This window comes from Aquarana catesbeiana, linkage group LG04, assembly GCF_042186555.1.
Source record: "Aquarana catesbeiana isolate 2022-GZ linkage group LG04, ASM4218655v1, whole genome shotgun sequence".
Taxonomy (NCBI): Eukaryota; Metazoa; Chordata; class Amphibia; order Anura; family Ranidae; genus Aquarana; species Aquarana catesbeiana.
In genome coordinates, this window is record NC_133327.1 from 65,057,374 (window position 1) to 65,345,731 (window position 288,358).

Genomic DNA, 288,358 nt, shown 5'->3' on the forward strand with positions numbered 1-288,358 from the left:
AGGCAGCGTCAGGTTAGTGCCAGTAGCGCTAACACCCACGCACCGTACACCTCCCTTAGTGGTATAGTATCTGAACGCATCAATATCTGATCCGATCAGATCTATACTAGCGTCCCCAGCAGTTTAGGATTCCCAAAAACGCAGTGTTAGCGGGATCAGCTCAGATACCTGCTAGCACCTGCGTTTTGCCCCTCCGCCCGGCCCAGCCCAGCCCACCCAAGTGCAGTATCGATCGATCACTGTCACTTACAAAACACTAAACGCATAACTGCAGCGTTCGCAGAGTCAGGCCTGATCCCTGCGATCGCTAACAGTTTTTTTGGTAGCGTTTTGGTGAACTGGCAAGCACCAGCCCCAGGCAGCGTCAGGTTAGTGCCAGTAGCGCTAACACCCACGCACGCACCGTACACCTCCCTTAGTGGTATAGTATCTGAACTGATCAATATCTGATCTGATCCGATCAGATCTATACTGGCGTCCCCAGCAGTTTAGGGTTCCCAAAAACGCAGTGTTAGTGGGATCAGCCCAGATACCTGCTAGCACCTGCGTTTTGTCCCTCCGCCCGGCCCAGCCCAGCCCAGCCCACCCAAGTGCAGTATCGATCGATCACTGTCACTTACAAAACACTAAACGCATAACTGCAGCGTTCGCAGAGTCAGGCCTGATCCCTGCGATCGTTAACAGTTTTTTTGGTAGCGTTTTGGTGAACTGGCAAGCGCCAGCGGCCTAGTACACCCCGGTTGTAGTCAAACCAGCACTGCAGTAACACTTGGTGACGTGGCGAGTCCCATAAGTGCAGTTCAAGCTGGTGAGGTGGCAAGCACAAATAGTGTCCCGCTGCCACCAAAAAGACAAACACAGGCCCGTCGTGCCCATAATGCCCTTCCTGCTGCATTCGCCAATCCTAATTGGGAACCCACCACTTCTGCAGCGCCCATACTTCCCCCATTCACATCCCCAACCAAATGCAGTCGGCTGCATGAGAGGCATTTTCTTTATGTCCTCCCGAGTACCCCTACCCAACGAACCCCCCCAAAAAAGATGTCGTGTCTGCAGCAAGCGCGGATATAGGCGTGACACCCGCTATTATTGTCCCTCCTGTCCTGACAATCCTGGTCTTTGCATTGGTGAATGTTTTGAACGCTACCATTCACTAGCTGAGTATTAGCGTAGGGTACAGCATTGCACAGACTAGGACACACTTTCACAGGGTCTCCCAAGATGCCATCGCATTTTGAGAGACCCGAACCTGGAACCGGTTACAGTTATAAAAGTTACAGTTACAAAAAAAGTGTAAAAAAAAAAAAAAAAAAACACAAACAAAAATATAAAATAAAAAATAATAGTTGTCGTTTTATTGTTCTCTCTCTATTCTCTCTCTCTCTATTCTCTCTATTGTTCTGCTCTTTTTTACTGTATTCTATTCTGCAATGTTTTATTGTTATTATGTTTTATCATGTTTGCTTTTCAGGTATGCAATTTTTTATACTTTACCGTTTACTGTGCTTTATTGTTAACCATTTTTTTGTCTTCAGGTACAGCATTCATGACTTTGAGTGGTTATACCAGAATGATGCTTGCAGGTTTAGGTATCATCTTGGTATCATTCTTTTCAGCCAGCGGTCGGCTTTCATGTAAAAGCAATCCTAGCGGCTAATTAGCCTCTAGACTGCTTTTACAAGCAGTGGGAGAGAATGCCCCCCCCCATCGTCTTCCGTGTTTTTCTCTGGCTCTCCTGTCTCAACAGGGAACCTGAGAATGCAGCCGGTGATTCAGCCAGCTGACCATAGAGCTGATCAGAGACCAGAGTGGCTCCAAACATCTCTATGGCCTAAGAAACCGGAAGCTACGAGCATTTTATGACTTAGATTTCGCCAGATGTAAATAGCGCCATTGGGAAATTGGGGAAGCATTTTATCACACCGATCTTGGTGTGGTCAGATGCTTTGAGGGCAGAGGAGAAATCTAGGGTCTAATAGACCCCAATTTTTTCAAAAAAGAGTACCTGTCACTACCTATTGCTATCATAGGGGATATTTACATTCCCTGAGATAACAGTAAAAATGATTAAAAAAAAAAAAATGAAAGGAACAGTTTTAAAATAAGATAAAAAAGCAAAAAAATAATAAAGAAAAAAAAAAAAAAAAGCACCCCTGTCCCCCCTGCTCTCGCGCTAAGGCGAACGCAAGCGTCGGTCTGGCGTCAAATGTAAACAGCAATTGCACCATGCATGTGAGGTATCACCGTGACGGTCAGATCGAGGGCAGTAATTTTAGCAGTAGACCTCCTCTATAAATCTAAAGTGGTAACCTGTAAAGGCTTTTAAAGGCTTTTAAAAATGTATTTATTTTGTTGCCACTGCACGTTTGTGCGCAATTGTAAAGCATGTCATGTTTGGTATCCATGTACTCGGCCTAAGATCATCTTTTTTATTTCATCAAACATTTGGGCAATATAGTGTGTTTTAGTGCATTAAAATGTAAAAAAGTGTGTTTTTTCCCCAAAAAATGCGTTTGAAAAATCGCTGCGCAAATACTGTGTGAAAAAAAAAAATTAAACACCCACCATTTTAATCTGTAGGGCATTTGCTTTAAAAAAATATATAATGTGTGGGGGTTCAAAGTAATTTTCTTGCAAAAAAAAATAATTTTTTCATGTAATCAAAAAGTGTCAGAAAGGGCTTTGTCTTCAAGTGGTTAGAAGAGTGGGTGATGTGTGACATAAGCTTCTAAATGTTGTGCATAAAATGCCAGGACAGTTCAAACCCCCCCCAAATGACCCCATTTTGGAAAGTAGACACCCCAAGCTATTTGCTGAGAGGCATGTCGAGTCCATGGAATATTTTATATTGTGACACAAGTTGCGGGAAAGAGACAAATTTTTTTTTTTTTTGTTTTGCACAAAGTTGTCACTAAATTATATATTGCTCAAACATGCCATGGGAATATGTGAAATTACACCCCAAAATACATTCTGTTGCTTCTCCTGAGTACGGGGATACCACATGTGTGAGACTTTTTGGGAGCCTAGCCGCGTATGGGACCCCGAAAACCAAGCACCGCCTTCAGGCTTTCTAAGGGCGTAAATTTTTGATTTCACTCTTCACTGCCTATCACAGTCTCGGAGGCCATGGAATGCCCAGGTGGCACAAACCCCCCCCAAATGACCCCATTTTGGAAAGTAGACACCCAAAGCTATTTGCTGAGCGGTATAGTGAGTATTTTGCAGACCTCACTTTTTGTCACAAAGTTTTGAAAATTAAAAAAAGAAAAAAAAAATTTTTTTTTTTGTCTTTCTTCATTTTCAAAAACAAATGAGAGCTACAAAATACTCACCATGCCTCTCAGCAAATAGCTTGGGGTGTCTACTTTCCAAAATGGGGTCATTTGGGGGGGGGTTTTTGCCACCTGGGCATTCCATGACCTCCGAAACTGTGATAGGCAGTGAAGAGTGAAATCAAAAATGTACACCCTTAGAAATCCTGAAGGCGGTGATTGGTTTTCGGGGTCCCGTACGCGGCTAGGCTCCTAAAAAGTCCCACACATGTGGTATCCCCGTACTCAAGAGAAGCAGCAGAATGTATTTTGGGGTGCAATTCCACATATGCCCATGACCTGTGTGAACAATATATCATTTAGTGACAACTTTGTGCAAAAAAAAAATAAATAAATAAATAAATTGTCACTTTCCCGCAACTTGTGTCAAAATATAAAATATTCCATGGACTCAACATGCCTCTCAGCAAATAGCTTGGGGTGTCTACTTTCCAAAATGGGGTCATTTGGGGGGAGTTTGTGCCATCTGGGCATTTTATGGCCTTCAAAACTGTGATAGGTAGTGAGGAGTAAAATCAAAAATGTACGCCCTTAGAAATCCTGAAGGCAGTGATTGGTTTTCGGGGCCCCGTATGCGGCTAGGCTCCCAAAAAGTCCCACACATGTGGTATCCCCATACTCAGGAGAAGCAGCTAAATGTATTTTGGGGTGCAATTCCACATATGCCCATGGCCTGTGTGAGCAATATATCATTTAGTGACAACTTTTTGTAATTTTTTTTTTTTTTTTGTCATTATTCAATCACTTGGGACAAAAAAAATGAATATTCAATGGGCTCAACATGCCTCTCAGCAATTTCCTTGGGGTGTCTACTTTCCAAAATGGGGTCATTTGGGGGGGTTTTGTACTGCCCTGCCATTTTAGCACCTCAAGAAACGACATAGGCAGTCATAAATTAAAGGCTGTGTAAATTCCAGAAAATGTACCCTAGATTGTAGGCGCTATAACTTTTGCGCAAACCAATAAATATACACTTATTGACATTTTTTTTACCAAAGACATGTGGCCAAATACATTTTGGCCTAAATGTATGACTAAAATTGAGTTTATTGGATTTTTTTTAGAACAAAAAGTAGAAAATATCATTTTTTTTCAAAATTTTCAGTCTTTTTCCGTGTATAGCGCAAAAAATAAAAACGGCAGAGGTGATCAAATACCATCAAAAGAAAGCTCTATTTGTGGGAAGAAAAGGACGCAAATTTCATTTGGTTACAGCATTGCATGACCGCGCAATTAGCAGTTAAAGCGATGCAGTGCCAAATTGTAAAAAGTGCTCTGGTCAGGAAGGGGGTAAATCCTTCCGGGGCTGAAGTGGTTAAGTAACGAATTAGTATTAGGAAAAACATATAATCATGATTATAATCTTATAAGATTGTAGCCTACACTTAAGATAAACAAAAGTTCAGTGGAGATACCAGAAGTTATACAGGTATCCATATAGATAGTCATTTTTATGTAGTATTGATGAAATATATATCAATGTGTGTATTTCCTAGATAGACCAGTTTTACAGATATACATTTATAGAGATACAGTTATATAACCAAGTTATGTAATGATGATTAATCAAACTTATACTGAGTGTACTTTACATTAGACCGAGTACCAGAATATTTAAAGGTATATACTTATCCTTACCATTATACACCTTATGAAAATAGAACGCATTAATTTAAAAGGATGGACTCAAAACACGTGTGAGACACCTGGTGGTTGAAGGTGGTATTATTTGAACTCACTAAATTTCCAGAGGAAGTTAATCATTACGTCTCCTAACCCAATGGGAAGTGAGCCACCTCCTTTTGGGCAGAGCCATTATAATTTTTATGGTCTTATTATCTGAAATGGTATTTAGAGGCAAGGAAGAGGGGAGACAAGGACCAACGAACGGAAGGAGGAGAGAGCTCAGGGGGAGAGCTCAGGGATCCACCCTGAGGGGGGACACTGGGAGACACACACACACACCTAGACTGACACTCATGCACCATGCATGAATACATATCTTTACATTCATGAAGATTCCTCAACACCTAATACTTAGAACTCGGAGGTCACAAGAAGTAAATCCTCTTTAGGAGTATCCATTTTGAAACTACGGCAGCCATTTTAACTCTGGTAACCAGCCCATAGGAACTGCAGCCATCCTGGAATGGGTAATTATGTCATGTTGATTTTATCTTGTATGTTCTCTCAAATATTGATATGTTCTCACAGATATTGATGTATTGAATATTATACAGTTGATAATCATTCTTCCGAATCAATAACCGCCTTGTAGATTTTTCTCTAAAGATTCAGATTTTTTCATTATATTTTTCTTTTTGCATAGTTGCCACATTTATTGACAAAGCAAACGTCTAATTTATTTAACAATTTTAACCACTTACTTACCTGCAGTATAGTAACGGTTGTACGTGTGAAATACAGATGTTCTGTTCAATTGTCAAGTTCACAAGGTTATTGATTCTACCGAGAAGTTATCATGGTGGTATTATGTCAAAGGGACGGTGTGCCCATTTTTGCAAGTGTTTTTATTGATGTTCAAGACGTTCATGTAACGCAATCGGTATCTTAATTTCATGTGATTATTTGTATTTGTTTACCAATAAATAACTTTTTCGTATGACCACACGTCTCCGTGAATAAGTTTCACAAGCATAGACTGTGTCATATTGATTGATTTTGTATCTTAAAAATATCTTCGTTAAAAATTACTCAAGGATAATTATTGTGCGGGAAACCTGTCCTTAAAAAGGCACAACTTATTCTGACTGAATATTCACGACAGCACACTCTCTGATCAACTCCTGTATCATGTAAGCAGAGTCTCTGATCAACTTCTGTATCATGTGGATGGATGGATATGGGATATGACAGGATGGATATGACAGGATGGAGATATTTGGGTCATGATTAGACGGCTATGATTCGAGCAAAAGGTGGGGATGGGAAGAGAAATTGTGGTGCAGGCTGGGGAGGAGGACTTCTTTAATCCTTAATGATGTTTGTACAAGAAAATATAGACTTGGTGTGAGCAGTCAGGTGACACGGGTAAGGACTTGATGGGAGCAGTCAGGTGACACTGTTAGAGACTTGGTGGGAGCAGTCAGGTGACTTGTGTAGGGACTTGGTGGGAGCAGTCAGGTGACGCGTGAAGGGACTTGGTGGGAGCAGTTAGGTGACACTGTTAGGGACTTGGTGGGTCAGTCAGGTGACTCATGTAGGGACTTGGTGGGAGCAGTCAGGTGACTCGTGTAAGGACTTGGTGGGAGCAGTCGGGTGACATGGGTAGGGACTGGGTGGGAGCAGTCAGGGACAGGTGTAGGGACTTGGTGGGAACAGTCAGCTGACATGGGTAGGGACTTGGTGGGAGCAGTCAGGTGACACGGGTAGGCTGTAAGCTTTGAGCCTATTCAGCCTTACTTGGTATAATCTATGAAAAGTGAGACATCCACCCCTCCCCCACATAACACATCCTTGTGATCATAATTAATGCCGCAACTGTGATCAGGTGACCTCAGACACACACACTGGACCATAACAATAATCCAATCACTGGAGCATCTCCTCTGCCCATCTCTGAGTAGATACAGCTCCCCTAAATCAAATAATTCGTCTGTGTCTTCTGCTACCCATCCTGTGAGTTCACTGCACTATACATACATTTCCTCCTTTCACACTGATCTGTGGATCACACCCCATGATGAGAAATATCCAGTCAAAACTCAGAAAAGGCACCACATGACTTCAGCATGCCCAATCATGCTGAGGTGTGGAGCAGCCAATCCTGGGAGAGCTGTAGAAGTAAGGAGGGGGGATATAAAGTATACAGAATGCCTCTCTCTGGCTCTTGCATGAGATAAGGAAATCACCTGTCTGTCACAGCAAAGGGGAAGATCTGACTCCTATTTCTCCATGTGTCAGTTTTTATCTTACTGAAAAAAGATGAGGATTGCTCAGAGTTGGATTAACCCTTCATGACAAGACTGGGCACAGATGAAATTAAATCCTATACTCTACAAGGTACAAATCTTAATTACATTTTTTGGGGGGGTTTACATCCACTTTAAGCTCAGTGTATCATCTGAGGCAGTTCACTTCACTGGGTATATGTGAGGGTTTACATCCACTTTAAGTGGGCTTGAGTTTAAAACATTTTTTTATAAACATACATATATTCAAAAAATAAGCATATCCATGTTCATGGTTCTATCAAAAGAAAAAGTATATATCATTTGTTTTAATTTAACAAGCTGTGACCCAAACAATGTCTACGAATTATTTTGACATATATGTTTTTTATATTCTATTTAACGTCATTCATTGGGCAGATAATTTTATGCTACAGAACAGCATGGCCAAAGTAAAATTAAAGGAATAGCTTAAAACTAATAACGTCATTGTACAGGAGGTTTAGCTCTACCGGACATTAAACGATACTATTTGGCAGCAATTCTATCTAGGATCTCAGATTGGAGATACCACAAGGGCTCGAAGCTTTGGGTGTCTCTGGAGATAGCAATTAGTGGTACTGACCTCTACCCATTAATCTGGATTCCGAGGAAATTTAGATCCCTATCTCCTACTACGTCTCCACTCACTCGCTCTACCTTAATATGTTGGGACTTGCTATGCAAAACTCATAAGTGGCAATACAACTCCCCTCTTATGCCTCTGACTGGTCACAATTATTTCCCACCGGGGAATATTGATCCCAGACTCCACTCTTGGAACCTCGGGAACGCTATTTTATTACACCAGGTCATTAAGGACTCGAATATTGTGCCACTATCTACGCTCACCTCAACACCGACTACGTCGCTAATGGATCAGTGGAGATATCTTCAATTATCAGACGTTATTCAGGCCCTCCCAAAACCCTTGCGCAATACATCCAGCTTAACACCGATTGAATCAGCGTTTGTGGACGACCTCCCGGTGGAGAGACCTCTCTCTTATTTTTACCAAGCATTAGGATCACTTACGTCCGCTAGTTGTCCCAATTTCCTTCATAACTGGGAGAAAGATTTACACAGGAACCTGACGGACTATCAGAAGTCATCTATCCTCTTACTTTCTCATTCATCCTCTATATCCTCTAAAACTGCAGAGGTCAATTACAAACTATTGACTAGGTGTCATTACACGCCTGCGATTCTCCACAAACTCTTCCCTCAAAAGTCACCGCTATGCTGGCGGGGCTGCGGAGAAGTAGCATCGCATGCTCATGTTTGGTGGTTTTGTCCATTTATCAGGCCTTTTTGGCTTAGTATCCTATATTGGATTAAGGAGATTCAGGGTTCTGAGGTTCCCAATGACCCCTGGTATGTACTATTACATTGTACGGATGAGTCAACAGGATCATATAAAAAATCTATCACACCACATTTATTAAACGCTGCTAAAGCTCTCATACCTCGGTTTTGCAAAACTCCCAGGATACCTTCCTTATGCCAATGGCTGAGTGAGGTGGATCATTTATACTTTATGGAAGATTTAACTTACTCCATCAAAAATAAATGTGAATTGGGGAAGAAGATATGGTCCTGTTGGTTCGCCTTTAAATACACTGCAGCTTATGCTGAAATTATGGCTTCAAACCCGTAACCTGTTTATGATAAGACTTAGCTTTGTTTAATTCCACCAGAGGCAGACAACCTTCCCTTCCCACCCCCTCCTACCTCTACCCACTGCTTTTTCTACTTTTCTTTCTTTTATTCTTTGTACACGTTTCTTTGTTAGTGTCCTTCTTTTTTTTTTTCTTTTCTCTCTTGTTCATACCAAAAATGCGACAGGATTTGGTGTTCTCAATCAGGGTTATTACTTTATTATGGACATATGTTTTGTGATGAGTCATTCGTTATACTTAGATGACCCTTCCTCTGGACTTTAATTTCATTAGTGTTTACAGTTTATGTATACATTATGGCTGGATGATGTACTGTACCGAACAACCTGTTTTCAATAAAAATACATTAAACAAAAAAAAAAACTAATACTGTCATTTAGGCCTGGTGGTACAGTAGCTTTTAGACTATGGATCCATTTGGTTTTACGTTGCAGGACTCGTTTATTGAAGTCCCCACCTCTTTCCTCTTTGTAAACTCGATCAAAAGCCATAAACTGCATAACTGACACATCAAAGTTGTGAACAAGTCCCACATGTCTACCAATGGGAGACACCATTTTCCCAATTTGAGATATTGCAATGCATTCTCAAAAAATTACAGTGGCTGCAGATTGAAAAGGAAAGGAAATTTATAATAACATTCAATTACAATATGATTAGTGTCTCAATTATATGTGCTATATTATTTTTGCTTTATTTGCTATTTTTTTTCCCAATGAAAGTGGAGTTACCCTTTTAATCTGAAGGGTTTTTGCCTCAGAGTATTGACCCGGAAAGTATTATGTATAGTGCTGACTATATTCATTTTTCTTTTAGCAGGTAGGCTTTTATATTCAAGTGACACTGATGACAGGGTCACTTTAACCACCTACCCACTGGGCACTTAAACCCCCTTCCTAACCAGACCAATTTTCAGCTTTCGTTGTTCTTACATTTTGAATGACAATTACTCAGTCATGCAACTCTGTACCCATATGAAAAGTTTGTCCTTTTTTCACACAAATAGAGCTTTATTTTGGTGGTATTTGATCACCTCTGGGTGGTTGTTTTTTTTTGCACTATAAATGAAAAAATACCAAAAATTTCTGTAAAAAATTATATATTTTTAGTTTCTGCTTATAAAATTTAGCAAATTTGTAATTTTTCTTCATAAATTTTGGCCAAAATTTATACTGCTACATATCTTTGGTAAAAATAACCCAAATAAGTGTATATTATTTGGTCTGTGTGAAAGTTATAGAGTCTACAATCTAGGGTGCCAATCCTTGAAAATTGATCACACCTGATGCACCGATGGCCTATCTCATTTCTTGAGACCCTAACAAGCCAGGAAAGTACAAATACCCCCCAAATTATCCCTTTTTGGAAAGTAGACATTCCAAGGTATTTAGTAAGAGGCATGGTGAGTTTTTTGAAGTTGTAATTTTTTCCCCACAATTCTTTGCAAAATGAAGATTTTTTTTTCCCAAAATTGTCATATTAACAGGTTTTCTCACACACAGCATATGCATACCACAAATTATACCCCAAAGCACATTCTACTATTCCTCACTGTATGGCGATACCACATGTGTGAGACTTTTACACAGCCTGGCTACATACAGAGGCCCAACATGCAGGGAGCACTGTCAGGCATTCTAGAGACATAAATTACACATATAATTTCTTGACTACCTCTTACGCTTTTGAAGGCCCTGGAGTACCAGGACAATGGAAACGCCCAAAAAATGACCCCATTTTGGAAAGCAAACACCATAACGTGAAGTTTATGAGGCATAATGAGTCCTTTGAACATTTGGAAAATGTGGAAAAACAATGAAAACATTTTTTTTTTTTTTTTTTTTTTACTCACAAAGTTGTCCATTTATACAATATTTCTAACACATAGCGTGTACATAGCCAAAATTACACCCCAAAATATATTCTGCTACTCCTCCTGAGTATACCGATATGACATGTGTGAGAGTTTTACACAGCCTGGCCAAATACAGAGGCCCAACCTGCAGGGAGCACCATCAGGTATTCTAGGGGCATAAATTTCAAATCTAATTTGACTATCTATTACACTTTTGTGGGGCACTGTAGTGGCATGGCTGTGGCACAGATGAGAACTGATGTGGCATGGATGAGTCATGGATGGGGATGGATGAGCTGTGGATGGGGATGGCTGAGTATGGATGGGGATGGCTGAGTATGGATGGGATGGCTGACACTATGTCTCTTAGAGAGCTTTCAACTAGGCCGCTTAGGTCATCAGCGTTATCTAGATGCAGTGGCATGTCAGCGGTTGTGAGAGCCGGGGACACTATAGGAGAGGGTACTCTGTGTGGCAAGGGGGGAAAGTCCTCCTCCGCTGCAGAGGTAGATGCAGGAGCGCCCTTCTTACTTGAGGGTGTAGCGCCCGCCGTGCTGACTCGAGGTGGCGCCATCTTGCTGGAATCTGCTGTTGCCGCAGAAAGTAGTGGGAGATTTCGGGTCCCCTCCGTTCCTCAGTGACCGGTGGGCGCCTGTGGCCTCCTGGCATGAATGGATGGCTTAGCTGATCGGTGCTACGGGTGATTCACGGCCCGTTTCAGTGCAGAGCTCCCGACGACGCGTTCTTACGTTTCCATAGCTAGGTCACGTCTCCCTCCTGTAATAAATTTTGTGCTGAAGTTTCTGTGCCTCATGCAGGCGTTGGGGGGCCTACGCCAAGCAGTAGTGAGCAAGCGAGTGTTGGAGCCTGTCTGCAGGGTCAGGGGTAATCAAGCAGTAAGTGTGGTACAGTGTGTGACCCTTTTTGATGAGTTATAGTATTGGAGAGGACACAGGAAGGGTACAGGCTTTGCAAACTGCGGTTATGTCACCCCCAGCAACAGTACCTTGTTGTAGAATCTGCAGACTGTTCTTTAGGATATAGGCTGGGAGGGAGAGGGGGGAACGGCTCAGCGATTTCACAATGACCTTTTGCTATTTGTTCCCTCTTGTGCAGATCCCAGGACGAGTGGCAGCTCTCTCCCCCAAGCCTCTGCACCCCAGGACAGTGTTAGTAGGACCCTGACCTCCAAGATGGCTGCCGCTGCATGGAGCCCACCGAGGGCCTTTATGGAGTTTTATGTATCCCCCTCTCGTGTACTCCGGGTCCCGCTGCCGCTTTCAGGTAGGTGGCTCTAATGTTAAGCCTGCGGTGACCCCCTCTCCGCTGATTGCGGTACCCGAGGCCGGGGATGGCGGGGGCTCCACAGGCCGCAGGATGGCAGATCGCGGCCGGGTTGTGGTGCCGACCGGGGGTCTTTACAGTGCGGTCGCTGGATGCCTGTCTCCTCCGGTGCTCGCCTCCTTTCACCTCCAGCCGCGACCGATGCGCGAAGCGCTGGGGTCCCCCCGCCGCCGAACGCGGCACTCCAGGCCGGGGATCGTGAGGCCGCAGTAGGCCGCAAGATGGCGGAATGCCTTCCAGGGGTGATGCTGGCCTGTTACCTCACTCTCGGGCGGCTGTCCTTTACAATAGCCTCCTCCCCTGTTGAGGATGGTTCCCTACCACACTTGGGAAGCCTTGTGATTTTACAAAAAGTGGTTTTAAGGGCAGGATGGCTGTGGATAGAGCCAGGACCGGCGGAGCTTCTCTGAAACACGTCCTGCTCCTTGCTGCATCCGGACACGCCCCCCTGTTTATCAATTTTCAGTAAAAATACACTACTACGAAGTTAAAAGTAAGTTCTCGCTAAAGGTGCTAAAGATACTAAATGAACATTCTGCACACAGCTATATACCCTTCTAGCAAACTTTACATAAAAATAGGGATTTTTAGTTCACATGCATTGCAATGCATGTTTAAGCTGGCCAACTGCGTCAAAGTAATCCCTCTCTGGCCAGGCCCTACACTACACTATACTAATCTACACTACACTACATTACACTAATTTACTCTACACTAATCTGTTCCACCCTGCCCTAATCCTCTCCACCCTGCCATAATTCACTCCACCCTGCCCTATAATCCAGCCTTAATCCACTCCACCCTGCCCTATAACCCAGCCCTAATCCACCCACCATGCCCTAAAACACAGCCGTAGTCCGCTCCACCTTGCCGTAGTCCACTCCACCCTGCCCTGTAACCCAGCCCAAATCCACCCAGCCTTAATCCACTCCACCCTACCCTATAAGCCAGCCCTAATCCACCATGCCCTATAACCCAGCCGTAGTCTGCTCCGCCCTGCTGTAGTCTGCTCCACCCTGCCCTGTAACCCAGCCCAAATCCACCCTGCCTTAATCCCCTCCACCCTGCCCTATAACCCTGCCCTAATCCACCCTGCCCTAATCCCCTCCACCCAGCCCAAATCCACTGTGCCTTAATCCCCTCCACCCTGCCCTGTAACCCAGCCCTAATCCTCTCCACCCTGCCGTAACTCACTCCACCCTGCCCTATAACCCAGCCCTAATTCACTCCACCCTGCCCTATAACCATGCCATAGTCTGCTCCACCCTGCCGTAGTCTGCTCCACCCTGCTGTAGTCTGCTCCACCCTGCCGTAGTCCACGCCACCCTGCCTTAATCCCCTCCACCCTGCCCTATAACCCTGCCCTAATCCACCCTGCCCTAATCCCCTCCACCCAGCCCAAATCCATCCAGCCTTAATCCACTCCACCCTACCCTATAGCCCAGCCCTAATCCACTCCACCATGCCCTATAACCCATCCGTAGTCTGCTCCACCGTGCCATAGTCCGCTCTACCCTGCCCTGTAACCCAGCCCTAATCCACTACACCCTGCCCTATAATCCTGCCGTAGTCTGCTTCACCCTGCCGTAGTCTGCTCCACCCTGCCGTAGTCTGCTACACCCTGCCTTAATCCCTCCACCCTGCCCTATAACCCTGCCCTAATCCACCCTGCCCTAATCCCCTCCACCCAGCCCAAAGATGAAGGGCGGTTCTAGCAACCAATCACCTGCTAGATCACTTGAAAAGTTAACTCCGTCAGTGCCTGCCCCTGCCCTCCATCCAAAGATGCTGTGTCTTCCGCTGTTTAGAGCTGAGTGGGGCTGCGCTGTAAATGGGGGTATAGAGCTGAGGGGGGCTGCACTGTGAATGGGGGGACAGAGCTGTGGGGTCATCTGTAATGTGAATTGGGAGGAGGGCAGACTTGTGGGGGGCAAAGCTGAGGAGGGCTTCCCAGTGAATGGGAGGAGCAGAGCTGAGGGGGCCAGTAATGTGGAATAGGGGAGGGGAGCAGAGCTTAGAAGGGCTGCATTGTGAAGGGGTAGGGGGGAGTGATGTGATGGGGACAGAGGACACCCCTGTCAAGGGAAAACTGTGGTGCAAAAACAAGATTGTGATTTCTAAAGAGGGGGCTGTGATGCGAATAATCTTAGTTATCGCACAAACAGGCGATTCACTCGGACCTTAGGTGGAATTTTTTTTATGGATTGGACCTCTGTGAATTTTAATTCAATACCCCTGGTGTACACTATACTATAATCCGCTCTACCCTGCCCTAATCTGCTCCACCCTACCCTAATCCGCACGTTGTAACAAATATACACTTTTATAACGCTAAATCAATATACATTTTTATAGAGAGAAGTAAATATAAATTTTTATAGAGATAAGCAAATATAAATTTTTATTTTTTGCTATATAATATATACACTATACTATAATCGTCTCTACTCCTCTGTGCCCCTCCGGGTCATGCGCCATCTGCCTAGTGCCCCTCCGGGCCAGGCTCCATCCGCCTAGTGCCCCTCGGGACTGCGCTCCATCCGCCTAGTGCCCCTCTGGGCCGCGCTACATCTGCCTAGTGCCCCTCTGGGCCACACTTCATCCACCTAGTGCCCCTCTGGGCCATGTTCCATCCACCTATTTCCCCCCTGGGCCGCACTTCATCCGCATTGTGCCTCTACGGGCCTGGCTCCATCCGCCTAGTGCTTCTATGAGTCTGACTCAATTCGCCTAGTGCCCTACCAGTCCTGGCTCCATCTGCCTAGTGCCTCTACGGGCCTGGCTCTATCTGCCTAGTGCCTCTACGGGCCTGGCTCCATCCTCCTAGTGCTTCCACAGGCCTGGCTTGATCCACCTAGTGCCTCTACGGGCCTGGCTCCATCCACCTAGTGCCTTTACGGGCCTGGCTCCATCCTCCTAGTGCCTCTACAGGCCTGGCTCCATCCGCCTAGTGCTTCTAAGGGCCTGGCTCCATCCACCTAGTGCCACTACGGGCCTGGCTCCATCCGCCTAGTGCCCCGCCGGGCCTGGATCCATTTGCCTCGTGCCTCTATGGGCTTGGCTCTGTAGACCTAATGCCCAGCTGGGCCTGCCTCCATCCGTTTAGTGCCTCTATGTGCTTCGTGCCTATAAGGGCCTGGCTCCATACGCATACTGCCCTGCCGGGCCTGGCTCCATTTGCCTAGTGCCGAGTCTGGCTACATCCGTCTAGTGCCTCTATGGGCCTGGCTCCATCAGCCTAGTGCCTTTGCATGCCTGGCTCTATCAGCCTAATGCCTCTATGGGCCTGGCTCCATCCGCCTAGTGCCTCTATGGGCCTGGCTCCATCCACCTAGTGCCTCTACAGGCCTTGCTCCATCCGCCTAGTGCCTCTATGGGCCTTGCTCCATCCGGCTAGTGCCTCTACGGGCCTGGCTCCATCCACCTAGTGCCTCTTTGGGCCTTGCTCCATCTGCCTACTGCCTCTATGGGCCATGCTTAATCCGCATACTGCCCTGCCGGGCGTGGCTCCATTTGCCTAGTGCCGAGTCTGGCTACATCCGTCTAGTGTCTCTACGGGCCTGGCTCCATCTGCCTAGTGCCTTTGCATGCCTGGCTCCATCCGCCTCTATGGGCTTGGCTCTGTAGACCTAATGCACAGCTGGGCCTGCCTCCATCCGTTTAGTGCCTCTACGTGCTTCGTGCCTATAAGGGCCTGGCTCCATCCGCATACTGCCCTGCCGGGCCTGGCTCCATTTACCTAGTGCCGAGTCTGGCTACATCAGTCTAGTGCCTCTACGGGCCTGGCTCCATCCGCCTAGTGCATTTGCATGCCTGGCTCTATCAGCCTAATGCCTCTACGGGCCTGGCTCCACCTGCCTAGTGCATCTACGGGCCTGGCTCCATCTGCCTAGTGCCTCTACGGGCCTGGCTCCATCTGCCTAGTGCCTCTATGGGCCTGGCTCCATCCGCCTAGTGCCTCTACGGGCCTGGCTCCATCCACCTAGTGCCTCTACGGGCCTTGCTCCATCCGCCTAGTGCCTCTACGGGCCTGGCTCCATCCGCCTAGTGCCTCTTGGGGCCTTGCTCCATCTGCCTAGTGCCTCTACGGGCCTTGCTTCATCCATATATTGCCCTGCCGAGCCTGGCTCCATTTGCCTAGTGCCGAGTCTGGCTCCATCCGTCGAGTGCCTCTACGGGCCTGGCTCCATCTGCCTAGTGCCTTTGCATGCCTGGCTCCATCCGCCTAGTGCCTCTACGGGCCTGGCTCCATCTGCCTAGTGCCTCTATGGGCCTGGCTCCATCTGCCTAGTGCCCCGCCGGGCCTGCCTCCATCCACCTAGTGCCTCTACGGGCCTGGCTCCATCCGCCTAGTGTCTCTACGGGCCTGGCTCCATCTGCCTAGTGCCTCTACAGGCCTGGCTCCATCCACCTAGTGCCTCTACAGGCCTGGCTCCATCCTCCTAGTGCCTCCACGGGCCTGGCTCCATCCGCCTAGTGCCTTTGCATGCCTGGCTCCATCCACCTAGTGCCTCTACGGGCCTGGCTCCATCCACCTAGTGCCTCTACGGGCCTGGCTCCATCCGCCTAGTGCCTCTACGGGCCTGGCTCCATCCGCCTAGTGCCTCTACAGGTCTGGCTCCATCTGCCTAGTGCCTCTACGGGCCTGGCTTCATCCGCCTAGTGCCTCTACGGGCCTGGTTCCATCCGCCTAGTGCCCCGCCGGGCCTGCCTCCATCCACCTAGTGCCTCTACGGGCCTGGCTCCATCTGCCTAGTGCCTCTGCGGGCCTGGCTCCATCTGCCTAGTGCCTCTATGGGCCTTGCTCCATCCGCCTAGTGCCTCTACGGGCCTTGCTCTATCCGCCTAGTGCCTCTACGGGCCTGGCTCCATCTGCCTAATGCCTCTTTGGGCCTTGCTCCATCTGCCTAGTGCCTCTACGGGCCTTGCTTCATCCACATATTGCCCTACCGGGCCTGGCTCCATTTGCCTAGTGCCGACTCTGGCTACATCCATCTAGTGCCTCTACGGGCCTGGCTCCATCTGCCTAGTGCCTTTGCATGTCTGGCTCCATCCGCCTAGTGCCTTTACGGGCCTGGCTCCATCCGATTAGTGCCTCTACGGGTCTGGCTCCATCCGTCTAGTGCCTCTACGGGCCTGGCTCCATCTGCCTAGTGCCTCTACGGGCCTGGCTCCATCTGCCTAGCGCCTCTACGGGCCTGGCTCCATCTGCCTAGTGCCTCTACAGGCCTGGCTTCATCTGCCTAGTGCCTCTACGGGCCTGGATCCATCTGCCTAGGGCCTCTACGGGCCTGGCTCCATCCTCCTAGTGCCTCCACAGACCTGGCTCCATCCTCCTAGTGCCTCCACAGGCCTGGCTCCATCCACCTAGTACCTCTATGGACCTGGCTCCGTCCACCTAGTGCCTCTACGGGCCTGGCTCCATCCTTCTAGTGTCTTTACAGGCCTGGCTCCATCCGCCTAGTGCCTCTACGGGCCTGGCTCCATCTGTCTATTGCCCCTATGGGCCTGGCTCCATCTGCCTAGTGCCTTTGCGTGCCTGGCTCCATCCGCCTAGTGCCTCTACGGGTCTGGCTCCATCCACTTAGTGCCTCTACGGGCCTGGCTCCATCTGCCCAGCGCCTCTACGGGCCTGGCTCCATCTGCCTAGCTCCTCCACGGGCCTGGCTCCATCTGCCTAGTGCCTCTACGGGCCTGGCTTCATCCGCCTAGTGCCTCTACGGGCCTGGATCCATCTGCCTAGGGCCTCTACGGGCCTGGCTCCATCCTCCTAGTGCCTCCACAGGCCTGGCTCCATCCACCTAGTGCCTCTATGGACCTGGCTCCATCCACCTAGTGCCTCTACGGGCCTGGTTCCATCCTCATAGTGCCTTTACAGGCCTGGCTCCATCCGCCTTGTGCCTCTACGGGCCTGGCTCCATCCACCTAGTGCCTCTACGGGCATGGCTCCATCCACCTAGTGCCTCTACGGGCCTGGCTCCATCCACCTAGTGCCTCTACGGGCCTGGCTCTATCTGCCTAGTGCCTCTATGGGCCTGGCTCCATCCTCCTAGTGCCTCCACAGGCCTGGCTCCATCCACCTAGTGCCTCTATGGGCCTGGCTCCATTCACCTAGTGCCTCTACGGACCTGGCTCCATCCACCCAGTGCCCCCCTGGGCCTGCCTCCATCCACCTAGTGCCTTTACGGGCCTGGCTCCATCCTCCTAGTGCCTCCACGGGCCTGGCTCCATCCGCCTAGTGCCTTTGCACGCCTGGCTCCATCCGCCTAGTGCCTCTACGGGCCTGGCTCCATCCGCCTAGTGCCTCAACTGGCCTGGCTCCATCCGCCTAGTGCCTCTACGGGCCTTGCTCCATCCGCCTAGTGCCTCTACGGGCCTTGCTCCATCCGTCTAGTGCCTCTACGGGCCTGGCTCCATCCGCCTAGTGCCTCTACGGGCCTTTCTCCATCCGCCTAGTGCCTCTACGGGCCTGGCTCCATCCTCCTAGTGCCTGCACAGACCTGGCTCCATCCACCTAGTGCCTCTACGGGCCTGGCTCCATCCACATAGTGCCTCTACGAGTCTGGCTCCATCTGCCTAGTGCCTCAGTGGGCCTGGCTCTATCTGCCTAGTGCCTTTACGGGCCTGGCTCCATCCTGCTAGTACCTCCACGGGCCTGGCTCCATCCACCTAGTGCCTCTACGGGCCTGGCTCCATCCACCTAGTGCCTCTAAGGGCCTGGCTCCATCCTCCTAGTGCCTCTACGGGCCTGGCTCCATCCACCTAGTGCCTCTACGGGCCTGGCTCCATCCATGTAGTGCCTCTACAGGCCTGGTTCCATCCTCCCAGTGCCTCTACGGGCCTGGCTCCATCCACCTAGTGCCTCTACGGGCCTGGTTCCATCCGCCTAGTGCCTCTACGGGCCTGGCTCCATCCGCCTAGTGCCTCTACGGGCCTGGCTCCATCCTCCTAGTGCCTGCACAGACCTGGCTCCACCCACCTAGTGCCTCTACGGGCCTGGCTCCATCCACATAGTGCCTCTACGAGTCTGGCTCCATCTGCCTAGTGCCTCAGTGGGCCTGGCTCTATCTGCCTAGTGCCTTTACGGGCCTGGCTCCATCCTGCTAGTGCCTCCACGGGCCTGGCTCCATCCACCTAGTGCCTCTACGGGCCTGGCTCCATCCACCTAGTGCCTCTATGGGCCTGGCTCCATCCTCCTAGTGCCTCTACGGGCCTGGCTCCATCCACCTAGTGCCTCTACGGGCCTGGCTCCATCCATGTAGTGCCTCTACAGGCCTGGTTCCATCCTCCCAGTGCCTCTACGGGCCTGGCTCCATCCACCTAGTGCGTCTACGGGCCTGGTTCCATCCGCCTAGTGCCCCGCCAGGCCTGCCTCCATCCACCTAGTGCCTCTACGGGCTTGGCTCCATCTGCCTAGTGCCTCTACGGGCCTGGCTCTATCTGCATAGTGCCTCTACGGGCCTGGCTTCATCCTCCTAGTGCCTCCACAGACCTGGCTCCATCCACCTAGTGCCTCTACAGGCCTGGATCCATCCACCTAGTGCCTCTACGGGCCTGACTCCATCCTCCTAGTGCCTCTACGGGCCTGGCTCCATCAACCTAGTGCCTCTATGGGCCTGGCTCCATCCGCCTAGTGCCCCACCGGGCCTGCCTCCATCCACCTGGTGCCTCTATGGGCCTGGCTCCATCTGCCTAGTGCCTCTACGGGCCTGGCTCTATCTGTGTAGTGCCTCTACGGGCCTGGCTCCATCCGCCTTGTGCCTCTACAGGCCTGGCTTCATCCGCCTAGTGCCTCTACCAACCTGGCTCCATCCACCTAGTGCCTTTACGGGCCTGGCTCCATCCGCTTAGTGCCTCTACGGGCCTGGCTCCATCCGCCTAGTGCCCCGTCGGGCCTGCCTCCATCCACCTAGTGCCTCTACGGGCCTTGCTCCATCTGCCTAGTGCCTCTACGGGCCTGGCTCTATCTGCGTAGTGCCTCTACGGGCCTGGCTCCATCCTCCTAGTGCCTCCACAGACCTGGCTCCATTCACCTAGTGCCTCTACGGGCCTAGCTCCATCCACATAGTGCCTCAACGGGCCTGGCTTCATCCGCCTAGTGCCTCTACGGGCCTGGCTCCATCTGCCTAGTGCCTCTATGGGCCTGGCTCCATCTGCCTAGTGCCTCTACGGGCCTGGCTTCATCCGCCTAGTGCCTCTACGGGCCTGGCTTCATCCTCCTAGTGCCTCTACAGGCCTGGCTCCATCCACCTAGTGCCTCTACAAGCCTGGCTCCATTCATGTAGTGCCTCTACGGGCCTAGCTCCATCCTCCTAGTGCCTCTACGGGCCTGGCTCCATCCACCTAGTGCCACCACGGGCCTGGCTCCATCCACCTAGTGCCTCTACGGGCCTGGCTCCATCCTCCTAGTGCCTCTACGGGCCTGGCTCCATCCACCTAGTGCCTCTACGGGCCTGGCTCCATCCATGTAGTGCCTCTACGGGCCTGGCTCCATCCTCCTAGTGCCTCTACGGGCCTGGCTCCATCCACCTAGTGCCTCTACGAGCCTGGTTCCATCCGCCTAGTGCCCCGCCGGGCCTGCCTCCATCCACCTAGTGCCTCTACGGCCTGGCTCCATCTGCCTAGTGCCTCTACGGGCCTGGCACTATCTGCGTAGTGCCTCTACGGGCCTGGCTTCATCCTCCTAGTGCCTCCACAGACCTTGCTCCATCCACCTAGTGCCTCTATGGGCCTGGCTCCATCCACCTAGTGCCTCTACGGGCCTGACTCCATCCTCCTAGTGCCTCTACGGGCCTGGCTCCATCCACCTAGTGCCTCTACGGGCATGGCTCCATCCGCCTAGTGCCCCACCGGGCCTGCCTCCATCCACCTGGTGCCTCTATGGGCCTGGCTCCATCTGCCTAGTGCCTCTACGGGCCTGGCTCTATCTGCGTAGTGCCTCTACGGGCCTGGCTCCATCCTCCTAGTGCCTCCACAGACCTGGCTCCATCCACCTAGTGCCTCTACGAGCCTGGCTCCATCCACATAGTGCCTCTACGGGCCTGGCTCCATCCGCCTTGTGCCTCTACAGGCCTGGCTTCATCCGCCTAGTGTCTCTACCATCCTGGCTCCATCCGCCTAGTGCCTTTATTGGCCTGGCTCCATCCGCTTAGTGCCTCTACGGGCCTGGCTCCATCCGCCTAGTGCCCCGTCGGGCCTGCCTCCATCCACCTAGTGCCTCTACGGGCCTGGCTCCATCTGCCTAGTGCCTCTACGGGCCTGGCTCTATCTGCGTAGTGCCTCTACGGGCCTGGCTCCATCCTCCTAGTGCCTCCACAGACCTGGCTCCATCCACCTAGTGCCTCTACGGGCCTGGCTCCATCCACATAGTGCCTCTACGGGCCTGGCTCCATCCGCCTACTGCCTCTACAGGCCTAGCTCCATCTGCCTAGTGCCTCTACGGGCCTGGCTCCATCCGCCTAGTGCCTCTACGGGCCTGGCTCCATCTGCCTAGTGCCTCTACGGGCCTGGCTCCATCCTCCTAGTGCCTCTACAGGCCTGTCTCCATCCACCTCGTGCCTCTACAAGCCTGGCTCCATCCATGTAGTGCCTCTACGGGCCTGGCTCCATCCTCCTAGTGCCTCTACGGGCCTGGCTCTATCCTCCTAGTGCCTCTACGGGCCTGGTTCCATCTGCCTAGTGCCCCGCCGGGCCTGCCTCCATCCACCTAGTGCCTCTACGGGCCTGGCTCCATCTGCCTGGTGCCTCTATGGGCCTGGCTCCATCCGCCTAGTGCCTCTTTGGGCCTTGCTCCATCTGCCTAGTGCCTCTACGGGCCTTGCTTCATCCGCATACTGCCCTGCCGGGCCTGGCTCCATTTGCATAGTGCCGAGTCTGGCTACATCCGTCTAGTGCCTCTACGGGCCTGGCTCCATCTGCCTAGTGCCTTTGCATGCCTGGCTCCATCCACCTCTATGGGCTTGGCTCTGTAGACCTAATGCCCAGCTGGGCCTGCCTCCATCCGTTTAGTGCCTCTACGTGCTTCGTGCCTATAAGGGCCTGGCTCCATCCGCATACTGCCTTGCCGGGCCTGGCTCCATTTGCCTAGTGCCTCTTTGGGCCTTGCTCCATCTGCCTAGTGCCTCTACGGGCCTTGCTTCATCCACATATTGCCCTGCCGGGCCTGGCTCCATTTGCCTAGTGCCGAGTCTGGCTACATTCGTCTAGTGCCTCTACGGGCCTGGCTCCATCCACATAGTGCCTCTACGGGCCTGGCTCCATCCACCTAGTGCCTCTACAGGCCTGGCTCCATCCACCTAGTGCCTCTACGGGCCTGGCTCCATCCGCCTAGTGCCTCTACGGGCCTGGCTCCATCCGCCTAGTGCCTTTGTATGCCTGGCTCTATCAGCCTAATGCCTCTACGGCCCTGGCTTCACCTGCCTAGTGCCTCTACAGGCCTGGCTCCATCTGCCTAGTGCCTCTACGGGCCTGGCTCCATCTGCCTAGTGCCTCTACGGGCCTGGCTCCATCCGCCTAGTGCCTCTATGGGCCTGGCTCCATCTGCCTAGTGCCTCTACGGGCCTGGCTCCATCTGCCTAGTGCCTCTACGGGCCTGGCTCTATCTGCGTAGTGCCTCTATGGGCCTGGCTTCATCCTCCTAGTGCCTCCACAGACCTGGCTCCATCCACCTAGTGCCTCTACGGGCCTGGCTCCATCCACCTAGTGCCTCTACGGGACTGGCTCCATCCACCTAGTGCCTCTACGGGCCTGGCTCCATCCTCCTAGTGCCTCTACAGGCCTGGCTCCATCCGCCTAGTGCCTCTACGGGCCTGGCTCCATCCGCCTAGTGCCTTTATGGGCCTGGCTCCATCTGCCTAGTGCCTCTACGGGCCTGGGTCCATCCATGTAGTGCCTCTACGGGCCTGGCTCCATCCTCCTAGTGCCTCTATGGGCCTGACTCCATCCACCTAGTGCCTCTATGGGCCTGGCTCCATCCACCTAGTGCCCCGCCGGGCCTGCCTCCATCCACCTAGTGCCTCTACGGGCCTGGCTTCATCTGCGTAGTGCCTCTACGGGCCTGGCTCTATCTGCGTAGTGCCTCTACGGGCCATGGCTCTATCCTCCTAGTGCCTCCACAGACCTGGCTCCATCCACCTAGTGCCTCTACGGGCCTGGCTCCATCCACATAGTGCCTCTACGGGCCTGGCTCCATCTGCCTAGTGCCTCTACAGGCCTGGCTCCATCCGCCTAGTGCCTTTATGGGCCTGGCTCCATCCACCTAGTGCCTCTACGGGCCTGGCTCCATCCGCCTAGTGCCCCGCCGGGCCTGCCTCCATCCACCTAGTGCCTCTACGGGCCTGGCTCCATCTGCCTTGTGCCTCTACGGGCCTGGCTCTATCTGCGTAGTGCCTCTACGTGCCTGGCTCCATCCTCCTAGTGCCTCCACAGACCTGGCTCCATCCACCTAGTGCCTCTACGGGCCTGGCTCCATCCACATAGTGCCTCTACGGGCCTGGCTCCATCTGCCTAGTGCCTCTACAGGCCTGGCTCCATCCACTTAGTGCCTCTACGGGCCTGGCTCCATCCGCCTAGTGCCTCTACAGGTCTGGCTCCATCCGCCTAGTGCCTCTACGGGCCTGGCTCTATCCGCCTAGTGCCTCTACAGGCCTGGCTCCATCTGCCTAGTGCCTCTACGGGCCTGGCTCCATCTGCCTAGTGCCTCTACGGGCCTGGCTTCTTCCACCTAGTGCCTCTACGGGCCTGGATCCATCTGCCTAGTGCCTCTACGGGCCTGGCTCCATCCGCCCAGTGCCCCCCGGGCCTGCCTCCATCCACCTAGTGCCTCTACGGGTCTGGCTCCATCTGTCTAGTGCCTCTATGGGCCTGGCTCTATCTGCCTAGTGCCTTTACGGGCCTGGCTCCATCCTCCTAGTGCCTCCATGGGCCTTGCTCCATCCACCTAGTGCCTCTACAGGCCTGGCTCCATCCTCCTTGTGCCTCTACAGGCCTGGCTCCATCCACCTAGTGCCTCTACGGGCCTGGCTCCATCCATGTAGTGCCTCTACGGGCCTGGCTCCATCCTCCTAGTGCCTCTACGGGCCTGGCTCCATCCGCCTAGTGCCCCGCCGGGCCTGCCTCCATCCGCCTAGTGCCTTTATGGGCCTGGCTCCATCCACCTAGTGCCTCTACGGGCCTGGGTCCATCTGCTTCATGCCTATACTGCCCTGGTTCCATTCGCCTAGTGCCCCGCCGGGCCTGGCTCCATATGCCTAGTGCCCCGCCGGGTCTTGCTTTGTGCCCCACCGGCTCTCTGTGCCCCACCCGGACGTGCTCCATCCGTCCTAATCGAGTGCTCCCAGCCCTTCCCACAAATAAACATTTTTATCTATAACAGCAAATATACTTTTTTTATATAGTACACAGTACTACACCATGGGAGCAAGGTAGTTGGTGGTCCTGTTTTCCTCTTTATAGCGGTCTTAGCAGGTGTTATCTTATTTCCTGTATCTAAACAAACAGAAGAGATGTTACACATAGAAAACTAAGTTGGAATTGCCAAATTCATCAATTTCATAGAAGAAACCAAAGTTGATGGCGTCTTCCCCACGGAGGAAGGGTATATCCCAGAAGTTGATCCTCCGGATTTCTCTCCTGATGACAGCCTGCGGAGGAAAAAAATCTATTACTGCTCTGCAAAGAGGGCAGGTATTGCTTTGTTCCCTCCATGTATCGATGCAGTTTGAATGAAATTGGTGGGAGCAGTGTAAGGTAGTGTCCTCTCCCACTTCAATTTCACTTAAACAGATAGTACATGTGGGCAGCGCCTGATACTCCCTGGCCAGTGGTCTGGCTGGTGCTGGCTGGTCCTCAGCAACGATGCGGTCCCTTGGAGATCTACTTCTATTGGACCTGGCGTTCTCCTGTTGCTGTCGGCGAGCTGTCCTGGACCGTGTGCGGTGTGCAATCGGTGAATCCATGCCTGAAATAACAATGTCAGAGATTTCAGCATTTCTGTCATGTAACCCATTCTATCACAGTTTTAATCATTAAATGACTAAGGAAATTTTTAACAAATTTCAATTGCGCATGTGGCTGTCTCATAGGTAAACCAGAAAATTTGATATTATTTAAGACTTAAAGTGGTTCTGAAAGCAGTTTTTTTTTTACCTTAATATGTCCTCTGCACTAAGGTAAAAAAAACCTTCTGCATGCAGCTCTTCCCCTTATACTTACAAGAGCTTGATCGCAATGCAGCTCTGTGCACTAGATCAGAGGCTCCTGTAAGTTAATTTTAGTACACAGTATAATACCCAATATATATTTTTTAAAATAATATAAAAGATGTTTGTTCAATTAAATCGATATCAAATGTCAAGATTTAGATGTGCGTACTCCTGTGAGATGGCAACAAACTACACTACCTGAAATGTTCCATAGGCAACACTTGAAAAGCCTTTACAGGTTATCCATTTAGAGTTACATGTGAGCTCTGGCTCTAGAATTATTGCTCTCACTATGAAGTTCACAGTGATACCTATATACATGTACAGTGGGGCAAAAAAGCATTTAGTCGACCAGCAATTATGCAAGTTCTCCCACTTAAAAAGATGAGAAAGGCCTGTAATTGTCATCATAGGTATACCTCAACTATGAGAGACAAAATGTGGAAACAAATCCAGACATCACATTGTCTGATTTTTAAAAGAATTCATTTGCAAATTATGGTGGAAAAAAGTATTTGGTCAATATCAAAAGTTGATCTCAATACTTTGTTATATATCCTTTGTTGGCAATGACAGAGGTCAAACGTTTTCTGTAAGTCTTCACAAGGTTGTCACACACTGTTGCTGATATGTTGGCCCATTCCTCCATGCAGATCTCCTCTAGAGCAGAGATGTTTTGGGGCTGTCGCTGGGCAACACGGACTTTCAACTCCCTCCAAAGGTTTTCTATGGGGTTGAGATCTGGAGACTGGCTAGGCCACTCCAGAGCCTTGAAATGCTTCTTACGAAGCCACTCCTTTGTTGCCCGGGCGGTTTGTTTGGGATCATTGTCATGCTGAAAGACCCAGCCACGTTTCATCTTCAATGCCCTTGCTGATGGGAGGAGGTTTGCACTGGAGTGTGACTGTTTGAGGTTGTGGACAGGTGTCTTTTATACTGATAACAAGTTCAAACAGGTGCCATTAATACAGGTAATGAGTGGAGGACAGAGGAGCCTCTTAGGCTGGGTTCACACTGGTGCGACACGACAGCCGTCCTACTTTGGATCCGACTTTGCCCTGCGACATGAAGCCGGCATGTGTCCGACTTTCAATGAACGGGGATCCGACTTGGATCCCCGCCAATGCCCGGCACTGTGTTTGGTATGAATCTTTAGGGGGAACTCCGCGCCAAATTTTAAATAAAAAACCGGCATGGGTTCCCCCTCCAAGAGCATACCAGGCCCTTGGGTCTGGTATGGACCTTGAGGGGAACCCCCTACGCCGATAAAAACGGCGTGGGGGTCCCCCCCAATCCATACCAGACCCTTATCCGAGCACGCAGCCCGGCCGGACAGGAATGGGGGTGGGGACGAGCGAGCGCCCCCCCCCCTCCTGAACCGTACCAGGCCGCATGCCCTCAACATGGGGGGTTGGTGCTTTGGGGGAGGGGGCGCGCTGCGGCCCCCCACCCCAAAGCACCTTGTCCCCATGTTGATGAGGACAAGGGCCTCTTCCCGACAACCCTGGCCGTTGGTTGTCGGGGTCTGCGGGCGGAGGGCTTATCGGAATCCAGGAGCCCCCTTTAATAAGGGGGCCCCCAGATCCCGGCCCCCCACCCTATGTGAATGAGTATGGGGTACATGGTACCCCTACCCATTCACCTAGGGAAGTGTCAATAAAAAAAAACCACAGTACACAGGTTTCAAAATTAATTTATTGGGCAGCTCCGGTATCTTCTTCCGACTTCTCCCGGTGTTCCGCCTCTTCTCCCGGGCCCCGCCGCTATCTTCTTCCAGCTCTATTGCCAGCGAGGGGCCCGGTCTGCTGCCGCTGTCTTGTCGCCGCTGTCTCGCCGCTTCTTCTCTTCATCTCTTCTTCCGATGTTGACACGACGCTCTCCCCGGCTGGAATGCTCTCTGTGCGCTCTGCTCTGACTTATATAGGCGGTGACCCCGCCCCCTTATGCCGTCACAGTCCCTGGGCATGCTGGGACTGTGACGTTTTAGGGGGCGTGGTCATCACCCGATGACCACGCCCCCTTATGCCGTCACAGTCCCAGCATGCCCAGAGACTGTGACGGCATAAGGGGGCGGGGTCACCGCCTATATAAGTCAGAGCAGAGCGCACAGAGAGCATTCCAGCCGGGGAGAGCGTCGTGTCAACATCGGAAGAAGAGATGAAGAGAAGAAGCGGCGAGACAGCGGCGACAAGACAGCGGCAGCAGACCGGGCCCCTCGCTGGCAATAGAGCTGGAAGAAGATAGCGGCGGGGCCCGGGAGAAGAGGCGGAACACCGGGAGAAGTCGAAAGAAGATACCGGAGCTGCCCAATAAATTAATTTTGAAACCTGTGTACTGTGGTTTTTTTTTATTGACACTTCCCTAGGTGAATGGGTAGGGGTACCATGTACCCCATACTCATTCACATAGGGTGGGGGGCCGGGATCTGGGGGCCCCCTTATTAAAGGGGGCTCCTGGATTCCGATAAGCCCTCCGCCCGCAGACCCCGACAACCAACGGCCAGGGTTGTCAGGAAGAGGCCCTTGTCCTCATCAACATGGGGACAAGGTGCTTTGGGGTGGGGGGCCGCAGTGCGCCCCCTCCCCCAAAGCACCAACCCCCCATGTTGAGGGCATGCGGCCTGGTACGGTTCAGGAGGGGGGGGGCGCTCGCTCGTCCCCACCCCCATTCCTGTCCGGCCGGGCTGCGTGCTCGGATAAGGGTCTGGTATGGATTGGGGGGGACCCCCACGCCGTTTTTATCGGCGTAGGGGGTTCCCCTCAAGGTCCATACCAGACCCAAGGGCCTGGTATGCTCTTGGAGGGGGAACCCATGCCGGTTTTTTATTTAAAATTTGGCGCGGAGTTCCCCCTCAAGAACATCTGAGCACAAGTCGCGTGCCGAAGTCGGATCATGCAAGACGGCAATCCGACTTTGATCCGACTTCAATGATAGTCAATAGGCTGAAGTAGGATCAAAGTCGGACCAAAGTAGTACAGGGAGCATTTCTAAAGTCGGAACGACTTGTGTCGGACCAGTTAGGACGGCTCCCATAGGGAAACATTAAATTTCACACGTCATGCGACATGAGCTCCCAATGTCGGAGCGTTTGTCGGACCAGTGTGAACCCAGCCTTAAAGAAGAAGATACAGGTCTGTGAGAGCCAGAAATCTTGCTTGTTTGTAGGTGACTTATTTTCCACCATAATTTGCAAATAAATTCTTTCAAAAATCAGACAATGTGATTGTCTGGATTTGTTTCCACATTTTGTCTCTCATAGTTGAAGTATACCTTTGATGACAATTACAGGCCTCTGTCACCTTCTTAGGTGGGAGAACTTGCACAATTGGTGGCTGACTAAATACTTTTTTGCCCCACTGTATGATGCAATCACGGTTTACATATGCTTGTCAATCTATATGTTCTAAAGGCAGAAGGTATACACCCTCACATGGTCAGTTTGGAATCAATTCAGACATTCTCCAAAGATTGGCTATTCTGTATAATTTGTTGCTCTACTGTCTGCCAGTCTCGAATTGGATACCCCGGCTTAATTCGTCCGTAGCGCTCGAGTGCCAGCCCCAATCCCCCCTCCCATTTTTTCCCCCTTCCCCCTCTCTACCTTACCTCACACTGTACACCCTTTCTCTGTCCTATATAGGTTACTTGCATAATGATTGATTTGCGGATGTCTATATACTGATTACTTCGATTACATCTACCACTTTATTACTTACCACATATTTATGACTACATAGATGGCAGAATTGATACTCGTGTCATTTAAGATATTGGCAGAGGCTCCTTATATACTTGGTTTCATAATGTTTCTATATTGTATTTTTTACAGCTATTAAAGTATTGTGTTTACGCCCATAAGCTCGCCCTTTACAGGTGATTACAATAACTTGGTACACACCCTCTATTTGGTCCAGAGTGCACTTAAGTTCTTTTTCCTACTAAATGCACCAGCATTCTCTTTGTATCGCCTAGAATGTACCGGTGGTGGAAAGTGCATTTTTTTGTGATCTACAATTTCTCTATTAGTTATGTAAGGTTGCTCTCAGCCTCTCATAATCTAGGGACTGCTGTACAGAAAATCCTTGGAGTACTAGGATCCAAAATAATTGTGATACATAAATAGTGCGTTGTCTAACAGTGACATTCAAAAAACAGTATGTCATATGTGCATCAAAGTATAAATAAATATCCAAAGAAATCAACCTTGTAAATATATAAATCAGTATAGAATTTAACACATGCAACACTTAAACCTTAATGAGTTAATAGCTGAATGTACTTAAAGGGGTTGTAAACCCTCATGGTTTTTCACCTTAATGCATTCTATGCATTAAGGTGAAAAACCTTCTGTAGTGCTGCAGCCCCCCAGCCCCTCCGTTTTACTTACCTGAACGCTGTCATCCTCCTGCCGGGAACAAGCACACCAGATCTATCTGGTGTCTTGTGCCCTGATTGGATAGAAGCCATTGGCTTCTGCTGCTGTTAATCAAATTCAATGACGCAGTGCCAGGGGGCAGGCCGAGTCCTGCATTCTGTGTGAATGGACACAGATGCAGGACTCGGGAGTGCGCCCACACGGGTGTCCACCAAGAAGAGCCTTCTCCAACATGACACTCGATACGGGGAGGAGCCACCAGCGCCGCTGAGGGACACCAGAAGAGGAGGACCGGGCCACTCTGTGCAAAACTAACTGCACAGTGGAGGTAAGTATGACATGTTTGTTATTTAAGAAAAAAACAAATGTTCATAAACAGGTGAGTAAAAGTCCACTAAAGTTGTCCATTCATATCCATGGTATTGCAGTGTCCTCGTGCACAACAAATGCAAAGTGTCAGTGCTCCACCACTGTGTTCTAAGCAAACTAACTGGCCGCTTACCAGAAGTTTAGATCCACAGGTGATCCTATGCGCATTTCAAGTGTACTGATAGAATGGATACCAGTTTATATTTTTGATTTCACTATAATCTTTGTTTGATTTGTTTTTACATTTTTTGTCACATAATCCCTTTTAATTTGGGTTCTGAGTGTAATAGTCACTTCACACTGTTAAATTCAATACTGATTTATATATTTACAAGGTTGATTACTTTGGATTTTTATCTTTACTTTGATGCATATATGACATACTGTTTTTTGAATGTCACTGTTAGACAGCGCACTATTTATGTTTCATAGCAGTTTTTCTATTTGGTTTTCTTGTGTAAAATTTGAGAATGCAATAAAAACAGACTAAACATAAAGGCAGAAGGTTTTTTACCTTAATGCATTTTCTGCATTAGTGTTAAAAACATTCTGCATGCAGCTCTCCCCCTTACACTTACTTGAGCCTGATCTTGATCCAGTGCTATGCACGAGAGCAGAGGCTCTCTCTGCTCTCTCCCTCTTCATTGGCTCAGAGACAGCAGCGGAAGCCATTGTTTCTTAGCTGCTGTCAATCACAGCCAGTGAGAAGGGAGCAGGGGGGCAGGGTCATATGGCACACAGAGCCAGCTTAGGAGCGGGCCCACACGAGTGCCCTCATAGGAAGTGTATTGATGCGGGGGGTACTCTGTGGGGGTACTCTGCAGAGACGAGTAACCAGGAGAGCTGGAAGGGGGACCTAAAAAGAGGAGGATCTGGGTTGCCCTGTGCAAAACCATTGCACAGAGCCGGTAAGTATGACTTGTTTGTTATTTCAAAGATAAAAAAATTTGGTTTAGAATCACTTTAATGTTCAGATTCATGGATAAGTCCAATGATGACTAGTTAAATTGAAATTAAACCTTCCTAATCTTCTATTCACAGAGAACAGAGCCATCTATAATACATCATACTGCACATTTTCATGAAAAATATACGTAAATGAATTTTAGTGCACAAAATAATACCCAATTTTGCTGGTAAAATATAACAGATAATGTGTCAGGTAATTCATTACCAAACGCCAAGATTTAAAATTGCACACTCCTGTGAAAAGGCAACAAACTAAGGTACCTGAAATTGTCATAGGCCACACACAGAAGCCTTTATAGGTTATCTGTTTAGTGTTAAATGTGAGCTCTGGCTCTAGAATTATTGTTCTCACTGTGAGGTTCACAGCGATACGTCACATGTATTTTTTTTATTACTTTTTTTTTTACACTTTTTTAAAATGTATTTTTTTCATACAACTTTATTGCTATTACAAGGGGTGGAAAAAACCCCTGTGATAGCTTTGGGCAGTGACAGCCAGGTACTTTTCATGGAGAAATCAGGGGTCTGTTGGATCCTTGATCCCTCCTCTGCCCTGCAAGACAGCTGATTAGATAGAGGTCTGCTTTTTACTGCACACAAACACAATATAATACACAATTTTTTTGCTAAACTATAAAAGATAATGTGTCAGGTAAATATATACCACCGGAAGACTCGATCTGCGATCCGCCACTTCCGGTGGCTATAGACAGACTGACATGAAGCCAGAAACGGCTTTGTTCCAGTCTCCTGAATGTAAACACGGAAGCAACGTCATGACGTCACTTTCTGTTTACTCGGCTGTATATTTAAAAAATATACAGTATTTAGATACGCCGTTTTTGGTGATCTGAATACCTTGAAGTGCAAAGGAGGGATTGGAGGTCTTTTAGACCCCCGATCCCTCCATAAAGAGTACCTTTCACCACCTATTACTGTCACAAGGGATGTTTACATTCCTTGTGACAGCAATAAAAGTGATCAAATCTTTTTTGTAAAAAACACAATTTAATAATATAAAAATAAATAAGAAAAAAAAACATTTTTAAAGCGTCCCCGTCACCGCGAGCTCGCGCAGCAAAGAAAATGCATACGGAAGTCATGCCCGCATATGTAAACGGTGTTCAAATCACACATGTGAAGTATCACCGCAATCATCAGAGCAAGTGCAATAATTCTAGCTTTAGACCTCCTCTGTAACGCTAACCTGGTAACCGTAAAAAAAAAATTTATAGCGTCGCCTATGGAGATTTTTAGGTACCAAAGTTTGTCGCCATTCCACGAGTGCGTGCAATTATAAAGCGTGACATGTTTGGTATCTATTTACTCAGTGTGACATCATCTTTCAAATTATACAAAAAAATTGGGATAACTATACTGTTTTGTTTTTTTTAAATTCATGAAAATGTCCCTTTTCCCAAAAAAGTTGCGTTGAAAACACCGCTGCACAAATACCGTGTGACATAAAATATTGCAACAATCGTCATTTTATTCTCTAGATTCTCTGCTAAAAATATATACATAATGTTTGGGGGTTCTAAGTAATTTTCTAGCAAACATTAGGGATTTTAACCTGTAAACACCAAATGTCAGAAATAGGCTTAGTCATGAAAAGGTTAAAATTATTGTTCTCACTCTGGTGTTCACAGCGGTACCTCATTGAGTGATGCAATCACTGTTTACATATGTGTGCAAGACCTACATGCGCATTTGGGTGTGTGAACAGGGGACGGGGTAGTTTAAATTTTTTTTCATATTTTAAAAATAAACAAAAGTGAATGGGCGGCTGTAAAAATTGATAACAGGATTATGGCTGCTGCACCCAAAATCCTATTATAACCGCTTGTCATTCAGAATGTACAGTATATATACACGTATGCTGAATGGCAATTGGTTAACATATAAACTCTAAATAAACAATTAGAAACTGGTAGCAAAATGTAATTATTTAACAAGGGTAGAAAAGGAATTCTTCTCCCCTTTAGCCTAGGTTTACACTGACAGCGGGAATGAAATTGATTTCTTTTTACCTCATGTCAGTCACTACATTGGGGGCGATTTCAGAGACATCTGTGTGGGCTTCTGCACAGATGTCTATTGATATCGCACCCCGAAGTCTCCAAAAGTAGTACAGAAACTACTTTTGGGAATCGGTGCGGCGTCGCACCGATTCAGACGGTGCCATTGCTGGCAATAGATGCCGATTTTGCATGCGATTTGACATGTCAAATCGCATGCCAGATCACTGCAATGTGAACCAGGGCTTATGACCAGAGTCAACGCCCAATCCTAATTTTGCAACTGTGACATGTGTTCGTAAAACTGTGCATATCATCACAACTACTTGTATCCAGGTGAATTATACCGTACTTTTTTATGCTAGAAAATTACTTAGAACCCCCAAACATTATATATATTTTTTAGCAGAGGCCCTATAGAATAAAATGATGGGTGTTGTAATATTTTATGTCACACAGTATTTGTGCAGCAGTTTTTCAAACTCATTTTTTGGGGGGAAATAATAAAATAATAATAATACATTTTTAAAAAAACACAATATTTACTCCAATTTGTTTGTATCATGTGAAAGATGAAGTTACGCTGAGTAAATAGATACCCAATATGCCACACTTTAAAATTGCATCTGCCCGTGGAATGGTGGCAAACTATGGTGCTTAAAATTCTCCATAGGCAACGCTTTCAACGCCTTTACAGGTTACCAGTTTAGATTTACACAGGAGGTCTGGTTGCGACAATACCTCACATGTGTGGAACGATCACCCTTTACACATGCGTGTAAGCACAGTGGGATGGGAGTGCTTTAATTTTTTTTTTTAATTATTATTATTTATTTTATATAAACATTTTTTTTTATTTATTTATTTTACATTTAGAGCTCGGGAAAGGTGGCAGAGGAAGGGGGGGCCCCCTTCTGCCACCCACAGAAGTGATTGAGTGGCTGTTTAGACCTTCTAATCACTTCTGCCACAAACAGAATCGCTAACTGAAAAAACCCATACTGGAATGAGGCCTGTAGATGCCAACATCATCCCAGTATAACTACTTTAACCCGAGGACTTCCATGGATGTCCTATAGGCAGGAAGTAGTTAGATTTAGCTGTATATTTTAGGACATTACAGTGTATCACCACCAAAAAAACTGCACAAATAATTCTCCTGTTCTTGACGATCACAGCAATACCACATGTGTGTGTGATTTGTTTTTTGTGCCCATAATAGAGCCAATAAACAATAGTATGTATTGTAAGAACACATATATGGAGCATCCAGGTTTAAAGCCCACTTCCTGGATGCCTCATATATGTGTTATGCGGTCATGAAGTGGTTAATATGGTACAATTGTCATACCTGTTGGGTCACGTCGTGGTATTTCACGATTGTTGCGCCGTTGACGCCGCGGCATCTTGATGGTACTAGATGGTATCGCAGGTGAATGAAGGTTTATCTAATAATAAATAACATAAATAATAAATAATTAGAGAAATGTAGAATAATACTACAAATAATAATACTAATACTTTCTGCTATAAAACATATCCAATAAAAAAATTTAAAAAATTGAATTTCTTCATAAATGTAGGCCAATGTGTATTCTGCTACATATTTTTGTTAAAAAAAATCCCAATAAGCGTATGTTGATTGGTTTGCACAAAAGTTATATCATCTACAAACAATAGGACATTTCTATTCATGTTTTACTAGTAATGGTGGTGATCAGCAACGTATAGTGGACTGTGATGTTGCGCCGGACATTCTGATACTGACACTTTTTGGGGACCAGTGACACTAATACTGTGATCAGTGCTAAAAATATGCACCGTCACTGTACTAATGACACTGGCTGGGAAGGGGTTAACATCAGGGGTGATCAAAGGGTTAACTGTGTGCCTCACCAGTGTTTATGTGAACTGTGTGAGGTGCTTTTACTAGGGGATAAGATGGAATGTAGCAGGGACACAAATGCCATCCCTTCCCTCTGTCAGAATGGCAATCTGCCTTGTTTACATAGGCAGATCAGAGTTCTGTCTCTCTGCCCAACGATCGGCTGGCAGACATCTAGTACCTTGCACCCGTCGATTGGCTTCCGCTGTGTATAATGAAGCGAGCTGTTGTATTTATACATGATCCAGCACACAACTGCCACCCTGTAGCAATAAAGCTAGTATAGGGCAGTCCGGAAGCGGTTAAAGGAGAAGTCCAGCCTGGACTCATTCGGTCAGATGCTGCATCCACCTAGGTAAGTATGAATATGGAATAAAAAAATTCCATACTTCTCTTTTAATATCCAAAGTAAATTCACTCATCCATACATGTCTCCATGCTTTATTTTATTGAGAAATCACTTTGAAAAACATCCTCAGCATTTTTAGCAATGACCTTCTTCAGTAAGGGCAAATGATTCATGTAGCATTTACTTCCTGGAATCCATCAGCCCTTAGTTCCGGCATGCAGGGAGGAGTGTGTGCTTAGCTGAGAAAGCCTCTCCTTCCCTCCTCCAGATGAAAGAAGAAAATACCCATGAAGACTCCTGGGAAGTATGACATAATTTTAGCCTAGGCCACAAACCAGGAAGCAACTGAAGAAATGTAAAAAAAAAAAAAAAAAAGATTAAGGGCCGGTTACTGCGATGTCCGAGATCGGATGTGATAAGCACCACACTGCAGTGAAAATCACATCCGATCTCTGTGCGATGTGCATCGCATTCGGACCAAACTTGCACAGGACCCTTTTTTTGGTCCGCAGCAGAATCGGATCGCATGGGTGTTCACACCATGTGATCCGATTCCTGTGCGTGTTTGCAGATCGCACTGCGATATGCGAACTGATTTGGGGGTGTCATTAACTTTTAACTGACACTCCCAGCAGTTCGCATAGGGCAGCCGGGAGACATGCGATGCGGGTACCTGCAGTAGATTTGCAGCGTTCCCGCATTGCAGCAGTGGGAACCGGCCCCAAAACAAGTAAATATGATATATCTTCTTATCTATTTACTCATGCGAGCAGCATAAACATTTAACCACTTCAATACAGGGCACTTATACACCTTCCTGCCCAAACCAATTTTCAGCTTTCAGTGCTGTCGCAGTTTGAATGACAATTGCGCAGTCATACAACACTGTACCCAAACTAAATTGTTAACATTTTGTTCCCACAAATAGAGCTTTCTTTTGGTGGTATTTGATCACTTCTGCGGTTTTTATTTTTTGCTAAAAAATTAAAAAAGACTGAAAATTTTGAAAAAAATAAAAGTTTTGCTTTTGTTTCGGTTAAAAATTTTTGTAAATAAGTAAGTTTTCTCTTTCACTGATGGGCACTGATAAGGCGGCACTGACAGGCACTGATAAGGCGGCACCGACGGGCACTGACGATGGGCATGTGACACTGATGGGCACTGGTAGGCGGCACTGATGGGTGGCACTGATATGCAGCACTGATGGGCATTGATAGGTGGCACTGATGGGCACTCATGGGTGGCACTGATGGGCACTGAAAGGCTGCAAAGATGGGTTCTTATGGGTGGCACTGATAGGCGGCACTGATGGGCACTGATAGGCACTGATACGTGGCACTGATGTGCACTGATACGCGGCACTAATATGAGGCACTGATAGGCATCCCTGGTGGCACTGGCAGTGGTAGGCATTGTGAGTGGGCACTGATTGTCAGCTGCCTGGGCACAGATTAGTATTTCCCTGGGGGTATACCTGGTGATCCAGTGTGGATGGCCATCCTGGTGGTCCTGGTCGGCTTTCCTGGTGGTCCTGGGCGGCTCCCCTGGTGATCCTGGGTGGGATCCGAGGGGGCGCTGTGCTGATAAACAATCAGCACAGACCCCCCCTGTCAGGAGAGCAGCCAATCGGCTCTCCTCTACTCGCGTCTGTCAGAGACGCCGATCACCGTCTTTTCCTATTTACATCATTATCAGTCGTGATTGGACACAGCTGATCCTGTGGTAAAGAGTATCCGTCAGAGACTCTTTACCTAGATCGGAGTTGCGGTGTGTCAGATTGACACACTGCATCAACGATCGCTGCGATGCGCGCCCCCGGGGGCGCGCATCGGCTTAATATCCTGAGAACGTCATATGACGCCCAGTCAGGTTATTGAAACCACTTTGCAGCCGTCATTTTGCTATATGGCGGGAGGCAAGTGGTGAAAATAGTTAATGTGATTGAGAGAGTTTAGTTGCACATTAAGACCCCTTTCACGCTGAGGCGGTTTTCAGGCATTTTAGCGATAGAAATAGCTTCTAAATAGCACCTGAAAACCACCTCCTATTAATTTCAGTGTGTCTTTTCACACTGGGGCGGTGCATTTGGGGGACGTTAGGAAAAGTCCTGCAAGCAGCATCTTTGGGGCGGTGTGGGAGCACTGTATACAGCGATCCTAAAACGACCTGCTCATTGAAATGAATGGGCAGCGCTTCCAAAGCACCTGAAAAACGTTTCGGAAGCGCCGCAACACAGCGTTTTTAACCCCTTCTTTGGTGTTAAATGCGCCCCGCTTGCGGCCTAAAAGTGCCACTACAACTAGCAGCGCTTTAGCACTAATGCGGTCGGGGCCCCAGTGTGAAAGGGGTCTAATGTATTTATCTTTGATTGATTGACAACACCCGCTCACCACCATCACGTATAAGAGAGTGGAGAGATTGGCAATCTTATATGAGAACACAGCGCACCTGGCACTATGATATGGTAATAACAGAACACAGCGCGGTGTACTGCACCTTTTATTGTATGTATGCTTTGGACTGTAAATCTAGACTTTTTTTCCTTTTTATTTTTAGTTTGAAGATTAGTACAAAACGTTGTTGTGTTTTTTTTATTGCTCACTTTGTCACATTTATGACTTATTCTGTTCCAGTTCCAGCTACCACAGCACCAGTATGCTGTCATCGACACGCTAATTCATGTTTTTTTTCATTCTTTATTTATTCCAGATATGCCAGAAAGTAAAGACATAAAACTGGTCACAAGTTACACTGATTACAGATTGTTTCACAATTGAAAACAAGATCAACAATCATGAGAGGTCAAGGGGGTAGAGAAGAGACTTTCCAGGTAATTTCAGCAAATAGAGAGGAAGCACCAGCACAGACAGACATGCTTATGAATTGTGTCATAACACTTGACCACCATTAAGAGACGCTAATGAAATGACATTCCATTCCTTATTTTAGATGTCATTATATTACATTTTTGTGTTTCTGTGCTTCTTTATGCAATGCAGGCAGATCATGGTTGGTGCGAGGTGCTGGCAGGGAGCTGTACATAGCTTCCTGAAAACATCACCATACCCTCCCTCGGTACTGGTCCTAACAACCTTCAGCCCTGATGCAAGCAGTGTGTTGGCTCTTGAAATGAGTTATGCAAAAATACCTTGATGCACGGATGGCAATCTGGAGGAGTGGGTCTTCCTAGGCAGCCTTTAAAGAGGAAGGAAAATCCACTTTTTAACTTGTACCTATAATAAGGCTTACCTGTAGGTACAGTGAATATCTTCTAAACTTGCATTGTTTAGGAGAAATTCACATGGGATGCAGCCAGTGATGTCACCGGCGCATGCGATCTGAAGGGATGGCAAACCCTACCCAGAGCATCCATACAGCCCGCAAACCCAGAAGGGTGAAGATGGAAGCACAGGGGAGCCGTGACAGCACTGCGCTAGAGGACTCCATGCAAAGGTAAGTCTGTCATAATGTGCTAGTATCATAGGCGTGCGCACAGGGTGTGCCTGGTGTGCCTGGGCACACCCTAATCGCCTTGTGTGGTGCATATTCCCCCCTGTTTAGGCCACTGATATTTCATCCCCCAAAAAAATGTTACAAAAATAATTAAAAAAAAAAAAAAAATAAACAAAATTACACTGTCCACTGCCCTACTGACACCATCAGTACATATACACATGCATATGTATTTGAGCTTTGGGGTGCACACCCTAATGCAAGAGGCTGCGCACACCTATGGCTAGTATGCAGTGTATACTAGTACATAATGACTTAAACCTGTCATTTTTATATGTTTGTGGTGGTTTACTACCACTTTAATTAGCTGAAGTTTGCCTTTAATTTGTTGGTCAGGTCCAACTAAATCTGCTAGTACATCTAACACTACCCTTTTCCCAGATTGACAATGCTGTTGTCCAAAGGTGGAGATGCTCTTAAGCTGTACAAAAATTCTTTGTACATTCAATCGAAAATCGCAAAAAATAGTGCAGGAACCTTATTTTTCAAATCAGTGTGGCACCGCAAAGTAGGAGCCACACCAATTTGAACCATTGTCGACAAGAGGCAGAGACTTTTCATGCGATTTAGAACCGCATGACAAGCAGTACCAGTGTGAATGGGGGCTTAATGATTTGTATTTCTGCCAGTCCTGAGAATTATGCCCTGTACACACGGTCGGACATTGATTGGACATTCCAACAACAAAATCCATGGATTTTTTCAGACGGATGTTGGCTCAAACTTGTCTTGCATGCACATGATCACACAAAGTTGTCGGAAAATCCGATCGTTCTGAACGTGGTGATGTAAAACATGTACATCGGGACTATAAACGGGGCAGTAGCCAATAGCTTTCGTCTCCTAATTTATTCTGAGCATGCGTGGCACTTTGTGCGTCGGATTTGTATACACATGATCGGAATTTCCGACAACGGATTTTGTTGTCGGAAAATTTTATAGCAAGCTCTCAAACTTTGTGTGTCGGAAATTCCGATGGAAAATGTGTGATGGAGCCCACACACGGTCGGAATTTCCGACAACAAGGTCCTATCACACATTTTCCGTCGGAAAGTCCGACCTTGTGTACAGGGCATTACACAGCTCTGCCACACAGCACAGCCAGGCTTGAAGTATAGTAGATCTGATTTTTCTTTGCTAACTGGATACTGAAAAGATATGCTGTAGTCTGATGAGCTTGTTTCTCTGTTACTTTGCTCTCTCCTCCCAAAACTGACTGGCTCCCTATGCTGCTTCTCCCTCCCCAATCTGAGCTCTGCTGTACAGGGACTATGAGTGGCTGATACCAGATTGAATATAGGTGTTTACACTGCTTGCATTGTAAAAAAAAAAAAACATTTAAAGATGTAGTAATGAATATCCAGCAAATTCATTTATGTATTTTAAAGTAGAGCTATAAACAAAACCTTTCATTTAGGACAGAGTAAGGGAGGGTTATAATCCCTGTGGTATTTTATTATTATTTTTTTGCCATCTGTGCCCCATTGGGGAGATTTTCCTTCACTTCATGCCCCATAGCCAAGACAGGAATTGAAAAGAAATCCCTCCAAAATGAGGGACCCCCTGGTTGTCATCAGGGTCACCAGAACTAGTGTCCTCATTGGAACATTTCCCCTCTATTACCGCTTTAAGTGTCAAGCCAAAAATGGGATTTTCTTTCACTTTCATGGGGACAAAAACAGCAAAATTACCCCAATGGAGTTCTAATACTTCTCCACTCTATCCAAAATACAAAAAAAAAAAAAAGTTTTGTCTTTATACATTAAATCTGCCCAGAGTGCACCATTAAATTTAATATTTAGGAAGGAGTTAAAGTATAACTAAAGCAAAAACATTTTGGTTTTGGATAGAGTGAAGAGGGATGAGAACACCTGTCTGGTATTTATTGCTGTCTGTGCCCCTGTTAGGCTCTATTTACACCTGTGCATTCTGGAGATGAACACAGAAGTGTGCATTTTTGTGTATCTTGCTGTGACATGTGCAAAACATGTATTGTGCTTGCAGTGGCATTACCTTTCAATGGCACCCCAAAGGCAGACAGCATACAAGCAATTTGTGCATAGCAAAACGGGCCATAAATGTGCCAAGACACGCTGTAAAAATAAATAAAATGTGAAGCTTCTTTGACATGTTTGCCACGCATAGGGCAGCCCATTTAAGTGAATGGGCTACCCTATGTGTGTTGAGTAAAAAGACGTGAGGTGTGAATGGGGCCTTAGGGAGATTCACCCTCTCTATTTGTCCCTTTTAGGTTACCAAGCGTGAAAGTAAAAGAAAATCCCACATTTTGAGCTGTCACCAAGATAGAAATAGCGTTGAAATCTTTTCATGGGGACACTAGTTCTAGAATCCCCCCAATATGGAGTGTTTTTCTTTCACTTCCTGTTTCAGCTATTGAACAGGAAGTGAAGGGAAATCTCCCCAATTGGTAATGGCAAAATAAATCCTGACAGCCACTGCAACAATGCAAGTAACCTACTTTACTGTGCAATGTGATAATATTCATTCGCTATTGTCACACAACTGGGTGGACTAGGGGAGCAGTGCTCTGATCCACTGCTCTACTGACACCGTCCACTGCTCTACTGACACCCTCCACTGCCCTACTGACACCATCCTCTGCCCTACTGACACCGTCCACTGCCCTACTGACACCGTCCACTGCCCTACTGACACCGTCCACTGCTCTACTGACACCGTCCTCTGCCCTGCTGACACCGTCCACTGCCCTGCTGACACCGTCCACTGCCCTGCTGACACCGTCCACTGCCCTACTAACACCGTCCACTGCCCTACTAACACCGTCCATTGCCCTACTGACACCGTCCATTGTCCTACTGACACCGTCCACTGCCCTACTGACATCGTCCTCTGCCTTACTGACACCATCCACCGCTCTACTGACACTGCCCACCGCCCTACTGACATTGTCCTCTGTTCTACTGACACTGTCCACTGCTCTACTGACACCATCCACTGCCCTACTGACCCATTCAATGTTCTACTGACACTGTCCACTGCTCTACTGACACCGCCCACCACCCTACTGACATCCTACTCTGCTCTACTGACGCCGTCCACTGCTCTACTGACACCGTCCACTGCCCTACTGACACCGTCCACTGCCCTACTGACACCGTCCACTGCCCTACTTACACCATCCACTGCTCTACTGACACCGCCCTCTGCCCTACTGACACCGCCCTCTGCCCTACTGACACCGCCCTCTGCCCTACTGACACCGTCCTCTGCCCTACTGACAACGTCCACTGTTCTACTGACACCACCCAATGCCATCCTGACACCGTCCACTGTTCTACTGACACCGTCCACTGTTCTACTGACACCGTCCACTGTTCTACTGACACCATCCACTGTTCTACTGACACTGTCCACTTCTCTACTGACACCATCCACTGTTCTACTGACACTTTCCACTTCTCTACTGACACCGTCCTCTGCTCTACTGGCTGACAGTGTCCACTTTTAAGGTAGGCTAGTTTCATATTTTAACTGACATTTCTTTTATTAATCGAATCACATTTTATGGGTACACGAATGGTTTAGTTTCATTTAACCATGCCCCTTTAAGTACCCCCCCACTGTTATTGCATTTTGGCCACAGCCACTGTTCACCGTAGCACACCTCATTACTACTCTCTTTGGGTAACCCAAAAGGTGTCCCAGGTATTTTACACTCCTATAGTGTATACTTCAAAAAAATTGCCGTGTGCCGTGAAAATGTTCGGGTTTGGCTTGAAGAAAAGGTGGCAACCCTAGACTGAGAGAGAGTGGAGACAAGGACTGAGAGAGGGAAGACCGGGGACTGAGAGAGAGTGGAGACAAGGACTGAGAGAGGGAAGACCGGGGACTGAGAGAGAGTGGAGACAAGGACTGAGAGAGGGAATACCAGGGACTGACAGAGTGGAGACAAGGACTGAGGCTGGATTCACACCTATGCATTTTTAGTGCTTTTTGCATTTTTCAGATTTGCACTGCATTACAAGTTCCATAGGAAACCATGTTAAATAGACTGTAGTGCAAATCTGCAAAATGCAAAAAGCACTAAAAATGCATAGGTGTGAATCCAGCCTGAGAGAAGGAAGACCAGGGACTGAGAGAGAGTGGAGACAAGGACAGAGAGAGGGAAGACCGGGGACTGACATTGAGTGGAGGCAAGGACTGAGAGAAGGAAGACCGGGGACTGACAGAGACTGGAGACAAGGACAGAGAGAGGGAAGACCGGGGACTGACATTGAGTGGAGGCAAGGACTGAGAGAGGGAAGACGGGGGACTGACAGAAAGTGGAGATAAGGACTGAGTGAGGGAATATCAGGGACTGACAGAGAGTGGAGACAAGGACTGAGAGAGGGAAGACCAGCACTTTCTATTTATAATTACTTTACCTTTCGGACACTGCACCATAAGTTTATTTGCAATTTTTGCTATACACTGGGGATATCTGGTGGTAATTTTATGTATAATAGCACTTCAGCGTTTATATTATTGCATATTTTTCACGTTCACTTTATGTTAATTAATCCTCTAGGGACATCTAGCGGTCATTCATGATATCGCACTTATTTTGCACTTTATGATGTATATGTTTTGTTAAAGAGTAGGGTGTGTTGTTCATCACATTTTTCTTACTGCACTGATTAGAGCTCAGACACAGGCTCCATTGGCTCCTGCTGCTGTCAATCACAGCCAGTGAGTAGGGCGCAGGCCTGAGACGGCTAAGGAGTGAGCATGCACAAGTGCCCCCATAGCAAGCAGCTTCCTACGGGGACATTGGCAGGGAGGAGGGGCCAGGAGTTCCGACAGGGACCTAAGAAGAGGAGGATCAGGGCTGCTCTGTGCAAAACCATTACACAAAGCAGGTAAGTGTGTATATATATATATATATATATATATATTTTTTTTTTGTATAATTTTCTTAAAGGAACATTTAAGATCACTTTAAGTCTAGGTGTAATGCAGTGCAGGAAACACTGCAATCAGTTGGGATTTCCCGTATCGCATGCAAAACACACTGCCCTTGTGACCTGCTCCAGGTGAACTGTGAGTGAAGGTTTGTGTCTATGGGATTGTATTTGTATTTATTTTTTTGGTTGAACTAGATGGACTTGTGTCTATTTTGAACCTGACTAACTATGTAACAATATGTCAATGTTAACGACACTGCAAACATAGTGCATTTGCCTGCACCATAATGCCATTCTGTACCATGCGATCTAGTTGTGGCACAGCTTAAAAATGGTGCATGCAGTTCTTGGTTGCAATTTGAGCCCATTTAAAATGAATGGGCTCAAATCGCACTGCACTGAATCGAATGTGAATTGCAGGAATGCATTCCATTTCACATGCGATTCACATGAGCCTAAAGACTGCAAGCATAATACAAGATATGGTTAGTAACTGCAGTCATGAGACAAGAGATGGTCAGAGATTGTGGGCATGATACAAGAGGAAGTGGAAATGTTACAAGAGACTACTGTCAGAGACTGTGATCAGAATATAGGAGTTGTTGGAGTCTGGGAACATGATCCAAGAGACAGTAGTAGACTGGAGACACATCACATGAGACTGCTAGAAATTCCGGCTATTACAGGGAGATGGGGGACCCAAGAGTAGAGTCTGCAGGGCACTGGTTGGGCACCTAAGTTGTAAACGATTGTTTACAGCCCATGAAGCTGCCATCTTTGCCTCAGTTTGATTTGCAGTGGGTGCTGCACATGTGATCAGTTATAACAGCAGCCATTTGGTGGCTTGACAGTTTGGTTGAGAGCACAAGCAACTTTTACCTTTCTCTCTCACGGCATTCCCCAAATGTAACTGTTTTGAGAAGCTGATCGATGGGTTAAGTTCCACTTTAAAAGCTTCAGGTTAGGTTCACATATATGCATCCAATTTGCATGACAGGAGAGTGTGATCAGCTGTCAATGGAGCCGAATCACACAGGTCTGGGGTGACCGCAGTCCGGATTGCAGAAGGGTGCTGTGCATCTTTGGGTCCGGTTCAAGTGCGAAATAAGGCAAAAATTCAGAGTTGAATCGCACATGAACCGGTGAATAGACACGCACCGCGCCCCATGCTGTGAACCGCGGCCAGACGTATGTGAACCCGGCATCAAAAAGAAAAATGTTTCTGCAGCAGTTTAGCGCCCCGCCAGCATTGTACCTACAGAATGTCACACAGGGTCACTAGAGGGCGGAGGAACTGCTCACCTGTTTCTGCAGCGTCACTCCCTCATTGGCTGGATTATGGCGGTAATGCTCTCCCTCACTGGTGAAGGACAATTGTACAGTGTTTCCGCCATCGAGGGACTGACAACTCACTAATCCGACCAGAGAGGGAGCATCACCATGGAAACGGGTGAGTTATTTCTCTACGGGTTAGTCGCCTGTAGCATGCCAAGATCACAAGTATTAGGGAGACCATACATGTCACAATCTGATTGTACAATCTTCTTTTAAACTTACCAATTTTTACATCAAAGAGCACAAATGTACACAATGTATTCAGTTTGTATCCAATGCACAGGGCCTTCTATGACAGAATTGGTGGTGGATGTAAAGCAGATTGTACAGAGCTTTAGCTGGAGTTGGGCTTTAGGATTTAAAATGTGAACATTGAATATGATATCCTGATGAGGGTCCATTACCAGCTGCATCTCTGCTGGTGTGTACACAAGGCCTATGCAGGCTCCTTCTGGACTGGTGTCTTAGAGATCAGTTATACCCGATTATCATTCTTCCCAGGACTGGTATAGATAGTACATTGCAGGTACCCCTCATCTCCTCTATTACAGGGGATAATGAACAGTTGGTGCAGATGGCGGAGATCTGGGGAAATGAAGGTGTGGTACGGCCGCCTCTGAAGGGTTTGTCACTATCAAGATTGACAGTAAGATGTTTGTGAACCTTTATTACTTTATCTTTATGTAATAAGTTGTATTTAATAAAGTCTGATACAAGATCCATCTGTATGTTCTGTGGCGGTGTAATAATAAATACATTCTTCCATGATTACTGCCTGTGAAGGTTCCTATGTATCCAGGTCATAGCATAGCTAGTAGTAGTCACATTCAACTGGACTGGTTCTGTAATGTTGAAGGCCCATCATACCTTCTCCAGAACTGAAGAAGTGGGATGTAGAAGCTATAAAATGACTTCAATATTACAGAAAGTCTGGCTGAATGTGACAATCTACTACCAGCTATGCTAATAAAATATTGTTAGACAGGGTTGGTAAAGGTTGGCACACTCAGCCTGAGGACTGACAGCTGTTGGACTGTTGCCAGGGCATGTTAAGAGGCAGTGTTGCCAACCTACCAGATTGAAAATTTACTGACACAACACCCAAAATTTACTGGCATTTCCAAAAGTTACAAAATCACACTTTTAAGCGCATATTTTAGTATTTAGGCTACAAACAAGTACATAATGCAATTAGCGATGTCATTTAAGGTAGATTTTTTTATTTTATTTACAATAGTAAATACAATTGATTTACACACACCTGAAATTGACTCTCACAGTGACACTGACAGCAGCACAGATGATAGACACATCACTGATATGACACCTGAGTGATAGTCTCTCTCTATGCCAGATGGTCCCTTCTGTCCAAAAAGCACTGACAGTCCCGCTCCCAGCTAGAGAAATATTACACCAATTCACATCAGTCCCCCCTGCCCTTACAATAAGTCAGAACTTCCCGGTGAGATAACCCAGGCGAGTTCAGATTCATATCCCAACATGGCTGAGCCCATCCTTAGTCTGGACATGAGCAGAGATAGGAGGACCGGGCTATGTGACCAAGACAGGAACTTCAGTTGGGTTTTCTGTAAAGAAAAAACAAAACAAAAAAAAAACCAGCAGATACAAATACTATATATACATATTTTAAAAATCAGTAACTTACCATGTCCAGGATCCAGAGCTTCCCGCAGCCAGTTCTTATTACTGAAATAGAACGGGAGAACAAAGGAAGCGCCACCTAAGTGCAGTATTAGAATCTGATTTTTAATGGCAAGGTATAAGGAAGATACAGGCTCATCTGTATAAATAGTCCCGAGGGCTCCTCGAGTCCGGAAAGGGTTCCTGGTGCGTGGTATGTTAGTGGCAAGTCCATAGCACGTCCTGTGGCCACAGGAGAAGATCCGGAATCAGCGTGGAACGCACGGAAGTGACATCACAGAATCACACACGGAGGAGTTAGTCACAGGAAAGGAAAAGAGACTGGCAGGCTACCCACTCGGAGCTTCAGCTCCTTCTATTGGCCTGGAATGTATAGGCTGAATGGTGCTATTTATATGTCTGTGCTGTGGGACAACAAATCACAGCGTGGACTGGTCTCTGAACAGCCACAAATCTTCTCTAAGTGAATACAATGTGGTTAATGCGTCCTGATAGATTTGACATGGATTGTGGCATAAGCTTATACATATAACGTGATTAGAAAATTAAATGATGGAAACATAATATTTGATTGGGTATAAAAAATATATGACAAGTAAATATATGTATAATATAATATAAATATACACACACACACACACGAAAACAACCAGTAAAAACTCACTTTTAAAATGTTATGAATATATAGATAAAAATAATAATAAAAATGACACCCTATCGTTCAACCACAAGGACAGAGTGATAGATAAGGGGCTAAAATTGTAAGGTTGATGTGTCATGAGAATTAATCGCAAAAGGGCGGAGCCCATGCATATATTAAGAGAGACACACTTAGGTGTGTGTGTGTGTGTGTGTGTATATATATATATATATATATATATATATATATATATATATATATATATATATACATACACACTACAGTAAAAATCATATGGACATATTCAAATAGCTTTTTAGCCATTTAGGTACACCTAAGTGTGTCTCTCTTAATATATGCATGGGCTCTGCCCTTTTGCGAGTAATTCTCATGACACATCAACCTTACAATTTTAGCCCCTTATCTATCACTCTGTCCTTGTGGTTGAACAATAGGGTGTCATTTTTATTATTGTTTTAATTTTTTATTATTATTTTTATCTATATATTCATAACATTTTAAAAGTGAGCTTTTATTGGTTGTTTGTGTGTGTGTATGTATATATATATATATATATATATATATATTATTATATGCATATTTACTTGTCATATATATTTTCTTACCCAATCAAATATTATGTTTCCATCATTTAATTTTCTAATCACGTTATATGTATAAGCTTATGCCACAATCCATGTCAAATCTATCAGGACGCATTAACCACATTGTATTCACTTAGAGAAGATTTGTGGCTGTTCAGAGACCAGTCCACGCTGTGATTTGTTGTCCCACAGCACAGACATATAAATAGCACCATTCAGCCTATACATTCCAGGCCAATAGAAGGAGCTGAAGCTCCGAGCGCGTAGCCTGCCAGTCTCTTTTCCTTTCCTGTGACTAACTCCTCCGTGTGTGATTCTGTGACATTACTTCCGTGCGTTCCACGCGGATTCCGGTTCTTCTCCTGTGGCCACAGGACGTGCTGTGGACCTGCCATTAACATACCACGCACCAGGAACCCTTTCCGGACTCGAGGACCCTCGGGACTACTTATACAGATGAGCCTGTATCTTCCTTACATCTTGTGAGTGTTTTATGTATACCTTGCCATTAAAAACCAGCTTCTAATACTGCACTTAGGTGGCGCTTCCTTTGTTCTCCCCTTCTATTTCTGTGTACAGAGCCAGCTCTCTGATGACAGCAGCCGTCCTTATCATCCCACCATTATTTCTATTATTGGACTACTATTGTTGTGCTTATGGACTAATGACCCCCCTTTCAATACAGACTCAGTAATAGTGATTTTTTTTATTACTATTATTCTGTTTTATATTGAATGGTACCTTGCGCTCAGTTATTATCAAATTAACTATCTATGAATTTTTAACCCCGGAATTATTACTCTCACGCCGACGGTCACAGTGATACTTCACATAAATGCATCCTATGCTGAGTGTTTGCAATGGGGTGATATTACATTTTTTTTCACTTAATATAAAAAAAAAAATTAACACTTTTTTTATTTCCTTTCTTTAAAGTGGAACTTCACTTCTAAAAAAAATTAATAAATAAACGGTCCCCTGCAACAAATATTGCAACTGTTGACCTTTTAAAATGAGGTACTGACCAGTCCCTGCTATCATTCAGCAGACGGTTCTTTGCACTTCTTTGGGTCCTCAGCACCTCCATCTTGGAATTTGGGAGTCTACTGTGACTTCCTGAGCAATCTCAACCGGCACCCCACTGTGCGGTGCAATAAGACTGCAGGCTCCTTACACGTGTGACATATCCCAGGAGGCTGGGGGCAGAGAAGGGGGCGGGGTGGGCAATGTCATTCTTGCCCATGTGAGATATGAGGAAGTGGGAAGGGGGTACCTGTCCAAAAAGGTACTGGCTCCCTGAAATTAAAAAAATAAAAACACATTTCAAAGTGTTTAGGGAGGTGGACTTTAAAGTGAAAGTCTGCTTTAAAACGTCATTCCGGGATCAATGTCACCCGGCCACCTACCACCATCTATGTGATTGTTGAAAAAACAAAACAAAAAAAAAAAAAACATCTAAATACCCATTTTTACATAATAGGCCACAGCCCAGAGTCTTCTCCTATTCCTATTCTGCTTGGTGTCCTTTGATGGGCAGTGATATGGACAATCCCTACAGTATGACTATCGGCTGGGTCCTCTCAGGAGTTAGAAGACAACCAAGATAATGAGAGGGGGAAGGTAGGGGATTGGAGAGCACAGGGCACCATGGCAATGCTGGATTAGTGGTCCTGCACACAACTGGTAGCAATAAGGGACCTGGATGAGTCAGTTTGGGAAGGGGGTGGGGTGGGGGGTAAAAAGGTTATTTTACTCCTGAGTGGGGCTTCAATATAACATTCTGAAGATAGAAAGCAGCATAGATAATAATAACGCCACCCCAATTCCAAAAAGTTGGGAAACTGTGTAAAATCTACATTAAAAAGAAGCAATGATTTGCTAATATGTGTAATAAAAAACTAATCCTGAGCTGCCTCAGCGTGTTCCACACCAACCAGATTAATTTTTATAACATGTTGTAGTGCTACTTTTTAGTACCTACAACTTCTATTAAAATAATAATGACAAAATATTACATACACTATAATATATATATATATATGTGAACAATGAAAAGGGGGCTCAAGGGGGATTTAGACCTAGAATTCTTGGGTCTGTAAGAGAGGTGAGCGGTGAATTCTCACAGTGGTGGAGAGTGAGGTGTGACACAGACATTGGGATCTAGTATACACCGATCTACACTCAGTTGTTGTGTGAAGTGTTCCATCCACAAGCAACATCCAACAACATTCCTTGTGATAGCATGGGCAGTGACAGGTACTCTTTACTGAGACATCTATTAGACCCCAGATCTCTCTTCAGCCCTCAAAGTGGTAGTAAACTCTGAATTTTGATTTTTACCTACAGGTAAGCTTATAATGAAGCTTACCTGTAGGTAAAATGAATATCTAGATATTCTAGCAAGCATCAGGTGGTGACATCACCAGCGCATGCACTCTGAAGGAACAGCATACCGGTGCCCTTCCTTCAGAGCTGTGTGCCATAGCCGAGACTCCCGCACATGTGCGCAGGAACGATGTCTTTGCGGCTCGTGAACACGGAAGGAAGACCCGGTGAAGATGGAGGCCTCTACAGTGATGACAGCACATCGCTGGAGGGCTTTGTTTCAAGGTAAGCCTTTCATAAAGTGCTAGTATGTGGTGCACACTAGCACATTATGATATTGCTTTGCAGGAGGAAACTTTTTTTTTTTCAAAAAGTTTACTAACGTTTTGAAAGCATCTGATCACACCAAGATCGGTTTAATTTAATGCTTTCCCAAGCCAGTAATGACCTGTTTGCATCCGCCAAAACCGGAAATGAAAAAATACTTGTTGCTTCTGGTTTCTTAGACCAGCCTTTCTCAATCGGGGTGCCGTGGCATCCTGGTTGAAAAAGGACATCGTAACTCCCACTCAGCACAGCAGGAGCTGGGTCGGCACAGTACAGTGAAGAGTACAGAGAAGCTCTCTGCCTCCCCCTACAGGACATTACCGGTGTGAGTGCACCAAAATTGTTGGTCTTTTTTTGTTTATAGCTCAAAAAATAAAAACCGCAGAAATGATCAAAGACCACTAAAAGAAAGCTCTATTTGTGGGGGGGGGGGGACGACATACATGTTAGGTACAGTGTTGCACGACCGCGCAAATGTCAGTTAAAGTGACGCTATGCCGTATCGCAAAAAATGGCCTGGTCATGAAGGGGGGTAAACCTTGCAGAGCTGAAGTGGTTAAAGTTCACATTTTCAAAAATGAACTAACACTCTACACCCTCCCCCGATCCCCACTGTACTTACCCTTGTGGGTGCTGAGCTGTCAGTGCCCGCACAGCTGGTGTAGTGGTCCAGAGATATGAAATCCCAGCTCTTCTCCCTCTTCTTTCTGTAGGACTTCCAGGATGGAATAGAGCAGTTTTTATCCATCAGAATGGCTCTGATCTATCCAGGAAGCCTACAGAAAGAAGAGGGAGAAGAGCAGGGATTTCAAACCTCTGGATCGCTACACCAGCTGCGTGGGCACTGACAGCTCATTTATTTCTAGTTTTGCATGGCGTGTGGAAGGGTTAGAACCCCTGTAAGGTTTCTGATGCAGTCTCTTTCACCCTCACAATAGGTCACCATGACCATTGTCTCTGCAACAGAAAATGATGGGTTGTCACCGGAAATGGAGGTGAGGGGAAATATTTTGATAGGACACCTATGACTTCTCTCAATGTGGAGATTTTCTTTCACTTCCTGTTGGGTCTCCATGACAGGAAGTGAAAAGAAATCTCCCTATTGGGACACAGCAGATAATAACTGACTGAGGAATGAACTATTTTGCATTAACCATTTGGCGACTGGTTCATTGTAGCTTTACTGCTACAGGGCGGTCACACTGTGCAGAATCGCGTATATATACACATGCAATTCTGCTCTCCTGTTTAAGGGGTGTGCACACTGCTTCTGCTGTGATTAGGTCACAGCAGAAGCCAATCAGTGGGTGCCGGCCAAAAGATGAACGACAGCACCCACTGATCGGAGAGGAGACACACTGGATGGAGCTCTATCTATGTAAACAAAGCAGAGCTCTGTCCTGTCAGCAAGGATTTGCTGAATTTTGTTTTCAGGGAATAAGATCCAGCACATTCCTTAGTGAAAGCAGCACATTGTACAAACACTGGTCAGGTACACATTTAACCCTTTAATCGCCCTAGATCTTTAACCCCTTCCCAGACAGTATCATTAGTACAGTGACAGTGCATCTTATTATTACTGTATTAGTGTCACTGGTTCCCACAAAGTGCCAAACGTGTCAGTTAGTATGCGATTGTCTGCTGCAATATTGCAGTCCCATAGTAGGTTGCTGATCGCCACCATTACTAGTATAAAAACAATATATACAAATTCCAGCGTATATATACCATGGTTTGTAGATGCGATAACATTCAAGCAAACCAAACAATATACGCTTATTGTGATTTTATTTTTTACAAAAAACATGTAGCAGAATACATATTTGCCTAAACTTATGAAGAAATTCGATTTTTTTAATATTTTTTATTTTACAAGATGTGCTTCAGAAAGTAAAAGATTTTTATTTTAAGGTTTTTCTGTTAATAGCGCAAAAACTAAAAGACGCAGAGGAGATCAAATACCACCAAAAGAAAGCTCTATTTTTGGGGAAAATAAAGACATAACGTTTATGTACAGCGTTGCATGACCACGCAGTTGTCAGGTAATGTAACGCAGTGCTGTATTGCAAAAACGGCCTGATCATGAAGGGGGGTAAATCTTCCGGTGGGTAAGTGGCTAATTGCAGTGTCTGTGCTGGGACATGCAGGGAAAACACTAGAGGGGTGCGGATGCTGCACATGGAAGGAATGTGTTTTCCTGCACTCATGTCTTCTAATAGCATTGTGCCTCATTCACACAGGCCTGACAGATGTGCCCAGCATGTCATTGTGTGTGTAGCTGTACATAGTGTGTGCTGTACTGCCCATCGTCATTTCTCTCTGCTGTTCAGCATTGTACAAAAAATAAAGAGTGCGCCCGAGTCCATATTTGGGCGGTAAGTAACGCTGTACACATGTATAGGTTTGTAAAAAGCTTTACAAATGTATGAGATTACAGGACTCATGAAGAGGAAGGCCCGGCACCAGGATAAAGCTGGACAGCCAACCTAGGGTGCCAGGATAGAGGGGGCAGTAAAATGCACCTTCACCTGTGTGGGTTAGAATCCTTCCACCGGCCCTGATCTCCATCCAGCGCTGTGCCTGAGGTCAGAGGCTCTCTCCCTTCTCATTGGCTCAGACACAGCACTGGGAGCAATTGGTTCCTGCTGCTGTCACTCACAGCCAGTAAGGGGGAGGGGGGGGCGAAGCTGTGCTCTGTATGTCTAATGGACACACAGAGCAGGGCTTGGCATTGAGCAAAAATGAGTGTCCCCACAGCAAGCGGCTTGTTATGGGGGCACTAGGAGAAGAGGAGGAGCCAGGAGTGCTGGAGGGGGACTCGAGAGAAGGAGGATTGGGGCTGCTTTGTGCAAAACCATTACACAAAGCAAAGTATAACATGTTTGTTATTTCCCCCCCAAAAAATTTTACCTTTGGTATCGCCTTAAATCAGGTGAACCCATCGGAGGGCCTCCTTAAATCAGGTGAGCCCATCGGAGGGCCTCCTTAAATCAGGTGAACCTATCATAGGGCCTCCTTAAATCAGGTGAACCCATCGGAGGGCCTCCTTAAACACACACAAAACGTCCGTCCTCTCTTAGGTCTCCCTCCTCTGAGACAAGAGCCATGTGACGCAGTAGCTAAAGGGGCGGGACAATCGTCATCGAGTAGGCGGGCGCACTTAGATTGGACGCGTGGACTTGTTGACATTGGGTTGCTAGGTAACCGGCACGCTGTGCCTGAGGGGCCGCGCGGCACTGAGTGGCCTGTGATTGGACAGTACAGCCGGCCTTTGTAGTCCGTCAGATACTAATGGGCGGGACTTAAAATTTGACAGCTGGGATGCTCCTTGAGCCCGCGCCGCCCATTCAATGTATTGAGTGGCCGTGGAGAGAAGCTGGAGAGGAGAGCCCACCCCCTCCCACCACGGTAAACACCTGGCATCTGTAACCATGACAACAGCATGGTGGCGTCTCTGACTCTTACACGACTCCGCTCCTGAGACGTCTATTAACACCTTTATCACAACACCGACGTAAAATTAAATTCAGCCTCCGCAGCGTCAGGATTGGAGAAGGGTTGTGGGTGGGAGTTGAAATCTAGGATGAGGGGGCATAGCCGGCCTAGATCCGCCCATGATAAGTTTCCTTCTGTCCACGATTAAATATGTCCGCCGCGGCTTCAGTAAATCCCCGCCCCCTATCTCTCTAAATCCCCTAGTACAATCTCCGCCCTCTTACCAGCCAAAGGCGTTCCTTTAGGGAGATATCAAGGTGGGCGTGACAGAGAACTGGCGAATCATTCTGTTCCTCTAACTGGCTGGACGCAGACTGCACCTCCCTCAGAGTGACGCACTAAGGTAACGTCCTCTCGCCGCGCGCTCGTACGTGATTGGCGCTTTTGTAGTCCGTCAGATACTAATGGGCGGGACTTAAAAATTTGACAGCTGGGATGCTCCTTGAGCCCGCACCGCCCATTCAATGTATTGAGTGGCCGTGGAGAGAAGCTGGAGAGGAGAGCCCACCCCCTCCCACCACGGTAAACACCTGGCATCTGTAACCATGACAACAGCATGGTGGCGTCTCTGACTCTTACACGACTCCGCTCCTGAGATGTCTATTGGCACCTTTATCACAACACCGACGTAAAATTAAATTCAGCCTCCGCAGCGTCAGGATTGGAGAAGGGTTGTGGGTGGGAGTTGAAATCCAAGATGAGGGGGCACAACCGACCTAGATCCGCCCATGATAAGTTTCCTTCTGTCCACTATTAAATATGTCCGCCGCGGCTTCAGTAAATCCCCGCCCCCTATCTCTCTAAATCCCCTAGTACAATCTCCGCCCTCTTACCTGCCAAAGGCGTTCCTTTAGGGAGACATCAAGGTGGGCGTGACAGAGAACTGGCGAATCATTCTGTTCCTCTAACTGGCTGGACACAGACTGCACCTCCCTCAGAGTGACGCACTAAGGTAACGTCCTCTCGCCGCGCGCTCACACCTGATTGGCGCTTTTGTAGTCCGTCAGATACTAATGGGCGGGACTTAAAATTTGACAGCTGGGATGCTCCTTGAGCCCGCGCCGCCCATTCAATGTATTGAGTGGCCGTGGAGAGAAGCTGGAGAGGAGAGCCCACCCCCTTTCCCACCACGGTAAACACCTGGCATCTGTAACCATGACAACAGCATGGGGGCGTCTCTGACTCTTACACGACTCCGCTCCTGAGACGTCTATTAACTCCTTTATCACAACACCGACGTAAAATTAAATTCAGCCTCCGCAGCGTCAGGATTGGAGAAGGGTTGTGGGTGGGAGGTGCCATTGAAATCTGGGATGAGAGGGCACAGCTGGCCTAGATCCGCCCATGATAGGTTTCCTTCAATCCAATACTAAAAATGTCCGCCGCGGCTTCAGTAAATCCCCGCCCCCTATCTCTCTAAATCCCCTAGTACAATCTCCGCCCTCTTACCAATCAAAGGCGTTCCTTTAGGGAGACATCAAGGTGGCGTGACAGAGAACTGGCGAATCATTCTGTTCCTCTAACTGGCTGGACGCAGACTGCACCTCCCTCAGAATGACGCACTAAGGTAACGTCGCCGCGCGCTCGCACCTGATTGGCAGTCTCTGCTGCAGGCTCCGCCCTTCATTTCTGCTGTCTTTCAGCTCGCGGCCCCGCCTCTCACCAGCAGGCGCGGCCTGTGTTCTCCCGGCCCCTGACTCCTCCCCTACGATCTCTGGCTGTGCATCTTATTGATAACATGCTGCTGGATCAGCTTTTGTCAGCCGACCAGCCAGGTAGAGTGAAGGGGGAGGAGCCAGGGGAGGTCTAGGGAGACCCCACCTTGGGATAGTGACCTGGAGACTTGTGAAGGGAGCCGGAGCGTACATGGAACATGGAGCATGGAGTCCAAAGCTGACATTGAGAGAGTGCAAGTGAGTAACTTCGATCCTAACCCACACCAACGCTGCTACTGATCCCATCCCCCCAACATCTGCCAGTGATCCCACCCCCCCCCCCCCCCCCCCCCAGCATCTGCCAGTGATCCCCCCCCAGCATCTGCCAGTGATCCCACCCCCCACCAGCATCTGCCATTGATCCCCCCCCAACCCCCCCCATCATCTGCCAGTGATCCACCCCCCCCCCAGCATCTGCGAGTGATCCCCCCCCCCAGCATCTGCCAGTGATTTCCCCCCCAGCATCTGCCTGTGATCCCACCCACCCCCCCCTCCCATAATCTGCCAGTGATCCCAACCACCCCCCCTAGCATCTGCCAGTGATCCCAACCACCCCCCCCAGCATCTGCCAGTGATCCCAACCACCCCCCCCAGCATCTGCCAGTGATCCCAACCACCCCCCCCAGCATCTGCCAGTGATCCCAACCACCCCCCTCCCCAGCATCTGCCAGTGATCCCAACCACCCCCCTCCCCAGCATCTGCCAGTGATCCCAACCACCCCCCTCCCCAGCATCTGCCAGTGATCCCAACCACCCCCCTCCCCAGCATCTGCCAGTGATCCTACCCCCCCCTCCCCAGCATCTGCCAGTGATCCTACCCCCCCCCTCCCCAGCATCTGCCAGTGATCCTAACCCCCCCCTCCCCAGCATCTGCCAGTGATCCTAACCCCCCCTCCCCAGCATCTGCCAGTGATCCTAACCCCCCCTCCCCAGCATCTGCCAGTGATCCTAACCCCCCCCTCCCCAGCATCTGCCAGTGATCCTAACCCCCCCCTCCCCAGCATCTGCCAGTGATCCTAACCCCCCCCTCCCCAGCATCTGCCAGTGATCCTAACCCCCCCCCCAGCATCTGCCAGTGATCCTAACCCCCCCCCCCCCCAGCATCTGCAGTGATCCTAACCCCCCCTCCCCAGCATCTGCCAGTGATCCTAACCCCCGCCTCCCCAGCATCTGCCAGTGATCCTAACCCCCCCTCCCCAGCATCTGCCAGTGATCCTAACCCCCCCTCCCCAGCATCTGCCAGTGATCCTAACCCCCCTCAGCATCTGCCAGTGATCCCACCCACCCCCCTCCAAGATCTGAAAGTGATCCCACCCTCCCCTCCCCAGCATCTGCCAGTGATCCCACCCTCCCCTCCCCAGCATCTGCCAGTGATCCCAACCACCCCCCTCCCTCCCCAGCATCTGCCAGTGATCCCAACCACCCCCTCACTCCCCAGCATCTGCCAGTGATCCCAACCACCCCCTCACTCCCCAGCATCTGCCAGTGATCCCAACCACCCCCTCACTCCCCAGCATCTGCCAGTGATCCCAACCACCCCCTCACTCCCCAGCATCTGCCAGTGATCCCAACCACCCCCCCCAGCATCTGCTAGTGATCCCAACCACCCCCCCCAGCATCTGCCAGTGATCCCAACCACCACCCCCCCAGCATCTACCAGTGATCCCAACCACCCCCCCCCCAGCATCTGCCAGTGATCCCAACCACCCCCCCCCAGCATCTGCCAGTGATCCCAACCACCCCCCCCCCCCCAGCATCTGCCAGTGATCCCAACCACCCTCCCCCCCAGCATCTGCCAGTGATCCCAACCACCCTCCCCCCCAGCATCTGCCAGTGATCCCAACCACCCTCCCCCCCAGCATCTGCCAGTGATCCCAACCACCCCCCCCCCCAGCATCTGCCAGTGATCCCAACCACCCCCCCCCCCAGCATCTGCCAGTGATCCCAACCACCCCCCCCCCCAGCATCTGCCAGTGATCCCAACCCCCCCCCCAGCATCTGCCAGTGATCCCAACCCCCCCCCCCCAGCATCTGCCAGTGATCCCAACCACCCCCCCCCCCAGCATCTGCCAGTGATCCCAACCACCCCCCCCAGCATCTGCCAGTGATCCCAACCACCCCCAAGCATCGGCCAGTGATCCCAACTACCCCTCCCCCCAGCATCTGAAAGTGATCCCAACCCCCCCCCCCAGCATCTGCCAGTGATCCCAACCACCCCCCCCAGCATCTGCCAGTGATCCCAAGCACCCCCCCCCCCAGCATCTGCCAGTGATCCCAACCACCCCCCCTAGCATCTGCCAGTGATCCCAACCACCCCCCCCAGCATCTGCCAGTGATCCCAACCACCCCCCCCCCCCCCCAGCATCTGCCAGTGATCCCAACCACCCCCAAGCATCGGCCAGTGATCCCAACTACCCCTCCCCCCAGCCTCTGCCAGTGATTCCAACCACCCCCCCCAGCCTCTGCCAGCGATTCCAACCACCCCCCCAGCATCTGAAAGTGATCCCAACCACCCCCCCTAGCATCTGAAAGTGATCCCAACCACCCCCCTCCAAGATCTGAAAGTGATCCCCCCCCCCACCCTCAGCATCTGCCAGTGATCCCCCCCCCCAGCATCTGCCAGTGATCCCCCCCCAGCATCTGCCAGTGATCACCACCCCCCCCAACAGCATCTGCCAGTGATAACACCCACCACCCCCCCACAGCATCTGACAGTGATCCCACCTAGCACCCCCCCAGCATCTGACAGTGATCCCCCCCAGCATCTGACAGTGATTCCAACCCCCCCCCCCCCCAGCATCTGAAAGTGATACCAACCCCCCCCCAATCATCTGCCAGTGATCCACCCCCCCAATCATCTGCCAGTGATCCACCCCCCCAATCATCTGCCAGTGATCCACCCCCCCATCATCTGCCAGTGATCCACCCCCCCATCATCTGCCAGTGATCCACCCCCCCATCATCTGCCAGTGATCCACCCCCCCCATCATCTGCCAGTGATCCACCCCCCCATCATCTGCCAGTGATCCACCCCCCCCATCATCTGCCAGTGATCCACCCCCCCCATCATCTGCCAGTGATCCACCCCCCCCCATCATCTGCCAGTGATCCACCCCCCCCATCATCTGCCAGTGATCCACACCCCCCCATCATCTGCCAGTGATCCACCCCCCCATCATCTGCCAGTGATCCACCCCCCCATCATCTGCCAGTGATCCACCCCCCCATCATCTGCCAGTGATCCACCCCCCCATCATCTGCCAGTGATCCCTCCAACCCCCCCACCATCTGCCAGTGATCCCTCCAACCCCCCCACCATCTGCCTGTGATCCCCCCCACCCCCCCACCATCTGCCAGTGATCCACCCCCCCACCATCTGCCAGTGATCCACCCCCCCATCATCTGCCAGTGATCCACCCCCCCATCATCTGCCAGTGATCCACCCCCCCATCATCTGCCAGTGATCCACCCCCCCCATCATCTGCCAGTGATCCACCCCCCCCATCATCTGCCAGTGATCCACCCCCCCCATCATCTGCCAGTGATCCACCCCCCCCATCATCTGCCAGTGATCCACCCCCCCCATCATCTGCCAGTGATCCACCCCCCCATCATCTGCCAGTGATCCACCCCCCCATCATCTGCCAGTGATCCACCCCCCCCCATCATCTGCCAGTGATCCACCCCCCCCCCATCATCTGCCAGTGATCCACCCCCCCCATCATCTGCCAGTGATCCACCCCCCCCCATCATCTGCCAGTGATCCACCCCCCCCCCATCATCTGCCAGTGATCCACCCCCCCCCCCATCATCTGCCAGTGATCCCCCCCACCCCCCCAGCATCTGCCTGTGATCCCCCCCACCCGCCCCCATCATCTGCCTGTGATCCCCCCCCCCCCATCATCTGCCAGTGATCCCCCCCAGCCCCCCATCATCTGCCAGTGATCCCCCCACCCCCCCATCATCTGCCAGTGATCCCCCCCACCCCCCCCCCAGCATCTGCCAGTGATCCCACCCCCCAGCATCTGCCAGTGATCCCCCCCCCATCATCTGCCAGTGATCCCACCCCCCCAGCATGTGCCAGTGATCCCACCCACCACCCTCCCTATCATCTGCCAGCGATCCCCCCCCCGATCATCTGCCAGCGATCCCACCCCTCCCATCATCTGCCAGCGATCCCACCCCCTCCCATCATCTGCCAGCGATCCCACCCCCCCCAGCATCTGCCAGCGATCCCACCCCCCCCAGCATCTGCCAGCGATCCCACCCCCCCAGCATCTGCCAGTGATCCCACCCACCACCCCCCCAGCATCTGCCAGTGATTCCCCCCCTCCCCAGCGTCTGCACCACCCCCCCCAACAGCATCTGCCAGTGATAACACCCACCGCCCCCCCCCAGCATCTGCCAGTGATTTCCCACCACCCCCCCACAGCTTCTGCCAGTGATCCCACCCACCCCCCTCCAAGATCTGAAAGTGATCCCACCCACCCCTCCCCAGTATCTACCAGTGATCCCAACCACCCCCTCACTCCCCAGCATCTGCCAGTGATCCCAACCACCCCCTCACTCCCCAGCATCTGCCAGTGATCCCAACCACCCACTCACTCCCCAGCATCTGCCAGTGATCCCAACCACCCCCTCACTCGCCAGCATCTGCCAGTGATCCCAACCCCCCCCCCCCCAGCATCTGCTAGTGATCCAAACCACCCCCCCCCCAGCATCTGCCAGTGATCCCACCCAGCACCCCCCCAGCATCTGACAGTGATCCCCCCCCAGCATCTGCCAGTGATTCCAACCCCCCCCCCCCAGCATCTGAAAGTGATCCCAACCACCCCCCTCCCCAGCATCTGCCATTGATCCTAACCCCCCTCTTCAGCATCTGCCAGTGATCCTAACCCCCCCTCCCCAGCATCTGCCAGTGATCCTAACCCCCCCTCCCCAGCATCTGCCAGTGATCCTAACCCCCCCTCCCCAGCATCTGCCAGTGATCCTAACCCCCCCTCCCCAGCATCTGCCAGTGATCCTAACCCCCCTCCCCAGCATCTGCCAGTGATCCTAACCCCCCTCCCCAGCATCTGCCAGTGATCCTTACCCCCCCTCCCCAGCATCTGCCAGTGATCCTAACCCCCCCTCCCCAGCATCTGCCAGTGATCCTAACCCCCCCTCCCCAGCATCTGCCAGTGATCCTAACCCCCCCTCCCCAGCATCTGCCAGTGATCCTAACCCCCCCTCCCCAGCATCTGCCAGTGATTCTAACCCCCCCTCCCCAGCATCTGCCAGTGATCCTAACCCCCCTCCCCAGCATCTGCCAGTGATTCCAACCCCCCCCCCCCCCTGCATCTGAAAGTGATCCCAACCACCCCCCTCCCCAGCATCTGCCATTGATCCTAACCCCCCCTCTTCAGCATCTGCCAGTGATCCTAACCCCCCTCCCCAGCATCTGCCAGTGATTCCAACCCCCCCCCCCCCCCTGCATCTGAAAGTGATCCCAACCACCCCCCTCCCCAGCATCTGCCATTGATCCTAACCCCCCCTCTTCAGCATCTGCCAGTGATCCTAACCCCCCCTCCCCAGCATCTGCCAGTGATCCTAACCCCCCCTCCCCAGCATCTGCCAGTGATCCTAACCCCCCTCCCCAGCATCTGCCAGTGATCCTAACCCCCCCTCCCCAGCATCTGCCAGTGATCCTAACCCCCCCTCCCCAGCATCTGCCAGTGATCCTAACCCCCCCTCCCCAGCATCTGCCAGTGATCCTAACCCCCCCTCCCCAGCATCTGCCAGTGATCCTAACCCCCCCTCCCCAGCATCTGCCAGTGATCCTAACCCCCCCTCCCCAGCATCTGCCAGTGATCCTAACCCCCCTCCCCAGCATCTGCCAGTGATCCTAACCCCCCCTCCCCAGCATCTGCCAGTGATCCTAACCCCCCTCAGCATCTGCCAGTGATCCCACCCACCCCCCTCCAAGATCTGAAAGTGATCCCACCCACCCCTAGCATCTGCCAGTGATCCCAACCACCCCCTCACTCCCCAGCATCTGCCAGTGATCCCAACCACCACCCCCCCAGCATCTGCCAGTGATCCCACCCACCACCCCCCCAGCATCTGCCAGTGATCCCACCCACCACCCCCCCAGCATCTGCCAGGGATCCCACCCACCACCCCCCCAGCATCTGCCAGGGATCCCACCCACCACCCCCCCAGCATCTGCCAGGGATCCCACCCACCACCCCCCCAGCATCTGCCAGGGATCCCACCCACCACCCCCACAACATCAGCCAGCGATCCCACCCCCCCCCCAGCATCTGCCAGTGATCCCAACCACCCCCCCCCCCCCAGCATCTGCCAGTGATCCCAACCACCCCCCCCCCAGCATCTGCCAGTGATCCCAACCACCCCCCCCCCAGCATCTGCCAGTGATCCCAACCACCCCCCCCCCCAGCATCTGCCAGTGATCCCAACCACCCCCCCCCCGCATCTGCCAGTGATCCCCACCACCCCCCCAGCATCTGCCAGTGATCCCAACCACCCCCCCCCAGCATCTGCCAGTGATCCCAACCACCCCCCCCCCAGCATCTGCCAGTGATCCCAACCACCCCCCCCAGCATCTGCCAGTGATCCCAACCACCCCCCCCAGCATCTGCCAGTGATCCCAACCACCCCCCCCCCAGCATCTGCCAGTGATCCCAACCACCCCCCCCCCCAGCATCTGCCAGTGATCCCAACCACCCCCCCCCCCAGCATCTGCCAGTGATCCCAACCACCCCCCTCCCAGCATCTGCCAGTGATCCCAACCACCCCCCCGCATCTGCCAGTGATCCTAACCCCCCTCCCCAGCATCTGCCAGTGATCCTAACCCCCCTCCCCAGCATCTGCCAGTGATCCTAACCCCCCTCCCCAGCATCTGCCAGTGATCCTAACCCCCCTCCCCAGCATCTGCCAGTGATCCTAACCCCCCCTCCCCAGCATCTGCTAGTGATCCCAACCACCCACTCACTCCCCAGCATCTGCCAGTGATCCCAACCCCCCCCCCCCCAGCATCTGTCAGTGATCCCAACCACCACCCCCTAGCATCTGCCAGTGATCCCTACCACCCCCCCCAGCATATGCCAGTAATCCCAACCACCCCCAAGCATCAGCCAGTGATCCCAACCACCCCTCCCCCCAGCATCTGAAAGTGATCCCAACCCTCCTCCCCAGCATCTGCCAGTGATCCCACCCACCACCCAGCATCTGTCAGTGATCTCCACCCACCCCCCCGCCCCCCCCCAGCATCTGCCAGTGACCCACCCCCCCCCCCCCCCCAGCATCTGCCAGTGATTCCCCCCCCCCCCCCAGCATCTGCCAGTGATTCCCCCCCCCCGGCATCTGCCAGTGATTCCCCCCCCCCGGCATCTGCCAGTGATTCCCCCCCCCAGCATCTGCCAGTGATCCCCCCCCCAGCATCTGCCAGTGATCCCACCCTCCACCACAGCATCTGCCAGTGTTTCCACCACCCCCAGTATCTGCCAGTGATACCACCCCCCCCCCCCAGCATCTGCCAGTGATACCACCCCCCCCCAGCATCTGCCAGTGATTTTCCCCCCCACAGCATCTGCCAGTGATACCACCCCCCCACAGCATCTGCCAGTGATCCCACCCACCACCCCCCCACAGCATCTGCCAGTGTTTCCACAACCCCAAACATCTGCCAGTGTTTCCACCACCCCCAGCATCTGCCAGTGATCCCAACCACCCCCCCCCCCAGCATCTGCCAGTGATCCCAACCACCCCCCCCCCCAGCATCTGCCAGTGATCCCAACCACCCCCCCCCCCAGCATCTGCCAGTGATCCCAACCACCCCCCCCCCCAGCATCTGCCAGTGATTCCAACCACCCCCAAGCATCGGCCAGTGATCCCAACTACCCCTCCCCCCCAGCATCTGAAAGTGATCCCAAGCCTCCTCCCCAGCATCTGCCAGTGATCCCACCCACCACCCAGCATCTGCCAGTGATCTCCACCCACCCCACCCCCCCTCCAGCATCTACCAGTGACCCCCCTCCAGCATCTGCCAGTGACCCCCCTCCAGCATCTGCCAGTGACCCCCCTCCAGCATCTGCCAGTGACCCCCCTCCAGCATCTGCCAGTGACCCCCCTCCAGCATCTGCCAGTGACCCCCCTCCAGCATCTGCCAGTGACCCCCCTCCAGCATCTGCCAGTGACCCCCCTCCAGCATCTGCCAGTGACCCCCCTCCCAGCATCTGCCAGTGACCCCCCCCCCCAGCATCTGCCAGTGACCCCCCCCCCAGCATCTGCCAGTGACCCCCCCCCCAGCATCTGCCAGTGACCCCCCCCCCCAGCATCTGCCAGTGACCCCCCCCCCAGCATCTGCCAGTGACCCCCCCCCCCAGCATCTGCCAGTGACCCCCCCCCCCAGCATCTGCCAGTGACCCCCCCCCCCCAGCATCTGCCAGTGACCCCCCCCCCCCAGCATCTGCCAGTGACCCCCCCCCCAGCATCTGCCAGTGACCCCCCCCCCAGCATCTGCCAGTGACCCCCACCCCAGCATCTGCCAGTGACCCCCCCCCCAGCATCTGCCAGTGATTCCAACCCCCCCCCCAGCATCTGAAAGTGATCCCAACCCCCCTCCCCAGCATTTGCCAGTGATCCTAACCCCTCCTCCCCAGCATTTGCCAGTGATCCTAACCCCTCCTCCCCAGCATTTGCCAGTGATCCTAACCCCTCCTCCCCAGCATTTGCCAGTGATCCTAACCCCTCCTCCCCAGCATTTGCCAGTGATCCTAACCCCTCCTCCCCAGCATTTGCCAGTGATCCTAACCCCTCCTCCCCAGCATTTGCCAGTGATCCTAACCCCTCCTCCCCAGCATTTGCCAGTGATCCTAACCCCTCCTCCCCAGCATCTGCCAGTGATCCTAACCCCCCCTCAGCATCTGCCAGTGATCCCACCCTCCCCCCTCCAAGATCTGAAAGTGATCCCACCCACCCCTTCCCAGCATCTGCCAGTGATCCCAACCACCCCCCTCCCTCCCCAGCATCTGCCAGTGATCCCAACCACCCCCTCACTCCCCAGCATCTGCCAGTGATCCCAACCACCCCCTCACTCCCCAGCATCTGCCAGTGATCCCAACCACCCCCTCACTCCCCAGCATCTGCCAGTGATCCCAACCACCCCCTCACTCCCCAGCATCTGCCAGTGATCCCAACCACCCCCTCACTCCCCAGCATCTGCCAGTGATCCCAACCACCCCCTCACTCCCCAGCATCTGCCAGTGATCCCAACCACCCCCCCCCCAGCATCTGCCAGTGATCCCAACCACCCCCCCAGCATCTGCCAGTGATCCCAACCACCCCCCCCCCAGCATCTGCCAGTGATCCCAACCACCCCCCCCCCCAGCATCTGCCAGTGATCCCAACCACCCACCCCCCCCCAGCATCTGCCAGTGATCCCAACCACCCCCCCCAGCATCTGCCAGTGATCCCAACCACCCCCCCCCCCCCCAGCATCTGCCAGTGATCCCAACCACCCCCCCCCCAGCATCTGCCAGTGATCCCAACCACCCCCCCCCAGCATCTGCCAGTGATCCCAACCACCCCCCCCCAGCATCTGCCAGTGATCCCAACCACCCCCCTCCCCAGCATCTGCCAGTGATCCCAACCACCCCCCTCCCCAGCATCTGCCAGTGATCCCAACCACCCCCCTCCCCAGCATCTGCCAGTGATCCTACCCCCCCCTCCCCAGCATCTGCCAGTGATCCTACCCCCCCCTCCCCAGCATCTGCCAGTGATCCTAACCCCCCCCTCCCCAGCATCTGCCAGTGATCCTAACCCCCCCTCCCCAGCATCTGCCAGTGATCCTAACCCCCCCTCCCCAGCATCTGCCAGTGATCCTAACCCCCCCTCCCCAGCATCTGCCAGTGATCCTAACCCCCCCTCCCCAGCATCTGCCAGTGATCCTAACCCCCCCCTCCCCAGCATCTGCCAGTGATCCTAACCCCCCCCCCCCCAGCATCTGCCAGTGATCCTAACCCCCCCCCCCAGCATCTGCAGTGATCCTAACCCCCCCTCCCCAGCATCTGCCAGTGATCCTAACCCCCGCCTCCCCAGCATCTGCCAGTGATCCTAACCCCCCCTCCCCAGCATCTGCCAGTGATCCTAACCCCCCCTCCCCAGCATCTGCCAGTGATCCTAACCCCCCTCAGCATCTGCCAGTGATCCCACCCACCCCCCTCCAAGATCTGAAAGTGATCCCACCCTCCCCTCCCCAGCATCTGCCAGTGATCCCAACCACCCCCCTCCCTCCCCAGCATCTGCCAGTGATCCCAACCACCCCCTCACTCCCCAGCATCTGCCAGTGATCCCAACCACCCCCTCACTCCCCAGCATCTGCCAGTGATCCCAACCACCCCCTCACTCCCCAGCATCTGCCAGTGATCCCAACCACCCCCCCCAGCATCTGCTAGTGATCCCAACCACCCCCCCCAGCATCTGCCAGTGATCCCAACCACCACCCCCCCAGCATCTACCAGTGATCCCAACCACCCCCCCCAGCATCTACCAGTGATCCCAACCACCCCCCCCCAGCATCTGCCAGTGATCCCAACCACCCCCCCCCAGCATCTGCCAGTGATCCCAACCACCCTCCCCCCCAGCATCTGCCAGTGATCCCAACCACCCTCCCCCCCCAGCATCTGCCAGTGATCCCAACCACCCTCCCCCCCAGCATCTGCCAGTGATCCCAACCACCCCCCCCCCAGCATCTGCCAGTGATCCCAACCACCCCCCCCCCCCAGCATCTGCCAGTGATCCCAACCACCACCCCCCCCAGCATCTGCCAGTGATCCCAACCACCCCCCCAGCATCTGCCAGTGATCCCAACCCCCCCCCAGCATCTGCCAGTGATCCCAACCACCCCCCCCCCAGCATCTGCCAGTGATCCCAACCACCCCCCCCCAGCATCTGCCAGTGATCCCAACCACCCCCAAGCATCGGCCAGTGATCCCAACTACCCCTCCCCCCAGCATCTGAAAGTGATCCCAACCCCCCCCCCCAGCATCTGCCAGTGATCCCAACCACCCCCCCCAGCATCTGCCAGTGATCCCAAGCACCCCCCCCCAGCATCTGCCAGTGATCCCAACCACCCCCCCTAGCATCTGCCAGTGATCCCAACCACCCCCCCAGCATCTGCCAGTGATCCCAACCACCCCCCCCCCCCCAGCATCTGCCAGTGATCCCAACCACCCCCAAGCATCGGCCAGTGATCCCAACTACCCCTCCCCCCAGCCTCTGCCAGTGATTCCAACCACCCCCCCCAGCCTCTGCCAGCGATTCCAACCACCCCCCCAGCATCTGAAAGTGATCCCAACCACCCCCCCTAGCATCTGAAAGTGATCCCAACCACCCCCCTCCAAGATCTGAAAGTGATCCCACCCCCCCACCCTCAGCATCTGCCAGTGATCCCCCCCCCAGCATCTGCCAGTGATCCCCCCCCAGCATCTGCCAGTGATCACCACCCCCCCAACAGCATCTGCCAGTGATAACACCCACCACCCCCCCACAGCATCTGACAGTGATCCCACCTAGCACCCCCCCAGCATCTGACAGTGATCCCCCCCAGCATCTGACAGTGATTCCAACCCCCCCCCCAGCATCTGAAAGTGATACCAACCCCCCCCCAATCATCTGCCAGTGATCCACCCCCCCAATCATCTGCCAGTGATCCACCCCCCCCCATCATCTGCCAGTGATCCACCCCCCCATCATCTGCCAGTGATCCACCCCCCCCATCATCTGCCAGTGATCCACCCCCCCCATCATCTGCCAGTGATCCACCCCCCCATCATCTGCCAGTGATCCACCCCCCCATCATCTGCCAGTGATCCACCCCCCCCATCATCTGCCAGTGATCCACCCCCCCCATCATCTGCCAGTGATCCACCCCCCCCATCATCTGCCAGTGATCCACCCCCCCCATCATCTGCCAGTGATCCACCCCCCCCCATCATCTGCCAGTGATCCACCCCCCCATCATCTGCCAGTGATCCACCCCCCCATCATCTGCCAGTGATCCACCCCCCCATCATCTGCCAGTGATCCACCCCCCCATCATCTGCCAGTGATCCACCCCCCATCATCTGCCAGTGATCCACCCCCCCATCATCTGCCAGTGATCCACCCCCCCATCATCTGCCAGTGATCCACCCCCCCATCATCTGCCAGTGATCCACCCCCCATCATCTGCCAGTGATCCCTCCAACCCCCCCACCATCTGCCAGTGATCCCTCCAACCCCCCCACCATCTGCCTGTGATCCCCCCCACCCCCCCACCATCTGCCAGTGATCCACCCCCCCACCATCTGCCAGTGATCCACCCCCCCCCACCATCTGCCAGTGATCCACCCCCCCACCATCTGCCAGTGATCCACCCCCCCATCATCTGCCAGTGATCCACCCCCCCATCATCTGCCAGTGATCCACCCCCCCATCATCTGCCAGTGATCCACCCCCCCCATCATCTGCCAGTGATCCACCCCCCCCCATCATCTGCCAGTGATCCACCCCCCCCATCATCTGCCAGTGATCCACCCCCCCCATCATCTGCCAGTGATCCACCCCCCCCATCATCTGCCAGTGATCCACCCCCCCATCATCTGCCAGTGATCCACCCCCCCATCATCTGCCAGTGATCCACCCCCCCATCATCTGCCAGTGATCCACCCCCCCCCCATCATCTGCCAGTGATCCACCCCCCCCCATCATCTGCCAGTGATCCACCCCCCCCATCATCTGCCAGTGATCCACCCCCCCCATCATCTGCCAGCGATCCCACCCCCTCCCATCATCTGCCAGCGATCCCACCCCCCCCAGCATCTGCCAGCGATCCCACCCCCCCCCAGCATCTGCCAGCGATCCCACCCCCCCAGCATCTGCCAGCGATCCCCCCCCCCAGCATCTGCCAGTGATCCCACCCACCACCCCCCCAGCATCTGCCAGTGATTCCCCCCCTCCCCAGCGTCTGCACCACCCCCCCCAACAGCATCTGCCAGTGATAACACCCACCGCCCCCCCCCAGCATCTGCCAGTGATTTCCCACCACCCCCCCACAGCTTCTGCCAGTGATCCCACCCACCCCCCTCCAAGATCTGAAAGTGATCCCACCCACCCCTCCCCAGCATCTACCAGTGATCCCAACCACCCCCTCACTCCCCAGCATCTGCCAGTGATCCCAACCACCCCCTCACTCCCCAGCATCTGCCAGTGATCCCAACCACCCACTCACTCCCCAGCATCTGCCAGTGATCCCAACCACCCCCTCACTCGCCAGCATCTGCCAGTGATCCCAACCCCCCCCCCCCAGCATCTGCTAGTGATCCAAACCACCCCCCCCCCCCCCAGCATCTGCCAGTGATCCCACCCAGCACCCCCCCAGCATCTGACAGTGATCCCCCCCCAGCATCTGCCAGTGATTCCAACCCCCCCCCCCCAGCATCTGAAAGTGATCCCAACCACCCCCCTCTCCAGCATCTGCCATTGATCCTAACCCCCCCTCTTCAGCATCTGCCAGTGATCCTAACCCCCCCTCCCCAGCATCTGCCAGTGATCCTAACCCCCCCTCCCCAGCATCTGCCAGTGATCCTAACCCCCCCTCCCCAGCATCTGCCAGTGATCCTAACCCCCCTCCCCAGCATCTGCCAGTGATCCTAACCCCCCTCCCCAGCATCTGCCAGTGATCCTAACCCCCCCTCCCCAGCATCTGCCAGTGATCCTAACCCCCCCTCCCCAGCATCTGCCAGTGATCCTAACCCCCCCTCCCCAGCATCTGCCAGTGATCCTAACCCCCCCTCCCCAGCATCTGCCAGTGATCCTAACCCCCCCTCCCCAGAATCTGCCAGTGATCCTAACCCCCCCTCCCCAGCATCTGCCAGTGATCCTAACCCCCCCTCCCCAGCATCTGCCAGTGATTCCAACCCCCCCCCCCCCTGCATCTGAAAGTGATCCCAACCACCCCCCTCCCCAGCATCTGCCATTGATCCTAACCCCCCCTCTTCAGCATCTGCCAGTGATCCTAACCCCCCCTCCCCAGCATCTGCCAGTGATCCTAACCCCCCCTCCCCAGCATCTGCCAGTGATCCTAACCCCCCCTCCCCAGCATCTGCCAGTGATCCTAACCCCCCTCCCCAGCATCTGCCAGTGATCCTAACCCCCCCTCCCCAGCATCTGCCAGTGATCCTAACCCCCCTCCCCAGCATCTGCCAGTGATCCTAACCCCCCCTCCCCAGCATCTGCCAGTGATCCTAACCCCCCCTCCCCAGCATCTGCCAGTGATCCTAACCCCCCTCCCCAGCATCTGCCAGTGATCCTAACCCCCCCTCCCCAGCATCTGCCAGTGATCCTAACCCCCCTCAGCATCTGCCAGTGATCCCACCCACCCCCCTCCAAGATCCCACCCACCCCTAGCATCTGCCAGTGATCCCAACCACCCCCTCACTCCCCAGCATCTGCCAGTGATCCCAACCACCACCCCCCCAGCATCTGCCAGTGATCCCAACCACCACCCCCCTAGCATCTGCCAGTGATCCCACCCAGCACCCCCCCAGCATCTGCCAGGGATCCCACCCACCACCCCCCCAGCTTCTGCCAGGGATCCCACCCACCACCCCCCCAGCATCTGCCAGGGATCCCACCCACCACCCCCACAACATCAGCCAGGGATCCCACCCCCCCCCCAGCATCTGCCAGTGATCCCAACCACCCCCCCCCCCAGCATCTGCCAGTGATCCCAACCACCCCCCCCCCAGCATCTGCCAGTGATCCCAACCACCCCCCCCCCCCAGCATCTGCCAGTGATCCCAACCACCCCCCCCCCAGCATCTGCCAGTGATCCCAACCACCCCCCCCCCCGCATCTGCCAGTGATCCCCACCACCCCCCCAGCATCTGCCAGTGATCCCAACCACCCCCCCCAGCATCTGCCAGTGATCCCTACCACCCCCCCCCAGCATCTGCCAGTGATCCCAACCACCCCCCCCAGCATCTGCCAGTGATCCCAACCACCCCCCCCCAGCATCTGCCAGTGATCCCAACCACCCCCCCCCCCAGCATCTGCCAGTGATCCCAACCACCCCCCCCCCAGCATCTGCCAGTGATCCCAACCACCCCCCCAGCATCTGCCAGTGATCCTAACCCCCCTCCCCAGCATCTGCCAGTGATCCTAACCCCCCTCCCCAGCATCTGCCAGTGATCCTAACCCCCCTCCCCAGCATCTGCCAGTGATCCTAACCCCCCCTCCCCAGCATCTGCCAGTGATCCCAACCACCCACTCACTCCCCAGCATCTGCCAGTGATCCCAACCCCCCCCCCCCCCCCCAGCATCTGTCAGTGATCCCAACCACCACCCCCTAGCATCTGCCAGTGATCCCTACCACCCCCCCCCAGCATATGCCAGTAATCCCAACCACCCCCAAGCATCAGCCAGTGATCCCAACCACCCCTCCCCCCAGCATCTGAAAGTGATCCCAACCCTCCTCCCCAGCATCTGCCAGTGATCCCACCCACCACCCAGCATCTGTCAGTGATCTCCACCCACCCCCCCCGCCCCCCCCAGCATCTGCCAGTGACCCACCCCACCCCCCCCCAGCATCTGCCAGTGATTCCCCCCCCCCCAGCATCTGCCAGTGATTCCCCCCCCCCAGCATCTGCCAGTGATTCCCCCCCCCCAGCATCTGCCAGTGATCCCCCCCCCAGCATCTGCCAGTGATCCCACCCTCCACCACAGCATCTGCCAGTGTTTCCACCACCCCCAGCATCTGCCAGTGATACCACCCCCCCCCCCAGCATCTGCCAGTGATACCACCCCCCCCCAGCATCTGCCAGTGATTTTCCCCCCCACAGCATCTGCCAGTGATACCACCCCCCCACAGCATCTGCCAGTGATCCCACCCACCACCCCCCCACAGCATCTGCCAGTGTTTCCACAACCCCAAACATCTGCCAGTGTTTCCACCACCCCCAGCATCTGCCAGTAATCCCAACCACCCCCCCCCCCAGCATCTGCCAGTGATCCCAACCACCCCCCCCCCCCAGCATCTGCCAGTGATCCCAACCACCCCCCCCCCCCCAGCATCTGCCAGTGATCCCAACCACCCCCCCCCAGCATCTGCCAGTGATCCCAACCACCCCCCCCCCCCCCAGCATCTGCCAGTGATTCCAACCACCCCCAAGCATCGGCCAGTGATCCCAACTACCCCTCCCCCCCAGCATCTGAAAGTGATCCCAAGCCTCCTCCCCAGCATCTGCCAGTGATCCCACCCACCACCCAGCATCTGCCAGTGACCCCCCCCCAGCATCTGCCAGTGACCCCCCCCCAGCATCTGCCAGTGACCCCCCCCCAGCATCTGCCAGTGACCCCCCCCCAGCATCTGCCAGTGACCCCCCCCCCAGCATCTGCCAGTGACCCCCCCCCAGCATCTGCCAGTGACCCCCCCCAGCATCTGCCAGTGACCCCCACCCCAGCATCTGCCAGTGACCCCCCCCCCCAGCATCTGCCAGTGATTCCAACCCCCCCCCCAGCATCTGAAAGTGATCCCAACCCCCCTCCCCAGCATTTGCCAGTGATCCTAACCCCTCCTCCCCAGCATCTGCCAGTGATCCCAACCCCCCCCCCCCAGCATCTGCCAGTAATCCCAACCCCCCCCCCAGCATCTGCCAGTAATCCCAAGCATCGGCCAGTGATCCCAACCACCCCTCCCCCCAGCATCTGAAAGTGATCCCAACCCTCCTCCCCAGCATCTGCCAGTGATCCCACCCACCACCCAGCATCTGCCAGTGATCTCCACCCCCCCCCACCCCCTCCCCAGCATCTGCCAGTGACCCCCCCACCCCCCCCAGCATCTGCCAGTGATTCCCCCCCCAGCATCTGCCAGTGATTCCCCCCCCAGCATCTGCCAGTGATTCCCACCCTCCCCCACAGCATCTGCCAGTGTTTCCACCACCCCCAGCATCTGCCAGTGATACCACCCCCCCCCCCAGCATCTGCCAGTGATACCACCCCCCCCCGCATCTGCCAGTGATACCACCCCCCCCAGCATCTGCCAGTGATCCCACCCTCCCCCACAGCATCTGCCAGTGATCCCACCCCCCCCAGCATCTGCCAGTGATACCACCCCCCCCCCAGCATCTGCCAGTGATACCACCCCCCCCAGCATCTGCCAGTGATACCACCCCCCCCCCCCAGCATCTGCCAGTGATACCACCCCCCCACAGCATCTGCCAGTGATACCACCCCCCCACAGCATCTGCCAGTGATACCACCCCCCCACAGCATCTGCCAGTGATACCACCCCCCCACAGCATCTGCCAGTGATACCACCCCCCCACAGCATCTGCCAGTGATACCACCCTCCCACAGCATCTGCCAGTGATACCACCCCCCCACAGCATCTGCCAGTGATACCACCCCCCCACAGCATCTGCCAGTGATACCACCCCCCCACAGCATCTGCCAGTGATACCACCCCCCACAGCATCTGCCAGTGATACCACCCCCCCACAGCATCTGCCAGTGATACCACCCCCCCACAGCATCTGCCAGTGATACCACCCCCCCACAGCATCTGCCAGTGATACCACCCCCCCACAGCATCTGCCAGTGATACCACCCCCCCCACAGCATCTGCCAGTGATACCACCCCCCCCCCCACAGCATCTGCCAGTGATACCACCCCCCCCCCACAGCATCTGCCAGTGATACCACCCCCCCCCCACAGCATCTGCCAGTGATACCACCCCCCCCCCACAGCATCTGCCAGTGATACCACCCCCCCCCCACAGCATCTGCCAGTGATACCACCCCCCCCCCCACAGCATCTGCCAGTGATAAACCCCCACCCCCCCCCCCACAGCATCTGCCAGTGATACCACCCACCACCCCCCCACAGCATCTGCCAGTGATCCCACCTACCACCCCCCACAGCATCTGCCAGTGTTTCCACAACCCCAAACATCTGCCAGTGTTTCCAACACCCCCAGCATCTGCCAGTGATCCGACCCCCCCCCCCCAGCATCTGCCAGGGATTCCACCCACCACCCCCCCAGCATCTGACAGTGATCCCCAAAGCATCTTCCAGTGACCCCCCCCCCCCAGCATCTTCCAGTGACCCCCCCCCCAGCATCTTCCAGTGACATCCCCTCCAGCATCTTCCAGTGACCCCCCCAGCATCTTCCAGTGACCCCCCCCAGCATCTGCCAGTGACATCTGCCAGTGACCCCCCCAGCATCTTCCAGTGACCCCCCCCAGCATCTGCCAGTGACATCTGCCAGTGACCCCCCCCCCCCGGCATCTGCCAGTGACCCCCCCCCCCCCGGCATCTGCCAGTGACCCCCCCCCCCCGGCATCTGCCAGTGACCCCCCCCCCCCGGCATCTGCCAGTGACCCCCCCCCCCCGGCATCTGCCAGTGACCCCCCCCCCCAGCATCTTCCAGTGACCCCCCCCCCAGCATCTTCCAGTGACCCCCCCCCAGCATCTTCCAGTGACCCCCCCCCAGCATCTTCCAGTGACCCCCCCCCAGCATCTTCCAGTGACCCCCCCCAGCATCTTCCAGTGACCCCCCCCCCAGCATCTTCCAGTGACCCCCCCCCAGCATCTTCCAGTGACCCCCCCTCCAGCATCTTCCAGTGACCCCCCCAGCATCTTCCAGTGACCCCCCCCAGCATCTGCCAGTGACATCTGCCAGTGACCCCCCCCCCGGCATCTGCCAGTGACCCCCCCCCCGGCATCTGCCAGTGACCCCCCCCCCCGCATCTGCCAGTGACCCCCCCCCCCGGCATCTGCCAGTGACCCCCCCCCCCCCCCCCGGCATCTGCCAGTGACCCCCCCCCCGGCATCTGCCAGTGACCCCCCCCCCCAGCATCTGCCAGTGACCCCCCCCCCAGCATCTGCCAGTGACCCCCCCCCCCCAGCATCTGCCAGTGACCCCCCCCCCAGCATCTGCCAGTGACCCCCCCCCCAGCATCTGCCAGTGACCCCCCCCCCCAGCATCTGCCAGTGACCCCCCCCCCCAGCATCTGCCAGTGACCCCCCCCCCAGCATCTGCCAGTGACCCCCCCCCCAGCATCTGCCAGTGACCCCACCCACCCCCCCCAGCATCTGCCAGTGATTCCCCCCCCCCAGCATCTGCCAGTGATTCCCCCCCCCCAGCATCTGCCAGTGATTCCCCCCCCCCAGCATCTGCCAGTGATTCCCCCCCCCAGCATCTGCCAGTGATTCCCCCCCCCCCCAGCATCTGCCAGTGATTCCCCCCCCCCAGCATCTGCCAGTGATTCCCCCCCCCAGCATCTGCCAGTGACACCCCCCCCAGCATCTGCCAGTGATTCCCCCCCCAGCATCTGCCAGTGATTCCCCCCCCCCCAGCATCTGCCAGTGATTCCTCCCCCCCAGCATCTGCCAGTGATTCCTCCCCCCCAGCATCTGCCAGTGATTCCCCCCCCCAGCATCTGCCAGTGATTCCCCCCCCCAGCATCTGCCAGTGATCCCCCCCCCCCCCAGCATCTGCCAGTGATCCCCCCCCCCAGCATCTGCCAGTGATCCCCCCCTCCACCACAGCATCTGCCAGTGTTTCCACCACCCCCAGCATCTGCCAGTGATACCACCCCCCCCCCCCCCCCAGCATCTGCCAGTGATCCCAACCACCCCCCCAGCATCTGCCAGTGATCCCAACCACCCCCCCAGCATCTGCCAGTGACCCCCCCCCAGCATCTGCCAGTGACCCCCCCCCCCAGCATCTGCCAGTGACCCCCCCCCCCCAGCATCTGCCAGTGACCCCCCCCCCCCCAGCATCTGCCAGTGACCCCCCCCCCAGCATCTGCCAGTGACCCCCCCCCCCAGCATCTGCCAGTGACCCCCCCCCCCCAGCATCTGCCAGTGACCCCCCCCCCCCAGCATCTGCCAGTGACCCCCCCCCCCCCAGCATCTGCCAGTGACCCCCCCCCCCAGCATCTGCCAGTGACCCCCCCCCCCCAGCATCTGCCAGTGATACCACCCCCCCCCCAGCATCTGCCAGTGATACCACCCCCCCAGCATCTGCCGGTGATACCACCCCCCCACAGCATCTGCCAGTGATACCACCCCCCCACAGCATCTGCCAGTGATACCACCCCCCACAGCATCTGCCAGTGATACCACCCACCCCCCCCCCCCACAGCATCTGCCAGTGATACCACCCACCACCCCCCCCACAGCATCTGCCAGTGATCCCACCTAGCACCCCCCACAGCATCTGCCAGTGTTTCCACAACCCCAAACATCTGCCAGTGTTTCCAACACCCCCAGCATCTGCCAGTGATCCGACCCCCCCCCCCCAGCATCTGCCAGGGATTCAACCCACCCCCCCCCAGCATCTGACAGTGATCCCCAAAGCATCTTCCAGTGACCCCCCCCCCCCAGCATCTGCCAGTGACCCCCCCCCCCAGCATCTGCCAGTGACCCCCCCCCCCCCCCCAGCATCTACCAGTGATCCCCCCCAGCATCTGCCAATGTTTCCACCACCCCCAGCATCTGCCAGTGATCCCACCCCCCCCCCCAGCATCCCAAAATCTGCCAGCGAGCCCCCCCCAGCATCTGCCAGTGATTCCACCTACCACCCCCCCAGCATCTGCCAGTGATTCCACCTACCACCCCCCCAGCATCTGCCAGTGATTCCACCTACCACCCCCCCAGCATCTGCCAGTAATCCCAACCACCCCCCCAGCATCTGCCAGTGATCCCAACCACCCCCAAGCATCGGCCAGTGATCCCAACCACCTCTCCCCCCAGCATCTGAAAGTGATCCCAACCCTCCTCCCCAGCATCTGCCAGTGATCCCACCCACCACCCAGCATCTGCCAGTCATCTCCACCCACCCCACCCCCTCCCCAGCATCTGCCAGTGATCCCCCCCACCCCCCCCCAGCATCTGCCAGTGATTCCCCCCCACCCCCCCCCCAGCATCTGCCAGTGATCCCCCCCACCCCCCCCAACATCTGCCAGTGATCCCCCCCACCCCCCTCAGCATCTGCCAGTGATCCCCCCCACCCCCCTCAGCATCTGCCAGTGATCCCCCCCCCCTCAGCATCTGCCAGTGATTTCCCCCCCCCCCCCAGCATCTGCCAGTGTTTCCACCCCCCCCACAGCATCTGCCAGTGATCCCACCCACCACCCTCCACAGCATCTGCCAGTGTTTCTACCACCCCCAACATCTGCCAGTGTTTCTACCACCCCCAGCATCTGCCAGTGTTTCTACCACCCCCAGCATCTGCCAGTGACCCCCCCCCCCCCCCCAGCATCTTCCCGTGATCCCCCCCCCCCCCCCAGCATCTGCCAGTGTTTCCACCACCCCCAGCATCTGCCAGTGATTCCCCCCCCCAGCATCCCAGAATCTGCCAGTGAGCCCCCCCCCCCCAGCATCTTCCAGTGATTCCACCTACCACCCCCCCCAGCATCTGACAGAGATCCCAACTACCACCCCCCCCCCAGCATCTGCCAGTGATCCCCCCCACCCCCCCCAACATCTGCCAGTGATCCCCCCCACCCCCCTCAGCATCTGCCAGTGATCCCCCCCACCCCCCTCAGCATCTGCCAGTGATCCCCCCCACCCCCCTCAGCATCTGCCAGTGATCCCCCCCCCCCACAGCATCTGCCAGTGATCCCACCCACCACCCTCCACAGCATCTGCCAGTGTTTCTACCACCCCAAACATCTGCCAGTGTTTCTACCACCCCCAGCATCTGCCAGTGTTTCTACCACCCCCAGCATCTGCCAGTGACCCCCCCCCCCCCCAGCATCTTCCCGTGACCCCCCCCCCCCCCCAAGCATCTGCCAGTGTTTCCACCACCCCCAGCATCTGCCAGTGATTTCCCCCCCCCCAGCATCCCAGAATCTGCCAGTGAGCCCCCCCCCCCAGCATCTTCCAGTGATTCCACCTACCACCCCCCCCAGCATCTGACAGAGATCCCAACTACCACCCCCCCCCCCCAGCATCTAACAGTGATCCCCACAGCATCTGACAGTGATCGCACCCACCCCTCCCCAGCATCTGACAGTGATCCCAACCACCCCCCCAGCATCTGCCAGTGATCCCACCCACCCCCCTCCCCAGCATCTGCCAATTATCCCACCCCCAGCATCCAGGCTCTACCAGTGATCCCAACCTCCCCCCTAGCATCTGAACGTGATCCCACCCCACCCCCCCAGCATCTGCCAGTGATCCCAACCTCCCTCCCCAGCATCTGCCAGTGATCTGACCCCCCCTCCCGCAGAATCTGCCAGGGATCCCACCCACCCCCCAGCATTTACCAGGGATCCCAACCACCCCCCCTCCCCATCATCTGCCAGTGATCCCAACCACCCCCCTCCCCAGCATCTGAAAGTGATCCCGACCCCCCCCCCCCCCTTCCCAGCATCTGCCAGTGATCTACCCCCCCCCAGCATCTGCCAGGGATCCCACCCCCCCACCATCATCTGCCATTGATCCCACCCAACATCTGCCAGTGATCCCACCACCACCAACCCCCCCCCCCTCCAGCATTTGAAAGTGATCCCACGCATCCCTCCTCAGCATCTGACAGTGATTCCCCCCCCAGCATTTGACAGTGATCCACCCACCCCCCAGCATCTGCCAGTGGTCCCACCCACCCCCAGCATCTGAAAGTGATCACACCCACCCCCAGCATCTGAAAGTTATCACACCCACCCCCCCCAGCATCTGCTAGTGATCGAAACCCCCCCAACATCTGCCAGTGATCCCACCCCCCCAGCATCAAAGTGATCCCAACCACCCCCCCAGCATCTGCCAGTGATTCCAACCACCACCCCCCCAGCATCTGAAAGTGATCCCATCTGCCAGGGTTTCCCCCCACCTTCCCCCCAGCATCTGCCAGGGATCCCCCCCACCTCCCCCCCAGCATCTGCCAGGGATCCCCCCCCACCCTCCCCCCAGCATCTGCCTGTTATCCCAACCACCCCCCCAGCATCTGCCTGTTATCCCAACCACCCCCCCCAGCATCTGCCTGTGATCCCAACCACCCCCCCCAGCATCTGCCTGTGATCCCAACCACCCCCCCCAGCATCTGCCTGTGATCCCAACCACCCCCCCCAGCATCTGCCAGTGATCCAAACCACCCCCCCTGCATCTGCCAGTGATCCAAACCACCCCCCCTGCATCTGCCAGTGATCCAAACCACCCCCCCTGCATCTGCCAGTGATCCAAACCACCCCCCCCTGCATCTGCCAGTGATCCAAACCGCCCCCCTGCATCTGCCAGTGATCCAAACCACCCCCCCCTGCATCTGCCAGTGATCCAAACCACCCCCCCCTGCATCTGCCAGTGATCCAAACCGCCCCCCCTGCATCTGCCAGTGATCCAAACCGCCCCCCCCTGCATCTGCCAGTGATCCAAACCGCCCCCCCCTGCATCTGCCAGTGATCCAAACCGCCGCCCCCTGCATCTGCCAGTGATCCAAACCGCCCCCCCCTGCATCTGCCAGTGATCCAAACCACCCCCCCCTGCATCTGCCAGTGATCAAAACCACCCCCCCTGCATCTGCCAGTGATCAAAACCACCCCCCCTGCATCTGCCAGTAAACCCAACCACCCCCCCAGCATCTGAAAGTGATCCCCAACCCCCTCCCCAGCATCTGCCAGTGATCCCAAACCCCCTCCCCAGCATCTGCCAGTGATCCCAAACCCCCTCCCCAGCATCTGCCAGTGATCCCAACCCCCCCCCCCCAGCATTTGAAAGTGATCCTACGCATCCCACCCACCCCTCCCCAGCATCTGAAAGTGATCCCAACCCCCCTCCCCAGCATCTGACAGTGATCTGACCCCCCCCAACATCTGCCAGTGATCCCACCCCCCCCAACATCTGCCAGTGATCCCAACCCCCCCCCAGCATTTGAAAGTGATCCTACACATCCCACCCACCCCTCCCCAGCATCTGACAGTGATCCAACTACCCCCCCCAGCATCTGCCAGTGATCCTCCCCCCAGCATCTGCCAGTGATCCTCCCCCCAGCATCTGCCAGTGATCCTCCCCCCAGCGTCTGCCAGTGATGCCAGCCCCCCCCCCCCCAGCGTCTGCCAGTGATGCCAGCCCCCCCCCCAGCATCTGCCAGTGATGCCAGCCCCCCCCCAGCATCTGCCAGTGATGCCAGCCCCCCCCCCCAGCATCTGCCAGTGATCCCAAACCCCCCCCCCCCCCCCAGCATCTGCCAGTAATCCCAACCACCCCCAAGCATCAGCCAGTGATCCCAACCACCCCTCCCCCCAGCATCTGAAAGTGATCCCAACCCTCCTCCCCAGCATCTGCCAGTGATCCCACCCACCACCCAGCATCTGCCAGTGATCTCCACCCCCCCCACCCCCTCCCCAGCATCTGCCAGTGACCCCACCCACCCCCCCAACATCTGCCAGTGATTCCCCCCCCAACATCTGCCAGTGATTCCCCCCCCAGCATCTGCCAGTGATTTCCCCCCCCCAGCATCTGCCAGTGATCCCACCCTCCCCCCCAGCATCTGCCAGTGTTTCCACCACCCCCAGCATCTGCCAGTGATACCACCCCCCCCACAGCATCTGCCAGTGATACCACCCCCCCCACAGCATCTGCCAGTGATACCAACCCCCACAGCATCTGCCAGTGATACCACCCCCCCCACAGCATCTGCCAGTGATACCACCCCCCCCACAGCATCTGCCAGTGATACCACCCCCCCACAGCATCTGCCAGTGATACCACCCCCCCACAGCATCTGCCAGTGATACCACCCCCCCACAGCATCTGCCAGTGATACCACCCCCCCACAGCATCTGCCAGTGATACCACCCCCCCACAGCATCTGCCAGTGATACCACCCCCCCACAGCATCTGCCAGTGATACCACCCACCACCCCCCCCACAGCATCTGCCATTGATACCACCCACCACCCCCCCCACAGCATCTGCCAGTGTTTCCACCACCCACAGCATCTTCCAGTGACCCCCCCCCAGCATCTTCCAGTGACCCCCCCCCCAGCATCTTCCAGTGACCCCCCCCCCCAGCATCTTCCAGTGACCCCCCCCCCCAGCATCTTCCAGTGACCCCCCCCCCCAGTATCTTCCAGTGACCCCCCCCCCCCCCAGCATTTTCCAGTGACCCCCCCTCAGCATCTTCCAGTGACCCCCCCCCCCCCCCCGGCATCTGCCAGTGACCCCCCCCCCCCCCAGCATCTGCCAGTGACCCCCCCCCCCAGCATCTGCCAGTGACCCCCCCCCCAGCATCTGCCAGTGACCCCCCCCCTCCCCAGCATCTGCCAATTATCCCACCCCCAGCATCCAGGCTCTACCAGTGATCCCAACCTCCCCCCTAGCATCTGAAAGTGATCCCAGCCCACCCCCCCAGCATCTGCCAGTGATCCCAACCTCCCTCCCCAGCATCTGCCAGTGATCTGACCACCCCCCAGCATTTACCAGGGATCCCAACCACCCCCCCCCCCCATCATCTGCCAGTGATCCCAACCACCCCCCTCCCCAGCATCTGAAAGTGATCCCGACCCCCCCCCCTCCCCAGCATCTGCCAGTGATCCAACCCCCCCTCCCCAGCATCTGAAAGTGATCCCAACCCCACCAGCATCTGCCAGTGATCTACCCCTCACCATCATCTGCCATTGATCCCACCCAACATCTGCCAGTGATCCCACCACCACCAACCCCCCCCCCTTCAGCATTTGAAAGTGATCCCACGCATCCCTCCTCAGCATTTGACAGTGATTTCCCCCCCCAGCATTTGACAGTGGTCCCACCCACCCCCAGCATCTGCCAGTGATCCCACCCCCCCAGCATCAAAGTGATCCCAACCACCCCCCCAGCATCTGCCAGTGATTCCAACCACCACCCCCCCAGCATCTGAAAGTGATCCCATCCCCCCTCCCCAGCATCTGCCAGGGTTTCCCCCCACCTCCCCCCCAGCATCTGCCAGGGATCCCCCCCACCTCCCCCCCAGCATCTGCCAGGGATCCCACCTCCCCCCCCAGCATCTGCCTGTGATCCCAACCACCCCCCCCAGCATCTGCCTGTGATCCCAACCACCCCCCCCAGCATCTGCCAGTGATGCCAGCCCCCCCCCAGCATCTGCCAGTGATGCCAGCCCCCCCCCCAGCATCTGCCAGTGATGCCAGCCCCCCCCCCCAGCATCTGCCAGTGATGCCAGCCCCCCCCCCAGCATCTGCCAGTGATGCCAGCCCCCCCCCCCAGCATCTGCCAGTGATGCCAGCCCCCCCCCCCCCCCAGCATCTGCCAGTGATGCCAGCCCCCCCCCAGCATCTGCCAGTGATCCCAACCACCCCCCCTGCATCTGCCAGTGATCCCAACCACCCCCCCTGCATCTGCCAGTGATCCAAACCACCCCCCCTGCATCTGCCAGTGATCCAAACCGCCCCCCCCTGCATCTGCCAGTGATCCAAACCGCCCCCCCCTGCATCTGCCAGTGATCCAAACCGCCCCCCCCTGCATCTGCCAGTGATCCAAACCGCCCCCCCCTGCATCTGCCAGTGATCCAAACCGCCCCCCCCTGCATCTGCCAGTGATCCAAACCGCCCCCCCCTGCATCTGCCAGTGATCCAAACCGCCCCCCCCTGCATCTGCCAGTGATCCAAACCGCCCCCCCCTGCATCTGCCAGTGATCCAAACCGCCCCCCCCTGCATCTGCCAGTGATCCAAACCGCCCCCCCCTGCATCTGCCAGTGATCCAAACCGCCCCCCCCTGCATCTGCCAGTGATCCAAACCGCCCCCCCCTGCATCTGCCAGTGATCCAAACCGCCCCCCCCTGCATCTGCCAGTGATCCAAACCGCCCCCCCTGCATCTGCCAGTGATCCAAACCGCCCCCCCCTGCATCTGCCAGTGATCCCAAACCCCCTCCCCAGCATCTGCCAGTGATCCCAAACCCCCTCCCCAGCATCTGCCAGTGATCCCAAACCCCCTCCCCAGCATCTGCCAGTGATCCCAAACCCCCTCCCCAGCATCTGCCAGTGATCCCAAACCCCCTCCCCAGCATCTGCCAGTGATCCCAAACCCCCTCCCCAGCATCTGCCAGTGATCCCAAACCCCCTCCCCAGCATCTGCCAGTGATCCCAAACCCCCTCCCCAGCATCTGCCAGTGATCCCAACCCCCCCCCCCCCAGCATTTGAAAGTGATCCTACGCATCCCACCCACCCCTCCCCAGCATCTGAAAGTGATCCCAACCCCCCTCCCCAGCATCTGACAGTGATCTGACCCCCCCCAAGCATCTGCCAGTGATCCCACCCCCCCAACATCTGCCAGTGATCCCAACCCCCCCCCCCCCAGCATTTGAAGGTGATCCTACACATCCCACCCACCCCTCCCCAGCATCTGACAGTGATCCAACTACTCCCCCCAGCATCTGCCAGTGATGCCAGCCCCCCCCCCCCCCAGCATCTGCCAGTGATGCCAGCCCCCCCCCCCCCCAGCATCTGCCAGTGATGCCAGCCCCCCCCCCCCAGCATCTGCCAGTGATGCCAGCCCCCCCCCCCCCAAGCATCTGCCAGTGATGCCACCCCCCCCCCCCAGCATCTGCCAGTGATGCCACCCCCCCCCCCAGCATCTGCCAGTGATGCCAGCCCCCCCAGCATCTGCCAGTGGTGCCAGCCCCCCCCCAGCATCTGCCAGTGATCCAAACCGCCCCCCCTGCATCTGCCAGTGATCCAAACCGCCCCCCCCTGCATCTGCCAGTGATCCAAACCGCCCCCCCCGCATCTGCCAGTGATCCAAACCGCCCCCCCCTGCATCTGCCAGTGATCCAAACCGCCCCCCCTGCATCTGCCAGTGATCCAAACCGCCCCCCCCTGCATCTGCCAGTGATCCAAACCACCCCCCCCTGCATCTGCCAGTGATCCCAACCACCCCCCCTGCATCTGCCAGTAAACCCAACCACCCCCCCAGCATCTGAAAGTGATCCCAAACCCCCTCCCCAGCATCTGCCAGTGATCCCAAACCCCCTCCCCAGCATCTGCCAGTGATCCCAAACCCCCTCCCCAGCATCTTCCAGTGATCCCAAACCCCCTCCCCAGCATCTGCCAGTGATCCCAACCCCCCCCCCCCAGCATTTGAAAGTGATCCTACGCATCCCACCCACCCCTCCCCAGCATCTGAAAGTGATCCCAACCCCCCTCCCCAGCATCTGACAGTGATCCCACCCCCCCAACATCTGCCAGTGATCCCAACCCCCCCCCAGCATTTGAAGGTGATCCTACACATCCCACCCACCCCCCCCCCAGCATCTGACAGTGATCCAACTACCCCCCCCCAGCATCTGCCAGTGATCCTCCCCCCAGCATCTGCCAGTGATGCCAGCCCCCCCCCCCAGCATCTGCCAGTGATGCCAGCCCCCCCCCCCAAGCATCTGCCAGTGATGCCAGCCCCCCCCCAGCATCTGCCAGTGATGCCAGCCCCCCCCCCAGCATCTGCCAGTGATGCCAGCCCCCCCCCCAGCATCTGCCAGTGATGCCAGCCCCCCCCCCCAGCATCTGCCAGTGATGCCAGCCCCCCCCCCAGCATCTGCCAGTGATGCCAGCCCCCCCCAGCATCTGCCAGTGATGCCAGCCCCCCCCAGCATCTGCCAGTGATGCCAGCCCCCCCCAGCATCTGCCAGTGATGCCAGCCCCCCCCCAGCATCTGCCAGTGATGCCAGCATCTGCCAGTGATGCCAGCCCCCCCCCCAGCATCTGCCAGTGATGCCAGCCCCCCCCCCCCAGCATCTGCCAGTGATGCCAGCCCCCCCCCAGCATCTGCCAGTGATGCCAGCCCCCTCCCCAGCATCTGCCAGTGATGCCAGCCCCCTCCCCAGCATCTGCCAGTGATGCCAGCCCCCTCCCCAGCATCTGCCAGTGATGCCAGCCCCCTCCCCAGCATCTGCCAGTGATGCCAGCCCCCTCCCCAGCATCTGCCAGTGATGCCAGCCCCCTCCCCAGCATCTGCCAGTGATGCCAGCCCCCTCCCCAGCATCTGCCAGTGATGCCAGCCCCCTCCCCAGCATCTGCCAGTGATGCCAGCCCCCTCCCCAGCATCTGCCAGTGATGCCAGCCCCCTCCCCAGCATCTGCCAGTGATGCCAGCCCCCTCCCCAGCATCTGCCAGTGATCCCAACCCCCCCCCCCCAGCATTTGAAAGTGATCCCACGCATCCCTCCTCAGCATCTGACAGTGATCCCACCCACCCTTCCCCTGCATTTGACAGTGATCCAGCTACCCCCCAGCTACCCCCCCCCCCCAAGCATCTGACAGTGATCTGATCCCACCCACCCCCAGCATCTGCCAGTGATCCAAACCACCCCCCAGCATCTGCCAGTGATCCCAACCAACCCCCCCAACATTTGAAAGTGATCCCACGCATCCCTCCTCAGCATCTGCTAGTGATCCCACCCCACCCCCACCCCCCAGTCTCTGCCAGTGATCTCAACCCCCCCCCAGCATCTGAAACCCCCCCCAGCATCTAAAGGTGATACCTCACACCTCTTCGAATCATCTGCCAGTGATCCCAACCACTCCCCCCCAGCATCTGCCAGTGATTCCACCCCCCCCAGCATCTGCCAGTGATTCCACCCCCCCCAGCATCTGCCAGTGATTCCACCCCCCCCAGCATCTGCCAGTGATTCCACCCCCCCCCCAGCATCTGCCAGTGATTCCACCCCCCCCCCCAGCATCTGCCAGTGATTCCACCCCCCCCAGCATCTGCCAGTGATTCCACCCCCCCCAGCATCTGCCAGTGATTCCACCCCCCCCCCAGCATCTGCCAGTGATTCCACCCCCCCCCCCCCCCAGCATCTGCCAGTGATTCCACCCCCCCCCCCAGCATCTGCCAGTGATTCCACCCCCCCCCCCCCCCCAGCATCTGCCAGTGATTCCACCCCCCCCCCCAGCATCTGCCAGTGATTCCACCCCCCCAGCATCTGCCAGTGATTCCACCCCCCCAGCATCTGCCAGTGATTCCACCCCCCCAGCATCTGCCAGTGATTCCACCCCCCCAGCATCTGCCAGTGATTCCACCCCCCCAGCATCTGCCAGTGATTCCACCCCCCCAGCATCTGCCAGTGATTCCACCCCCCCAGCATCTGCCAGTGATTCCACCCCCCCAGCATCTGCCAGTGATTCCACCCCCCCAGCATCTGCCAGTGATTCCACCCCCCCAGCATCTGCCAGTGATTCCACCCCCCCAGCATCTGCCAGTGATTCCACCCCCCCCCAGCATCTGCCAGTGATTCCACCCCCCCCCAGCATCTGCCAGTGATTCCACCCCCCCCCCAGCATCTGCCAGTGATTCCACCCCCCCCCAGCATCTGCCAGTGATTCCACCCCCCCCCCAGCATCTGCCAGTGATTCCACCCCCCCCAGCATCTGCCAGTGATTCCACCCCCCCCCAGCATCTGCCAGTGATTCCACCCCCCCCCAGCATCTGCCAGTGATTCCACCCCCCCCGCATCTGCCAGTGATTCCACCCCCCCCGCATCTGCCAGTGATTCCACCCCCCCCGCATCTGCCAGTGATTCCACCCCCCCAGCATCTGCCAGTGATTCCACCCCCCCAGCATCTGCCAGTGATTCCACCCCCCCAGCATCTGCCAGTGATTCCACCCCCCCAGCATCTGCCAGTGATTCCACCCCCCCAGCATCTGCCAGTGATTCCACCCCCCCAGCATCTGCCAGTGATTCCACCCCCCCAGCATCTGCCAGTGATTCCACCCCCCCAGCATCTGCCAGTGATTCCACCCCCCCAGCATCTGCCAGTGATTCCACCCCCCCAGCATCTGCCAGTGATTCCACCCCCCCAGCATCTGCCAGTGATTCCACCCCCCCAGCATCTGCCAGTGATTCCACCCCCCCAGCATCTGCCAGTGATTCCACCCCCCCAGCATCTGCCAGTGATTCCACCCCCCCAGCATCTGCCAGTGATTCCACCCCCCCAGCATCTGCCAGTGATTCCACCCCCCCAGCATCTGCCAGTGATTCCACCCCCCCAGCATCTGCCAGTGATTCCACCCCCCCAGCATCTGCCAGTGATTCCACCCCCCCAGCATCTGCCAGTGATTCCACCCCCCCAGCATCTGCCAGTGATCCCACCACTCCCCGAGCAGCTGCCAGTGATCCCACCCACCCCACCAGCATCTACCAGTGATCCCACCGCCCCCCCCACCCTAGCATCTGCCAGTGATCCCACCCCCAGCATTTGTCAGCGATCCCACCCACCCAACCCCCCCAGCATCTGCCAGTAATCCATCCCAACCCCCCCAGCATCTGCCAGTGATCCCACCCCCCCAGCATCTGCCACTGATCCCAACCCCCCCTCCCCAGCATCTGAAAGTGATCCCAACCCCCCTCCCCAGCATCTGAAAGTGATCCCAACCCCCCTCCCCAGCATCTGAAAGTGATCCCAACCCCCCTTCCCAGCATCTGAAAGTGATCCCAACCCCCCTCCCCAGCATCTGCCAGTGATCCGACCCCCCCCCCCCCCACAGCATCTGCCATTGAACCCAACCACCCCCTCCCCAGCATCTGAAAGTGATCCCACCCCTCCCCAGCATCGGACAGTGATCCCAACTACCCCCCCCCCCCCCCAGCATCTGCCAGTGTTCCCACTCTCTCCCCAACATCTGCCAGTGATCCCACCCCCAGCATCTGCCAGTGATCCCAACCACACCCTCCCCTGGACAGAGATGGAGCTCAGGTAAGTAATTAGGGGGTGCTGGGGAGGCTGCTACACACATAAGGGTTTTTTTTTTTTTTTTTTCTTGTGATCAGCCGAGTCAATGAAACTCGGCGAGTAAGGGGTCGATCTCGACCCCTTACCACGTGATCATCTGTCAGCCAATGACAGCTGATCATGTGATGTAAACAAAAGATGAGTAATCAGCCTTTTCTTTTTGCTCGTGCTAACAGCGTGAGCAGAAAAAAAAATGCCAATCAATGGCTTTTGTCAGAGGGACAGCGTCTGCTCTCCGCCACGCCCTACACGTTACGTCCCCAGATGAAGTCACGAGCGGTGACATAACGCGTAGGGCGTGGCGGAGAGCAGACGTAAACCGGAAGTCACGTAAGGATGCGCCTCAGATGCCGCTCCTTCTGTTTAATGCTATTTTAACAGTTTTTAAATGTAAGAGACCACTTTTTAGATAATCATAAAGCAGTTCATCCATTATACTACACCATTGGAGGCTTCTTTCTCTTCCCTCCCCCTTTTTCACCCCACCGGGCTGGTGGAGCCTGGGTGGGAAATCTTTTTCAATAGGTTATCCTCACATTAATTGAGAAGACAAATCAGCCACTAACAGATGTTAAACCTGGACTACTATCATGCTATAACGCAGAGTGCCAACCAAAAGAAATCCATCGATGCCTGAATTAACTTCTCTTAAGGTGAGAGTTCTGAGAGCCTGATAAGACCGGGACTTTCTATATGAAGATTACCATTAATATCTACGAATTTTCCCACTTATTTGATCCCAGCTGATTCACTTCGCTATTATGAACTTTACACTTTATCATTCATTCAATATCACGATATTTGCATATTTGTCTATTCAGGTGTAATTATTTTCCTTTTACACATATGTATGAGTCACGTTCCACAATACAAGGTGAAAGATTTGATGCGCGAGATCCTTTCATCTTCACGGTCATTAGAGTGTAATGTGAACATTTTTGATTTTGCTGCAGTCTATTTTAGACATCATCACATTTAGTTACTATTATTGCTCACGTTAGATTATTTTTGATATTTTGTTGTCACTATTCCACTATTTCTCGCATTAGCGCGAAGGACATTTCCACTTCTTCTAGTTTGACACCCAAGTATCTGTGCTGCCTGCCAGTGACCACCAGTGGCACCTGCCAGTGCATAGCAATGCCAACCAGTGCCCACCTGTGCAACCTTTCAGTGTCACCTAGTGCCTTATCAGTGCCCAACAGTGCCGCCTCATCAGTGCACATCAATGAAGGAGAAAAATTAACTGTTTACAAAATTTTATAACAAACTTAGCAGTGATTAAATACCACCAAAAGAAAGCTCTATTTGTGGTAAAAAAATGATAAAAATGTCATTTGGGTACAGTGTTGCATGACCGTGCAATTGTCATTCAAAGTGTGACAGCATTGAAAGCTGAAAATTGGCTTGGGCAGGAAGGGGTTTTAACCACTTGCCACCTGCTATATAGCAAAACGACGGCAGCAAAGTGGTTTCAATACCCTGACCAGATGTCATATGACATTTTCAGGTTATTAAAATTATTAAGCCGCTGCGAGCCCCCGGGGACGCGCATTGCGGCGATCGTTGTTGCGCTGTGTCAATCTGACACACCGTAACTCCGATCTAGGTAGTCTCTGACGGATACTCTTTACCATGTGATCAGCCTGTCCAATCACGGCTGATCACGATGTAAACAGGAAGAGCCGGTGATCGGCTTTTCTTCACTCGCGTCTGTCAGACGCGAGTAGAGGAGAGCTGATCGGCTGCTACTCTGACAGGGGGGGTCTGTGCTGATTGATTATCAGCGCAGCCCCCCGAGGATGCCACCAGACCACCAGGGGTGCCCACCACTAGGTATGCCACCCTAGACCACCAGGGATGCCAATCAGTGCCCACAATGTGCATCACCGATTGGCAGGCATTATTGTTTGGCACTGATTGGCATCCATCAGTACCATTTCTTAGTGTACAGTGCCGCCTATCAGTGCCGCATATTAGTTCCCATCATCAGTGCCCATCAGTGAAGGAGAAAACTTACTTATTTACAAAGTTTTGTAACTGAATCAAAAAAAAAAAAAAATGTCAAAATTTTCTCTTTTTTTTTTTTTTTTATTTGTTTAGCAGAAAATAAAAACCGCAGAGGTGATCAAATACCACCAAAAGAAATCTCTATTTGTGGGAACAAAAAGATAAAAATTTTGTTTGGGTACAGTGTAGCATGACCGCGCAATTGTCAATCAAAGTGCGACAGTGCTGAAAATTGGTCTGGGCAGGAAGGTGTATAAGTGCCCGGTATTGAAGTGGTTAAAGTGATTGTAAAGGCTCTTATGTTTTTTATTAAAAAAAAAAAAAAAAAAATCATACTTACCTCCACTGTGCAGCTCGTTTTGCACAACCTCTTCTGGGGTCCCTCGGCGGCTCTCACGGCTCCTCCCCGCATCAGATAACCACCTAGGAGAAGCGCTCTTCTGGGGGGGTACCTTGCGGGCACGCTCCCGAGGCCAGCATTTGCATCCACAGACACGAATGCCGGACTTGGCCCCGCCCCCCGGAGCCTGCGTCATTGGATTTGATTGACAGCAGCGGGAGCCCATGGCTGCAATGCTATCAATCTATCCAATCAAGAGAGGAGAACCCCAGGCAGAGGAAGAGAACGTCTCCGGTGGGTGAAATTCCAGAGCTCAGGTAGGTAAAATGGGGGGGGGGGCGGTCACTGCTAGGTGTTTTTTCACCTTAATGCATAGGCTGCATTAAGGTGAAAAAACACGAGGGTTTACAACTCCTTTAACCACTTCAGCCCTGGAAGACTTGGCCGTTGAATGACCAGGCCATTTTTTGCGATTCGGCACTGCGTCGTTTTAACTGACAATTGCACGGTCGTGCGGCGTTGCACCCAAACAAAGTTGACGTCCTTTTTTTCCCACAAATAGAGCTTTCTTTTAGTGGTATTTGATCATCTCTGCTGCGTTTTTTATTGTTTGCGCTATAAACAAAAAAAGAGCGACAATTTTGAAAAAAACATAATATTTTGTACTTTTTGCTATAATAAATATCCCCTTTTTTTTTTTTTTTGTTTTTGTTTTGTTTTTGGGACTGCAACATTATGGCGGACACATCGGACACTTTTGACACATTTTTGGGACCATTGGCATTTATACAGCGAAGGGGTTAACACTAGGGGGCGATCAAGGGGTTAATTGTGTTCCCTGTGTGTGTTTATAACTGTGGGGGGAGGGGACTGACCTAGAAGAAATGACAGATCGTGATTCCTAGCTATGAAGAACACACGATCTGTCTCTCCTCACAGAACAGAACAGGGATTTGTGTGTTTACACACACATGTCCCTGTTCTGCCTCTCGTGCCCGCGATCACTCGCCTGCAGCGGTCATGAGCATCGGCACCCCAGCGATGCAGTGCACGCGCCCCTGCTATCCCGCTTAAAGTGATCGACGTATAGCTACGATGGTTCGCAGGATCGTGCCGACCTGCCGCTGTATAATGACGGTGGCTGGTCGGCAAGTGGTTAAGTGCCCAGTAAGCAAGTGGTTATTGCACAGAATGCATTAAGATAAAAAACCTTCTGCCTTTACAACTCCTTTTAACCACGTCAACCAGCCGCCGCAGTTATACTGTGGCAGGGTGGCTCTATTGTGCGAATCGCTGCACTGGTATGGCGCTTCGTGTAATAGATACAGTGGGCACGTGCACGGCGCTGCCCCAGAGCCAATATGTGTGGCTGGCCGCTGCGATCGCTCCACAGAGATCGCTCCGCCAGTTTACACTGGCAGAACAGGGATCTGCCAGTGTAAACAAAGCAGAGCCCCGTTCTGTCAGGGCAATACAGTGTGATCGTCTGTTCCTAGTGATTACGAACAGTGATCTCTCTCTACTCCAAGTCAGTCCACTCCCCCCATAGTTAGGCTTAATGTACATGGGACATTTTACAACCTCCCCTGAACAATTTAACTTGACAGATAGTAAATGACATTTAAAAAGTCTGTTTTGCCACGTTTACATGCCTTGTTTAGGAGCGTTTTTTTTTTTTTTTTTTTTTTCAAATAGGCAAAAATGTATCTCCATTAAAAAATGCTTGTAAACGAAACGCGGCTAAATGCGAGTTGCCACGTTTATAAGCTGTTACAGGCATTTGGCATTCCAAATGCCTTTGAACATCTGTCCTGAAGGCATTTTTTTGCATTCCAACTGCCTAGAAACGACTATAAACTATAAACGAACATAGAGGAGACTTCAGAGGCAGCTGAAGAAAAAATGCCCAACTGCTCCTAATAGTCCGTTTATCAGCAGCAGTGTACATGAGGCCTTAGAAACCCTTCCTTCACACTTAACCCTTTGATCACCCCCTAGTGTTAACCCCTTTCCTGCCAGTGTCATTTATACAATAATCAGTGCATTTTTATAGCACTGATCGCTGTATTAATGTCCATGGTCCCCAAAAAAGTGTCAGAAGTGTCCGATCCGTCCATTGCAATGTCGCAGTTCAGGAAAAAAAAAAAAACGCCGATCACTGCCATTTCTCCTCACCACGATCATGGGCATCGAGTCCGGAGGCGCGCACGCCCACTATCCTGCTTGCACAGAGTCACTCCCCCCGGCACAGCCGGCGTCTGTAACCATGAAAATGGCTAGCGGCATGCCTCTGATAGGACTCTTCAGCAATGTTTTTCCCCTTTATAAATATATATTTCTGTTATTTTTTTATAGTAATAGGTAATACTTAATAAATATGGAATACATATACGCTAATGCCGGCTGTGCCTTCCTCCTGAGGGGAGACTGGTCATTGGAGGAACGAGCAGAAGTTGTGCACCTGGCAGTGGGAAATACTGTGTGCCTGGCTGTGGGGGCTGCAACAAGGGAAGATCCTGGAAAGTACTAAAGGCTCCTACAGGAGTAGCGCTACAAATTTAAAAGACTGTTTCCAGTGAGTGTATGGAGACTCTGGACTTGTAGAGAAGAACTTTATGATGAAATAAGCCACCAGGACACGGTAATTATTTCATAGTATTTGGAGACAGAACGGAGAGATGAAGCTTTGCTCATCAACCTTAACCGTGTAGATATCCAACTTCTTAATGAGACACGAGTTTGTGACCAGTTGCTTGGGATCAACAAAAGGTTCCTTGATGGCTACATCTTGATACTCAACATGTCAAAACCATAGACATTCTCCCACCATCTTGTAGCCCTTGTACTGTCCATCTTCTATAGCAGCTGCATAAAGTGTTGCACGATCAGAAAATATTAGCCAATCAGGTGTCAGCCATTTGCTCCGTAACCGTGTTGAGCATTGTTTCATAGAGCAGACAACATCCCATCCATTCCAGTGGTGTATTTAGGTTTTGTGCTGCCCTAGGCCTGACTAAGCTTGCGCACCCCCTAATTTAAATATGACCCACCCCTTCCTGTCAAGGCCACACCTCTTCCTTTTTAAGATCCGCCCTGTCATCTTCATGGGAAGAGGACAGAGAGGGATGCTGCATTTTTTCATTTGGGGGGTGAGGGGATATGTGCTGGGTGCTTTGGGAGAGGAGGATCAGACCCCCCCCCCCACTAGCACATATCCTCTCCCCTCTCAAAGCACCCAGCACCTATCCCATTACCCCCCTCCCCTCATCCATGTGTGCATCTGTTATCTGCCCCCCTTACCGGTTACTGTGTCCCCCTCCACTGTAAGAAAAAATAAATAAATAACTGCGCATCAAAAATAAATAATGTTAACCATCTATGCTGCAGAGTCCTATATGTGACACAAACACACAGAAATCAAGTGGGAAAAATATTGACTCGCGCTCAAAACAAAAACTAACATGTGTATGACTGGAAAAGAGTACTCAGCCGATATTTAAATAAATGTTATGAAAACATATGATAAATGTGGCAAACTGAATATTAGATTGGAAAATTGATCCCACTTCCCCTTAAAGGAAATATATTCAATAGCAAATCAAATTCATACATAAAAACCATGAAGGATTGCAGTATCTATAAAAGGGTAATATCTTAAGTTAAAGAAAATATTTTTAAAAAAGGGGAAAGTCCATATACAAAAAACACCCTACAAGTGCTGTGGTAATGCAAAAAAAGTCCAATTTAAATGAAATCCCAGATGTGTGGGTCCACCACCATGAATGAAGTGCCTGGCCGCTTACCGGAACCCCATGACCCCCCTTTTTTTGCATTACCACAGCACTTGTAGGGTGTTTTTTGTATATGGACTTTCCCCTTTTTTTAAAATATTTTCTTTAACTTAAGATATTACCCTTTTATATATACTGCAATCCTTCATGGTTTTTATGTATGAATTTGATTTGCTATTGAATATATTTCCTTTAAGGGGAAGTGGGATCAATTTTCCAATCTAATATTCAGTTTGCCACATTTATCATATGTTTTCATAACATTTATTTAAATATCGGCTGAGTACTCTTTTCCAGTCATACACATGTTAGTTTTTGTTTTGAGCGCGAGTCAATATTTTTCCCCCTCCACTGTAAACTATACACAGACCTCAGACCGGCAGCGTGGCTTTTGCACTGAAGTCGTGTCCCTCCTCTGTGGCTCCTCCTCCTCCTCCTCCTGACTGTGTACACTAGAACATTAGAGCCGAGAAGGAGGAGGAGCCGAGGAGTGTGTGTGGCTGACAGTGGGGAGAGAGGTGGTGGCTGCTACGAAAAGCTGATCGGTGCTTGTGGGACCCCAGGTGGCAGATGTCCTGGGTGCCCACGCTAGCGCACCCTGTATGGCCAGTTACCGAAGCTCAGTGCCGGAACTTGTGGGCTCCGGGACAGTGGCGTCACTAGGTTTGGTGTCACCTGGTGCGGTAAAAATTGTGTCCCCCCCCCCTCTTAATTTTTGGACTGGAGGCCCAGCGTTGGAGCTCATTTTGGCGGTCAATAAGGCCTAGAGGATATCAGGTTAGGCACTTCCTAATAGCTCAGTCCCTGGGAACAGTAATGGACAATGGCCAACAGGCTCTCTTACCAGACCCTGCAACAGTGATCCCTCCGGCTGGACATTCGCTCACTCTGGGTTGCCCAGGCTGACTCTAATCAGTAGTGTAGCATGTCTGTACCCCAGCATTGGCTTCATCTTTCTCCCCCTCTGGTGGTGCAGATACAGCGTGGCTCTCTCTTTGGTGGTGCGGGAAAAGCGTGGCTCTCTCTGGTGGCGTGGCTCCTTGTCTGGTGGTGCAGATACAGCGTGGCTCTCTCTTTGGTGGTGCGGGAAAAGCGTGGCTCTCTCTGGTGGCGTGGCTCCCTGTCTGGTGGTGCAGGTACAGCGTGGCTCTCTCTATGGTGGTGCGGGTACAGCGTGGCTCTCTCTCTGGTGGTGTGAGTACAGCGTGGCTCTCTGGTGGTGAAGGTACAGTGTGGCTCCCTCTCTGGTGGTGCGGGAACAATGTGGCTTTCTTTCTGGTGGTGCGGGTACAGCGTGGCTCTCTCTGGTGGTGCGGGTACAGCGTGGCTCTCTCTGGTGGTGCGGGAACAGCGTGGCTCTCTCTGGTGGTGCGGGAACAGCGTGGCTCTCTCTGGTGGTGCGGGTACAGCGTGGCTCTCTCTGGTGGTGCGGGTACAGCGTGGCTCGCTCTGGTGGTGCGGGTACAGGGTGGCGCTCTGGTGGTGCGGGTACAGGGTGGCGCTCTGGTGGTGCGGGTACAGGGTGGCTCTCTGGTGGTGCGGGTACAGGGTGGCTCTCTGGTGGTGCGGGTACAGGGTGGCTCTCTGGTGGTGCGGGTACAGGGTGGCTCTCTGGTGGTGCGGGTACAGGGTGGCTCTCTGGTGGTGCGGGTACAGGGTGGCTCTCTGGTGGTGCGGGTACAGGGTGGCTCTCTGGTGGTGCGGGTACAGGGTGGCTCTCTGGTGGTGCGGGTACAGGGTGGCTCTCTGGTGGTGCGGGTACAGGGTGGCCCTGGTGGTGCGGGTACAGCGTGGCTCTCTGGTGGTGCGGGTACAGCGTGGCTCTCTGGTGGTGCGGGTACAGCGTGGCTCCCTCTCTGGCTTCCCCCAGCACAGTACTCTCTCTTTTTCTTCTCCTGTAACACCCCCCAGCAGAGTGCATGCATGCTGGGGGCTGTAGCATGTTTGTGGACACACAGGGGCCGCCACTGTTCAGGGACTACTTTTCCCATGATGCCCCCAGAGTCTTCTGATTGGCCCTCTGCTGTGGCCAATTATGGGGAGGGAAACAGCGGGCAGGAAGCTGGGCGGCAACGCAGGGAAACCAATTAGAGCCGCTCTCTCTCTCTTCGGCTGACAGAAAGGGGAGGGGGGGCGAGCGGGGGAGATACAGACAGCCGCATCTCTCCTCTCCCTGTCACAACGCTGCTGCTCAATTTACCAGAGAACTCCCCCTTTCTGTCAGCCGAAGAGAGAGAGAGCGGCTCTAATTGGTTTCCCTGCGCCACCGCCCAGCTTCCTGCCCGCTGTTTCCCTCCCCATAATTGGCCACAGCAGAGGGCCATTCAGAGAGAGAAGCAAGGCTTCACAGGGGCGGCTTGACGGCTTTCTGGCTCCCTCCGCACACGCGACGCCACGCCATTTCCCCGTTCTGCCTTGTGATATGACAGAGATCACTGCTCCCTGTCATCATGAGCAGTGATCGCTGTCATGTGACTAGTAGTCCATCCCCCCCACAGTTAGAATCACTCCCTAGGACACACTTAACCCCTTCATCGCCCCCTAGTGGTTAACTCCTTCACTGCCAGTGTCATTTACACAGTAGTCAGTGCATTTTTATGGCACTGATCGCTGTATAAATGACAATGGTCCCAAAATTGTGTCAAAAGTGTCCGATGTGTCTGTTATAATGTCGCAGTCCCAATGAAAATCTCAGATTGCCGCCATTACTAATAAAAAAAAAAAAAATTAATAATAAAAATGCCATAAACTATCCCCTATTTTATAGACACTATAACTTTTGCGCAAACCAATCAATATACGCTTATTGCGATTTTTTTTTTTTTTTTTTTTTTTTTTTTTTTTTTTTTTTTTTTTTTTTACCAAAAATATGTAGAAGAATACATATCAGCCTAAACTGAGGAAAAAAATGTTTTTTTATACATTTTTTTGGGTATATTTATTATAGTAAAAATAATTATTTTTTTTAAATTGTTGCTCTTTTTTTGTTGATAGCGCAAAAAATAAAAACCACAGAGGTGATCAAATACCACCGAAAGAAAGCTCTATTAGTGGGGGAAAAAAAGGACGTCAATTTTGTTTGGGTGCAATGTCGCACGACTGCGCAATTGTCAGTTAAAGCGATGCAGTGCTGAATCGCAAAAAGTGCTCTGGTCAGGAAGGGGTTAAAATCTTCCAGGGCTGAAGCGGTTAATCAGTACGGTTTTCGTACAAAAAAAATTGTAAGAGCAAGACTACGCATGCTCAGAAACGAAAGAATACATACAAAACTTTTCATTACATCACTTCTGAAGTTGTATTCTGTCGTACGAGAATTTTCGTATGGTGAGTAACCTTTTCACTTTCGACATGAGACGAGCATGCAACAAAAAACGGACAAACGGTCATCCGAAAATCTGATCGCGTGTACGAAGCTTTAGCTGCCAATATGCAGAGCATTCCTGTTCCACTTCCTACATCCAAGATAACTTTGTCCTTGAACAAGTGTCTGTTGTGAAGCATTTAGTTTTGATAGGTCAGAGTTCGAACTTCACCTTCAACAATTTCTTGTGGATACCAAAGTTTACAAATGATTCAAAGTAGTAGTCTTTAGAAGTCATCTCTTCAGCTGATGGTTTGATGCTGCTCTCTGGTTGGATACAGAGAACCTCCATGCTGCGGGTGCTTGCTTCCACCATGTTGCCAGCACCGAGTCTCCCTCGCCTGCTGCACTGCACACAACCAGAAGCCTATGAATGTAAAACAGGCTTCCTGTGAGAGAACTGCGACATGTAGCGAGGCCTGGCTCTATATGAATCCTTGGAGAACCCTGTCCACCACTTCAACAAGTCAGATAGAACCTGCCTCATTTCCTGGCTCATCTCGCCCTTTCCTTCCTTCAATCGTGGAGACTCATCGTTACATGTGAGCATTATCTAGAATGGTCTGTATGCTTATGGAACACTCATTCCTCAGGGGTGGACAACTGCAACCCAATAGCTGATCCCAAGGCAAGTCCCTTCATGCCTCTGCCTCTGGGAGTCATGCTTGTAACTGTCAGTCTTGCAATGCCTCATGGGACATGTAGTTCCACAACAGCTGGAGGGCTTTAGTTGCCCACTCCTGCTCCAGACTGACATCCACCCATCAAAACTTTGTGATATTTGCATAACTCCTTACAAGTGCCAGCCTACTGCTTGCATTAGGACTGAGGGTTCTTGAGAGGTGTACTTAGGCAGGGTGCTGTGATGTTGTCAGGAAGGTATATACAACACCCTGACAATCCCTCCTACCAGCATGATCTGCCTTTATTGTATAGAGAAACACAGAGACCCAGTGATGATGTCAAAGGGTCTAAAAAAAGGTACGGAGAACAGAAAGGTGTTTTTTTTTTTTTTTTTTTTTTTTTAAATGTCCTTAGCATGTTGATGAAAAGAGGAACCAGGAAGGCAAAACATAAGCATAAAAAATGTAAATTTCTCTAGTCATCTTCCAGGACGGCACACCTGAGAGATGAGAGGCTCCTCCCTACAGGAAACACAATCAATCGACAGCTGTTTTAAGTCCCCACCCTTCCCCTTGATCCTCAGTTTTTGATTGTGTTTCTCCCTACACAGTGAAACCGTTTGTTTTTTTCAAATGACCCGAAGCCTGGCGCTGGTGGTCCCCCCCTGGGAGCCGGACCAAATGCCTGGGGAAGGCCTACGGCCACATCACCCTGAAAGTGAAAGAGGGCGCCGCCTGCCCGATCTCGTAGGATCTCGGAGGCAAAGCAGGGTCGGGCCTGGTTAGTACCTGATGGGCCTCTGGGTCTGGCCGGATATAATTATCCTTCCTGGGGGGTTCCTCAGGGGGGGCAGCAGAAACTGGAAGAGCCCCCCTGAGAGCTGAAGGCCCCTGGGTACAGTGGTGTCCCCAGAACTTCAGGGGCCTTTTTCCTGTCTCCCCCCCTTACCTGTCCGGGCGTCCGTTCAGACAGGGGTGCTGGCTGTCAGTCCTTTCCAGGGCCCCCGACTCCTGGGCCCCTGGTAGCCCGCGTGGGCTGCTGGGGAGGGCGCCGCTTGAACGACCCGCGTTCTTACCCAGGAGGGAAGGCTGAGAGTCAGCAGGAGCAGGCGCCCACATCCTCCTTTCGAGGAGGCACCAGTTCACTACGGTGGATGTCTGCCTAAACCACCTCCAGAATGGAATGAGGAACGTACGGCATTGCCCCCCCCCCCCAGGTGTATATACTGACTGGCAGGACACAGCCTAACCTTGCAGCTCCCTATGGGGACAGTAGTTGGGGGGGGGGGGGGGGCACTTTGGCGGCTATCCTCCTTGCGTGTGGACCATAAGGATGGAAAAGCAAGCCCGGTGGCTGTGGAAAAAGGGGAAGACTACAACGGTGAGTACTTTCCTTTACCTTGGGAATTTAGCTGCAAAATCCCCAATCCCAGCCTGATGGTTTCTGGGCATTTGAGATAATCTCCCCTGGGGTCTAGATTCAAATAGCCCAGAAGCTTCTGCTAAAAACACCAGCTACAGCTCCCTCTTACATCAGAGATGCTGTATGGTGGACAAGTGGTGCAGAGGAGCGAGTGTGCCTAAACCACCTCAGATGGGAAAGAGGTAGGTAAGGCATTTCTTCCCCTTCCCCCTGTATTTACTAAGTGGTGCAGTGCAAGACCTGGGGTCTGCATAACAAAATAGCCCAGAAGCTACTGCTAATACCACCAGCCACAGCTCCCTCTTACAGCAGAGACACTGTGGTTATCACAACAGTAGGTTTCCAACACTCTCCCTACATGTCCGGTTGTGGGACATTAGTAGGGATGAATAGAGCGAAGGGGGGGGAGGACCTGGTAGATACAAAGAGTTCCTTACAGGCCAGGTATACCACTGAACAATTTATGGATTGTGCAATGGTTGAAGGATTCAGGAGTAAGTTCTCCTGGTCAGCAGGTGCACTAGGTTATATGGCCCTATTAGCCCAGCTGCTAGGAATCTGAAGCCATAAGCCCCAACCTCCCACTCCACCTTTACGTTGTGGCTATATTGAAGTGCAGGAGGTAAGAAAAACCTTTTTTGTTGGTTTGGGCTGCAGTCAACTCAGTGACAGATCTAAAGGCGATTTACCATAAATCGCTTCCTATATCCTTTAATTAAGGATTTTCTGTGCAAACATATGCAAGAGCTAGATAGATACATGATTGCTTGTTTAAGGCCTGCAGGTGGCTATTTTCCTCCAGGCTAAATTGGTGATCACCTTTTCTAGAGGCTGTCCTAAATTGGTCTCTAGGGCGGGGCTCATTGAGACTTTAGTTTCTGATCAGCCCCACCTGTGTGTGAGCTGACCAGCATTTGCTCAGTCTACGGAGGTAAGGTAGGACAACAGCTACTATAGTAAGGTGTCTAACCATTTTTAGAATTTGTTCCTTCACTGGGGGGTGAAGTGTTAGTATCTACAGCCCAGGCTATGCCTAGGGATCAAATTGCTCTGTTTGGTTATTGCATAAAGGGATTCACCAGTAGACCTCAGTAGTGAAGGTTTGTCCTTGCTGGGATATTTTGTAGCATAGCAGAAATACACATTGAGATTTGTGACATCTCTGCTCATAAGGGGTATAGTGCTGTACATCAGAAATGCACTGCACTGAAGCTTTGTTGTTGTCTGTTATATCCTAAAGGTACTGCCTTATTTGGCTACAGATCAGAAAAATACAACAGGGAAGGTGGTCTGTACTTTCTGGTCTTGTGACGCATGGCGGAAATGCACATCATTGAGTTTTATGACATCTCTGCTCATATTTGTTATATTGCTGCACATCAGACATACTCAAAATTGAGTTCTGTCTGGGGTTTTTTGTGTCCTGTATTACTGCCTTATTGGTTGCTTATTAGAAAGGCAGTAGTGAAGATTGATGGTCCTGAATTGTGGGGAAATACAAATTGAACCTGTGCCAGGGGTAGTACTGGTACTGCCTTTTGGTAATAGGTGCAGCCCCGCAAAGTGGCGTCAGGCTGACAGTGCTATTAACGGCAAAGGTTGCCGATTTTAGGCATGCGATTTTACATGTTGAGTCGCATGCCAAATCCCTTCAATATGGATGTGCTATCTCTATTCAGATTGTTATATTGTTGCACATCAGATATATACAAGATTGAAGGTTGTCTGTCCCTTTATGTCTTACATTTACTGCCTTATTGGCTGCATATCAGAAGGGACACAGCAGTGGGGTTGCTTGTCCTTTTCTGATTTGTTTTTACTGCCTCAGCAGGGAGACACATTGAGGATGGTGGCGTATCTGCTCAGTATTGGTATATTACTACACATCAGACATACACAAAGATTGAAGATTGTTTGTGTCCTGTATGTTCTATATTTACTGCCTTATCGGCTGCATATCAGAAAGGCACAGCAGTGAGGGGTGTCTTTTCTGTTTCTCATTGTTCTACCTTGCTGCTTCTTAAGGATACACAGCAGGGGGTTGTTGGCTGCACGCCTCCAGGGAGATACAGCATTGGGGACCCCTCGCTTGTTCAACCTGAAAATTGCAAGTTACCTGCGACCTGTGTAATCTTGAGGTCTGTGGATCCAGAGAGCAGGGTCTGCTTGGTGGCGCCGCGACCTGGAGTTGCAGACACAATTGGTTCCCATTGGAAGCCATAGTGTATGACTTTTCTCTTGCGTTTTTGCGGTTGCAGGTTGGGTCGCACAGGTGTGGGAGCCCTAAGTTTCCCTTCTGGTTGAGGTTTTGCTACACAAGAATAGACATCATGGAGTTTATTGCCTTACTTTGCAATACACCAGAAAGATCGCAGCTAGGAAGGCTGTCTGTTTTTATGTGGCTGCACAGCAGAAATACTCAACATTGAAGCTTGTTGGTGCTTTCTGTTTCAGATTCCCTTACCTTACTGCACTTCGGAAAAACACAATGCTGCAGGTTGCTTGGGTTCTTTCCATGTTGGTTCTATGTGACTGCACTACAGAACTGCATAGCAGAAAAGATATTGTCTTGTTATGTTGGTTTAGCTAGCCAGTACCATATTGATCTTATAACTGTATTTGGTGGTTCATCAGAAATACGCAACATAGAAGTTTGGGTCTTTCTGTCTTATATATATTGCCCTGTTTTGCTGTACATCAGTAAAACTCCACCGTAAACAGGACTCCCGTCCTTTATGTGTATGTATATATGTGTATATGTGTGTGTATATATATATATATATGTATATGTATATGTATGTATATATATATATATATATATATATATATATATATATATATATATATATATATATATATATATATATATATATATAATCTATCTATATCTCTATCTCTATCAGTTATGACCTAGCTAGCTGCACTTCAGAAACACGCAGCATTTAGGGTCGGTTCACACTGAGGCAGCACGACTTACAGCGCGACTGCCTCAGGCGACCCAGGACACGACTCAGCGGCGACTTGCGAAACTACTTCTGTATGGAAGTCAATGCAAGTTGCCCCCAAAGTCGTACAGGAACCTTTTTTCTAAGCCGGAGCGACTTGCATCGCGCCGATTTAGAACGGCTCCATTGCACAGAACAGGACGCTACTTGTCAGGTGACTAGGTCGCCTGACAAGTCGTCCCAGTGTGAACCAAGACTGAGGGTTTGCGTGTGTCTTAATGTTTTTACAGATTGGCTGCACATCAGAAAACCAGACTGTGAGGACTGTTTGTCTACATTGAAGTTCAGATTTGGGTCTCTCCCATATTTGATATGTTGGTTTAGCTAGCCACACTCAGATACACATTATTGTCTATGCTTGTGTCCTTTTTGTCTAAATCTATTGTGCTGGGTCCACAATCTATGATCTTTTTTAATTTGTGATATTAATAATGCATGTATCACCTTTTGTATTTCAGCCCTCTTTTCCGTGGAGGGGCCTGGAGTTCTGGCGGCAGACGTCACATGTCAGAAAGCCTCAGCCCCATACATTCAGGAATGCTGGAACCATTTCCTAGGGTTGAAGCCCAGTAGGGTTACAGGACACTGGAGGAAGGCGATAAAGAATCACCCTGCTTAGTAAGAACTTGGGAAGTTCTGTTCAGAGGAGTATTATGACCTGAAGATGAAGTATAAAGATGTCCACCCGACCGAATAGGTTACGGCTCGGTGCATGGCCTTCATCTCACCCTTCTAGCAGAACTAGATGTAGCAGTATAAGTGTTATACTCCTGCTATGAGCTTTATTCTCCTGAAGTAGGCACTTTGGCGTAAGTAAAGCCACAGAGTGGGCATGCCTTAAACCCAGGGATCAAGCCTCGGTTAATCTATTACCCTTAAGTAGGCTTCCCTTTAGTCTTGGCTGATGTAAAGATAAAAATGAACAAAAAAGGTTGTCTGTTAGGGGCCCACCTTTTTTTGCAGTTTTAATTCCCTGAACAGGGTAGTGTTAGACAGGCCCTCTTAGTGATCAATTAGTGTCCTTGTCTTACAACACAGGTCTCTGATTAACCTTTAAGGGTTCTAAGTAGCACCTACAGGCACAATAGGCCAGGGTTGTTAGATGTGTGAGACAGGCAACATTGATAACCTACAAGTTTAACATGTTTTCTGATTCCATCTTTAACCCTTTCATGACTAAGCCTATTTTTGAAATTTGGTGTTTACAAGTTAAAATCCATATTTTTTGCTAGAAAATTACTTAGAACCCCCAAACATTATATATATTTTTTTAGCAAAGAATCTAGAGAATAAAATGACGATTGTTGCAATATTTTTTATCACACAGTATTTGTGCAGCGGTGTTTTAAAAGTGACACTTTCATGAATTTTAAAAAATCCAAACAGTAAAGTTACCCCAATTTTTTTTGTATAATGTGAAAGATGATGTTACGCCAAGTAAATAGATACCAAACATGTCACCCTTTATAATTGCACGCACTCGTGGAATGGCGACGAACTACGGTACCTTTGAATTTCCATAGGCGACGCTTTAAAAAAATTTTACGGTTACCAGGTTTGAGCTACAGAGGAGGTCTAGGGCTAGAATTATTGCTCTCGCTCTGACGATCGCGGCGATACCTCACATGTGTGGTTTGAACACCGTTTACATATGCGGGCGCGACTTCCGTATGCGTTTTCTTCGCTGCGCGAGCTCGCGGGGACAGGGGCACTTTAAAAAATTTTTTTTTTTTTTTTTTTTATTTTATTTATTTTTGTACTTTATAAATTGTGTTTAAATTTTTTTTTTTTTTTTTTTTACTTTTATTGCTGTCACAAGCAATGTAAACATCCCTTGTGACAGTAATATGTGGTGACAGGTACTCTTTATGGAGGGATGGGGGGTCTAAAAGACCCCCCATCCCTCCTTTACACTTCAAAGTATTCAGATTGCCGAAAACGGCGATTCTGAATACTGTGTACTTTTTTAAATTCGGCGCCATTGGCAGCCGAGTAAACGGGAAGTGACGTCATGACGTCGCTTCCGCATTTACAAGAAGAAGGCTGGAACGAAGCCGCTCGCAGCTTCGTTCCAGTCCGCCCCCAGCCGCCGAAGGCAGCGGACCGGACACCGGGCCTCCCGATCGCACGGGAGGCCCGGTAACAGCGGCGGGAGGCGGCGGGAGGGGGGGATGTCCCCTCCCGCTCCTCCGGTATAACAACCGAGCGGCTTTTAGCCGCATCGGTTGTTATATTCGGGTAGCCGATCGCCCGCTGAAAACAACGGTACCGGGATGATGCCTGCAGCTGCGGGCATCATCCCGGTATAACCCCGGAAAGCCGAGGATGCATATATGCGTTCGGTCGGCGGGAAGGGGTTAAGAGCCCACTCCACCTAGGTCCTGCATCCGAAGCAGAGAAGGCAGGGACATCGGTAGAGTAGACATGCAGACCAGCTGCATGATCCAGCTATAATACCTTCATCAAGCATATGGAGTGGAGGTAAAACTCACTGCAGAACCAAGGTTCGCCAAGAGGGTCTTGCAGTGGTCCCACCCTAAGGTAGGCCTGAGGTACTTGATTATCCTCTCAGGTGTGCCGTCCTGGAAGATGACTAGAGAAAATTGACAGTTACTTACCGATAACTGTTTTTCTAGGATATCTTCCAGGACGGCAGGCCTACTTCCCGCCCGTTGGAGGAGGGAAAATGGTAGAACACTAGAAGGTGAGTACCTATGAGGAATGATTTCCCTTGTGAACCAGGTTCAGGAGTTACTTCTCTACAAACTGAGGATCAAGGGGAAGGGTGGGGACTTAAAACAGCTGTCGATTGATTGTGTTTCCTGTAGGGAGGAGCCTCTCATCTCTCAGGTGTGCCGTCCTGGAAGATATCCTAGAAAAACAGTTATCGGTAAGTAACTGTCAATTTTTAAGTGTGAGGTCCTCTTAACACACACATCATGATAACAGCAGGTGAAACAAGTTTTATTACACATTACTTGGAATTTTGTGAGAATGTTAGAACTATATGGTCTACCTGTCAGGGCTGGGCTCAGCTTTTCCTTCTCTGAGCTGGCCGCTCAGCTGTCGGCTAATTGCCAGCTCCCATCTCTCTCCACAGTTACCCAGCAGTTGTTGATTCTGCTCGTCAGTCCTGCCTACTTAGTCGTCCAGCTCACTTGATCTCTGCCTTCGCCTTTGTCAACATCACAGAGACTTTCTCTTGCATTCCTGTTGAAGACTTGCTCGGCTGACGTTCCTTCTGGCTCCTGATCCTGCTTGCTGTATTACTACGTTTATCTCTGGCTCTCTGACATTTGCTTGGCTGACTATCCAATCCAGTTACTGAACTCTGGCTTGTTTTGACTGCGTTTACTCTTTTTTACATTATTATTATTATTATTATTATTATTATTATTATTATTATTATTATTATTATTAAACAAGTGTGATTTAACTTTACTTCTGTCTAGGTCTGATTCATGGTTCCTGATACTACCACATTGGCGGCTGGTGCTCCATTTTTTGGGGGGAACATAGTTTCCACATTCAGAATTATACTATCAAAATTAGCATGTGCTGTAAATTGCTTCCGGCATTGCTTCCGTTTCTTCTTGCCAGAGGCCACCATTTTGTTGAAGCCCAGAGCAGTCACTTTGTTACTGAGAACTCTCCCCCTCTCCTTGGTCTCAAAACCTATATGCCACTTTCTGTAATTTAAATGTGTGCATTTCCAGCCTGGCTTGTGTGTCTTGGCTTGGGTAGTAAGGGAGGCTGTAGAAACTTTTCAGTGCTGAAGGGAGGAAGGAGAGAATATCAGGAGGATAAGATAAGACGCTATCCTTTTAAATGTAACTCTTTTGTGTCTCCCTGGCAGCAGAGTTTGTCCTGTCACCTATGCTGCTTTTCTTTTCCTTCTCCCTAATCTGTGTTTGTTGGTCACAGTCTGTGTCATCTTGTTGTTTCCACCCCCCAGCAGCAGTAAATCTTGAGGCTATCCCAGATCGGCCTCTAGTGGCTCATTAATTATCAGCACAGTGCCAAGACTACAGGACAATTGAGGCTGAGCAGAGCAGGGTGAGACAGTGGCATACTGGATTTTAAACAGTATAGCCACTTATTTTTAACATTTTACATAGCTATATCTGCAAAAGGGGCAGCATGAAGTGCTCTATCAGGACTTAATCAACTTAAAACATTTGACCCTTCGGAAGGTTTAACCCACTTGATGACCAGGGCATTTTTTGCTATTCAGGACTGCTCTACTTTGAGGCTGCATTCACACTACAGCGTTTTGAATCGCTGGCAGATCTGCCCACGATTTGACAGCACCAAAGTGTGAATGACAAAACGCGGAACTCGCATTTGAGATACCATTCATTTGAATGACACCTCACATCGCAGGGTGGGTCTGCCGCGATTTGTCGTGCGATAAAACGTGCCGCAATCGTGGCAACCCGCATCGCGGGACACATGTCGCCCAAAAAAAGGTTAAGGAGCTACTTTGGGGCAACACGCATCCCACGATTGCAGCACGTTTTATTTCACGACAATCGTGGCAAAGGTGTCATTCAAATGAATGGCATCTCAAATGCGAATTCCGCGTTTTGTCATTCACTTATCGGCGCTGTCAAATTGCGGCCAGATAGTGCTGTAGTGTGAATGCAACCTAAGTGGCAATTGCACGGTCATGTAACACTGTATCCAAAAAAAATTGTATCACCTTTTTCACACAAATAGAGCTTTCTTTTGGTGGTATTTGATCATTACTGTTTTTTTTTTGTTTTGTTTTGTTTTGTTTTTTGCGATATGAATGAAAAAAGACCGAAAAGTTTGAAAATAATATAAATATATATATATTTTGTTATAAAACATATCCCAATAAAATCTAATTTATTGGCAAATTTAGGCCAAAATGTATTTTGCTACATGTCTTTAGTAAAAAAAAAAATCCCAATAAGTGTATATTATTGGTTTGTGTGAAAGTTATAGTGTCTACAAACTATGGTATATACAGTATCTCACATAAGTGAGTCCCCCCCCCCCCCCCCCTTACATTTTTGTAAATATTTTATTATATCTTTTCATGTGACAACACTGAAGAACTGACACTTTGCTACAATGTAATGTAGTGAGTGTACAGCTTGTATAACAGTGTAAATTTGCTGTCCTCTCAAAATAACTCAACACACAGCCATTAATGTCTAAACTCCTGCCAACAAAAGTGAGTACACCCCTAAGTGAAAAGGTTCAAATTGGGCCCAATTAGTCATTTTCCCTCTCCAGTGCCATGTGGCTCGTTGGTGTTACAAGGTCTCAGGTGTGAATGAGGAGCAGCTGTGTTAAATTTGATGTTATCGCTCTCACTCTCTTATACTGGTCACTGGAAGTTCAACATGGCACCTCATGGCAAAGAACTCTCTGAGGATCTGAAAAAAAGAATTGTTGTTCTACATAAAGATGACTTAGGCTATAAGAAGATTCTCAAGACCCTGAAACTGAGCTGCAGCATAGTGGCCAAGACCATACATAGGTTTAACAGGACAAGTTCCACTCAGAACAGGCCTCGCCATGGTTGACCAAAGAAGTTGAGTGCATGTGCTCAGCTTCATATCTAGAGGTCGTCTTTGGGAAATAGACATATGAGTGCTACCAGCATTGCTGCAGAGTTTGAAGGGGTGGGGGGTCAGCCTGTCAGTGCTCAGACCATATGCCACACACTGCATCAAATTGGTCTGCGTGGCTGTCTTCCCAGAAGGAAGCCTCTTCTAAAGATTATACACGAGAAAGCCCACAAACAGTTTGCTGAAGACAAGCAGACTAAGGACATGGATTATTGGAACCATGTCCTGTGGTTTGATGAGACCAAGATAAATTTATTTGGTTCAGATGGTGTCAAGTGTGTGTAGCGGCAACCAGGTGAGGAGTACAAACACAAGTCTTGCCTACAGTCAAGCGTGGTGGTGGGAGTGTCATGGTCTGGGGCTGCATCAGTGCTTCCGGCACTGGGGAGCTACAGTTCATTGAGGGAACCATGAATGCCAACATGTACTGTGACATACTGAAGCAGAGCATGATTCCCTCCCTTTTGGAGATGACCACTGCCTTCCTAAAGAAGGTAAGGGTAAAGGTGATGGACTGGCCAAGCATGTCTGCAGACCTAAACCCTATTGAGCATCTGTGGGGCATCTTCAAACGGAAGGTGGAGGAGCACAAGGGCTTTAACATCCACCAGCTTTGTGATGTCATCATGGAGAAGTGGAAGAGGACTCCTTTGGCAACCTGTGAAGCTCTGGTGAACTCCATGCCCAAGATTGTTAAGGCAGTGCTGGAAAATAATGGTGGCCACACAGAATATTGAAACTCTGTCCCCGATTTGGACATTTTTACTTAGGGGTGTACTCACTTTTGTTGCCAGCAGTTTAGACATTAATGGCTGTGTGTTGAGTTATTTTGAGGGGACAGCAAATTTACACTGTTATACAAGCTGTACGCTCATTACTTTACATTGTAGCAAAGTGTAATTTCTTCAGTGTTGTCACATAGATATAAAAAAATATATACAAAAATGTGAGGGGTGTACTCACTTTTTTGAGATACTGTGTGTGTGTGTGTGTGTATATATGTATGTATATGTATGTGTGTGTATATGTGTGTGTGTGTATGTGTATATATATATATATATATATATATATATATATATATATATATTTTTATCTCTCTCTCTATAATTTTTTTTTTTTCTGTCCGTAATAAATGTAATGGTCAAAAGTGAAACTGTCTAGAGAATTGATTCTTTCTACTGTTTTGTCAATTTTAACCAAAAGATTACAAGCTTGCCCACCACGACAAGGTAGACTCTTTTAGGGCAGGAGCTACACTAAACTACACTATGCTAACCTACTCAAAGCTAATCATCCTATCTTTAGTATTGTATACCTGTTTGAATTAGGCCCTATCCTCTAAACCTGCCTTCTTGCTTCACAGATTTGTTTACTAAAATCTACATAAAAGCAATCCTTTACTTACACAAAATAGACATCAGATTTGGAATGACTGAAACTGTTACAATATGGTGGGTGATGTGGTGGTCAGCAATGATCATCCTAATTTCCTTACACATTTTCCCCTTCTTTGATCATTGTTGAGCACTCTTCCATATAAATCCATCCACATTAGCCTGGAATAACGCAGGTGAAGTGTACAAGATGGGAAGAGTCCCCAAGATTTGTCTATTACCTGATTGGATCTGTAGAGACACTAGGGGTATTTCCACCAATCTTCCACACATATTCTCACCTACTGATCCTCTAATGCAGATGGATGCACATACATTTGTCCCTTACTAGCCTACCAATGAAAAGGCAGTGTCCTTTCCTGTCTTCACACACACCTAGACAGGTAAGTTCTCATAGAGATCGGAGACATCTCCCCACCAGGAATGGAAAGGAATAGTACAAAGCCTTTAAACAATCATCCAGCTTTACAAAAGCTCACACTCTAACTAAATATGAAATAAGATGAATTCAGTGCTTCTTATTCTGGCCCAACTGGTGGCGTCCAGCTCCGGGTGGGTTCCAGGTGCAAACCAACATCCAGCTGCAAACTCCAGGTTTCTTTCACTAACTTGACACTGAGATTTGAGCGGGTTAAGTTGACATTCCTCCTGAAGGTCCCTCCTTTAAGTAGCGGGAGGCCGATCCCCAACCCCCCTCCAGCCGGTACAGCATAAGGACCCAAAGATGAAGGCGGTACCCTACCCAGAGATCTCATCAACAGCTATGGGTCATCAGAGAAATCTCCAGACTCGTGGTCTGGCCAATCAAATTGACCCCTTCACACACTGAATAGCATCTTTCCAACATCACCCTAAACATCAGTCAGCTTTCTTACTTTCTAGATTTCTTTACCAAGATGTACAGTACTATTATTATGGATTTCTAAAGCAACAACAGTATATGCAGAACTTTAAAAGGAGACAGTACATTTACAATACAATGCAAGATGACTCAATACAATTTACTGATCCCCCAGTGCAGATGGGTGCATGTAAATTTGTCCCTTACTAGCCTACCTTTTAAAAGGCCGTGTATCTTCGTTCACTCACCAAGATGTATACACAGGCAAGCTAACTTGTAGATCATAGAAATCTTCTAAACATGAAAGCTACAAAAATTAAAATAATACCAACATGCAAACCAAATTGCAAACCAAACATAATATATATAATATATACCTGTAACTGTCTGTATCTTTTTGTTTTTATATATATATATATATAAATAGAAAGATATCTATCTATCTATATATGTTTTTTTATTTTCTGTCCGTAATAAATCTAAGAGTCTTTTAGTTGAATCAAATGGTCAAAAGTGAAACTGTCTAGAGAATTGATTTTTTTCTACTGTTTTGTCAATTTTAACCAAAAGAATACAAGCCTGCCCACCACGACAAGGTAGACTGTTTTAGGGCAGGACCTACACTAAACTACACTATGCTAACCTACTGGATGCTAGACATCCTATCTTTAGTATTGTATACCTGTTTGAATTAGGCCCTATCCTCTAAACCTGCCTTCTTGCTTCACAGAATTGTTTACTAAAATCTACAGAAGAGCAATCCTTTACTTACATAAAATAGACATCAGATTTGGAATGGCTGATACTGTTACAATATGGCGGGAGATGTGGTGGTCAGCAATGATCATCTTAATTTCCTTACACATTTTCCCCTTCTTTGATCATTTTTGAGCACTCTTCCATATAAATTCATCCACATTAGCCTGGAATAATGCAGGTGAAGTGTAAAAGATGGGAAGAGTGCCCAAGATGTGTCTATTACCTGATTAGATCTGATTAGGAAAGTCTCCGAGATGAACCATCGGTTGCAGCCAAGAGGGCTGGTGAGTGGCATGCACAGTCGGGAGGACTGGGGAGGCACACCTGAAAGGACTGGGAGAGTGCAGTCAGAGATGGGTGCAGAACCAGAGGAGAGGACTGTGGTGTCGTGGGCAGTGGAGTTGGGCAGCTGTAGCCAGGAGGGCTGGGGGGGCCTGAAGAGGGTTGACTGGGATCAGTAGCCGCATGTGGGTCAGCTAGTACCAGAACTTACTATTTTCTTTTTGCTACACCATAGGGGCCCGTGGTGCCTGCCTATAAAGGGCATTTGCTTTAGGCCTGGCTAGGACTACAGTGTTAGCTACAAAAGAGAGGAAGCGATGTGTAGGAGCAGTATGGAGTGTCACTCAGAAGATAGGAAGCAATGTGCAGGTGCTGTATGGAGCGATACTCAGAAGAAAGGAAGCGATGTGCAGGAGGATAAATGGAGTGATGTATATACAGGATGTATACAGAGTCCCAAGTTCCAATGTTTGATCACCTGGGCATCTCATGAGTCCCTATCCAAGTTTAATATTCCCTCAATAAAACAAACAAAAACAAGATGCAAGGACTGCTTTATTGTCTGCCTGGCTGGGCAGGGTAACAGATGGACCAATATACTCAGCAGCCTCTATGGGGGTACCGCTACACAATTTAAGCCATGCCCACATTTTGCAGTGGCTGTATCATGTCCACACACTCTCTGACCAACTCCTGTATCATGTCCGCACGCTCTCTGACCAACTCCTGTATCATGTCCGCACGCTCTCTGACCAACTCCTGTATCATGTCCGCACGCTCTCTGACCAACTCCTGTATCATGTCCGCACGCTCTCTGACCAACTCCTGTATCATGTCCGCACACTCTCTGACCAACTCCTGTATCATGTAAGCACACTCTCTGACCAACTCCTCTATCATGTAAGCACTCTCTCTGACCAACTCCTGTATCATGTAAGCACACTCTCTGATCAACTCCTGTATAATGTCCGCACTGTTGTGAATTCATGAAGAAATATATTTTATATTTACTGGCAGAAACATGAGAGATGCTTAGGCCTCACCAAGTAGATGAACTGTGATGTTAAATAGTTGAACTGTTGCCCTCTTGGGGACTTTTAGGATAAAATGGACATTCTCATGTTTGACCAAGCCTTTCTCTACTACCTCAAATATTGAAGACTTTTACAAGCATGTATTGTAAAGGAAGCTGTTGGAACAAAGACTATTCCTGTCACAAAACAAGGAGATATTTACATGGTATTGTGAATAAAAAAAAACTGCCACAGGACACAAGGTGACATAGACTTTTATAGCATAGAGAAGCCTCACTTATTGTGTTCGAATGGAGAACTGTTTAAATAGCTAACACCTTGGCTAACAGAACCCATTGTATGAACTTTTAGGATGGCTTAGACAAACAAGTCAGTTCTAAACACCCAGTGGGAATGTTCAAGGTCCCTCTCAACACATTAGTGAAAGTTGAATATTGTGCTAGTCAAAAATAATATAAGGTATCAATAAGGTTATCATAAGTCATTTTAAACTATCTCTGACATTGTAGGTCACAGAGACATTATAATGTTGGCGTCTGCGGACCCAACAACTTTGCTATGAAGAAAATGTATATGAAAGTGTGATTTTATAAGTAGAAGTGTTTTAACCACTTGCCGACCGCCGCACGACTATATACGTCGACAGAGCGGCACGGGCAGGCAAAAGGACTTACAGGTACGTCCTTGCCTGCCCGCGGGTGGGGGGTCCAATCGGACCCCCCCCCCCGGTGCCTGCGGGGGTCGGCAAATCTCCCCCGGCGATCGGTGGTGAGGGGGAGGCCATCCATTCGTGGCCCCCCCCTCGCGATCGCTCCCAGCCAATGGGATCATTTCCCTGCCTCTGTATTGTACACAGAGGCAGAGGAAATGATGTCATCTCTCCTCGGCTCGGTATTTTCCGTTCCGGGCCGAGGAGAGAAGACTGCAATGTGAGTGCACAACATACTACACACACAGTAGAACATGCCAGGCACACATTACACCCCCGATCCCCCCCCCGATCGCCCCCCGATCCCCCCCCAATCACCCCCCCCGTCACAAACTGACACCAAGCAGGTTTTTTTTTTTTTTTTTTTCTGATTACTGTATTGGTGTCAGTTTGTGACAGTTACAGTGTTAGGGCAGTGAGTGTTAGGCCCCCTTTAGGTCTAGGATACCCCCCTAACCCCCCCTAATAAAGTTTTAACCCCTTGATCACCCCCTGTCACCAGTGTCGCTAAGCGATCATTTTTCTGATCGCTGTATTAGTGTCACTGGTGACGCTAGTTAGTGAGGTAAATATTTAGGTTCGCCGTCAGCGTTTTATAGCGACAGGGACCCCTATATACTACCTAATAAATGTTTTAACCCCTTGATTGCCCCCTAGTTAACCCTTTCACCACTGATCACTGTATAACCGTTACGGGTGACGCTGGTTAGTTCGTTTATTTTTTATAGTGTCAGGGCAACCGCCGTTTATTACCGAATAAAGATTTAGCCCCCTGATCGCCCGGCGGTGATATGCGTCGCCCCAGGCAGTGTCAGATTAGCGCCAGTACTGCTAACACCCACGCACGCAGCATACGCCTCCCTTAGTGGTATAGTATCTGTACGCATCAATATCTGATCCGATCAGATCTATACTAGCGTCCCCAGCAGTTTAGGGTTCCCAAAAACACAGTGTTAGCGGGATCAGCCCAGATACCTGCTAGCACCTGCGTTTTGCCCCTCCGCCCGGCTCGGCCCAGCCCACCCAAGTGCAGTATCGATCGATCACTGTCACTTACAAAACACTAAACGCATAACTGCAGCGTTCGCAGAGTCAGGCCTGATCCCTGCGATCGCTAACAGTTTTTTTGGTAGCGTTTTGGTGAAATGGCAAGCACCAGCCCCAGGCAGCGTCAGGTTAGTGCCAGTAGCGCTAACACCCACGCACCATACACCTCCCTTAGTGGTATAGTATCTGAACGCATCAATATCTGATCCAATCAGATCTATACTAGCGTCCCCAGCAGTTTAGGATTCCCAAAAACGCAGTGTTAGCGGGATCAGCCCAGATACCTGCTAGCACCTGCGTTTTGCCCCTCCGCCCGGCCCAGCCCAGCCCACCCAAGTGCAGTATCGATCGATCACTGTCACTTACAAAACACTAAACGCATAACTGCAGCGTTCGCAGAGTCAGGCCTGATCCCTGCGATCGCTAACAGTTTTTTTGGTAGCGTTTTGGTGAACTGGCAAGCACCAGCCCCAGGCAGCGTCAGGTTAGTGCCAGTAGCGCTAACACCCACGCACGCACCGTACACCTCCCTTAGTGGTATAGTATCTGAACTGATCAATATCTGATCTGATCCGATCAGATCTATACTGGCATCCCCAGCAGTTTAGGGTTCCCAAAAACGCAGTGTTAGTGGGATCAGCCCAGATACCTGCTAGCACCTGCGTTTTGTCCCTCCGCCTGGCCCAGCCCAGCCCACCCAAGTGCAGTATCGATCGATCACTGTCACTTACAAAACACTAAACGCATAACTGCAGCGTTCGCAGAGTCAGGCCTGATCCCTGCGATCGTTAACAGTTTTTTTGGTAGCGTTTTGGTGAACTGGCAAGCGCCAGCGGCCTAGTACACCCCGGTTGTAGTCAAACCAGCACTGCAGTAACACTTGGTGACGTGGCGAGTCCCATAAGTGCAGTTCAAGCTGGTGAGGTGGCAAGCACAAATAGTGTCCCGCTGCCACCAAAAAGACAAACACAGGCCCGTCGTGCCCATAATGCCCTTCCTGCTGCATTCGCCAATCCTAATTGGGAACCCACCACTTCTGCAGCGCCCGTACTTCCCCCATTCACATCCCCAACCAAATGCAGTCGGCTGCATGAGAGGCATTTTCTTTATGTCCTCCCGAGTACCCCTACCCAACGAACCCCCCAAAAAAGATGTCGTGTCTGCAGCAAGCGCGGATATAGGCATGACACCCGCTATTATTGTCCCTCCTGTCCTGACAATCCTGGTCTTTGCATTGGTGAATGTTTTGAACGCTACCATTCACTAGCTGAGTATTAGCGTAGGGTACAGCATTGCACAGACTAGGACACACTTTCACAGGGTCTCCCAAGATGCCATCGCATTTTGAGAGACCCGAACCTGGAACCGGTTACAGTTATAAAAGTTACAGTTACAAAAAAAGTGTAAAAAAAAAAAAAAAAACACAAACAAAAATATAAAATAAAAAATAATAGTTGTCGTTTTATTGTTCTCTCTCTATTCTCTCTCTCTCTATTCTCTCTATTGTTCTGCTCTTTTTTACTGTATTCTATTCTGCAATGTTTTATTGTTATTATGTTTTATCATGTTTGCTTTTCAGGTATGCAATTTTTTATACTTTACCGTTTACTGTGCTTTATTGTTAACCATTTTTTTGTCTTCAGGTACAGCATTCACGACTTTGAGTGGTTATACCAGAATGATGCTTGCAGGTTTAGGTATCATCTTGGTATCATTCTTTTCAGCCAGCGGTCGGCTTTCATGTAAAAGCAATCCTAGCGGCTAATTAGCCTCTAGACTGCTTTTACAAGCAGTGGGAGAGAATGCCCCCCCCCATCGTCTTCCGTGTTTTTCTCTGGCTCTCCTGTCTCAACAGGGAACCTGAGAATGCAGCCGGTGATTCAGCCAGCTGACCATAGAGCTGATCAGAGACCAGAGTGGCTCCAAACATCTCTATGGCCTAAGAAACCGGAAGCTACGAGCATTTTATGACTTAGATTTCACCAGATGTAAATAGCGCCATTGGGAAATTGGGGAAGCATTTTATCACACCGATCTTGGTGTGGTCAGATGCTTTGAGGGCAGAGGAGAAATCTAGGGTCTAATAGACCCCAATTTTTTCAAAAAAGTACCTGTCACTACCTATTGCTATCATAGGGGATATTTACATTCCCTGAGATAACAGTAAAAATGATAAAAAAAAAAAAAAATGAAAGGAACAGTTTTAAAATAAGATAAAAAAGCAAAAAAATAATAAAGAAAAAAAAAAAAAAAGCACCCCTGTCCCCCCTGCTCTCGCGCTAAGGCGAACGCAAGCGTCGGTCTGGCATCAAATGTAAACAGCAATTGCACCATGCATGTGAGGTATCACCGTGACGGTCAGATCGAGGGCAGTAATTTTAGCAGTAGACCTCCTCTATAAATCTAAAGTGGTAACCTGTAAAGGCTTTTAAAGGCTTTTAAAAATGTATTTATTTTGTTGCCACTGCACGTTTGTGCGCAATTGTAAAGCATGTCATGTTTGGTATCCATGTACTCGGCCTAAGATCATCTTTTTTATTTCATCAAACATTTGGGCAATATAGTGTGTTTTAGTGCATTAAAATGTAAAAAAGTGTGTTTTTTCCCCAAAAAATGCGTTTGAAAAATCACTGCGCAAATACTGTGTGAAAAAAAAAAATTAAACACCCACCATTTTAATCTGTAGGGCATTTGCTTTAAAAAAATATATAATGTGTGGGGGTTCAAAGTAATTTTCTTGCAAAAAAAAATAATTTTTTCATGTAATCAAAAAGTGTCAGAAAGGGCTTTGTCTTCAAGTGGTTAGAAGAGTGGGTGATGTGTGACATAAGCTTCTAAATGTTGTGCATAAAATGCCAGGACAGTTCAAACCCCCCCCAAATGACACCATTTTGGAAAGTAGACACCCCAAGCTATTTGCTGAGAGGCATGTCGAGTCCATGGAATATTTTATATTGTGACACAAGTTGCGGGAAAGAGACAAATTTTTTTTTTTTTTGCACAAAGTTGTCACTAAATTATATATTGCTCAAACATGCCATGGGAATATGTGAAATTACACCCCAAAATACATTCTGTTGCTTCTCCTGAGTACGGGGATACCACATGTGTGAGACTTTTTGGGAGCCTAGCCGCGTATGGGACCCCGAAAACCAAGCACCGCCTTCAGGCTTTCTAAGGGCGTAAATTTTTGATTTCACTCTTCACTGCCTATCACAGTCTCGGAGGCCATGGAATGCCCAGGTGGCACAAACCCCCCCCAAATGACCCCATTTTGGAAAGTAGACACCCAAAGCTATTTGCTGAGCGGTATAGTGAGTATTTTGCAGACCTCACTTTTTGTCACAAAGTTTTGAAAATTAAAAAAAGAAAAAAAAAATTTTTTTTTTTGTCTTTCTTCATTTTCAAAAACAAATGAGAGCTACAAAATACTCACCATGCCTCTCAGCAAATAGCTTGGGGTGTCTACTTTCCAAAATGGGGTCATTTGGGGGGGGTTTGTGCCACCTGGGCATTCCATGACCTCCGAAACTGTGATAGGCAGTGAAGAGTGAAATCAAAAATGTACACCCTTAGAAATCCTGAAGGCGGTGATTGGTTTTCGGGGTCCCGTACGCGGCTAGGCTCCTAAAAAGTCCCACACATGTGGTATCCCCGTACTCAAGAGAAGCAGCGGAATGTATTTTGGGGTGCAATTCCACATATGCCCATGACCTGTGTGAGCAATATATCATTTAGTGACAACTTTGTGCAAAAAAAAAAAATAAATAAATAAATAAATTGTCACTTTCCCGCAACTTGTGTCAAAATATAAAATATTCCATGGACTCAACATGCCTCTCAGCAAATAGCTTGGGGTGTCTACTTTCCAAAATGGGGTCATTTGGGGGGAGTTTGTGCCATCTGGGCATTTTATGGCCTTCAAAACTGTGATAGGTAGTGAGGAGTAAAATCAAAAATGTACGCCCTTAGAAATCCTGAAGGCAGTGATTGGTTTTCGGGGCCCCGTATGCGGCTAGGCTCCCAAAAAGTCCCACACATGTGGTATCCCCATACTCAGGAGAAGCAGCTAAATGTATTTTGGGGTGCAATTCCACATATGCCCATGGCCTGTGTGAGCAATATATCATTTAGTGACAACTTTTTGTAATTTTTTTTTTTTTTTGTCATTATTCAATCACTTGGGACAAAAAAAATGAATATTCAATGGGCTCAACATGCCTCTCAGCAATTTCCTTGGGGTGTCTACTTTCCAAAATGGGGTCATTTGGGGGGGTTTTGTACTGCCCTGCCATTTTAGCACCTCAAGAAACGACATAGGCAGTCATAAATTAAAGGCTGTGTAAATTCCAGAAAATGTACCCTAGATTGTAGGCGCTATAACTTTTGCGCAAACCAATAAATATACACTTATTGACATTTTTTTTACCGAAGACATGTGGCCAAATACATTTTGGCCTAAATGTATGACTAAAATTGAGTTTATTGGATTTTTTAGAACAAAAAGTAGAAAATATCATTTTTTTTCAAAATTTTCGGTCTTTTTCCGTGTATAGCGCAAAAAATAAAAACGGCAGAGGTGATCAAATACCATCAAAAGAAAGCTCTATTTGTGGGAAGAAAAGGACGCAAATTTCGTTTGGTTACAGCATTGCATGACCGCGCAATTAGCAGTTAAAGCGATGCAGTGCCAAATTGTAAAAAGTGCTCTGGTCAGGAAGGGGGTAAATCCTTCCGGGGCTGAAGTGGTTAAGTAACGAATTAGTATTAGGAAAAACATATAATCATGATTATAATCTTATAAGATTGTAGCCTACACTTAAGATAAACAAAAGTTCAGTGGAGATACCAGAAGTTATACAGGTATCCATATAGATAGTCATTTTTATGTAGTATTGATGAAATATATATCAATGTGTGTATTTCCTAGATAGACCAGTTTTACAGATATACATTTATAGAGATACAGTTATATAACCAAGTTATGTAATGATGATTAATCAAACTTATACTGAGTGTACTTTACATTAGACCGAGTACCAGAATATTTAAAGGTATATACTTATCCTTACCATTATACACCTTATGAAAATAGAACGCATTCATTTAAAAGGATGGACTCAAAACACGTGTGAGACACCTGGTGGTTGAAGGTGGTATTATTTGAACTCACTAAATTTCCAGAGGAAGTTAATCATTACGTCTCCTAACCCAATGGGAAGTGAGCCACCTCCTTTTGGGCAGAGCCATTATAATTTTTATGGTCTTATTATCTGAAATGGTATTTAGAGGCAAGGAAGAGGGGAGACAAGGACCAACGAACGGAAGGAGGAGAGAGCTCAGGGGGAGAGCTCAGGGATCCACCCTGAGGGGGGACACTGGGAGACACACACACACACCCAGACTGACACTCATGCACCATGCATGAATACATATCTTTACATTCATGAAGATTCCTCAACACCTAATACTTAGAACTCGGAGGTCACAAGAAGTAAATCCTCTTTAGGAGTATCCATTTTGAAACTACGGCAGCCATTTTAACTCTGGTAACCAGCCCATAGGAACTGCAGCCATCCTGGAATGGGTAATTATGTCATGTTGATTTTATCTTGTATGTTCTCTCAAATATTGATATGTTCTCACAGATATTGATGTATTGAATATTATACAGTTGATAATCATTCTTCCGAATCAATAACCGCCTTGTAGATTTTTCTCTAAAGATTCAGATTTTTTCATTATATTTTTCTTTTTGCATAGTTGCCACATTTATTGACAAAGCAAACGTCTAATTTATTTAACAATTTTAACCACTTACTTACCTGCAGTATAGTAACGGTTGTACGTGTGAAATACAGATGTTCTGTTCAATTGTCAAGTTCACAAGGTTATTGATTCTACCGAGAAGTTATCATGGTGGTATTATGTCAAAGGGACGGTGTGCCCATTTTTGCAAGTGTTTTTATTGATGTTCAAGACGTTCATGTAACGCAATCGGTATCTTAATTTCATGTGATTATTTGTATTTGTTTACCAATAAATAACTTTTTCGTATGACCACACGTCTCCGTGAATAAGTTTCACAAGCATAGACTGTGTCATATTGATTGATTTTGTATCTTAAAAATATCTTCGTTAAAAATTACTCAAGGATAATTATTGTGCGGGAAACCTGTCCTTAAAAAGGCACAACTTATTCTGACTGAATATTCACGACAGCACACTCTCTGATCAACTCCTGTATCATGTAAGCAGAGTCTCTGATCAACTTCTGTATCATGTGGATGGATGGATATGGGATATGACAGGATGGATATGACAGGATGGAGATATTTGGGTCATGATTAGACGGCTATGATTCGAGCAAAAGGTGGGGATGGGAAGAGAAATTGTGGTGCAGGCTGGGGAGGAGGACTTCTTTAATCCTTAATGATGTTTGTACAAGAAAATATAGACTTGGTGTGAGCAGTCAGGTGACACGGGTAAGGACTTGATGGGAGCAGTCAGGTGACCCATGTAGGGACTTGGTGGGAGCAGTCAGATGACTCATGTAGGGACTTGGTGGGAGCAGTCAGGTGACTCGTGTAGGGACTTGGTTGGAACAGTCAGGTGACTCGTGTAGGGACTTGGTGGGAGCAGTCAGGTGACACTGTTAGGGACTTGTAGGGAGCAGTCAGGTGACACTGTTAGGGACTTGGTGGGAGAAGTCAGGTGACATTGTAGGGACTTGGTGGGAGCAGTCAGGTGACTTGTGTAGGGACATGGTGGGAGCAGTCAGGTGACACTAATAGGGACTTGGTGGGAGCAGTCAGGTGACACTGCTAGGGACTTGGTGGGAGCAGTCAGGTGACACTGTTAGAGACTTGGTGGGAGCAGTCAGGTGACTTGTGTAGGGACTTGGTGGGAGCAGTCAGGTGACGCGTGAAGGGACTTGGTGGGAGCAGTTAGGTGACACTGTTAGGGACTTGGTGGGTCAGTCAGGTGACTCATGTAGGGACTTGGTGGGAGCAGTCAGGTGACTCGTGTAAGGACTTGGTGGGAGCAGTTGGGTGACATGGGTAGGGACTGGGTGGGAGCAGTCAGGGACAGGTGTAGGGACTTGGTGGGAACAGTCAGCTGACATGGGTAGGGACTTGGTGGGAGCAGTCAGGTGACATGGGTAGGCTGTAAGCTTTGAGCCTATTCAGCCTTACTTGGTATAATCTATGAAAAGTGAGACATCCACCCCTCCCCCACATAACACATCCTTGTGATCATAATTAATGCCGCAACTGTGATCAGGTGACCTCAGACACACACACTGGACCATAACAATAATCCAATCACTGGAGCATCTCCTCTGCCCATCTCTGAGTAGATACAGCTCCCCTAAATCAAATAATTCGTCTGTGTCTTCTGCTACCCATCCTGTGAGTTCACTGCACTATACATACATTTCCTCCTTTCACACTGATCTGTGGATCACACCCCATGATGAGAAATATCCAGTCAAAACTCAGAAAAGGCACCACATGACTTCAGCATGCCCAATCATGCTGAGGTGTGGAGCAGCCAATCCTGGGAGAGCTGTAGAAGTAAGGAGGGGGGTTATAAAGTATACAGAATGCCTCTCTCTGGCTCTTGCATGAGATAAGGAAATCACCTGTCTGTCACAGCAAAGGGGAAGATCTGACTCCTATTTCTCCATGTGTCAGTTTTTATCTTACTGAAAAAAGATGAGGATTGCTCAGAGTTGGATTAACCCTTCATGACAAGACTGGGCACAGATGAAATTAAATCCTATACTCTACAAGGTACAAATCTTAATTACATTTTTTGGGGGGGTTTACATCCACTTTAAGCTCAGTGTATCATCCGAGGCAGTTCACTTCACTGGGTATATGTGAGGGTTTACATCCACTTTAAGTGGGCTTGAGTTTAAAACATTTTTTTATAAACATACATATATTCAAAAAATAAGCATATCCATGTTCATGGTTCTATCAAAAGAAAAAGTATATATCATTTGTTTTAATTTAACAAGCTGTGACCCAAACAATGTCTACGAATTATTTTGACATATATGTTTTTTATATTCTATTTAACGTCATTCATTGGGCAGATAATTTTATGCTACAGAACAGCATGGCCAAAGTAAAATTAAAGGAATAGCTTAAAACTAATAACGTCATTGTACAGGAGGTTTAGCTCTACCGGACATTAAACGATACTATTTGGCAGCAATTCTATCTAGGATCTCAGATTGGAGATACCACAAGGGCTCGAAGCTTTGGGTGTCTCTGGAGATAGCAATTAGTGGTACTGACCTCTACCCATTAATCTGGATTCCGAGGAAATTTAGATCCCTATCTCCTACTACGTCTCCACTCACTCGCTCTACCTTAATATGTTGGGACTTGCTATGCAAAACTCATAAGTGGCAATACAACTCCCCTCTTATGCCTCTGACTGGTCACAATTATTTCCCACCGGGGAATATTGATCCCAGACTCCACTCTTGGAACCTCGGGAACGCTATTTTATTACACCAGGTCATTAAGGACTCGAATATTGTGCCACTATCTACGCTCACCTCAACACCGACTACGTCGCTAATGGATCAGTGGAGATATCTTCAATTATCAGACGTTATTCAGGCCCTCCCAAAACCCTTGCGCAATACATCCAGCTTAACACCGATTGAATCAGCGTTTGTGGACGACCTCCCGGTGGAGAGACCTCTCTCTTATTTTTACCAAGCATTAGGATCACTTACGTCCGCTAGTTGTCCCAATTTCCTTCATAACTGGGAGAAAGATTTACACAGGAACCTGACGGACTATCAGAAGGCATCTATCCTCTTACTTTCTCATTCATCCTCTATATCCTCTAAAACTGCAGAGGTCAATTACAAACTATTGACTAGGTGTCATTACACGCCTGCGATTCTCCACAAACTCTTCCCTCAAAAGTCACCGCTATGCTGGCGGGGCTGCGGAGAAGTAGCATCGCATGCTCATGTTTGGTGGTTTTGTCCATTTATCAGGCCTTTTTGGCTTAGTATCCTATATTGGATTAAGGAGATTCAGGGTTCTGAGGTTCCCAATGACCCCTGGTATGTACTATTACATTGTACGGATGAGTCAACAGGATCATATAAAAAATCTATCACACCACATTTATTAAACGCTGCTAAAGCTCTCATACCTCGGTTTTGCAAAACTCCCAGGATACCTTCCTTACGCCAATGGCTGAGTGAGGTGGATCATTTATACTTTATGGAAGATTTAACTTACTCCATCAAAAATAAATGTGAATTGGGGAAGAAGATATGGTCCTGTTGGTTCGCCTTTAAATACACTGCAGCTTATGCTGAAATTATGGCTTCAAACCCGTAACCTGTTTATGATAAGACTTAGCTTTGTTTAATTCCACCAGAGGCAGACAACCTTCCCTTCCCACCCCCTCCTACCTCTACCCACTGCTTTTTCTACTTTTCTTTCTTTTTTTCTTTGTACACGTTTCTTTGTTAGTGTCCTTCTTTTTTTTTTTCTTTTCTCTCTTGTTCATACCAAAAATGCGACAGGATTTGGTGTTCTCAATCAGGGTTATTACTTTATTATGGACATATGTTTTGTGATGAGTCATTCGTTATACTTAGATGACCCTTCCTCTGGACTTTAATTTCATTAGTGTTTACAGTTTATGTATACATTATGGCTGGATGATGTACTGTACCGAACAACCTGTTTTCAATAAAAATACATTAAACAAAAAAAAAACTAATACTGTCATTTAGGCCTGGTGGTACAGTAGCTTTTAGACTATGGATCCATTTGGTTTTACGTTGCAGGACTCGTTTATTGAAGTCCCCACCTCTTTCCTCTTTGTAAACTCGATCAAAAGCCATAAACTGCATAACTGACACATCAAAGTTGTGAACAAGTCCCACATGTCTACCATGGGAGACACCATTTTCCCAATTTGAGATATTGCAATGCATTCTCAAAAAATTACAGTGGCTGCAGATTGAAAAGGAAAGGAAATGTATAATAACATTCAATTACAATATGATTAGTGTCTCAATTATATGTGCTATATTATTTTTGCTTTATTTGCTATTTTTTTCCCAATGAAAGTGGAGTTACCCTTTTAATCTGAAGGGTTTTTGCCTCAGAGTATTGACCCGGAAAGTATTATGTATAGTGCTGACTATATTCATTTTTCTTTTAGCAGGTAGGCTTTTATATTCAAGTGACACTGATGACAGGGTCACTTTAACCACCTACCCACTGGGCACTTAAACCCCCTTCCTAACCAGACCAATTTTCAGCTTTCGTTGTTCTTACATTTTGAATGACAATTACTCAGTCATGCAACTCTGTACCCATATGAAAAGTTTGTCCTTTTTTCACACAAATAGAGCTTTATTTTGGTGGTATTTGATCACCTCTGGGTGGTTGTTTTTTTTTGCACTATAAATGAAAAAATACCAAAAATTTCTGTAAAAAATTATATATTTTTAGTTTCTGCTTATAAAATTTAGCAAATTTGTAATTTTTCTTCATAAATTTTGGCCAAAATTTATACTGCTACATATCTTTGGTAAAAATAACCCAAATAAGTGTATATTATTTGGTCTGTGTGAAAGTTATAGAGTCTACAATCTAGGGTGCCAATCCTTGAAAATTGATCACACCTGATGCACCGATGGCCTATCTCATTTCTTGAGACCCTAACAAGCCAGGAAAGTACAAATACCCCCCAAATTATCCCTTTTTGGAAAGTAGACATTCCAAGGTATTTAGTAAGAGGCATGGTGAGTTTTTTGAAGTTGTAATTTTTTCCCCACAATTCTTTGCAAAATGAAGATTTTTTTTCCCCAAAATTGTCATATTAACAGGTTTTCTCACACACAGCATATGCATACCACAAATTATACCCCAAAGCACATTCTACTATTCCTCACTGTATGGCGATACCACATGTGTGAGACTTTTACACAGCCTGGCTACATACAGAGGCCCAACATGCAGGGAGCACTGTCAGGCATTCTAGAGACATAAATTACACATATAATTTCTTGACTACCTCTTACGCTTTTGAAGGCCCTGGAGTACCAGGACAATGGAAACGCCCAAAAAATGACCCCATTTTGGAAAGCAAACACCATAACGTGAAGTTTATGAGGCATAATGAGTCCTTTGAACATTTGGAAAATGTGGAAAAACAATGAAAACATTTTTTTTTTTTTTTTTTTTTACTCACAAAGTTGTCCATTTATACAATATTTCTAACACATAGCGTGTACATAGCCAAAATTACACCCCAAAATATATTCTGCTACTCCTCCTGAGTATACCGATATGACATGTGTGAGAGTTTTACACAGCCTGGCCAAATACAGAGGCCCAACCTGCAGGGAGCACCATCAGGTATTCTAGGGGCATAAATTTCAAATCTAATTTGACTATCTATTACACTTTTGTGGGGCACTGTAGTGGCATGGCTGTGGCACAGATGAGAACTGATGTGGCATGGATGAGTCATGGATGGGGATGGATGAGCTGTGGATGGGGATGGCTGAGTATGGATGGGGATGGCTGAGTATGGATGGGATGGCTGACACTATGTCTCTTAGAGAGCTTTCAACTAGGCCGCTTAGGTCATCAGCGTTATCTAGATGCAGTGGCGTGTCAGCGGTTGTGAGAGCCGGGGACACTATAGGAGAGGGTACTCTGTGTGGCAAGGGGGGAAAGTCCTCCTCCGCTGCAGAGGTAGATGCAGGAGCGCCCTTCTTACTTGAGGGTGTAGCGCCCGCCGTGCTGACTCGAGGTGGCACCATCTTGCTGGAATCTGCTGTTGCCGCAGAAAGTAGTGGGAGATTTCGGGTCCCCTCCGTTCCTCAGTGACCGGTGGGCGCCTGCGGCCTCCTGGCATGAATGGATGGCTTAGCTGATCGGTGCTACGGGTGATTCACGGCCCGTTTCAGTGCAGAGCTCCCGACGACGCGTTCTTACGTTTCCATAGCTAGGTCACGTCTCCCTCCTGTAATAAATTTTGTGCTGAAGTTTCTGTGCCTCATGCAGGCGTTGGGGGGCCTACGCCAAGCAGTAGTGAGCAAGCGAGTGTTGGAGCCTGTCTGCAGGGTCAGGGGTAATCAAGCAGTAAGTGTGGTACAGTGTGTGACCCTTTTTGATGAGTTATAGTATTGGAGAGGACACAGGAAGGGTACAGGCTTTGCAAACTGCGGTTATGTCACCCCCAGCAACAGTACCTTGTTGTAGAATCTGCAGACTGTTCTTTAGGATATAGGCTGGGAGGGAGAGGGGGGAACGGCTCAGCGATTTCACAATGACCTTTTGCTGTTTGTTCCCTCTTGTGCAGATCCCAGGACGAGTGGCAGCTCTCTCCCCCAAGCCTCTGCACCCCAGGACAGTGTTAGTAGGACCCTGACCTCCAAGATGGCTGCCGCTGCATGGAGCCCACCGAGGGCCTTTATGGAGTTTTCTGTATCCCCCTCTTGTGTACTCTGGGTCCCGCTGCCGCTTTCAGGTAGGTGGCTCTAATGTTAAGCCTGCGGTGACCCCCTCTCCGCTGATTGCGGTACCCGAGGCCGGGGATGGCGGGGGCTCCACAGGCCGCAGGATGGCGGATCGCGGCCGGGTTGTGGTGCCGACCGGGGGTCTTTACAGTGCGGTCGCTGGATGCCTGTCTCCTCCGGTGCTCGCCTCCTTTCACCTCCAGCCGCGACCGATGCGCGAAGCGCTGGGGTCCCCCCGCCGCCGAACGCGGCACTCCAGGCCGGGGATCGTGAGGCCGCAGTAGGCCGCAAGATGGCGGAATGCCTTCCAGGGGTGATGCTGGCCTGTTACCTCACTCTCGGGCGGCTGTCCTTTACAATAGCCTCCTCTCCTGTTGAGGATGGTTCCCTGCCACACTTGGGAAGCCTTGTGATTTTACAAAAAGTGGTTTTAAGGGCAGGATGGCTGTGGATAGAGCCAGGACCGGCGGAGCTTCTCTGAAACACGTCCTGCTCCTTGCTGCATCCGGACACGCCCCCCTGTTTATCAATTTTCAGTAAAAATACACTACTACGAAGTTAAAAGTAAGTTCTCGCTAAAGGTGCTAAAGATACTAAATGAACATTCTGCACACAGCTATATACCCTTCTAGCAAACTTTACATAAAAATAGGGATTTTTAGTTCACATGCATTGCAATGCATGTTTAAGCTGGCCAACTGCGTCAAAGTAATCCCTCTCTGGCCAGGCCCTACACTACACTATACTAATCTACACTACACTACATTACACTAATTTACTCTACACTAATCTGTTCCACCCTGCCCTAATCCTCTCCACCCTGCCATAATTCACTCCACCCTGCCCTATAATCCAGCCTTAATCCACTCCACCCTGCCCTATAACCCAGCCCTAATCCACCCACCATGCCCTAAAACACAGCCGTAGTCCGCTCCACCTTGCCGTAGTCCACTCCACCCTGCCCTGTAACCCAGCCCAAATCCACCCAGCCTTAATCCACTCCACCCTACCCTATAAACCAGCCCTAATCCACCATGCCCTATAACCCAGCCGTAGTCTGCTCCGCCCTGCTGTAGTCTGCTCCACCCTGCCCTGTAACCCAGCCCTAATCCACTACACCCTGCCCTATAATCCTGCCGTAGTCTGCTTCACCCTGCCGTAGTCTGCTCCACCCTGCCGTAGTCTGCTACACCCTGCCTTAATCCCTCCACCCTGCCCTATAACCCTGCCCTAATCCACCCTGCCCTAATCCCCTCCACCCAGCCCAAAGATGAAGGGCGGTTCTAGCAACCAATCACCTGCTAGATCACTTGAAAAGTTAACTCCGTCAGTGCCTGCCCCTGCCCTCCATCCAAAGATGCTGTGTCTTCCGCTGTTTAGAGCTGAGTGGGGCTGCGCTGTAAATGGGGGTATAGAGCTGAGGGGGGCTGCACTGTGAATGGGGGGACAGAGCTGTGGGGTCATCTGTAATGTGAATTGGGAGGAGGGCAGACTTGTGGGGGGCAAAGCTGAGGAGGGCTTCCCAGTGAATGGGAGGAGCAGAGCTGAGGGGGCCAGTAATGTGGAATAGGGGAGGGGAGCAGAGCTTAGAAGGGCTGCATTGTGAAGGGGTAGGGGGGAGTGATGTGATGGGGACAGAGGACACCCCTGTCAAGGGAAAACTGTGGTGCAAAAACAAGATTGTGATTTCTAAAGAGGGGGCTGTGATGCGAATAATCTTAGTTATCGCACAAACAGGCGATTCACTCGGACCTTAGGTGGAATTTTTTTTATGGATTGGACCTCTGTGAATTTTAATTCAATACCCCTGGTGTACAATATACTTTAATCCGCTCTACCCTGCCCTAATCTGCTCCACCCTACCCTAATCCGCACGTTGTAACAAATATACACTTTTATAACGCTAAATCAATATACATTTTTATAGAGAGAAGTAAATATAAATTTTTATAGAGATAAGCAAATATAAATTTTTATTTTTTGCTATATAATATATACACTATACTATAATCGTCTCTACTCCTCTGTGCCCCTCCGGGTCATGCGCCATCTGCCTAGTGCCCCTCCGGGCCAGGCTCCATCCGCCTAGTGCCCCTCGGGACTGCGCTCCATCCGCCTAGTGCCCCTCTGGGCCGCGCTACATCTGCCTAGTGCCCCTCTGGGCCATACTTCATCCACCTAGTGCCCCTCTGGGCCATGTTCCATCCACCTATTTCCCCCCTGGGCCGCACTTCATCCGCATTGTGCCTCTACGGGCCTGGCTCCATCCGCCTAGTGCTTCTATGAGTCTGACTCAATTCGCCTAGTGCCCTACCAGTCCTGGCTCCATCTGCCTAGTGCCTCTACGGGCCTGGCTCTATCTGCCTAGTGCCTCTACGGGCCTGGCTCCATCCTCCTAGTGCTTCCACAGGCCTGGCTTGATCCACCTAGTGCCTCTACGGGCCTGGCTCCATCCACCTAGTGCCTTTACGGGCCTGGCTCCATCCTCCTAGTGCCTCTACAGGCCTGGCTCCATCCGCCTAGTGCTTCTACGGGCCTGGCTCCATCCACCTAGTGCCACTACGGGCCTGGCTCCATCCGCCTAGTGCCCCGCCGGGCCTGGATCCATTTGCCTCGTGCCTCTATGGGCTTGGCTCTGTAGACCTAATGCCCAGCTGGGCCTGCCTCCATCTGTTTAGTGCCTCTATGTGCTTCGTGCCTATAAGGGCCTGGCTCCATACGCATACTGCCCTGCCGGGCCTGGCTCCATTTGCCTAGTGCCGAGTCTGGCTACATCCGTCTAGTGCCTCTATGGGCCTGGCTCCATCAGCCTAGTGCCTTTGCATGCCTGGCTCTATCAGCCTAATGCCTCTATGGGCCTGGCTCCATCCGCCTAGTGCCTCTATGGGCCTGGCTCCATCCACCTAGTGCCTCTACAGGCCTTGCTCCATCCGCCAAGTGCCTCTATGGGCCTTGCTCCATCCGGCTAGTGCCTCTACGGGCCTGGCTCCATCCGCCTAGTGCCTCTTTGGGCCTTGCTCCATCTGCCTACTGCCTCTATGGGCCTTGCTTAATCCGCATACTGCCCTGCCGGGCGTGACTCCATTTGCCTAGTGCCGAGTCTGGCTACATCCGTCTAGTGTCTCTACGGGCCTGGCTCCATCTGCCTAGTGCCTTTGCATGCCTGGCTCCATCCGCCTCTATGGGCTTGGCTCTGTAGACCTAATGCACAGCTGGGCCTGCCTCCATCCGTTTAGTGCCTCTACGTGCTTCGTGCCAATAAGGGCCTGGCTCCATCCGCATACTGCCCTGCCAGGCCTGGCTCCATTTGCCTAGTGCCGAGTCTGGCTACATCCGTCTAGTGCCTCTACGGGCCTGGCTCCATCCGCCTAGTGCATTTGCATGCCTGGCTCTATCAGCCTAATGCCTCTACGGGCCTGGCTCCACCTGCCTAGTGCATCTACGGGCCTGGCTCCATCTGCCTAGTGCCTCTACGGGCCTGGCTCCATCTGCCTAGTGCCTCTATGGGCCTGGCTCCATCCGCCTAGTGCCTCTACGGGCCTGGCTCCATCCGCCTAGTGCCTCTACGGGCCTTGCTCCATCCGCCTAGTGCCTCTACGGGCCTGGCTCCATCCGCCTAGTGCCTCTTGGGGCCTTGCTCCATCTGCCTAGTGCCTCTACGGGCCTTTCTTCATCCATATATTGCCCTGCCGAGCCTGGCTCCATTTGCCTAGTGCCGAGTCTGGCTCCATCCGTCAAGTGCCTCTACGGGCCTGGCTCCATCTGCCTAGTGCCTTTGCATGCCTGGCTCCATCTGCCTAGTGCCTCTACGGGCCTGGCTCCATCTGCCTAGTGCCTCTATGGGCCTGGCTCCATCTGCCTAGTGCCCCACCGGGCCTGGCTCCATCTGCCTAGTGCCTCTACAGGCCTGGCTCCATCCACCTAGTGCCTCTACAGGCCTGGCTCCATCCTCCTAGTGCCTCCACGGGCCTGGCTCCATCCGCCTAGTGCCTTTGCATGCCTGGCTCCATCCACCTAGTGCCTCTACGGGCCTGGCTCCATCCACCTAGTGCCTCTACGGGCCTGGCTTCATCCGCCTAGTGCCTCTACGGGCCTGGCTCCATCCGCCTAGTGCCTCTACAGGTCTGGCTCCATCTGCCTAGTGCCTTTACGGGCCTGGCTTCATCCGCCTAGTGCCTCTACGGGCCTGGTTCCATCCGCCTAGTTCCCCGCCGGGCCTGCCTCCATCCACCTAGTGCCTCTACGGGCCTGGCTCCATCTGCCTAGTGCCTCTGCGGGGCTGGCTCCATCTGCCTAGTGCCTCTATGGGCCTTGCTCCATCCGCATAGTGCCTCTACGGGCCTTGCTCCATCCGCCTAGTGCCTCTACGGGCCTGGCTCCATCTGCCTAATGCCTCTTTGGGCCTTGCTCCATCTGCCTAGTGCCTCTACGGGCCTTGCTTCATCCACATATTGCCCTACCGGGCCTGGCTCCATTTGCCTAGTGCCGAGTCTGGCTACATCCGTCTAGTGCCTCTACGGGCCTGGCTCCATCTGCCTAGTGCCTTTGCATGTCTGGCTCCATCCGCCTAGTGCCTTTACGGGCCTGGCTCCATCCGATTAGTGCCTCTACGGGTCTGGCTCCATCCGTCTAGTGCCTCTATGGGCCTGGCTCCATCTGCCTAGCGCCTCTACGGGCCTGGCTCCATCTGCCTAGCGCCTCTACGGGCCTGGCTCCATCTGCCTAGTGCCTCTACAGGCCTGGCTTCATCTGCCTAGTGCCTCTACGGGCCTGGATCCATCTGCCTAGGGCCTCTACGGGCCTGGCTCCATCCTCCTAGTGCCTCTACGGGCCTGGCTCCATCCTCCTAGTGCCTCCACAGGCCTGGCTCCATCCTCCTAGTGCCTCCACAGGCCTGGCTCCATCCACCTAGTGCCTCTACGGGCCTGGCTCAATCCTTCTAGTGCCTCTACGGGCCTGGCTCCATCCTTCTAGTGCCTTTACAGGCCTGGCTCCATCCGCCTAGTGCCTCTACGGGCCTGGCTCCATCTGTCTATTGCCCCTATGGGCCTGGCTCCATCTGCCTAGTGCCTTTGCGTGCCTGGCTCCATCCGCCTAGTGCCTCTACGGGTCTGGCTCCATCCACTTAGTGCCTCTACGGGCCTGGCTCCATCTGCCTAGCGCCTCTACGGGCCTGGCTCCATCTGCCTAGCGCCTCCACGGGCCTGGCTCCATCTGCCTAGTGCCTCTACGGGCCTGGCTTCATCCGCCTAGTGCCTCTACGGGCCTGGATCCATCTGCCTAGGGCCTCTACGGGCCTGGCTCCATCCTCCTAGTGCCTCCACAGGCCTGGCTCCATCCACCTAGTGCCTCTATGGACCTGGCTCCATCCACCTAGTGCCTCTACGGGCCTGGTTCCATCCTCATAGTGCCTTTACAGGCCTGGCTTCATCCGCCTTGTGCCTCTACGGGCCTGGCTCCATCCACCTAGTGCCTCTACGGGCATGGCTCCATCCACCTAGTGCCTCTACGGGCCTGGCTCCATCCACCTAGTGCCTCTATGGGCCTGGCTCTATCTGCCTAGTGCCTCTATGGGCCTGGCTCCATCCTCCTAGTGCCTCCACAGGCCTGGCTCCATCCACCTAGTGCCTCTATGGGCCTGGCTCCTTTTCACCTAGTGCCTCTACGGACCTGGCTCCATCCACCCAGTGCCCCCCTGGGCCTGCCTCCATCCACCTAGTGCCTCTACGGACCTGGCTCCATCTGCCTAGTGCCTCTATGGGCCTGGCTCTATCTGCCTAGTGCCTTTACGGGCCTGGCTCCATCCTCCTAGTGCCTCTCCGGGCCTGGCTCCATCCGCCTAGTGCCTTTGCACGCCTGGCTCCATCCGCCTAGTGCCTCTACGGGCCTGGCTCCATCCGCCTAGTGCCTCAACTGGCCTGGCTCCATCCACCTAGTGCCTCTATGGGCCTTGCTCCATCCGCCTAGTGCCTCTACGGGCCTTGCTCCATCCGTCTAGTGCCTCTACGGGCCTGGCTCCATCCGCCTAGTGCCTCTACGGGCCTGGCTCCATCCACCTAGTGCCTCTACGGGCCTGGCTCCATCCTCCTAGTGCCTGCACAGACCTGGCTCCATCCACCTAGTGCCTTTACGGGCCTGGCTCCATCCTGCTAGTGCCTCCACGGGCCTGGCTCCATCCACCTAGTGCCTCTATGGGCCTGGCTCCATCCACCTAGTGCCTCTATGGGCCTGGCTCCATCCTCCTAGTGCCTCTACGGGCCTGGCTCCATCCACCTAGTGCCTCTACGGGCCTGGCTCCATCCATGTAGTGCCTCTACAGGCCTGGTTCCATCCTCCCAGTGCCTCTACGGGCCTGGCTCCATCCACCTAGTGCCTCTACGGGCCTGGTTCCATCCGCCTAGTGCCCCGCCAGGCCTGCCTCCATCCACCTAGTGCCTCTATGGGCCTGGCTCCATCTGCCTAGTGCCTCTACGGGCCTGGCTCTATCTGCATAGTGCCTCTACGGGCCTGGCCTCATCCTCCTAGTGCCTCCACAGACCTGGCTCCATCCACCTAGTGCCTCTACGGGCCTGGCTCCATCCACCTAGTGCCTCTACGGGCCTGACTCCATCCTCCTAGTGCCTCTACGGGCCTGGCTCCATCCACCTGGTGCCTCTATGGGCCTGGCTCCATCCGCCTAGTGCCCCACCGGGCCTGACTCCATCCACCTGGTGCCTCTATGGGCCTGGCTCCATCTGCCTAGTGCCTCTACGGGCCTGGCTCTATCTGTGTAGTGCCTCTAGGGGCCTGGCTCCATCCGCCTTGTGCCTCTACAGGCCTGGCTTCATCCGCCTAGTGCCTCTACCAACCTGGCTCCATCCGCCTAGTGCCTTTACGGGCCTGGCTCCATCCGCTTAGTGCCTCTACGGGCCTGGCTCCATCCGCCTAGTGCCCCGTCGGGCCTGCCTCCATCCACCTAGTGCCTCTACGGGCCTTGCTCCATCTGCCTAGTGCCTCTACGGGCCTGGCTCTATCTGCGTAGTGCCTCTACGGGCCTGGCTCCATCCTCCTAGTGCCTCCACAGACCTGGCTCCATCCACCTAGTGCCTCTACGGGCCTAGCTCCATCCACATAGTGCCTCAACGGGCCTGGCTTCATCCGCCTAGTGCCTCTACGGGCCTGGCTCCATCTGCCTAGTGCCTCTACGGGCCTGGCTCCATCTGCCTAGTGCCTCTACGGGCCTGGCTTCATCCACCTAGTGCCTCTACGGGCCTGGCTCCATCTGCCTAGTGCCTCTACGGGCCTGGCTCCATCTGCCTAGTGCCTCTACGGGCCTGGCTCCATCCACCTAGTGCCACCACGGGCCTGGCTCCATCCACCTAGTGCCTCTACAGGCCTGGCTCCATCCTCCTAGTGCCTCTACGGGCCTGGCTCCATCCACCTAGTGCCTCTACGGGCCTGGCTCCATCCTCCTAGTGCCTCTACGGGCCTGGCTCCATCCACCTAGTGCCTCTACGGGCCTGGTTCCATCCGCCTAGTGCCCCGCCGGGCCTGCCTCCATCCACCTAGTGCCTCTACGGCCTGGCTCCATCTGCCTAGTGCCTCTACGGGCCTGGCACTATCTGCGTAGTGCCTCTACAGGCCTGGCTTCATCCTCCTAGTGCCTCCACAGACCTTGCTCCATCCACCTAGTGCCTCTATGGGCCTGGCTCCATCCACCTAGTGCCTCTACGGGCCTGACTCCATCCTCCTAGTGCCTCTACGGGCCTGGCTCCATCCACCTAGTGCCTCTATGGGCATGGCTCCATCCGCCTAGTGCCCCACCGGGCCTGCCTCCATCCACCTGGTGCCTCTATGGGCCTGGCTCCATCTGCCTAGTGCCTCTACGGGCCTGGCTCTATCTGCGTAGTGCCTCTACGGGCCTGGCTCCATCCTCCTAGTGCCTCCACAGACCTGGCTCCATCCACCTAGTGCCTCTACGGGCCTGGCTCCATCCACATAGTGCCTCTACGGGCCTGGCTCCATCCGCCTTGTGCCTCTACAGACCTGGCTTCATCCGCCTAGTGTCTCTACCATCCTGGCTCCATCCGCCTAGTGCCTTTATTGGCCTGGCTCCATCCGCTTAGTGCCTCTACGGTCCTGGCTCCATCCGCCTAGTGCCCCGTCGGGCCTGCCTCCATCCACCTAGTGCCTCTACGGGCCTGGCTCCATCTGCCTAGTGCCTCTACGGGCCTGGCTCTATCTGCGTAGTGCCTCTACGGGCCTGGCTCCATCCTCCTAGTGCCTCCACAGACCTGGCTCCATCCACCTAGTGCCTCTACGGGCCTGGCTCCATCCACATAGTGCCTCTACGGGCCTGGCTCCATCCGCCTAGTGCCTCTACAGGCCTAGCTCCATCTGCCTAGTGCCTCTACGGGCCTGGCTCCATCCGCCTAGTGCCTCTACGGGCCTGGCTCCATCTGCCTAGTGCCTCTACGGGCCTGGCTCCATCCTCCTAGTGCCTCTACAGGCCTGGCTCCATCCACCTCGTGCCTCTACAAGCCTGGCTCCATCCATGTAGTGCCTCTACGGGCCTGGCTCCATCCTCCTAGTGCCTCTACGGGCCTGGCTCCATCCACCTAGTGCCTCTACGGGCCTGGTTCCATCTGCCTAGTGCCCCGCCGGGCCTGCCTCCATCCACCTAGTGCCTCTACGGGCCTGGCTCCATCTGCCTGGTGCCTCTATGGGCCTGGCTCCATCCGCCTAGTGCCTCTTTGGGCCTAGCTCCATCTTCCTAGTGCCTCTACGGGCCTTGCTTCATCCGCATACTGCCCTGCCGGGCCTGGCTCCATTTGCCTAGTGCCGAGTCTGGCTACATCCGTCTAGTGCCTCTACGGGCCTGGCTCCATCTGCCTAGTGCCTTTGCATGCCTGGCTCCATCCACCTCTATGGGCTTGGCTCTGTAGACCTAATGCCCAGCTGGGCCTGCCTCCATCCGTTTAGTGCCTCTACGTGTTTCGTGCCTTGCCGGGCCTGGCTCCATCCGCATACTGCCTTGCCGGGCCTGGCTCCATTTGCCTAGTGCCTCTTTGGGCCTTGCTCCATCTGCCTAGTGCCTCTACGGGCCTTGCTTCATCCACGTATTGCCCTGCCGGGCCTGGCTCCATTTGCCAAGTGCCGAGTCTGGCTACATTCGTCTAGTGCCTCTATGGGCCTGGCTCCATCCACATAGTGCCTCTATGGGCCTGGCTCCATCCACCTAGTGCCTCTACAGGCCTGGCTCCATCCACCTAGTGCCTCTACCGGCCTGGCTCCATCCGCCTAGTGCCTCTACGGGCCTGGCTCCATCCGCCTAGTGCCTTTGTATGCCTGGCTCTATCAGCCTAATGCCTCTACGGCCCTGGCTTCACCTGCCTAGTGCCTCTACAGGCCTGGCTCCATCTGCCTAGTGCCTCTACGGGCCTGGCTCCATCTGCCTACTGCCTCTACGGGCCTGGCTCCATCCACCTAGTGCCTCTATGGGCCTGGCTCCATCTGCCTAGTGCCTCTACGGGCCTGGCTACATCTGCCTAGTGCCTCTACGGGCCTGGCTCTATCTGCGTAGTGCCTCTATGGGCCTGGCTTCATCCTCCTAGTGCCTCCACAGACCTGGCTCCATCCACCTAGTGCCTCTACGGGCCTGGCTCCATCCACCTAGTGCCTCTACGGGCCTGGCTCCATCCACCTAGTGCCTCTACGGGCCTGGCTCCATCCTCCTAGTGCCTCTACAGGCCTGGCTCCATCCGCCTAGTGCCTCTACGGGCCTGGCTCCATCCACCTAGTGCCTTTATGGGCCTGGCTCCATCTGCCTAGTGCCTCTACGGGCCTGGGTCCATCCATGTAGTGCCTCTACGGGCCTGGCTCCATCCTCCTAGTGCCTCTATGGGCCTGACTCCATCCACCTAGTGCCTCTATGGGCCTGGCTCCATCCACCTAGTGCCTCGCCGGGCCTGCCTCCATCCACCTAGTGCCTCTACGGGCCTGGCTTCATCTGCCTAGTGCCTCTACGGGCCTGGCTCTATCTGCGTAGTGCCTCTACGGGCCATGGCTCTATCCTCCTAGTGCCTCCACAGACCTGGCTCCATCCACCTAGTGCCTCTACGGGCCTGGCTCCATCCACATAGTGCCTCTACGGGCCTGGCTCCATCTGCCTAGTGCCTCTACAGGCCTGGCTCCATCCGCCTAGTGCCTTTATGGGCCTGGCTCCATCCACCTAGTGCCTCTACGGGCCTGGCTCCATCCGCCTAGTGCCCCGCCGGGCCTGCCTCCATCCACCTAGTGCCTCTACGGGCCTGGCTCCATCTGCCTAGTGCCTCTACGGGCCTGGCTCTATCTGCGTAGTGGCTCTACGTTCCTGGCTCCATCCTCCTAGTGCCTCCACAGACCTGGCTCCATCCACCTAGTGCCTCTACGGGCCTGGCTCCATCCACATAGTGCCTCTACAGGTCTGGCTCCATCCGCCTAGTGCCTCTACGGGCCTGGCTCTATCCGCCTAGTGCCTCTACAGGCCTGGCTCCATCTGCCTAGTGCCTCTACGGGCCTGGCTCCATTTGCCAAGTGCCGAGTCTGGCTACATTCGTCTAGTGCCTCTATGGGCCTGGCTCCATCCACATAGTGCCTCTATGGGCCTGGCTCCATCCACCTAGTGCCTCTACAGGCCTGGCTCCATCCACCTAGTGCCTCTACCGGCCTGGCTCCATCCGCCTAGTGCCTCTACGGGCCTGGCTCCATCCGCCTAGTGCCTTTGTATGCCTGGCTCTATCAGCCTAATGCCTCTACGGCCCTGGCTTCACCTGCCTAGTGCCTCTACAGGCCTGGCTCCATCTGCCTAGTGCCTCTACGGGCCTGGCTCCATCTGCCTACTGCCTCTACGGGCCTGGCTCCATCCACCTAGTGCCTCTATGGGCCTGGCTCCATCTGCCTAGTGCCTCTACGGGCCTGGCTACATCTGCCTAGTGCCTCTACGGGCCTGGCTCTATCTGCGTAGTGCCTCTATGGGCCTGGCTTCATCCTCCTAGTGCCTCCACAGACCTGGCTCCATCCACCTAGTGCCTCTACGGGCCTGGCTCCATCCACCTAGTGCCTCTACGGGCCTGGCTCCATCCACCTAGTGCCTCTACGGGCCTGGCTCCATCCTCCTAGTGCCTCTACAGGCCTGGCTCCATCCGCCTAGTGCCTCTACGGGCCTGGCTCCATCCACCTAGTGCCTTTATGGGCCTGGCTCCATCTGCCTAGTGCCTCTACGGGCCTGGGTCCATCCATGTAGTGCCTCTACGGGCCTGGCTCCATCCTCCTAGTGCCTCTATGGGCCTGACTCCATCCACCTAGTGCCTCTATGGGCCTGGCTCCATCCACCTAGTGCCTCGCCGGGCCTGCCTCCATCCACCTAGTGCCTCTACGGGCCTGGCTTCATCTGCCTAGTGCCTCTACGGGCCTGGCTCTATCTGCGTAGTGCCTCTACGGGCCATGGCTCTATCCTCCTAGTGCCTCCACAGACCTGGCTCCATCCACCTAGTGCCTCTACGGGCCTGGCTCCATCCACATAGTGCCTCTACGGGCCTGGCTCCATCTGCCTAGTGCCTCTACAGGCCTGGCTCCATCCGCCTAGTGCCTTTATGGGCCTGGCTCCATCCACCTAGTGCCTCTACGGGCCTGGCTCCATCCGCCTAGTGCCCCGCCGGGCCTGCCTCCATCCACCTAGTGCCTCTACGGGCCTGGCTCCATCTGCCTAGTGCCTCTACGGGCCTGGCTCTATCTGCGTAGTGGCTCTACGTGCCTGGCTCCATCCTCCTAGTGCCTCCACAGACCTGGCTCCATCCACCTAGTGCCTCTACGGGCCTGGCTCCATCCACATAGTGCCTCTACAGGTCTGGCTCCATCCGCCTAGTGCCTCTACGGGCCTGGCTCTATCCGCCTAGTGCCTCTACAGGCCTGGCTCCATCTGCCTAGTGCCTCTACGGGCCTGGCTCCATCTGCCTAGTGCCTCTACGGGCCTGGCTTCTTCCGCCTAGTGCCTCTACGGGCCTGGATCCATCTGCCTAGTGCCTCTACGGGTCTGGCTCCATCCGCCCAGTGCCCCCCGGGCCTGCCTCCATCCACCTAGTGCCTCTACGGGTCTGGCTCCATCTGTCTAGTGCCTCTATGGGCCTGGCTCTATCTACCTAGTGCCTTTACGGGCCTGGCTCCATCCTCCTAGTGCCTCCATGGGCCTTGCTCCATCCACCTAGTGCCTCTACAGGCCTGGCTCCATCCTCCTTGTGCCTCTACAGGCCTGGCTCCATCCACCTAGTGCCTCTACGGGCCTGGCTCCATCCATGTAGTGCCCCTACGGGCCTGGCTCCATCCTCCTAGTGCCTCTACGGGCCTGGCTCCATCCGCCTAGTGCCCCGCCGGGCCTGCCTCCATCCGCCTAGTGCCTTTATGGGCCTGGCTCCATCCACCTAGTGCCTCTACGGGCCTGGGTCCATCTGCTTCATGCCTATACTGCCCTGGTTCCATTCGCCTAGTGCCCCGCCGGGCCTGGCTCCATATGCCTAGTGCCCCGCCGGGTCTTGCTTTGTGCCCCACCGGCTCTCTGTGCCCCACCCGGACGTGCTCCATCCGTCCTAATCGAGTGCTCCCAGCCCTTCCCACAAATAAACATTTTTATCAATAACAGCAAATATACTTTTTTTATATAGTACACAGTACTACACCATGGGAGCAAGGTAGTTGGTGGTCCTGTTTTCCTCTTTATAGCGGTCTTAGCAGGTGTTATCTTATTTCCTGTATCTAAACAAACAGAAGAGATGTTACACATAGAAAACTAAGTTGGAATTGCCAAATTCATCAATTTCATAGAAGAAACCAAAGTTGATGGCGTCTTCCCCACGGAGGAAGGGTATATCCCAGAAGTTGATCCTCCGGACTTCTCTCCTGATGACAGCCTGCGGAGGAAAAAAATCTATTACTGCTCTGCAAAGAGGGCAGGTATTGCTTTGTTCCCTCCATGTATCGATGCAGTTTGAATGAAATTGGTGGGAGCAGTGTAAGGTAGTGTCCTCTCCCACTTCAATTTCACTTAAACAGATAGTACATGTGGGCAGCGCCTGATACTCCCTGGCCAGTGGTCTGGCTGGTGCTGGCTGGTCCTCAGCAACGATGCGGTCCCTTGGAGATCTACTTCTATTGGACCTGGCGTTCTCCTGTTGCTGTCGGCGAGCTGTCCTGGACCGTGTGCGGTGTGCAATCGGTGAATCCATGCCTGAAATAACAATGTCAGAGATTTCAGCATTTCTGTCATGTAACCCATTCTATCACAGTTTTAATCATTAAATGACTAAGGCAATTTTTAACAAATTTCAATTGCGCATGTGGCTGTCTCATAGGTAAACCAGAAAATTTGATATTATTTAAGACTTAAAGTGGTTCTGAAAGCAGTTTTTTTTTACCTTAATATGTCCTCTGCACTAAGGTAAAAAAAAACCTTCTGCATGCAGCTCTTCCCCTTATACTTACAAGAGCTTGATCGCAATGCAGCTCTGTGCACTAGATCAGAGGCTCCTGTAAGTTAATTTTAGTACACAGTATAATACCCAATATATATTTTTTAAAATAATATAAAAGATGTTTGTTCAATTAGATCGATATCAAATGTCAAGATTTAGATGTGCGTACTCCTGTGAGATGGCAACAAACTACACTACCTGAAATGTTCCATAGGCAACACTTGAAAAGCCTTTACAGGTTATCCATTTAGAGTTACATGTGAGCTCTGGCTCTAGAATTATTGCTCTCACTATGAAGTTCACAGTGATACCTATATACATGTACAGTGGGGCAAAAAAGCATTTAGTCGACCAGCAATTATGCAAGTTCTCCCACTTAAAAAGATGAGAAAGGCCTGTAATTGTCATCATAGGTATACCTCAACTATGAGAGACAAAATGTGGAAACAAATCCAGACATCACATTGTCTGATTTTTAAAAGAATTTATTTGCAAATTATGGTGGAAAAAAGTATTTGGTCAATATCAAAAGTTGATCTCAATACTTTGTTATATATCCTTTGTTGGCAATGACAGAGGTCAAACGTTTTCTGTAAGTCTTCACAAGGTTGTCACACACTGTTGCTGATATGTTGGCCCATTCCTCCATGCAGATCTCCTCTAGAGCAGAGATGTTTTGGGGCTGTCGCTGGGCAACACGGACTTTCAACTCCCTCCAAAGGTTTTCTATGGGGTTGAGATCTGGAGACTGGCTAGGCCACTCCAGAGCCTTGAAATGCTTCTTACGAAGCCACTCCTTTGTTGCCCGGGCGGTTTGTTTGGGATCATTGTCATGCTGAAAGACCCAGCCACGTTTCATCTTCAATGCCCTTGCTGATGGGAGGAGGTTTGCACTGGAGTGTGACTGTTTGAGGTTGTGGACAGGTGTCTTTTATACTGATAACAAGTTCAAACAGGTGCCATTAATACAGGTAATGAGTGGAGGACAGAGGAGCCTCTTAAAGAAGAAGATACAGGTCTGTGAGAGCCAGAAATCTTGCTTGTTTGTAGGTGACTTATTTTCCACCATAATTTGCAAATAAATTCTTTCAAAAATCAGACAATGTGATTGTCTGGATTTGTTTCCACATTTTGTCTCTCATAGTTGAAGTATACCTTTGATGACAATTACAGGCCTCTGTCACCTTCTTAGGTGGGAGAACTTGCACAATTGGTGGCTGACTAAATACTTTTTTGCCCCACTGTATGATGCAATCACGGTTTACATATGCTTGTCAATCTATATGTTCTAAAGGCAGAAGGTATACACCCTCACATGGTCAGTTTGGAATCAATTCAGACATTCTCCAAAGATTGGCTATTCTGTATAATTTGTTGCTCTACTGTCTGCCAGTCTCGAATTGGATAACCCGGCTTAATTCGTCCTTAGCGCTCGAGTGCCAGCCCCAATCCCCCCTCCCATTTTTTCCCCCTTCCCCCTCTCTACCTTACCTCACACTGTACACCCTTTTTCTGTCCTATATAGGTTACTTGCATAATGATTGATTTGCGGATGTCTATATACTGATTACTTCGATTACATCTACCACTTTATTACTTACCACATATTTATGACTACATAGATGGCAGAATTGATACTCGTGTCATTTAAGATATTGGCAGAGGCTCCTTATATACTTGGTTTCATAATGTTTCTATATTGTATTTTTTACAGCTATTAAAGTATTGTGTTTACGCCCATAAGCTCGCCCTTTACAGGTGATTACAATAACTTGGTACACACCCTCTATTTGGTCCAGAGTGCACTTAAGTTCTTTTTCCTACTAAATGCACCAGCATTCTCTTTGTATCGCCTAGAATGTACCGGTGGTGGAAAGTGCATTTTTTTGTGATCTACAATTTCTCTATTAGTTATGTAAGGTTGCTCTCAGCCTCTCATAATCTAGGGTAAGTCAAAAAAAGTCGCGCTGAAAACTAAAGTGACGAAAGGCAAATGCCTGAAAAATAATGTGAATGTGGAGATTGAATGTGGGTCATTGAGTGAAAGTGTCAAACACTATGAAAGAAATTAAAAATGCTCTTAAGTGAATAAAATATAAATGAGAATAATTGTGTATATGACAAAAAACAGATATTGCATATCACAATCAGTAAACAATATGTACCTCTAGTGTCAATATGTACATTAATACAGCTTAACTGTAACCACAGAGCTAAACCATAATAGTGTAACAACATAAGAAACTGAAAAACTAAAGAAAGTCCGTGATTCAAAAAAGCAGTATTAAATAAAGTCCATCCATATTACATTGACATGCATAGATTAAAACTGATCTCCAGGTGCTCTGTGAGGTAATGTAACAGGATCTCGCTGTGATAGGATATAAGGTGCGTAGATAAACCTCCACCTCCAAGAAAAATTGCTGCCTCTTACCAGATGGAAATGGTCTCTAAATTACAGGAGACCCAGGAGGCAGATGGCTGTACCCCAGCCAGGGATCCTTAAGCAGGCACTCAGCGTACGGGACCTGGGACTCACTCCACACAGCCTCAGCATTTATGGAAATATTGCCATGTAAAAGATAAATTGCTCCACATAGTGTAAAATCCAGCGATTTATTGTATAAAAAATATAAAGGTTGCACTTACAAAAGCATCGTAAATTGCAGGCATGTAAAATAGAAAGCCGGCCGGCTCCAAGAAAACTCGTGTCCTACGAGTCTGTGTATCGCGGTGTCGTCGGGACGTAGCTCCTCCTCCCTACGCCGTTTCGTCACAACAGGACCACGTCCTGTTGTGATGAAACGGCGTAGGGAGGAGGAGCTACGTCCCGACGACACCGCGATACACAGACTCGTAGGACACGAGTTTTCTTGGAGCCGGCCGGCTTTCTATTTTACATGCCTGCAATTTACGATGCTTTTGTAAGTGCAACCTTTATATTTTTTATACAATAAATCGCTGGATTTTACACTATGTGGAGCAATTTATCTTTTACATGGCAATATTTCCATAAATGCTGAGGCTGTGTGGAGTGAGTCCCAGGTCCCGTACGCTGAGTGCCTGCTTAAGGATCCCTGGCTGGGGTACAGCCATCTGCCTCCTGGGTCTCCTGTAATTTAGAGACCATTTCCATCTGGTAAGAGGCAGCAATTTTTCTTGGAGGTGGAGGTTTATCTACGCACCTTATATCCTATCACAGCGAGATCCTGTTACATTACCTCACAGAGCACCTGGAGATCAGTTTTAATCTATGCATGTCAATGTAATATGGATGGACTTTATTTAATACTGCTTTTTTGAATCACGGACTTTCTTTAGTTTTTCAGTTTCTTATGTTGTTACACTATTATGGTTTAGCTCTGTGGTTACAGTTAAGCTGTATTAATGTACATATTGACACTAGAGGTACATATTGTTTACTGATTGTGATATGCAATATCTGTTTTTTGTCATATACACAATTATTCTCATTTATATTTTATTCACTTAAGAGCATTTTTAATTTCTTTCATAGTGTTTGACACTTTCACTCAATGACCCACATTCAATCTCCACATTCACATTATTTTTCAGGCATTTGCCTTTCGTCACTTTAGTTTTCAGCGCGACTTTTTTTGACTTACACTATTTTCAGCTTACTACTTTCTAGTCGCAGCTTTTCTCTAATCAGTGTAAGCGCAGTATTTATTTTTTACCTCTCATAATCTAGGGACTGCTGTACAGAAAATCCTTGGAGTACTAGGATCCAAAATAATTGTGATACATAAATAGTGCGTTGTCTAACAGTGACATTCAAAAAACAGTATGTCATATGTGCATCAAAGTATAAATAAATATCCAAAGAAATCAACCTTGTAAATATATAAATCAGTATAGAATTTAACACATGCAACACTTAAACCTTAATGAGTTAATAGCTGAATGTACTTAAAGGGGTTGTAAACCCTCATGGTTTTTCACCTTAATGCATTCTATGCATTAAGGTGAAAAACCTTCTGTAGTACTGCAGCCCCCCAGCCCCTCCGTTTTACTTACCTGAACGCTGTCATCCTCCTGCCGGGAACAAGCACACCAGATCTATCTGGTGTCTTGTGCCCTGATTGGATAGAAGCCATTGGCTTCTGCTGCTGTCAATCAAATTCAATGACGCAGTGCCAGGGGGCAGGCCGAGTCCTGCATTCTGTGTGAATGGACACAGATGCAGGACTCCGGAGTGCGCCCACACGGGTGTCCACCAAGAAGAGCCTTCTCCAACGTGACACTCGATACGGGGAGGAGCTACCAGCGCCGCTGAGGGACACCAGAAGAGGAGGACCGGGCCACTCTGTGCAAAACTAACTGCACAGTGGAGGTAAGTATGACATGTTTGTTATTTAAGAAAAAAACAAATGTTCATAAACAGGTGAGTAAAAGTCCACTAAAGTTGTCCATTCATATCCATGGTATTGCAGTGTCCTCGTGCACAACAAATGCAAAGTGTCAGTGCTCCACCACTGTGTTCTAAGCAAACTAACTGACCGCTTACCAGAAGTTTAGATCCACAGGTGATCCTATGCGCATTTCAAGTGTACTGATAGAATGGATACCAGTTTATATTTTTGATTTCACTATAATCTTTGTTTGATTTGTTTTTACATTTTTTGTCACATAATCCCTTTTAATTTGGGTTCTGAGTGTAATAGTCACTTCACACTGTTAAATTCAATACTGATTTATATATTTACAAGGTTGATTACTTTGGATTTTTATCTTTACTTTAATGCATATATGACATACTGTTTTTTGAATGTCACTGTTAGACAGCGCACTATTTATGTTTCATAGCAGTTTTTCTATTTGGTTTTCTTGTGTAAAATTTGAGAATGCAATAAAAACAGACTAAACATAAAGGCAGAAGGTTTTTTACCTTAATGCATTTTCTGCATTAGTGTTAAAAACATTCTGCATGCAGCTCTCCCCCTTACACTTACTTGAGCCTGATCTTGATCCAGTGCTATGCACGAGAGCAGAGGCTCTCTCTGCTCTCTCCCTCTTCATTGGCTCAGAGACAGCAGCGGAAGCCATTGTTTCTTAGCTGCTGTCAATCACAGCCAGTGAGAAGGGAGCAGGGGGGCAGGGTCATATGGCACACAGAGCCAGCTTAGGAGCGGGCCCACACGAGTGCCCTCATAGGAAGTGTATTGATGCGGGGGGTACTCTGTGGGGGTACTCTGCAGAGACGAGTAACCAGGAGAGCTGGAAGGGGGACCTGAAAAGAGGAGGATCTGGGTTGCCCTGTGCAAAACCATTGCACAGAGCCGGTAAGTATGACTTGTTTGTTATTTCAAAGATAAAAAAATTTGGTTTAGAATCACTTTAATGTTCAGATTCATGGATAAGTCCAATGATGACTAGTTAAATTGAAATTAAACCTTCCTAATCTTCTATTCACAGAGAACAGAGCCATCTATAATACATCATACTGCACATTTTCATGAAAAATATACGTAAATGAATTTTAGTGCACAAAATAATACCCAATTTTGCTGGTAAAATATAACAGATAATGTGTCAGGTAATTCATTACCAAACGCCAAGATTTAAAATTGCACACTCCTGTGAAAAGGCAACAAACTAAGGTACCTGAAATTGTCATAGGCCACACACAGAAGCCTTTATAGGTTATCTGTTTAGTGTTAAATGTGAGCTCTGGCTCTAGAATTATTGTTCTCACTATGAGGTTCACAGCGATACGTCACATGTATTTTTTTTATTACTTTTTTTTTTACACTTTTTTAAAATGTATTTTTTTCATACAACTTTATTGCTATTACAAGGGGTGGAAAAAACCCCTGTGATAGCTTTGGGCAGTGACAGCCAGGTACTTTTCATGGAGAAATCAGGGGTCTGTTGGATCCTTGATCCCTCCTCTGCCCTGCAAGACAGCTGATTAGATAGAGGTCTGCTTTTTACTGCACACAAACACAATATAATACACAATTTTTTTGCTAAACTATAAAAGATAATGTGTCAGGTAAATATATACCACCGGAAGACTCGATCTGCGATCCGCCACTTCCGGCGGCTATAGACAGACTGACATGAAGCCAGAAACGGCTTTGTTCCAGTCTCCTGAATGTAAACACGGAAGCAACGTCATGACGTCACTTTCTGTTTACTCGGCTGCCAATGGCGCCGGATTTTAAAAAATATACAGTATTTAGATACGCCGTTTTTGGTGATCTGAATACCTTGAAGTGCAAAGGAGGGATTGGAGGTCTTTTAGACCCCCGATCCCTCCATAAAGAGTACCTTTCACCACCTATTACTGTCACAAGTGATGTTTACATTCCTTGTGACAGCAATAAAAGTGATCAAATCTTTTTTGTAAAAAACACAATTTAATAATATAAAAATAAATAAGAAAAAAAAACATTTTTAAAGCGTCCCCGTCACCGCGAGCTCGCGCAGCAAAGAAAATGCATACGGAAGTCATGCCCGCATATGTAAACGGTGTTCAAATCACACATGTGAAGTATCACCGCAATCATCAGAGCAAGTGCAATAATTCTAGCTTTAGACCTCCTCTGTAACGCTAACCTGGTAACCGTAAAAAAAAAATTTATAGCGTCGCCTATGGAGATTTTTAGGTACCAAAGTTTGTCGCCATTCCACGAGTGCGTGCAATTATAAAGCGTGACATGTTTGGTATCTATTTACTCAGTGTGACATCATCTTTCAAATTATACAAAAAAATTGGGATAACTATACTGTTTTGTTTTTTTTAAATTCATGAAAATGTCCCTTTTCCCAAAAAAGTTGTGTTTAAAACACCGCTGCACAAATACAGTGTGACATAAAATATTGCAACAATCATCATTCTCTAGATTCTCTGCTAAAAATATATATATAATGTTTGGGGGTTCTATTGTTCTCACTCTGGTGTTCACAGCGGTACCTCATTGAGTGATGCAATCACTGTTTATATATGTGTGCAAGACCTACATGCGCATTTGGGTGTGTGAACAGGGGACGGGGTAGTTTAAATTTTTTTTCATATTTTAAAAATAAACAAAAGTGAATGGGCGGCTGTAAAAATTGATAACGGGATTGGTTAACATATAAACTCTAAATAAACAATTAGAAACTGGTAGCAAAATGTAATTATTTAACAAGGTTAGAAAAGGAATTCTTCTCCCTTTTAGCCTAGGTTTACACTGACAGCGGGAATGAAATCGATTTCTTTTTACCTCATGTCAGTCACTACATTGGGGGCGATTTCAGAGACATCTGTGTTGGTTTCTGCACAGATGTCTATTGAAATCGCACCCCGAAGTCCCGAAAAGTAGTACAGAAACTACTTTTGGGAATCGGTGCGGCGTCGCACCGATTCAGACGGTGCCATTGCTGGCAATAGATGCCGATTTTGCATGCGATTTGACATGTCAAATCGTATGCCAAATCGCTGCAATGTGAACCAGGGCTTATGACCAGAGTCAATGCCCAATCCTAATTTTGCAACTGTGACATGTGTTCGTAAAACTGTGCATATCATCACAACTACTTGTATCCAGGTGGATTATACCGTACCTTTTTTGTGCTAGAAATTTACTTAGAACCCCCAAACATTATATATATTTTTTAGCAGAGGCCCTATAGAATAAAATGATGGGTGTTGTAATTTTTTATGTCACACAGTATTTGTGCAGCAGTTTTTCAAACTCATTTTTTTGGGGGAAATAATAAAATAATAATAATACATCATATTGTTCGTGTGAAAGATGAAGTTACGCTGATTAAATAGATACCCAATATGTCACACTTTAAAATTGCATCTGCCCGTGGAATGGTGGCAAACTATAGTGCTTAAAATTCTCCATAGGCAACGCTTTCAACGCCTTTACAGGTTACCAGTTTAGATTTACACAGGAGGTCTGGTTGCGACAATACCTCACATGTGTGGAATGATCACCCTTTACACATGCGTGTAAGCACAGTGGGATGGGAGTGCTTTAATTTTTTTTTTAATTATTATTATTTATTTTATATAAACATTTTTTTTTATTTATTTATTTTACATTTAGAGCTCGGGAAAGGTGGCAGAGGGAGGGGGGGCCCCCTTCTGCCACCCACAGAAGTGATTGAGTGGCTGTTTAGACCTTCTAATCACTTCTGCCACAAACAGAATCGCTAACTGAAAAAACCCATACTGGAATGAGGCCTGTAGGTGCCGACATCATCCCAGTATAACTACTTTAACCCGAGGACTTCCATGGATGTCCTATAGGCAGGAAGTAGTTAGATTTAGCTGTATATTTTAGGACATTACAGTGTATCACCACCAAAAAAACTGCACAAATAATTCTCCTGTTCTTGACGATCACAGCAATACCACATGTGTGTGTGATTTGTTTTTTGTGCCCATAACAGAGCCAATAAACAATAGTATGTATTGTAAGAACACATATATGGAGCATCCAGGTTTAAAGCCCACTTCCTGGATGCCTCATATATGTGTTATGCGGTCATGAAGTGGTTAATATGGTACAATTGTCATACCTGTTGGGTCACGTCGTGGTATTTCACGATTGTTGCGCCGTTGACGCCGCGGCATCTTGATGGTACTAGATGGTATCGCAGGTGAATGAAGGTTTATCTAATAATAAATAACATAAATAATAAATAATTAGAGAAATGTAGAATAATACTACAAATAATAATACTAATACTTTCTGCTATAAAACATATCCAATAAAAAATTTAAAAAATTGAATTTCTTCATAAATGTATGCCAATGTGTATTCTGCTACATATTTTTGTTAAAAAAAATCCCAATAAGCGTATGTTGATTGGTTTGCACAAAAGTTATATCATCTACAAACAATAGGACATTTCTATTCATGTTTTACTAGTAATGGTGGTGATCAGCAACGTATAGTGGACTGTGATGTTGCGCCGGACATTCTGATACTGACACTTTTTGGGGACCAGTGACACTAATACTGTGATCAGTGCTAAAAATATGCACCGTCACTGTACTAATGACACTGGCTGGGAAGGGGTTAACATCAGGGGTGATCAAAGGGTTAACTGTGTGCCTCACCAGTGTTTATGTGAACTGTGTGAGGTGCTTTTACTAGGGGATAAGATGGAATGTAGCAGGGACACAAATGCCATCCCTTCCCTCTGTCAGAATGGCAATCTGCCTTGTTTACATAGGCAGATCAGAGTTCTGTCTCTCTGCCCAACGATCGGCTGGCAGACATCTAGTACCTTGCACCCGTCGATTGGCTTCCGCTGTGTATAATGAAGCGAGCTGTTGTATTTATACATGATCCAGCACACAACTGCCACCCTGTAGCAATAAAGCTAGTATAGGGCAGTCCGGAAGCGGTTAAAGGAGAAGTCCAGCCTGGACTCATTCGGTCAGATGCTGCATCCACCTAGGTAAGTATGAATATGGAATAAAAAAATTCCATACTTCTCTTTTAATATCCAAAGTAAATTCACTCATCCATACATGTCTCCATGCTTTATTTTATTGAGAAATCACTTTGAAAAACATCCTCAGCATTTTTAGCAATGACCTTCTTCAGTAAGGGCAAATGATTCATGTAGCATTTACTTCCTGGAATCCATCAGCCCTTAGTTCCGGCATGCAGGGAGGAGTGTGTGCTTAGCTGAGAAAGCCTCTCCTTCCCTCCTCCAGATGAAAGAAGAAAATACCCATGAAGACTCCTGGGAAGTATGACATAATTTTAGCCTAGGCCACAAACCAGGAAGCAACTGAAGAAATGTAAAAAAAAAAAAAAAAAGATTAAGGGCCGGTTACTGCGATGTCCGAGATCGGATGTGATAAGCACCACACTGCAGTGAAAATCACATCCGATCTCTGTGCGATGTGCATCGCATTCGGACCAAACTTGCACAGGACCCTTTTTTTGGTCCGCAGCAGAATCGGATCGCATGGGTGTTCACACCATGTGATCTGATTCCTGTGCGTGTTTGCAGATCGCACTGCGATATGCGAACTGATTTGGGGGTGTCATTAACTTTTAACTGACACTCCCAGCAGTTCGCATAGGGCAGCCGGGAGACATGCGATGCGGGTACCTGCAGTAGATTTGCAGCGTTCCCGCATTGCAGCAGTGGGAACCGGCCCCAAAACAAGTAAATATGATATATCTTCTTATCTATTTACTCATGCGAGCAGCATAAACATTTAACCACTTCAATACAGGGCACTTATACACCTTCCTGCCCAAACCAATTTTCAGCTTTCAGTGCTGTCGCAGTTTGAATGACAATTGCGCAGTCATACAACACTGTACCCAAACTAAATTGTTAACATTTTGTTCCCACAAATAGAGCTTTCTTTTGGTGGTATTTGATCACTTCTGCGGTTTTTATTTTTTGCTAAAAAATTAAAAAAGACTGAAAATTTTGAAAAAAATAAAAGTTTTGCTTTTGTTTCGGTTAAAAATTTTTGTAAATAAGTAAGTTTTCTCTTTCACTGATGGGCACTGATAAGGCGGCACTGACAGGCACTGATAAGGCGGCACCGACGGGCACTGACGATGGGCATGTGACACTGATGGGCACTGGTAGGCGGCACTGATGGGTGGCACTGATATGCAGCACTGATGGGCATTGATAGGTGGCACTGATGGGCACTCATGGGTGGCACTGATGGGCACTGAAAGGCTGCAAAGATGGGTTCTTATGGGTGGCACTGATAGGCGGCACTGATGGGCACTGATAGGCACTGATACGTGGCACTGATGTGCACTGATACGCGGCACTAATATGAGGCACTGATAGGCATCCCTGGTGGCACTGGCAGTGGTAGGCATTGTGAGTGGGCACTGATTGTCAGCTGCCTGGGCACAGATTAGTATTTCCCTGGGGGTATACCTGGTGATCCAGTGTGGATGGCCATCCTGGTGGTCCTGGTCGGCTTTCCTGGTGGTCCTGGGCGGCTCCCCTGGTGATCCTGGGTGGGATCCGAGGGGGCGCTGTGCTGATAAACAATCAGCACAGACCCCCCCTGTCAGGAGAGCAGCCAATCGGCTCTCCTCTACTCGCGTCTGTCAGAGACGCCGATCACCGTCTTTTCCTATTTACATCATTATCAGTCGTGATTGGACACAGCTGATCCTGTGGTAAAGAGTATCCGTCAGAGACTCTTTACCTAGATCGGAGTTGCGGTGTGTCAGATTGACACACTGCATCAACGATCGCTGCGATGCGCGCCCCCGGGGGCGCGCAGCGGCTTAATATCCTGAGAACGTCATATGACGCCCAGTCAGGTTATTGAAACCACTTTGCAGCCGTCATTTTGCTATATGGCGGGAGGCAAGTGGTGAAAATAGTTAATGTGATTGAGAGAGTTTAGTTGCACATTAAGACCCCTTTCACGCTGAGGCGGTTTTCAGGCATTTTAGCGATAGAAATAGCTTCTAAATAGCACCTGAAAACCACCTCCTATTAATTTCAGTGTGTCTTTTCACACTGGGGCGGTGCATTTGGGGGACGTTAGGAAAAGTCCTGCAAGCAGCATCTTTGGGGCGGTGTGGGAGCACTGTATACAGCGATCCTAAAACGACCTGCTCATTGAAATGAATGGGCAGCGCTTCCAAAGCACCTGAAAAAAGTTTCGGAAGCGCCGCAACACACCGTTTTTAACCCCTTCTTTGGTGTTAAATGCGCCCCGCTTGCGGCCTAAAAGTGCCACTACAACTAGCAGCGCTTTAGCACTAATGCGGTCGGGGCCCCAGTGTGAAAGGGGTCTAATGTATTTATCTTTGATTGATTGACAACACCCGCTCACCACCATCACGTATAAGAGAGTGGAGAGATTGGCAATCTTATATGAGAACACAGCGCACCTGGCACTATGATATGGTAATAACAGAACACAGCGCGGTGTACTGCACCTTTTATTGTATGTATGCTTTGGACTGTAAATCTAGACTTTTTTTCCTTTTTATTTTTAGTTTGAAGATTAGTACAAAACGTTGTTGTGTTTTTTTTATTGCTCACTTTGTCACATTTATGACTTATTCTGTTCCAGTTCCAGCTACCACAGCACCAGTATGCTGTCATCGACATGCTAATTCATGTTTTTTTTTCATTCTTTATTTATTCCAGATATGCCAGAAAGTAAAGACATAAAACTGGTCACAAGTTACACTGATTACAGATTGTTTCACAATTGAAAACAAGATCAACAATCATGAGAGGTCAAGGGGGTAGAGAAGAGACTTTCCAGGTAATTTCAGCAAATAGAGAGGAAGCACCAGCAAAGACAGACATGCTTATGAATTGTGTCATAACACTTGACCACCATTAAGAGACGCTAATGAAATGACATTCCATTCCTTATTTTAGATGTCATTATATTACATTTTTGTGTTTCTGTGCTTCTTTATGCAATGCAGGCAGATCATGGTTGGTGCGAGGTGCTGGCAGGGAGCTGTACATAGCTTCCTGAAAACATCACCATACCCTCCCTCGGTACTGGTCCTAACAACCCTCAGCCCTGATGCAAGCAGTGTGTTGGCTCTTGAAATGAGTTATGCAAAAATACCTTGATGCACGGATGGCAATCTGGAGGAGTGGGTCTTCCTAGGCAGCCTTTAAAGAGGAAGGAAAATCCACTTTTTAACTTGTACCTATAATAAGGCTTACCTGTAGGTACAGTGAATATCTTCTAAACTTGCATTGTTTAGGAGAAATTCACATGGGATGCAGCCAGTGATGTCACCGGTGCATGCGATCTGAAGGGATGGCAAACCCTACCCAGAGCATCCATACAGCCCACAAACCCAGAAGGGTGAAGATGGAAGCACAGGGGAGCCGTGACAGCACTGCGCTAGAGGACTCCATGCAAAGGTAAGTCTGTCATAATGTGCTAGTATCATAGGCGTGCGCACAGGGTGTGCCTGGTGTGCCTGGGCACACCCTAATCGCCTTGTGTGGTGCATATTCCCCCCTGTTTAGGCCACTGATATTTCATCCCCCAAAAAAATGTTACAAAAATAATTAAAAAAAAAAAAAAAATAAACAAAATTACTGTCCACTGCCCTACTGACACCATCAGTACATATACACATGCATATGTATTTGAGCTTTGGGGTGCACACCCTAATGCAAGAGGCTGCGCACACCTATGGCTAGTATGCAGTGCATACTAGTACATAATGACTTAAACCTGTCATTTTTATATGTTTGTGGTGGTTTACTACCACTTTAATTAGCTGAAGTTTGCCTTTAATTTGTTGGTCAGGTCCAACTAAATCTGCTAGTACATCTAACACTACCCTTTTCCCAGATTGACAATGCTGTTGTCCAAAGGTGGAGATGCTCTTAAGCTGTACAAAAATTCTTTGTACATTCAATCGAAAATCGCAAAAAATAGTGCAGGAACCTTATTTTTCAAATCAGTGTGGCACCGCAAAGTAGGAGCCACACCAATTTGAACCATTGTCGACAAGAGGCAGAGACTTTTCAAGCGATTTAGAACCGCATGACAAGCAGTACCAGTGTGAATGGGGGCTTAATGATTTGTATTTCTGCCAGTCCTGAGAATTATGCCCTGTACACACGGTCGGACATTGATTGGACATTCCAACAACAAAATCCATGGATTTTTTCCGACGGATGTTGGCTCAAACTTGTCTTGCATGCACATGATCACACAAAGTTGTCGGAAAATCCGATCGTTCTGAACGTGGTGACGTAAAACATGTACATCGGGACTATAAACGGGGCAGTAGCCAATAGCTTTCGTCTCCTAATTTATTCTGAGCATGCGTGGCACTTTGTGCGTCGGATTTGTATACACATGATCGGAATTTCCGACAACGGATTTTGTTGTCGGAAAATTTTATAGCAAGCTCTCAAACTTTGTGTGTCGGAAATTCCGATGGAAAATGTGTGATGGAGCCCACACACGGTCGGAATTTCCGACAACAAGGTCCTATCACACATTTTCCGTCGGAAAGTCCGACCTTGTGTACAGGGCATTACACAGCTCTGCCACACAGCACAGCCAGGCTTGAAGTATAGTAGATCTGATTTTTCTTTGCTAACTGGATACTGAAAAGATATGCTGTAGTCTGATGAGCTTGTTTCTCTGTTACTTTGCTCTCTCCTCCCAAAACTGACTGGCTCCCTATGCTGCTTCTCCCTCCCCAATCTGAGCTCTGCTGTACAGGGACTATGAGTGGCTGATACCAGATTGAATATAGGTGTTTACACTGCTTGCATTGTAAAAAAAAAAAAACATTTAAAGATGTAGTAATGAATATCCAGCAAATTCATTTATGTATTTTAAAGTAGAGCTATAAACAAAACCTTTCATTTAGGACAGAGTAAGGGAGGGTTATAATCCCTGTGGTATTATTATTTTTTTGCCATCTGTGCCCCATTGGGGAGATTTTCCTTCACTTCATGCCCCATATCCAAGACAGGAATTGAAAGGAAATCCCTCCAAAATGAGGGACCCCCTGGTTGTCATCAGGGTCACCAGAACTAGTGTCCTCATTGGAACATTTCCCCTCTATTACCGCTTTAAGGGTCAAGCCAAAAATTTTCTTTCACTTTCATGGGGGCAAAAACAGCAAAATTACCCCAATGGAGTTCTAATACTTCTCCACTCTATCCAAAACACAAAAAAAAAAAAAAAAGTTTTGTCTTTATACATTAAATCTGCCCAGAGTGCACCATTAAATTTAATATTTAGGAAGGAGTTAAAGTATAGCTAAAGCAAAAACATTTTGGTTTTGGATAGAGTGAAGAGGGATGAGAACACCTGTCTGGTATTTATTGCTGTCTGTGCCCCTGTTAGGCTCTATTTACACCTGTGCATTCTGGAAAGGAACGCAGAAGTGTGCATTTTTGTGTATCTTGCTGTGACATGTGCAAAACATGTATTGTGCTTGCAGTGGCATTACCTTTCAATGGCACCCCAAAGGCAGACAGCATACAAGCAATTTGTGCATAGCAAAACGGGCCATAAATGTGCCAAGACACGCTGTAAAAATAAATAAAATGTGAAGCTTCTTTGACATGTTTGCCACGCATAGGGCAGCCCATTTAAGTGAATGGGCTACCCTATGTGTGTTGAGTAAAAAGACGTGAGGTGTGAATGGGGCCTTAGGGAGATTCACCCTCTCTATTTGTCCCTTTTAGGTTACCAAGCGTGAAAGTAAAAGAAAATCCCACATTTTGAGCTGTCACCAAGATAGAAATAGCGTTGAAATCTTTTCATGGGGACACTAGTTCTAGAATCCCCCCAATATGGAGTGTTTTTCTTTCACTTCCTGTTTCAGCTATTGAACAGGAAGTGAAGGGAAATCTCCCCAATTGGTAATGGCAAAATAAATCCTGACAGCCACTGCAACAATGCAAGTAACCTACTTTACTGTGCAATGTGATAATATTCATTCGCTATTGTCACACAACTGGGTGGACTAGGGGAGCAGTGCTCTGATCCACTGCTCTACTGACACCGTCCACTGCTCTACTGACACCCTCCACTGCCCTACTGACACCGTCCTCTGCCCTACTGACACCGTCCACTGCCCTACTGACACCGTCCACTGCCCTACTGACACCGTCCACTGCTCTACTGACACCATCCTCTGCCCTGCTGACACCGTCCACTGCCCTGCTGACACCGTCCACTGCCCTGCTGACACCGTCCACTGCCCTGCTGACACCGTCCACTGCCCTACTAACACCGTCCACTGCCCTACTAACACCATCCATTGCCCTACTGACACCGTCCATTGTCCTACTGACACTGTCCACTGCCCTACTGACACCGTCCACTGCCCTACTGACATTGTCCTCTGCCTTACTGACACCATCCACCGCTCTACTGACACTGCCCACCGCCCTACTGACATTGTCCTCTGTTCTACTGACACTGTCCACTGCTCTACTGACACCATCCACTGCCCTACTGACCCATTCAATGTTCTACTGACACTGTCCACTGCTCTACTGACACCGCCCACCACCCTACTGACATCCTACTCTGCTCTACTGACGCCGTCCACTGCTCTACTGACACCGTCCACTGCCCTACTGACACCGTCCACTGCCCTACTGACACCGTCCACTGCCCTACTTACACCATCCACTGCTCTACTGACAACGTCCACTGTTCTACTGACACCACCCAATGCCATCCTGACACCGTCCACTGTTCTACTGACACCGTCCACTGTTCTACTGACACCGTCCACTGTTCTACTGACACTGTCCACTTCTCTACTGACACCATCCACTGTTCTACTGACACTTTCCACTTCTCTACTGACACCGTCCTCTGCTCTACTGGCTGACAGTGTCCACTTTTAAGGTAGGCTAGTTTCATATTTTAACTGACATTTCTTTTATTAATCGAATCACATTTTATGGGTACACGAATGGTTTAGTTTCATTTAACCATGCCCCTTTAAGTACCCCCCCACTGTTATTGCATTTTGGCCACAGCCACTGTTCACCGTAGCACACCTCATTACTACTCTCTTGGGGTAACCCAAAAGGTGTCCCAGGTATTTTACACTCCTATAGTGTATACTTCAAAAAAATTGCCGTGTGCCGTGAAAATGTTCGGGTTTGGCTTGAAGAAAAGGTGGCAACCCTAGACTGAGAGAGAGTGGAGACAAGGACTGAGAGAGGGAAGACCGGGGACTGAGAGAGAGTGGAGACAAGGACTGAGAGAGGGAAGACCGGGGACTGAGAGAGAGTGGAGACAAGGACTGAGAGAGGGAAGACCGGGGACTGAGAGAGAGTGGAGAAAAGGACTGAGAGAGGGAAGACCGGGGACTGAGAGAGAGTGGAGACAAGGACTGAGAGAGGGAAGACCGGGGACTGAGAGAGAGTGGAGAAAAGGACTGAGAGAGGGAATACCAGGGACTGACAGAGTGGAGACAAGGACTGAGGCTGGATTCACACCTATGCATTTTTAGTGCTTTTTGCATTTTTCAGATTTGCACTGCATTACAAGTTCCATAGGAAACCATGTTAAATAGACTGTAGTGCAAATCTGCAAAATGCAAAAAGCACTAAAAATGCATAGGTGTGAATCCAGCCTGAGAGAAGGAAGACCAGGGACTGAGAGAGAGTGGAGACAAGGACAGAGAGAGGGAAGACCGGGGACTGACATTGAGTGGAGGCAAGGACTGAGAGAAGGAAGACCGGGGACTGACAGAGACTGGAGACAAGGACAGAGAGAGGGAAGACCGGGGACTGACATTGAGTGGAGGCAAGGACTGAGAGAGGGAAGACGGGGGACTGACAGAGAGTGGAGACAAGGACTGAGAGAGGGAAGACCAGCACTTTCTATTTATAATTACTTTACCTTTCGGACACTGCACCATAAGTTTATTTGCAATTTTTGCTATACACTGGGGATATCTGGTGGTAATTTTATGTATAGTAGCAATTCAGCGTTTATATTATTGCATATTTTTCACGTTCACTTTATGTTAATTAATCCTCTAGGGACATCTAGCGGTCATTCATGATATCGCACTTATTTTGCACTTTATGATGTATATGTTTTGTTAAAGAGTAGGGTGTGTTGTTCATCACATTTTTCTTACTGCACTGATTAGAGCTCAGACACAGGCTCCATTGGCTCCTGCTGCTGTCAATCACAGCCAGTGAGTAGGGCGCAGGCCTGAGACGGCTAAGGAGTGAGCATGCACAAGTGCCCCCATAGCAAGCAGCTTCCTACGGGGACATTGGCAGGGAGGAGGGGCCAGGAGTTCCGACAGGGACCTAAGAAGAGGAGGATCAGGGCTGCTCTGTGCAAAACCATTACACAAAGCAGGTAAGTGTGTATATATATTATATATATTATATATATATATATATATATATATTTTTTTTTTTTTTTTTTGTATAATTTTCTTAAAGGAACATTTAAGATCACTTTAAGTCTAGGTGTAATGCAGTGCAGGAAACACTGCAATCAGTTGGGATTTCCCGTATCGCATGCAAAACACACTGCCCTTGTGACCTGCTCCAGGTGAACTGTGAGTGAAGGTTTGTGTCTATGGGATTGTATTTGTATTTATTTTTTTGGTTGAACTAGATGGACTTGTGTCTATTTTGAACCTGACTAACTATGTAACAATATGTCAATGTTAACGACACTGCAAACACAGTGCATTTGCTTGCACCATAATGCCATTCTGTACCATGCGATCTAGTTGTGGCATAGCTTAAAAATGGTGCATGCAGTTCTTGGTTGCAATTTGAGCCCATTTAAAATGAATGGGCTCAAATCGCACTGCACTGAATCGAATGTGAATTGCAGGAATGCATTCCATTTCACATGCGATTCACATGAGCCTAAAGACTGCAAGCATAATACAAGATATGGTTAGTAACTGCAGTCATGAGACAAGAGATGGTCAGAGATTGTGGGCATGATACAAGAGGAAGTGGAAGTTTTACAAGAGACTACTGTCAGAGACTGTGATCAGAATATAGGAGTTGTTGGAGTCTGGGAACATGGTCCAAGAGACAGTAGTAGACTGGAGACACATCACATGAGACTGCTAGAAATTCCGGCTATTACAGGGAGATGGGGGACCCAAGAGTAGAGTCTGCAGGGCACTGGTTGGGCACCTAAGTTGTAAACGATTGTTTACAGCCCATGAAGCTGCCATCTTTGCCTCAGTTTGATTTGCAGTGGGTGCTGCACATGTGATCAGTTATAACAGCAGCCATTTGGTGGCTTGACAGTTTGGTTGAGAGCACAAGCAACTTTTACCTTTCTCTCTCACGGCATTCCCCAAATGTAACTGTTTTGAGAAGCTGATCGATGGGTTAAGTTCCACTTTAAAAGCTTCAGGTTAGGTTCACATATATGCATCCAATTTGCATGACAGGAGAGTGTGATCAGCTGTCAATGGAGCCGAATCACACAGGTCTGGGGTGACCGCAGTCCGGATTGCAGAAGGGTGCTGTGCATCTTTGGGTCCGGTTCAAGTGCGAAATAAGGCAAAAATTCAGAGTTGAATCGCACATGAACCGGTGAATAGACACGCACCGCGCCCCATGCTGTGAACCGCGGCCAGACGTATGTGAACCCGGCATCAAAAAGAAAAATGTTTCTGCAGCAGTTTAGCGCCCCGCCAGCATTGTACCTACAGAATGTCACACAGGGTCACTAGAGGGCGGAGGAACTGCTCACCTGTTTCTGCAGCGTCACTCCCTCATTGGCTGGATTATGGCGGTAATGCTCTCCCTCACTGGTGAAGGACAATTGTACAGTGTTTCCGCCATCGAGGGACTGACAACTCACTAATCCGACCAGAGGGGGAGCATCACCATGGAAACGGGTGAGTTATTTCTCTACAGGTTAGTCGCTTGTAGCATGCCAAGATCACAAGTATTAGGGAGACCATACATGTCACAATCTGATTGTACAATCTTCTTTTAAACTTACCAATTTTTACATCAAAGAGCACAAATGTACACAATGTATTCAGTTTGTATCCAATGCACAGGGCCTTCTATGACAGAATTGGTGGTGGATGTAAAGCAGATTGTACAGAGCTTTAGCTGGAGTTGGGCTTTAGGATTTAAAATGTGAACATTGAATAAGATATCCTGATGAGGGTCCATTACCAGCTGCATCTCTGCTGGTGTGTACACAAGGCCTATGCAGGCTCCTTCTGGACTGGTGTCTTAGGCCTGATTCACACCTATGCATTTTTAGTGCTTTTTGCATTTTGCAGATTTGCATTACAGAACGTGTTCCATAGGAAACCATGTTAAATGGACTGTAGTGCAAATCTGCAAAATGCAAAAAGCACTAAAAATGCATAGGTGTGAATCCAGCCTTAGAGATCAGTTATACCCGATTATCATTCTTCCCAGGACTGGTATAGATAGTACATTGCAGGTACCCCTCATCTCCTCTATTACAGGGGATAATGAACAGTTGGTGCAGATGGCGGAGATCTGGGGAAATGAAGGTGTGGTACGGCCGCCTCTGAAGGGTTTGTCACTATCAAGATTGACAGTAAGATGTTTGTGAACCTTTATTACTTTATCTTTATGTAATAAGTTGTATTTAATAAAGTCTGATACAAGATCCATCTGTATGTTCTGTGGCGGTGTAATAATAAATACATTCTTCCATGATTACTGTCTGTGAAGGTTCCTATGTATCCAGGTCATAGCATAGCTAGTAGTAGTCACATTCAACTGGACTGGTTCTGTAATGTTGAAGGCCCATCATACCTTCTCCAGAACTGAAGAAGTGGGATGTAGAAGCTATAAAATGACTTCAATATTACAGAAGGTCTGGCTGAATGTGACAATCTACTACCAGCTATGCTAATAAAATATTGCTAGACAGGGTTGGTAAAGGTTGGCACACTCAGCCTGAGGACTGACAGCTGTTGGACTGTTGCCAGGGCATGTTAAGAGGCAGTGTTGCCAACCTACCAGATTGAAAATTTACTGACACAACACCCAAAATTTACTGGCATTTCCAAAAGTTACAAAATCACACTTTTAAGCGCATATTTTAGTATTTAGGCTACAAACAAGTACATAATGCAATTAGCGATGTCATTTAAGGTAGATTTTTTATTTTATTTACAATAGTAAATACAATTCATTTACACACACCTGAAATTGACTCTCACAGTGACACTGACAGCAGCACAGATCATAGACACCTCACTGATATGACACCTGAGTGATAGTCTCTCTCTATGCCAGATGGTCCCTTCTGTCCAAACAGCACTGACAGTCCCGCTCCCAGCTAGAGAAATATTACACCAATTCACATCAGTCCCCCCTGCCCTTACAATAAGTCAGAACTTCCCGGTGAGATAACCCAGGCGAGTTCAGATTCATATCCCAACATGGCTGAGCCCATCCTTAGTCTGGACATGAGCAGAGATAGGAGGACCGGGCTATGTGACCAAGACAGGAACTTCAGTTGGGTTTTCTGTAAAGAAAAAACAAAACAAAAAAAAAAACAGCAGATACAAATACTATATATACATATTTTAAAAATCAGTAACTTACCATGTCCAGGATCCAGAGCTTCCCGCAGCCAGTTCTTATTACTGAAATAGAACGGGAGAACAAAGGAAGCGCCACCTAAGTGCAGTATTAGAATCTGATTTTTAATGGCAAGGTATAAGGAAGATACAGGCTCATCTGTATAAATAGTCCCGAGGGCTCCTCGAGTCCGGAAAGGGTTCCTGGTGCATGGTATGTTAGTGGCAAGTCCATAGCACGTCCTGTAGCCACAGGAGAAGATCCGGAATCAGCGTGGAACGCACGGAAGTAACGTCACAGAATCACACACGGAGGAGTTAGTCACAGGAAAGGAAAAGAGACTGGCAGGCTACCCACTCGGAGCTTCAGCTCCTTCTATTGGCCTGGAATGTATAGGCTGAATGGTGCTATTTATATGTCTGTGCTGTGGGACAACAAATCACTGGACTGGTCTCTGAACAGCCACAAATCTTCTCTAAGTGATTACAATGTGGTTAATGCGTCCTGATAGATTTGACATGGATTGTGGCATAAGCCTATACATATAACGTGATTAGAAAATTAAATGATGGAAACATAATATTTGATTGGGTAAGAAAATATATGACAAGTAAATATATGTATAATATAATATAAATATACACACACACACACACGAAAACAACCAGTAAAAACTCACTTTTAAAATGTTATGAATATATAGATAAAAATAATAATAAAAATGACACCCTATCGTTCAACCACAAGGACAGAGTGATAGATAAGGGGCTAAAATTGTAAGGTTGATGTGTCATGAGAATTAATCGCAAAAGGGCGGAGCCCATGCATATATTAAGAGAGACACACTTAGGTGTATGTGTGTGTATATATATATATATATATATATATATATATATATATATATATATATATATATATATATATATATATATATACACATACATACATACATACATATACACACACACACACACATACATATATACTACAGTAAAAATCATATGGACATATTCAAATAGCTTTTTAGCCATTTAGGTACACCTAAGTGTGTCTCTCTTAATATATCCATGGGCTCTGCCCTTTTGCGAGTAATTCTCATGACACATCAACCTTACAATTTTAGCCCCTTATCTATCACTCTGTCCTTGTGGTTGAACAATAGGGTGTCATTTTTATTATTATTTTAATTTTTTATTATTATTTTTATCTATATATTCATAACATTTTAAAAGTGAGCTTTTATTGGTTGTTTGTGTGTGTGTATGTATGTATATATATATATATATATATATATATATATATATATTATTATATGCATATTTACTTGTCATATATATTTTCTTACCCAATCAAATATTATGTTTCCATCATTTAATTTTCTAATCACGTTATATGTATAGGCTTATGCCACAATCCATGTCAAATCTATCAGGACGCATTAACCACATTGTATTCACTTAGAGAAGATTTGTGGCTGTTCAGAGACCAGTCCACGCTGTGATTTGTTGTCCCACAGCACAGACATATAAATAGCACCATTCAGCCTATACATTCCAGGCCAATAGAAGGAGCTGAAGCTCCGAGCGCGTAGCCTGCCAGTCTCTTTTCCTTTCCTGTGACTAACTCCTCCGTGTGTGATTCTGTGACGTTACTTCCGTGCGTTCCACGCGGATTCCGGTTCTTCTCCTGTGGCCACAAGATGTGCTGTGGACCTGCCATTAACATACCACGCACCAGGAACCCTTTCCGGACTCGAGGACCCTCGGGACTACTTATACAGATGAGCCTGTATCTTCCTTACATCTTGTGAGTGTTTTATGTATACCTTGCCATTAAAAACCAGCTTCTAATACTGCACTTAGGTGGCGCTTCCTTTGTTCTCCCCTTCTATTTCTGTGTACAGAGCCAGCTCTCTGATGACAGCAGCCGTCCTTATCATCCCACCATTATTTCTATTATTGGACTACTATTGTTGTGCTTATGGACTAATGACCCCCCTTTCAATACAGACTCAGTAATAGTGATTTTTTTTATTACTATTATTCTGTTTTATATTGAATGGTACCTTGCGCTCAGTTATTATCAAATTAACTATCTATGAATTTTTAACCCCGGAATTATTACTCTCACGCCGACGGTCACAGTGATACTTCACATAAATGCATCCTATGCTGAGTGTTTGCAATGGGGTGATATTACATTTTTTTCACTTAATATAAAAATAAAAAATTAACACTTTTTTTATTTCCTTTCTTTAAAGTGGAACTTCACTTCTAAAAAAAATAAATAAATAAACGGTCCCCTGCAACAAATATTGCAATTGTTGACCTTTTAAAATGAGGTACTGACCAGTCCCTGCTATCATTCAGCAGACGGTTCTTTGCACTTCTTTGGGTCCCCAGCACCTCCATCTTGGAATTTGGGAGTCTACTGTGACTTCCTGAGCAATCTCAACCGGCACCCCACTGTGCGGTGCAATAAGACTGCAGGCTCCTTACACGTGTGACATATCCCAGGAGGCTGGGGGCAGAGAAGGGGGCGGGGTGGGCAATGTCATTCTTGCCCATGTGAGATATGAGGAAGTGGGAAGGGGGTACCTGTCCAAAAAGGTACTGGCTCCCTGAAATTAAAAAAATAAAAACACATTTCACAGTGTTTAGGGAGGTGGACTTTAAAGTGAAAGTCTGCTTTAAATGTCATTCCGGGATCAATGTCACCCGGCCACCTACCACCATCTATGTGATTGTTGAAAAAACAAAACAAAAAAAAACCATCTAAATACCCATTTTTACATAATAGGCCACAGCCCAGAGTCTTCTCCTATTCCTATTCTGCTTGGTGTCCTTTGATGGGCAGTGATATGGACAATCCCTACAGTATGACTATCGGCTGGGTCCTCTCAGGAGTTAGAAGACAACCAAGATCATGAGAGGGGGAAGGTAGGGGATTAGAGGGCACAGGGCACCATGGCAATGCTGGATTAGTGGTCCTGCACACAACTGGTAGCAATAAGGGACCTGGATGAGTCAGTTTGGGAAGGGGGTGGGGTGGGGGGTAAAAAGGTTATTTTACTCCTGAGTGGGGCTTCAATATAACATGCTGAAGATAGAAAGCAGCATAGATAATAATAACGCCACCCCAATTCCAAAAAGATGGGAAACTGTGTAAAATCTACATTAAAAAGAAGCAATGATTTGCTAATATGTGTAATGAAAAACTAATCCTGAGCTGCCTCAGCGTGTTCCACACCAACCAGATTAATTTTTATAACATGTTGTAGTGCTACTTTTTAGTACCTACAACTTCTATTAAAATAATAATGACAAAATATTACATACACTATAATATATATATATATATATGTGAATAATGAAAAGGGGCTCAAGGGGGATTTAGACTTGAATTCTTGGGTCTGTAAGAGAGGTGAGCGGTGAATTCTCACAGTGGTGGAGAGTGAGGTGTGACACAGACATTGGGATCTAGTATACACCGATCTACACTCAGTTGTTGTGTGAAGTGTTCCATCCACAAGCAACATCCAACAACATTCCTTGTGATAGCATGGGCAGTGACAGGTACTCTTTACTGAGACATCTATTAGACCCCAGATCTCTCTTCAGCCCTCAAAGTGGTAGTAAACTCTGAATTTTGATTTTTACCTACAGGTAAGCTTATAATGAAGCTTACCTGTAGGTAAAATGAATATCTAGATATTCTAGCAAACATCAGGTGGTGACATCACCAGCGCATGCACTCTGAAGGAACAGCATACCGGTGCCCTTCCTTCAGAGCTGTGTGCCATAGCCGAGACTCCCGCACATGTGCGCAGGAACGATGTCTTCGCGGCTCGTGAACATGGAAGGAAGACCCGGTGAAGATGGAAGCCTCTACAGTGGTGACAGCACATCGCTGGAGGGCTTTGTTTCAAGGTAAGCCTTTCATAAAGTGCTAGTATGTGGTGCACACTAGCACATTATGATATTGCTTTGCAGGAGGAAACTTTTTTTTTTTTCAAAAAGTTTACTAACGTTTTGAAAGCATCTGATCACACCAAGATCAGTTTAATTTAATGCTTTCCCAAGCCAGTAATGACCTGTTTGCATCCGGCAAAACCGGAAATGAAAAAATACTTGTTGCTTCTGGTTTCTTAGACCAGCCTTTCTCAATCGGGGTGCCGTGGCATCCTGGTTGAAAAAGGACATCGTAACTCCCACTCAGCACAGCAGGAGCTGGGTCGGCACAGTACAGTGAAGAGTACAGAGAAGCTCTCTGCCTCTCCCTACAGGACATTACCGGTGTGAGTGCACCAAAATTGTTGGTCTTTTTTTGTGTATAGCTCAAAAAATAAAAACCGCAGAAATGATCAAAGACCACTAAAAGAAAGCTCTATTTGTGGGGGGGGGGGGGAACGACATACATGTTAGGCACAGTGTTGCACGACCGCGCAAATGTCAGTTAAAGTGACGCTATGCCGTATCGCAAAAAATGGCCTGGTCATGAAGGGGGGTAAACCTTGCAGAGCTGAAGTGGTTAAAGTTCACATTTTCAAAAATGAACTAACACTCTACACCTCCCCCGATCCCCACTGTACTTACCCTTGTGGGTGCTGAGCTGTCAGTGCCCGCACAGCTGGTGTAGTGGTCCAGAGATATGAAATCCCAGCTCTTCTCCCTCTTCTTTCTGTAGGACTTCCAAGATGGATTAGAGCAGTTTTTATCCATCAGAATGGCTCTGATCTATCCAGGAAGCCTACAGAAAGAAGAGGGAGAAGAGCAGGGATTTCAAACCTCTGGATCGCTACACCAGCTGCGTGGGCACTGACAGCTCATTTATTTCTAGTTTTGCATGGCGTGTGGAAGGGTTAGAACCCCTGTAAGGTTTCTGATGCAGTCTCAACCTCACAATAGGTCACCATGACCATTGTCTCTGCAACAGAAAGTGATGGGTTGTCACCAGAAATAGAGGTGAGGGGAAATATTTTGATAGGACACCTATGACTTCTCTCAATGTGGAGATTTTCTTTCACTTCCTGTTGGGTCTCCATGACAGGAAGTGAAAAGAAATCTCCCTATTGGGACACAGCAGATAACTGACTGAGGAACGAACTATTTTGCATTAACCATTTGGCGACTGGTTCATTGTAGCTTTACTGCTACAGGGCGGCTGCTCTCCTGGTTAAGGGGTGTGCACACTGCTTCTGCTGTGATTAGGTCACAGCAGAAGCCAATCAGTGGGTGCCGGCCAAAAGATGAACGACAGCACCCACTGATCGGCGAGGAGACACACTGGATGGAGCTCTATCTATGTAAACAAAGCAGAGCTCTGTCCTGTCAGCAAGGATTTGCTGAATTTTGTTTTCAGGGAATAAGATCCAGCACATTCCTTAGTGAAAGCAGCACATTGTACAAACACTGGTCAGGTACACATTTAACCCTTTAATCGCCCTAGATCTTTAACCCCTTCCCAGACAGTATCATTAGTACAGTGACAGTGCATCTTATTATTACTGTATTAGTGTCACTGGTTCCCACAAAGTGCCAAACGTGTCAGTTAGTATGCGATTGTCTGCCGCAATATTGCAGTCCCATAGTAGGTTGCTGATCGCCACCATTACTAGTATAAAAACAATATATACAAATTCCAGTGTATATATACCATGGTTTGTAGATGCGATAACATTCAAGCAAACCAAACAATATACGCTTATTGTGATTTTATTTTTTACAAAAAACATGTAGCAGAATACATATTTGCCTAAACTTATGAAGAAATACGATTTTTTAATTTTTTTTATTTTACAAGATGTGCTTCAGAAAGTAAAAGATTTTTATTTTAAGGTTTTTCTGTTAATAGCGCAAAAACTAAAAGACACAGAGGAGATCAAATACCACCAAAAGAAAGCTCTCTTTTTGGGGAAAATAAAGACATAACGTTTATGTACAGCGTTGCATGACCACGCAATTGTCAGGTAATGTAACGCAGTGCTGTATTGCAAAAACAGCCTGATCATGAAGGGGGGTAAATCTTCCGGTGGGTAAGTGGCTAATTGCAGTGTCTGTGCTGGGACATGCAGGGAAAACACTAGAGGGGTGCGGATGCTGTACATGGAAGGAATGTGTTTTCCTGCACTCATGTCTTCTAATAGCATTGTGCCTCATTCACACAGGCCTGACAGATGTGCCCAGCATGTCATTGTGTGTGTAGCTGTACATAGTGTGTGCTGTACTGCCCATCGTCATTTCTCTCTGCTGTTCAGCATTGTACAAAAAATAAAGAGTGCGCCCGAGTCCATATTTGGGCGGTAAGTAACGCTGTACACATGTATAGGTTTGTAAAAAGCTTTACAAATGTATGAGATTACAGGACTCATGAAGAGGAAGGCCCGGCACCAGGATAAAGCTGGACAGCCGACCTAGGGTGCCAGGATAGAGGGGGCAGTAAAATGCACCTTCACCTGTGTGGGTTAGAATCCTTCCACCGGCCCTGATCTCCATCCAGCGCTGTGCCTGAGGTCAGAGGCTCTCTCCCTTCTCATTGGCTCAGACACAGCACTGGGAGCAATTGGTTCCTGCTGCTGTCACTTACAGCCAGTAAGGGGGAGGGGGAGGGAGCGAAGCTGTGCTCTGTATGTCTAATGGACACACAGAGCAGGGCTTGGCATTGAGCAAAAATGAGTGTCCCCACAGCAAGCGGCTTGTTATGGGGGCACTTGGAGAAGAGGAGGAGCCAGGAGTGCTGGAGGGGGACTCGAGAGAAGGAGGATTGGGGCTGCTTTGTGCAAAACCATTACACAAAGCAAAGTATAACATGTTTGTTATTTCCCCCCCAAAAAATTTTACCTTTGGTATCGCCTTAAATCAGGTGAGCCCATCGGAGGGCCTCCTTAAATCAGGTGAACCCATCGGAGGGCCTCCTTAAATCAGGTGAACCCATCGGAGGGCCTCCTTAAACACACACAAAACGTCCGTCCTCTCTTAGGTCTCCCTCCTCTGAGACAAGAGTCATGTGACGCAGTAGCTAAAGGGGCGGGACAATCGTCATCGAGTAGGCGGGCGCACTTAGATTGGACGCGTGGACTTGTTGACATTGGGTTGCTAGGTAACCGGCACGCTATGCCTGAGGGGCCGCGCGGCACTGAGTGGCCTGTGATTGGACAGTACAGCCGGCCTTTGTAGTCCGTCAGATACTAATGGGCGGGACTTAAAATTTGACAGCTGGGATGCTCCTTGAGCCCGCGCCGCCCATTCAATGTATTGAGTGGCCGTGGAGAGAAGCTGGAGAGGAGAGCCCACCCCCTCCCCATCACGGTAAACACCTGGCATCTGTAACCATGACAACAGCATGGGGGCGTCTCTGACTCTTACACGACTCCGCTCCTGAGACGTCTATTGGCACCTTTATCACAACACCGACGTAAAATTAAATTCAGCCTCCGCAGCGTCAGGATTGGAGAAGGGTTGTGGGTGGGAGTTGAAATCTAGGATGAGAGGGCACAGCCGGCCTAGATCCGCCCATGATAAGTTTCCTTCTGTCCACGATTAAATATGTCCGCCGCGGCTTCAGTAAATCCCCGCCCCCTATCTCTCTAAATCCCCTAGTACAATCTCCGCCCTCTTACCAGCCAAAGGCGTTCCTTTAGGGAGACATCAAGGTGGGCGTGACAGAGAACTGGCGAATCAGTCTGTTCCTCTAACTGGCTGGACGCAGACTGCACCTCCCTCAGAGTGACGCACTAAGGTAACGTCCTCTCGCCGCGCGCTCGCACCTGATTGGCGCTTTTGTAGTCCGTCAGATACTAATGGGCGGGACTTAAAATTTGACAGCTGGGATGCTCCTTGAGCCCGCGCCGCCCATTCAATATATTGAGTGGCCGTGGAGAGAAGCTGGAGAGGAGAGCCCACCCCCTCCCCACCACGGTAAACACCTGGCATCTGTAACCATGACAACAGCATGGGGGCGTCTCTAACTCTTACACGACTCCGCTCCTGAGACGTCTATTAACACCTTTATCACAACACCGACGTAAAATTAAATTCAGCCTCCGCAGCGTCAGGATTGGAGAAGGGTTGTGGGTGGGAGGTGCCATTGAAATCTGGGATGAGAGGGCACAGCCGGCCTAGATCCGCCCATGATAAGTTTCCTTCAATCCAATACTAAATATGTCCGCCGCGGCTTCAGTAAATCCCCGCCCCTATCTCTCTAAATCCCCTAGTACAATCTCCGCCCTCTTACCAATCAAAGGCGTTCCTTTAGGGAGACATCAAGGTGGGCGTGACAGAGAACTGGCGAATCATTCTGTTCCTCTAACTGGCTGGACGCAGACTGCACCTCCCTCAGAATGACGCACTAAGGTAACGTCCTCTCGCCGCGCGCTCGCACCTGATTGGCGCTTTTGTAGTCCGTCAGATACTAATGGGCGGGACTTAAAATTTGACAGCTGGGATGCTCCTTGAGACCGCGCCGCCCATTCAATGTATTGAGTGGCCGTGGAGAGAAACTGGAGAGGAGAGCCCACCCCCTCCCACCACGGTAAACACCTGGCATCTGTAACCATGACAACAGCATGGTGGCGTCTCTGACTCTTACACGACTCTGCTCCTGAGACGTCTATTGGCACCTTTATCACAACACCGACGTAAAATTAAATTCAGCCTCCGCAGCGTCAGGATTGGAGAAGGGTTGTGGGTGGGAGGTGCCATTGAAATCTGGGATGAGAGGGCACAGCCGGCCTAGATCCGCCCATGATAAGTTTCCTTCAATCCAATACTAAAAATGTCAGCCGCGGCTTCAGTAAATCCCCGCCCCCTATCTCTCTAAATCCCCTAGTACAATCTCCGCCCTCTTACCAATCAAAGGCGTTCCTTTAGGGAGACATCAAGGTGGGCGTGACAGAGAACTGGCGAATCATTCTGTTCCTCTAACTGGCTGGACGCAGACTGCACCTCCCTCAGAGTGACGCATAAGGTAACGTCCTCTCGCCGCGCGCTCGCACCTGATTGGCAGTCTCTGCTGCAGGCTCCGCCCTTCATTTCTGCTGTCTTTCAGCTCGCGGCCCCGCCTCTCACCAGCAGGCGTGGCCTGTGTTCTCCCGGCCCCTGACTCCTCCCCTACGATCTCTGGCTGTGCATCTTATTGATAACATGCTGCTGGATCAGCTTTTGTCAGCCGACCAGCCAGGTAGAGTGAAGGGGGAGGAGCCAAGGGAGGTCTAAGGAGACCCCACCTTGGGATAGTGACCTGGAGACTTGTGAAGGGAGCCGGAGCGTACATGGAACATGGAGCATAGAGTCCAAAGCTGACATTGAGAGAGTGCAAGTGAGTAACTTCGATCCCAACCCACACCAACATCTGCCAGTGATCCCCCCCCCCCCAGCATCTGCCAGTGATCCCCCCACCCCCCCATCATCTGCCAGTGATCCCACCCCCCCAGCATCTGCCAGTGATTCCACCTACCACCCCCCAGCATCTGCCAGGGATCCCACCCACCACCCCCCCAGCATCTGCCAGGGATCCCACCCACCACCCCCCAGCATCAGCCAGGGATCCCACCCACCCCCCCCAGCATCTGCCAGTGATCCCAACCACCCCCCCCAGCATCTGCCAATGATCCCAACCACCCCCCCCCCCCAGCATCTGCCAGTGATCCCAACCACCCCCCCAGCATCTGCCAGTGATCCCAACCACCCCCCCAGCATCGGCCAGTGATCCCAACTACCCCTCCCCCCAGCATCTAAAAGTGATCCCAACCCTCCTCCCCAGCATCTGCCAGTGATCCCACCCACCACCCAGCATCTGCCAGTGATCTCCACCCACCCCACCCCCTCCCCAGCATCTGCCAGTGACCCCCCCCCAGCATCTGCCAGTGACCCCCCCCCAGCATCTGCCAGTGACCCCCCCCCAGCATCTGCCAGTGACCCCCCCCCCAGCATCTGCCAGTGACCCCCCCCAGCATCAGCCAGTGACCCCCCCCCCCCAGCATCTGCCAGTGACCCCCCCCCAGCATCTGCCAGTGACCCCCCCCAGCATCTGCCAGTGACCCCCCCCCCCAGCATCTGCCAGTGACCCCCCCCAGCATCTGCCAGTGACCCCCCCCCCAGCATCTGCCAGTGACCCCCCCCCCCAGCATCTGCCAGTGACCCCCCCCAGCATCTGCCAGTGACCCCCCCCCCAGCATCTGCCAGTGACCCCCCCCCAGCATCTGCCAGTGACCCCCCCCCCCCAGCATCTGCCAGTGACCCCCCCCCAGCATCTGCCAGTGACCCCCCCCCCAGCATCTGCCAGTGACCCCCCCCAGCATCTGCCAGTGACCCCCCCCCCAGCATCTGCCAGTGACCCCCCCCCAGCATCTGCCAGTGACCCCCCCCCAGCATCTGCCAGTGACCCCCCCCAGCATCTGCCAGTGACCCCCCCCCAGCATCTGCCAGTGACCCCCCCCCCCCCAGCATCTGCCAGTGACCCCCCCCCCCCAGCATCTGCCAGTGACCCCCCCCCCCAGCATCTGCCAGTGACCCCCCCCCCAGCATCTGCCAGTGACCCCCCCCAGGATCTGCCAATGTTTCCACCACCCCCAGCATCTGCCAGTGATCCCACCCCCCCCAGCATCCCAAAATCTGCCAGCGAGCCCCCCCCCCAGCATCTGCCAGTGATTCCACCTACCACTCTGCCAGTGATTCCACCTACCACCCCCCCAGCATCTGCCAGTGATTCCACCTACCACCCCCCCCAGCATCTGCCAGTGATCCCAACCACCCCCCCCAGCATCTGCCAGTGATTCCAACCACCCCCAAGCATCGGCCAGTGATCCCAACCACCCCTCCCCCCAGCATCTGAAAGTGATCCCAACCCTCCTCCCCAGCATCTGCCAGTGATACCACCCAGCATCTGCCAGTCATCTCCACCCACCCCACCCCCTCCCCAGCATCTGCCAGTGATCCCCCCCCACCCCCCCCCCAGCATCTGCCAGTGATCCCACCCCACCCCCCCAGCATCTGCCAGTGACCCCCCCCCCCCCAGCATCTGCCAGTGACCCCCCCCCCCCAGCATCTGCCAGTGACCCCCCCCCCCAGCATCTGCCAGTGACCCCCCCCCCAGCATCTGCCAGTGACCCCCCCCCCAGCATCTGCCAGTGACCCCCCCCCCCCAGCATCTGCCAGTGACCCCCCCCCCCAGCATCTGCCAGTGACCCCCCCCCCCAGCATCTGCCAGTGACCCCCCCCCCAGCATCTGCCAGTGACCCCCCCCAGCATCTGCCAGTGACCACCCCCCCCCAGCATCTGCCAGTGACCACCCCCCCCAGCATCTGCCAGTGACCACCCCCCCTCAGCATCTGCCAGTGACCACCCCCCCCTCAGCATCTGCCAGTGACCACCCCCCCCTCAGCATCTGCCAGTGACCACCCCCCCCCTCAGCATCTGCCAGTGACCACCCCCCCCCTCAGCATCTGCCAGTGACCACCCCCCCCTCAGCATCTGCCAGTGACCACCCCCCCCCAGCATCTGCCAGTGACCACCCCCCCCCAGCATCTGCCAGTGACCACCCCCCCCAGCATCTGCCAGTGACCACCCCCCCCAGCATCTGCCAGTGACCCCCCCCCCAGCATCTGCCAGTGACCCCCCCCCCCAGCATCTGCCAGTGACCCCCCCCCCAGCATCTGCCAGTGACCCCCCCCCAGCATCTGCCAGTGACCCCACCCCCCAGCATCTGCCAATGTTTCCACCACCCCCAGCATCTGCCAGTGATCCCACCCCCCCCAGCATCCCAAAATCTGCCAGCGAGCCCCCCCCAGCATCTGCCAGTGATTCCACCTACCACCCCCCCAGCATCTGCCAGTGATTCCACCTACCACCCCCCCAGCATCTGCCAGTGATCCCAACCACCCCCCCAGCATCTGCCAGTGATCCCAACCACCCCCCCAGCATCTGCCAGTGATCCCAACCACCCCCCCAGCATCTGCCAGTGATCCCAACCACCCCCAAGCATCGGCCAGTGATCCCAACCACCCCTCCCCCCAGCATCTGAAAGTGATCCCAACCCTCCTCCCCAGCATCTGCCAGTGATCCCACCCACCACCCAGCATCTGCCAGTCATCTCCACCCACCCCACCCTCTCCCCAGCATCTGCCAGCCAGTGATCCCCCCCACCCCCCTCAGCATCTGCCAGTGATCCCCCCCACCCCCCTCAGCATCTGCCAGTGATCCCCCCCCCCACCCCCCTCAGCATCTGCCAGTGATCTCCCCCCCACCCCCCTCAGCATCTGCCAGTGATCCCCCCCACCCCCCTCAGCATCTGCCAGTGATCCCCCCCACCCCCCCACAGCATCTGCCAGTGATCCCACCCACCACCCTCCACAGCATCTGCCAGTGTTTCCACCACCCCAAACATCTGCCAGTGTTTCTACCCCCCCAGCATCTGCCAGTGACCCCCCCCCCCCAGCATCTTCCAGTGACCCCCCCCAGCATCTGCCAGTGTTTCCACCACCCCCAGCATCTGCCAGTGATTCCCCCCCCCCCCAGCATCCCAGAATCTGCCAGTGAGCCCCCCCCCCAGCATCTTCCAGTGATTCCAACTACCACCCCCCCCCAGCATCTGACAGTGATCCCCACAGCATCTGACAGTGATCGCACCCACCCCTCCCCAGCATCTGACAGTGATCCCAACCACCCCCCCAGCATCTGCCAGTGATCCCACCCACCCCCCTCCCCAGCATCTGCCAATTATCCCACCCCCAGCATCCAGGCTCTACCAGTGATCCCAACCTCCCCCCTAGCATCTGAAAGTGATCCCACCCCACCCCCCCAGCATCTGCCAGTGATCCCAACCTCCCTCCCCAGCATCTGCCAGTGATCTGACCCCCCCTCCCGCAGAATCTGCCAGGGATCCCACCCACCCCCCAGCATTTACCAGTGATCCCAACCACCCCCCTCCCCAGCATCTGAAAGTGATCCCAACCCCCCCAGCATCTGCCAGTGATCTACCCCCCCAGCATCTGCCAGGGATCCCACCCCCCCCACCATCATCTGCCATTGATCCCACCCAGCATCTGCCAGTGATCCCACCACCACCAACCCCCCCCCTCCAGCATTTGAAAGTGATCCCACGCATCCCTCCTCAGCATCTGACAGTGATTCCCCCCCCCAGCATTTGACAGTGGTCCCACCCACCCCCCAGCATCTGCCAGTGGTCCCACCCACCCCCCAGCATCTGCCAGTGGTCCCACCCACCCCCCAGCATCTGCCAGTGGTCCCACCCACCCCCCAGCATCTGCCAGTGGTCCCACCCACCCCCAGCATCTGCCAGTGGTCCCACCCACCCCCAGCATCTGAAAGTGATCACACCCACCCCCAGCATCTGAAAGTTATCACACCCACCCCCCCAGCATCTGCTAGTGATCCCACCCCCCCAGCATCAAAGTGATCCCAACCACCCCCCCAGCATCTGACAGTGATTCCCCCCCCCCAGCATTTGACAGTGGTCCCACCCACCCCCCAGCATCTGCCAGTGGTCCCACCCACCCCCAGCATCTGCCAGTGGTCCCACCCACCCCCAGCATCTGCCAGTGGTCCCACCCACCCCCAGCATCTGCCAGTGGTCCCACCCACCCCCAGCATCTGCCAGTGGTCCCACCCACCCCCAGCATCTGCCAGTGGTCCCACCCACCCCCAGCATCTGCCAGTGGTCCCACCCACCCCCAGCATCTGAAAGTTATCACACCCACCCCCCCAGCATCTGCTAGTGATCCCACCCCCCCAGCATCAAAGTGATCCCAACCACCCCCCCAGCATCTGCCAGTGATTCCAACCACCACCCCCCCAGCATCTGAAAGTGATCCCATCCCCCCTCCCCAGCATCTGCCAGGGTTTCCCCCCACCTTCACCCCAGCATCTGCCAGGGTTTCCCCCCACCTTCCCCCCAGCATCTGCCAGGGATCCCACCTCCCCCCCCAGCATCTGCCTGTGATCCCAACCACCCCCCCAGCATCTGCCTGTGATCCCAACCACCCCCCCAGCATCTGCCTGTGATCCCAACCACCCCCCCAGCATCTGCCAGTGATCCCAACCACCCCCCCTGCATCTGCCAGTGATCCCAACCATCCCCCCTGCATCTGCCAGTGATCCAAACCACCCCCCCTGCATCTGCCAGTGATCCAAACCACCCCCCCTGCATCTGCCAGTGATCCAAACCACCCCCCTGCATCTGCCAGTGATCCAAACCACCCCCCTGCATCTGCCAGTGATCCAAACCACCCCCCCTGCATCTGCCAGTGATCCAAACCCCCCCCCCTGCATCTGCCAGTGATCCAAACCCCCCCCCTGCATCTGCCAGTGATCCAAACCGCCCCCCCCTGCATCTGCCAGTGATCCAAACCACCCCCCCCCCTGCATCTGCCAGTGATCCAAACCACCCCCCCCCTGCATCTGCCAGTGATCCAAACCACCCCCCCCCCTGCATCTGCCAGTGATCCAAACCCCCCCCCCTGCATCTGCCAGTGATCCAAACCACCCCTCCTGCATCTGCCAGTAAACCCAACCACCCCCCCAGCATCTGCTAGTGATCCCAAACCCCCTCCCCAGCATCTGCCAGTGATCCCAAACCCCCTCCCCAGCATCTGCCAGTGATCCCAAACCCCCTCCCCAGCATCTGCCAGTGATCCCAAACCCCCTCCCCAGCATCTGCCAGTGATCCCAAACCCCCTCCCCAGCATCTGCCAGTGATCCCAAACCCCCTCCCCAGCATTTGAAAGTGATCCCAACCCCCCCCCCCCCCAGCATTTGAAAGTGATCCCAACCCCCCTCCCCAGCATCTGACAGTGATCTGACCCCCCCCAAGCATCTGCCAGTGATCCCACCCTCCCCCAACATCTGCCAGTGATCCCAACCCCCCCCCAGCATTTGAAAGTGATCCTACGCATCCCACCCACCCCTCCCCAGCATCTGACAGTGATCCAACTACCCCCCCAGCATCTGCCAGTGATCCTCCCCCCAGCATCTGCCAGTGATCCTCCCCCCAGCATCTGCCAGTGATCCTCCCCCCAGCATCTGCCAGTGATGCCAGCCCCCCCAGCATCTGCCAGTGATGCCAGCCCCCCCAGCATCTGCCAGTGATGCCAGCCCCCCCCAGCATCTGCCAGTGGTGCCAGCCCCCCCCCCCAGCATCTGCCAGTGATGCCAGCCCCCCCCCCCCCCAGCATCTGCCAGTGATGCCAGCCCCCCCCCCCAGCATCTGCCAGTGATGCCAGCCCCCCCCAGCATCTGCCAGTGATGCCAGCCCCCCCAGCATCTGCCAGTGATGCCAGCCCCCCCCAGCATCTGCCAGTGATGCCAGCCCCCCCCCCCAGCATCTACCAGTGATCCCACCCCCAGCATTTGCCAGCGATCCCACCCACCCAACCCCCCCAGCATCTGCCAGTAATCCATCCCAACCCCCCCAGCATCTGCCACTGATCCCAACCCCCCCTCCCCAGCATCTGAAAGTGATCCCAACCCCCCCTCCCCAGCATCTGAAAGTGATCCCAACCCCCCCTCCCCAGCATCTTAAAGTGATCCCAATCCCCCCCAGCATCTGCCAGTGATCCGACCCCCCCCCCCCCACAGCATCTGCCATTTAACCCAACCACCCCCTCCCCAGCATCTGAAAGTGATCCCACCCCTCCCCAGCATCGGACAGTGATCCCAACTACCCCCCCCCGATATCTGCCAGTGATCCGACCCCCCCCCCCTCCCCCCCCAGCATCTGCCAGTGTTCCCACTCTCTCCCCAACATCTGCCAGTGATCCCACCCCCAGCATCTGCCAGTGATCCCAACCACACCCTCCCCTGGACAGAGATGGAACTCAGGTAAGTAATTAGGGGGTGCTGGGGAGGCTGCTACACACAGAAGGGTTTTTTTTTTTTTTTTTTCTTGTGATCAGCCGAGTCAATGAAACTCGGCGAGTAAGGGGTCGATCTCGACCCCTTACCACGTGATCATCTGTCAGCCAATGACAGCTGATCATGTGATGTAAACAAAAGATGAGTAATCAGCCTTTTCTTTTTGCTCGTGCTAACAGTGTGAGCAGAAAAAAAAATGCCAATCAATGGCTTTTGTCAGAGTGACAGCGTCTGCTCTCCGCCACGCCCTACACGTTACGTCCCCAGATGAAGTCAGGAGCGGTGACATAACGCGTAGGGCGTGGCGGAGAGCAGACGTAAACCGGAAGTCACGTAAGGATGCGCCTCAGATGCCGCTCCTTCTGTTAAATGCTATTTTAACAGTTTTTAAATGTAAGAGACCACTTTTTAGATAATCATAAAGCAGTTCATCCATTATACTACACCACTGGAGGCTTCTTTCTCTTCCCTCCCCCTTTTTCACCCCACCGGGCTGGTGGAGCCTGGGTGGGAAATCTTTTTCAATAGGTTATCCTCACATTAATTGAGAAGACAAATCAGCCACTAACAGATGTTAAACCTGGACTACTTATATCATGCTATAACGCAGAGTGCCAACCAAAAGAAATCCATCGATGCCTGAATTAACTTCTCTTAAGGTGAGAGTTCTGAGAGCCTGATAAGACCGGGACTTTCTATATGAAGATTACCATTAATATCTACAAATTTTCCCACTTATTTGATCCCAGCTGATTCACTTCGCTATTATGAACTTTACACTTTATCATTCATTTAATATCACGATATTTGCATATTTGTCTATTCAGGTGTAATTATTTTCCTTTTACACATATGTATGAGTCACGTTCCACAATACAAGGTGAAAGATTTGATGCGCGAGATCCTTTCATCTTCACGGTCATTAGAGTGTAATGTGAACATTTTTGATTTTGCTGCAGTCTATTTTAGACATCATCACATTTAGTTACTATTATTGCTCACGTTAGATTATTTTTGATATTTTGTTGTCACTATTCCACTATTTCTCGCATTAGCGCGAAGGACATTTCCACTTCTTCTAGTTTGACACCCAAGTATCTGTGCTGCCTGCCAGTGACCACCAGTGGCACCTGCCAGTGCATAGCAATGCCAACCAGTGCCCACCTGTGCAACCTTTCAGTGTCACCTAGTGCCTTATCAGTGCCCAACAGTGCCGCCTCATCAGTGCACATCAATGAAGGAGAAAAATTAACTGTTTACAAAATTTTATAACAAACTTAGCAGTGATTAAATACCACCAAAAGAAAGCTCTATTTGTGGTAAAAAAAATGATAAAAATGTCATTTGGGTACAGTGTTGCATGACCGTGCAATTGTCATTCAAAGTGTGACAGCATTGAAAGCTGAAAATTGGCTTGGGCAGGAAGGGGTTTTAACCACTTGCCGCCTGCTATATAGCAAAACGACGGCAGCAAAGTGGTTTCAATACCCTGACCAGATGTCATATGACATTTTCAGGTTATTAAAATTATTAAGCCGCTGCGAGCCCCCGGGGACGCGCATTGCGGCGATCGTTGTTGCGCTGTGTCAATCTGACACACCGTAACTCCGATCTAGGTAGTCTCTGACGGATACTCTTTACCATGTGATCAGCCTGTCCAATCACGGCTGATCACGATGTAAACAGGAAGAGCCAGTGATCGGCTTTTCTTCACTCGCGTCTGTCAGACGCGAGTAGAGGAGAGCTGATCGGCTGCTACTCTGACAGGGGGGGTCTGTGCTGATTGATTATCAGCGCAGCCCCCCGAGGATGCCACCAGACCACCAGGGATGCCCACCACTAGGTATGCCACCCTAGACCACCAGGGATGCCAATCAGTGCCCACAATGGGCATCACCGATTGGCAGGCATTATTGTTTGGCACTGATTGGCATCCATCAGTACCATTTCTTAGTGTACAGTGCCGCCTATCAGTGCCACCTATCAGTGCCGCATATTAGTTCCCATCATCAGTGCCCATCAGTGAACGAGAAAACTTACTTATTTACAAAGTTTTGTAACTGAATCAAAAAAAAAAAAAGTCAAAATTTTCTCTTTTTTTTTTTTTTTTATTTGTTTAGCAGAAAATAAAAACCGCAGAGGTGATCAAATACCACCAAAAGAAATCTCTATTTGTGGGAACAAAAAGATAAAAATTTTGTTTGGGTACACTGTAGCATGACCGCGCAATTGTCATTCAAAGTGCGACAGTGCTGAAAATTGGTCTGGGCAGGAAGGTGTATAAGTGCCCGGTATTGAAGTGGTTAAAGTGATTGTAAAGGCTCTTATGTTTTTTATTAAAAAAAAAAAAAAAATCATACTTACCTCCACTGTGCAGCTCGTTTTGCACAGAGTGGCCCCATACAACCTCTTCTGGGGTCCCTCGGCGGCTCTCACGGCTCCTCCCCGCATCAGATAACCACCTAGGAGAAGCGCTCTTCTGGGGGGTTACCTTGCGGGCACGCTCCCGAGGCCAGCATTTGCATCCACAGACACGAATGCCGGACTTGGCCCCGCCCCCCGGAGCCTGCGTCATTGGATTTGATTGACAGCAGCGGGAGCCCATGGCTGCAATGCTATCAATCTATCCAATCAAGAGAGGAGAACCCCAGGCAGAGGAAGAGAACGTCTCCGGTGGGTGAAATTCCAGAGCTCAGGTAGGTAAAATGGGGGGGGGGGGGGGGGGGTCACTGCTAGGTGTTTTTTCACCTTAATGCATAGGCTGCATTAAGGTGAAAAAACACGAGGGTTTACAACTCCTTTTAACCACTTCAGCCCTGGAAGACTTGGCCGTTGAATGACCAGGCCATTTTTTGCGATTCGGCACTGCGTCGCTTTAACTGACAATTGCACGGTCGTGCGGCGTTGCACCCAAACAAAGTTGACGTCCTTTTTTTCCCACAAATAGAGCTTTCTTTTAGTGGTATTTGATCATCTCTGCTGCGTTTTTTATTGTTTGCGCTATAAACAAAAAAAGAGCGACAATTTTGAAAAAAACATAATATTTTGTACTTTTTGCTATAATAAATATCCCCTTTTTTTTTGTTTTTGTTTTGTTTTTGGGACTGCAACAATATGGCGGACACATCGGACACTTTTGACACATTTTTGGGACCATTGGCATTTATACAGCGAAGGGGTTAACACTAGGGGGCGATCAAGGGGTTAATTGTGTTCCCTGTGTGTGTTTATAACTGTGGGGGGAGGGGACTGACCTAGAAGAAATGACAGATCGTGATTCCTAGCTATGAAGAACACACGATCTGTCTCTCCTCACAGAACAGAACAGGGATTTGTGTGTTTACACACACATGTCCCTGTTCTGCCTCTCGTGCCCGCGATCACTCGCCTGCGGCGGTCATGAGCATCGGCACCCCCGCGATGCAGTGCACGCGCCCCTGCTATCCCGCTTAAAGTGATCGACGTATAGCTACGATAGTTCGCGGGATCGTGCCGACCTGCCGCTGTATAATGACGGTGGCTGGTCGGCAAGTGGTTAAGTGCCCAGTAAGCAAGTGGTTATTGCACAGAATGCATTAAGATAAAAAACCTTCTGCCTTTACAACTCCTTTTAACCACGTCAACCAGCCGCCGCAGTTATACTGTGGCAGGGTGGCTCTATTGTGCGAATCGCTGCACTGGTATGGCGCTTCGTGTAATAGATACAGTGGGCACGTGCACGGCGCTGCCCCAGAGCCAATATGTGTGGCTGGCCGCTGCGATCGCTCCACAGAGATCGCTCCGCCAGTTTACACTGGCAGAACAGGGATCTGCCAGTGTAAACAAAGCAGAGCCCCGTTCTGTCAGGGCAATACAGTGTGATCGTCTGTTCCTAGTGATTACGAACGGTGATCTCTCTCTACTCCAAGTCAGTCCACTCCCCCCATAGTTAGGCTTAATGTACATGGGACATTTTACAACCTCCCCTGAACAATTTAACTTGACAGATAGTAAATGACATTTAAAAAGTCTGTTCTGCCACGTTTACATGCCTCGTTTAGGAGCGTTTTTTTTTTTTGTTTTTTTTTCAAATAGGCAAAAATGTATCTCCATTAAAAAATGCTTGTAAACGAAACGCGGCTAAATGCGAGTTGCCACGTTTATAAGCTGTTACAGGCATTTGGCATTCCAAATGCCTTTGAACATCCGTCCTGAAGGCATTTTTTTGCATTCCAACTGCCTAGAAACGACTATAAACTATAAACGAACATAGAGGAGACTTCAGAGGCAGCTGAAGAAAAAATGCCCAACTGCTCCTAATAGTCCGTTTATCAGCAGCAGTGTACATGAGGCCTTAGAAACCCTTCCTTCACACTTAACCCTTTGATCACCCCCTAGTGTTAACCCCTTTCCTGCCAGTGTCATTTATACAATAATCAGTGCATTTTTATAGCACTGATCGCTGTATTAATGTCCATGGTCCCCAAAAAAGTGTCAGAAGTGTCCGATCCGTCCATTGCAATGTCGCAGTTCAGGAAAAAAAAAAAAACGCCGATCACTGCCATTTCTCCTCACCACGATCATGGGCATCGAGTCCGGAGGCGCGCACGCCCACTATCCTGCTTGCACAGAGTCACTCCCCCCGGCACAGCCGGCGTCTGTAACCATGAAAATGGCTAGCGGCATGCCTCTGATAGGACTCTTCAGCAATGTTTTTCCCCTTTATAAATATATATTTCTGTTATTTTTTTATAGTAATAGGTAATACTTAATAAATATGGAATACATATACGCTAATGCCGGCTGTGCCTTCCTCCTGAGGGGAGACTGGTCATTGGAGGAACGAGCAGAAGTTGTGCACCTGGCAGTGGGAAATACTGTGTGCCTGGCTGTGGGGGCTGCAACAAGGGAAGATCCTGGAAAGTACTAAAGGCTCCTACAGGAGTAGCGCTACAAATTTAAAAGACTGTTTCCAGTGAGTGTATGGAGACTCTGGACTTGTAGAGAAGAACTTTATGATGAAATAAGCCACCAGGACACGGTAATTATTTCATAGTATTTGGAGACAGAACGGAGAGATGAAGCTTTGCTCATCAACCTTAACCGTGTAGATATCCAACTTCTTAATGAGACACGAGTTTGTGACCAGTTGCTTGGGATCAACAAAAGGTTCCTTGATGGCTACATCTTGATACTCAACATGTCAAAACCATAGACATTCTCCCACCATCTTGTAGCCCTTGTACTGTCCATCTTCTATAGCAGCTGCATAAAGTGTTGCACGATCAGAAAATATTAGCCAATCAGGTGTCAGCCATTTGCTCCGTAACCGTGTTGAGCATTGTTTCATAGAGCAGACAACATCCCATCCATTCCAGTGGTGTATTTAGGTTTTGTGCTGCCCTAGGCCTGACTAAGCTTGCGCACCCCCTAATTTAAATATGACCCACCCCTTCCTGTCAAGGCCACACCTCTTCCTTTTTAAGATCCGCCCTGTCATCTTCATGGGAAGAGGACAGAGAGGGATGCTGCATTTTTTCATTTGGGGGGTGAGGGGATATGTGCTGGGTGCTTTGGGAGAGGAGGATCAGACCCCCCCCCCCACTAGCACATATCCTCTCCCCTCTCAAAGCACCCAGCACCTATCCCATTACCCCCCTCCCCTCATCCATGTGTGCATCTGTTATCTGCCCCCCTTCCCGGTTACTGTGTCCCCCTCCACTGTAAGAAAAAATAAATAAATAACTGCGCATCAAAAATAAATAATGTTAACCATCTATGCTGCAGAGTCCTATATGTGACACAAACACACAGAAATCAAGTGGGAAAAATATTGACTCGCGCTCAAAACAAAAACTAACATGTGTATGACTGGAAAAGAGTACTCAGCCGATATTTAAATAAATGTTATGAAAACATATGATAAATGTGGCAAACTGAATATTAGATTGGAAAATTGATCCCACTTCCCCTTAAAGGAAATATATTCAATAGCAAATCAAATTCATACATAAAAACCATGAAGGATTGCAGTATATATATATAAAAGGGTAATATCTTAAGTTAAAGAAAATATTTTAAAAAAAGGGGAAAGTCCATATACAAAAAACACCCTACAAGTGCTGTGGTAATGCAAAAAAAGTCCAATTTAAATGAAATCCCAGATGTGTGGGTCCACCACCATGAATGAAGTGCCTGGCCGCTTACCGGAACCCCATGACCCCCCTTTTTTTGCATTACCACAGCACTTGTAGGGTGTTTTTTGTATATGGACTTTCCCCTTTTTTTAAAATATTTTCTTTAACTTAAGATATTACCCTTTTATATATATATACTGCAATCCTTCATGGTTTTTATGTATGAATTTGATTTGCTATTGAATATATTTCCTTTAAGGGGAAGTGGGATCAATTTTCCAATCTAATATTCAGTTTGCCACATTTATCATATGTTTTCATAACATTTATTTAAATATCGGCTGAGTACTCTTTTCCAGTCATACACATGTTAGTTTTTGTTTTGAGCGCGAGTCAATATTTTTCCCCCTCCACTGTAAACTATACACAGACCTCAGACCGGCAGCGTGGCTTTTGCACTGAAGTCGTGTCCCTCCTCTGTGGCTCCTCCTCCTCCTGACTGTGTACACTAGAACATTAGAGCCGAGAAGGAGGAGGAGCCGAGGAGTGTGTGTGGCTGACAGTGGGGAGAGAGGTGGTGGCTGCTACGAAAAGCTGATCGGTGCTTGTGGGACCCCAGGTGGCAGATGTCCTGGGTGCCCACGCTAGCGCACCCTGTATGGCCAGTTACCGAAGCTCAGTGCCGGAACTTGTGGGCTCCGGGACAGTGGCGTCACTAGGTTTGGTGTCACCTGGTGCGGTAAAAATTGTGTTCCCCCCCCCTCTTAATTTTTGGACTGGAGGCCCAGCGTTGGAGCTCATTTTGGCGGTCAATAAGGCCTAGAGGATATCAGGTTAGGCACTTCCTAATAGCTCAGTCCCTGGGAACAGTAATGGACAATGGCCAACAGGCTCTCTTACCAGACCCTGCAACAGTGATCCCTCCGGCTGGACATTCGCTCACTCTGGGTTGCCCAGGCTGACTCTAATCAGTAGTGTAGCATGTCTGTACCCCAGCAGTGGCTTCATCTTTCTCCCCCTCTGGTGGTGCAGATACAGCGTGGCTCTCTCTTTGGTGGTGCGGGAAAAGCGTGGCTCTCTCTGGTGGCGTGGCTCCTTGTCTGGTGGTGCAGATACAGCGTGGCTCTCTCTTTGGTGGTGCGGGAAAAGCGTGGCTCTCTCTGGTGGCGTGACTCCTTGTCTGGTGGTGCAGGTACAGCGTGGCTCTCTCTTTGGTGGTGCGGGAAAAGCGTGGCTCTCTCTGGTGGCGTGGCTCCCTGTCTGGTGGTGCAGGTACAGTGTGGCTCTCTGGTGGTGAAGGTACAGTGTGGCTCCCTCTCTGGTGGTGCGGGAACAATGTGGCTTTCTCTCTGGTGGTGCGGGTACAGCATGGCTCTCTCTGGTGGTGCGGGAACAGCGTGGCTCTCTCTGGTGGTGTGGGTACAGCGTGGCTCTCTCTGGTGGTGCGGGTACAGCGTGGCTCTCTCTGGTGGTGCGGGTACAGGGTGGCGCTCTGGTGGTGCGGGTACAGGGTGGCGCTCTGGTGGTGCGGGTACAGGGTGGCGCTCTGGTGGTGCGGGTACAGGGTGGCGCTCTGGTGGTGCGGGTACAGGGTGGCTCTCTGGTGGTGCGGGTACAGGGTGGCTCTCTGGTGGTGCGGGTACAGGGTGGCTCTCTGGTGGTGCGGGTACAGGGTGGCTCTCTGGTGGTGTGGGTACAGGGTGGCTCTCTGGTGGTGCGGGTACAGGGTGGCTCTCTGGTGGTGCGGGTACAGCGTGGCTCTCTGGGGGTGCGGGTACAGCGTGGCTCTCTGGGGGTGCGGGTACAGCGTGGCTCTCTGGTGGTGCGGGTACAGCGTGGCTCCCTCTCTGGCTTCCCCCAGCACAGTACTCTCTCTTTTTCTTCTCCTGTAACACCCCCCAGCAGAGTGCATGCATGCTGGGGGCTGTAGCATGTTTGTGGACACACAGGGGCTGCCACTCTTCAGGGACTACTTTTCCCATGATTCCCCCAGAGTCTTCTGATTGGCCCTCTGCTGTGGCCAATTATGGGGAGGGAAACAGCGGGCAGGAAGCTGGGCGGCAGCGCAGGGAAACCAATTAGAGCCGCTCTCTCTCTCTTCGGCTGACAGAAAGGGAAGGGGGGGCGAGCGGGGGAGATACAGACAGCCGCATCTCTCCTCTCCCTGTCACAACGCTGCTGCTCAATTTACCAGAGAACTCCCCCTTTCTGTCAGCCGAAGAGAGAGAGAGCGGCTCTAATTGGTTTCCCTGCGCCACCGCCCAGCTTCCTGCCCGCTGTTTCCCTCCCCATAATTGGCCACAGCAGAGGGCCATTCAGAGAGAGAAGCAAGGCTTCACAGGGGCGGCTTGACGGCTTTCTGGCTCCCTCCGCACACGCGACGCCACGCCATTTCCCCGTTCTGCCTTGTGATATGACAGAGATCACTGCTCCCTGTCATCATGAGCAGTGATCGCTGTCATGTGACTAGTAGTCCATCCCCCCCACAGTTAGAATCACTCCCTAGGACACACTTAACCCCTTCATCGCCCCCTAGTGGTTAACTCCTTCACTGCCAGTGTCATTTACACAGTAGTCAGTGCATTTTTATGGCACTGATCGCTGTATAAATGACAATGGTCCCAAAATTGTGTCAAAAGTGTCCGATGTGTCTGTTATAATGTCGCAGTCCCAATGAAAATCTCAGATTGCCGCCATTTCTAATAAAAAAAAAAAAATTAATAATAAAAATGCCATAAACTATCCCCTATTTTATAGACACTATAACTTTTGCGCAAACCAATCAATATACGCTTATTGCGATTTTTTTTTTTTTTTTTTTTTTTTACCAAAAATATGTAGAAGAATACATATCAGCCTAAACTGAGGAAAAAAATGTTTTTTTATACATTTTTTGGGTATATTTATTATAGTAAAAATAATTATTTTTTTTAAATTGTTGCTCTTTTTTTGTTTATAGCGCAAAAAATAAAAACCACAGAGGTGATCAAATACCACCGAAAGAAAGCTCTATTAGTGGGGGAAAAAAAGGACGTCAATTTTGTTTGGGTGCAATGTCGCACAACTGCGCAATTGTCAGTTAAAGCGATGCAGTGCTGAATCGCAAAAAGTGCTCTGGTCAGGAAGGGGGTAAAATCTTCCAGGGCTGAAGCGGTTAATCAGTACGGTTTTCGTACAAAAAAAATTGTAAGAGCAAGACCACGCATGCTCAGAAACGAAAGAATACATACAAAACTATTCATTACATCACTTCTGAAGTTGTATTCTGGCATACGAGAATTTTCGTATGGTGAGTAACCTTTTCACTTTCGACATCAGACGAGCATGCAACAAAAAATGGACAAACGGTCATCCGAAAATCTGATCGCGTGTACGAAGCTTTAGCTGCCAATATGCAGAGCATTCCTGTTCCACTTCCTACATCCAAGATAACTTTGTCCTTGAACAAGTGTCTGTTGTGAAGCATTTAGTTTTGATAGGTCAGAGTTCGAACTTCATCTTCAACAATTTCTTGTGGATACCAAAGTTTACAAATGATTCAAAGTAGTAGTCTTTAGAAGTCATCTCTTCAGCTGATGGTTTGATGCTGCTCTCTGGTTGGATACAGAGAACCTCCATGCTGCGGGTGCTTGCTTCCACCATGTTGCCAGCACCGAGTCTCCCTCGCCTGCTGCACTGCACACAACCAGAAGCCTATGAATGTAAAACAGGCTTCCTGTGAGAGAACTGCGACATGTAGCGAGGCCTGGCTCTATATGAATCCTTGGAGAACCCTGTCCACCACTTCAGCAAGTCAGATAGAACCTGCCTCATTTCCTGGCTCATCTCGCCCTTTCCTTCCTTCAATCGTGGAGACTCATCGTTACATGTGAGCATTATCTAGAATGGTCTGTATGCTTATGGAACACTCATTCCTCAGGGGTGGACAACTGCAACCCAATAGCTGATCCCAAGGCAAGTCCCTTCATGCCTCTGCCTCTGGGAGTCATGCTTGTAACTGTCAGTCTTGCAATGCCTCATGGGACATGTAGTTCCACAACAGCTGGAGGGCTTTAGTTGCCCACTCCTGCTCCAGACTGACATCCACCCATCAAAACTTTGTGATATTTGCATAACTCCTTACAAGTGCCAGCCTACTGCTTGCATTAGGACTGAGGGTTCTTGAGAGGTGTACTTAGGCAGGGTGCTGTGATGTTGTCAGGAAGGTATATACACACCCAGCCATGATCTGCCTTTATTGTATAGAGAAACACAGAGACCCAGTGATGATGTCAAAGGGTCTAAAAAAAGGTACTGAGAACAGAAAGGTTTTTGATTTTTTTTTAATGTCCTTAGCATGTTGATGAAAGGAGGAACCAGGAAGGCAAAACATAAGCATAAAAAATGTAAATTTTAAGGGTCCCCTTAACACACACATCATGATAACAGCAGGTGAAACACGTTTTATTACACATTACTTGGAATTTTGTGAGAATGTTAGAACTATATGGTCTACCTGTCAGGGCTGGGCTCAGCCTTTCCTTCTCTGAGCTGGCCGCTCAGCTGTCGGCTAATTGCCAGCTCCCATCTCTCTCCACAGTTACCCAGCTGTTGTTGATTCTGCTCGTCAGTCCTGCCTACTTAGTCGTCCAGCTCACTTGATCTCTGCCTTCGCCTTTGTCAACATCATAGAGACTTTCTCTTGCATTCCTGTTGAAGACTTGCTCGGCTGACGTTCCTTCTGGCTCCTGATCCTGCTTGCTGTATTACTACGTTTATCTCTGGCTCTCTGACATTTGCTTGGCTGACTATCCGATCCGGTTACTGAACTCTGGCTTGTTTTGACTGCGTTTACTCTTTTTTACCTTATTATTATTATTATTATTATTATTAAACAAGTGTGATTTAACTTTACTTCTGTCTAGGTCTGATTAATGGTTCCTGATACTACCACATTGGCGGCTGGTGCTCCATTTTTTGGGGGGAACATAGTTTCCACATTCAGAATTATACTATCAAAATTAGCATGTGCTGTAAATTGCTTCCGGCATTGCTTCCGTTTCTTCTTGCCAGAGGCCACCATTTTGTTGAAGCCCAGAGCAGTCACTTTGTTACTGAGAACTCTCCCCCTCTCCTTGGTCTCAAAACCTATATGCCACTTTCTGTTATTTAAATGTGTGCATTTCCAGCCTGGCTTGTGTGTCTTGGCTTGGGTAGTAAGGGAGGCTGTAGAAACTTTTCAGTGCTGAAGGGAGGAAGGAGAGAATATCAGGAGGATAAGATAAGACGCTATCCTTTTAAATGTAACTCTTTTGTGTCTCCCTGGCAGCAGAGTTTGTCCTGTCACCTATGCTGCTTTTCTTTTCCTTCTCCCTAATCTGTGTTTGTTGGTCACAGTCTGTGTCATCTTGTTGTTTCCACCCCCCAGCAGCAGTAAATCTTGAGGCTATCCCAGATCGGCCTCTAGTGGCTCATTAATTATCAGCACAGTGCCAAGACTACAGGACAATTGAGGCTGAGCAGAGCAGGGTGAGACAGTGCCATACTGGATTTTAAACAGTATAGGCACTTATTTTTAAAATTTTACATAGCTATACCTGCAAAAGGGGCAGCATGAAGTGCTCTATCAGGACTTAATCAACTTAAAACATTTGACCCTTCGGAAGGTTTAACCCACTTGATGACCAGGGCATTTTTTGCTATTCAGGACTGCTCTACTTTGAGGCTGCATTCACACTACAGCGTTTTGAATCGCTGGCAGATCTGCCCACGATTTGACAGCACCAAAGTGTGAATGACAAAACGCGGAACTCGCATTTGAGATACCATTCATTTGAATGACACCTCACATCGCAGGGTGGGTCTGCCGCGATTTGTCGTGCGATAAAACGTGCCGCAATCGTGGCAACCCGCATCGCGGGACACATGTCGCCCAAAAAAAGGTTAAGGAGCTACTTTGGGGCAACACGCATCCCACGATTGCAGCACGTTTTATTTCACGACAATCGTGGCAAAGGTGTCATTCAAATGAATGGCATCTCAAATGCGAATTCCGCGTTTTGTCATTCACTTATCGGCGCTGTCAAATTGCGGCCAGATAGTGCTGTAGTGTGAATGCAACCTAAGTGGCAATTGCACGTTCATGTAACACTGTATCCAAAAAAAATTGTATCACCTTTTTCACACAAATAGAGCTTTCTTTTGGTGGTATTTGATCATTACTGTTTTTTTTTTTGTTTTGTTTTGTTTTTTGCGATATAAATGAAAAAAGACCGAAAAGTTTGAAAATAATAATATAAATATATATATATTTTGTTATAAAACATATCCCAATAAAATCTAATTTATTGGCAAATTTAGGCCAAAATGTATTTTGCTACATGTCTTTAGTAAAAAAAAAATCCCAATAAGTGTATATTATTGGTTTGTGTGAAAGTTATAGTGTCTACAAACTATGGTATATACAGTATCTCACATAAGTGAGTCCCGTCCCCCCCCCCCCTTACATTTTTGTAAATATTTTATTATATCTTTTCATGTGACAACACTGAAGAACTGACACTTTGCTACAATGTAAAGTAGTGAGTGTACAGCTTGTATAACAGTGTAAATTTGCTGTCCTCTCAAAATAACTCAACCCACAGCCATTAATGTCTAAACTCCTGCCAACAAAAGTGAGTACACCCCTAAGTGAAAAGGTTCAAATTGGGCCCAATTAGCCATTTTCCCTCTCCGGTGTCATGTGGCTCGTTGGTGTTACAAGGTCTCAGGTGTGAATGGGGAGCAGGTGTGTTAAATTTGATGTTATCGCTCTCACTCTCTTATACTGGTCACTGGAAGTTCAACATGGCACCTCATGGCATAGAACTCTCTGAGGATCTGAAAAAAAGAATTGTTCTACATAAAGATGACTTAGGCTATAAGAAGCTTCTCAAGACCCTGAAACTGAGCTGCAGCATAGTGGCCAAGACCATACATAGGTTTAACAGGACAAGTTTCACTCAGAACAGGCCTCGCCATGGTTGACCAAAGAAGTTGAGTGCATGTGCTCAGCTTCATATCCAGAGGTCGTCTTTGGGAAATAGACAAATGAGTGCTGCCAGCATTGCTGCAGAGCTTGAAGGGGTGGGGGGTCAGCCTGTCAGTGCTCAGACCATATGCCACACACTGCATCAAATTGGTCTGCATGGCTGTCGTCCCAGAAGGAAGCCTCTTCTAAAGATTATACACGAGAAAGCACAAACACAAACAGTTTGCTGAAGACAAGCAGACTAAGGACATGGATTATTGGAACCATGTCCTGTGGTTTGATGAGACCAAGATAAATTTATTTGGTTCAGATGGTGTCAAGTGTGTGTGTGGCGGCAACCAGGTGAGGAGTACAAACACAAGTGTGTTTTGCCTACAGTCAAGCATGGTGGTGGGAGTGTCATGGTCTGGGGCTGCATCAGTGCTTCCGGCACTGGGGAGCTACAGTTCATTGAGGGAACCATGAATGCCAACATGTACTGTGACATACTGAAGCAGAGCATGATTCCCTCCCTTTTGGAGATGACCACTGCCTTCCTAAAGAAGGTAAGGGTAAAGGTGATGGACTGGCCAAGCATGTCTGCAGACCTAAACCCTATTGAGCATCTGTGGGGCATCTTCAAACGGAAGGTGGAGGAGCGCAAGGGCTTTAACATCCACCAGCTTTGTGATGTCGTCATGGAGAAGTGGAAGAGGACTCCTTTGGCAACCTGTGAAGCTCTGGTGAACTCCATGCCCAAGATTGTTAAGGCAGTGCTGGAAAATAATGGTGGCCACACAGAATATTGACACTCTGTCCCCAATTTGGACATTTTTACTTAGGGGTGTACTCACTTTTGTTGCCAGCAGTTTAGACATTAATGGCTGTGTGTTGAGTTATTTTGAGGGGACAGCAAATTTACACCGTTATACAAGCTGTACACTCACTACTTTACATTGTAGCAAAGTGTAATTTCTTCAGTGTTGTCACATAGATATAAAAAAATATATACAAAAATGTGAGGGGTGTACTCACTTTTTTGAGATACTGTGTGTGTATATATATATATAAATATATATTTTTATCTCTCTCTCTCTCTCTATCTCTATAATTTTTTTTTTCTGTCTGTAATAAATCAAATGGTCAAAAGTCTAGAGAATTGATTCTTTCTACTGTTTTGTCAATTTTAACCAAAAGATTACAAGCCTGCCCACCACGACAAGGTAGACTCTTTTAGGGCAGGAGCTACACTAAACTACACTATGCTAACCTACTCAAAGCTAATCATCCTATCTTTAGTATTGTATACCTGTTTGAATTAGGCCCTATCCTCTAAACCTGCCTTCTTGCTTCACAGATTTGTTTACTAAAATCTACATAAAAGCAATCCTTTACTTACACAAAATAGACATCAGATTTGGAATGACTGAAACTGTTACAATATGGTGGGTGATGTGGTGGTCAGCAATGATCATCCTAATTTCCTTACACATTTTCCCCTTCTTTGATCATTGTTGAGCACTCTTCCATATAAATCCATCCACATTAGCCTGGAATAACGCAGGTGAAGTGTACAAGATGGGAAGAGTCCCCAAGATTTGTCTATTACCTGATTAGATCTGTAGAGACACTAGGGGTATTTCCACCAATCTTCCACACATATTCTCACCTACTGATCCTCTAATGCAGATGGATGCACATACATTTGTCCCTTACTAGCCTACCAATTAAAAGGCAGTGTCCTTTCCTGTCTTCACACACACCTAGACAGGTAAGTTCTCATCGAGATGGGAGACATCTCCCCACCAGGAATGGAAAGGAATAGTACAAAGCCTTTAAACAATCATCCAGCTTTACAAAAGCTCACACTCTAACTAAATATGAAATAAGATGAATTCAGTGCTTCTTATTCTGGCCCAACTGGTGGCGTCCAGCTCCGGGTGGGTTCCAGGTGCAAACCAACATCCAGCTGCAAACTCCAGGTTTCTTTCACTAACTTGACACTGAGATTTGAGCGGGTTAAGTTGACATTCCTCCTGAAGGTCCCTCCTTTAAGTAGCGGGAGGCCGATCCCCAACCCCCCTCCAGCCGGTACAGCATAAGGACCCAAAGATGAAAGTGGTACCCTACCCAGAGATCTCATCAACAGCTATGGGTCATCATAGAAATCTCCAGACTCATGGTCTGGCCAATCAAGTTGCCCCCTTCACACACTGAATAGCATCTTTCCAACATCACCCTAAACATCAGTCAGCTTTCTTACTTTCCAGATTTCTTTACCAAGATGTACAGTACTATTATTATGGATTTCTAAAGCAACAACCGTATATGCAGAACTTTAAAAGGAGACAGTACATTTACAATACAATGCAAGATGACTCAATACAATTTACTGATCCCCCAGTGCAGATAGATGCACATACATTTGTCCCTTACTAGCCTACTTTTAAAAGGCCGTGTATCTTCGTTCACTCACCAAGATGTATACACAGGCAAGCTAACTTGTAGATCATAGAAATCTTCTAAACATGAAAGCTACAAAAATTAAAATAATACCAACATGCAAACCAAAATGCAAACCAAACATAATATATATAATATATACCTGTAACTGTCTGTATCTTTTTGTTTATATATTTATATAGATAGAAAGATATCTATCTATCTATATATGTATCTTTATTTTCTGTCCGTAATAAATCTAAGAGTCTTTTAGTTGAATCAAATGGTCAAAAGTGAAACTGTCTAGAAAATTGATTTTTTTTCTACTGTTTTGTCAATTTTAACCAAAAGAATACAAGCCTGCCCACCACGACAAAGTAGACTCTTTTAGGGCAGGACCTACACTAAACTACACTATGCTAACCTACTGGATGCTAGACATCCTATCTTTAGTATTGTATACCTGTTTGAATTAGACCCTATCCTCTAAACCTGCCTTTTTGCTTCACAGATTTGTTTACTAAAATCTACAGAAGAGCAATTCTTTACTTACACAAAATAGACATCAGATTTGCAATGGCTGATACTGTTACAATATGGCGGGAGATGTGGTGGTCAGCAATGATCATCTTAATTTCCTTACACATTTTCCCCTTCTTTGATCATTGTTGAGCACTCTTCCATATAAATTCATCCACATTAGCCTGGAATAATGCAGGTGAAGTGTAAAAGATGGGAAGAGTCCCCAAGATGTGTCTATTACCTGATTAGATCTGATTAGGCAAGTCTCCAGGGAGATGAACCATCGGTTGCAACCAAGAGGACTGGTAAGTGGCATGCACAGTCGGGAGGACTGGGGAGGCACACCTGAAAGGACTGGGAGAGTGCAGTCGGAGATGGGTGCAGAACCAGAGGAGAGGACTGTGGTGTCGTGGGCAGTGGAGTTGGGCAGCTGCAGCCAGGAGGGCTGGGAGGGCCTAAAGAGGGTTGACTGGGATCAGTAGCCGCATGTGGGTCAGCTAGTACCAGAACTTACTATTTTCTTTTTGCTACACCATAGGGGCCCGTGGTGCCTGCCTATAAAGGGCATTTGCTTTAGGCCTGGCTGGGACTACAGTGTTAGCTACAAAAGAGAGGAAGCGATGTGTAGGAGCAGTATGGAGTGTCACTCAGAAAATAGGAAGCGATATGCAGGTGGTGTATGGAGCGATACTCAGAAGAAAGGAAGCGATGTGCAGGAGGATAAATGGAGTGATGTATATATAGGATGTATAGTCCTAAGTTCCAATGTTTGATCACCTGGGCATCTCATGAGTCCCTATCCAAGTTTAATATTCCCTCAATAAAACAAACAAAAACAAGATGCAAGGACTGCTTTATTGTCTGCCTGGCTGGGCAGGGTAACAGATGGACCAATATACTCAGCAGCCTCTATGGGGGTACCGCTACACAATTTAAGCCATGCCCACATTTTGCAGTGGCTGTATCATGTCCACACACTCTCTGACCAACTCCTGTATCATGTCCGCACGCTCTCTGACCAACTCCTGTATCATGTCCGCACGCTCTCTGACCAACTCCTGTATCATGTCCGCACGCTCTCTGACCAACTCCTGTATCATGTCCGCACGCTCTCTGACCAACTCCTGTATCATGTCCGCACACTCTCTGACCAACTCCTGTATCATGTAAGCACACTCTCTGACCAACTCCTCTATCATGTAAGCACTCTCTCTGACCAACTCCTGTATCATGTAAGCACACTCTCTGATCAACTCCTGTATAATGTCCGCACTGTTGTGAATTCATGAAGAAATATATTTTATATTTACTGGCAGAAACATGAGAGATGCTTAGGCCTCACCAAGTAGATGAACTGTGATGTTAAATAGTTGAACTGTTGCCCTCTTGGGGACTTTTAGGATAAAATGGACATTCTCATGTTTGACCAAGCCTTTCTCTACTACCTCAAATATTGAAGACTTTTACAAGCATGTATTGTAAAGGAAGCTGTTGGAACAAAGACTATTCCTGTCACAAAACAAGGAGATATTTACATGGTATTGTGAATAAACAAAAACTGCCACAGGACACAAGGTGACATAGACTTTTATAGCATAGAGAAGCCTCACTCATTGTGTTCGAATGGAGAACTGTTTAAATAGCTAACACCTTGGCTAACAGAACCCATTGTATGAACTTTTAGGATGGCTTAGACAAACAAGTCAGTTCTAAACACCCAGTGGGAATGTTCAAGGTCCCTCTCAACACATTAGTGAAAGTTGAATATTGTGCTAGTCAAAAATAATATAAGGTATCAATAAGGTTATCATAAGTCATTTTAAACTATCTCTGACATTGTAGGTCACAGAGACATTATAATGTTGGCGTCTGCGGACCCAACAACTTTGCTATGAAGAAAATGTATATGAAAGTGTGATTTTATAAGTAGAAGTGTTTTAACCACTTGCCGACCGCCGCACGACTATATACATCGACAGAGCGGCACGGGCAGGCAAAAGGACTTACAGGTACGTCCTTGCCTGCCCGCGGGTGGGGGGTCCAATTGGACCCCCCCCCCCCGGTGCCTGCGGCGGTCGGCAAATCTCCCCCGGCGATCGGTGGTGAGGGGGAGGCCATCCATTCGTGGCCCCCCCTCGCGATCGCTCCCAGCCAATGGGATCATTTCCCTGCCTCTGTATTGTACACAGAGGCAGAGGAAATGATGTCATCTCTCCTCGGCTCGGTATTTTCCGTTCCGGGCCGAGGAGAGAAGACTGCAATGTGAGTGCACAACATACTACACACACAGTAGAACATGCCAGGCACACATTACACCCCCGATCCCCCCCCCGATCGCCCCCCGATCCCCCCCCAATCACCCCCCCCCCCGTCACAAACTGACACCAAGCAGGTTTTTTTTTTTTTTTTTTTTTTTCTGATTACTGTATTGGTGTCAGTTTGTGACAGTTACAGTGTTAGGGCAGTGAGTGTTAGGCCCCCTTTAGGTCTAGGATACCCCCCTAACCCCCCCTAATAAAGTTTTAACCCCTTGATCACCCCCTGTCACCAGTGTCGCTAAGCGATCATTTTTCTGATCGCTGTATTAGTGTCACTGGTGACGCTAGTTAGTGAGGTAAATATTTAGGTTCGCCGTCAGCGTTTTATAGCGACAGGGACCCCTATATACTACCTAATAAATGTTTTAACCCCTTGATTGCCCCCTAGTTAACCCTTTCACCACTGATCACTGTATAACCGTTACGAGTGACGCTGGTTAGTTCGTTTATTTTTTATAGTGTCAGGGCAACCGCCGTTTATTACCGAATAAAGATTTAGCCCCCTGATCGCCCGGCGGTGATATGCGTCGCCCCAGGCAGCGTCAGATTAGCGCCAGTACTGCTAACACCCACGCACGCAGCATACGCCTCCCTTAGTGGTATAGTATCTGTACGCATCAATATCTGATCCGATCAGATCTATACTAGCGTCCCCAGCAGTTTAGGATTCCCAAAAACGCAGTGTTAGCGGGATCAGCCCAGATACCTGCTAGCACCTGCGTTTTGCCCCTCCGCCCGGCCCAGCCCAGCCCACCCAAGTGCAGTATCGATCGATCACTGTCACTTACAAAACACTAAACGCATAACTGCAGCGTTCGCAGAGTCAGGCCTGATCCCTGCGATCGCTAACAGTTTTTTTGGTAGCGTTTTGGTGAACTGGCAAGCACCAGCCCCAGGCAGCGTCAGGTTAGTGCCAGTAGCGCTAACACCCACGCACGCACCGTACACCTCCCTTAGTGGTATAGTATCTGAACTGATCAATATCTGATCTGATCCGATCAGATCTATACTGGCGTCCCCAGCAGTTTAGGGTTCCCAAAAATGCAGTGTTAGTGGGATCAGCCCAGATACCTGCTAGCACCTGCGTTTTGTCCCTCCGCCCGGCCCAGCCCAGCCCAGCCCACCCAAGTGCAGTATCGATCGATCACTGTCACTTACAAAACACTAAACGCATAACTGCAGCGTTCGCAGAGTCAGGCCTGATCCCTGCGATCGTTAACAGTTTTTTTGGTAGCGTTTTGGTGAACTGGCAAGCGCCAGCGGCCTAGTACACCCCGGTTGTAGTCAAACCAGCACTGCAGTAACACTTGGTGACGTGGCGAGTCCCATAAGTGCAGTTCAAGCTGGTGAGGTGGCAAGCACAAATAGTGTCCCGCTGCCACCAAAAAGACAAACACAGGCCCGTCGTGCCCATAATGCCCTTCCTGCTGCATTCGCCAATCCTAATTGGGAACCCACCACTTCTGCAGCGCCCGTACTTCCCCCATTCACATCCCCAACCAAATGCAGTCGGCTGCATGAGAGGCATTTTCTTTATGTCCTCCCGAGTACCCCTACCCAACGAACCCCCCCAAAAAAGATGTCGTGTCTGCAGCAAGCGCGGATATAGGCGTGACACCCGCTATTATTGTCCCTCATGTCCTGACAATCCTGGTCTTTGCATTGGTGAATGTTTTGAACGCTACCATTCACTAGCTGAGTATTAGCGTAGGGTACAGCATTGCACAGACTAGGACACACTTTCACAGGGTCTCCCAAGATGCCATCGCATTTTGAGAGACCCGAACCTGGAACCGGTTACAGTTATAAAAGTTACAGTTACAAAAAAAGTGTAAAAAAAAAAAAAAAAAAACACAAACAAAAATATAAAATAAAAAATAATAGTTGTCGTTTTATTGTTCTCTCTCTATTCTCTCTCTCTCTATTCTCTCTATTGTTCTGCTCTTTTTTACTGTATTCTATTCTGCAATGTTTTATTGTTATTATGTTTTATCATGTTTGCTTTTCAGGTATGCAATTTTTTATACTTTACCGTTTACTGTGCTTTATTGTTAACCATTTTTTTGTCTTCAGGTACAGCATTCATGACTTTGAGTGGTTATACCAGAATGATGCTTGCAGGTTTAGGTATCATCTTGGTATCATTCTTTTCAGCCAGCGGTCGGCTTTCATGTAAAAGCAATCCTAGCGGCTAATTAGCCTCTAGACTGCTTTTACAAGCAGTGGGAGAGAATGCCCCCCCCCATCGTCTTCCGTGTTTTTCTCTGGCTCTCCTGTCTCAACAGGGAACCTGAGAATGCAGCCGGTGATTCAGCCAGCTGACCATAGAGCTGATCAGAGACCAGAGTGGCTCCAAACATCTCTATGGCCTAAGAAACCGGAAGCTACGAGCATTTTATGACTTAGATTTCGCCAGATGTAAATAGCGCCATTGGGAAATTGGGGAAGCATTTTATCACACCGATCTTGGTGTGGTCAGATGCTTTGAGGGCAGAGGAGAAATCTAGGGTCTAATAGACCCCAATTTTTTCAAAAAAGAGTACCTGTCACTACCTATTGCTATCATAGGGGATATTTACATTCCCTGAGATAACAGTAAAAATGATTAAAAAAAAAAAATGAAAGGAACAGTTTTAAAATAAGATAAAAAAGCAAAAAAATAATAAAGAAAAAAAAAAAAAAAAAAAGCACCCCTGTCCCCCCTGCTCTCGCGCTAAGGCGAACGCAAGCGTCGGTCTGGCGTCAAATGTAAACAGCAATTGCACCATGCATGTGAGGTATCACCGTGACGGTCAGATCGAGGGCAGTAATTTTTGCAGTAGACCTCCTCTATAAATCTAAAGTGGTAACCTGTAAAGGCTTTTAAAGGCTTTTAAAAATGTATTTATTTTGTTGCCACTGCACGTTTGTGCGCAATTGTAAAGCATGTCATGTTTGGTATCCATGTACTCGGCCTAAGATCATCTTTTTTATTTCATCAAACATTTGGGCAATATAGTGTGTTTTAGTGCATTAAAATGTAAAAAAGTGTGTTTTTTCCCCAAAAAATGCGTTTGAAAAATCGCTGCGCAAATACTGTGTGAAAAAAAAAAATTAAACACCCACCATTTTAATCTGTAGGGCATTTGCTTTAAAAAAATATATAATGTGTGGGGGTTCAAAGTAATTTTCTTGCAAAAAAAAATAATTTTTTCATGTAATCAAAAAGTGTCAGAAAGGGCTTTGTCTTCAAGTGGTTAGAAGAGTGGGTGATGTGTGACATAAGCTTCTAAATGTTGTGCATAAAATGCCAGGACAGTTCAAACCCCCCCCAAATGACCCCATTTTGGAAAGTAGACACCCCAAGCTATTTGCTGAGAGGCATGTCGAGTCCATGGAATATTTTATATTGTGACACAAGTTGCGGGAAAGAGACAAATTTTTTTTTTTTTTTTTGCACAAAGTTGTCACTAAATTATATATTGCTCAAACATGCCATGGGAATATGTGAAATTACACCCCAAAATACATTCTGTTGCTTCTCCTGAGTACGGGGATACCACATGTGTGAGACTTTTTGGGAGCCTAGCCGCGTATGGGACCCCGAAAACCAAGCACCGCCTTCAGGCTTTCTAAGGGCGTAAATTTTTGATTTCACTCTTCACTGCCTATCACAGTCTCGGAGGCCATGGAATGCCCAGGTGGCACAACCCCCCCCCCCCCAAATGACCCCATTTTGGAAAGTAGACACCCAAAGCTATTTGCTGAGCGGTATAGTGAGTATTTTGCAGACCTCACTTTTTGTCACAAAGTTTTGAAAATTAAAAAAAGAAAAAAAAAATTTTTTTTTTTGTCTTTCTTCATTTTCAAAAACAAATGAGAGCTACAAAATACTCACCATGCCTCTTAGCAAATAGCTTGGGGTGTCTACTTTCCAAAATGGGGTCATTTGGGGGGGGTTTGTGCCACCTGGGCATTCCATGACCTCCGAAACTGTGATAGGCAGTGAAGAGTGAAATCAAAAATGTACACCCTTAGAAATCCTGAAGGCGGTGATTGGTTTTCGGGGTCCCGTACGCGGCTAGGCTCCTAAAAAGTCCCACACATGTGGTATCCCCGTACTCAAGAGAAGCAGCAGAATGTATTTTGGGGTGCAATTCCACATATGCCCATGACCTGTGTGAGCAATATATCATTTAGTGACAACTTTGTGCAAAAAAAAAAAAAATAAATAAATAAATTGTCACTTTCCCGCAACTTGTGTCAAAATATAAAATATTCCATGGACTCAACATGCCTCTCAGCAAATAGCTTGGGGTGTCTACTTTCCAAAATGGGGTCATTTGGGGGGAGTTTGTGCCATCTGGGCATTTTATGGCCTTCAAAACTGTGATAGGTAGTGAGGAGTAAAATCAAAAATGTACGCCCTTAGAAATCCTGAAGGCAGTGATTGGTTTTCGGGGCCCCGTATGCGGCTAGGCTCCCAAAAAGTCCCACACATGTGGTATCCCCATACTCAGGAGAAGCAGCTAAATGTATTTTGGGGTGCAATTCCACATATGCCCATGGCCTGTGTGAGCAATATATCATTTAGTGACAACTTTTTGTAATTTTTTTTTTTTTTTTGTCATTATTCAATCACTTGGGACAAAAAAAATGAATATTCAATGGGCTCAACATGCCTCTCAGCAATTTCCTTGGGGTGTCTACTTTCCAAAATGGGGTCATTTGGGGGGGTTTTGTACTGCCCTGCCATTTTAGCACCTCAAGAAACGACATAGGCAGTCATAAATTAAAGGCTGTGTAAATTCCAGAAAATGTACCCTAGATTGTAGGCGCTATAACTTTTGCGCAAACCAATAAATATACACTTATTGACATTTTTTTTACCAAAGACATGTGGCCAAATACATTTTGGCCTAAATGTATGACTAAAATTGAGTTTATTGGATTTTTTTTAGAACAAAAAGTAGAAAATATCATTTTTTTTCAAAATTTTCGGTCTTTTTCCGTGTATAGCGCAAAAAATAAAAACGGCAGAGGTGATCAAATACCATCAAAAGAAAGCTCTATTTGTGGGAAGAAAAGGACGCAAATTTCGTTTGGTTACAGCATTGCATGACCGCGCAATTAGCAGTTAAAGCGATGCAGTGCCAAATTGTAAAAAGTGCTCTGGTCAGGAAGGGGGTAAATCCTTCCGGGGCTGAAGTGGTTAAGTAACGAATTAGTATTAGGAAAAACATATAATCATGATTATAATCTTATAAGATTGTAGCCTACACTTAAGATAAACAAAAGTTCAGTGGAGATACCAGAAGTTATACAGGTATCCATATAGATAGTCATTTTTATGTAGTATTGATGAAATATATATCAATGTGTGTATTTCCTAGATAGACCAGTTTTACAGATATACATTTATAGAGATACAGTTATATAACCAAGTTATGTAATGATGATTAATCAAACTTATACTGAGTGTACTTTACATTAGACCGAGTACCAGAATATTTAAAGGTATATACTTATCCTTACCATTATACACCTTATGAAAATAGAACGCATTCATTTAAAAGGATGGACTCAAAACACGTGTGAGACACCTGGTGGTTGAAGGTGGTATTATTTGAACTCACTAAATTTCCAGAGGAAGTTAATCATTACGTCTCCTAACCCAATGGGAAGTGAGCCACCTCCTTTTGGGCAGAGCCATTATAATTTTTATGGTCTTATTATCTGAAATGGTATTTAGAGGCAAGGAAGAGGGGAGACAAGGACCAACGAACGGAAGGAGGAGAGAGCTCAGGGGGAGAGCTCAGGGATCCACCCTGAGGGGGGACACTGGGAGACACACACACACACCCAGACTGACACTCATGCACCATGCATGAATACATATCTTTACATTCATGAAGATTCCTCAACACCTAATACTTAGAACTCGGAGGTCACAAGAAGTAAATCCTCTTTAGGAGTATCCATTTTGAAACTACGGCAGCCATTTTAACTCTGGTAACCAGCCCATAGGAACTGCAGCCATCCTGGAATGGGTAATTATGTCATGTTGATTTTATCTTGTATGTTCTCTCAAATATTGATATGTTCTCACAGATATTGATGTATTGAATATTATACAGTTGATAATCATTCTTCCGAATCAATAACCGCCTTGTAGATTTTTCTCTAAAGATTCAGATTTTTTCATTATATTTTTCTTTTTGCATAGTTGCCACATTTATTGACAAAGCAAACGTCTAATTTATTTAACAATTTTAACCACTTACTTACCTGCAGTATAGTAACGGTTGTACGTGTGAAATACAGATGTTCTGTTCAATTGTCAAGTTCACAAGGTTATTGATTCTACCGAGAAGTTATCATGGTGGTATTATGTCAAAGGGACGGTGTGCCCATTTTTGCAAGTGTTTTTATTGATGTTCAAGACGTTCATGTAACGCAATCGGTATCTTAATTTCATGTGATTATTTGTATTTGTTTACCAATAAATAACTTTTTCGTATGACCACACGTCTCCGTGAATAAGTTTCACAAGCATAGACTGTGTCATATTGATTGATTTTGTATCTTAAAAATATCTTCGTTAAAAATTACTCAAGGATAATTATTGTGCGGGAAACCTGTCCTTAAAAAGGCACAACTTATTCTGACTGAATATTCACGACAGCACACTCTCTGATCAACTCCTGTATCATGTAAGCAGAGTCTCTGATCAACTTCTGTATCATGTGGATGGATGGATATGGGATATGACAGGATGGATATGACAGGATGGAGATATTTGGGTCATGATTAGACGGCTATGATTCGAGCAAAAGGTGGGGATGGGAAGAGAAATTGTGGTGCAGGCTGGGGAGGAGGACTTCTTTAATCCTTAATGATGTTTGTACAAGAAAATATAGACTTGGTGTGAGCAGTCAGGTGACACGGGTAAGGACTTGATGGGAGCAGTCAGGTGACCCATGTAGGGACTTGGTGGGAGCAGTCAGATGACTCATGTAGGGACTTGGTGGGAGCAGTCAGGTGACTCGTGTAGGGACTTGGTTGGAACAGTCAGGTGACTCGTGTAGGGACTTGGTGGGAGCAGTCAGGTGACACTGTTAGGGACTTGTAGGGAGCAGTCAGGTGACACTGTTAGGGACTTGGTGGGAGAAGTCAGGTGACATTGTAGGGACTTGGTGGGAGCAGTCAGGTGACTTGTGTAGGGACATGGTGGGAGCAGTCAGGTGACACTAATAGGGACTTGGTGGGAGCAGTCAGGTGACACTGCTAGGGACTTGGTGGGAGCAGTCAGGTGACACTGTTAGAGACTTGGTGGGAGCAGTCAGGTGACTTGTGTAGGGACTTGGTGGGAGCAGTCAGGTGACGCGTGAAGGGACTAGGTGGGAGCAGTTAGGTGACACTGTTAGGGACTTGGTGGGTCAGTCAGGTGACTCATGTAGGGACTTGGTGGGAGCAGTCAGGTGACTCGTGTAAGGACTTGGTGGGAGCAGTCGGGTGACATGGGTAGGGACTGGGTGGGAGCAGTCAGGGACAGGTGTAGGGACTTGGTGGGAACAGTCAGCTGACATGGGTAGGGACTTGGTGGGAGCAGTCAGGTGACACGGGTAGGCTGTAAGCTTTGAGCCTATTCAGCCTTACTTGGTATAATCTATGAAAAGTGAGACATCCACCCCTCCCCCACATAACACATCCTTGTGATCATAATTAATGCCGCAACTGTGATCAGGTGACCTCAGACACACACACTGGACCATAACAATAATCCAATCACTGGAGCATCTCCTCTGCCCATCTCTGAGTAGATACAGCTCCCCTAAATCAAATAATTCGTCTGTGTCTTCTGCTACCCATCCTGTGAGTTCACTGCACTATACATACATTTCCTCCTTTCACACTGATCTGTGGATCACACCCCATGATGAGAAATATCCAGTCAAAACTCAGAAAAGGCACCACATGACTTCAGCATGCCCAATCATGCTGAGGTGTAGAGCAGCCAATCCTGGGAGAGCTGTAGAAGTAAGGAGGGGGATATAAAGTATACAGAATGCCTCTCTCTGGCTCTTGCATGAGATAAGGAAATCACCTGTCTGTCACAGCAAAGGGGAAGATCTGACTCCTATTTCTCCATGTGTCAGTTTTTATCTTACTGAAAAAAGATGAGGATTGCTCAGAGTTGGATTAACCCTTCATGACAAGACTGGGCACAGATGAAATTAAATCCTATACTCTACAAGGTACAAATCTTAATTACATTTTTTGGGGGGGTTTACATCCACTTTAAGCTCAGTGTATCATCTGAGGCAGTTCACTTCACTGGGTATATGTGAGGGTTTACATCCACTTTAAGTGGGCTTGAGTTTAAAACATTTTTTTATAAACATACATATATTCAAAAAATAAGCATATCCATGTTCATGGTTCTATCAAAAGAAAAAGTATATATCATTTGTTTTAATTTAACAAGCTGTGACCCAAACAATGTCTACGAATTATTTTGACATATATGTTTTTTATATTCTATTTAACGTCATTCATTGGGCAGATAATTTTATGCTACAGAACAGCATGGCCAAAGTAAAATTAAAGGAATAGCTTAAAACTAATAACGTCATTGTACAGGAGGTTTAGCTCTACCGGACATTAAACGATACTATTTGGCAGCAATTCTATCTAGGATCTCAGATTGGAGATACCACAAGGGCTCGAAGCTTTGGGTGTCTCTGGAGATAGCAATTAGTGGTACTGACCTCTACCCATTAATCTGGATTCCGAGGAAATTTAGATCCCTATCTCCTACTACGTCTCCACTCACTCGCTCTACCTTAATATGTTGGGACTTGCTATGCAAAACTCATAAGTGGCAATACAACTCCCCTCTTATGCCTCTGACTGGTCACAATTATTTCCCACCGGGGAATATTGATCCCAGACTCCACTCTTGGAACCTCGGGAACGCTATTTTATTACACCAGGTCATTAAGGACTCGAATATTGTGCCACTATCTACGCTCACCTCAACACCGACTACGTCGCTAATGGATCAGTGGAGATATCTTCAATTATCAGACGTTATTCAGGCCCTCCCAAAACCCTTGCGCAATACATCCAGCTTAACACCGATTGAATCAGCGTTTGTGGACGACCTCCCGGTGGAGAGACCTCTCTCTTATTTTTACCAAGCATTAGGATCACTTACGTCCGCTAGTTGTCCCAATTTCCTTCATAACTGGGAGAAAGATTTACACAGGAACCTGACGGACTATCAGAAGGCATCTATCCTCTTACTTTCTCATTCATCCTCTATATCCTCTAAAACTGCAGAGGTCAATTACAAACTATTGACTAGGTGTCATTACACGCCTGCGATTCTCCACAAACTCTTCCCTCAAAAGTCACCGCTATGCTGGCGGGGCTGCGGAGAAGTAGCATCGCATGCTCATGTTTGGTGGTTTTGTCCATTTATCAGGCCTTTTTGGCTTAGTATCCTATATTGGATTAAGGAGATTCAGGGTTCTGAGGTTCCCAATGACCCCTGGTATGTACTATTACATTGTACGGATGAGTCAACAGGATCATATAAAAAATCTATCACACCACATTTATTAAACGCTGCTAAAGCTCTCATACCTCGGTTTTGCAAAACTCCCAGGATACCTTCCTTACGCCAATGGCTGAGTGAGGTGGATCATTTATACTTTATGGAAGATTTAACTTACTCCATCAAAAATAAATGTGAATTGGGGAAGAAGATATGGTCCTGTTGGTTCGCCTTTAAATACACTGCAGCTTATGCTGAAATTATGGCTTCAAACCCGTAACCTGTTTATGATAAGACTTAGCTTTGTTTAATTCCACCAGAGGCAGACAACCTTCCCTTCCCACCCCCTCCTACCTCTACCCACTGCTTTTTCTACTTTTCTTTCTTTTTTTCTTTGTACACGTTTCTTTGTTAGTGTCCTTCTTTTTTTTTTTCTTTTCTCTCTTGTTCATACCAAAAATGCGACAGGATTTGGTGTTCTCAATCAGGGTTATTACTTTATTATGGACATATGTTTTGTGATGAGTCATTCGTTATACTTAGATGACCCTTCCTCTGGACTTTAATTTCATTAGTGTTTACAGTTTATGTATACATTATGGCTGGATGATGTACTGTACCGAACAACCTGTTTTCAATAAAAATACATTAAACAAAAAAAAACTAATACTGTCATTTAGGCCTGGTGGTACAGTAGCTTTTAGACTATGGATCCATTTGGTTTTACGTTGCAGGACTCGTTTATTGAAGTCCCCACCTCTTTCCTCTTTGTAAACTCGATCAAAAGCCATAAACTGCATAACTGACACATCAAAGTTGTGAACAAGTCCCACATGTCTACCATGGGAGACACCATTTTCCCAATTTGAGATATTGCAATGCATTCTCAAAAAATTACAGTGGCTGCAGATTGAAAAGGAAAGGAAATGTATAATAACATTCAATTACAATATGATTAGTGTCTCAATTATATGTGCTATATTATTTTTGCTTTATTTGCTATTTTTTTTCCCAATGAAAGTGGAGTTACCCTTTTAATCTGAAGGGTTTTTGCCTCAGAGTATTGACCCGGAAAGTATTATGTATAGTGCTGACTATATTCATTTTTCTTTTAGCAGGTAGGCTTTTATATTCAAGTGACACTGATGACAGGGTCACTTTAACCACCTACCCACTGGGCACTTAAACCCCCTTCCTAACCAGACCAATTTTCAGCTTTCGTTGTTCTCACATTTTGAATGACAATTACTCAGTCATGCAACTCTGTACCCATATGAAAAGTTTGTCCTTTTTTCACACAAATAGAGCTTTATTTTGGTGGTATTTGATCACCTCTGGGTGGTTGTTTTTTTTTGCACTATAAATGAAAAAATACCAAAAATTTCTGTAAAAAATTATATATTTTTAGTTTCTGCTTATAAAATTTAGCAAATTTGTAATTTTTCTTCATAAATTTTGGCCAAAATTTATACTGCTACATATCTTTGGTAAAAATAACCCAAATAAGTGTATATTATTTGGTCTGTGTGAAAGTTATAGAGTCTACAATCTAGGGTGCCAATCCTTGAAAATTGATCACACCTGATGCACCGATGGCCTATCTCATTTCTTGAGACCCTAACAAGCCAGGAAAGTACAAATACCCCCCAAATTATCCCTTTTTGGAAAGTAGACATTCCAAGGTATTTAGTAAGAGGCATGGTGAGTTTTTTGAAGTTGTAGTTTTTTCCCCACAATTCTTTGCAAAATGAAGATTTTTTTTTCCCAAAATTGTCATATTAACAGGTTTTCTCACACACAGCATATGCATACCACAAATTATACCCCAAAGCACATTCTACTATTCCTCACTGTATGGCGATACCACATGTGTGAGACTTTTACACAGCCTGGCTACATACAGAGGCCCAACATGCAGGGAGCACTGTCAGGCATTCTAGAGACATAAATTACACATATAATTTCTTGACTACCTCTTACGCTTTTGAAGGCCCTGGAGTACCAGGACAATGGAAACGCCCAAAAAATGACCCCATTTTGGAAAGCAAACACCATAACGTGAAGTTTATGAGGCATAATGAGTCCTTTGAACATTTGGAAAATGTGGAAAAACAATGAAAACATTTTTTTTTTTTTACTCACAAAGTTGTCCATTTATACAATATTTCTAACACATAGCGTGTACATAGCCAAAATTACACCCCAAAATATATTCTGCTACTCCTCCTGAGTATACCGATATGACATGTGTGAGAGTTTTACACAGCCTGGCCAAATACAGAGGCCCAACCTGCAGGGAGCACCATCAGGTATTCTAGGGGCATAAATTTCAAATCTAATTTGACTATCTATTACACTTTTGTGGGGCACTGTAGTGGCATGGCTGTGGCACAGATGAGAACTGATGTGGCATGGATAAGTCATGGATGGGGATGGATGAGCTGTGGATGGGGATGGCTGAGTATGGATGGGGATGGCTGAGTATGGATGGGATGGCTGACACTATGTCTCTTAGAGAGCTTTCAACTAGGCCGCTTAGGTCATCAGCGTTATCTAGATGCAGTGGCGTGTCAGCGGTTGTGAGAGCCGGGGACACTATAGGAGAGGGTACTCTGTGTGGCAAGGGGGGAATGTCCTCCTCCGCTGCAGAGGTAGATGCAGGAGCGCCCTTCTTACTTGAGGGAGTAGCGCCCGCCGTGCTGACTCGAGGTGGCGCCATCTTGCTGGAATCTGCTGTTGCCGCAGAAAGTAGTGGGAGATTTCGGGTCCCCTCCGTTCCTCAGTGACCGGTGGGCGCCTGCGGCCTCCTGGCATGAATGGATGGCTTAGCTGATCGGTGCTACGGGTGATTCACGGCCCGTTTCAGTGCAGAGCTCCCGACGACGCGTTCTTGCGTTTCCATAGCTAGGTCACGTCTCCCTCCTGTAATAAATTTTGTGCTGAAGTTTCTGTGCCTCATGCAGGCGTTGGGGGGCCTACGCCAAGCAGTAGTGAGCAAGCGAGTGTTGGAGCCTGTCTGCAGGGTCAGGGGTAATCAAGCAGTAAGTGTGGTACAGTGTGTGACCCTTTTTGATGAGTTATAGTATTGGAGAGGACACAGGAAGGGTACAGGCTTTGCAAACTGCGGTTATGTCACCCCCAGCAACAGTACCTTGTTGTAGAATCTGCAGACTGTTCTTTAGGATATAGGCTGGGAGGGAGAGGGGGGAACGGCTCAGCGATTTCACAATGACCTTTTGCTGTTTGTTCCCTCTTGTGCAGATCCCAGGACGAGTGGCCGCTCTCTCCCCCAAGCCTCTGCACCCCAGGACAGTGTTAGTAGGACCCTGACCTCCAAGATGGCTGCCGCTGCATGGAGCCCACCGAGGGCCTTTATGGAGTTTTCTGTATCCCCCTCTCATGTCCTCCGGGTCCCGCTGCCGCTTTCAGGTAGGTGGCTCTAATGTTAAGCCTGCGGTGACCCCCTCTCCGCTGATTGCGGTACCTGAGGCCGGGGATGGCGGGGGCTCCACAGGCCGCAGGATGGCGGATCGCGGCCGGGTTGTGGTGCCGACCGGGGGTCTTTACAGTGCGGTCGCTGGATGCCTGTCTCCTCCGGTGCTCGCCTCCTTTCACCTCCAGCCGCGACCAATGCGCGAAGCGCTGGGGTCCCCCCGCCGCCGAACGCGGCACTCCAGGCCGGGGATCGTGAGGCCGCAGTAGGCCGCAAGATGGTGGAATGCCTTCCAGGGGTGATGCTGGCCTGTTACCTCACTCTCGGGCGGCTGTCCTTTACAATAGCCTCCTCCCCTGTTGAGGATGGTTCCCTGCCACACTTGGGAAGCCTTGTGATTTTACAAAAAGTGGTTTTAAGGGCAGGATGGCTGTGGATAGAGCCAGGACCGGCGGAGCTTCTCTGAAACACGTCCTGCTCCTTGCTGCATCCGGACACGCCCCCCTGTTTATCAATTTTCAGTAAAAATACACTACTACGAAGTTAAAAGTAAGTTCTCGCTAAAGGTGCTAAAGATACTACATGAACATTCTGCACACAGCTATATACCCTTCTAGCAAACTTTACATAAAAATAGGGATTTTTAGTTCACATGCATTGCAATGCATGTTTAAGCTGGCCAACTGCGTCAAAGTAATCCCTCTCTGGCCAGGCCCTACACTACACTATACTAATCTACACTACACTACATTACACTAATTTACTCTACACTAATCTGTTCCACCCTGCCCTAATCCTCTCCACCCTGCCATAATTCACTCCACCCCTGCCCTATAATCCAGCCTTAATCCACTCCACCCTGCCCTATAACCCAGCCCTAATCCACCCACCATGCCCTAAAACACAGCCGTAGTCCGCTCCACCTTGCCGTAGTCCACTCCACCCTGCCCTGTAACCTAGCCCAAATCCACCCAGCCTTAATCCACTCCACCCTACCCTATAAGCCAGCCCTAATCCACCATGCCCTATAACCCAGCCGTAGTCTGCTCCGCCCTGCTGTAGTCTGCTCCACCCTGCCCTGTAACCCAGCCCAAATCCACCCTGCCTTAATCCCCTCCACCCTGCCCTATAACCCTGCCCTAATCCACCCTGCCCTAATCCCCTCCACCCAGCCCAAATCCACTGTGCCTTAATCCCCTCCACCCTGCCCTGTAACCCAGCCCTAATCCTCTCCACCCTGCCGTAACTCACTCCACCCTGCCCTATAACCCAGCCCTAATTCACTCCACCCTGTCCTATAACCATGCCATAGTCTGCTCCACCCTGCCGTAGTCTGCTCCACCCTGCTGTACTCTGCTCCACCCTGCCGTAGTCCACGCCACCCTGCCTTAATCCCCTCCACCCTGCCCTATAACCCTGCCCTAATCCACCCTGCCCTAATCCCCTCCACCCAGCCCAAATCCACCCAGCCTTAATCCACTCCACCCTACCCTATAGCCCAGCCCTAATCCACTCCACCATGCCCTATAACCCATCCGTAGTCTGCTCCACCGTGCCATAGTCCGCTCCACCCTGCCCTGTAACCCAGCCCTAATCCACTACACCCTGCCCTATAATCCTGCCGTAGTCTGCTTCACCCTGCCGTAGTCTGCTCCACCCTGCCGTAGTCTGCTACACCCTGCCTTAATCCCTCCACCCTGCCCTATAACCCTGCCCTAATCCACCCTGCCCTAATCCCCTCCACCCAGCCCAAAGATGAAGGGCGGTTCTAGCAACCAATCACCTGCTAGATCACTTGAAAAGTTAACTCCGTCAGTGCCTGCCCCTGCCCTCCATCCAAAGATGCTGTGTCTTCCGCTGTTTAGAGCTGAGTGGGGCTGCGCTGTAAATGGGGGTATAGAGCTGAGGGGGGCTGCACTGTGAATGGGGGGACAGAGCTGTGGGGTCATCTGTAATGTGAATTGGGAGGAGGGCAGACTTGTGGGGGGCAAAGCTGAGGAGGGCTTCCCAGTGAATGGGAGGAGCAGAGCTGAGGGGGCCAGTAATGTGGAATAGGGGAGGGGAGCAGAGCTTAGAAGGGCTGCATTGTGAAGGGGTAGGGGGGAGTGATGTGATGGGGACAGAGGACACCCCTGTCAAGGGAAAACTGTGGTGCAAAAACAAGATTGTGATTTCTAAAGAGGGGGCTGTGATGCGAATAATCTTAGTTATCGCACAAACAGGCGATTCACTCGGACCTTAGGTGGAATTTTTTTTATGGATTGGACCTCTGTGAATTTTAATTCAATACCCCTGGTGTACACTATACTATAATCCGCTCTACCCTGCCCTAATCTGCTCCACCCTACCCTAATCCGCACGTTGTAACAAATATACACTTTTATAACGCTAAATCAATATACATTTTTATAGAGAGAAGTAAATATAAATTTTTATAGAGATAAGCAAATATAAATTTTTATTTTTTGCTATATAATATATACACTATACTATAATCGTCTCTACTCCTCTGTGCCCCTCCGGGTCATGCGCCATCTGCCTAGTGCCCCTCCGGGCCAGGCTCCATCCGCCTAGTGCCCCTCGGGACTGCGCTCCATCCGCCTAGTGCCCCTCTGGGCCGCGCTACATCTGCCTAGTGCCCCTCTGGGCCATACTTCATCCACCTAGTGCCCCTCTGGGCCATGTTCCATCCACCTATTTCCCCCCTGGGCCGCACTTCATCCGCATTGTGCCTCTACGGGCCTGGCTCCATCCGCCTAGTGCTTCTATGAGTCTGACTCAATTCGCCTAGTGCCCTACCAGTCCTGGCTCCATCTGCCTAGTGCCTCTACGGGCCTGGCTCTATCTGCCTAGTGCCTCTACGGGCCTGGCTCCATCCTCCTAGTGCTTCCACAGGCCTGGCTTGATCCACCTAGTGCCTCTACGGGCCTGGCTCCATCCACCTAGTGCCTTTACGGGCCTGGCTCCATCCTCCTAGTGCCTCTACAGGCCTGGCTCCATCCGCCTAGTGCTTCTACGGGCCTGGCTCCATCCACCTAGTGCCACTACGGGCCTGGCTCCATCCGCCTAGTGCCCCGCCGGGCCTGGATCCATTTGCCTCGTGCCTCTATGGGCTTGGCTCTGTAGACCTAATGCCCAGCTGGGCCTGCCTCCATCTGTTTAGTGCCTCTATGTGCTTCGTGCCTATAAGGGCCTGGCTCCATACGCATACTGCCCTGCCGGGCCTGGCTCCATTTGCCTAGTGCCGAGTCTGGCTACATCCGTCTAGTGCCTCTATGGGCCTGGCTCCATCAACCTAGTGCCTTTGCATGCCTGGCTCTATCACCCTAATGCCTCTATGGGCCTGGCTCCATCCGCCTAGTGCCTCTATGGGCCTGGCTCCATCCACCTAGTGCCTCTACAGGCCTTGCTCCATCCGCCTAGTGCCTCTATGGGCCTTGCTCCATCTGGCTAGTGCCTCTACGGGCCTGGCTCCATCCGCCTAGTGCCTCTTTGGGCCTTGCTCCATCTGCCTACTGCCTCTATGGGCCTTGCTTAATCCGCATACTGCCCTGCCGGGCGTGACTCCATTTGCCTAGTGCCGAGTCTGGCTACATCCGTCTAGTGTCTCTACGGGCCTGGCTCCATCTGCCTAGTGCCTTTGCATGCCTGGCTCCATCCGCCTCTATGGGCTTGGCTCTGTAGACCTAATGCACAGCTGGGCCTGCCTCCATCCGTTTAGTGCCTCTACGTGCTTCGTGCCTATAAGGGCCTGGCTCCATCCGCATACTGCCCTGCCGGGCCTGGCTCCATTTGCCTAGTGCCGAGTCTGGCTACATCCGTCTAGTGCCTCTACGGGCCTGGCTCCATCCGCCTAGTGCATTTGCATGCCTGGCTCTATCAGCCTAATGCCTCTACGGGCCTGGCTCCACCTGCCTAGTGCATCTACGGGCCTGGCTCCATCTGCCTAGTGCCTCTACGGGCCTGGCTCCATCTGCCTAGTGCCTCTATGGGCCTGGCTCCATCCGCCTAGTGCCTCTACGGGCCTGGCTCCATCCGCCTAGTGCCTCTACGGGCCTTGCTCCATCCGCCTAGTGCCTCTACGGGCCTGGCTCCATCCGCCTAGTGCCTCTTGGGGCCTTGCTCCATCTGCCTAGTGCCTCTACGGGCCTTGCTTCATCCATATATTGCCCTGCCGAGCCTGGCTCCATTTGCCTAGTGCCGAGTCTGGCTCCATCCGTCAAATGCCTCTACGGGCCTGGCTCCATCTGCCTAGTGCCTTTGCATGCCTGGCTCCATCCGCCTAGTGCCTCTACGGGCCTGGCTCCATCTGCCTAGTGCCTCTATGGGCCTGGCTCCATCTGCCTAGTGCCCCGCCGGGCCTGGCTCCATCTGCCTAGTGCCTCTACAGGCCTGGCTCCATCCACCTAGTGCCTCTACAGGCCTGGCTCCATCCTCCTAGTGCCTCCACGGGCCTGGCTCCATCCGCCTAGTGCCTTTGCATGCCTGGCTCCATCCACCTAGTGCCTCTACGGGCCTGGCTCCATCCACCTAGTGCCTCTACGGGCCTGGCTTCATCCGCCTAGTGCCTCTACGGGCCTGGCTCCATCCGCCTAGTGCCTCTACAGGTCTGGCTCCATCTGCCTAGTGCCTCTACGGGCCTGGCTTCCTCCGCCTAGTGCCTCTATGGGCCTGGTTCCATCCGCCTAGTGCCCCGCCGGGCCTGCCTCCATCCACCTAGTGCCTCTACGGGCCTGGCTCCATCTGCCTAGTGCCTCTGCGGGCCTGGCTCCATCTGCCTAGTGCCTCTATGGGCCTTGCTCCATCCGCCTAGTGCCTCTACGGGCCTTGCTCCATCCGCCTAGTGCCTCTACGGGCCTGGCTCCATCTGCCTAATGCCTCTTTGGGCCTTGCTCCATCTGCCTAGTGCCTCTACGGGCCTTGCTTCATCCACATATTGCCCTACCGGGCCTGGCTCCATTTGCCTAGTGCCGAGTCTGGCTACATCCGTCTAGTGCCTCTACGGGCCTGGCTCCATCTGCCTAGTGCCTTTGCATGTCTGGCTCCATCCGCCTAGTGCCTTTACGGGCCTGGCTCCATCCGATTAGTGCCTCTACGGGTCTGGCTCCATCCGTCTAGTGCCTCTACGGGCCTGGCTCCATCTGCCTAGTGCCTCTATGGGCCTGGCTTCATCTGCCTAGCGCCTCTACGGGCCTGGCTCCATCTGCCTAGTGCCTCTACAGGCCTGGCTTCATCTGCCTAGTGCCTCTACGGGCCTGGATCCATCTGCCTAGGGCCTCTACGGGCCTGGCTCCATCCTCCTAGTGCCTCTACGGGCCTGGCTCCATCCTCCTAGTGCCTCCACAGGCCTGGCTCCATCCTCCTAGTGCCTCCACAGGCCTGGCTCCATCCACCTAGTGCCTCTACGGGCCTGGCTCCATCCTTCTAGTGCCTCTACGGGCCTGGCTCCATCCTTCTAGTGCCTTTACAGGCCTGGCTCCATCCGCCTAGTGCCTCTACGGGCCTGGCTCCATCTGTCTATTGCCCCTATGGGCCTGGCTCCATCTGCCTAGTGCCTTTGCGTGCCTGGCTCCATCCGCCTAGTGCCTCTACGGGTCTGGCTCCATCCACTTAGTGCCTCTACGGGCCTGGCTCCATCCGCCTAGTGCCTCTACGGGCCTGGCTCCATCTGCCTAGCGCCTCTACGGGCCTGGCTTCATCTGCCTAGCGCCTCCACGGGCCTGGCTCCATCTGCCTAGTGCCTCTACGGGCCTGGCTTCATCCGCCTAGTGCCTCTACGGGCCTGGATCCATCTGCCTAGGGCCTCTACGGGCCTGGCTCCATCCTCCTAGTGCCTCCACAGGCCTGGCTCCATCCACCTAGTGCCTCTATGGACCTGGCTCCATCCACCTAGTGCCTCTACGGGCCTGGTTCCATCCTCATAGTGCCTTTACAGGCCTGGCTCCATCCGCCTTGTGCCTCTACGGGCCTGGCTCCATCCACCTAGTGCCTCTACGGGCATGGCTCCATCCACCTAGTGCCTCTTCGGGCCTGGCTCCATCCACCTAGTGCCTCTACGGGCCTGGCTCTATCTGCCTAGTGCCTCTATGGGCCTGGCTCCATCCTCCTAGTGCCTCCACAGGCCTGGCTCCATCCACCTAGTGCCTCTATGGGCCTGGCTCCTTTTCACCTAGTGCCTCTACGGACCTGGCTCCATCCACCCAGTGCCCTCCTGGGCCTGCCTCCATCCACCTAGTGCCTCTACGGACCTGGCTCCATCTGCCTAGTGCCTCTATGGGCCTGGCTCTATCTGCCTAGTGCCTTTACGGGCCTGGCTCCATCCTCCTAGTGCCTCCACGGGCCTGGCTCCATCCGCCTAGTGCCTTTGCACGCCTGGCTCCATCCGTCTAGTGCCTCTACGGGCCTGGCTCCATCCGCCTAGTGCCTCAACTGGCCTGGCTCCATCCGCCTAGTGCCTCTACGGGCCTTGCTCCATCCTCCTAATGCCTCTACGGGCCTTGCTCCATCCGTCTAGTGCCTCTACGGGCCTGGCTCCATCCGCCTAGTGCCTCTACGGGCCTGGCTCCATCCACCTAGTGCCTCTACGGGCCTGGCTCCATCCTCCTAGTGCCTGCACAGACCTGGCTCCATCCACCTAGTGCCTTTACGGGCCTGGCTCCATCCTGCTAGTGCCTCCACGGGCCTGGCTCCATCCACCTAGTGCCTCTACGGGCCTGGCTCCATCCACCTAGTGCCTCTATGGGCCTGGCTCCATCCTCCTAGTGCCTCTACGGGCCTGGCTCCATCCACCTAGTGCCTCTACGGGCCTGGCTCCATCCATGTAGTGCCTCTACAGGCTTGGTTCCATCCTCCCAGTGCCTCTACGGGCCTGGCTCCATCCACCTAGTGCCTCTACGGGCCTGGTTCCATCCGCCTAGTGCCCCGCCAGGCCTGCCTCCATCCACCTAGTGCCTCTATGGGCCTGGCTCCATCTGCCTAGTGCCTCTACGGGCCTGGCTCTATCTGCATAGTGCCTCTACGGGCCTGGCTTCATCCTCCTAGTGCCTCCACAGACCTGGCTCCATCCACCTAGTGCCTCTACGGGCCTGGCTCCATCCACCTAGTGCCTCTATGGGCCTGACTCCATCCTCCTAGTGCCTCTACGGGCCTGGCTCCATCCACCTAGTGCCTCTACGGGCCTGGCTCCATCCGCCTAGTGCCCCACTGGGGCTGACTTCATCCACCTGGTGCCTCTATGGGCCTGGCTCCATCTGCCTAGTGCCTCTACGGGCCTGGCTCTATCTGTGTAGTGCCTCTAGGGGCCTGGCTCCATCCGCCTTGTGCCTCTACAGGCCTGGCTTCATCCGCCTAGTGCCTCTACCAACCTGGCTCCATCCGCCTAGTGCCTTTACGGGCCTGGCTCCATCCGCTTAGTGCCTCTACGGGCCTGGCTCCATCCGCCTAGTGCCCCGTCGGGCCTGCCTCCATCCACCTAGTGCCTCTACGGGCCTTGCTCCATCTGCCTAGTGCCTCTACGGGCCTGGCTCTATCTGCGTAGTGCCTCTACGGGCCTGGCTCCATCCTCCTAGTGCCTCCACAGACCTGGCTCCATCCACCTAGTGCCTCTACGGGCCTAGCTCCATCCACATAGTGCCTCAACGGGCCTGGCTTCATCCGCCTAGTGCCTCTACGGGCCTGGCTCCATCTGCCTAGTGCTCTACGGGCCTGGCTCCATCTGCCTAGTGCCTCTACGGGCCTGGCTTCATCCGCCTAGTGCCTCTACGGGCCTGGCTCCATCTGCCTAGTGCCTCTACGGGCCTGGCTCCATCTGCCTAGTGCCTCTACGGGCCTGGCTCCATCCACCTAGTGCCACCACGGGCCTGGCTCCATCCACCTAGTGCCTCTACGGGCCTGGCTCCATCCACCTAGTGCCTCTACGGGCCTGGCTCCATCCATGTAGTGCCTCTACGGGCCTAGCTCCATCCTCCTAGTGCCTCTACGGGCCTGGCTCCATCCACCTAGTGCCTCTATGGGCCTGGTTCCATCCGCCTAGTGCCCCGCCGGGCCTGCCTCCATCCACCTAGTGCCTCTACGGCCTGGCTCCATCTGCCTAGTGCCTCTACGGGCCTGGCACTATCTGCGTAGTGCCTCTACAGGCCTGGCTTCATCCTCCTAGTGCCTCCACAGACCTTGCTCCATCCACCTAGTGCCTCTATGGGCCTGGCTCCATCCACCTAGTGCCTCTACGGGCCTGACTCCATCCTCCTAGTGCCTCTACGGGCCTGGCTCCATCCACCTAGTGCCTCTACGGGCATGGCTCCATCCGCCTAGTGCCCCACCGGGCCTGCCTCCATCCACCTGGTGCCTCTATGGGCCTGGCTCCATCTGCCTAGTGCCTCTACGGGCCTGGCTCTATCTGCGTAGTGCCTCTACGGGCCTGGCTCCATCCTCCTAGTGCCTCCACAGACCTGGCTCCATCCACCTAGTGCCTCTACGGGCCTGGCTCCATCCACATAGTGCCTCTACGGGCCTGGCTCCATCCGCCTTGTGCCTCTACAGGCCTGGCTTCATCCGCCTAGTGTCTCTACCATCCTGGCTCCATCCGCCTAGTGCCTTTATTGGCCTGGCTCCATCCGCTTAGTGCCTCTACGGGCCTGGCTCCATCCGCCTAGTGCCCCGTCGGGCCTGCCTCCATCCACCTAGTGCCTCTACGGGCCTGGCTCCATCTGCCTAGTGCCTCTACGGGCCTGGCTCTATCTGCGTAGTGCCTCTACGGGCCTGGCTCCATCCTCCTAGTGCCTCCACAGACCTGGCTCCATCCACCTAGTGCCTCTACGGGCCTGGCTCCATCCACATAGTGCCTCTACGGGCCTGGCTCCATCCGCCTAGTGCCTCTACAGGCCTAGCTCCATCTGCCTAGTGCCTCTACGGGCCTGGCTCCATCCGCCTAGTGCCTCTACGGGCCTTTCTCCATCTGCCTAGTGCCTCTACGGGCCTGGCTCCATCCTCCTAGTGCCTCTACAGGCCTGGCTCCATCCACCTCGTGCCTCTACAAGCCTGGCTCCATCCATGTAGTGCCTCTACGGGCCTGGCTCCATCCTCCTAGTGCCTCTACGGGCCTGGCTCCATCCACCTAGTGCCTCTACGGGCCTGGTTCCATCTGCCTAGTGCCCCGCCGGGCCTGCCTCCATCCACCTAGTGCCTCTACGGGCCTGGCTCCATCTGCCTGGTGCCTCTATGGGCCTGGCTCCATCCGCCTAGTGCCTCTTTGGGCCTTGCTCCATCTTCCTAGTGCCTCTACGGGCCTTGCTTCATCCGCATACTGCCCTGCCGGGCCTGGCTCCATTTGCCTAGTGCCGAGTCTGGCTACATCCGTCTAGTGCCTCTACAGGCCTGGCTCCATCTGCCTAGTGCCTTTGCATGCCTGGCTCCATCCACCTCTATGGGCTTGGCTCTGTAGACCTAATGCCCAGCTGGGCCTGCCTCCATCCGTTTAGTGCCTCTACGTGTTTCGTGCCTTGCCGGGCCTGGCTCCATCCGCATACTGCCTTGCCGGGCCTGGCTCCATTTGCCTAGTGCCTCTTTGGGCCTTGCTCCATCTGCCTAGTGCCTCTACGGGCCTTGCTTCATCCACATATTGTCCTGCCGGGCCTGGCTCCATTTGCCTAGTGCCGAGTCTGGCTACATTCGTCTAGTGCCTCTACGGGCCTGGCTCCATCCACATAGTGCCTCTACGGGCCTGGCTCCATCCACCTAGTGCCTCTACAGGCCTGGCTCCATCCACCTAGTGCCTCTACGGGCCTGGCTCCATCCGCCTAGTGCCTCTACGGGCCTGGCTCCATCCGCCTAGTGCCTCTACGGGCCTGGCTCCATCCGCCTAGTGCCTTTGTATGCCTGGCTCTATCAGCCTAATGCCTCTACGGCCCTGGCTTCACCTGCCTAGTGCCTCTACAGGCCTGGCTCCATCTGCTAGTGCCTCTACGGGCCTGGCTCCATCTGCCTAGTGCCTCTACGGGCCTGGCTCCATCTGCCTAGTGCCTCTATGGGCCTGGCTCCATCTGCCTAGTGCCTCTACGGGCCTGGCTACATCTGCCTAGTGCCTCTACGGGCCTGGCTCTATCTGCGTAGTGCCTCTATGGGCCTGGCTTCATCCTCCTAGTGCCTCCACAGACCTGGCTCCATCCACCTAGTGCCTCTACGGGCCTGGCTCCATCCACCTAGTGCCTCTACGGGCCTGGCTCCCTCCACCTAGTGCCTCTACGGGCCTGGCTCCATCCTCCTAGTGCCTCTACAGGCCTGGCTCCATCCGCCTAGTGCCTCTACGGGCCTGGCTCCATCCACCTAGTGCCTTTATGGGCCTGGCTCCATCTGCCTAGTGCCTCTACGGGCCTGGGTCCATCCATGTAGTGCCTCTACGGGCCTGGCTCCATCCTCCTAGTGCCTCTATGGGCCTGACTCCATCCACCTAGTGCCTCTATGGGCCTGGCTCCATCCACCTAGTGCCCCGCCGGGCCTGCCTCCATCCACCTAGTGCCTCTACGGGCCTGGCTTCATCTGCCTAGTGCCTCTACGGGCCTGGCTCTATCTGCGTAGTGCCTCTACGGGCCATGGCTCTATCCTCCTAGTGCCTCCACAGACCTGGCTCCATCCACCTAGTGCCTCTACGGGCCTGGCTCCATCCACATAGTGCCTCTACGGGCCTGGCTCCATCTGCCTAGTGCCTCTACAGGCCTGGCTCCATCCGCCTAGTGCCTTTATGGGCCTGGCTCCATCCACCTAGTGCCTCTACGGGCCTGGCTCCATCCGCCTAGTGCCCCGCCGGGCCTGCCTCCATCCACCTAGTGCCTCTACGGGCCTGGCTCCATCTGCCTAGTGCCTCTACGGGCCTGGCTCTATCTGCGTAGTGGCTCTACGTGCCTGGCTCCATCCTCCTAGTGCCTCCACAGACCTGGCTCCATCCACCTAGTGCCTCTACGGGCCTGGCTCCATCCACATAGTGCCTCTACAGGTCTGGCTCCATCCGCCTAGTGCCTCTACGGGCCTGGCTCTATCCGCCTAGTGCCTCTACAGGCCTGGCTCCATCTGCCTAGTGCCTCTACGGGCCTGGCTCCATCTGCCTAGTGCCTCTACGGGCCTGGCTTCTTCCGCCTAGTGCCTCTACAGGCCTGGATCCATCTGCCTAGTGCCTCTACGGGCCTGGCTCCATCCACCCAGTGCCCCCCGGGCCTGCCTCCATCCACCTAGTGCCTCTACGGGTCTGGCTCCATCTGTCTAGTGCCTCTATGGGCCTGGCTCTATCTACCTAGTGCCTTTACGGGCCTGGCTCCATCCTCCTAGTGCCTCCATGGGCCTTGCTCCATCCACCTAGTGCCTCTACAGGCCTGGCTCCATCCTCCTTGTGCCTCTACAGGCCTGGCTCCATCCACCTAGTGCCTCTACGGGCCTGGCTCCATCCATGTAGTGCCCCTACGGGCCTGGCTCCATCCTCCTAGTGCCTCTACGGGCCTGGCTCCATCCGCCTAGTGCCCCGCCGGGCCTGCCTCCATCCGCCTAGTGCCTTAATGGGCCTGGCTCCATCCACCTAGTGCCTCTACGGGCCTGGGTCCATCTGCTTCATGCCTATACTGCCCTGGTTCCATTCGCCTAGTGCCCCGCCGGGCCTGGCTCCATATGCCTAGTGCCCCGCCGGGTCTTGCTTTGTGCCCCACCGGCTCTCTGTGCCCCACCCGGACGTGCTCCATCCGTCCTAATCGAGTGCTCCCAGCCCTTCCCACAAATAAACATTTTTATCAATAACAGCAAATATACTTTTTTTATATAGTACACAGTACTACACCATGGGAGCAAGGTAGTTGGTGGTCCTGTTTTCCTCTTTATAGCGGTCTTAGCAGGTGTTATCTTATTTCCTGTATATAAACAAACAGAAGAGATGTTACACATAGAAAACTAAGTTGGAATTGCCAAATTCATCAATTTCATAGAAGAAACCAAAGTTGATGGCGTCTTCCCCACGGAGGAAGGGTATATCCCAGAAGTTGATCCTCCGGACTTCTCTCCTGATGACAGCCTGCGGAGGAAAAAAATCTATTACTGCTCTGCAAAGAGGGCAGGTATTGCTTTGTTCCCTCCATGTATCGATGCAGTTTGAATGAAATTGGTGGGAGCAGTGTAAGGTAGTGTCCTCTCCCACTTCAATTTCACTTAAACAGATAGTACATGTGGGCAGCGCCTGATACTCCCTGGCCAGTGGTCTGGCTGGTGCTGGCTGGTCCTCAGCAACGATACGGTCCCTTGGAGATCTACTTCTATTGGACCTGGCATTCTCCTGTTGCTGTCGGCGAGCTGTCCTGGACCGTGTGCGGTGTGCAATCGGTGAATCCATGCCTGAAATAACAATGTCAGAGATTTCAGCATTTCTGTCATGTAACCCATTCTATCACAGTTTTAATCATTAAATGACTAAGGCAATTTTTAACAAATTTCAATTGCGCATGTGGCTGTCTCATAGGTAAACCAGAAAATTTGATATTATTTAAGACTTAAAGTGGTTCTGAAAGCAGTTTTTTTTTACCTTAATATGTCCTCTGCACTAAGGTAAAAAAAAACCTTCTGCATGCAGCTCTTCCCCTTATACTTACAAGAGCTTGATCGCAATGCAGCTCTGTGCACTAGATCAGAGGCTCCTGTAAGTTAATTTTAGTACACAGTATAATACCCAATATATATTTTTTAAAATAATATAAAAGATGTTTGTTCAATTAAATCGATATCAAATGTCAAGATTTAGATGTGCGTACTCCTGTGAGATGGCAACAAACTACACTACCTGAAATGTTCCATAGGCAACACTTGAAAAGCCTTTACAGGTTATCCATTTAGAGTTACATGTGAGCTCTGGCTCTAGAATTATTGCTCTCACTATGAAGTTCACAGTGATACCTATATACATGTACAGTGGGGCAAAAAAGCATTTAGTCGACCAGCAATTATGCAAGTTCTCCCACTTAAAAAGATGAGAAAGGCCTGTAATTGTCATCATAGGTATACCTCAACTATGAGAGACAAAATGTGGAAACAAATCCAGACATCACATTGTCTGATTTTTAAAAGAATTTATTTGCAAATTATGGTGGAAACAAGTATTTGGTCAATATCAAAAGTTGATCTCAATACTTTGTTATATATCCTTTGTTGGCAATGACAGAGGTCAAACGTTTTCTGTAAGTCTTCACAAGGTTGTCACACACTGTTGCTGATATGTTGGCCCATTCCTCCATGCAGATCTCCTCTAGAGCAGAGATGTTTTGGGGCTGTCGCTGGGCAACACGGACTTTCAACTCCCTCCAAAGGTTTTCTATGGGGTTGAGATCTGGAGACTGGCTAGGCCACTCCAGAGCCTTGAAATGCTTCTTACGAAGCCACTCCTTTGTTGCCCGGGCGGTTTGTTTGGGATCATTGTCATGCTGAAAGACCCAGCCACGTTTCATCTTCAATGCCCTTGCTGATGGGAGGAGGTTTGCACTGGAGTGTGACTGTTTGAGGTTGTGGACAGGTGTCTTTTATACTGATAACAAGTTCAAACAGGTGCCATTAATACAGGTAATGAGTGGAGGACAGAGGAGCCTCTTAAAGAAGAAGATACAGGTCTGTGAGAGCCAGAAATCTTGCTTGTTTGTAGGTGACTTATTTTCCACCATAATTTGCAAATAAATTCTTTCAAAAATCAGACAATGTGATTGTCTGGATTTGTTTCCACATTTTGTCTCTCATAGTTGAAGTATACCTTTGATGACAATTACAGGCCTCTGTCACCTTCTTAGGTGGGAGAACTTGCACAATTGGTGGCTGACTAAATACTTTTTTGCCCCACTGTATGATGCAATCACGGTTTACATATGCTTGTCAATCTATATGTTCTAAAGGCAGAAGGTATACACCCTCACATGGTCAGTTTGGAATCAATTCAGACATTCTCCAAAGATTGGCTATTCTGTATAATTTGTTGCTCTACTGTCTGCCAGTCTCGAATTGGATAACCCGGCTTAATTCGTCCTTAGCGCTCGAGTGCCGGCCCCAATCCCCCCTCCCATTTTTTCCCCCTTCCCCCTCTCTACCTTACCTCACACTGTACACCCTTTCTCTGTCCTATATAGGTTACTTGCATAATGATTGATTTGCGGATGTCTATATACTGATTACTTCGATTACATCTACCACTTTATTACTTACCACATATTTATGACTACATAGATGGCAGAATTGATACTCGTGTCATTTAAGATATTGGCAGAGGCTCCTTATATACTTGGTTTCATAATGTTTCTATATTGTATTTTTTACAGCTATTAAAGTATTGTGTTTACGCCCATAAGCTCGCCCTTTACAGGTGATTACAATAACTTGGTACACACCCTCTATTTGGTCCAGAGTGCACTTAAGTTCTTTTTCCTACTAAATGCACCAGCATTCTCTTTGTATCGCCTAGAATGTACCGGTGGTGGAAAGTGCATTTTTTTGTGATCTACAATTTCTCTATTAGTTATGTAAGGTTGCTCTCAGCCTCTCATAATCTAGGGACTGCTGTACAGAAAATCCTTGGAGTACTAGGATCCAAAATAATTGTGATACATAAATAGTGCGTTGTCTAACAGTGACATTCAAAAAACAGTATGTCATATGTGCATCAAAGTATAAATAAATATCCAAAGAAATCAACCTTGTAAATATATAAATCAGTATAGAATTTAACACATGCAACACTTAAACCTTAATGAGTTAATAGCTGAATGTACTTAAAGGGGTTGTAAACCCTCATGGTTTTTCACCTTAATGCATTCTATGCATTAAGGTGAAAAACCTTCTGTAGTACTGCAGCCCCCCAGCCCCTCCGTTTTACTTACCTGAACGCTGTCATCCTCCTGCCGGGAACAAGCACACCAGATCTATCTGGTGTCTTGTGCCCTGATTGGATAGAAGCCATTGGCTTCTGCTGCTGTCAATCAAATTCAATGACGCAGTGCCAGGGGGCAGGCCGAGTCCTGCATTCTGTGTGAATGGACACAGATGCAGGACTCGGGAGTGCGCCCACACGGGTGTCCACCAAGAAGAGCCTTCTCCAACGTGACACTCGATACGGGGAGGAGCCACCAGCGCCGCTGAGGGACACCAGAAGAGGAGGACCGGGCCACTCTGTGCAAAACTAACTGCACAGTGGAGGTAAGTATGACATGTTTGTTATTTAAGAAAAAAGCAAATGTTCATAAACAGGTGAGTAAAAGTCCACTAAAGTTGTCCATTCATATCCATGGTATTGCAGTGTCCTCGTGCACAACAAATGCAAAGTGTCAGTGCTCCACCACTGTGTTCTAAGCAAACTAACTGACCGCTTACCAGAAGTTTAGATCCACAGGTGATCCTATGCGCATTTCAAGTGTACTGATAGAATGGATACCAGTTTATATTTTTGATTTCACTATAATCTTTGTTTGATTTGTTTTTACATTTTTTGTCACATAATCCCTTTTAATTTGGGTTCTGAGTGTAATAGTCACTTCACACTGTTAAATTCAATACTGATTTATATATTTACAAGGTTGATTACTTTGGATTTTTATCTTTACTTTGATGCATATATGACATACTGTTTTTTGAATGTCACTGTTAGACAGCGCACTATTTATGTTTCATAGCAGTTTTTCTATTTGGTTTTCTTGTGTAAAATTTGAGAATGCAATAAAAACAGACTAAACATAAAGGCAGAAGGTTTTTTACCTTAATGCATTTTCTGCATTAGTGTTAAAAACATTCTGCATGCAGCTCCCCCCCTTACACTTACTTGAGCCTGATCTTGATCCAGTGCTATGCACGAGAGCAGAGGCTCTCTCTGCTCTCTCCCTCTTCATTGGCTCAGAGACAGCAGCGGAAGCCATTGTTTCTTAGCTGCTGTCAATCACAGCCAGTGAGAAGGGAGCAGGGGGGCAGGGTCATATGGCACACAGAGCCAGCTTAGGAGCGGGCCCACACGAGTGCCCTCATAGGAAGTGTATTGATGCGGGGGGTACTCTGTGGGGGTACTCTGCAGAGACGAGTAACCAGGAGAGCTGGAAGGGGGACCTGAAAAGAGGAGGATCTGGGTTGCCCTGTGCAAAACCATTGCACAGAGCCGGTAAGTATGACTTGTTTGTTATTTCAAAGATAAAAAAATTTGGTTTAGAATCACTTTAATGTTCAGATTCATGGATAAGTCCAATGATGACTAGTTAAATTGAAATTAAACCTTCCTAATCTTCTATTCACAGAGAACAGAGCCATCTATAATACATCATACTGCACATTTTCATGAAAAATATACGTAAATGAATTTTAGTGCACAAAATAATACCCAATTTTGCTGGTAAAATATAACAGATAATGTGTCAGGTAATTCATTACCAAACGCCAAGATTTAAAATTGCACACTCCTGTGAAAAGGCAACAAACTAAGGTACCTGAAATTGTCATAGGCCACACACAGAAGCCTTTATAGGTTATCTGTTTAGTGTTAAATGTGAGCTCTGGCTCTAGAATTATTGTTCTCACTGTGAGGTTCACAGCGATACGTCACATGTATTTTTTTTATTACTTTTTTTTTTACACTTTTTTAAAATGTATTTTTTTCATACAACTTTATTGCTATTACAAGGGGTGGAAAAAACCCCTGTGATAGCTTTGGGCAGTGACAGCCAGGTACTTTTCATGGAGAAATCAGGGGTCTGTTGGATCCTTGATCCCTCCTCTGCCCTGCAAGACAGCTGATTAGATAGAGGTCTGCTTTTTACTGCACACAAACACAATATAATACACAATTTTTTTGCTAAACTATAAAAGATAATGTGTCAGGTAAATATATACCACCGGAAGACTCGATCTGCGATCCGCCACTTCCGGTGGCTATAGACAGACTGACATGAAGCCAGAAACGGCTTTGTTCCAGTCTCCTGAATGTAAACACGGAAGAAACGTCATGACGTCACTTTCTGTTTACTCGGCTGCCAATGGCGCCGGATTTTAAAAAATATACAGTATTTAGATACGCCGTTTTTGGTGATCTGAATACCTTGAAGTGCAAAGGAGGGATTGGAGGTCTTTTAGACCCCCGATCCCTCCATAAAGAGTACCTTTCACCACCTATTACTGTCACAAGGGATGTTTACATTCCTTGTGACAGCAATAAAAGTGATCAAATCTTTTTTGTAAAAAACACAATTTAATAATATAAAAATAAATAAGAAAAAAAAACATTTTTAAAGCATCCCCGTCACCGCGAGCTCGCGCAGCAAAGAAAATGCATACGGAAGTCATGCCCGCATATGTAAACGGTGTTCAAATCACACATGTGAAGTATCACCGCAATCATCAGAGCAAGTGCAATAATTCTAGCTTTAGACCTCCTCTGTAACGCTAACCTGGTAACCGTAAAAAAAAAATTTATAGCGTCGCCTATGGAGATTTTTAGGTACCAAAGTTTGTCGCCATTCCACGAGTGCGTGCAATTATAAAGCGTGACATGTTTGGTATCTATTTACTCAGTGTGACATCATCTTTCAAATTATACAAAAAAATTGGGATAACTATACTGTTTTGTTTTTTTTAAATTCATGAAAATGTCCCTTTTCCCAAAAAAGTTGTGATTAAAACACCGCTGCACAAATACAGTGTGACATAAAATATTGCAACAATCGTCATTTTATTCTCTAGATTCTCTGCTAAAATATATATATATATATATATATATATATATATATATATATATAATGTTTGGGTGTTCTATTGTTCTCACTCTGGTGTTCACAGCGGTACCTCATTGAGTGATGCAATCACTGTTTATATATGTGTGCAAGACCTACATGCCCATTTGGGTGTGTGAACAGGGGACGGGGTAGTTTAAATTTTTTTTCATATTTTAAAAATAAACAAAAGTGAATGGGCGGCTGTAAAAATTGATAACGGGATTGGTTAACATATAAACTCTAAATAAACAATTAGAAACTGGTAGCAAAATGTAATTATTTAACAAGGTTAGAAAAGGAATTCTTCTCCCTTTTAGCCTAGGTTTACACTGACAGCGGGAATGAAATCGATTTCTTTTTACCTCATGTCAGTCACTACATTGGGGGCGATTTCAGAGACATCTGTGTTGGTTTCTGCACAGATGTCTATTGAAATCGCACCCCGAAGTCCCCAAAAGTAGTACAGAAACTACTTTTGGGAATCGGTGCGGCGTCGCACCGATTCAGACGGTGCCATTGCTGGCAATAGATGCCGATTTTGCATGCGATTTGACATGTCAAATCGTATGCCAAATCGCTGCAATGTGAATCAGGGCTTATGACCAGAGTCAATGCCCAATCCTAATTTTGCAACTGTGACATGTGTTCGTAAAACTGTGCATATCATCACAACTACTTGTATCCAGGTGGATTATACCGTACCTTTTTTGTGCTAGAAATTTACTTAGAACCCCCAAACATTATATATATTTTTTAGCAGAGGCCCTATAGAATAAAATGATGGGTGTTGTAATTTTTTATGTCACACAGTATTTGTGCAGCAGTTTTTCAAACTCATTTTTTTGGGGGAAATAATAAAATAATAATAATACATCATATTGTTCGTGTGAAAGATGAAGTTACGCTGATTAAATAGATACCCAATATGTCACACTTTAAAATTGCATCTGCCCGTGGAATGGTGGCAAACTATGGTGCTTAAAATTCTCCATAGGCAACGCTTTCAACGCCTTTACAGGTTACCAGTTTAGATTTACACAGGAGGTCTGGTTGCGACAATACCTCACATGTGTGGAATGATCACCCTTTACACATGCGTGTAAGCACAGTGGGATGGGAGTGCTTTAATTTTTTTTTTTAATTATTATTATTTATTTTATATAAACATTTTTTTTTATTTATTTATTTTACATTTAGAGCTCGGGAAAGGTGGCAGAGGGAGGGGGGGCCCCCTTCTGCCACCCACAGAAGTGATTGAGTGGCTGTTTAGACCTTCTAATCACTTCTGCCACAAACAGAATCGCTAACTGAAAAAACCCATACTGGAATGAGGCCTGTAGATGCCAACATCATCCCAGTATAACTACTTTAACCCAAGGACTTCCATGGATGTCCTATAGGCAGGAAGTAGTTAGATTTAGCTGTATATTTTAGGACATTACAGTGTATCACCACCAAAAAAACTGCACAAATAATTCTCCTGTTCTTGACGATCACAGCAATACCACATGTGTGTGTGATTTGTTTTTTGTGCCCATAATAGAGCCAATAAACAATAGTATGTATTGTAAGAACACATATATGGAGCATCCAGGTTTAAAGCCCACTTCCTGGATGCCTCATATATGTGTTATGCGGTCATGAAGTGGTTAATATGGTACAATTGTCATACCTGTTGGGTCACGTCGTGGTATTTCACGATTGTTGCGCCGTTGACGCCGCGGCATCTTGATGGTACTAGATGGTATCGCAGGTGAATGAAGGTTTATCTAATAATAAATAACATAAATAATAAATAATTAGAGAAATGTAGAATAATACTACAAATAATAATACTAATACTTTCTGCTATAAAACATATCCAATAAAAAATTTAAAAAATTGAATTTCTTCATAAATATATGCCAATGTGTATTCTGCTACATATTTTTGTTAAAAAAAATCCCAATAAGCGTATGTTGATTGGTTTGCACAAAAGTTATATCATCTACAAACAATAGGACATTTCTATTCATGTTTTACTAGTAATGGTGGTGATCAGCAACGTATAGTGGACTGTGATGTTGCGCCGGACATTCTGATACTGACACTTTTTGGGGACCAGTGACACTAATACTGTGATCAGTGCTAAAAATATGCACCGTCACTGTACTAATGACACTGGCTGGGAAGGGGTTAACATCAGGGGTGATCAAAGGGTTAACTGTGTGCCTCACCAGTGTTTATGTGAACTGTGTGAGGTGCTTTTACTAGGGGATAAGATGGAATGTAGCAGGGACACAAATGCCATCCCTTCCCTCTGTCAGAATGGCAATCTGCCTTGTTTACATAGGCAGATCAGAGTTCTGTCTCTCTGCCCAACGATCGGCTGGCAGACATCTAGTACCTTGCACCCGTCGATTGGCTTCTGCTGTGTATAATGAAGCAAGCTGTTGTATTTATACATGATCCAGCACACAACTGCCACCCTGTAGCAATAAAGCTAGTATAGGGCAGTCCGGAAGCGGTTAAAGGAGAAGTCCAGCCTGGACTCATTCGGTCAGATGCTGCATCCACCTAGGTAAGTATGAATATGGAATAAAAAAATTCCATACTTCTCTTTTAATATCCAAAGTAAATTCACTCATCCATACATGTCTCCATGCTTTATTTTATTGAGAAATCACTTTGAAAAACATCCTCAGCATTTTTAGCAATGACCTTCTTCAGTAAGGGCAAATGATTCATGTAGCATTTACTTCCTGGAATCCATCAGCCCTTAGTTCAGGTATGCAGGGAGGAGTGTGTGCTTAGCTGAGAAAGCCTCTCCTTCCCTCCTCCAGATGAAAGAAGAAAATACCCATGAAGACTCCTGGGAAGTATGACATAATTTTAGCCTAGGCCACAAACCAGGAAGCAACTGAAGAAATGTAAAAAAAAAAAAAAAAGATTAAGGGCCGGTTACTGCGATGTCCGAGATCGGATGTGATAAGCACCACACTGCAGTGAAAATCACATCCGATCTCTGTGCGATGTGCATCGCATTCGGACCAAACTTGCACAGGACCCTTTTTTTGGTCCGCAGCAGAATCGGATCGCATGGGTGTTCACACCATGTGATCCGATTCCTGTGCGTGTTTGCAGATCGCACTGCGATATGCGAACTGATTTGGGGGTGTCATTAACTTTTAACTGACACTCCCAGCAGTTCGCATAGGGCAGCCGGGAGACATGCGATGCGGGTACCTGCAGTAGATTTGCAGCGTTCCCGCATTGCAGCAGTGGGAACCGGCCCCAAAACAAGTAAATATGATATATCTTCTTATCTATTTACTCATGCGAGCAGCATAAACATTTAACCACTTCAATACAGGGCACTTATACACCTTCCTGCCCAAACCAATTTTCAGCTTTCAGTGCTGTCGCAGTTTGAATGACAATTGCGCAGTCATACAACACTGTACCCAAACTAAATTGTCAATATTTTGTTCCCACAAATAGAGCTTTCTTTTGGTGGTATTTGATCACTTCTGCGGTTTTTATTTTTTGCTAAAAAATTAAAAAAGACTGAAAATTTTGAAAAAAATAAAAGTTTTGCTTTTGTTTCGGTTAAAAATTTTTGTAAATAAGTAAGTTTTCTCTTTCACTGATGGGCACTGATAAGGCGGCACTGACAGGCACTGATAAGGCGGCACCGACGGGCACTGACGATGGGCATGTGACACTGATGGGCACTGGTAGGCGGCACTGATGGGTGGCACTGATATGCAGCACTGATGGGCATTGATAGGTGGCACTGATGGGCACTCATGGGTGGCACTGATGGGCACTGAAAGGCTGCAAAGATGGGTTCTTATGGGTGGCACTGATAGGCGGCACTGATGGGCACTGATAGGCACTGATACGTGGCACTGATGTGCACTGATACGCGGCACTAATATGAGGCACTGATAGGCATCCCTGGTGGCACTGGCAGTGGTAGGCATTGCGAGTGGGCACTGATTGTCAGCTGCCTGGGCACAGATTAGTATTTCCCTGGGGGTATACCTGGTGATCCAGTGTGGATGGCCATCCTGGTGGTCCTGGTCGGCTTTCCTGGTGGTCCTGGGCGGCTCCCCTGGTGATCCTGGGTGGGATCCGAGGGGGCGCTGTGCTGATAAACAATCAGCACAGACCCCCCCTGTCAGGAGAGCAGCCAATCGGGTTATTGAAACCACTTTGCAGCCGTCATTTTGCTATATGGCGGGAGGCAAGTGGTGAAAATAGTTAATGTGATTGAGAGAGTTTAGTTGCACATTAAGACCCCTTTCACGCTGAGGCGGTTTTCAGGCATTTTAGCGATAGAAATAGCTTCTAAATAGCACCTGAAAACCACCTCCTATTAATTTCAGTGTGTCTTTTCACACTGGGGCGGTGCATTTGGGGGACGTTAGGAAAAGTCCTGCAAGCAGCATCTTTGGGGCGGTGTGGGAGCACTGTATACAGCGATCCTAAAACGACCTGCTCATTGAAATGAATGGGCAGCGCTTCCAAAGCACCTGAAAAAAGTTTCGGAAGTGCCGCAACACAGCGTTTTTAACCCCTTCTTTGGTGTTAAATGCGCCCCGCTTGCGGCCTAAAAGTGCCACTACAACTAGCAGCGCTTTAGCACTAATGTGGTCGGGGCCCCAGTGTGAAAGGGGTCTAATGTATTTATCTTTGATTGATTGACAACACCCGCTCACCACCATCACGTATAAGAGAGTGGAGAGATTGGCAATCTTATATGAGAACACAGCGCACCTGGCACTATGATATGGTAATAACAGAACACAGCGCGGTGTACTGCACCTTTTATTGTATGTATGCTTTGGACTGTAAATCTAGACTTTTTTTCCTTTTTATTTTTAGTTTGAAGATTAGTACAAAACATTGTTGTGTTTTTTTTATTGCTCACTTTGTCACATTTATGACTTATTCTGTTCCAGTTCCAGCTACCACAGCACCAGTATGCTGTCATCGACATGCTAATTCATGTTTTTTTTCATTCTTTATTTATTCCAGATATGCCAGAAAGTAAAGACATAAAACTGGTCACAAGTTACACTGATTACAGATTGTTTCACAATTGAAAACAAGATCAACAATCATGAGAGGTCAAGGGGGTAGAGAAGAGACTTTCCAGGTAATTTCAGCAAATAGAGAGGAAGCACCAGCAAAGACAGACATGCTTATGAATTGTGTCATAACACTTGACCACCATTAAGAGACGCTAATGAAATGACATTCCATTCCTTATTTTAGATGTCATTATATTACATTTTTGTGTTTCTGTGCTTCTTTATGCAATGCAGGCAGATCATGGTTGGTGCGAGGTGCTGGCAGGGAGCTGTACATAGCTTCCTGAAAACATCACCATACCCTCCCTCGGTACTGGTCCTAACAACCCTCAGCCCTGATGCAAGCAGTGTGTTGGCTCTTGAAATGAGTTATGCAAAAATACCTTGATGCACGGATGGCAATCTGGAGGAGTGGGTCTTCCTAGGCAGCCTTTAAAGAGGAAGGAAAATCCACTTTTTAACTTGTACCTATAATAAGGCTTACCTGTAGGTACAGTGAATATCTTCTAAACTTGCATTGTTTAGGAGAAATTCACACGGGATGCAGCCAGTGATGTCACCGGTGCATGCGATCTGAAGGGATGGCAAACCCTACCCAGAGCATCCATACAGCCCGCAAACCCAGAAGGGTGAAGATGGAAGCACAGGGGAGCCGTGACAGCACTGCGCTAGAGGACTCCATGCAAAGGTAAGTCTGTCATAATGTGCTAGTATCATAGGCGTGCGCACAGGGTGTGCCTGGGCACACCCTAATCGCCTTGTGTGGTGCATATTCCCCCCTGTTTAGGCCACTGATATTTCATCCCCCAAAAAAAGTTACAAAAATAATTAAAAAAAAATAAAAAATAAACAAAATTACACTGTCCACTGCCCTACTGACACCATCAGTACATATACACATGCATATGTATTTGAGCTTTGGGGTGCACACCCTAATGCAAGAGGCTGCGCACACCTATGGCTAGTATGCAGTGCATACTAGTACATAATGACTTAAACCTGTCATTTTTATATGTTTGTGGTGGTTTACTACCACTTTAATTAGCTGAAGTTTGCCTTTAATTTGTTGGTCAGGTCCAACTAAATCTGCTAGTACATCTAACACTACCCTTTTCCCAGATTGACAATGCTGTTGTCCAAAGGTGGAGATGCTCTTAAGCTGTACAAAAATTCTTTGTACATTCAATCGAAAATCGCAAAAAATAGTGCAGGAACCTTATTTTTCAAATCAGTGTGGCACCGCAAAGTAGGAGCCACACCAATTTGAACCATTGTCGACAAGAGGCAGAGACTTTTCATGCGATTTAGAACCGCATGACAAGCAGTACCAGTGTGAATGGGGGCTTAATGATTTGTATTTCTGCCAGTCCTGAGAATTATGCCCTGTACACACGGTCGGACATTGATTGGACATTCCAACAACAAAATCCATGGATTTTTTCCAACGGATGTTGGCTCAAACTTGTCTTGCATGCACATGATCACACAAAGTTGTCGGAAAATCCGATCGTTCTGAACGTGGTGACGTAAAACATGTACATCGGAACTATAAACGGGGCAGTAGCCAATAGCTTTCGTCTCCTAATTTATTCTGAGCATGCGTGGCACTTTGTGCGTCGGATTTGTATACACATGATCGGAATTTCCGACAACGGATTTTGTTGTCGGAAAATTTTATAGCAAGCTCTCAAACTTTGTGTGTCGGAAATTCCGATGGAAAATGTGTGATGGAGCCCACACACGGTCGGAATTTCCGACAACAAGGTCCTATCACACATTTTCCGTCGGAAAGTCCGACCTTGTGTACAGGGCATTACACAGCTCTGCCACACAGCACAGCCAGGCTTGAAGTATAGTAGATCTGATTTTTCTTTGCTAACTGGATACTGAAAAGATATGCTGTAGTCTGATGAGCTTGTTTCTCTGTTACTTTGCTCTCTCCTCCCAAAACTGACTGGCTCCCTATGCTGCTTCTCCCTCCCCAATCTGAGCTCTGCTGTACAGGGACTATGAGTGGCTGATACCAGATTGAATATAGGTGTTTACACTGCTTGCATTGTAAAAAAAAAAAAACATTTAAAGATGTAGTAATGAATATCCAGCAAATTCATTTATGTATTTTAAAGTAGAGCTATAAACAAAACCTTTCATTTAGGACAGAGTAAGGGAGGGTTATAATCCCTGTGGTATTATTATTTTTTTGCCATCTGTGCCCCATTGGGGAGATTTTCTTTCACTTCATGCCCCATAGCCAAGACAGGAATTGAAAGGAAATCCCTCCAAAATGAGGGACCCCCTGGTTGTCATCAGGGTCACCAGAACTAGTGTCCTCATTGGAACATTTCCCCTCTATTACCGCTTTAAGTGTCAAGCCAAAAATGGGATTTTCTTTCACTTTCATGGGGGCAAAAACAGCAAAATTACCCCAATGGAGTTCTAATACTTCTCCACTCTATCCAAAACACAAAAAAAAAAAAAAAGTTTTGTCTTTATACATTAAATCTGCCCAGAGTGCACCATTAAATTTAATATTTAGGAAGGAGTTAAAGTATAGCTAAAGCAAAAACATTTTGGTTTTGGATAGAGTGAAGAGGGATGAGAACACCTGTCTGGTATTTATTGCTGTCTGTGCCCCTGTTAGGCTCTATTTACACCTGTGCATTCTGGAAAGGAACGCAGAAGTGTGCATTTTTGTGTATCTTGCTGTGACATGTGCAAAACATGTATTGTGCTTGCAGTGGCATTACCTTTCAATGGCACCCCAAAGGCAGACAGCATACAAGCAATTTGTGCATAGCAAAACGGGCCATAAATGTGCCAAGACACGCTGTAAAAATAAATAAAATGTGAAGCTTCTTTGACATGTTTGCCACGCATAGGGCAGCCCATTTAAGTGAATGGGCTACCCTATGTGTGTTGAGTAAAAAGACGTGAGGTGTGAATGGGGCCTTAGGGAGATTCACCCTCTCTATTTGTCCCTTTTAGGTTACCAAGCGTGAAAGTAAAAGAAAATCCCACATTTTGAGCTGTCACCAAGATAGAAATAGCGTTGAAATCTTTTCATGGGGACACTAGTTCTAGAATCCCCCCAATATGGAGTGTTTTTCTTTCACTTCCTGTTTCAGCTATTGAACAGGAAGTGAAGGGAAATCTCCCCAATTGGTAATGGCAAAATAAATCCTGACAGCCACTGCAACAATGCAAGTAACCTACTTTACTGTGCAATGTGATAATATTCATTCGCTATTGTCACACAACTGGGTGGACTAGGGGAGCAGTGCTCTGATCCACTGCTCTACTGACACCGTCCACTGCTCTACTGACACCCTCCACTGCCCTACTGACACCCTCCACTGCCCTGCTGACAAAGTCCTCTGCCCTGCTGACACCGTCCTCTGCCCTGCTGACACCGTCCACTGCCCTGCTGACACCGTCCACTGCCCTGCTGACACCGTCCACTGCCCTGCTGACACCCCTGCTGACACCGTCCACTGCCCTGCTGACACCGTCCACTGCCCTGCTGACACCGTCCACTGCCCTACTAACACCGTCCATTGCCCTACTGACACTGTCCACTGCCCTACTGACACCGTCCACTGCCCTACTGACATCGTCCTCTGCCTTACTGACACCGTCCACCGCTCTACTGACACTGCCCACCGCCCTACTGACATTGTCCTCTGTTCTACTGACACTGTCCACTGCTCTACTGACACCATCCACTGCCCTACTGACCCATTCAATGTTCTACTGACACTGTCCACTGCTCTACTGACACCGCCCACCACCCTACTGACATCCTACTCTGCTCTACTGACGCCGTCCACTGCTCTACTGACACCGTCCACTGCCCTACTGACACCGTCCACTGCCCTACTTACACCATCCTCTGCCCTACTGACACCGCCCTCTGCCCTACTGACACCGCCCTCTGCCCTACTGACACCGCCCTCTGCCCTACTGACACCGTCCTCTGCCCTACTGACAACGTCCACTGTTCTACTGACACCACCCAATGCCATCCTGACACCGTCCACTGTTCTACTGACACCGTCCACTGTTCTACTGACACCATCCACTGTTCTACTGACACTGTCCACTTCTCTACTGACACCATCCACTGTTCTACTGACACTTTCCACTTCTCTACTGACACCGTCCTCTTCTCTACTGGCTGACAGTGTCCACTTTTAAGGTAGGCTAGTTTCATATTTTAACTGACATTTCTTTTATTAATCGAATCACATTTTATGGGTACACGAATGGTTTAGTTTCATTTAACCATGCCCCTTTAAGTACCCCCCCACTGTTATTGCATTTTGGCCACAGCCACTGTTCACCGAAGCACACCTCATTACTACTCTCTTTGGGTAACCCAAAAGGTGTCCCAGGTATTTTACACTCCTATAGTGTATACTTCAAAAAAATTGCCGTGTGCCGTGAAAATGTTCGGGTTTGGCTTGAAGAAAAGGTGGCAACCCTAGACTGAGAGAGAGTGGAGACAAGGACTGAGAGAGAGTGGAGACAAGGACTGAGAGAGGGAAGACCGGGGACTGAGAGAGAGTGGAGACAAGGACAGAGAGAGGGAAGACCGGGGACTGAGAGAGAGTGGAGAAAAGGACTGAGAGAGGGAAGACCGGGGACTGAGAGAGAGTGGAGACAAGGACTGAGAGAGGGAAGACCGGGGACTGAGAGAGAGTGGAGACAAGGACAGAGAGAGGGAAGACCGGGGACTGAGAGAGAGTGGAGAAAAGGACTGAGAGAGGGAAGACCGGGGACTGAGAGAGAGTGGAGACAAGGACTAAGAGAGGGAAGACCGGGGACTGAGAGAGAGTGGAGAAAAGGACTGAGAGAGGGAATACCAGGGACTGACAGAGTGGAGACAAGGACTGAGGCTGGATTCACACCTATGCATTTTTAGTGCTTTTTGCATTTTTCAGATTTGCACTGCATTACAAGTTCCATAGGAAACCATGTTAAATAGACTGTAGTGCAAATCTGCAAAATGCAAAAAGCACTAAAAATGCATAGGTGTGAATCCAGCCTGAGAGAGGGAAGACCAGGGACTGAGAGAGAGTGGAGACAAGGACAGAGAGAGGGAAGACCGGGGACTGACATTGAGTGGAGGCAAGGACTGAGAGAAGGAAAACCGGGGACTGACAGAGACTGGAGACAAGGACAGAGAGAGGGAAGACCGGGGACTGACATTGAGTGGAGGCAAGGACTGAGAGAGGGAAGACGGGGGACTGACAGAAAGTGGAGATAAGGACTGAGTGAGGGAATATCGGGGACTGACAGAGAGTGGAGGCAAGGACTGGGAGAGGGAAGATGGGGGGAGTGACAGAAAGTGGAGATAAGGACTGAGTGAGGGAATATCAGGGACTGACAGAGAGTGGAGACAAGGACTGAGAGAGGGAAGACCAGCACTTTCTATTTATAATTACTTTACCTTTCGGACACTGCACCATAAGTTTATTTGCAATTTTTGCTATACACTGGGGATATCTGGTGGTAATTTTATGTATAATAGCACTTCAGCGTTTATATTATTGCATATTTTTCACGTTCACTTTATGTTAATTAATCCTCTAGGGACATCTAGCGGTCATTCATGATATCGCACTTATTTTGCACTTTATGATGTATATGTTTTGTTAAAGAGTAGGGTGTGTTGTTCATCACATTTTTCTTACTGCACTGATTAGAGCTCAGACACAGGCTCCATTGGCTCCTGCTGCTGTCAATCACAGCCAGTGAGTAGGGCGCAGGCCTGAGACGGCTAAGGAGTGAGCATGCACAAGTGCCCCCATAGCAAGCAGCTTCCTACGGGGACATTGGCAGGGAGGAGGGGCCAGGAGTTCCGACAGGGACCTAAGAAGAGGAGGATCAGGGCTGCTCTGTGCAAAACCATTACACAAAGCAGGTAAGTGTGTATATATATATATATATATATATATATTTTTTTTGTATAATTTTCTTAAAGGAACATTTAAGATCACTTTAAGTCTAGGTGTAATGCAGTGCAGGAAACACTGCAATCAGTTGGGATTTCCCGTATCGCATGCAAAACACACTGCCCTTGTGACCTGCTCCAGGTGAACTGTGAGTGAAGGTTTGTGTATATGGGATTGTATTTGTATTTATTTTTTTGGTTGAACTTGTGTCTATTTTGAACCTGACTAACTATGTAACAATATGTCAATGTTAACGACACTGCAAACACAGTGCATTTGCTTGCACCATAATGCCATTCTGTACCATGCGATCTAGTTGTGGCACAGCTTAAAAATGGTGCATGCAGTTCTTGGTTGCAATTTGAGCCCATTTAAAATGAATGGGCTCAAATCGCACTGCACTGAATCGAATGTGAATTGCAGGAATGCATTCCATTTCACATGCGATTCACATGAGCCTAAAGACTGCAAGCATAATACAAGATATGGTTAGTAACTGCAGTCATGAGACAAGAGATGGTCAGAGATTGTGGGCATGATACAAGAGGAAGTGGAAGTTTTACAAGAGACTACTGTCAGAGACTGTGATCAGAATATAGGAGTTGTTGGAGTCTGGGAACATGGTCCAAGAGACAGTAGTAGACTGGAGACACATCACATGAGACTGCTAGAAATTCCGGCTATTACAGGGAGATGGGGGACCCAAGAGTAGAGTCTGCAGGGCACTGGTTGGGCACCTAAGTTGTAAACGATTGTTTACAGCCCATGAAGCTGCCATCTTTGCCTCAGTTTGATTTGCAGTGGGTGCTGCACATGTGATCAGTTATAACAGCAGCCATTTGGTGGCTTGACAGTTTGGTTGAGAGCACAAGCAACTTTTACCTTTCTCTCTCACGGCATTCCCCAAATGTAACTGTTTTGAGAAACTGATCGATGGGTTAAGTTCCACTTTAAAAGCTTCAGGTTAGGTTCACATATATGCATCCAATTTGCATGACAGGAGAGTGTGATCAGCTGTCAATGGAGCCGAATCACACAGGTCTGGGGTGACCGCAGTCCAGATTGCAAAAGGGTGCTGTGCATCTTTGGGTCCGGTTCAAGTGCGAAATAAGGCAAAAATTCAGAGTTGAATCGCACATGAACCGGTGAATAGACACGCACCGTGCCCCATGCTGTGAACCGCGGCCAGACGTATGTGAACCCGGCATCAAAAAGAAAAATGTTTCTGCAGCAGTTTAGCGCCCCGCCAGCATTGTACCTACAGAATGTCACACAGGGTCACTAGAGGGCGGAGGAACCGCTCACCTGTTTCTGTAGCGTCACTCCCTCATTGGCTGGATTATGGCGGTAATGCTCTCCCTCACTGGTGAAGGACAATTGTACAGTGTTTCCGCCATCGAGGGACTGACAACTCACTAATCCAACCAGAGAGGGAGCATCACCATGGAAACGGGTGAGTTATTTCTCTACAGGTTAGTCGCCTGTAGCATGCCAAGATCACAAGTATTAGTGTGACCATACATGTCACAATCTGATTGTACAATCTTCTTTTAAACTTACCAATTTTTACATCAAAGAGCACAAATGTACACAATGTATTCAGTTTGTATCCAATGCACAGGGCCTTCTATGACAGATTTGGTGGTGGATGTAAAGCAGATTGTACAGAGCTTTAGCTGGAGTTGGGCTTTAGGATTTAAAATGTGACCGTTGAATATGATATCCTGATGAGGGTCCATTACCAGCTGCATCTCTGCTGGTGTGTACACAAGGCCTATGCAGGCTCCTTCTGGACTGGTGTCTTAGAGATCAGTTATGCCCGATTATCATTCTTCCCAGGACTGGTATAGATAGTACATTGCAGGTACCCCTCATCTCCTCTATTACAGGGGATAATGAACAGTTGGTGCAGATGGCGGAGATCTGGGGAAATGAAGGTGTGGTACGGCCGCCTCTGAAGGGTTTGTCACTATCAAGATTGACAGTAAGATGTTTGTGAACCTTTATTACTTTATCTTTATGTAATAAGTTGTATTTAATAAAGTCTGATACAAGATCCATCTGTATGTTCTGTGGCGGTGTAATAATAAATACATTCTTCCATGATTACTGTCTGTGAAGGTTCCTATGTATCCAGGTCATAGCATAGCTAGTAGTAGTCACATTCAACTGGACTGGTTCTGTAATGTTGAAGGCCCATCATACGTTCTCCAGAACTGAAGAAGTGGGATGAAGAAGCTATAAAATGACTTCAATATTACAGAAGGTCTGGCTGAATGTGACAATCTTCTACCAGCTATGCTAATAAAATATTGCTAGACAGGGTTGGTAAAGGTTGGCACACTCAGCCTGAGGACTGACAGCTGTTGGACTGTTGCCAGGGCATGTTAAGAGGCAGTGTTGCCAACCTACCAGATTGAAAATTTACTGACACAACACCCAAAATTTACTGGCATTTCCAAAAGTTACAAAATCACACTTTTAAGCGCATATTTTAGTATTTAGGCTACAAACAAGTACATAATGCAATTAGCGATGTCATTTAAGGTAGATTTTTTATTTTATTTACAATAGTAAATACAATTCATTTACACACACCTGAAATTGACTCTCACAGTGACACTGACAGCAGCACAGATCATAGACACATCACTGATATGACACCTGAGTGATAGTCTCTCTCTATGCCAGATGGTCCCTTCTGTCCAAACAGCACTGACAGTCCCGCTCCCAGCTAGAGAAATATTACACCAATTCACATCAGTCCCCCCTGCCCTTACAATAAGTCAGAACTTCCCGGTGAGATAACCCAGGCGAGTTCAGATTCATATCCCAACATGGCTGAGCCCATCCTTAGTCTGGACATGAGCAGAGATAGGAGGACCGGGCTATGTGACCAAGACAGGAACTTCAGTTGGGTTTTCTGTAAAGAAAAAACAAAACAAAAAAAACAGCAGATACAAATACTATATATACATATTTTAAAAATCAGTAACTTACCATGTCCAGGATCCAGAGCTTCCCGCAGCCAGTTCTTATTACTGAAATAGAAGGGGAGAACAAAGGAAGCGCCACCTAAGTGCAGTATTAGAATCTGATTTTTAATGGCAAGGTATAAAGAAGATACAGGCTCATCTGTATAAATAGTCCCGAGGGCTCCTCGAGTCCGGAAAGGGTTCCTGGTGCGTGGTATGTTAGTGGCAAGTCCATAGCACGTCCTGTGGCCACAGGAGAAGATCCGGAATCAGCGTGGAACGCACGGAAGTTACATCACAGAATCACACACGGAGGAGTTAGTCACAGGAAAGGAAAAGAGACTGGCAGGCTACCCACTCGGAGCTTCAGCTCCTTCTATTGGCCTGGAATGTATAGGCTGAATGGTGCTATTTATATGTCCGTGCTGTGGGACAACAAATCACTGGACTGGTCTCTGAACAGCCACAAATCTTCTCTAAGTGATTACAATGTGGTTAATACGTCCTGATAGATTTGACATGGATTGTGGCATAAGCTTATACATATAACGTAATTAGAAAATTAAATGATGGAAACATAATATTTGATTGGGTAAGAAAATATATGACAAGTAAATATATGTATAATATAATATAAATATACACACACACACACACACGAAAACAACCAGTAAAAACTCACTTTTAAAATGTTATAAATATATAGATAAAAATAATAATAAAAATGACACCCTATCGTTCAACCACAAGGACAGAGTGATAGATAAGGGGCTAAAATTGTAAGGTTGATGTGTCATGAGAATTATTCGCAAAAGGGCGGAGCCCATGCATATATTAAGAGAGACACACTTAGGTGTATGTGTGTGTGTATATATATATATATATATATATATATATATATATATATACACACACACACACACACACATACATACATATACACACACACACACACACATACATATATACTACAGTAAAAATCATATGGACATATTCAAATAGCTTTTTAGCCATTTAGGTACACCTAAGTGTGTCTCTCTTAATATATCCATGGGCTCCGCCCTTTTGCGAGTAATTCTCATGACACATCAACCTTACAATTTTAGCCCCTTATCTATCACTCTGTCCTTGTGGTTGAACAATAGGGTGTCATTTTTATTATTATTTTAATTTTTTATTATTATTTTTATCTATATATTCATAACATTTTAAAAGTGAGCTTTTATTGGTTGTTTGTGTGTGTGTATGTATATATATATATATATATATATTTTATTATATGCATATTTACTTGTCATATATATTTTCTTACCCAATCAAATATTATGTTTCCATCATTTAATTTTCTAATCACGTTATATGTATAAGCTTATGCCACAATCCATGTCAAATCTATCAGGACGCATTAACCACATTGTATTCACTTAGAGAAGATTTGTGGCTGTTCAGAGACCAGTCCACGCTGTGATTTGTTGTCCCACAGCACAGACATATAAATAGCACCATTCAGCCTATACATTCCAGGCCAATAGAAGGAGCTGAAGCTCCGAGTGGGTAGCCTGCCAGTCTCTTTTCCTTTCCTGTGACTAACTCCTCCGTATGTGATTCTGTGACGTTACTTCCGTGCGTTCCACGCGGATTCCGGTTCTTCTCCTGTGGCCACAGGATGTGCTGTGGACCTGCCATTAACATACCACGCACCAGGAACCCTTTCCGGACTCGAGGAGCCCTCGGGACTATTTATACAGATGAGCCTGTATCTTCCTTACATCTTGTGAGTGTTTTATGTATACCTTGCCATTAAAAACCAGCTTCTAATACTGCACTTAGGTGGCGCTTCCTTTGTTCTCCCCTTCTATTTCTGTGTACAGAGCCAGCTCTCTGATGACAGCAGCCGTCCTTATCATCCCACCATTATTTCTATTATTGGACTACTATTGTTGTGCTTATGGACTAATGACCCCCCTTTCAATACAGACTCAGTAATAGTGATTTTTTTTATTACTATTATTCTGTTTTATATTAAATGGTACCTTGCGCTCACAGTTTTTATCAAATTAACTATCTATGAATTTTTAACCCCGGAATTATTACTCTCACGCCGACGGTCACAGTGATACTTCACATAAATGCATCCTATGCTGAGTGTTTGCAATGGGGTGATATTACATTTTTTTCACTTAATATAAAAATAAAAAATTAACACTTTTTTTATTTCCTTTCTTTAAAGTGGAACTTCACTTCTAAAAAAAATAAATAAATAAACGGTCCCCTGCAACAAATATTGCAATTGTTGACCTTTTAAAATGAGGTACTGACCAGTCCCTGCTATCATTCAGCAGACGGTTCTTTGCACTTCTTTGGGTCCCCAGCACCTCCATCTTGGAATTTGGGAGTCTACTGTGACTTCCTGAGCAATCTCAACCGGCACCCCACTGTGCGGTGCAATAAGACTGCAGGCTCCTTACACGTGTGACATATCCCAGGAGGCTGGGGGCAGAGAAGGGGGCGAGGTGGGCAATGTCATTCTTGCCCATGTGAGATATGAGGAAGTGGGAAGGGGGTACCTGTCCAAAAAGGTACTGGCTCCCTGAAATTAAAAAAATAAAAACACATTTCAAAGTGTTTAGGGAGGTGGACTTTAAAGTGAAAGTCCGCTTTAAATGTCATTCCGGGATCAATGTCACCCGGCCACCTACCACCATCTATGTGATTGTTGAAAAAACAAAACAAAAAAAAACCATCTAAATACCCATTTTTACATAATAGGCCACAGCCCAGAGTCTTCTCCTATTCCTATTCTGCTTGGTGTCCTTTGATGGGCAGTGATATGGACAATCCCTACAGTATGACTATCGGCTGGGTCCTCTCAGGAGTTAGAAGACAACCAAGATAATGAGAGGGGGAAGGTAGGGGATTGGAGGGCACAGGGCACCATGGCAATGCTGGATTAGTGGTCCTGCACACAACTGGTAGCAATAAGGGACCTGGATGAGTCAGTTTGGGAAGGGGGTGGGGTGGGGGGTAAAAAGGTTATTTTACTCCTGAGTGGGGCTTCAATATAACATGCTGAAGATAGAAAGCAGCATAGATAATAATAACGCCACCCCAATTCCAAAAAGTTGGGAAACTGTGTAAAATCTACATTAAAAAGAAGCAATGATTTGCTAATATGTGTAATAAAAAACTAATCCTGAGCTGCCTCAGCGTGTTCCACACCAACCAGATTAATTTTTATAACATGTTGTAGTGCTACTTTTTAGTACCTACAACTTCTATTAAAATAATAATGACAAAATATTACATACACTATAATACATATATATATGTGAACAATGAAAAGGGGGCTCAAGGGGGATTTAGACCTAGAATTCTTGGGTCTGTAAGAGAGGTGAGCGGTGAATTCTCACAGTGGTGGAGAGTGAGGTGTGACACAGACATTGGGATCTAGTATACACCGATCTACACTCAGTTGTTGTGTGAAGTGTTCCATCCACAAGCAACATCCAACAACATTCCTTGTGATAGCATGGGCAGTGACAGGTACTCTTTACTGAGACATCTATTAGACCCCAGATCTCTCTTCAGCCCTCAAAGTGGTAGTAAACTCTGAATTTTGATTTTTACCTACAGGTAAGCTTATAATGAAGCTTACCTGTAGGTAAAATGAATATCTAGATATTCTAGCAAGCATCAGGTGGCGACATCACCAGCGCATGCACTCTGAAGGAACAGCATACCGGTGCCCTTCCTTCAGAGCTGTGTGCCATAGCCGAGACTCCCGCACATGTGCGCAGGAACGATGTCTTCGCGGCTCGTGAACATAGAAGGAAGACCCGGTGAAGATGGAAGCCTCTACAGTGGTGACAGCACATCGCTGGAGGGCTTTGTTTCAAGGTAAGCCTTTCATAAAGTGCTAGTATGTGGTGCACACTAGCACATTATGATATTGCTTTGCAGAAGGAAACTTTTTTTTTTTTCAAAAAGTTTACTAACGTTTTGAAAGCATCTGATCACACCAAGATCGGTTTGATTTAATGCTTTCCCAAGCCAGTAATGACCTGTTTGCATCCGGCAAAACTGGAAATGAAAAAATACTTGTTGCTTCTGGTTTCTTAGACCAGCCTTTCTCAATCGGGGTGCCGTGGCATCCTGGTTGAAAAAGGACATCGTAACTCCCACTCAGCACAGCAGGAGCTGGGTCGGCACAGTACAGTGAAGAGTACAGAGAAGCTCTCTGCCTCTCCCTACAGGACATTACCGGTGTGAGTGCACCAAAATTGTTGGTCTTTTTTTTGTTTATAGCGCAAAAAATAAAAACCGCAGAGATGATCAAAGACCACTAAAAGAAAGCTCTATTTGTGGGGGGGGGGGGGGGGGGACATACATGTTAGGTACAGTGTTGCACGACCGCGCAAATGTCAGTTAAAGTGACGCTATGCCGTATCGCAAAAAATGGCCTGGTCATGAAGGGGGGTAAACCTTCCAGAGCTGAAGTGGTTAAAGTTCACATTTTCAAAAATGAACTAACACTCTACACCTCCCCCGATCCCCACTGTACTTACCCTTGTGGGTGCTGAGCTGTCAGTGCCCGCACAGCTGGTGTAGTGGTCCAGAGATATGAAATCCCAGCTCTTCTCCCTCTTCTTTCTGTAGGACTTCCAGGATGGATTAGAGCAGTTTTTATCCATCAGAATGGCTCTGATCTATCCAGGAAGCCTACAGAAAGAAGAGGGAGAAGAGCAGGGATTTCAAACCTCTGGATCGCTACACCAGCTGCGTGGGCACTGACAGCTCATTTATTTCTAGTTTTGCATGGCGTGTGGAAGGGTTAGAACCCCTGTAAGGTTTCTGATGCAGTCTCAACCTCACAATAGGTCACCATGACCATTGTCTCTGCAACAGAAAGTGATGGGTTGTCACCGGAAATAGAGGTGAGGGGAAATATTTTGATAGGACACCTATGACTTCTCTCAATGTGGAGATTTTCTTTCACTTCCTGTTGGGTCTCCATGACAGGAAGTGAAAAGAAATCTCCCTATTGGGACACAGCAGATAATAACTGACTGAGGAACGAACTATTTTGCATTAACCATTTGGCGACTGGTTCATTGTAGCTTTACTGCTACAGGGCGGCTGCTCTCCTGGTTAAGGGGTGTGCACACTGCTTCTGCTGTGATTAGGTCACAGCAGAAGCCAATCAGTGGGTGCCGGCCAAAAGATGAACGACAGCACCCACTGATCGGAGAGGAGACACACTGGATGGAGCTCTATCTATGTAAACAAAGCAGAGCTCTGTCCTGTCAGCAAGGATTTGCTGAATTTTGTTTTCAGGGAATAAGATCCAGCACATTCCTTAGTGAAAGCAGCACATTGTACAAACACTGGTCAGGTACACATTTAACCCTTTAATCGCCCTAGATCTTTAACCCCTTCCCAGACAGTATCATTAGTACAGTGACAGTGCATCTTATTATTACTGTATTAGTGTCACTGGTTCCCACAAAGTGCCAAACGTGTCAGTTAGTATGCGATTGTCTGCTGCAATATTGCAGTCCCATAGTAGGTTGCTGATCGCCACCATTACTAGTATAAAAACAATATATACAAATTCCAGTGTATATATACCATGGTTTGTAGATGCGATAACATTCAAGCAAACCAAACAATATACGCTTATTGTGATTTTATTTTTTACAAAAAACATGTAGCAGAATACATATTTGCCTAAACTTATGAAGAAATACGATTTTTTAATTTTTTTTATTTTACAAGATGTGCTTCAGAAAGTAAAAGATTTTTATTTTAAGGTTTTTCTGTTAATAGCGCAAAAACTAAAAGACACAGAGGAGATCAAATACCACCAAAAGAAAGCTCTCTTTTTGGGGAAAATAAAAACATAACGTTTATGTACAGCGTTGCATGACCACGCAATTGTCAGGTAATGTAACGCAGTGCTGTATTGCAAAAACGGCCTGATCATGAAGGGGGGTAAATCTTCCGGTGGGTAAGTGGCTAATTGCAGTGTCTGTGCTGGGACATGCAGGGAAAACACTACAGGGGTGCGGATGCTGCACATGGAAGGAATGTGTTTTCCTGCACTCATGTCTTCTAATAGCATTGTGCCTCATTCACACAGGCCTGACAGATGTGCCCAGCATGTCATTGTGTGTGTAGCTGTACATAGTGTGTGCTGTACTGCCCATCGTCATTTCTCTCTGCTGTTCAGCATTGTACAAAAAATAAAGAGTGCGCCCGAGTCCATATTTGGGCGGTAAGTAACGCTGTACACATGTATAGGTTTGTAAAAAGCTTTACAAATGTATGAGATTACAGGACTCATGAAGAGGAAGGCCCGGCACCAGGATAAAGCTGGACAGCCGACCTAGGGTGCCAGGATAGAGGGGGCAGTAAAATGCACCTTCACCTGTGTGGGTTAGAATCCTTCCACCGGCCCTGATCTCCATCCAGCGCTGTGCCTGAGGGCAGAGGCTCTCTCCCTTCTCATTGGCTCAGACACAGCACTGGGAGCAATTGGTTCCTGCTGCTGTCACTTACAGCCAGTAAGGGGGAGGGGGAGGGAGCGAAGCTGTGCTCTGTATGTCTAATGGACACACAGAGCAGGGCTTGGCATTGAGCAGAAATGAGTGTCCCCACAGCAAGCGGCTTGTTATGGGGGCACTTGTAGAAGAGGAGGAGCCAGGAGTGCTGGAGGGGGACTCGAGAGAAGGAGGATTGGGGCTGCTTTGTGCAAAACCATTACACAAAGCAAAGTATAACATGTTTGTTATTTCCCCCCCAAAAAATTTTACCTTTGGTATCGCCTTAAATCAGGTGAGCCCATCGGAGGGCCTCCTTAAATCAGGTGAACCCATCGGAGGGCCTCCTTAAATCAGGTGAACCCATCGGAGGGCCTCCTTAAACACACACAAACGTCCGTCCTCTCTTAGGTCTCCCTCCTCTGAGACAAGAGCCATGTGACGCAGTAGCTAAAGGGGCGGGACAATCGTCATCGAGTAGGCGGGCGCACTTAGATTGGACGCGTGGACTTGTTGACATTGGGTTGCTAGGTAACCGGCACGCTATGCCTGAGGGGCCGCGCGGCACTGAGTGGCCTGTGATTGGACAGTACAGCCGGCCTTTGTAGTCCGTCAGATACTAATGGGCGGGACTTAAAATTTGACAGCTGGGATGCTCCTTGAGCCCGCGCCGCCCATTCAATGCATTGAGTGGCCGTGGAGAGAAGCTGGAGAGGAGAGCCCACCCCCTCCCACCACGGTAAACACCTGGCATCTGTAACCATGACAACAGCATGGGGGCGTCTCTGACTCTTACACGACTCCGCTCCTGAGACGTCTATTAACACCTTTATCACAACACCGACGTAAAATTAAATTCAGCCTCCGCATCGTCAGGATTGGAGAAGGGTTGTGGGTGGGAGTTGAAATCTAGGATGAGAGGGCACAGCCGGCCTAGATCCGCCCATGATAAGTTTCCTTCTGTCCACTATTAAATATGTCCGCCGCGGCTTCAGTAAATCCCCGCCCCATATCTCTCTAAATCCCCTAGTACAATCTCCGCCCTCTTACCAGCCAAAGGCGTTCCTTTAGGGAGACATCAAGGTGGGCGTGACAGAGAACTGGCGAATCAGTCTGTTCCTCTAACTGGCTGGACGCGGACTGCACCTCCCTCAGAGTGACGCACAAAGGAAACGTCCTCTCGCCGCGCGCTCGCACCTGATTGGCGCTTTTGTAGTCCGTCAGATACTAATGGGCGGGACTTAAAATTTGACAGCTGGGATGCTCCTTGAGCCCGCGCCGCCCATTCAATATATTGAGTGGCCGTGGAGAGAAGCTGGAGAGGAGAGCCCACCCCCACCCACCACGGTAAACACCTGGCATCTGTAACCATGACAACAGCATGGGGGCGTCTCTAACTCTTACACGACTCCGCTCCTGAGACGTCTATTAACACCTTTATCACAACACCGACGTAAAATTAAATTCAGCCTCCGCAGCGTCAGGATTGGAGAAGGGTTGTGGGTGGGAGGTGCCATTGAAATCTGGGATGAGGGGGCACAGCCGGCCTAGATCCGCCCATGATAAGTTTCCTTCAATCCAATACTAAATATGTCCGCCGCGGCTTCAGTAAATCCCCGCCCCTATCTCTCTAAATCCCCTAGTACAATCTCCGCCCTCTTACCAATCAAAGGCGTTCCTTTAGGGAGACATCAAGGTGGGCGTGACAGAGAACTGGCGAATCATTCTGTTCCTCTAACTGGCTGGACGCAGACTGCACCTCCCTCAGAGTGACGCACTAAGGTAACGTCCTCTCGCCGCGCGCTCACACCTGATTGGCGCTTTTGTAGTCCGTCAGATACTAATGGGCGGGACTTAAAATTTGACAGCTGGGATGCTCCTTGAGACCGCGCCGCCCATTCAATGTATTGAGTGGCCGTGGAGAGAAACTGGAGAGGAGAGCCCACCCCCTCCCACCACGGTAAACACCTGGCATCTGTAACCATGACAACAGCATGGTGGCGTCTCTGACTCTTACACGACTCCGCTCCTGAGACGTCTATTGGCACCTTTATCACAACACCGACGTAAAATTAAATTCAGCCTCCGCAGCGTCAGGATTGGAGAAGGGTTGTGGGTGGGAGGTGCCATTGAAATCTGGGATGAGAGGGCACAGCCGGCCTAGATCCGCCCATGATAAGTTTCCTTCAATCCAATACTAAAAATGTCAGCCGCGGCTTCAGTAAATCCCCGCCCCCTATCTCTCTAAATCCCCTAGTACAATCTCCGCCCTCTTACCAATCAAAGGCGTTCCTTTAGGGAGACATCAAGGTGGGCGTGACAGAGAACTGGCGAATCATTCTGTTCCTCTAACTGGCTGGACGCAGACTGCACCTCCCTCAGAGTGACGCATAAGGTAACGTCCTCTCGCCGCGCGCTCGCACCTGATTGGCAGTCTCTGCTGCAGGCTCCGCCCTTCATTTCTGCTGTCTTTCAGCTCGCGGCCCCGCCTCTCACCAGCAGGCGTGGCCTGTGTTCTCCCGGCCCCTGACTCCTCCCCTACGATCTCTGGCTGTGCATCTTATTGATAACATGCTGCTGGATCAGCTTTTGTCAGCCGACCAGCCAGGTAGAGTGAAGGGGGAGGAGCCAAGGGAGGTCTAAGGAGACCCCACCTTGGGATAGTGACCTGGAGGCTTGTGAAGGGAGCCGGAGCGTACATGGAACATGGAGCATAGAGTCCAAAGCTGACATTGAGAGAGTGCAAGTGATTAACTTCGATCCCAACCCACACCAACGCTGCTACTGATCCCATCCCCCCCAACATCTGCCAGTGATCCCCCCCCCCCAGCATCTGCCAGTGATCCCCCCACCCCCCCATCATCTGCCAGTGATCCCCCCACCCCCCCATCATCTGCCAGTGATCCCACCCACCACCCCCCCAGCATCTGCCAGTGATCCCACCCACCCCCCTCCAAGATCTGAAAGTGATCCCACCCACCCCCCTCCCTCCCCAGCATCTGCCAGTGATCCCAACCACCCACTCACTCCCCAGCATCTGCCAGTGATCCCAACCCCCCCCCCCCCAGCATCTGCCAGTGATTTCCCCCCCCACAGCATCTGCCAGTGATACCACCCCCCACAGCATCTGCCAGTGATCCCACCCACCACCCCCCCACAGCATCTGCCAGTGATCCCACCTACTACCCCCCACAGCATCTGCCAGTGTTTCCACCACCCCCAGCATCTGCAAGTGATCTCAACCACCCCCCCCCCCCCAGCATCTGCCAGTGATCCCAACCACCCCCCCCAGCATCTGCCAGTGATCCCAACCACCCCCCCCAGCATCTGCCAGTGATTCCAACCACCCCCAAGCATCGGCCAGTGATCCCAACTACCCCTCCCCCCAGCATCTAAAAGTGATCCCAACCCTCCTCCCCAGCATCTGCCAGTGATCCCACCCACCACCCAGCATCTGCCAGTGATCTCCACCCACCCCCTCCCCAGCATCTGCCAGTGACCCCCCCCCCAGCATCTGCCAGTGACCCCCCCCCCAGCATCTGCCAGTGACCCCCCCCCCAGCATCTGCCAGTGACCCCCCCCCAGCATCTGCCAGTGACCCCCCCCAGCATCTGCCAGTGACCCCCCCCAGCATCTGCCAGTGACCCCCCCCAGCATCTGCCAGTGATCCTAACCCCCCCTCCCCAGCATTTGCCAGTGATCCTAACCCCCCCTCCCCAGCATTTGCCAGTGATCCTAACCCCTCCTCCCCAGCATCTGCCAGTGATCCTAACCCCCCTCCAAGATCTGAAAGTGATCCCACCCATCCCTCCCCAGCATCTGCCAGTGATCCCAACCACCCCCTCACTCCCCAGCATCTGCCAGTGATCCCAACCACCCCCTCACTCCCCAGCATCTGCCAGTGATCCCAACCACCCCCTCACTCCCCAGCATCTGCCAGTGATCCCAACCACCCCCCCCAGCATCTGCCAGTGATCCCAACCACCCCCCCCCAGCATCTGCCAGTGATCCCAACCACCCACCCCCCCAGCATCTGCCAATGATCCCAACCACCCCCCCCCCCCAGCATCTGCCAGTGATCCCAACCACCCCCCCCCCAGCATCTGCCAGTGATCCCAACCACCCCCCCCAGCATCTGCCAGTGATCCCAACCACCCACCCCCCCAGCATCTGCCAGTGATCCCAACCACCCCCCCCCCAGCATCTGCCAGTGATCCCAACCCCCCCCCCAGCATCTGCCAGTGATCCCAACCCCCCCCCCAGCATCTGCCAGTGATCCCAACCACCCCCCCCAGCATCTGCCAGTGATCCCAACCACCCCCCCCCAGCATCTGCCAGTGATCCCAACCACCACCCCCCCAGCATCTGCCAGTGATCCCAACCACCCCCCCCCCAGCATCTGCCAGTGATCCCAACCACCCCCCCCCCAGCATCTGCCAGTGATCCCAACCACCCCCCCCCCAGCATCTGCCAGTGATCCCAACCACCCCCCCCCAGCATCTGCCAGTGATCCCAACCACCACCCCCCCCAGCATCTGCCAGTGATCCCAACCACCCCCCCCCAGCATCTGCCAATGATCCCAACCACCCCCCCAGCATCTGCCAGTGATCCCAACCACCCCCCCAGCATCTGCCAGTGATCCCAACCACCCCCACAGCATCTGCCAGTGATCCCCACCACCCCCCCAGCATCTGGCAGTGATCCCAACCACCGCCCCCAGCATCTGGCAGTGATCCCAACCACCCCCCTCCCAGCATCTGGCAGTGATCCCAACCATCCCCCTCCCAGCATCTGGCAGTGATCCCAACCACCCCCCTCCCAGCATCTGGCAGTGATCCCAACCACCCCCCTCCCAGCATCTGGCAGTGATCCCAACCACCCCCCCAGCATCTGCCAGTGATCCCAACCACCCCCCCCCCCAGCATCTGCCAGTGATCCCAACCCCCCCCAGCATCTGCCAGTGATCCCACCCCCCCCCAGCATCTGCCAGTGATCCCAACCCCCCCCCCCCAGCATCTGTCAGTGATCCCAACCACCACCCCCTAGCATCTGCCAGTGATCCCAACCCCCCCCAGCATCTGCCAGTGATCCCCACCACCCCCCCAGCATCTGGCAGTGATCCCAACCACCCCCCTCCCAGCATCTGGCAGTGATCCCAACCATCCCCCTCCCAGCATCTGGCAGTGATCCCAACCACCCCCCTCCCAGCATCTGGCAGTGATCCCAACCACCCCCCTCCCAGCATCTGGCAGTGATCCCAACCACCCCCCCAGCATCTGCCAGTGATCCCAACCACCCCCCCCCCCAGCATCTGCCAGTGATCCCAACCCCCCCCAGCATCTGCCAGTGATCCCACCCCCCCCCCAGCATCTGCCAGTGATCCCAACCCCCCCCCCCAGCATCTGTCAGTGATCCCAACCACCACCCCCTAGCATCTGCCAGTGATCCCAACCCCCCCCAGCATCTGCCAGTAGTCCCAACCACCCCCAAGCATCGGCCAGTGATCCCAACCACCCCTCCCCCCAGCATCTGAAAGTGATCCCAACCCTCCTCCCCAGCATCTGCCAGTGATCCCTCCCACCACCCAGCATCTGCCAGTGATCTCCACCCCCCCACCCCCTCCCCAGCATCTGCCAGTGACCCCACCCACCCCCCCCAGCATCTGCCAGTGATTCCCCCCCCAGCATCTGCCAGTGATTCCCCCCCCAGCATCTGCCAGTGATTTCCCACCCCCCCAGCATCTGTCAGTGATTTCCCCCCCCCCCCAGCATCTGCCAGTGATTCCCCCCCCCCAGCATCTGCCAGTGATCCCACCCTCCCCCACAGCATCTGCCAGTGTTTCCACCCCCCCACAGCATCTGCCAGTGTTTCCACCCCCCCACAGCATCTGCCAGTGTTTCCACCCCCCCACAGCATCTGCCAGTGTTTCCACCCCCCACAGCATCTGCCAGTGATACCACCCCCCCACAGCATCTGCCAGTGATACCACCCCCCCACAGCATCTGCCAGTGATCCCACACACCACCCCCCACAGCATCTGCCAGTGTTTCCACAACCCCAAACATCTGCCAGTGTTTCCAACACCCCCAGCATCTGCCAGTGATCCGACCCCCCCCCCCCCCAGCATCTGCCAGGGATTCCACCCACCACCCCCCCAGCATCTGACAGTGATCCCCAAAGCATCTTCCAGTGACCCCCCCCCCCAGCATCTTCCAGTGACCCCCCCCAGCATCTTCCAGTGACCCCCCCCAGCATCTTCCAGTGACCCCCCCCCCCCAGCATCTTCCAGTGACCCCCCCCAGCATCTGCCAGTGACCCCCCCCCCGGCATCTGCCAGTGACCCCCCCCCCGGCATCTGCCAGTGACCCCCCCCCAGCATCTGCCAGTGACCCCCCCCAGCATCTGCCAGTGACCCCCCCCAGCATCTGCCAGTGACCCCCCCCCCAGCATCTGCCAGTGACCCCCCCCCCAGCATCTGCCAGTGACCCCCCCCAGCATCTGCCAGTGACCCCCCCCCCAGCATCTGCCAGTGACCCCCCCCCCAGCATCTGCCAGTGACCCCCCCCAGCATCTGCCAGTGACCCCCCCCCCAGCATCTGCCAGTGACCCCCCCCCAGCATCTGCCAGTGACCCCCCCCCCAGCATCTGCCAGTGACCCCCCCCAGCATCTGCCAGTGACCCCCCCCCCAGCATCTGCCAGTGACCTCCCCCAGCATCTGCCAGTGACCCCCCCCAGCATCTGCCAATGTTTCCACCACCCCCAGCATCTGCCAGTGATCCCACCCCCCCCCCAGCATCCCAAAATCTGCCAGCGAGCCCCCCCCCCAGCATCTGCCAGTGATTCCACCTACCACCCCCCCATCATCTGCCAGTGATTCCACCTACCACCCCCCCAGCATCTGCCAGTGATTCCACCTACCACCCCCCCAGCATCTGCCAGTGATCCCAACCACCCCCCCAGCATCTGCCAGTGATCCCAACCACCCCCCCAGCATCTGCCAGTGATCCCAACCACCCCCAAGCATCGGCCAGTGATCCCAACCACCCCTCCCCCCAGCATCTGAAAGTGATCCCAACCCTCCTCCCCAGCATCTGCCAGTGATCCCACCCACCACCCAGCATCTGCCAGTCATCTCCACCCACCCCGCCCCCTCCCCAGCATCTGCCAGTGACCCCCCCCAGCATCTGCCAGTGATCCCCCCCACCCCCCCCCCCAGCATCTGCCAGTGTTTCCACCCCCCCACAGCATCTGCCAGTGATCCCACCCACCACCCTCCACAGCATCTGCCAGTGTTTCCACCACCCCAAACATCTGCCAGTGTTTCTACCACCCCCAGCATCTGCCAGTGTTTCTACCCCCCCCCAGCATCTGCCAGTGACCCCCCCCCCAGCATCTTCCAGTGACCCCCCCCCCCCAGCATCTGCCAGTGTTTCCACCACCCCCAGCATCTGCCAGTGATCCCCCCCCCCAAGCATCCCAGAATCTGCCAGTGAGCCCCCCCCCCAGCATCTTCCAGTGATTCCACCTACCACCCCCCCCAGCATCTGACAGAGATCCCAACTACCACCCGCCCCCAGCATCTGACAGTGATCCCCACAGCATCTGACAGTGATCGCACCCACCCCTCCCCAGCATCTGACAGTGATCCCAACCACCCCCCCAGCATCTGCCAGTGATCCCACCCACCCCCCTCCCCAGCATCTGCCAATTATCCCACCCCCAGCATCCAGGCTCTACCAGTGATCCCAACCTCCCCCCTAGCATCTGAAAGTGATCCCACCCCACCCCCCCAGCATCTGCCAGTGATCCCAACCTCCCTCCCCAGCATCTGCCAGTGATCTGACCCCCCCCTCCCGCAGAATCTGCCAGGGATCCCACCCACCCCCCAGCATTTACCAGGGATCCCAACCACCCCCCCCCCCCATGATCTGCCAGTGATCCCAACCACCCCCCCCTCCAGCATTTGAAAGTGATCCCACACATCCCTCCTCAGCATCTGACAGTGATTTCCCCCCCCCAGCATTTGACAGTGATCCACCCACCCCCCAGCATCTGCCAGTGGTCCCACCCACCCCCAGCATCTGAAAGTGATCACACCCACCCCCAGCATCTGAAAGTTATCACACCTACCCCCCCAGCATCTGCCAGTGACCCCCCCCCAGCATCTGCCAGTGATCCCCCCCACCCCCCCCCAGCATCTGCCAGTGTTTCCACCCCCCCACAGCATCTGCCAGTGATCCCACCCACCACCCTCCACAGCATCTGCCAGTGTTTCCACCACCCCAAACATCTGCCAGTGTTTCTACCACCCCCAGCATCTGCCAGTGTTTCTACCCCCCCCCCAGCATCTGCCAGTGACCCCCCCCAGCATCTTCCAGTGACCCCCCCCCCCCCAGCATCTGCCAGTGTTTCCACCACCCCCAGCATCTGCCAGTGATCCCCCCCCCCAGCATCCCAGAATCTGCCAGTGAGCCCCCCCCCCAGCATCTTCCAGTGATTCCACCTACCACCCCCCCCAGCATCTGACAGAGATCCCAACTACCACCCCCCCCCAGCATCTGACAGTGATCCCCACAGCATCTGACAGTGATCGCACCCACCCCTCCCCAGCATCTGACAGTGATCCCAACCACCCCCCCAGCATCTGCCAGTGATCCCACCCACCCCCCTCCCCAGCATCTGCCAATTATCCCACCCCCAGCATCCAGGCTCTACCAGTGATCCCAACCTCCCCCCTAGCATCTGAAAGTGATCCCACCCCACCCCCCCAGCATCTGCCAGTGATCCCAACCTCCCTCCCCAGCATCTGCCAGTGATCTGACCCCCCCCTCCCGCAGAATCTGCCAGGGATCCCACCCACCCTCCAGCATTTACCAGGGATCCCAACCACCCCCCCCCCCATCATCTGCCAGTGATCCCAACCACCCCCCCCTCCAGCATTTGAAAGTGATCCCACACATCCCTCCTCAGCATCTGACAGTGATTTCCCCCCCCCAGCATTTGACAGTGATCCACCCACCCCCCAGCATCTGCCAGTGGTCCCACCCACCCCCAGCATCTGAAAGTGATCACACCCACCCCCAGCATCTGAAAGTTATCACACCTACCCCCCCAGCATCAGCTAGTGATCGAAACCCCCCCAACATCTGCCAGTGATCCCACCCCCCCAGCATCAAAGTGATCCCAACCACCCCCCCAGCATCTGCCAGTGATTCCAACCACCACCCCCCCAGCATCTGAAAGTGATCCCATCCCCCCTCCCCAGCATCTGCCAGGGTTTCCCCCCACCTTCCCCCCAGCATCTGCCAGGGTTTCCCCCCACCTTCCCCCCAGCATCTGCCAGGGATCCCCCCCCACCTCCCCCCCAGCATCTGCCAGGGATCCCACCTCCCCCCCCAGCATCTGCCTGTGATCCCAACCACCCCCCCAGCATCTGCCTGTGATCCCAACCACCCCCCCAGCATCTGCCTGTGATCCCAACCACCCCCCCCAGCATCTGCCAGTGATCCCAACCACCCCCCCAGCATCTGCCAGTGATCCCAACCACCCCCCCTGCATCTGCCAGTGATCCAAACCACCCCCCCTGCATCTGCCAGTGATCCAAACCACCCCCCCTGCATCTGCCAGTGATCCCAAACCCCCTCCCCAGCATCTGCCAGTGATCCCAAACCCCCTCCCCAGCATCTGCCAGTGATCCCAAACCCCCTCCCCAGCATCTGCCAGTGATCCCAAACCCCCTCCCCAGCATCTGCCAGTGATCCCAACCCCCCCCCCCCCAGCATTTGAAAGTGATCCTACGCATCCCACCCACCCCTCCCCAGCATCTGAAAGTGATCCCAACCCCCCTCCCCAGCATCTGACAGTGATCTGACCCCCCCAAGCATCTGCCAGTGATCCCACCCCCCCCAACATCTGCCAGTGATCCCAACCCCCCCCCCCCAGCATTTGAAAGTGATCCTACACTTCCCACCCACCCCTCCCCAGCATCTGACAGTGATCCAAACCGCCCCCCCCTGCATCTGCCAGTGATCCAAACCGCCCCCCCTGCATCTGCCAGTGATCCAAACCGCCCCCCCTGCATCTGCCAGTGATCCAAACCACCCCCCCCTGCATCTGCCAGTGATCCAAACCACCCCCCCTGCATCTGCCAGTAAACCCAACCACCCCCCCAGCATCTGAAAGTGATCCCAAACCCCCTCCCCAGCATCTGCCAGTGATCCCAAACCCCCTCCCCAGCATCTGCCAGTGATCCCAAACCCCCTCCCCAGCATCTGCCAGTGATCCCAAACCCCCTCCCCAGCATCTGCCAGTGATCCCAAACCCCCTCCCCAGCATCTGCCAGTGATCCCAAACCCCCTCCCCAGCATCTGCCAGTGATCCCAAACCCCCTCCCCAGCATCTGCCAGTGATCCCAACCCCCCCAAGCATTTGAAAGTGATCCTACACATCCCACCCACCCCTCCCCAGCATCTGACAGTGATCCAACTACCCCCCCAGCATCTGCCAGTGATCCTCCCCCCAGCATCTGCCAGTGATTCCAGCCCCTCCCCCCAGCATCTGCCAGTGATTCCAGCCCCTCCCCCCAGCATCTGCCAGTGATTCCAGCCCCCCCCAGCATCTGCCAGTGATGCTAGCCCCCCCCCCAGCATCTGCCAGTGATGCTAGCCCCCCCCCCAGCATCTGCCAGTGATGCTAGCCCCCCCCCCCCCCCAGCATCTGCCAGTGATGCCAGCCCCCCCCCCAGCATCTGCCAGTGATGCCAGCCCCCCCCCAGCATCTGCCAGTGATGCCAGCCCCCCCCCCAGCATCTGCCAGTGATGCCAGCCCCCCCCCCCCAGCATCTGCCAGTGATGCCAGCCCCCCCCCAGCATCTGCCAGTGATGCCAGCCCCCCCCCCCCAGCATCTGCCAGTGATGCAAGCCCCCCCCAGCATCTGCCAGTGATGCCAGCCTCCCCCCCAGCATCTGCCAGTGATGCCAGCCCCCCCCCCCAGCATCTGCCAGTGATGCCAGCCCCCCCCCCCAGCATCTGCCAGTGATGCCAGCCCCCCCCAGCATCTGCCAGTGATGCCAACCCCCCCCAGCATCTGCCAGGGATCCAACCCACCCCCCAGCATCTGCCAGTGATCCCAACCACCCCCCCCCAGCATTTGAAAGTGATCCCACGCATCCCTCCTCAGCATCTGACAGTGATCCCACCCACCCTTCCCCTGCATTTGACAGTGATCCAGCTACCCCCCCCCCCCCAAGCATCTGACAGTGATCTGATCCCACCCACCCCCAGCATCTGCCAGTGATCCCAACCAACCCCCCCAACATTTGAAAGTGATCCCACGCATCCCTCCTCAGCATCTGCTAGTGATCCCACCCCACCCCCACCCCCCAGTCTCTGCCAGTGATCTCAACCCCCCCCCCAGCATCTGAAACCCTCCCCCAGCATCTAAAGGTGATACCTCTCACCTCTTCGAATCATCTGCCAGTGATCCCAACCACTCCCCCCCCCAGCATCTGCCAGTGATTCCACCCCCCCAGCATCTGCCAGTGATTCCACCCCCCCCAGCATCTGCCAGTGATTCCACCCCCCCCAGCATCTACCAGTGATTCCACCCCCCCCCCAGCATCTACCAGTGATTCCACCCCCCCCCCAGCATCTGCCAGTGATTCCACCCCCCACCCCCCCCAGCATCTGCCAGTGATTCCACCCCCCCAGCATCTGCCAGTGATTCCACCCCCCCCCAGCATCTGCCAGTGATTCCACCCCCCCCCCCAGCATCTGCCAGTGATTCCACCCCCCCCAGCATCTGCCAGTGATTCCCCCCCCCAGCATCTGCCAGTGATTCCACCCCCCCAGCATCTGCCAGTGATTCCACCCCCCCCCCCCCAGCATCTGCCAGTGATTCCACCCCCCCCCCAGCATCTGCCAGTGATTCCACCCCCCCCAGCATCTGCCAGTGATTCCACCCCCCCCAGCATCTGCCAGTGATTCCACCCCCCCAGCATCTGCCAGTGATTCCACCCCCCCAGCATCTGCCAGTGATTCCACCCCCCCAGCATCTGCCAGTGATTCCACCCCCCCAGCATCTGCCAGTGATTCCACCCCCCCAGCATCTGCCAGTGATTCCACCCCCCCAGCATCTGCCAGTGATTCCACCCCCCCAGCATCTGCCAGTGATCCCACCACTCCCCGAGCAGCTGCCAGTGAAACCCACCCACCCCACCAGCATCTACCAGTGATCCCACCGCCCCCCACCCTAGCATCTGCCAGTGATCCCACCCCCAGCATTTGCCAGCGATCCCACCCACCCAACCCCCCCAGCATCTGCCAGTAATCCATCCCAACCCCCCCAGCATCTGCCAGTGATCCCCCCTCCCCAGCATCTGCCACTGATCCCAACCCCCCCTCCCCAGCATCTGAAAGTGATCCCAACCCCCCTCCCCAGCATCTTAAAGTGATCCCAATCCCCCCCAGCATCTGCCAGTGATCCGACCCCCCCCCCCCCACAGCATCTGCCATTGAACCCAACCACCCCCTCCCCAGCATCTGAAAGTGATCCCACCCCTCCCCAGCATCGGACAGTGATCCCAACTACCCCCCCCCCGATATCTGCCAGTGATCCGACCCCCCCCCCCCCCCCCCCCCAGCATCTGCCAGTGTTCCCACTCTCTCCCCAACATCTGCCAGTGATCCCACACCCAGCATCTGCCAGTGATCCCAACCACACCCTCCCCTGGACAGAGATGGAGCTCAGGTAAGTAATTAGGGGGTGCTGGGGAGGCTGCTACACACAGAAGGGTTTTTTTTTTTTCTTGTGATCAGCCGAGTCAATGAAACTCGGCGAGTAAGGGGTCGATCTCGACCCCTTACCACGTGATCATCTGTCAGCCAATGACAGCTGATCATGTGATGTAAACAAAAGATGAGTAATCAGCCTTTTCTTTTTGCTCGTGCTAACAGCGCGAGCAGAAAAAAAAATGCCAATCAATGGCTTTTGTCAGAGGGACAGCGTCTGCTCTCCGCCACGCCCTACACGTTACGTCCCCAGATGAAGTCACGAGCGGTGACATAACGCGTAGGGCGTGGCGGAGAGCAGACGTAAACCGGAAGTCACGTAAGGATGCGCCTCAGATGCCGCTCCTTCTGTTTAATGCTATTTTAACAGTTTTTAAATGTAAGAGACCACTTTTTAGATAATCATAAAGCAGTTCATCCATTATACTACACCATTGGAGGCTTCTTTCTCTTCCCTCCCCCTTTTTCACCCCACCGGGCTGGTGGAGCCTGGGTGGGAAATCTTTTTCAATAGATTATCCTCACATTAATTGAGAAGACAAATCAGCCACTAACAGATGTTAAACCTGGACTACTATCATGCTATAACGCAGAGTGCCAACCAAAAGAAATCCATCGATGCCTGAATTAACTTCTCTTAAGGTGAGAGTTCTGAGAGCCTGATAAGACCGGGACTTTCTATATGAAGATTACCATTAATATCTACAAATTTTCCCACTTATTTGATCCCAGCTGATTCACTTCGCTATTATGAACTTTACACTTTATCATTCATTCAATATCACGATATTTGCATATTTGTCTATTCAGGTGTAATTATTTTCCTTTAACACATATGTATGAGTCACGTTCCACAATACAAGGTGAAAGATTTGATGCGCGAGATCCTTTCATCTTCACGGTCATTAGAGTGTAATGTGAACATTTTTGATTTTGCTGCAGTCTATTTTAGACATCATCACATTTAGTTACTATTATTGCTCACGTTAGATTATTTTTGATATTTTGTTGTCACTATTCCACTATTTCTCGCATTAGCGCGAAGGACATTTCCACTTCTTCTAGTTTGACACCCAAGTATCTGTGCTGCCTGCCAGTGACCACCAGTGGCACCTGCCAGTGCATAGCAATGCCAACCAGTGCCCACCTGTGCAACCTTTCAGTGTCACCTAGTGCCTTATCAGTGCCCAACAGTGCCGCCTCATCAGTACACATCAATGAAGGAGAAAAATTAACTGTTTACAAAATTTTATAACAAACTTAGCAGTGATTAAATACCACCAAAAGAAAGCTCTATTTGTGGTAAAAAAAATGATAAAAATGTCATTTGGGTACAGTGTTGCATGACCGTGCAATTGTCATTCAAAGTGTGACAGCATTGAAAGCTGAAAATTGGCTTGGGCAGGAAGGGGTTTTAACCACTTGCCACCTGCTATATAGCAAAACGACGGCAGCAAAGTGGTTTCAATACCCTGACCAGATGTCATATGACATTTTCAGGTTATTAAAATTATTAAGCCGCTGCGAGCCCCCGGGGACGCGCATTGCGGCGATCGTTGTTGCGCTGTGTCAATCTGACACACCGTAACTCCGATCTAGGTAGTCTCTGACGGATACTCTTTACCATGTGATCAGCCTGTCCAATCACGGCTGATCACGATGTAAACAGGAAGAGCCGGTGATCGGCTTTTCTTCACTCGCGTCTGTCAGACGCGAGTAGAGGAGAGCTGATCGGCTGCTACTCTGACAGGGGGGGTCTGTGCTGATTGATTATCAGCGCAGCCCCCCGAGGATGCCACCAGACCACCAGGGATGCCCACCACTAGGTATGCCACCCTAGACCACCAGGGATGCCAATCAGTGCCCACAATGGGCATCACCGATTGGCAGGCATTATTGTTTGGCACTGATTGGCATCCATCAGTACCATTTCTTAGTTTACAGTGCCGCCTATCAGTGCCGCCTATCAGTGCCGCATATTAGTTCCCATCATCAGTGCCCATCAGTGAAGGAGAAAACTTACTTATTTACAAAGTTTTGTAACTGAATCAAAAAAAAAAAAAATGTCAAAATTTTCTCTTTTTTTTATTTTTTTTTATTTGTTTAGCAGAAAATAAAAACCGCAGAGGTGATAAAATACCACCAAAAGAAATCTCTATTTGTGGGAACAAAAAGATAAAAATTTTGTTTGGGTACAGTGTAGCATGACCACGCAATTGTCAATCAAAGTGCGACAGTGCTGAAAATTGGTCTGGGCAGGAAGGTGTATAAGTGCCCGGTATTGAAGTGGTTAAAGTGATTGTAAAGGCTCTTATGTTTTTTATTAAAAAAAAAAAAAAAAAATCATACTTACCTCCACTGTGCAGCTCGTTTTGCACAACCTCTTCTGGGGTCCCTCGGCGGCTCTCACGGCTCCTCCCCGCATCAGATAACCACCTAGGAGAAGCGCTCTTCTGGGGGGTTACCTTGCGGGCACGCTCCCGAGGCCAGCATTTGCATCCACAGACACGAATGCCGGACTTGGCCCCGCCCCCCGGAGCCTGCGTCATTGGATTTGATTGACAGCAGCGGGAGCCCATGGCTGCAATGCTATCAATCTATCCAATCAAGAGAGGAGAACCCCAGGCAGAGGAAGAGAACGTCTCCGGTGGGTGAAATTCCAGAGCTCAGGTAGGTAAAATGGGGGGGGGGGGGGGGGGGCGGTCACTGCTAGGTGTTTTTTCACCTTAATGCATAGGCTGCATTAAGGTGAAAAAACACGAGGGTTTACAACTCCTTTAACCACTTCAGCCCTGGAAGACTTGGCCGTTGAATGACCAGGCCATTTTTTGCGATTCGGCACTGCGTCGCTTTAACTGACAATTGCACGGTCGTGCGGCGTTGCACCCAAACAAAGTTGACGTCCTTTTTTTCCCACAAATAGAGCTTTCTTTTAGTGGTATTTGATCATCTCTGCTGCGTTTTTTATTGTTTGCGCTATAAACAAAAAAAAGCGACAATTTTGAAAAAAACATAATATTTTGTACTTTTTGCTATAATAAATATCCCCTTTTTTTTTTTTTTTTGTTTTTGTTTTGTTTTTGGGACTGCAACATTATGGAGGACACATCGGACACTTTTGACACATTTTTGGGACCATTGGCATTTATACAGCGAAGGGGTTAACACTAGGGGGCGATCAAGGGGTTAATTGTGTTCCCTGTGTGTGTTTATAACTGTGGGGGGAGGGGACTGACCTAGAAGAAATGACAGATCGTGATTCCTAGCTATGAAGAACACACGATCTGTCTCTCCTCACAGAACAGAACAGGGATTTGTGTGTTTACACACACATGTCCCTGTTCTGCCTCTCGTGCCCGCGATCACTCGCCTGCGGCGGTCATGAACATCGGCACCCCAGCGATGCAGTGCACGCGCCCCTGCTATCCCGCTTAAAGTGATCGACGTATAGCTACGATGGTTCGCAGGATCGTGCCGACCTGCCGCTGTATAATGACGGTGGCTGGTCGGCAAGTGGTTAAGTGCCCAGTAAGCAAGTGGTTATTGCACAGAATGCATTAAGATAAAAAACCTTCTGCCTTTACAACTCCTTTTAACCACGTCAACCAGCCGCCGCAGTTATACTGTGGCAGGGTGGCTCTATTGTGCGAATCGCTGCACTGGTATGGCGCTTCGTGTAATAGATACAGTGGGCACGTGCACGGCGCTGCCCCAGAGCCAATATGTGTGGCTGGCCGCTGCGATCGCTCCACAGAGATCGCTCCGCCAGTTTACACTGGCAGAACAGGGATCTGCCAGTGTAAACAAAGCAGAGCCCCATTCTGTCAGGGCAATACAGTGTGATCGTCTGTTCCTAGTGATTACGAACGGTGATCTCTCTCTACTCCAAGTCAGTCCACTCCCCCCATAGTTAGGCTTAATGTACATGGGACATTTTACAACCTCCCCTGAACAATTTAACTTGACAGATAGTAAATGACATTTAAAAAGTCTGTTTTGCCACGTTTACATGCCTTGTTTAGGAGGGTTTTTTTTTTTGTTTTTTTTTTTCAAATAGGCAAAAATGTATCTCCATTAAAAAATGCTTGTAAACGAAACGCGGCTAAATGCGAGTTGCCACATTTATAAGCTGTTACAGGCATTTGGCATTCCAAATGCCTTTGAACATCTGTCCTGAAGGCATTTTTTTGCATTCCAACTGCCTAGAAACGACTATAAACTATAAACGAACATAGAGGAGACTTCAGAGGCAGCTGAAGAAAAAATGCCCAACTGCTCCTAATAGTCCATTTATCAGCAGCAGTGTACATGAGGCCTTAGAAACCCTTCCTTCACACTTAACCCTTTGATCACCCCCTAGTGTTAACCCCTTTCCTGCCAGTGTCATTTATACAATAATCAGTGCATTTTTATAGCACTGATCGCTGTATTAATGTCCATGGTCCCCAAAAAAGTGTCAGAAGTGTCCGATCCGTCCATTGCAATGTCGCAGTTCAGGAAAAAAAAAAAAACGCCGATCACTGCCATTTCTCCTCACCACGATCATGGGCATCGAGTCCGGAGGCGCGCACGCCCACTATCCTGCTTGCACAGAGTCACTCCCCCCGGCACAGCCGGCGTCTGTAACCATGAAAATGGCTAGCGGCATGCCTCTGATAGGACTCTTCAGCAATGTTTTTCCCCTTTATAAATATATATTTCTGTTATTTTTTTATAGTAATAGGTAATACTTAATAAATATGGAATACATATACGCTAATGCCGGCTGTGCCTTCCTCCTGAGGGGAGACTGGTCATTGGAGGAACGAGCAGAAGTTGTGCACCTGGCAGTGGGAAATACTGTGTGCCTGGCTGTGGGGGCTGCAACAAGGGAAGATCCTGGAAAGTACTAAAGGCTCCTACAGGAGTAGCGCTACAAATTTAAAAGACTGTTTCCAGTGAGTGTATGGAGACTCTGGACTTGTAGAGAAGAACTTTATGATGAAATAAGCCACCAGGACACGGTAATTATTTCATAGTATTTGGAGACAGAACGGAGAGATGAAGCTTTGCTCATCAACCCTAACCGTGTAGATATCCAACTTCTTAATGAGACACGAGTTTGTGACCAGTTGCTTGGGATCAACAAAAGGTTCCTTGATGGCTACATCTTGATACTCAACATGTCAAAACCATAGACATTCTCCCACCATCTTGTAGCCCTTGTACTGTCCATCTTCTATAGCAGCTGCATAAAGTGTTGCACGATCAGAAAATATTAGCCAATCAGGTGTCAGCCATTTGCTCCGTAACCGTGTTGAGCATTGTTTCATAGAGCAGACAACATCCCATCCATTCCAGTGGTGTATTTAGGTTTTGTGCTGCCCTAGGCCTGACTAAGCTTGCGCACCCCCTAATTTAAATATGACCCACCCCTTCCTGTCAAGGCCACACCTCTTCCTTTTTAAGATCCGCCCTGTCATCTTCATGGGAAGAGGACAGAGAGGGATGCTGCATTTTTTCATTTGGGGGGTGAGGGGATATGTGCTGGGTGCTTTGGGAGAGGAGGATCAGACCCCCCCCCCCCCACTAGCACATATCCTCTCCCCTCTCAAAGCACCCAGCACCTATCCCATTACCCCCCCTCCCCTCATCCATGTGTGCATCTGTTATCTGCCCCCCTTCCCGGTTACTGTGTCCCCCTCCACTGTAAGAAAAAATAAATAAATAACTGCGCATCAAAAATAAATAATGTTAACCATCTATGCTGCAGAGTCCTATATGTGACACAAACACACAGAAATCAAGTGGGAAAAATATTGACTCGCGCTCAAAACAAAAACTAACATGTGTATGACTGGAAAAGAGTACTCAGCCGATATTTAAATAAATGTTATGAAAACATATGATAAATGTGGCAAACTGAATATTAGATTGGAAAATTGATCCCACTTCCCCTTAAAGGAAATATATTCAATAGCAAATCAAATTCATACATAAAAACCATGAAGGATTGCAGTATATATAAAAGGGTAATATCTTAAGTTAAAGAAAATATTTTTAAAAAAGGGGAAAGTCCATATACAAAAAACACCCTACAAGTGCTGTGGTAATGCAAAAAAAGTCCAATTTCAATGAAATCCCAGATGTGTGGGTCCACCACCATGAATGAAGTGCCTGGCCGTTTACCGGAACCCCATGACCCCCCTTTTTTTGCATTACCACAGCACTTGTAGGGTGTTTTTTGTATATGGACTTTCCCCTTTTTTAAAAATATTTTCTTTAACTTAAGATATTACCCTTTTATATATACTGCAATCCTTCATGGTTTTTATGTATGAATTTGATTTGCTATTGAATATATTTCCTTTAAGGGGAAGTGGGATCAATTTTCCAATCTAATATTCAGTTTGCCACATTTATCATATGTTTTCATAACATTTATTTAAATATCGGCTGAGTACTCTTTTCCAGTCATACACATGTTAGTTTTTGTTTTGAGCGTGAGTCAATATTTTTCCCCCTCCACTGTAAACTATACACAGACCTCAGACCGGCAGCGTGGCTTTTGCACTGAAGTCGTGTCCCTCCTCTGTGGCTCCTCCTCCTCCTCCTCCTCCTCCTCCTGACTGTGTACACTAGAACATTAGAGCCGAGAAGGAGGAGGAGCCGAGGAGTGTGTGTGGCTGACAGTGGGGAGAGAGGTGGTGGCTGCTACGAAAAGCTGATCGGTGCTTGTGGGACCCCAGGTGGCAGATGTCCTGGGTGCCCACGCTAGCGCACCCTGTATGGCCAGTTACCGAAGCTCAGTGCCGGAACTTGTGGGCTCCGGGACAGTGGCGCCACTAGGTTTGGTGTCACCTGGTGCGGTAAAAATTGTGTCCCCCCCCCCTCTTAATTTTTGGACTGGAGGCCCAGCGTTGGAGCTCATTTTGGCGGTCAATAAGGCCTAGAGGATATCAGGTTAGGCACTTCCTAATAGCTCAGTCCCTGGGAACAGTAATGGACAATGGCCAACAGGCTCTCTTACCAGACCCTGCAACAGTGATCCCTCCGGCTGGACATTCGCTCACTCTGGGTTGCCCAGGCTGACTCTAATCAGTAGTGTAGCATGTCTGTACCCCAGCAGTGGCTTCATCTTTCTCCCCCTCTGGTGGTGCAGATACAGCGTGGCTCTCTCTTTGGTGGTGCGGGAAAAGCGTGGCTCTCTCTGGTGGCATGGCTCCTTGTCTGGTGGTGCAGATACAGCGTGGCTCTCTCTTTGGTGGTGCGGGAAAAGCGTGGCTCTCTCTGGTGGCGTGGCTCCCTGTCTGGTGGTGCAGGTACAGCGTGGCTCTCTCTATGGTGGTGCGGGTACAGCGTGGCTCTCTCTCTGGTGGTGTGAGTACAGCGTGGCTCTCTGGTGGTGAAGGTACAGTGTGGCTCCCTCTCTGGTGGTGCGGGAACAATGTGGCTTTCTTTCTGGTGGTGCGGGTACAGCGTGGCTCTCTCTGGTGGTGCGGGTACAGCGTGGCTCTCTCTGGTGGTGCGGGAACAGCGTGGCTCTCTCTGGTGGTGCGGGAACAGCGTGGCTCTCTCTGGTGGTGCGGGTACAGCGTGGCTCTCTCTGGTGGTGCGGGTACAGCGTGGCTCGCTCTGGTGGTGCGGGTACAGGGTGGCGCTCTGGTGGTGCGGGTACAGGGTGGCTCTCTGGTGGTGCGGGTACAGGGTGGCTCTCTGGTGGTGCGGGTACAGGGTGGCTCTCTGGTGGTGCGGGTACAGGGTGGCCCTGGTGGTGCGGGTACAGCGTGGCTCTCTGGTGGTGCGGGTACAGCGTGGCTCTCTGGTGGTGCGGGTACAGCGTGGCTCCCTCTCTGGCTTCCCCCAGCACAGTACTCTCTCTTTTTCTTCTCCTGTAACACCCCCCAGCAGAGTGCATGCATGCTGGGGGCTGTAGCATGTTTGTGGACACACTGGGGCCGCCACTCTTCAGGGACTACTTTTCCCATGATGCCCCCAGAGTCTTCTGATTGGCCCTCTGCTGTGGCCAATTATGGGGAGGGAAACAGCGGGCAGGAAGCTGGGCGGCAGCGCAGGGAAACCAATTAGAGCCGCTCTCTCTCTCTTCGGCTGACAGAAAGGGGAGGGGGGGCGAGCGGGGGAGATACAGACAGCCGCATCTCGCCTCTCCCTGTCACAACGCTGCTGCTCAATTTACCAGAGAACTCCCCCTTTCTGTCAGCCGAAGAGAGAGAGAGCGGCTCTAATTGGTTTCCCTGCGCCACCGCCCAGCTTCCTGCCCGCTGTTTCCCTCCCCATAATTGGCCACAGCAGAGGGCCATTCAGAGAGAGAAGCAAGGCTTCACAGGGGCGGCTTGACGGCTTTCTGGCTCCCTCCGCACACGCGACGCCACGCCATTTCCCCGTTCTGCCTTGTGATATGACAGAGATCACTGCTCCCTGTCATCATGAGCAGTGATCGCTGTCATGTGACTAGTAGTCCATCCCCCCCACAGTTAGAATCACTCCCTAGGACACACTTAACCCCTTCATCGTCCCCTAGTGGTTAACTCCTTCACTGCCAGTGTCATTTACACAGTAGTCAGTGCATTTTTATGGCACTGATCGCTGTATAAATGACAATGGTCCCAAAATTGTGTCAAAAGTGTCCGATGTGTCTGTTATAATGTCGCAGTCCCAATGAAAATCTCAGATTGCCGCCATTACTAATAAAAAAAAAAAAAATTAATAATAAAAATGCCATAAACTATCCCCTATTTTATAGACACTATAACTTTTGCGCAAACCAATCAATATACGCTTATTGCGATTTTTTTTTTTTTTTTTTTTACCAAAAATATGTAGAAGAATACATATCAGCCTAAACTGAGGAAAAAAATGTTTTTTTATACATTTTTTGGGTATATTTATTATAGTAAAAATAATTATTTTTTTTAAATTGTTGCTCTTTTTTTGTTGATAGCGCAAAAAATAAAAACCACAGAGGTGATCAAATACCACCGAAAGAAAGCTCTATTAGTGTGGGAAAAAAAGGACGTCAATTTTGTTTGGGTGCAATGTCGCACGACTGCGCAATTGTCAGTTAAAGCGATGCAGTGCTGAATTGCAAAAAGTGCTCTGGTCAGGAAGGGGTTAAAATCTTCCAGGGCTGAAGCGGTTAATCAGTACGGTTTTCGTACAAAAAAAATTGTAAGAGCAAGACTACGCATGCTCAGAAACGAAAGAATACATACAAAACTTTTCATTACATCACTTCTGAAGTTGTATTCTGTCGTACGAGAATTTTCGTATGGTGAGTAACCTTTTCACTTTCGACATGAGACGAGCATGCAACAAAAAACGGACAAACGGTCATCCGAAAATCTGATCGCGTGTACGAAGCTTTAGCTGCCAATATGCAGAGCATTCCTGTTCCACTTCCTACATCCAAGATAACTTTGTCCTTGAACAAGTGTCTGTTGTGAAGCATTTAGTTTTGATAGGTCAGAGTTCGAACTTCATCTTCAACAATTTCTTGTGGATACCAAAGTTTACAAATGATTCAAAGTAGTAGTCTTTAGAAGTCATCTCTTCAGCTGATGGTTTGATGCTGCTCTCTGGTTGGATACAGAGAACCTCCATGCTGCGGGTGCTTGCTTCCACCATGTTGCCAGCACCGAGTCTCCCTCGCCTGCTGCACTGCACACAACCAGAAGCCTATGAATGTAAAACAGGCTTCCTGTGAGAGAACTGCGACATGTAGCGAGGCCTGGCTCTATATGAATCCTTGGAGAACCCTGTCCACCACTTCAGCAAGTCAGATAGAACCTGCCTCATTTCCTGGCTCATCTCGCCCTTTCCTTCCTTCAATCGTGGAGACTCATCGTTACATGTGAGCATTATCTAGAATGGTCTGTATGCTTATGGAACACTCATTCCTCAGGGGTGGACAACTGCAACCCAATAGCTGATCCCAAGGCAAGTCCCTTCATGCCTCTGCCTCTGGGAGTCATGCTTGTAACTGTCAGTCTTGCAATGCCTCATGGGACATGTAGTTCCACAACAGCTGGAGGGCTTTAGTTGCCCACTCCTGCTCCAGACTGACATCCACCCATCAAAACTTTGTGATATTTGCATAACTCCTTACAAGTGCCAGCCTACTGCTTGCATTAGGACTGAGGGTTCTTGAGAGGTGTACTTAGGCAGGGTGCTGTGATGTTGTCAGGAAGGTATATACAACACCCTGACAATCCCTCCTACCAGCATGATCTGCCTTTATTGTATAGAGAAACACAGAGACCCAGTGATGATGTCAAAGGGTCTAAAAAAAGGTACTGAGAACAGAAAGGTGTTTTTTTTTTTTTTTTTTTTTTTTTTAAATGTCCTTAGCATGTTGATGAAAAGAGGAACCAGGAAGGCAAAACATAAGCATAAAAAATGTAAATTTCTCTAGTCATCTTCCAGGACGGCACACCTGAGAGATGAGAGGCTCCTCCCTACAGGAAACACAATCAATCGACAGCTGTTTTAAGTCCCCACCCTTCCCCTTGATCCTCAGTTTTTGATTGTGTTTCTCCCTACACAGCGAAACCGTTTGTTTTTTTCAAATGACCCGAAGCCTGGCGCTGGTGGTCCCCCCTGGGAGCCGGACCAAATGCCTGGGGAAGGCCTACGGCCACATCACCCTGAAAGTGAAAGAGGGCGCCGCCTGCCCGATCTCGTAGGATCTCGGAGGCAAAGCAGGGTCGGGCCTGGTTAGTACCTGATGGGCCTCTGGGTCTGGCCGGATATAATTATCCTTCCTGGGGGGTTCCCCTATCCTTTCCTCAGGGGGGGCAGCAGAAACTGGAAGAGCCCCCCTGAGAGCTGAAGGCCCCTGGGTACAGTGGTGTCCCCAGAACTTCAGGGGCCTTTTTCCTGTCTCCCCCCCTTACCTGTCCAGGCGTCCGTTCAGACAGGGGTGCTGGCTGTCAGTCCTTTCCAGGGCCCCCGACTCCTGGGCCCCTGGTAGCCCGCATGGGCTGCTGGGGAGGGCGCCGCTTGAACGACCCGCGTTCTTACCCAGGAGGGAAGGCTGAGAGTCAGCAGGAGCAGGCGCCCACATCCTCCTTTCGAGGAGGCACCAGTTCACTACGGTGGATGTCTGCCTAAACCACCTCCAGAATGGAATGAGGAACGTACGGCATTGCCCCCCCCCCCAGGTGTATATACTGACTGGCAGGACACAGCCTAACCTTGCAGCTCCCTATGGGGACAGTAGTTGGGGGGGGGCACTTTGGCGGCTATCCTCCTTGCGTGTGGACCATAAGGATGGAAAAGCAAGCCCGGTGGCTGTGGAAAAAGGGGAAGACTACAACGGTGAGTACTTTCCTTTACCTTGGGAATTTAGCTGCAAAATCCCCAATCCCAGCCTGATGGTTTCTGGGCATTTGAGATAATCTCCCCTGGGGTCTAGATTCAAATAGCCCAGAAGCTTCTGCTAAAAACACCAGCTACAGCTCCCTCTTACATCAGAGATGCTGTATGGTGGACAAGTGGTGCAGAGGAGCGAGTGTGCCTAAACCACCTCAGATGGGAAAGAGGTAGGTAAGGCATTTCTTCCCCTTCCCCCTGTATTTACTAAGTGGTGCAGTGCAGGACCTGGGGTCTGCATAACAAAATAGCCCAGAAGCTACTGCTAATACCACCAGCCACAGCTCCCTCTTACAGCAGAGACACTGTGGTTATCACAACAGTAGGTTTCCAACACTCTCCCTACATGTCCGGTTGTGGGACATTAGTAGGGATGAATAGAGCGAAGGGGGGGGGGAGGACCTGGTAGATACAAAGAGTTCCTTACAGGCCAGGTATACCACTGAACAATTTATGGATTGTGCAATGGTTGAAGGATTCAGGAGTAAGTTCTCCTGGTCAGCAGGTGCACTAGGTTATATGGCCCTATTAGCCCAGCTGCTAGGAATCTGAAGCCATAAGCCCCAACCTCCCACTCCACCTTTACGTTGTGGTTATATTGAAGTGCAGGAGGTAAGAAAAACCTTTTTGTTGGTTTGGGCTGCAGTCAACTCAGTGACAGATCTAAAGGCGATTTACCATAAATCGCTTCCTATATCCTTTAATTAAGGATTTTCTGTGCAAACATATGCAAGAGCTAGATAGATACATGATTGCTTGTTTAAGGCCTGCAGATGGCTATTTTCCTCCAGGCTAAATTGGTGATCACCTTTTCTAGAGGCTGTCCTAAATTGGTCTCTAGGGCGGGGCTCATTGAGACTTTAGTTTCTGATCAGCCCCACCTGTGTGTGAGCTGACCAGCATTTGCTCAGTCTACGGAGGTAAGGTAGGACAACAGCTACTATAGTAAGGTGTCTAACCATTTTTAGAATTTGTTCCTTCACTGGGGGGTGAAGTGTTAGTATCTACAGCCCAGGCTATGCCTAGGGATCAAATTGCTCTGTTTGGTTATTGCATAAAGGGATTCACCAGTAGACCTCAGTAGTGAAGGTTTGTCCTTGCTGGGATATTTTGTGGCACAGCAGAAATACACATTGAGATTTGTGACATCTCTGCTCATAAGGGGTATAGTGCTGTACATCAGAAATGCACTGCACTGAAGCTTTGTTGTCTGTTATATCCTAAAGGTACTGCCTTATTTGGCTACAGATCAGAAAAATACAACAGGGAAGGTGGTCTGTACTTTCTGGTCTTGTGACGCATGGCGGAAATGCACATCATTGAGTTTTATGACATCTCTGCTCATATTTGTTATATTGCTGCACATCAGACATACTCAAAATTGAGTTCTGTCTGGGGTTTTTTGTGTCCTGTATTACTGCCTTATTGGTTGCTTATTAGAAAGGCAGTAGTGAAGATTGATGGTCCTGAATTGTGGGGAAATACAAATTGAACCTGTGCCAGGGGTAGTACTGGTACTGCCTTTTGGTAATAGGTGCAGCCCCGCAAAGTGGCGTCAGGCTGACAGTGCTATTAACGGCAAAGGTTGCCGATTTTAGGCATGCGATTTTACATGTTGAGTCGCATGCCAAATCCCTTCAATATGGATGTGCTATCTCTATTCAGATTGTTATATTGTTGCACATCAGATATATACAAGATTGAAGGTTGTCTGTCCCTTTATGTCTTACATTTACTGCCTTATTGGCTGCATATCAGAAGGGACACAGCAGTGGGGTTGCTTGTCCTTTTCTGATTTGTTTTTACTGCCTCAGCAGGGAGACACATTGAGGATGGTGGCGTATCTGCTCAGTATTGGTATATTACTACACATCAGACATACACAAAGATTGAAGATTGTTTGTGTCCTGTATGTTCTATATTTACTGCCTTATCGGCTGCATATCAGAAAGGCACAGCAGTGAGGGGTGTCTTTTCTGTTTCTCATTGTTCTACCTTGCTGCTTCTTAAGGATACACAGCAGGGGGTTGTTGGCTGCACGCCTCCAGGGAGATACAGCATTGGGGACCCCTCGCTTGTTCAACCTGAAAATTGCAAGTTACCTGCGACCTGTGTAATCTTGAGGTCTGTGGATCCAGAGAGCAGGGTCTGCTTGGTGGCGCCGCGACCTGGAGTTGCACAGACACAATTGGTTCCCATTGGAAGCCATAGTGTATGACTTTTCTCTTGCGTTTTTGCGGTTGCAGGTTGGGTCGCACAGGTGTGGGAGCCCTAAGTTTCCCTTCTGGTTGAGGTTTTGCTACACAAGAATAGACATCATGGAGTTTATTGCCTTACTTTGCAATACACCAGAAAGTGAGGCCCGGAACGAAAGGACTGCAAGGAGGGATAGTGTAGGGCCGGGCATGACAGTGTGTCTAAGGGAGACACATATGGGGTTAATGTGGAAAGGAGTAATGGGAGTGGCAAGAAAGGGGAAGGTAAGAAAGAAGTTTTTGCCAAAGGGGAGTGGTTATATTTATAGAGGGGGCGGTGCAAAGGGTCAGTGTGAAGATGAACTTACAGGAGGAGGCAGTTTTTCTCACTGCTCCTCCATGATGGCAGAGATTGAAGCAATACCAGAGTGGCTGCAGAGACAGGCGCGGAGCTCATGGAGGATGAGGCAGACGGATCCCCGTCAGGTGAGGTGTCCCATCGCGGAGGTCGCGGCCTCCAGCGTGCTTGTCACCAGGGCCTGCATCTAGACCCATTCACCTCCCCAGAAGCCCGACAGAGGAGCGATCGCTTCCCCCGGCAAAAGAGCATCAGCCACAGCTTTCAGCAGGCCCTGGGTGGTCCACACGCCGCCTGCCTAATCCAGTGGGTGGGGCCACGGGCCAACATGGCGCCGGTTCCCCGCACGGACATCGTGGGTCAGGAAGCAGGGCGGCATCCCCATCCGCACACAGCAATCAGAGGGGGGAGATGATGAGGGACGGAGAGCCGAGCAGAGACACGGAGGTGGTGGAGCGGGAGATTGGGAAGTCGGTGAGGGGGCGGAGCCTACCGGGACAGCACTCGGTGGGACAAGATGGCGGAGGAAGAACAACACATGACAGCCAGGACATCGCCAGGTCAGGTCAGTGACGCCGGTCTGGAGAAGGAGGAATTTCGGGGGTGAAGCGGGCCCCACAACTGCCAAGCACCACGGCCTTAGGGATTTCATCTCCCGGGGGGCTTGCTATGCCACCCATCCTGGAACAGGACGAGAGGTCAGAAGGGAAAGCATCAGGGGAGGAGGAACCACTAGTACCAGCGATGGAGAGCAACGCGGCGGCTGTTGGGGGAGCTCCTGGTCAGCCCGGTAAGTCAATGGTTAATTTGTCTTTGTCTGATGCATTGCAGGATGTGTTAGGGGTGGTAGCTGCGGGTACGGTTAGGCCAGCAGTTCCTTTGATACAGTCAGGGGGGGATACGCTGGGCCAGCAGGGGGCAGGGCACAGGCAGCTGACGGATTTATTGGAGGGCCTGCGGGCGTTGTTAGGTAGATTTGAGGCAGTGGTTGGAGGAACTGGGGGATCTGGGGTGGAGATGCCCCCGGCAGCTCCGATACCCGTGCAGTCAGGGGTAGGAGTGGTCACCGAGAAGGCAGGGGAAAAAGGGGATACGGAGAAGGCGGAGAGGACCAATATGGTCAGGACTGCGAACGCGGCAAAGTGCGAAGTATACCTCTACTTCGAGGGCCTGCTGGGAGCTCATCTAAAACAGGAAGTCCGGGATAAGATTTACAAGGGCGAGTATGTGGAGATTTTTCGCTACTGCCATTGGAAAAAATTAACTTGGACAGGGTGAAACCTGATGATTCCAAGAAGGAGAACGAGGAAAGAAGGAGGTACAGGCTTATACCGTGTACATTTGTTAACTGGCTGCAAGCGTTTGCCATTATGGTGAGCGTTATTGGTGAGAAGAACCCCGAGCATTGCTCGGCTTTGTTCTGTTACATGGACGCTATAGGAGGGGCACATGGGGTGTACGGTGGTACTGCTTGGCTTAGATACAACGAGCAGTTCAGACAGCGCAGAGCAGGCCGCCCGTCTCTGCATTGGGATCATAAAGATATTAGCCTCTGGATGAGGCTTATGTCTTCAGCGAGGGCCCCGCCTCAGTTTTTTTCAGGGGAAGGCCGGGGGTACACATTCCTCAGGACTGCCGGCCGGAAAGAAGTGGGGAGTATGCTGGCAGTGCAATGAGGGCTCCTGTAAATTTGGAGCAGCATAAAAGTTCAAGCACGAGTGCTCTGGGTGAGGGGGAGCCCATATATTGTCCAGGTGTTTTAAGAGAGGGAAGCATGCCGGTGACTCTGCTCAAAAGAGGGACGACGCCGGTGAGGGTGGAAAGGATGCTTCCTTTTCTAAGTAAGTATCCAGACAGGGAAGCGGCAAAGTTATTGGCTTCGGGGTTTCAGGACGGTTTTAAGAACCCGTGTTCGTTGGCGATGGTTCTGTCAAAGGCAAGGAATCTGACATCTGCTTTACAGCATCCGGGGGTGGTGGAGGACAAATTGGGAAGAGAAGTGGCCATGGGGCGCATGGGGGGGCCCTTTGCCAACAAACCCTGGCAGGATTTGGTGGTGTCACCATTGGGGGTGGTGCCCAAGAAGGAACCGAACAAGTTCCGCGTGATACACCACTTATCTTTTCCAAAAGCCATGTTCGCGGCTTTCAGCTCGTTTTTGGAGTGGGTGATTAGGGAGGTTTCCGGCTTAGGTTCAGTCATACATTATTTGGATGACTTTTTGTGTATAGGCCCCCCTGCTTCCTCTGTGTGTGCGATTCTACTTTCCACGTTGCAGCACATCGCAGGCAGGTTTGGTATACCATTGGCCGCAGAAAGAACGGAAGGCCCAACGGCTGAACTTAGCTTTTGGGGATAGTAATAGACTCAATGGCGATGGAGTGCCGATTGCCCAGAGGTAAGTTGGAGGACTTGCAGAAGGAAATTCGGGAAATCCACGGACTGCGGAAAGTTCAGTTGAGGACTCTGCAGTCGTTGCTGGGTAAGTTGAATTTTGCCTGCAGGATCATCCCCATGGGGCAGGTATTGCCGACGGCTGTCGGCAGCCACCGCGGGGGTAAAGGCCCCGACTCATTTTATTCGCCTGTCCGGGGAACACAGGGAGGATTTAAAGGTGTGGTATGAGTTTTTAGCCTCATACAATGGCAGGGCGGTGTGGATGTCTGGCCCGGTGAGTAATTTCGATGTAGAGCTGGTTACAGACGCTGCAGGCTCCATGGGCTATGGTGCATTTTTCCAAGGGCAGTGGAGCGTGGACCCCTGGCCGCAGTCTTGGGAGAGGGCGGAGTTCCTTAAGAATTTAGTGCAACTGGAACTTTTCCAGTGGTGCTGGCTTTGGAACTGTGGGGGGAGGCATGCCAGATTCTAAAGTTGAGAATAAATTGTGACAACATGGGAGTAGTGCAGGTGGTCAATCGCATGTCTGCGTCACCACAACCAGTTATACGGCTTTTGCGGAAACTGGTGTTGAGGTGTTTGAGATTTAATATTTTATTTATGCGGTGCACATCCCGGGTGTCGACAATTTGCTAGCTGACTCCTTGTCTCGATTTCAATGGAACAAGTTCAGGGAGCTGGCTCCGGGTGCACAAAAAGAAGGAGTTCCTTGCCCGGACTGGATTTGGGAGCTGCCCTTGGAGTCACCGCGGGATGGATTCGGCAGTCTAAGTGAGTCCACTTGGTCAGCCTACGCGAAGGTATGGAAAGAATGGTCAGGGTTGGTACAGGAGGCAGGGGCTGGGAAAATGGGGTCTGACGGACGGTTACTGGTATTGTATTTTGTAGCTAGGAACATTGAAAAATGTTTTTTCGGTCTCTTCCATCGATAAAAAAATGGCGGGCTTATCGTTTCTTTTCAAATTAATGGGAGGGGAGGACTGGAAAAAAGATTTTGGGTGAAGCAGGCCATAAAGGGTTATCGAAAACAGCATATGTGGAAGGATGTGAGACGGCCTGTCACTTTTGCGAACCTGGGGTCCGTATGTGCGATGTTGGGTTCAATATGTAAATCGCGGTATGAAGCGTTGCTGTTTACAGCAGTGTTCTCGCTAGCATTTTTGGGGTTTTTCGGACAGGGGAGTTGGTTAGCCCATCGAAGTGTTTGGCAGTGGGCCTGTTGGGAGCAAGATGTGCAGGTGGAGGTGGATAGAGTGTGTTTGCGGCTGCCCAGGTCAAAAACTGATCACCAGGGTAAGGGTGTGGATGTGTCGCTGTTCGCATTACCTGGGTCTAGGGTGTGCCCTGTTGAGGCAGTGCGTGAATTTCCGAAGATTAGAACAGATGGGGCAGGGCCATTCCTGAGGCATGAGGATGGGTACTACTTGTCAAAGTTTCAGTTCATATCAATTTTTAGGAAATGTCGTAAAGCAGCTGGGTTGGACGGGGCAGGGTACGCTTCACACTCCTTCCGCATAGGGGCGGCTACAGAAGCTGCCAGATGTGGGTTGGATGAGGCGGCTGTGCGCAGAATTGGAAGATGGGATTTGTGAGATTTCGGTCTTATATTAGGCCTCATTTGGCCGTGGAATAGATAAAAAAAAAAAAAAAAAAAAAAAACTATCTTGGATGTTTACAGGAAAAGGAGGGTGCATGTGGGATTCGCATGTTGTGATATGGTTGTGTTAAGTTGACAGGTGTGTTGCTGCCTTTATGTTATTTGTTTGTCGTTTCAGATGGAGGTTCAGTACGCCTTGTCTGGATCATAGGGCACTCCTAGGTGTGTTGGGGGGCCAGGAGAGGAGACGTAAGACCGGATGGCAGGCAATTGGGTATTTTCCAGGAGGGAGGCTTATCGGAGATGGTTGGGGATACCCGGGATGAGGTGGGGTAGAGTGATGGTGGAGGTGGAGAGGTACGTAAGGCTGGATAGACCACCTGACGTGTTAGTGATACATGAGGAATGATTTGGGGATCCGGACAATCAGGGACCTGATCGCGGATATTAAATCCGATTTCACGCACTTGCGCACTAAATTCCCGGGTACCCCTTTTTGCTGTGGTCTGACATTGTGGCTAGAACGACATGGCGTTGGGCTAGATCTGTGGTGAGCATCAGTAAGACGCGTATCAACAAAGTAGTGGGTAGGTTCGTGGCACAGAATGGGGGTATTGTGATTAGGCACAGAGAGCTTGGAAAAAATGTGGGGCTCTACTTGAGGAGTGATGGAGTTCGTCTCTCTGAAGTGGGGATTGACTTATGGCTATGGGTTTACAGGAAGGAATAGAACGGGCCCTGAGGGTGTGGAGGTGCCCTCAAGGGTAAGGTTGTCACCCTTTCGGGCTGTGGCGGTGTTCTTCTGGTGGTCTTTGACGGTGGCAGTAAACGGAGGGATCAAAAAGGGGTGGGGGGCTCATCGTTTGTATGTGCCCCTCCGGTGTATTCCTGAACGGTGGATGGAATACTGGAATGGTTGCACTGTGGGAAGGGGTTGTCTCCGAGCGGTCACAGCTGGAGGCCTATCAGTTTGGAAAAGGTCCCACAGTGCATTGGTGTGGTATGTGGTTATACGTGGTTAAAAGGTGGGTCACCGTCAGAGACCATCAGACTGGGGTTAACAGGTTATGTTATTGTTTATTATATTTATATATACAGTATATATAATATATATAGTGGTTTGGAGTTATTTAGTTGGTTTGTTTTAATAAAATAGGCTGTTATGGCCATTTTACTCCATAAAATATAAGTGTGGTCTCATTATTTGAGGTGGGTAAGGTACGGGTTGGAGATAAGTGGGTAACAGCAATAAGAATGAAGGGGACATTTAGACTACACTGGTCAAGTGAGGCCCGGAACGAAAGGACTGCAAGGAGGGATAGTGTAGGGCCGGGCATGACAGTGTGTCTAAGGGAGACACATATGGGGTTAATGTGGAAAGGAGTAATGGGAGTGGCAAGAAAGGGGAAGGTAAGAAAGAAGTTTTTGCCAAAGGGGAGTGGTTATATTTATAGAGGGGGCGGTGCAAAGGGTCAGTGTGAAGATGAACTTACAGGAGGAGGCAGTTTTTCCCACCCTCCCGCCCTAGATATGTGTGCAATGTGTCCGTGTGTACTTGCTGCTCTGTTTTTAATTTATTGCAGGAAAAGGAAGAAGGTCGTCATGACAGCGGATAGGTGCCCTTCAGGGCTATGGCGGTGTTCTTCTGGTGGTCTTTGACGGTGGCAGTAAACGGAGGGATCAAAAAGGGGTGGGGGGCTCATCGTTTGTATGTGCCCCTCCGGTGTATTCCTGAACGGTGGATGGAATACTGGAATGGTTGCACTGTGGGAAGGGGTTGTCTCCGAGCGGTCACAGCTGGAGGCCTATCAGTTTGGAAAAGGTCCCACAGTGCATTGGTGTGGTATGTGGTTATACGTGGTTAAAAGGTGGGTCACCGTCAGAGACCATCAGACTGGGGTTAACAGGTTATGTTATTGTTTATTATATTTATATATACAGTATATATAATATATATAGTGGTTTGGAGTTATTTAGTTGGTTTGTTTTAATAAAATAGGCTGTTATGGCCATTTTACTCCATAAAATATAAGTGTGGTCTCATTATTTGAGGTGGGTAAGGTACGGGTTGGAGATAAGTGGGTAACAGCAATAAGAATGAAGGGGACATTTAGACTACACTGGTCAAGATCGCAGCTAGGAAGGCTGTCTGTTTTTATGTGGCTGCACAGCAGAAATACTCAACATTGAAGCTTGTTGGTGCTTTCTGTTTCAGATTCCCTTACCTTACTGCACTTCGGAAAAACACAATGCTGCAGGTTGCTTGGGTTCTTTCCATGTTGGTTCTATGTGACTGCACTACAGAACTGCATAGCAGAAAAGATATTGTCTTGTTATGTTGGTTTAGCTAGCCAGTACCATATTGATCTTATAACTGTATTTGGTGGTTCATCAGAAATACGCAACATAGAAGTTTGGGTCTTTCTGTCTTATATTTATTGCCCTGTTTTGCTGTACATCAGTAAAACTCCACCGTAAACAGGACTCCCGTCCTTTATGTGTATGTATGTATGTATGTATATATATGTATGTGTGTGTATATGTATGTATATATATATATATATATATATCTATCTCTATCAGTTATGACCTAGCTAGCTGCACTTCAGAAACACGCAGCATTTAGGGTCGGTTCACACTGAGGCAGCACGACTTACAGCGCGACTGCCTCAGGCGACCCAGGACACGACTCAGCGGCGACTTGCGAAACTACTTCTGTATGGAAGTCAATGCAAGTTGCCCCCAAAGTCGTACAGGAACCTTTTTTCTAAGCCGGAGCGACTTGCATCGCGCCGATTTAGAACGGCTCCATTGCACAGAACAGGACGCTACTTGTCAGGTGACTAGGTCGCCTGACAAGTCGTCCCAGTGTGAACCAAGACTGAGGGTTTGCGTGTGTCTTAATGTTTTTACAGATTGGCTGCACATCAGAAAACCAGACTGTGAGGACTGTTTGTCTACATTGAAGTTCAGATTTGGGTCTCTCCCATATTTGATATGTTGGTTTAGCTAGCCACACTCAGATACACATTATTGTCTATGCTTGTGTCCTTTTTGTCTAAATCTATTGTGCTGGGTCCACAATCTATGATCTTTTTTTAATTTGTGATATTAATAATGCATGTATCACCTTTTGTATTTCAGCCCTCTTTTCCGTGGAGGGGCCTGGAGTTCTGGCGGCAGACGTCACATGTCAGAAAGCCTCAGCCCCATACATTCAGGAATGCTGGAACCATTTCCTAGGGTTGAAGCCCAGTAGGGTTATAGGACACTGGAGGAAGGCGATAAAGAATCACCCTGCTTAGTAAGAACTTGGGAAGTTCTGTTCAGAGGAGTATTATGACCTGAAGATGAAGTATAAAGATGTCCACCCGACCGAATAGGTTACGGCTCGGTGCATGGCCTTCATCTCACCCTTCTAGCAGAACTAGATGTAGCAGTATAAGTGTTATACTCCTGCTATGAGCTTTATTCTCCTGAAGTAGGCACTTTGGCGTAAGTAAAGCCACAGAGTGGGCATGCCTTAAACCCAGGGATCAAGCCTCGGTTAATCTATTACCCTTAAGTAGGCTTCCCTTTAGTCTTGGCTGATGTAAAGATAAAAATGAACAAAAAAGGTTGTCTGTTAGGGGCCCACCTTTTTTTGCAGTTTTAATTCCCTGAACAGGGTAGTGTTAGACAGGCCCTCTTAGTGATCAATTAGTGTCCTTGTCTTACAACACAGGTCTCTGATTAACCTTTAAGGGTTCTAAGTAGCACCTACAGGCACAATAGGCCAGGGTTGTTAGATGTGTGAGACAGGCAACATTGATAACCTACAAGTTTAACATGTTTTCTGATTCCATCTTTAAGAGCCCACTCCACCTAGGTCCTGCATCCGAAGCAGAGAAGGCAGGGACATCGGTAGAGTAGACATGCAGACCAGCTGCATGATCCAGCTATAATACCTTCATCAAGCATATGGAGTGGAGGTAAAACTCACTGCAGAACCAAGGTTCGCCAAGAGGGTCTTGCAGTGGTCCCACCCTAAGGTAGGCCTGAGGTACTTGATTATCCTCTCAGGTGTGCCGTCCTGGAAGATGACTAGAGAAAATTGACAGTTACTTACCGATAACTGTTTTTCTAGGATATCTTCCAGGACGGCAGGCCTACGTCCCGCCCGTTGGAGGAGGGAAAATGGTAGAACACTAGAAGGTGAGTACCTATGAGGAATGATTTCCCTTGTGAACCAGGTTCAGGAGTTACTTCTCTACAAACTGAGGATCAAGGGGAAGGGTGGGGACTTAAAACAGCTGTCGATTGATTGTGTTTCCTGTAGGGAGGAGCCTCTCATCTCTCAGGTGTGCCGTCCTGGAAGATATCCTAGAAAAACAGTTATCGGTAAGTAACTGTCAATTTTTAAGTGTGAGGTCCTCTTAACACACACATCATGATAACAGCAGGTGAAACAAGTTTTATTACACATTACTTGGAATTTTGTGAGAATGTTAGAACTATATGGTCTACCTGTCAGGGCTGGGCTCAGCTTTTCCTTCTCTGAGCTGGCCGCTCAGCTGTCGGCTAATTGCCAGCTCCCATCTCTCTCCACAGTTACCCAGCAGTTGTTGATTCTGCTCGTCAGTCCTGCCTACTTAGTCGTCCAGCTCACTTGATCTCTGCCTTCGCCTTTGTCAACATCACAGAGACTTTCTCTTGCATTCCTGTTGAAGACTTGCTCGGCTGACGTTCCTTCTGGCTCCTGATCCTGCTTGCTGTATTACTACGTTTATCTCTGGCTCTCTGACATTTGCTTGGCTGACTATCCAATCCAGTTACTGAACTCTGGCTTGTTTTGACTGCGTTTACTCTTTTTTACCTTATTATTATTATTATTATTATTATTAAACAAGTGTGATTTAACTTTACTTCTGTCTAGGTCTGATTCATGGTTCCTGATACTACCACATTGGCGGCTGGTGCTCCATTTTTTGGGGGAACATAGTTTCCACATTCAGAATTATACTATCAAAATTAGCATGTGCTGTAAATTGCTTCCGGCATTGCTTCCGTTTCTTCTTGCCAGAGGCCACCATTTTGTTGAAGCCCAGAGCAGTCACTTTGTTACTGAGAACTCTCCCCCTCTCCTTGGTCTCAAAACCTATATGCCACTTTCTGTAATTTAAATGTGTGCATTTCCAGCCTGGCTTGTGTGTCTTGGCTTGGGTAGTAAGGGAGGCTGTAGAAACTTTTCAGTGCTGAAGGGAGGAAGGAGAGAATATCAGGAGGATAAGATAAGACGCTATCCTTTTAAATGTAACTCTTTTGTGTCTCCCTGGCAGCAGAGTTTGTCCTGTCACCTATGCTGCTTTTCTTTTCCTTCTCCCTAATCTGTGTTTGTTGGTCACAGTCTGTGTCATCTTGTTGTTTCCACCCCCCAGCAGCAGTAAATCTTGAGGCTATCCCAGATCGGCCTCTAGTGGCTCATTAATTATCAGCACAGTGCCAAGACTACAGGACAATTGAGGCTGAGCAGAGCAGGGTGAGACAGTGCCATACTGGATTTTAAACAGTATAGCCACTTATTTTTAACATTTTACATAGCTATACCTGCAAAAGGGGCAGCATGAAGTGCTCTATCAGGACTTAATCAACTTAAAACATTTGACCCTTCGGAAGGTTTAACCCACTTGATGACCAGGGCATTTTTTGCTATTCAGGACTGCTCTACTTTGAGGCTGCATTCACACTACAGCGTTTTGAATCGCTGGCAGATCTGCCCACGATTTGACAGCACCAAAGTGTGAATGACAAAACGCGGAACTCGCATTTGAGATACCATTCATTTGAATGACACCTCACATCGCAGGGTGGGTCTGCCGCGATTTGTCGTGCGATAAAACGTGCCGCAATCGTGGCAACCCGCATCGCGGGACACATGTCGCCCAAAAAAAGGTTAAGGAGCTACTTTGGGGCAACACGCATCCCACGATTGCAGCACGTTTTATTTCACGACAATCGTGGCAAAGGTGTCATTCAAATGAAGGGCATCTCAAATGCGAATTCCGCGTTTTGTCATTCACTTATCGGCGCTGTCAAATTGCGGCCAGATAGTGCTGTAGTGTGAATGCAACCTAAGTGGCAATTGCACGGTCATGTATCACCTTTTTCACACAAATAGAGCTTTCTTTTGGTGGTATTTGATCATTACTGTTTTTTTTTTTGTTTTGTTTTGTTTTTTGCGATATGAATGAAAAAAGACCGAAAAGTTTGAAAATAATAATATAAATATATATATATTTTGTTATAAAACATATCCCAATAAAATCTAATTTATTGGCAAATTTAGGCCAAAATGTATTTTGCTACATGTCTTTAGTAAAAAAAAAATCCCAATAAGTGTATATTATTGGTTTGTGTGAAAGTTATAGTGTCTACAAACTATGGTATATACAGTATATCACATAAGTGAGTCCCGTCCCCCCCCCCCCCCCTTACATTTTTGTAAATATTTTATTATATCTTTTCATGTGACAACACTGAAGAACTGACACTTTGCTACAATGTAAAGTAGTGAGTGTACAGCTTGTATAACAGTGTAAATTTGCTGTCCTCTCAAAATAACTCAACCCACAGCCATTAATGTCTAAACTCCTGCCAACAAAAGTGAGTACACCCCTAAGTGAAAAGGTTCAAATTGGGCCCAATTAGTCATTTTCCCTCTCCAGTGCCATGTGGCTCGTTGGTGTTACAAGGTCTCAGGTGTGAATGAGGAGCAGCTGTGTTAAATTTGATGTTATCGCTCTCACTCTCTTATACTGGTCACTGGAAGTTCAACATGGCACCTCATGGCAAAGAACTCTCTGAGGATCTGAAAAAAAGAATTGTTGTTCTACATAAAGATGACTTAGGCTATAAGAAGATTCTCAAGACCCTGAAACTGAGCTGCAGCATAGTGGCCAAGACCATACATAGGTTTAACAGGACAAGTTCCACTCAGAACAGGCCTCGCCATGGTTGACCAAAGAAGTTGAGTGCATGTGCTCAGCTTCATATCTAGAGGTCGTCTTTGGGAAATAGACATATGAGTGCTACCAGCATTGCTGCAGAGTTTGAAGGGGTGGGGGGTCAGCCTGTCAGTGCTCAGACCATATGCCACACACTGCATCAAATTGGTCTGCGTGGCTGTCGTCCCAGAAGGAAGCCTCTTCTAAAGATTATACACGAGAAAGCCCACAAACAGTTTGCTGAAGACAAGCAGACTAAGGACATGGATTATTGGAACCATGTCCTGTGGTTTGATGAGACCAAGATAAATTTATTTGGTTCAGATGGTGTCAAGTGTGTGTAGCGGCAACCAGGTGAGGAGTACAAACACAAGTCTTGCCTACAGTCAAGCGTGGTGGTGGGAGTGTCATGGTCTGGGGCTGCATCAGTGCTTCCGGCACTGGGGAGCTACAGTTCATTGAGGGAACCATGAATGCCAACATGTACTGTGACATACTGAAGCAGAGCATGATTCCCTCCCTTTTGGAGATGACCACTGCCTTCCTAAAGAAGGTAAGGGTAAAGGTGATGGACTGGCCAAGCATGTCTGCAGACCTAAACCCTATTGAGCATCTGTGGGGCATCTACAAACGGAAGGTGGAGGAGCACAAGGGCTTTAACATCCACCAGCTTTGTGATGTCATCATGGAGAAGTGGAAGAGGACTCCTTTGGCAACCTGTGAAGCTCTGGTGAACTCCATGCCCAAGATTGTTAAGGCAGTGCTGGAAAATAATGGTGGCCACACAGAATATTGAAACTCTGTCCCCGATTTGGACATTTTTACTTAGGGGTGTACTCACTTTTGTTGCCAGCAGTTTAGACATTAATGGCTGTGTGTTGAGTTATTTTGAGGGGACAGCAAATTTACACTGTTATACAAGCTGTACGCTCATTACTTTACATTGTAGCAAAGTGTAATTTCTTCAGTGTTGTCACATAGATATAAAAAAATATATACAAAAATGTGAGGGGTGTACTCACTTTTTTGAGATACTGTGTGTGTGTGTGTGTGTGTATATATATGTATGTATATGTATGTATATATATATATATATATGTATGTATATATTTTTTTTATCTCTCTCTCTATAATTTTTTTTTTTCTGTCCGTAATAAATGTAATGGTCAAAAGTGAAACTGTCTAGAGAATTGATTCTTTCTACTGTTTTGTCAATTTTAACCAAAAGATTACAAGCCTGCCCACCACGACAAGGTAGACTCTTTTAGGGCAGGACCTACACTAAACTACACTATGCTAACCTACTCAAAGCTAATCATCCTATCTTTAGTATTGTATACCTGTTTGAATTAGGCCCTATCCTCTAAACCTGCCTTCTTGCTTCACAGATTTGTTTACTAAAATCTACATAAAAGCAATCCTTTACTTACACAAAATAGACATCAGATTTGGAATGACTGAAACTGTTACAATATGGTGGGTGATGTGGTGGTCAGCAATGATCATCCTAATTTCCTTACACATTTTCCCCTTCTTTGATCATTGTTGAGCACTCTTCCATATAAATCCATCCACATTAGCCTGGAATAACGCAGGTGAAGTGTACAAGATGGGAAGAGTCCCCAAGATTTGTCTATTACCTGACTGGATCTGTAGAGACACTAGGGGTATTTCCACCAATCTTCCACACATATTCTCACCTACTGATCCTCTAATGCAGATGGATGCACATACATTTGTCCCTTACTAGCCTACCAATGAAAAGGCAGTGTCCTTTCCTGTCTTCACACACACCTAGACAGGTAAGTTCTCATAGAGATCGGAGACATCTCCCCACCAGGAATGGAAAGGAATAGTACAAAGCCTTTAAACAATCATCCAGCTTTACAAAAGCTCACACTCTAACTAAATATGAAATAAGATGAATTCAGTGCTTCTTATTCTGGCCCAACTGGTGGCGTCCAGCTCCGGGTGGGTTCCAGGTGCAAACCAACATCCAGCTGCAAACTCCAGGTTTCTTTCACTAACTTGACACTGAGATTTGAGCGGGTTAAGTTGACATTCCTCCTGAAGGTCCCTCCTTTAAGTAGCGGGAGGCCGATCCCCAACCCCCCTCCAGCCGGTACAGCATAAGGACCCAAAGATGAAGGCGGTACCCTACCCAGAGATCTCATCAACAGCTATGGGTCATCAGAGAAATCTCCAGACTCGTGGTCTGGCCAATCAAATTGACCCCTTCACACACTGAATAGCATCTTTCCAACATCACCCTAAACATCAGTCAGCTTTCTTACTTTCTAGATTTCTTTACCAAGATGTACAGTACTATTATTATGGATTTCTAAAGCAACAACAGTATATGCAGAACTTTAAAAGGAGACAGTACATTTACAATACAATGCAAGATGACTCAATACAATTTACTGATCCCCCAGTGCAGATGGGTGCATGTAAATTTGTCCCTTACTAGCCTACCTTTTAAAAGGCCGTGTATCTTCGTTCACTCACCAAGATGTATACACAGGCAAGCTAACTTGTAGATCATAGAAATCTTCTAAACATGAAAGCTACAAAAATTAAAATAATACCAACATGCAAACCAAATTGCAAACCAAACATAATATATATAATATATACCTGTAACTGTCTGTATCTTTTTGTTTTTATATATATATATAAATAGAAAGATATCTATCTATCTATATATGTTTTTTTATTTTCTGTCCGTAATAAATCTAAGAGTCTTTTAGTTGAATCAAATGGTCAAAAGTGAAACTGTCTAGAGAATTGATTTTTTCTACTGTTTTGTCAATTTTAACCAAAAGAATACAAGCCTGCCCACCACGACAAGGTAGACTCTTTTAGGGCAGGACCTACAATAAACTACACTATGCTAACCTACTGGATGCTAGTCATGCTATCTTTAGTATTGTATATCTGTTTGAATTAGGCCCTATCCTCTAAACCTGCCTTTTTGCTTCACAGATTTGTTTACTAAAATCTACATAAGAGCAATCCTTTACTTACACAAAATAGACATGATATTTGGAATGGCTGATACTGTTACAATATGGCGGGTTATGTGGTGGTCAGCAATAATCATCCTAATTTCCTTACACATTTTCCCCTTCTTTGATCATTGTTGAGCACTCTTCCATAAAAATCCATCCACATTAGCCTGGAATAACGCAGGTGAAGTGTACAAGATTGGAAGAGTCCCCAAGATGTGTCTACTACCTGATTAGATCTGTAGAGACACTAGGGGTATTTCCACCGATCTTCCACACATATTCTCACCTACTGATCCTCTAATGCAGATGGATGCACATACATTTGTCCCTTACTAGCCTACCAATTAAAAGGCAGTGTCCTTTCCTGTCTTCACACACACCTAGACAGGTAAGTTCTCATAGAGATCGGAGACATGTCCCCACCAGGAATGGAAAGGAATAGTACAAAGCCTTTAAACAATCATCCAGCTTTACAAAAGCTCACACTCTAACTAAATATGAAATAAGATGAATTCAGTGCTTCTTATTCTGGCCCAACTGGTGGCGTCCAGCTCCGGGTGGGTTCCAGGTGCAAACCAACATCCAGCTGCAAACTCCAGGTTTCTTTCACTAACTTGACACTGAGATTTGAGCGGGTTAAGTTGACATTCCTCCTGAAGGTCCCTCCTTTAAGTAGCGGGAGGCCGATCCCCAACCACCCTTCAGCTGGTACAGCATAAGGACCCAAAGATGAAGGCGGTTCCCTACCCAGAGATCTCATCAACAGCTATGGGTTAGCAGAGAAATCTCCAGACTCGTGGTCTGGCCAATCAAGTTGCCCCCTTCACACACTGAATAGCATCTTTCCAACATCACCCTAAACATCAGTCAGCCTTCTTACTTTCCAGATTTCTTTACAAAGCTGTACAGTACTAATATTATGGACCACTAAAGCAACAACAGTTTATGCAGAACTTTAAAAGGAGAAAGTACATTTACAATACAATGCAAGATGACTCAATACAATTTACTGATCCCCCAGTGCAGATGGGTGCACGTAAATTTGTCCCTTACTAGCCTACCTTTTAAAAGGCCGTGTATCTTCGTTCACTCACCAAGATGTATACACAGGCAAGCTAACTTGTAGATCATAGAAATCTTCTCAACATGAAAGCTACAAAAATTAAAATACTAAAAACATATAAACCAAACATAATGTATACCTGTAACTGTCTGTATCTTTTTGTTTATA